Raw genomic sequence first — 249,241 nt, 5'->3', positions numbered from 1 at the left:
GCATCGACATTCACACATGACGAGTTATTCAGCGAGGGGAATGCCAGAGGTGTATTCAACTCTGGCAGTAAGCTAGAGAATCTTGTAATAACTGAGAGTAAAGTGGAGGAGAAATTGTTGAAGATAAACACAAGAAAGGCACCTGGGGTGGATGGGATCTATCCAGTTATATTAAAGGAGGCAGCAAAGGAAGGAAGCAAACCCTTAGCCATAATTATGAGAGCTTCCTTGGACTCAGGGGAGGTATCCATGGACTGGAGATGTGCAAATGTGACCCCAATTCACAAAGGAGGATCAAAGGCTGACACAAGTAATTATAGACCTGTGAGCTTAACTTCTGTTCCGGGAAAATTAATGAAGGTACTGGTTAAAGACGCACTGCAGAATCATCTAGACAAGACTTCAGTTATAGCTCGACCACAGCATCTTTTTGTTAAGGGGAAGTCTAGCCTCACCAATTTGATTGGATACTATGATGCAGTCACAAAAGAACTGGATGCAGTGAATAACTTTGATATTATATACTTGGATCTTAGAAAGGCTTTTGATACTGTTGCACATGGAAGACTGCTGCACAAATTGGAGCAGTGTGGCATTGGAGGCAAATTGCTGCTATGGATAAAGGAATGGTTGAGAGGGAGAAGACAGAGAGTCGTAATCAATGGACTCTGCTCATCGTGGACTAATGTTATTAGTGGAGTCCCTCAGGGTTCAGTATTGGATCCATTATTGTTTTCTGTATTTATAAATGATATTGATGATGGTATATCAAGCTTAATGTCCAAGTTTGCAGACGATACGAAGGTTGGCAAAGTTGCACGACCACTACTGACAGTATGCTGCTGCAACAGGATCTGGAAAGGTTGAGCAAATGGGCTGAGAGGTGGCAAATGAAGTTTAACATTGACAAATGTAAAGTACTACATATGGGAAACAGTAACCCCAGAGCAACGTATCAACTCTGTGGTACTACAACACTCACAGTGGTAGAGAATGAAAGGGGCCTGGGGGTGGTTGGGCAGGCAGATATGAAGTTCTCCGAGCAGTGCAGACGGGCTGCAAGAGTAGCTCATGGTGTATTGTTAATGATATATAGAAATTTTTCTAGCAGGGATAAGGAGGTGATTATTCCCTTGTATAAGGCAATGGTCAGGCCACACCTACAGTACTGTATACAGGCCTGGAGGCCTCATTTCAAGAAGGATGTAGAGCTGCTGGAACGAGTACAGAGAAGGGCAACAAGATTAGTGAATGGAACAAAGGGGTGCTCTTACGAAGAAAGGCTTAAATTTTGCAAATTACAGTGTCTGGAGACTAGGCACCTGTGTGGTGATCTGATTGAGGTGTATAAGGCGTTGAATGGGTTGAGCACGCTGAATTATGATGGGATTCATCGGCTAGCTCAGATTATGAACCTAAGGGGCATAAATTGAAATTGAGAAAAGACAGCTGTAGAATAGATATGCGGAAATTTGCCTTTAGCCAGCGGGTGGTTAATTGCTGAAACAAACTTCCATCTATCGTTGTGGAAATTGATAGCTTAAATAAATTCAAATGATTTTTTTTTTTTTTTTTGGCTGATGCTACATAGCATGCCTCTGTTATTATTACTACTATTACTAAAAGCAAGAAGGAAACAAATTTCCCCCAATGGACAAATATCAATTGCATTGATTGATTTTAGGATAGCGAAAGGGAAAATGCCAAAGTTATAGTTCAAAGACCAAAGACCACAGTAATCCATATGAACATTACAAACCTTACAAAGGGTCAGAACTGACGCATAATTTAAGTAACTTCGTCATTCTTCCATATCAGAAGTTGACCTTTCATACTCAAATTTTGTCTTCTAAATGGTCGATAAAACAAGTTAAGGAATGTACACAGTAATGTACATTTAGTGGTTAGCAACAATAATAATACATAATTTATAAAAAAGAAAAAGAGCAAAAAAAAAAAAAAAAAGGAAAGACATGTGCAAAGCAGGAACATTTCGTTTCTGCCCATCCGCCATATTGCTCAAATATTACTCAAACCAGCGCCCAACAGCAAACAGAATATACCACGAGTGCTTCAGCTAAAATATACAGTATATGGATAGCCTATGTGATATGCATGAAAAAAAGAAATAATAATTGCCGGCTTTCTATTGGTCCGATTCTAACGAAATTGGGCATCGTCCGACAACTCTTTCTAAAAGTGCGAAATATAAAATTTTATGAAAACTCGTGCAGTCGGAGTTGAGTTATTAAATACGGATTGAAGGACAGACGGACGGACATGCTGAGGACAAAAGGCGCTTAATGCATTCAGTACAGTATATGTACCGGGTGGTTATAAAATAAAAGTCCCTATTCAGGAGACCCTAGTGTCAAATCGGTTAGAGATAGCGCTGTGAAAATCGTTGAGTATGTCATTTAAGGAAAGCGATTTGTAGAAGAAAAAAAATTAGTTCAAATTTCCGCCACCAGGGGAGAAATTAGCATTGTTAACATGAGATGGAATACTTAACTTAGGATTAGATTTTAATATCAGAACTTAGGAATCTACAGCTATTGTTCTATGTGTTTTCCTCCACTTGAGATGACGTTCTGAAAACGGAGGACTGCGTGCCACACAGATTTGCGTAGCATCTCATTGGGGATGTTGGTTAATGCTGTTTAATGCTTGCTGTTTACATGCTGTTTAATTCTTGAATGCTTTCAAATTGACAAGCGTCTGTATGCCGCCATGGTAAACTCTGACTTTCCAGTATCCGCATAACCAGAAATTATAGGGATTGAGATCTGCTGATTGAGCTGGCCAGAAAGTCTCTAGAAATGATGCGACCATTTCCGAATGTTGAACCGAGTTCCTTCACTTGTCGACCAACGTGGGGAGGGGAACCATCTCGCATGAACACTGCGGTCTCCAAGCATTGTTTTTCTTGCAGAGTGGGAATAATGTGATCTGTTAGAAGAGCGCAGTACCGTGCACTAGTTACCATACACCTTATGGGGCCATGAGGTGTAGATTCTTCAAAGAAAAATGGTCCGATTATAAACTCTGCTATGAATCCACACCATACCGTAACGTATGGACTTTGTAGTGGTCTTTCATGCACAGCAGATGGACGAGAAGTTCCCCATATTTGGCAGTTTTGGGCATTTACAGCCCCATGAAGAGTGAAATATGCCTCATCAGACCAAAGACCATTCGAGCCCATGTATCGTCAAGTTCTATACGAGCCCGAAATCGCAGAGCAAAATCTATTCGTTCTTGCTGATTACAAGACCAGTTCTTGCACTACATGAATCTTGTATGGAAACCAGCGTAAAATTATTCAAAGCACTTTATGTACAGTAGACCAAGGAAGGTTATAGGTTGAAATTGCTCCCAAATCCAAGGCGGTTCTCCCTCCATTCTCAGCAAGAACTGGACAGCTCCAAAATTAATTCTTGGACCCAACGATCAGCATTGGATAGAAGTAACTTCTTTGAGGATCCAGAATTTAGTTGCCCCCGAAATCATTATATCTAAGGAAATTTATTAACATGTTCCTTAATTAAAAAAAAAAAAAATGAACGAGGGGTGATCATTTAATTCGCAGACTGGTACATGATTTTATTCCCCCCCCCCGCGCGAACTTTCCATAACTGCTGCTAGAGACGCTTTCCTTGATCGCTACTAGCAGACTATGTTCGCATGCCAGTACTTATCGAGCTAGGGTTGGGTGAAAAGAGTTTTTTTAGCCGCGTGTCACTGACGATCGTTTTGAAGCAAGTATCATGTCGGACATACAGATTGAACACAGTATGGGATTCGTTATTATGTCAGACGTCTTGATTGTCTTGGTAGGACGGCCATATTCCGGTGTGACCGAACTTACCGGTGTGAAGTAGTTTTTCCTTCAAGACAGTTCCAAACGTTACCTTAATGTATAGTGATTTAGTTAACAGATAATAAACTCTCTTAATGTTCACGTGATATAAGAATGGTCACTATAGAAACCTAAATTTAATGTTTATTTTACTTTATTTTCTTGTTTCAAAAAATTCAAAAAATATTTTACTCACTAAATTGAACTGGCATCCCTCAAAAAAAAAAAATTTACCAATGTATTTAGTCCTCTCTCCATAACTAGATGCCAATGTCTTATTCATACTGTAATGGTATATTGGAGGAACATTTTGGCATGTTGGACTGAACCTGAGATACAGATATTTGAAAATTCAAAAGAGATTTGGTAATGGAAAGAATTATAAAAGAATATTTTTCCTGAAGTCATAAGAAGAACGATAAAAAAGTATTTACCTAACCTAGAAATTTTTGAGTTAGGGATTTGAAACTTGGCTGGCAATTTCATCCAGCTCTACCTTCTAGGACTACACATTTTTTCCATTTGTGAATAAGCTATTTCGGGCCTCTTGAATAGAGCTCTTCAATATGAGCAGAAAACTACGCTTTCATTTCATCAGTCTGACATCTGATGAGGAGATAATTAATGTGGTCTGGAGAATAAAATGGGTATTGCAGAATTTCAAAGCGACATCAGATTGAAAAGTGTTGGTAACGTACCGTGTCTTGTCAACTTGATAGCTTCCCTTCCCCTTTCACAGGAGGTTTCTGTAGTACTCCTCTGCAATGCCGTTACCTTTTGGGTAACGGCATTTCAAAAACATGATCAGCAGGAACAAGTTCTAGATATAATTCTGTTAATCTGGAGTGGTTGAGGGTATCAATGAGCAGAGGAAGGATTTAGTTGTGGAGAGTCTCGATAAAGAATGAACCAGAAAAATGCAGCATTTGTTAAAATCTTCGTGTGTTCTTGAAAACCAGAAAAATTTTGGACATTACGTCATCAGGAGGATAAACGAGGCAACAGGTTGTATTTCTATTTATGAAGTATTTTCAGTTTGATTGCTTACATTAACATTGAAAGACTTCCTGCGATTAAAAGCAGCATTGCAGAAGGTTTGAAGGGCCTGGAAATTGTTGACAGATATGAGTATCTTCTCACATCCGGGAGACAAGTTTGGTACTGTTGCCTTAAGAGCCAATATTAGGTCCTCGTAAATGGAGCATTCAAAAAGTACGTGAGGAGAGTCTTCCGATAGCCCACATCGGCAGGAGACTGTATTAGGATGTACACCAATGGAAACAGTGAAAGGAGTGAAGGTGGAGTTGGGTTTCTGGTCCATGACAACATTTTGGAATTCAAAAGTACATCACCAAGGGTGTCAAGGCTAATACTCAAGATTTCTAAGAGGTACAAGCTAAAGATTATAATGATTTATGCACCAACATTAAGCCATGATGATGAAGAGGTTGAAGAAATGTACACTGAAATTGAGAGTCTTCTAGATGAGCAGAAAACCCACTACACTATTATTATGGGGGACTTCAATGCTAAGGTTGGAAAAAGGCAAAACAGTGCAGAAAGAGGAACTATAGGAAATTTTGGAATTGGTGAAAGAAATAAAAGAGGTGAAAGACTTGTGGAATTTGCAGAATCTCAAGGACTGTCAGTAATGAACACTTTTTTCAAGAAAAGGGTGAACAGAAAGTGGACATGGAAGAGTCCAAATGGATTAACAACTAATGAAATCGACTTCATCCTCACTAACAGAAGATATATTGTGAATGATGTTACCGTCCTGAATAAGGTAAATGTTGGAAGTGATCACAGAATGGTAAGATGTACACTTGATATAGATGTAGGAAAGGAAAGGAAAAAACTGACTCGAGTAAATAATACAAAGGTCTTTGAAATAACAGAGGAGGAGAAAAAGCAGTATATACTGGAACTTAAGAACAAGTTTGAGCTTCTGCAGACTGCTCAGGACCAAGATATCGACGAGGAATATTACAACTTTCTGAAAGTGATAAAGCCCAAGAAACCTATAGGGAAACAGAAATCCAAAGAAGAAAAAATTAGTCAAGAAACACTTGTCATGATGAACCAAAGACGACAAATGAAGAGCAAGAAAAACACTGACAGGGAGAAAATTGAGTATACTGAGTTATGCAAAGCCATTAGAAAGAGACTCGGAGAGGACATAAGAAGATTAGCATTAGTAGAGGCATTTGATGCAAGAAAGCAAGCTTATGCAGCATCAGCCAAAAAAAAAAAAAAAAACCCACTTCCACTTCACCCCTCTGTTCGTTCAAAATACCTGTCCAGCTGAGCGCCTTAAACTTATTTAGGCTATCAACCTCCACCACAAGGGATGGAAGTCTGTTCCACCAACCAACCACCCGCTGGCTAAAGGCAAATTTCCTCACGTCTATCCTACATCTGTCTTTCCTCAATTTGAATTTATGCCCTCTCAGGTGATTTTTCTGAGCTAGAGGAAGAATCCCATCAGCATTGAGCATGCTTAAACCATTCAAGGTTTTATACACCTCTATCAGATCACCTCGCTGGTGCCTAGTCTCCAGTCTCCAGTTAGTATGTAGGAGGTAAACAGTGAGTGTGAAAACCATTTTCTGGTGGATGGTGAAAGTAATGCAGTTACGTCGGGAACGAATTTTTTGGTAATAGCTCCTTTTTTGGTAGAATTCCATCTATTTTGCCAGATGTTCACTAACAAATTCCAGCATCGGGTTCTTTCAGTTTTGGGATCAGCCTGAGGGTTAACAACGATTCCCTGAAATTCCGTAGAAATGCCTCTGCGGATGTAAAAGCAAAGCTCTCTAAACATCATGCAGGTCAAGTGGTATAGTGCCTGCAAGATTCTGTAGAGCTGGAGTTGACACTGTTTGGCAAACGTGAAGCAGGCTAAGGAGAAAACAACGTTGAATAGTGGATAACTTAGTTTGTATAGTTTTAAGTGCAGTACCACTAAACCAAAGGCTGGCAGCATAGGTTGTAATTGGGATTATGGCAGCATTATAAAATACACTGTGCTGCCACTTTATTAGGTACACCCCTGTTGTGCACACAAATGGTTTGTCCCACAATGTTGCAAGTCACATAACCACAGTCATGTGACTTGCATGCCTGCTGGATACAAATGCAGCAGAACAACCTTTCTAGTATCAGTTAAGCGTACAAACCGTAGCAAAAATGGAGAAAAGGAGTGATCTGACGGACTTCGAACGTGGCATGGTAGTAGGTGCAAGACGTGCTGGACAAAGCATCTCTGAAGCGGCAGTTCTCCTGAACTTTTCACGCACCACAGTTTCAAGGGTGTATCGAGAATGGTGCAACGAACAGAAAACATCCTCTCAACGGTACTCCTGTGGAAGAAAATCGCTTGTTGATGAGAGAGATCAGAGGAGGATGACTAGAATTGTGCAAGCAAACAAATGGACCACAACGTCGCACATCACGTCAGAATACAACCTTGGTGCGCAGACAAAATATCGTAACGGACCACTAGTCGCACTTTGTCGCGAATGGGCTACAACAACCGACAGCCAGATCACGTACCTTTGTTATCAATGAAGAACAAGAGAGCACGCCTCCTGTGGGCATAGCAACACTAGCACTGGACTATCGAGGATTGGAAAACAGTTGCTTGGTCTGACGAGTCGAAGTTCCTGGTGCATCAGGTTGATGGAAGGCTCAGAATTTGGCGAAAACAACATGAATCCGTGGACCCGTCATGTATGACAACTACTTTGCAAGATGGTGGGGGCAGTTTTATGGTGTGGGGAATGTTTTCTTGGCACACGTTGGGTCCATTGATACCCATAGATTCACATCTGAATGCCACATCGTACCTAAACATCGTTGCTGACCAAGTGCATCCGTTCATGTTGACAGTTTATCCTCAGTCAAATGGTTACCTCCAGCAGGATAATGCACCGGTACCCAAAGTCCAAATCACTATGAAACGGTTCCAGGAACATGACAATGACTTTTCTTTGCTGCAGTGGCCCACTCAGTCCCTAGATCTCAATCCTATTAAACATCTTTGGGATGAGCTGGAAAGGGCTGTTCGCTTCAGGCCTATACCCCCATCGAATCACAAGGAACTGTGTAACACACTCATGTCTGCATGGTACTCCATTCCTGCACAACGTTTTCAGAATCTTGTTCAATCCATGCCTAGACGAATTCAGGCTGTTTTGAAGGCTAAAGGAGGCTCAACACGCTACTAGGTAGGTGTACCTAATAAAGTGGCAGCACAGTGGAGATGTAGGGTTTTAGTGTTCAATCCCTAGTCTTGTCTGGTAATTTGGAGCAGCATTGCAGTAAAACTCTTAACTTTGACGGACAGACGTTGAATATGTGCAGTAAAGGGAAAGCGGTCGTCGATGATGACTCCTAAAAATTTGGTGCTTCGGATAAGTGGAAGCGATTTCTTGTTAAGTTTTACAACTGGTGATCTGCCATAGTCTAATTTGTGTTTAAAAATCATGATCTTCGATTTAGTTGAGGATAATTTCAATTTGTTCTTAGAGGACCAAGACGATAGTTCAAAGAGTTATTGGCATAGAGTTCTAAATCGTCTTGAGTTTCTCTTCAACAAAATGAAACGGTCATCTGCATACGCAAGTTATTGCACATTTTGAAATTCAGTCGTTATAAGCAGCCAATCATCAAGAACTAAGTTCCTTGCACATTTTGAAATTCAGTCGTTATAAGCAGCCAATCATCAAGAACTAGGTTCCAAATCAAGGGACCCAAAATTGATCCTTGGGAGCAACCACGGGAGACAGATCTGTGAATCTTTGTGCTTTTAGTGATGATGGTGACAGTGCAATCAGAAAAGTAGTTTCTAACAAGTTTATAAAGCTGAAGAGAGCAATTATTGGAACAGAGTCTACTGAGGGCGCTCTCCCACCATAAAGCATCAAAGCACCCTCAAAATCGATAAAAATCGCTATAACGTACTTGGAATTGAAGCTATCAATAAGGTGGTGAAGTTCTAATAAGGCGTCTTAGCATCCACGTCCTTGCCTAAAACTGTATTGAAGAGAGGATGTGGAGCTTGTAGCTTCCTGCAGTGTGGTAATTTTATTAGCGATTAGTCTCTCTTAACACTTTTCCCAGGTGAGAATGGGGCGGTAGGATCTGCATTGTCTAGTGGCTTACAAGGTTTATGTAAAATCTCAAGAATGGTGTTTCCATGATTTGGGAAACGTTCCAGTATTTAAGCAGTTGTTGAATAATTTAAGTAGAACTTTGGGCCTTAGGTAATAAAAATGTTTGATAAATATATTATCAGCCAGGACATTTGTTTGACTGAATTTTCTTCAGGATTGAAGTAAGTTCCTCTGCTGTGAATGGACTTGTTTCTTCTAAAAGAAGGCATTTTTAATTTAAATCTCGAATAGATAGATGGTATCAAGTGTCAATAGTGAGATCATCATTAGGCAGCAGTTGGTCCAAGATGGCATTTATGGAGTCAGTTAATTGTAAGAGTTTCCATACTGTTGGAGGTAATGGAGTTAAAAATGTCAGTTAGGATCATTTTATTGTTAGCAGTTTTATGAATGACACCCCAAGGATTATTTTTCCCAGATGTACGGACAAAATTGTGCCAGGATTGCAATTTGCTTTCATAAATCAATTTTACGTATTTTCTTTTGAGAGTTTTGTATTCTTCATGTAATCTGTTAACTTCTTCTTGAGGCCAAGTACGCCATTTGCGCTGAAAATTTCTTCTGGCTTTGTGTACAAGTTTCCGAGTAGAAGAAAGTTCGTTATTCCACCAAGGTGTGCAGTTAGTTTTAAGCTTCTTTTTAGGCATAGATTTCTGAATTGCAGTAAATGATAATGTTTTGAATCTGCAGTGCTAGTTGTTCGGCGGCAAGAGAATTAAAATTTTCTAGGTTGTCTTCAAGCAAATCAAAGAGAAGGGAACGATTAAACCGATTCCATTTTACGTTTCTAGTAATGAAACAGAACGCAGGAGGCGTTATAAAAAAAACTGAAAAGCTGTCTGCCATACTGCCTGTCTGCCCTTACGATGTTATATTAGCATTAGCATTAGTAGAGGCATTTGATGCAAGAAAGCAAGCTTATACAGCATCAGCCAAAAAAAAAAAAAAAAAAAACCCCACTTCCACTTCACCCCTCTGTTCGTTCAAAATACCTGTCCAGCTGAGCCTCAAACTTATTTAGGCTATCAACCTCCACCACAAGGGATGGAAGTCTGTTCCACCAACCAACCACACGCTGGCTAAAGGCAAATTTCCGCACGTCTGTCCTACATCTGTCTTTCCTCAATTTGAATTTATGCCCTCTCAGGTGATTTTCCTGAGCTAGAGGAAGAATCCCATCAGCATTGAGCATGCTTAAACCATTCAAGGCTTTATACACCTCTATCAGATCACCTCGCTGGTGCCTAGTCTCCAGACACTGTAATTTGCAAAATTTAAGCCTTTCTTCGTAAGAGCACCCCTTTGTTCCATTCACTAATCTTGTTGCCCTTCTCTGTACTCGTTCCAGCAGCTCTACATCCTTCTTGAAATGAGGCCTCCAGACCTGTATACAGTACTCTAGGTGTGGCCTGACCATTGCCTTATACAATTGAATAATCACCTCCTTATCCCTGCTGGAAAAATTTCTGTATATCATTGACAATACTCCATGAGCTACTCTTGCAGCCCGTCTGCACTGCTCAGAGAACTTCATATCTGCCTGCACAACCACCCCCAAGTCCCTTTCATTCTCTACCACTGTCAGTGTAGTATCACACAGTTGGTACGTTGCTCTGGGGTTGCTGTTTCCCATGTGTAGTACTTTACATTTGTCAATGTTAAACTTCATTTGCCACCTCTCAGCCCATCTGCTCAACCTTTCCAGATCCTGTTGCAGCAGCATAGTGTCAGTAGTGTCCTTGACAACCCTGCCAACCTTTGTATCATCTGCAAACTTGGACATTAAGCTTGATATACCATCATCAATATCATTTATAAATACAGAAAACAATAATGGACCCAACACTGAGCCCTGAGGGACTCCACTAATAATATTAATCCACGATGAGCAGTGTCCATTGATTACCACTCTCTGTCTTCTCCCCCTCAACCACCCCTTTATCCATAGCAGCAATTCGCCTCCAATGCACACTGCTCCAATTTGTGCAGCAGTCTTCCATGTGCAACAGTATCAAAAGCCTCTCTTAGATCCAAGTATATAATATCAAAGTTATTCCCTGCATCCAGTTCTTTTATGACTGTGTCAGAGTATCCAATAAAATTGATCAGGCAAGACTTCCCCTTAACAAAACCATGCTGTGTCCGAGCTATAATTGAAGTCTTGTCTAGATGATCATGCAGTGCTTCTTTAACCAGTGTTTCCATTAATTTTCCTGGAACAGAAGTTAAACTCACAGGTGTATAATTACTTGTGCCAGCCTTTGAGCCTTCTTTGTGAATTGGGGTCACATTTCAAGTCTATGGGTACCTCCCCCGAGTCAAAGGAAGCTCTCATAATTATGGCTAAGGGTTTGCTTACTTCCTTTGCTGCCTCCTTTAATATAACTGGATAGATCACATCCACCCGAGGTGCCTTTTTTGTGTTTATCTTCAAAAATTTCTCCTTCACTTTACTCTCAGTTATTACAAGATTATCTAGCTTACTGCCAGAGTTAAATACACCTCAGGCATTCCCTTTGCTGAATAACTCCTCATGTGTGAATGTCGATGCAAAATATTCATTTTGTTTGTTAGCTACCTGAGCAGGATCATCAACAGTTGACCCATCAATATCAAGTGGACCAATCTGATTCATCCCCTTCCTTCTAGAGTTTACATAAGTAAAGAACTCTTTGCTGTTTTTCTTTGCATCCCTTGCCAACGATTTCTCATAATCTGCCTTCGCCTGCCTAACCTCCTTTGTAACTTGGTTACAGAACACCTTATATCTATCATAGGCTTCTCTTTCACGTGTTAATTTATATATATCCCATGCATTTTTCTTCTGTGTCATATGTCTCATTAGTTCATCAGACATCCGTTTAGGCCTGAACCTTGAACAATATTTCTTAGTTGGTATGTAAAGCCTAGTAGCTTCCAAGGTAAGTTCTTTGAATGCTTCCCATTTTGAATTTGCTGTTGGTAACGTTATCAGTTGGTCCCCTGTATAGAATTTTAAATAGTGTCTCAGACCATCGTAGTCACCTTTACGAAAGCAACAACCCTTCCCTTTACCCCTGATGGTAGTTACCTCTTTTAGTAAATCCAACTTCAGCACACTGATCACTGCCACCTAGTGGTTCCTCTATCTGCAGATTCTTAATCCGTGAAGAATCACAACTGATAATCAAATCAAGAGTATTGCTCCCTCTAGTTGCCTCCCGAGCATGCTGATGTAGAAAACAATCATCCAATAAATCCACAAAAGCCTTGCTAGTGTCTGAGTGACCAACCCACAAATTCCAGTCAATATCTGGCAAATTAAAATCCCCCATTATAAGATTCTGTGATTTACTGACCCACTTATTTCTCTGTACAGTTTCTTATTATACTCATCAGTCATTAGGCCTATAGCACACTCCTACTCTCAATTTTGATCACCCAATGCTTATGTCACACCAAATTGAATCGACACTGCACTGTCCAGATGTCGACTGGCTTCACTTTCTTGGATTTTATGTTTCTTAACTAATAGCATAACCCCTCCTCCCCTCCTTTCTATACACAATGTATTCCCCAAATTCCAGTTCTGCATTCCTTATATCTGTGTGACACCACGTCTGATATCACAACAATATCCGCCTTTGATGCTTTGAGCAATAACTCAAATTTATTTACCAAACTCCTAGCATTGGTGTACACGCAAGTATACATGCACCTGTTCTTTTTCTTAGCTACCCTAACACAACCCATGTGTTTACTTTTACCGCAATGGCTCCCAGCAGTCTCTGAAATATCCTGCATCTTGTTTTTCAGGCTTCTGCTCATTCCAACAGAAGCAGTGCAAGAATCACTTTCACCTCTGCCAGTGGCTACTGTTAATCTATTAGTCTTTGTATTCCCCCCAAGCTAGCACCTCCCCCCAAGCTAGCACTTTTCCAACCCACCTAACACTGCCTCGATAGCATCAGCAAATATTCTTGCACCCTTTCTATTTAAGGGTATCCCATTCCTGTAGAAGCAGTTTCTTCTGTTAACAAGTACAGACCAGGCTGAAAAAATTCTACCCCTTGAGCCTTGCACAATCTTTCCAGGGCCGAATTGATTGACAAAGGCATCATATACTCCCTCCTATCGTGTCTGGGCAGAATAGTAGACACTTTCAAATTCAACCCTAATTCACGGCTTTTTTTCAACAGTGACCTGTACTTGTTAAGTAATATTACCGGTCTCCTACTGTTAATATCATTAGTGCCAATGTGTACAACTATATCACCTTTTGTGCCTTTAAAGGATGATATCCGCTCTACGTCATCAACCTTTGCCCCTGGCAAACCCTGGTCTTATTCCACCTATCCTTTTTACAAAGCATGTTCCCCGTTCCCCTGACAATAGTCACCAACAACTACTAGTTCCTGTTTTGGTTTTTTTTTTTTTTTTTTTTAGGAGCATTAGCAACTAAGGCCATATTGCTGCGTCTAGTTCCTGTGGGACCAGCGCATTCTGCCTTGGGGGGTTGCCTCTGTGTTGCGTGATGACCAAGTGCAAACTCTGGCTTGATGTGGGCAGCTGAGAGCTAGCATTAGCAGAGGCATATGATGCAAGAAAGCAAGCTTATTCAGCATCAGCCAAAAAAAAAACACTTGATGCTTGATGGGCCCTCACTTTAAATCCTTCGAGGGCATCCATCCTTTCCCTCAAGCTCTGTTATAGGCCCATAACAACGCTGAGTTGTCACCTGATTTCATTACCCTCCTTGCATCGCGCGCACACACAAAGACATCCCCCGTGGCAATATGTCCCCTACCCGCTGATTCGCAAACATCATGCAAGCAGTGCATTTTAAAAGGCTGTGATTCAGAGGGTAACTGTCCCCCTCAGTTCTCCTCTGAGCCACAGCACTCACATTAGCTTAAGCCTTTTGCTTTGCTGCTATGGTCTGAGTCATGATTTCGATTTAATTTCAATAAAATTTCAATTTTAGTACAAAATTATAACCCTATACTTGTATCCCAACAGTTATAACGCTATATATATTTTTCAGTATCAAATATTATCTACGAGTTTTGTTTATATAACTTCCGTATCAAGTTATGTATTAATTAATTATGTTCCGTTTGTAATCTAAGTCGTTATATGTATTTAGTTAAAAGTACAATTTAATTGACAAAGAAGTTTAACAAAATTAGTAGACTTTGCTGATTTATTGACAATATTAAATTATAAACTATACTAACGCTATCTCGTTCGGGATATAACGTTGTATCGTATAACAATAGCGCAAGTTACGAACGGTAAATCTACGGATACTTAAGTAATAACATCCAAATCTCGCTGTCTCAATTCAGAATAAACTACGGATCCTGACTAGGTCTATAAGCTACTTATAGAAAATAATGTCCAAGTTTACAGACGATACAAAGTTGGCAGGGTTGTTAAGAACACTACTGACGCTATGCTGCTGCAACAGGATCTGGAAAGGTTGAGCAGATGGGCTGAGAGGTGGCAAATGAAATTTAACATTGACAAATATAAAGTACTACACATGGAAAACAGCAATCCCAGAGCAACGTATCAACTGTGGTACTACACTGACAGTGGTAGAGAATGAAAGGGACCTAGGGGTGGTTGTGCAGGCAGATATGAAGTTTTCTGAGCAGTGCAGACGGGCTGCAAGAGTAGCTCATGGTGTCTTATCAATGATATACAGGAATTTTTCTAGCAGGGAGGAGGTGGTGATTATTCCCTTGTATAATTCCCTGGTCAGGCCACACCTTGGGTACTGTATACAGGTCTGGAGGCCTCATTTCAAGAAGGATGTAGAGCTGCTGGAATGAGTACAGAGAAGGGCAACATGATTGGTGAATGGAACAAAGGGTTGCTCTTAAGAAGAAAGGCTTAAGTTTTGCAAATTAGTATCTGGAGACTAGGCCTCTGCGAGGTGATCTGATTGAGGTTTATAAAGCCTTGAATGGTTTGAGTATGCTTAATGCTGATGGGATTCTTCCTTTTGCTCAGAATAATCACCTGAGAGGGCATAAATTCAAACTGAGGACAGTTGTTGGACAGATGTGCAGTTTACCTTTAGCCAGGTGGTTGATTGTTCAAACAAACTTCCATCTGTCATTGTAAATGTTGATAGCTTAGACTCAATGCCGAATTAGATAAACATTTGGAGAGAATGGATGGGTGAAATGTTTTTTTTTTTTTTTTCGGCTGATGCTATATAAGCTTGCTTTCTTGCATATATGCCTCTAATGCAACAAGTGCTCTGTGGCATCGAGATTCCACTTGATTAATGCATTGTTAGCGAGGAAAAAAAAAACGTTCACAGGTTCAATCACATTGCGCAAAATGTTTTAGACCTTATAAATTCCTGATCTAGGAGATGAAGCACACTTGTGCAATTATGATGAATATAACAATGGTCAATGAACAGTTCCTTTTCTGTTCGACATCTCCAACTTCTGGATCGATGTCTTTAGTTACAGGATTGATAACTCTGAAGGGTTTGAATTCATGTGTACAGATGAATTTTGTTCAATGGATGGTACAATGATGGGCTAACTTACTATAACAAATGGCTTGTTTCCGTATCAGTACAAAGCACTGTGAGGATTTACTTAACCCCACATTGATTACTTTTCACTGCTATTTTAGCGAGGTATTCAGACAAGAATTTGGATTACCTTATTTTTATGGAACTTATGTTTAAAACTGATTGTGTCAATTATGATAAAATTAAATGGAGGGTTGTGAGAGTTAAAAACTTATTAAAATTAAATCACACAGATGAAAGTGCACTTATGTTCGTTGTAGAAGCTGCTCATATAAAATGAAACCACTGAACCCTTTCTCATATAATTCATCGTAATCGACACAAGCGGTTTGAGACGTAAGTTCCGCAAAAATAAGATAATCCAAATTCTTCTTGTCAATTTTAGTACCAGAACTTAAGGTCATCCACAATACAAGTTTTTCAGGTATTCATTTAAGAAATAATGCACTTGAACATTTTATAACTTCATTTTAAATTTTTATACTCAATTCACCAATAATAAATGACTTCCATTTGTCACTTTTGTCCATGTTATCCCTGTTTTTTTTTTTTTTTGCACTATACTACCTGGAAATTTTGGACAAAATCAGAGGGCAGTCCCTCTGTAGATTCTTTCCTCAGAGAAGTGGTTTGCCAACAATCATGTGAAGATTAATTCTTTCCTTGGTTTAAATCTGTTTGGTCAACCAGAACACTTAACATCTGTGCTTACTTTACGGCCAAATTCATCAGCTTTGGTCTGCTGATAAGTTTTTACGGGGTAAAGCAGGTGCAGCACATTCCACCCAATTTAAAAGGATCTCGAATATCAACAAAGGGGTGCCCTCCACTGGCAAGGAGAGCCACAATGGCCCAAATGAATTCCTGCACCCAGGCTCTCTAAACTTGCTAAATGGAAATATGATTCTTACAAAACAATTTGAAGGATGCCTTTTCCAAATCACTATGCTGAGTGTTTCCTCCTCTTCGTTGTAGCACTCTTAGAGAGAATTGCCTATTTCATTTTTAACCTTAAGGATTCCAATCAGGGATGATGAAAATAGCCTGGACTTCCCAATTTCAGAAATGAAATTGGTAGAATGCACAGGAGAACCTTGCAGGTTTTCCCACAAAAAGTAACTCTTATAAAATTTTAACAAGTACTGCACTTTTCCAAATGCCCAGTTTGATATGCAACAAATATATTCAAAATTTTAACTGAAATGTCAGTTATGGAACTTAAAAAGTGGAAACAGAGAGGAAAGTCAAGTTTGTTCAAGGCTGATTCGTCTTTTTTTTTTTTTTTTTTTTGGAACAGGATTCATCAGTTTTTGACTCACTCCCTATAAAAAACAGAAATGTATACAACCAGAGAATTTTCCTGTTTATTAGTTAAGAAAGTTAAAAGTGGAAGTAGTCTTCATAAGTTTTCCCAATTTCATTTTGACAGAGAAATTCTAATTAATTGGCAGGATGCAACTACTATACAGTCCCAATTTATTAGTAAATATTACTGAACCCTCATTTTCAAAATGAAAAATTAACACTATAAAAACTTAAACTGAAGATTCATTCAACTACGAGCAATTTTTTGACTACACACCTGTGAACATGAAATCCACTTTTATTTTCCTATCCAATTCCTTCACTGTTGTATATACGAATAACCCAAATAATCTGCATTTAACAATGAAAAAATTACCTGCACATTTCTTCCATCTCATGTTATGGGAATCAGAATCAATATTCAGATAAATACCTTATCTTTTATCAGACGATTCAGTTACTATTACGAATTAAAAAAAAAAACTTGAAGCAAAGAACACATGAAACGAAATTAAAAGTACCTACTTTCCATAAACCATGTTTATTTAAAAAAAGTACAGCTACATTCAAATAGTTATTTGTGCTTGCTGGGATAGCAATGAGAAGTACCACATCTGTACATAAACTCTTTAGAGGTTTTTTTAAAAGATTTACATCGCACAGCTTTTAACACTTCTGGGTTGTTTCAATTTCTTTGTTTCTTCATCTCAATTAAAGCCTTCAGAAACTGATATGCTTTTAACGTATAACACGCAAATTATAAGTGGGCTACTGTCAAACACTGAATAAAAGCACTTCATAACCAAACGATTTATTCACAAAAGTTTAATATATAAAAATGCCTTCAAACATTATTCTGGATAAGGCAATAGAATTTACAGAATTCAAAACAATGGGAAGAAGAAAAAAAAGAAAAGAAAAGGGAAAAAAAAATCACTTAAGTTACCAACTTTTCTGTTTTAATTGTAAACAATAATGAAAACCCTAAAACAGTTGACATTAAAGCAACAGAGATCAATTTTTTTCATTTCATTAAAAAAAATCAATTACCCATTACTTTATGAAGAAAAATCTTTATATTGTTTGTAATCCATTATAAAAATTAATAAAAAAATTCCACGTATATATCAGAATTAGTAGTTTCTGTAAAAGCTAGATATTTTTTTCCTCCTTTCCAGTATTTTGTATGTATAATCTACAAATGCAAAACAAATTCACTTTTAAATGGGCAAAATGTCATGTTTTAATATTCATATGAAGAATATAAACTTCTAACTGATTGCAATCAATCATCTAGTATCTACACTGTTTTTTAAAGCAACTTGTAAAATACAGCATAAAATAAAATGGCTATATGGATACTCAAAAAGATTTTCATATATATATATATATATAAAAACAAAACTCTTAACATTTTTTATAGCTATTTACAACATAGACAATGCTTTTATTACCAAAATCATGTTGATAAAATAAAAAACACCCAATCTGTTCAAAACACTATTTCAATTGCATTTTGCATACATCAGCGGTCAATAAATTTTAATAGAATATAATACATGCTTGTCTTCAGAACCTATGATAGTACATTCGTTACTTGAATTTTATAGATCTCCTTGTACCAATCGGAAATATGCAGTACCCATGTTTTTCATTGTACTTTAAAAAAATTCCCCAAAATTTAATCTTCATCAAATACAGGGCATCTGAAAAAGAAGCATCGCACCTTACAAATTAATACTTAAAAAAAAAAAAAAAAAAAAAAAAACTATTAATGGAATCATGGTATGATATGCTGCATATTAAATGCAGTCTCTCAAAATTATATTCTATGCCAGCAGTGGAGAGAATTCCGTCAGACCTACAGAAATATGTCATGCCAAATAACGTCTGGTTCCCAATAAAAAGAAAAATGTGGCACTGAGTAATTTGGCCATCTATTCTACACCACTCTGGGGACATTTGAATCCACATACAACAGTGTATGTGCTACATTTTATATGTTAGCTTGTAACAAGCTAACGTATAAAATGGATCTGGACAATAAAATGTGAAGTGAGCGTATTCAAAACAAACAAAATCATTTATGTGTAAGTATGTCTCTGTGCTTTTTTTCGCTCAGAATTCCAGAATTTTTTTCCAGGCAAAATAAAAATTTATAAATGTTAAAAGCATTTCAAATTCAAAATATTTATTACTAGACTGATGCGCATTCATGTGAAATGCCAACCAAGACATTTTACACATCCAAAGAACAAGTAATACACGTAAATGGTACCAGTGGATGGGTTTATTCACTTTTTCCGTGCAAAGAAGTACGATTTGTGCAACTCCATTCAAAGCACCAACCAACTACAGGCCAGTAGGCTGCTGATCAGGTTCAGAAAAATTTAAATATCCCATTCCTTGTGACACCTCTGATCTTTTAACGCAATGGCATTTTATGAGTTTTCATCAACTCCAGCCAGGTGACAAAAAAATCGCACACCAAAAACAAGACAAAAATTATAAGCAAATTTTAATTGCTTATAAAATTTGTATTTTGTTAAAGAAATAAATTTTACATATTAAATTATGTCTGTATAAAATATCTATCTAGCTTTTTGGTGGCAACAAACTGTTCCGGAAAATATTTTTTTTGCACATATTTTAAACAATTATTTTCTAATGTGTGCACAGCTTGTCTAATCTTGAAGGATTCAAATTTCTTCATTACATTATTTAAGGAAGAGGTATGGACATCTTATCCATACCTCTTCCTTAAATATTGTGAGACATATATAGAAATTTACAATTAATTCTATAAATACGAAGTACAAATTACCAAGTAAAACACTAAATCCATGTAAGTTGTGTTAAAATTGTTATTTTATTGGGTATTGAACCATGTCCCCAACATACTTTAGTTATTTAAAACTGTTACATAGGTGGAATTAGTCCCAAGTCACCACTACAAAATACTGCTCTATTTCGACATTTTTCAATCCCAACTTTGGGAATCATTATCAGGGTTAAAAAAAAAGAAAAAAGAAAAAGGAAGTAAATGAGGATAATTTTTGAAATACTATAAATAAAATAATGTTGAAGAAAAAAAAAAAAAAAAGCCTTACTATAAAGCAAATCAGCCAGCATGTCTCATGAAGTGACTGTCTTGCTCAAATAAGATCAGCCAGTGTTTGTGACTGGTCAAAACATTAATCTTGATGTAAGATACTCGTGGCTATTACAACCAGTTCACTTTTCAACATTCACATTTCAGCATTTATTTCAAGTCTCAGAAAAATACATACACAGACATTAATCTATTGTAATCTAGTATACTTAGGCCAACATGATTTTATTATAGTATTTCAAAAATTATCCTCATTTACTTTTGTTGTTCTTTTTTCTTTTACTTGATGATCCCTACAGTTGGGATAAAAACTGTCATTATAACAGAGCAAGATTGTACAGTGGTTGAGCACAGGCTAATTTCACCTATGTGTCAGTTTTAAATAACTAATGCATATGAGACAATGTGGTAAAATGGCTAATGAACACTTTTAGCTCACAGCTTACAGTTTTATCTTTTATTAAGCAATTTGTGCTTAGCATTTATAGAATTAATTATATATTCCCATGTATTGTCTTTCTCACAATATTTAAACAGTGGTAAGGACAAGACAGTCTGTTTAATAAAGAAATTTTGAATCCTTCATGATCAGACAAGCCATAAACACAATACGACTTGATTTTTTAAAAAGTGAAAAATTAGTAAAATCAAGCCCTCAAAGAATTCATTTATTTCTTTATTTTTCCACCCACAACTTTGAATGTCATCCTCACATTTCACAATGCAACAAAAGGTATTCAGTGGAACTTTATTAAGGTAAAACAAATGTGGCTCATTCCTCTTTAAATGATGAAAACTGCAACAGTTTTCATTCTGTTACATTAAAGTAAGATGCTAGTTTTTCAGACACTCTATAATATCGCATTTAGTTCAAATGGTATACTATTCTCCCCCCCCCCCAACTTTTCCCTACTAAGAGGGTAATTAAATTATTTTTATACAATGTCAATATGCCCACAGCGTCAAATGCTGCTTTACAGTAATATAGTGTTAAAAAAAAAAATAAAAATAAACATTTCCAACAAACATGCCAAACTGTGTAAGGTGCATATACATATTTTTTTATTCTTTAAATTCTTATTTAGTAGTGGGCTATGCATAATAATACAATACTTCCTTTACACTACACGAATGTTTACATAAATAGTAATGGGATAAACAAAAGCAGTAACATTGCAGGGATAATGCATATACAGTGGTAAACGTCCTATTTACACAATCAAGAAAGTGAAGTGACACTTCACGATGAAAGTAAACAAATATAACCCTTTACATGACTGTCTTAATACAAAACTAATCACACTTACTGCAGCTCCATATAATTATTCTGAAAAATATTGCCAAGTAACTGAAGTTGACTATTAAAAACAATACCTCTGCAAGAAAAAGACAGCCTGATTTCATTGAACTGGACTAATTTTAAAAAGCAGTTCAGTTCAATTAATTTTTTTAAATGTTGAAAAAAAAATTAAGAATGTTTATTTTATATAATACCGTCAAAAGGTTTTGGGAATGCAGTAAGATGTGTTTTAAGTGAAATCATGATTGCCAGTAAACTGAAAAAAAAAAAAAAAAAAAAAAAAAGAAAAAAAAAAGAAAAATAATAATAATAATAAAATAAATAAAATAAAACAATTTATCAAAAAAGCAAAGGGCATAAACACTTTATGGATCTGCTTTAAACAAGTTACAAAATGTACAATATCCTTACAAAGGAAAGATAATTAGACTTGCCCACATTATTATGGTATAATTATAATCAATTTTTATTACAAAGCTTTTTTTTCTCTTGTGTTTTTGTCTAGCAAGCGGTAATCAAGAATTCTAGTGGGTGAGAACCATAATTAACCTATTTTGTGAAGTTTTAGCAACAACTATTTACAATAGTACAGGTAAAGTCTGAAGGACAGGAATATATGGAATGATGAGATGAATACCAAAATTCATTAGCCAGAGGAATTTGGATCATAGAATTGTCATTATGGACACTGTTTGCATAGTAAACTCTTGTCTATTTTAATCAACTTATATTACAAACTTCATTTTGCAACTAATTAAAAAAATAAGAAAGTAACTATATCAAAAAATATAAAAATTTTGTCAGATTTACACCCTTCTGCAAAAGTTTTACTGATCATATTTTTAAAGTATTTTTGCTTAAATAAAAAAAAAAAAAAAGAAGAGGATTAATATGTGATTTTTCCTTCCTGATTTTTTTACTTATATACAGTAGAGCTTAGATAATTTGAAGCTGAAAGGGCATCAAAATTATTTTGAATTATCCAAACTTCGAATAAAACAATTCTTTTTTATAGAATAGGAGGCTCAACTTGCAGAAAAATAATTTGAGATAACCAACATTTTTAATTATCCAAGCTCCACTGTATATGGAATAGTACACAAAGGTAGATGAAACTACAAAAAAAAAAAAAAAAAAAAAAAAAAAAAGGCGGCATTAAAAGGATAACAAAATGAAACATTTGAGAAAGTTGTTTATACTGAATGAGAGGAAGTTCAACACCCCCCCACTCCACCCACACAAAACAAAATGACAAAAAAATTAATAGTAACTTGACTTTTTTAAAAATTGTTTTAACTGGACTGTTTTTAAATTATATTATTATTATTATTTTTTTTTTTTTTAATTTTTGATCAAAAAATACATTTTCAAAGCAATTTTTTTGTGTGATTTTGGCACAAAAAAAGAGGCACATATTCCTATGGACAAAATAACAGCAACCATTGCTGTTAATTACTTGGAATTTGTCTTAAGCCTTTAGACCAACTACAGAGGACAAGTGTAGACAGTTATTGGGCATCAGTCACATCCCACAATTTAATCCTCTTGCATATGTAGTAGCCAAAGGTGAGTTGTATGCATCGGAAGACTGTCTTCTGAGCCACTCATAGAAGACATTGAATTTGTTCCATTTCCAACAGCAATCCTGAAATTGCAATTGTAGGTGACTAAGCTATTTGAAATAGTGAAGATGAGGAAAAAAGTTGCCTTCACTCATAGAATGCATATGCTACTAAAATTACAGCCCTGAAGGAATGTGAAAAACAGGGAAACTGCATAAATTGGTGTATACAATGACAACTTTGGAGAGAGAGAGAGAGAGAGAGAGAGAGAGAGAGAGAGAGAAAGAAAATGGAGGAATTGAGAGCAGCTCACAACAGTAGGGTAGGCAAATGTGGAAGAATCACTTTTGCCATATCAGCACTGAAGATTGATCTGCTTGTTCTGAAAGTCTTGCAAAACAGTGGAAAGAAATAACTAGAATAAGAGCAGCTGGTAGAATTGCAAGAAGGCTAAAGGAAATGGGTATCAAACCATGTCATCCAATCAAGGAGTCAATGCTCACTAAAACAACAATGATAAACATGCATTATGTGAGCTAAACAGCACCAAAATAAGAGTGAAAAGTGACAGCAACTAATGTAGAGTTTTCAGAGTTGCAGTGAATCTACCTACTTCATGCACAATCAAGACAAATTTCTCACCAGTATGTTGGTGTGGAGATGTTTTTCAGCAAATGGTGTGAGAAAATTAAAGTTCTTTGACAGTACTGTGAATATAATATACAAAGGCATTTCTTCTCAAATGATATTAAAATATAAGAATAACAAGGTTCAATTTGTTTCATGTTATAAATAATTAAACTTACCTCAATATTTTCTTATGAAACGCGTGTATTCTAATTGCCACTATATCGCCAAAGTTAAAATTTTATAAATTACTTAAATGAATTTTCAGAACTCGGAAGAAAGCGGACAATTCAAAATATCCAGTATCAACAATTGAAGACTCCAACCCTGACACTCAGAACTACAATAAATAATTCCAAATACGAATGAGTGCAAAAAAAAAAAAAAAAAAAAGACACTGGCATCATAAAATAAGATAAAATATAAAGAGTAGATAAAATTGCAAATAAAATATACTATCCTTAAAGCTGATGGAGCTTTTTCGACGCAGGTGCCGTATTCAGAGGTAGAATAGAAGCATACTATTTAAAAAGGGCAAAGATTAACTACTTCCCTGGAGCATGCGTATAAAAGTCCGAAATGAGAAAAGGGCGAAGAACATTAACAGTTTCCATGAAGTTTCATTTCAAGGGTTTTGGCTACGAGTAATTTTGTGTAATTGTGTTGAATACTGAGAATTTTAGCTTCATTAAGAAAAAAAGTATGTCCTTCAATAATCACATGATATGCTAATTCAGATGCAGCAGAGTGTGAATCTCGAATTGATACAGAATGCTGCTCAATCCTCTGTTCTATAGTGTTGAGCCCTGATGCAAAGAATCGCAAATAAGGTCGGGACTTGTGATTCTTCATATCAAGGCTCAGCATGGTGTACTTTAGAACAAAAGCTTAAGCAGCATTCTGTGTTAATTCGAGCTTCATTCATGCACTGCTGTGTCTGAATTGGCATATTGTGCGATTATTGAAGGACACTGTTTTTCTCAATAAGGCTAAAATCTTCATTATTCAACACAACTACTCATAGCTGAAACCCTTGAAAGTTCATAGAAATTAACTTTCATTTCAAGACTGATGTTCATGATTAATGTTCGTTGCCCTTTTTTCATTTTGGTCGTTCATACGCATGTGCCAGGGAAATAGTTAATCTTTGCTCTTTTTAAATATCGCACTCATTAGGCTTCTATACTATCTGTGAACACGATACTTGAATCGTAAAAGCTCTGTCAACTTTAAGGATAGTATATTTTATTCGCAATTTTATCTGGTTTTTATATTTTATCCTATGATGCCAGTGTCTGTTTTTGCACTCATTCGTATTTGGGATGATATATTGTAGTTCCAAGTGCCAGGGCTGAAGTCTTTAATTGTTGATACTGGATATTTTGAATTGTCTACTTTCTTCTGAGTGCTGAAAAATCCATTTAAGTAATTTATCAAATTTTAACTTTGGCAATATAGTATTAGAATAAAAGTGATTCATAAGAAATATTGAGGCAAGCCTCTTCATTCGGTTTAATTAACTTCTCAAATGATATATCTGGAAAGGGGCTATTAAACAACCAAAACAAGAATATTAACTACTGAAGCCTACAACATGTACTACAAATAAGGTCACAAAGGCAAAGGTTGTGTATGAGAAAGCATTGGCTAAGAGAGCAAAAGAATGGGGACAAAGAGGAATGCTAATCAGATTGGACCCTTACACGCTGGGTGTGGGAAAGTCTTATATAACCCAGCTGATGTTGCAGATGAACTGAATAGGTAGGTACTTTGCATCAGTCTTTACTGATGGAAGACCCTCATGCTGAGATGAGGCTATGCGAGTGAGGCCGAGACATGAATTTCGTGATGTCGTAATTACAGATGATTGTTTATTACAAAAACTTTTGGGCATAAAGGCAAGTAAGGATCCCAGAGTTGATGGCACATACTCTGCAGTTTTGAGGGAGAGCGCAAGGGAGTGTATTGAACTATTGAGGTTAATTATGAGGGCATCTTTGGACTGGAGAAGTGCCAATGTATCAAGTGTGTCAATACGTAAAAATGGTTCTAAGATTGAAGTTGGTAACTACAGACCAGTTAGTCAGACTTCAGTGGTAGGAAAAAAATCTTAGACGCAATGATTAAGAGTGCAATACTGGGACATTTAGATAGATATGGCATGCTAAGGTAAACACAACATGGCTTTGTTAAGGGTAAATCATGCTTAATTAACTTCGTAAGCTATTTTGACATAGTTACTTATGAGCTGGATTTTGACAGTCAAGGGAACAATTTTGACAGTTTATTTCGATTTTAGCAAAATCATTTGACTCAGTCCCTCACGAGAGGTTACTGTATAAGCTTTAACAGGTTAGGATTACTAATAAGATTCTAAGATAGATGATCACTGGGTGGCTGCAGGCAGAGAGGGTTGTGATTAACAGATATTCTTCAGATTGGCGTAACATCGGGGTGGGTTCCCTCAGTGACACCATGGGTTTTCCTGGTTCTTGGACCACTTGTTTATTTTCACAAATAATATCAATGAAGGGATAGAAGGTGTGATGTCAAAGTTTGCAGATGACATAAAGATTGGCAACTATTAATGATCAGTGCCAAGCAGTGCTCCTTCAGGATGACTTGATCAGATTTCAAAGATGGTCAGAGAAGTGGCAGCTATGTTTTAATGCTGCTAAATGCAAGGTTTTACACTTGGGGAATAGCAACCCCCAAATAAATTATACACTTGGTGGGGTTTAATTAAAAGCAGTGGAGGAGGAAAGGGATCTGGGAGTTACAATATGGGCAGATATGAAGTTTTCTGACCAGTGTAAACAGGGAGCCAGAAAAACCCATGGTGTCCTAGCAATGATTTATCATATGCTATCCTGTAGAGATAGGGAGGTCATAATCTCGCTGTATAAGGCAATTGTAAGACCACATTTGGAATACTGTGTCCAAGTATGGAGACCTCATCTGAAAAATGATATTGGGCTTCTTAACAGGGTCCAAAGTTGGGTAACTAGAATGGTGAGGTCGGCAGAAAGATGACGATGCATGAGGAAAGACTCAGATTATGCGGGCTACAGAGATTGGCAACCCGACACCTAAGTGGTAACCTGATTGAGGTTTATAAGGCTCTGAGAGGGATTAGTAAAATGAATGAGGGTGGAATTCTCATTGTTATAAAGATTCTACAACTAGGGATCATAAATTCGAATTACAAAGGTTGAGGTTTAGATTAGATTGTAGGAAGTTTTCTTTTAGCCAGCGAGTCGTTGATTGCTGGAACAAGTTACCCTCACAGGTAGTCGAGGCTGACAGTTTGAATAAATTCAAAAGTCAACTGGATAGTTACCTGTGTGAAGAGAGAAGCATATAAGTTGTATTTTCATATCTACTTTTTTTTTTCACTGCAGCGAAAGCCTGTGGCTTCCTTGCACTATATGGTGAATACTATTACTATTGCTAATTAAGCACTTTAATCTGTAGAGTAAAATCTGTCTTTTAATTTCTTAAACATTCAAAAATAATTCTCAGACATTTCATGGTACCTGTACCATTTCAGTAACTTTCCTTGCAATACCATCTGCTTCACACTGGTGTTTTAAGGACAGCCATAGTTACAGAGCAGGTAGTTCAGGAAATACCACAAAAAAGTCTGATAATTATTTGTAACTGCTTTAAGAAATTAAAGACAAATTTCACTCTACACACACACACACACAGGCTGAAGGCTTAATTTTCCACTCAACCTAAAAGGACGAGAGATAATTGTGATCCTCCATTGTTTTACTGGCACAAATTTTAATCAACAGAGAATTAATTTTTTGTGGTTCTGTTCTTCATCTCCAAGAATGATAAAACACTTGATTTTTAAGGAGTCCTTATGTGCTGTACTGTAATAACTAGATCTTATGTATGTGAGATCAGCCTCCAGCCTGTGTGTGTGTGTAGAGTGAAATCTGTCTTTAATTTCTTAAAGCAGTTACAAATAATTATCAGACTTTTTGAGGTGAGTGCTGAAAATTAAGCTAAGCTATACATAAGATCTAGAATGATAAAACATTATTTTTGCCTAGCATTTCACATGATTTAAATGCTACAGCAAATTTGTAGTGCATTCATTAATTAAAAAAAAAAAAAAAAAACCCCACCCTCATACAAAATGTAGATTGATGGAAGCAGCAATTAGAGCACGGTATCATTAAAAATGACAGGCTGCCATAGCCAGAGGGGGAGCGCATTTCCCTCTTTTATTATTATTATTATTATTATGAAAAATTGCAAGAAACACTAAAAGGCCTTGTGTGCTTCATGCTGGACAAGGGAATACATAGTTTTCTAATGTTTGAAAGCCACGATGTGATTGATATTATTTTGTCCACTGGTAATACATGCCTTTCGCTTTGTTTCTATTTCTTTGCCAAAATTGATGATTTCTTCAGTAAAAATCACCATAATAATATGAATTTTGAAGTCCCTACAGCTTCTCTTCATAAAAAAATTTCAAATATACATCTTTGAGACAAAAATGCAAAAACAGATTGATATATTTTTGATAATAAATTTAAGTTATTACCATTTAAAATCCCAAAGTTCATTCTGAACATCCTGTGTATATTTTTTTATCTATGAATACTTGACATTCACACACAGCAATAACCAGTGTTCCCCCGCCATGGATTTACGAGAAGAATGGTTTTACTTTCATTAAAATAATGAACTATTAAATAAGTGCAGCATTAATATAAAAACCAATGAAATACAAAAGAAGAATAAGCAATCAAATTCTGATTCACCTATTGAATCAAACAATCACTGCCTTGTTAAACTTATAAAAGCTTCCCACATATTCATCCCAACTGTATAGATTTTTTTTTGTAATGCACAGATCAAGCCTTGAACTTCAGCAAAAAAAAAAAAAAAATAAAAAATAAAAATAAATAAATAAAATAAATTAGTTAACTAAGAAAGGGAGGAATTACTTCTATGATGTCCTGTAGAACTCTTCTGTGCTGATACTCTCGGTTGTTGAATTAACTATGCAAAAAATTTACACAAATTCCTCACTTGTAGACAAAATCAATGATTCAATGCACCACAGAATTGAAGGCCCACAGACCCCAAAATACACTGAATCACAAACCCAAATCTTTGAGTGAGAGAAGCCAACGAGTCTATACATTAAAAACAATAAGTCCATTCTTTAAATACTTTAAAAACCAAATGTTAGAAAATTAAGAAATAAAAAAAATATATAATAAAATAAAGGAATTTTGTTACTTCTCTGAAGTGGATGATGCTTTTTGACTAGAGTCCTGATCACAGGAAAGTGAAACTGCGAGTTGTGTGACGGAATTTAGTTGCTATCTTGATGCATGCCCGTGAAGGACCACGAATCTGGGATAGGGTAGGGCCATGTACATTGACTGAATTTTGATGTAATTTAATTTCAAGAGTGTCAGCAATTAATAATTTGGTGTAATCAAATTATTAATTGCTGAGATTCTTGAATTAAATTACATCAAAATTTGGTCAATATACGTCGCCCCTAGATTCACGGTCCTTCATGCACATGCGCCAAGATGGCAACTAATCTCCATGCTATAAATTCTGTCACACAACTTGCAGTTTCGCTTTCTTGTGTTCATGATTCTAGTTGAAAAGCACTGTCCATTTCAGGGAAGTATTCTTTTAATTTCTTAATGTTTCAGAGGAAAGTGACAAAATTCCTTTATTTATTACTTTAAAAAATTTCTTAATGTTCTAACATTTGGTTTTTAAAGCGTTTAAAGAATGGGCTTATTGTTTAAATTGATTTCAAAGCATTTATATTGTCTTTAAAGTATGGACTTATTGTCTTCTCTCACTCAAAGATAAAGGTAATTTGATGTATTTTGTGGTCAGGTTTGTGGTCTGTGGGCCTCCGATTTCGTGGTGCATTGGATCACTGATTTTGTCTATGAGTGTGAGGAATTCATGTAAATTATTTGCATAATTAATTCAACAACAGAGAGTATCAGCACAGAAGTGTTCTACAGGACATCATACAGGTAATTCCTTCCTTTCTAAACTAATTGACATTGTAGCTCTGACATTATTAATTAAATAATTAATAAAAAAAAAAAAAAAAAAAAAACACGAGCAGTACATAATTTATTTCACTAGCATATAGTTTTATGACACTAAATATACTTCAGTAAAAGTCCAATAATCCATCATTTTATTTTCTGGAAAATCCAGAAATTTCACCACAGAGAAATAAAAATTCATACTACACTCAAACTTGGAAGTAAATACAATTGTAGTTCATATATGTTTTCAAATTATGGAATTTTTGCAGCATTCTGTGTTTCAGTTATGGCAATGAGATGTTCATCTGAAGGTCAGAGGATTTTCCACTGCTATTAATCAGCAAAATTATCAACTTACTGATGATCAGTGAGGGAACTCTCAAAATTTTGAGTTTCTTAGTCCAGCAGTGCTTACATGCAAAGCATTAGGCTGAAATGCATTTTGATTGTTGTGTTCATAAACAAGAATACAAAAAAATTTCACCATTTTTAAAAGTTTTTTAAAGAGCTTTTAAAGATCCATTTATATCTGGCCAGGAAAAATAAATAAATATTCAAAAAATGTTCAATCAGAAAATATTATACTGTAGATCTCTTTCTTGAATTAAATTACATCAAAATTCGGTCAATATACGTCGCCCTAGATTCACGGTCCTTTATGCACATGCGCCAAGATGGCAACTAATCTCCATGCTATAAATTCTGTCACACAACTCGCAGTTTTGCTTTCTTGTGATCATGAAATCACAAGAAAGTTCACAATGTTCACAAGTCTGGTGATTGTAAATAAGGTGACCTGGTAATTTTTAATCTCTTATTTTTATTTTTTTTTAATTTTTTTTTTTTTTTTTGTGTTGCTTTGGTATGTCAATAACTAATTTAGCATACAAGATAAGTTTCATATAAAGAAACTTAAAGAGCTTTTAATTTTCACAATGCTTAATAAACAATGGTTCATTAAATCATATCACAGTAAAGTGACAACCATGCCAATGCCAGTCAAAAAAAAAAAAAAAAATTGTTTCACTGTTAACTTTGTTTCTGTAATTCAGTTTTATGCATTTTTTGCTATATTATGTGAAAAAATAATAGCTAGATAAAATATAACAGTCTTCAAGTAACCTAAAAGTTGTGGGCACATATATGCACCACAATTTTTTGGGTTACCTGAAGACACCACATAAATATTCTTATGATAAACATCCAGTAATATGAAATATCTGATAACAATACAAAACATCAAATATCTTCCACAGCTGCAGTGCAATGGATGTCAGATTACTAGATAGATCAATACAGCAGGCCCCCGTTATAACGCGGTTCACTTTACGCTGATTCGCTATAACGCTGTTCTTAAATTATAACCCGTATCTGACTATAACGCTGTCACAGATCACTATAACGCTCTTTTACAGATTGCATTTTTGGCATATTTAATGAAATCGTTTCATTTGATGGAGTCGACAGCTTGAAAATGAATAGCAAAACAGCATTAAAACGTTGCCCACGCCGACTTGAGAAATTTTCCCATGCTCAGTGAAATTTTCTCACACGCTAATTTAATTGCAGTACAGTGACTTGTTACATAGTTCCGAGATCAATATTTTAAAAAATTATCAAGTTTATTGCTTGTAATATTTGCATTATTATATTATTCAAATGCATATTTATCCGAAGTCTAGTCATCACTCAGTACAGTATTAGACATCGTGCGTAAACGACAGTTTACTCGAACATTGAATCATAATTGATGCAACCAATGCAGTTACACTTTCGAAGAGTTAATAATGGCCAATAAGAATGAAAAAGCAACAACGACTTAACACAGTATGAAGACTATAAATGTAAGAAAAAGACTGAATTTGAAAATTAAATTAGACGTTTTGAAGCGGATCGATTCCAGTCAAAGACAAGCGGATGTGTGCCATAATTTAGGACTCGCAAGTTTAACTGTAAGAACAATTATAAAAAAAAATAGAGAATTAATTTTAGCAGCGGGAAAGATAGGTGTTCCACTGCAAGCAACTAGGGCTAGGCCGGCTATTAGGATTGAAATAGAAAGACTAATTTTATTGAAAATAATATCCAATGCAGAATTCAGTTAAGTTAAATATTATTAAAGAAAACAAAAATGTGGAACCATTTAAAACTGGTAAGGGCTGGTTGAATAGATTTAAAATCCAGGGAGAAGCCGCAAGTACAGATAAAGGAGTCAACTTTCAAAAAAGAACTTGTTAAAATTATTGAAGAAGGGTATTATGTGTTATACTGTACTTCTCTTCTCAACAAGTTTTTAACATAGATGAAGCAGGACTTTTGTGGAAACGAATGCCTAAAAGAAGTTTCATATTGAAAGAAGAAAAAACATGTTAGGTTTCAAAGTGGCGAAGGATCGGTTGACTTTATTGTTGGGTGGTAATTAAACTGCGGGGGATTTAAAATTAATACCCCTTTTAGTTTCTTTGGAAGAGGGCCAAAGTTCAACCCAAAATCGACACATTTTTCATGATTAAATTCATGAATTATATTAAATCAATTTAGATCAATTAAATTCATGATTTTAATTGGAATTTTTAAGTTTAATTTTGATACGTAAATAGTTATCACATAATTATATACGTATGTAACGCAGAATATTTTATATGTAGAAATATTTGAATATTAAATATTTTAACCACATTTGTGCATCTTTTCACTACCGTTTATATTATTGATTAGGAAATATTATATGGCACCGACCGCAACTCACAAATACATATGTTACCTTATGGGAATGCGGTGCTTGCTTAGCGCGGATTCATTTAGCGCTGTGTTTTTACGGAACGAATTATCAGCGTTAAGCAGAGGTCACCTGTATTTGAATTCAAATCAATGTTAACTTTAATCATAGGAGACTACATATGTCAGCTATATTTGAAATATGCCAGCCACATATTCTGTAATCTCTGCTTAACACATTTGCTGCCTTTACACATATAAGCATAAAATGCCATTAAGAATGTTGTGCAGCAACACATATCTGCATTCAAAATGTACCCAAGCATTATGTCATAGCACACATGCACAGTCATTCTTAAGTGGACAACCAATGAGCACAATAAATGTAAAAGCACACATGAAATTAGCAACTACTCAGTATTGGCACATTGATTGAATGCTTTGCATAATGTCTGGCTTTTGTTTATAGACCTGGCACACAGTTCTATTTATTTATTTTTTTGCTGGTACTGATGTTAGCTTATGTACATGAATAAACTTTTTATAAAATTTTAGGATTTCTATTTACAGCTCGGCACAAAAGTTTTTAGCAATGAACTTCAAACATTTAATTTTCAATCATTATGTAAGAATTTTCAAAATGCTGGGGATGTTGGAATTTTGATTTTTTTCAATGTTCTGAAAATTACAGTACGTCGAACAAGTTCTTTCACATTTTAGGTGGCAGTGAACATGCTAAATTCTGTTGCCATTAGGAATTTACTGCTTGTAATACAATATACGCATTCTGAAAATTTTGCTGAATCTTATATATATGAATAAATTATTCTGTTCCCTACCTGAAACTGTGAAAAACAACATAATTTATGTCATGTTTTTCTTTTAAATCATGACAAGAGTCAGAAGCAAATAAGGAGGAAATTTGATTTCACAGAAATCAATTCTAAAAGCTAATATAGACTGTAAATATCTTGGAAATCATAATAATAATAAGACCTGAAAAAGGTTGTGACATGTTGCCACACTTATTTTAACAAAGGGGAAAAAAAAAATTAACTTCTAATTTTTAAAATAGGATTCCAGAAATTTTTAATATGTCATTGTAATCTGAAGACCTGAGAGTGAAGGACACCACATCTAGCACATGAACTTTAAAAATATTCCATATAATGTTTAGCATTACTTTTCTGCCTCGATAATACTATAACCAGTATAAAATTAAAATATAATTTTTAAAAATTATATTTTAATTTGTAACCTTTCATATCCCAAAATTTTTAAGTTTATAACACATCCATGTATTACTATTTCATAGAATTTTTTTTTTCCCCTGTTCAATAACACTGAGTTCTATTATAAACAAATTATTATATTTATATTATAGTACATAATCGTAATTTTTTTTTTTAATTTAAAACTTTTATAACATTCCCAATAACTTTCTCTGGAGAATTAGGTGAGCAAAGTTTGAGTATAGCTGGATATTCCACAAAGAGAAAGTAAGATTTATTTTCTAATCATAAAAGTTAAAACACAAATAGGCCACATTATAACAGATTGTATCAACCAACTCTACAAATAAAGCACACTGAGCTAATTTCACTCGGAGTTTTTGACTAATTCAGTCACCCCCCCATTATAATGTTTTATAATTATTCATTCTTTTCCACAGAAAATTTTACTGTGATTTTAATTCTGAGTGTTATTTTGATGCCACCTCTCTTATAACACAACTTTCTTTTAGTTTTCATAATTTGACATTCTATTCTCTGTTGTTTCACTCTTACTTGTATTTGAAATGTTGAATCTTACTAAAATTTATCACATCTTCAATCACTATTTAAACATATATTCAGTTTTAATATTGGTTCCGTTCAATTTTGACAAATTCTTTTCATGTCTACGGAAGATAGAGTAAATTAATATCTATGTAAGAGCTTTCAAATCAAATCACCTTTTTTGTAATGAGCAGCAATTTAATTTTCTGATTGATCTTTTGCTGAAATCTTTAAGCTTTACAAAAAATAAACAGAAGTAAACTAAAGTTACAAAATCCTTCTAATCATAAAAATGCATGAATTAAGTATGCTTGCACACATGACAAACACCAATATAGGTGTTTGTCATGTCACTCTCCTCTTCGGAATATTATATATATATGCCCATTAACAGTTAAAAATGATTCATCAAATAAAGTTTAAAATATATTTAAAAAGTATTTCTTAAAATAATCTTTAATCTTTTCATTGATATATATGTAAAGCAAAATTTTTCATGTGTGGGCTCTGGAGAATACATGCAGATCTACATTTTGAAGGTCACTTCAAATAATATGTACAGCTGTCTTAATTATCCTAGTATATGTTTCGATCTCTTATCTGTGTTTTCACTGTTAGGGAGCCACCCACACAAGGCAAACTTACTGCTGAAAGGGTTAAAGAGCGCTACTGAATATTTTCTTATATACTCTTGTGTTAATAATAAAATTAGTGCATTAATAATTATAGCTATAAAAATGGGGGAAGGTGCAAAGCTGGACAGAAAAATTTTAATAATTAAAAAAAAAAAAAAATTAAATTATTATATTAATGATATACCTAGAACTTGCTGATATACTGTAATTAGCAAACCTGACTTCTAAGTATGTTTCCCGTCTTGAAATATGGCAACTTCTTTTGGAAAGGATTTTGCATATAATTATGTTTAGACTTAGTTTGTCATTTATTCCTGATTTATTCATAACTTGAATAAATCAAGTTAAGTTATGTTCACTTGATTTATTCGGGTTATGAATAATTCATTAAGAACTAATTTTTCACTGAAAACATTTCTAATTATTTTATTTTTTATGCAAAATGAAAAAATTGTTACAATTTAAGAGAAACATATTAAGTTTATTTTTCATTATTTTGCAGTTGTGTTCATGTCCACCAGAAGTGCTACTGCAGGAAAAACAAATGAATGGATTTCTAAGGTACAGAAAAAGCACAATATGTCTTTTGGTTTGATTGTGCAGTGAAAGTTTCATGCACAGCAGAACAGGAATCCACCTAGCAGACTGGTGAATAAATTTTGCACAAACTGGACATTGTGTGAAACATGGAAAGAAAAGTAGTAAGAGCAATAAAACAGTGGAATGAATACTACCAAAGTCCAGAAGAGAAAAAAAAAAAAAAAAAAAAAATTATATATATATATATAGGCACCTTGCTAGCCATGAACCATATCCTCTACACTAAAAAGTACCATGTCGGTGTCAACAACTGACACCTTACAAATTGCAGGTATTACGAGCAATCACAGACAGTGACAAAGAAAAATGAAAAGTAGTCTATGATGGCAAGTCAGCAAGCTTTAAAATTATTACTACACAATCAAATGTATTGTTTTCAGTGAGCAATGCACAAGAAAGGGCATAAATTCAAACTGGGGAAGGATGGTTGCAGGGTAGATATTTGGAAATTTGGCCTTCATCCAGTGGGTGGTCAATTGTTGGAACGAACTCCTATCTGGTGTTGTAGAGGTGAGTAGGTTGAATTTCTAGTTCTTCCTAGTGAGAGGTCTGATAAGCATCTGTAACAAGATATTATCTTCTGTGAATTTAAGTTCAATGTAAGTTTATAAGGCTTTTTTTTTTTTTTTTTTTAAAAACAGTTACTGATGTTGTGCATCTGGATAAGCTCAAGAACTTTGTTACTGCAAATCAGTGACAATAATCCAGAAGGAAGAATCACTTTTTAAAAGGTGAAGTTCCTTTCCATTAACTGTTACAAATGAGAAGTTGTCTAAATCAGGAATTTTCTGGAAGCTGGATTGGTTGTAGCCTCTTTATTCACTAAATCTAATTCCCTTGATTTTTATGTGGATGTGTGGAGTGGGGGATCATCTAAGATGCGCAGTTAGAGAGAAAAAAAAAGTTTATATTCTGACACAACCACACAGGGCAGTTTACAACTGATCATTCTGACAAGAATACAATTATTGACCATATTTAGCAGTCACACAGGCATGAACCACTGTCAATATAAATGCATACACTACTGAACTGCTGCAATTGACCGCCTGACTACGTAAAGTGCATCATTCCTATAATTTGGCAAGAACTGTGATAATGGTATTTCTCTGCATTGTCACCTCACCTGTTTTTCTTTGGTGTAAAAAATAAAATTGCTATAAATGTTTGAAGTTGCAAAGCTACTTTGTAACTACCCCATATTACTTAAACACTGGATTATAAGATAAAGATTTATCGTTACATTCCTAGAGCACTATTTAAGAAAATGTACAATAATCTTAACATGGGCAGTATTTTTCAAAAAAGGTTCTGGTGAATAAGCCTACTGATCATGAATCTAAATTATATTCAATCAAGATGTCAAAAAAAAACTGAAATAACTTTATAAATCACTTAATTTTAAAATAAAATATATATCAGAGGATTCAATTAAAAAATTAAACACGACCTTAAGCTTCTAGGAAATGTGTGTGTTCCTTTTGTTAACACTGCATATCAGTACTTAAATTACTGCAGGAAGTCAAACACTAGTGATCATTTTTCAGCTCTGTGCCAATAGAAATCAGTGCATACCACTGACCATGCCAATAAAAACAACCTTTGAGGGTCTCAAGGAATTCATAAACTGTGACATTACTGTATGTTACTATAAGAGATAGTTACACATCAAGCTTTTTCTTGCTCCTTGCCAGTAAAAATAGCATATGCCTTCATAGTAATTAGTAACATAATAAGCCAAGCAAAATTTCTGTACTGAGACCTGTTAGATGCATAGTGTAAAATATATATATATATATATTTTTTTTTTATGAAAACCCCAAACACGAAAGGTATCAAAACCTATAGTACTTAGTACCATGCATGGGTTGAAGGAGAAGTATGGGGAGAGGGGGATGCCGGAAACTTTGCTCTAGAGACTAAACATGGGTTTCACCACTTCAAGCCTCCAATAAGCAAAGTGGTATGCATGTATTAATACATCAGAAACATGGCAATTTGATACTTAATAAACCATGTCAGAAAAAATGAAAACTCATATAAATAAATAAATAAAAAAAAACACTAACCAAAATTCAAAAGTGACATTTCCAGGCTTGAAAAGAACCCCAAAAGCCCTCCCATTATGCATATTAAAGCCAGAGGAGTAAGAAGAATCATTTCAAAATCTAACCTTGTATTCACCACAAAAACTGAAGAAATTCTCCATTCAAAGGCAAATAAGCAGACCTAACCCAAAGCAAGACAACTGCATTTTGGGAAAACCACCTTAAAAGTAACACAGTGAAGTGTTCCACAGGTTAATATATGTCCACTGGGAATTCTACTGTATCACTTCATGTAGAAGGGGACAATGGTGGGACTAGAAGAGAAATAAGAGAAAGAGACCAGCAGAATTTTCTTTTGCCCTTGGGTCCCTAATATTGTGAGAAGATAAAATACTTTTGAGTTTGGCAAAGGAAAAAGTATTTAAAGAATGTTTAGGGTGAGGGGTAATTAGTCACCTGTATAAGACTGATCCCCAGGAAAAACATAATTCAGATGGTGGCAGAGAGCTGCCCAGTTATGTGAACACCAAATACAACGTTCCCATAACTGGGTCTGCTATTGCTACCCTGACATTTAGTGCACCAAATTCTTGCTTTTTTCCATTTCCTTTCCTATCTGCTGTATGATTTATAGAGTTCAGGATGTATAATAGAGTTCTGAATCTGCCAGAAAAGAACTTGCAATCATGACTAAGTAATGTCAAGATGCCTACCTAACCTGGTCAGGAATGCACTGCACATTATGTTAGGGAATGATATAATGGAGATACAAATCCATACCACCAATTTCAGACCAGCAGCAACTGTAAACCATGTGGAAATGAAGTAGTCATCAGATGGATCCTATGGTAGCTATAACTATGGTTATGCATATAAGTGATGCAAAAGGTAAATGGAAAGGAGTACTATTTATTAAACAAACAGATGCAGTGCTCTAAAAAAATAACAACATTATCATTCACATCATCATGACAATATGACAGACAGTGGTGGACAGAGATTAGTAGGTTCATCCTGTGTTCAGTATCCTGAAAGTGACTAATTATCCCCCTCTCAAAAAATATGAAAAATTCCTATCATTTTGTAAACTTCTTAAATCAACTAAAGAAATGATTACAGATTATATTCCAAGGCCTGCTAAACATGTAATGTAAAACAAATGAAGATATTAATATATCAGAAGGGGAATAATTCAATACCTACAAACCATGTTAAAAAAAAAAACAAACAAAAAAAAAAACTAATTTTGGATAACAACTTCTATTTCAAGACATGAAAATGTATAACCTGAAGCAAATGCACGGTTTTATACGTTAAAAGAAACCAACATGAAAGATATGTCAGAAAAAAAAAAAAAAAAGAAAGAAAGAGAGAAAGAAAAAAGGAAACTATATTATTTTAAATGAAACCTCATATTACATGTAGAATGCGGACAGTGGAGAAAGTAAAGGAGAAATAATAAGAGAAGGGGAATAGCAGAATTTTCCTTTGCTCTCATGACCCTAAATAGTGCAGGAAGATAAAATAATTTAGAGTTTAGTACAGAAAAAATTACTACTTGTGCCAATAGCTGAGGTTCTGGATAGTGAACATTATATTTGATAGGAAGATAAGGCAATGGATAATTCATTTATGAGAGAAGGAATTTAAAATCATCAGAGTCACAAAGCTCCTTCTCCCATAAATGAATTACCTATTATAACATCCCTTCTCCTCAACATACCTTTTGTTATCCAGGATCTCATCTATGAGGACATTCACTCAAATTTCCCTGTTGCAACTTTAATGTTTTCTTCAAATACTTTTTTAAATTTATTAAAACTCTATAAAGTATTTTTATCTTCTCACACTATTAGGGATCCAAGAGCAAAAGAAGATTCTGCCACTCTCTTATTTTTCCTTCAGTCCACCACTGTTCCCATTCCATCTGAAGTGATACAGTGGAATGTCCCATGAGCATAAAATTACCTGTGGAGCACTTTGTATCCCTTTGAAGGAGATTTTTATTTCCAAAAAAAAAAAAAAAAAAAAACCCCACACTATTGCCTCACTTTGGGATGGCTCAACTGTTTACTTCTTTCCTTAAATGGAAAGCTCTCTCTTTTTTTTGCAGTGAACGAATGTGAGGTTAAAGTTTAAAATTATTATGTTCTTATTCCTATGTTTTTAATCCACATATGGGAGGATATTAAATTCAAAAATGACGTCTTGAAACGGATACCATTTTTGAATTGCATATATCCCCCCCTATCTTTTTTAGTTGTACATAACATGAGATATTTAAAGTAATGTGGCTTAAATTTTTTCTGACATGCCTTACATGTTTCAAATTGATTTATTTCCAATTCTTAGAACATGTATTTCTTTTATATTACACATTTATAGAGAACAGAAGGTTTTATTAAAATGCATTTTTTCTGACATGGCTTACCGAGCATCAAATTACTCTCTTTCTGAAGTACTAATATATGCATTTGTTTTACATTACACATTTAACAGGGCTCAACACAGAAGTTTTGTTCAGCTCATTAGATGACTAATTACCATGACACATGCTAATTTTTACTAGCAAGGAGCAAGAAAATGCTTGATGTGAAACTCCGCTATAATAATATAGTAATATCCCAGTTTATGAATATTACGAGGCCCTCGGAAGTTATTTGTACTGGCATGGCATGTGCTGATTTTCACTAGCACAGAGCTAGAAAATGAGGGATGGTGTCTGTCTGACCTCATACAGTAATTTAAATATCACATATGAATTGGTAACATTCTTTTAAAAAAGCTTATGATTATGTTTAATTTTATGTATATTTTTTTGCTTTCAGTTGTATATTTTGTTTTTTGTTGTATAGTATATTGTTGTATATTTTCAGTTGTATATTTAATGAATCCTCTGATTTATTTTTAATTTTAAAATTAAGTGATTTATAAAGTTATTTCAGTTTTTTGACTAATACCATATGGCCCTCAGAAGTTGTTCACACATCAGGAGAGTTTCTTGTGCATATGATACAACAGGAGGGATGCATGGAGGGGGGAATCTTTTTTACATTGGCATCGATGGCTGTTTAACTAACATGCATTGTTCACTATGCTGTAATGTATATTTATGCTAGTATAAGCTAAATATATAAATATTTCATTCTGATTAATTTTAGTATTTAAAATAATGCTGAACTTTGGTAATTCTGCAAGATGGAGTTACTGAAATCTGGAAGACTACTACAAATACTAAACATGTGTTGTTTTAACTTTTATATATATATATAATAAAAGCAGTTAAAAAATATTAAAATAACACAATTTATTGGAACTTTATTTTTTCTGATATTAAAAACTGTTTACAATCAAACTCGCGATTAAACTGAAATAAATTTAAGATACCTCTAATCATTTTGCAGAAGGGAAACCATTATTAAAAATATATACATATATATTTAGTAAAAAAATAAACCATGAAAAGATATTTAATATATAAACCAAGAAATGTATCTCTCTCACTTTACATATAATTTCACACCATGTAATTTTTTTTATTAAAAATAGACAAGCAAGCAATTGTTTAAAAAAAAAACAAAAAAAAAACAAGCTTACTCTAAAATCTATAAGTAGCAATCCTTTTTATTTGTTATTTATTTTTTGTCAATTATGTTAAAAAATTATTCACATGTGCATCGAGCTAAGCAAAAGTTTTATAGATCTCTGTCAGAATTTTCGAGACGGAGAAAATTTGGATCTTTCTTTCTTTGGATCCGTTTTACTTTGCTAAGCAAAAATATTTACATAACTAGATTTAAGAAATACTTGATCCAAAAGGCTCTGGCAGAAATCCATATGAATATATGATTTATGATGTCCATATAATCCTGAATCAGACCTAACCATGTACACAATAACACTATTTAATAAACAGCTGTAAATTTTGGCCCCCTGGTGATGATTAACTCACCATATGGTTTTTCTTGTTGTAATTCAACCGTTTGCTGTTTTTTCAAGACCAGGAAGGTATAAAACTTTTGTGCTACCTGAAAAACAAAACAAAAAAAGTTGTACTTTATTATTAAAAAAAAAATAAATAAATAAACAATCTGCACTAATTTGTGATATAATGAAACAAATTCCAAATATATTATTATTATAGACTAAGTGATGCAACTACTCCATCTGCCTCACAGGTGGAATTCTTGCTAATGACAACTACAGTTTTATTGCAGTTGCTGAGATGTGCTTTACATCTGAAAGTGATTTAGGCACTCTCATTGCTAATTTTAACTTTCATTTTCATGCTACATCTTGTGAAAGTTGGTGGGATGGTGGCATTTGCCTGTTCATGTCCATGGCTTATCCTATCATCTCTCACCATCAATATCAGACCTCAACTTTAAGCACCAGCCTTCCACATTCATGGCATCTCTGTCCTCACTGTGGCATATTGAACCCCTTCACTGTCCACTGGTAAATTCAATAATTTCAGCTCCACTGCTAAACCATCTGATATTGTAATCTGTATTGGTGACTTTAACCTTTGTAATTCACTTCCCACCAACACTACCACTTTCTTGTCTAGCCAGAATCTTTTCTAATACCCAATTTGCTGTTTTTGCAAAAACTACCAAGTTCCTTTGACTCGAATAAGTTTCCTCTATGAGCTACATTCACAATGTCTACATTTTACAATGCCTAAGACGTTCTCCTAAGTCTCTCAGCAAGGCAATTTTATCATTACTTTTCCTGATACAAGACTTGTCAAGTTTCTGTTCACCTTTTTTCCCTTCTGGTTGGACTGCTTTCATATCATGTGTAATAATGTCTAGGTGGTACTAGTTCTCTTTGCAAACACACACGCATCTTGGTGGGCATTCAACTTATCAATAAAGCATTTAAGAATTTTGAAGGCAGCCCTCTCACAGGAAGCATGCCGATTTCTGACCTCACTGTTCCATTTAATATTGCTAAGGACACAGCCCTAAATGGGCTTATCAATGCTTGATCTTAAAAAGAAAGAGGATCTTTTCATAAAGATCCACATTCATCTCTCAAGGCTTTCAGCTAGAGACCTGGCAAATTATGTTATTAGATTTGGTTGTATCTAATTCAATTGATGTAATGCCCACGTTCAAGGAATCTCCATGTTGTGACATTCTGCCAAAAATTTCAATAACATCCTCCGACTTAAAATGGCTAATCAACTACCAAACTTTTCTGCAATAGGACTGGACAGTATCTCCAACTGCTGCCTCTAAATTGGTAGCTTTTTCATCCTATCCTGTGCTGAATATGGTCAGCTCTCTCTGACCATATTCTTTCCTTTTCTTTTAAGTCACATCAACTTCAGCTCTTATGCTGATGACATTTTCCTGACTTTACCAGCTCCTTCTGGCAATGTCAGCCTTAATTCATTGTGTAGTGCTCAACAACTTACCAATGATTCCCTGTATTATACTGAACTTCTTGGTTTGCATGCCCACCTCTTGAAGACTAAGTAGCTACCATTTCCTACTTTGACAACCTGTTCTTATCTAAAAATTGAAATCCAATCTAAATTAATTTGTAAACCAGATAAAATTTTTAGGAGTATATCTGGATTCCAAACTTTTCCTCAATCTACTACACAAAGATTTGCTCTATCATTCTAACAGCATTTTAGTTTATGAAAGGTGACCTTGCTCTCATTCATAACCTGAACACTATACAGAAATATTTTGCTATCTTTACCCTACCTCACTTCCTTCATAAATCACTATGTAGGTCTTTCACTTTGAAATTCACCTTCTGCATATCATGTTGGCCGAATATTTTCTCATCAGATAGTTCAATGCCAAACCCTATCGTATTGCAGTTGGGATATATCCTATATATCTTGACATCAACTGTACCAACTAATAGAAATAAATCTGCTGGCAATACAAAGCTATTCAGCGTTTTGTATCTGAGGAAGTCACTTTGGCCTGCGAGGAAGTCGCAGGCCAAAGTGACTTCCTCAACATCTCAGACTTTCTATAGTGGCAGATTCCACCCAAAACTATATATAAGAACCACTCCATCTCTTTAGTCTAAACTTTTCAGTCAAGATCAGAGCCACCTGCTCTGATCTTGACCCCAATGTCTGGATTCATGACACTGTGTACAGAAAAAGTATTTCAGACTCACTAATATCAAACTTTTGGCACAGTTTTTAATGGAATAAAATAAAAATTTTATTCCATTATTAAAACCACACTTGCTCATTTCACGTCTTTATTATCATTTTATTTATGTACACACCTTCAGCTTGGCTATACCATGGTACTGTGCTTACTTTACTGGATGGCAATAAATAATTTTATATGTATGTTATTTAATTCCAATATGTACAGAGAATTTGAGGAGGTAAAATCTAAGTATCTTAAATTGTGTACTAAAAAAATGTCAAACAATTTTAAAAAAAAAGAGAAGTATTACATATAAATAGCATCATCAGAAGTTGATGCTATTTACATTAAAATAATACTGGTAAGAAAATTAGTTCTGAATAATATTGGCAAATTAGGTTGACTTGGGAATAAGAATATCATCTCTGATGCAAGTATAAACCCAAGCATTGAAAGCTGAAATCACTTTCTGCCAATGGATGGATAAAAGTATCCCAAAGACAGAAAGAAACTGAAAGCATAATATGTACAATTTTTAAATCATTTAAATGTCCATACCACAAGTTCCCAAACTTTCTTGGTTCACAGTGCGCTTAGTGTCTCAGTAATTTTTTTACGGCACCCCTAGGCCAAATGAAAGTTTTTTGGACCTAACTACTCAATAAACGGAACCTAACAGTTCCGTTTATTAAGTAGTTAGTTCCAAAAAAACTTAATAAATAATGATGAAACTGTGAACTGCCTTGAGCTAGTAGTTTGCGCAGTGTCCAACAGATGTCTAGTATCGCTGTTTTTCCCTTGAAATTTTAAAATATCCCGTGGCATCCCTGTGAGTTTGCTGCAGTGCCATGAGGCACCGTGCCACACAGCTGGGGAACCACTGGCCTATACTGAAATATAACACTTGATTGAAAATAAAATATAAAAATTTCATTTGCAGTTGTGTCCCCGTATCTGCTGATTCAGTTACCAGCAGTTAACCATGGAAAAAAAAAGAAAAAAAAAAGAGAAAAACTTAACATGTACTACTTGCGTGTCCAATACAATGCTTCCCTTTATTTTTTACGATGTTGTTTTTAAATCGAATAGCTTCAAAGCACAACTCTTGCATTTGCCTATCATTTTTGCGATTTCTAAACAAAAAAAAAAAAAAAAAAAATCTGACATACCTAACATAAATAACGAAGAAAAATTTGTCCTTTTGCGGTCCAACGGAACACAACAATCGACGCGACACACTAAATCAAACTAAACATTTGGTCTCTCTCTCTCTCTCTCTCTCTCTTTCTTTTTTTGTTTTGAGCGGTAGGTGTGAAGACAGTAGGAGTTGCAAGATAACAGGTACAATAATCTCCCAATAACAACTTATAACACTGGTTCTTGTCACTCATTTATGACTTGCAAAATATCTGTTTATACCTATTCTAGTTATTACTTGAATTTTATGATTTCTGGTTGTTTTTTATTTTGTTTTTTTTAATAGTAACTTTAAATTTTAATAGCACACTTCAAGACTCCAAATGTTTAACATTTGGAGTCTTGAAGTGACCCGGTTAATAAACTAATCCTGGTAAATAGTCTGCTGTACTTTATTATTACCATATTTAATGTTGGTAATGTCTTACTGTGTGTTTAATTTATTAATTAAACTTATTATATGTATGTATGTACAAGAAAATCACGTTATAGATGGGGTCAGCAGGTGTTCGCTTATATCCATGGTTTCAGCCATCCATGGTAGGTCTTGGAACATATCCCCCACAGATAAGGGGGTCTTAGTGTATTCATGTCGTGCTATTATAAGTTACTGAAGTTTAGTATGTGAAAAATTAGTACTTTGTTGTTTGTTTGGGGATTTATTAAGTGCATCGGTATCTGTGGCCATAGTACTTTGTTAATGAAATTAAAGTGGGGGGAAACACTTGTCACTATCATTATATTGTGATGCTAGTTGCCTTCAGCAAAAAAAAAAAAAAAAAAATGTTTGCACCTATATACATACAAAATTATTATAAATCAGTGTAGTGGCAATCTTTTTTTCACACAGGAACCAATTTAAAAAGTTAAAACCTAATGTGGTGTGAACATTATCAAATAAATTTTGCTTTGTTTTCAAGTAAAAAAATTTTTTAGATTTAACAGAAAAAAAAAAACAGTGGTAAGGACAAACCACGCAAAACAGTCTTCAGCATATATTTCTGAAGTAATGTTCACTAATAATTTGCATTCGTACTGTCACAATAGTCTTGTCTCATCTAGGATTTGCTCATATAGTTATTCTGATTTTTAAGGACTAAAAAGCCATGAAATTTATACTAATGTACAAGTAGCTTGTAAACCTCATTTACATTTAGTGTTATATCATCATCATTTTAGGAAGGATGTAGAGGTGCTTGAGCATGTACAGAGAAGGGCAAATTTATGCACATCCGACATGCACTATCCTTTCTCAATTTGAATTTATGTCCACTTGTGTGTAGTGTGAGCAAGAGAAAGTCTTAATCAATCCATTCAAGGACTTAAACACCTCAATCAGATCTCCTCACAGGTGTTTTTGCTAGAGTGCAGAACTGAAGCCTTTCCCGACAAGGGAAAGGCTTCAGCTCCTTTCATCAAAACTAATTTTGACACAGGATAACACAGCACCACATATCTCACACTGGGAAGTTGCCAGGATGCACCATTTCACAGAATATTATCCTGTCACTAACTAGGCAGCTACAATGCCAGAGCTGACAACCCAGTTATATATGGTACTCACTGAAAATAAACAGCAATATACTTCAATTTGCAGCAAAATACTATCTATCTGAAGCACAAGAATGAGGTAACACATTATTTGCTTTATAACCTGAGGTGTATGATGTTTCTTCAGGTGACAAAATTAGTTCTGCCATTATAACTACTTCTATGTATACAAATGATGCTTTTGCACTACTTACAATGTTGGGTTTCTTAAAGGTAAATATTTAAATCTGAACTGTTTGTAGAAATTAATATTTTTAAATATATCAAAATATTTTAATGCTAATATTTTAATGTTATGTTTATGAACATAACATTAAAGCATTGGGAAGTCTGGTGGACTTCCACCAAAATTAAGTTAACAATTATATAAACTTATTACAGATAATGTAAGCATTAGATAACCATATCATATGAGGCAAGAGAAATAAAATAGAAAATTATGCCTTCCCCAAATAAAAATTTGTGTGTTTAATGGTAGCTGCACTCTAAAACATCCATATGATAGTTTGCTTCCAGTCATACCTTACTATATGATGAGCTTGAAATGCTAGTCAAGACATCAAAGGCAGATATTGTTGGGATATCAGAGACATGGTGTCACATAGACATAAGCAGTGCAGAATTGGAATTTGGGGAGTACAATGAGTACAGACAGGAAGGGAGGAGGGGCTATGCTGTTAGTTAAGAAACGAAATCTAAGGAAGTGCATCCAACTGATGTTGGTGGACAATGCAATGAGTGTTTGGTGTGACATAAGCACTGGAAAAGGAAAAATGAGTGGGTTGGTGTTATAGGCCTAATGAATTTGGTGAGTATAATGAGCAGTTGTGCAGGGAAATAGAGTAGGCCAGTAAATCAGTGTCTTATAATGGCAGGATTTTTACTTTCCAGATATTGACTGGAACTTGTGGTTGGTCACTAGCACACTAGCAGGACTTTTCTGGATTTAATGGATGACTATATTCTACAGCAACCTGTTCGAGAGGCAACCGGAGGAAGTAATACTCTTGATCTGATTACCAGCAGTGATTATTCATGCATTAAGAATTTGCAGATAAAGGAACCACTGGGTGACAGTGATCACAATGTACTGATGTGGGAATTACTTACAGATGTAACTACCATCAAGGCTAAAGGGAATGGCTTTTGCTTTCATAAAGGTGACTACAGGGGTCTCAGACAGTTTTTAATTCTGTACGGTGGGATTCAACGGATGATGTTACCAACGTTGAATTCTAAATGGGAAGCCTTCAGGGACTTAATTTTGGAGGCTACTAGGCTTTTCATTCCAACTAAGAAATACTGTTCAAGGTTTAGGCCTAAATGGATGTTAGATGAACTAATGAGGCTCGTGGCAGAGAAGAAAAATGAATGGAATCCATATCAGGTGACACAGAAGCCTATGGCAGATATAAACTAGTCTGTAATAAAGTCACAAAGGAGGTTAGGTAGACAAAAGGAGATTACAAGAAACCCTTGGCAAAGGATGCAAAAAAAAAAAAAAAAAAAACCCCCAACAAAAAGTTCTTTACTTATGTAAATTCTAGAAGGAAAGGGATTAATCAGATTGGACCACTTAACATAGATGGGTTGACTATTAATGATCATGCTCAGATTGCTAATAAACTGAATGAGTATTTTGCATCTACATTCACACATGAGGAGTTATTCAATGAGAGGAGTGCCAGACGTTTATCAAATTCTAACAGGGAGCTAAGTGATTTTGTAATAACTGAGAGCAAAGTGGAGGAGAAATTGTTGAAGTTAAACATAAAAAAAGGCACCTCGGGTAGACAGGATTTATCCAGTTATTATTGTTGTTATTTGGGTTTTTTTTTTTTTTAGGAGCATTAGCAACTAAGGTCATATTGCTCCGGGGATATGCAGTGGTCATTCCCCGACCTTTTCGCATCCTCCGTATTTGGTGGCTCACAGGCTCAAACCCCGGTCTAATCAAGAAGCATGTGCTACACACTGCTGCTCCTGCCCACCTGGCTACGGAGGCACCCATCTATCCAGTTATATTAAGGGAGGCAGCTAAGGAAGTAAGCAAACCCTTAGCCATAATTATGAGAGCTTCCTTGGACTCGGGGAAGGTTCCCATGGACTGGAGGTGCAAATGTATCACCAATTCACAAAGGGGGTTCAAAAGTGACACAAGTAACTACAGACCTGTTAGTTTAACTTGTGTTCCGGGGAAAATAATGGAATCACTGGTTAAAGAAGCATTGCAGGATCATTTAGACAAGACTGCAGTAATAGTTAAGACACAGCAAGGGTTTGTTAAAGGGAGATCTTGTCTGACCAATTTGATTGGATACTATGATATGGTCACAAACGTTCTGAATGCCAGAAATAATTTTGGTATCATATACTTGGATTTCATGAAAGCTTTTGATACTGTTACACATGGAAGACTGCTGTAAAAATTGGAGAGGTATGGCATTAAGTGTAAGTTGCTACAATGGATAAAGGGATGGTTGAATGGGAGACAACAGAGAGTGGTAATCAATGGACACTGCTCTTTGTGGACAAATGTCATTAGTAGAGTTCCCCAGGGTTCAGTGTTGGGCCCATTGTTGTTTTGTATATTTATCAATGATATTCATAAGGGTATATCAGGTTTAATGTCCAAGTTTGCAGATGATACAAAGGTTGGAAGGGTTGTTAATGACAGTAAAGACAGTATGCTACTCTAACTGGATCTAGATTAAGTTGGGCAAATGGGCTGAGAAGTGGCAACTGAAGTTTAACATTGACAAATGCAAAGTACTGCATATGGGTAGCAATAACCAAAGAGAAACGTTCCAACTGTGTGGTATTAAACTCAGGGAAGTGGAAAGTGATAAAGACCTGGGGGTAATTGTGCAGTCAAATATGAAGTTTGCTGAGCAGTGTAGACAGGCTGCCAGGGCAGGTCATGGAGTCTTCTCAATGATATACAAGAATTTTGCTAGCAGGGACACGGAGGTGTTTATCCCTTTATACAAGACAATGGTCAGGCCATACCTAGAGTACTGTGTACAGGTCTGGAGGCCTCATTTTAGGAAATGATGTAGAGTTGCTATGCTAGAATGAGTACAAAGAAGGGAAACAAGATTGGTGAGGGGAACAAAGGGGGTACTCTTACCAAGAAAGGCTTAAGTTCTGCAAATTGCAGTGCCTGTAGAGTAGGCACCTGCAAGGTGATCTGATTGAGGTGTATAAGGCCTTGAATGGGATGAGCAAGCTGAATGCTGATGGGATTCTTCCTCTTGCTCAGATTAAGAACTTGAGGGGGCATAGATTCAAATTGAGGAAAGACAGTTGAAGAATAGGTGTGTGGAAATTTGCCTTTAGTCAACAGATAGTTGACTGGTGGAAAAGACTTTCATCTTTTGTTGTGGAAGTTGATAGCATAAATAAATTTAAGGCTGAGCTGGACAGGCATTTTGGAACGAATGGAGGGGTGAAATGGGAGGGTTTTTTTTTTTTGGCTGATGCTGCATAAGCTTGCTTTCTTGCACTGTATGCCTCTACTAATGCTAATGCTATGGTAACAGAAGGCCAGGTCCAACAATGAAATCACAAGCATATGTTTTATTTTTATATTAATTATCAGCTATAGATATATATTTTTTATTATAGCCTTAGTATAATAGGTACATGCTATTTAGTCGGATATTATGTTAGTTATATTGGTAGAGGCCGAAAATGTAAAAAACCGAATCTATTCCTGTATAAATATACGAACATATGTAATTTAACATGCTGACCACAATATACCTGTAGATCAAATCACGCAAGAAATTCTATATAATTAACAATTGGTATTGTTTTATAATTACATTTTATTGCTAATTAGTATTCTTTACTAACGGCCTAAGTAGCCGAGTGGTCAGGAGTGGGAGTGCAGTAGCACACGCTCCTTGAGTAGACCGGGGTTCAAGCCCCTGACTGCTGAATACGGTCGATCTGCCAACCAGCACTGGACCAGCGTGGCAGATTATGGTCCATTTCCCTCGGCATGAATTGTTGAGGAGGCTTCCATCCTGCAGTGGGTTTGTTAATGGCTGCACTTTACCTTTTTTTTTTAATTCTTTACTAGGTTTGGCCACGGGAGCCGGTATTGGCTATTATAGAGTTTCTTGGGTGATTTGATCTACAGGTATATTGTGGTCAGCATGTTAAATTACATATGTTCGTATATTTATACATGAATAGATTCGGTTTTTTACATTTTCAGACTCTACCAATATAACTAACATAATATTTGACTAAATAGCATGTACCTATTTTACTAAGGCTATAATAAAATATATTACGACGGATGTAATGTACAATCTAATATAAATGGCATTAATCCGATCTGGATTACATTACATTTTATATATATATATATATATATATATATATATATAACGATAAAAATAAATTAGAATAAGAATTAAAAATAATGCCAGCAGTATGGCAAGACAAGAGCGAAAATAGTAAAAATTAAACATAACAATCAAACCAACAGGGAGGGAAGAGAGGGGTAACAAGAGTAAAAGTATTGCGGCAGAAACTCTCTAAGATAATTTAGAACATCTAAAAGTAAGGATAATAAAATAATAATTCATTAAATTTCGAAAGCCAATTAAATAGAAATTTAACAGTGCCCCCTCTGACAGGCACCAGGTCCAAATTTTTGTGAAATATCACCAACAGAGATGTAAACCACTACAATAAAATAAAACAAAAATAAACCAAAAATAGACTGACCATTACACCCCATTTTTGTTATTTTTGGTTTAAAGTCTATTTTTGTTTTATTTTATTGTAGTAGTTTACATCTCTGTTGGTGATATTTCAAATAAATTTGGACCTGGTGCACACCAGAGGGGGCGTCGTTAAATTTCTATTTAATTGGCTTTCGAAATTTAATGAATTATTATTTTATTATCTTTACTTTTAGATGTTCTAAATTATCTTAGAGAGTTTCTGCTGCAATACTTTTACTCTTGTTACCCCTCTCTTCCCTCTCTGTTGGTTTGATCATTATATTTAATTTTGACTATTTTCGCTCTTGTCTTGCCATGCTGCTGGCATTATTTTTATTTTTAATTCTTATTCTAATTTATTTTTATGGTTATATTTCAAGCATCATGTAGAGGAATATGCTTTTTGCTATACCTTTTTATTTTATTTTTATTATGAAAGATTCAATTTCCAACTATTTTAAACATTATTCAAATATATGTATAATTATATATATATATTGGTACTCATGAATTGAACACAATATGAATTGAACACATTACCATGGAAAAGATATCATAAAATGCGACTACAACATACCTGTTTACGATTATTATTTCTAACAAGGTCAGTGAAGTTTACACTTTGTCCACTATCAAGTCTATGATGAATGATATGAAGCATATGTGCAGTCCTCTTATTAAGAACCCTCTCTTCAAACTGCTCATATGTCTCATCTGCTTGTTGTTCCTCAGGCTGTGGAATAAGTAAAACAAGAATTGGCAATTAATTTAATTATGCAACAGTTTTAACAATGTCTAAACATTCATAAACAAATTTAAATGGCTTGTATCCCAAATTGCACTACTTTCAAACAGATGGTATCTTCAAATGATTAACTCCCATTTATTTAAGACAAGAAACCACTATGACATTTTGTTTCATGACTTACTGGCCCCTAATCAGATATTAGGTGCTCTCTTTTAAATAAATGAGAATTAATCTCTTGGCAATGCCAAAGTATACAGTTTGTAATATGTGGTGTAATGTGATTTGTATCAATTGATACAATTACAATACTTCTTTCAATTCCAACTCTTTAATTTACAACAATTTCTTATTTGTATTAAATGCACAGGATAAAAAATGTAGAAATAACACAATTATAAAACAATAAAAATAAATACTAGAAAGTTACACACTCTACCCTCAGTATTTTCAAACTTGCTATATATGAATCAGAAATTTTCTGTGAAATATTTTTGAGAATACACTCCTGAATAATGAAATTCACCTTGTGCACAGGTGTCAATGTCTCAATTGAGCCATAACTACCTTATACTGTGTTGCTTAGTACTTAATGTATTGCCAATGGTTACTGTAAGTTATCAATAAGTAAAATAGTTTTTAACACATCTAAAAATTATTGAAAGACAGATCTACCAACATTTATAAGCAATCAAATAAATATGATTTTTTTTTACAAATAAATCTACTCATACCAGCTTATGCATAGTTCCTGAGACAGCTGACAAATGATATGGCTATTTGCAAGACATGTTACTAAGTCTACTAACCTTAGCTGGAATTAATTTACAAACAAGTTCTGAAATTAACACACAAAACAAAATTACAAAAATAAATTAATGCTAACTTGCATATGATACAAGGATTGGCTGGGTGGTGAATAACAGTAATCAGGGTATGCTACTGTAACAAGCTCTAGAAAAATTAGACAGATGAGCTGAAAAGTGGCAACTGAAGTTTGACAAATGCAAGGTACTACATATACTGTACCAATCAAGTGATACCACACTCAAAGTGGTTGAGAACAAAAGATACCTTACTTAAGTACAAGGCAAGGTTGAAAAAAAAAAAAGTTGCAAATTACAGTTATATTTGAAAGTGTCTGCAATTCTGCCCAGCATGACGAGAAGGAGTATATAATCAATGCCTTGTTAATAAATTCAGCCCTGGAGAGAATGTGCAAGGCTTGTAGCGTAGAATTTTTTTCAGTGTGATCTGTGATTGTTAATAGGAGAGATTGCTTCTAAAGGGATGGGATATACTTAAACAGAAATAATGCAAGAATATTTGCTGATGCTATCAAGGCAGTGGGTCAGAAAACTTATAGCTTGAGCGGATGCACAGACTAATAGATTAACAATAGTCAGGCAAAAGTGAAAGTGATTATTTCGCTGCTTATATTGGAACACAGAGCAGCCTGAAAAGCAAGGTGCCAAGGATTTCAAGGCCTGCTGTGAGTCATCATGGTACATGTAAATAATGAGATGTATTAGGGTAACTAAAAGTAAGAACAGGTGCATGTATACTTGCGCACTAATTGAACACCAATGCTAGGAGCACAGTAAATAAATTTGATGAATTTCAAGTGCTGGTACAGTGATTAAATGCACACATTGTTGGGATATCGGAGACATGGTGTCAGACATAATGGATGACACCATGTGGTACTGGTATCAGACATAATGGATGCAGAATTTGAATATGGGTAGTACAATATGTAGAGACAGTTCTGACAGGATAGGAGGGAAGAGAGTTATGCTCATAATTAAGAAGCATATGAAATCCCCAGTCAAAGAGTATCAATACTCTTGATCTGATTATTCATGCATTAAGAATCTGCAGATAAAAGAACCAAAAGGTGGCAGTGATCACAGTTTATTGATGTGGGATTTACTTAAAGATTATCCACCATTAAGGGTAAGGGTTTTTTTTTTAAATCATATACAGTGGGATCACTGATGCTACCATCAGCAAATTCTAAATGGGAAGCATTCAAGGAAATAATCATAGCTACTATGTTTTTCATACCAACTAAGAAATACTGTTCAATGCTAAGTTAGACCTGTTGTTGTTATTTGGTTTTTAGGAGCATTAGCAACTAAGGCCATATTGCTCCGGGGATGTGCGGTGGTCATTCCCTGACCTTTCCGCATCCTCCGTATTTGGTGGTGACGGGCTCGAACCCCGGTCTAATCAAGAAGCGTGTGCTACACACTGGTGCTCCTTCCCACCTGGCTACGGAGGCGCCATAAGTTAGACCTAAAAGCCCATCCAGCAAGAAGTGTTGAACAACATTCAGATTACAAAACAACAGCTGATCGTAGCCATCAATTCTCTACCTGCCTCGTCAACCACTGGTGATGATGGAGTTCCCCAATTCATGCTCAAATGCCTAAGTCCGTACATTATTCAGCCACTTTTAATAATCTTCAACCAGTTACTCTAGAACAAAATTTTCCCACAGCAGTGGAAAAACTATCTCTTCAAACCCTTAGCCAAAGTTCAGTCGCCATCGAAACCTAAACACTTCCGACCCATCTCCAACTCCTCCAGCCTGCTGAAGCTCCTGGAGAAGACCTTACTCCCCATCCTCACTACGCAGATCTTGCCCAGTAATCCAGCCCAAATTCACTACTCCCTTCCAAACAGATCAACGATCACCAATCTGCTAGCCACCATGAATACTATCTTGTCAGCATTGGAGAATAGGCAGGAACTAGCTGTGACTTACTTAGACATTGAGGCTGCATTTGATGCCATCCAAGTAAACCAACTTCTCACTCTCCTGGAATGCCACTTCCAGATCACAGGGAACATATTATGCTTTCTCTCCTCTCTTCTGAATAACAGAGTTATAAAGCTTCATACAGGAGATCGCACCCTTACTAGATCCGTCACCGCATGAGTCCCACAAGGAGGGGTCCTTTCAGGCCTTCTGTTTTCATTCATTATCTTCCCACTGGTTGCACATTCTCAATGTCTACTGAGCTATGCGGACGATATCAAGATACTCACTCCCATCATCCCCAGTCAAGACCTAGATCTGGTAAAAGTGGAAATTAACAACACTCTCACCACAGTCACATCTTACCTCTGCCAGTTTGGGCTCAAGATCAATCCCGCTAAGTCCGAATTCATGGTGTATTCATTGAAGCAAACTCCTTCTCTCCAGCCTTCGGTCGGCAACACCCTCATCCCAATTGTGTCCAGCCATCATGATCTGGGCGTTGTATTCGACCCAAAACTTCGATTCAAGGTCCACATGGATATGCTCCTCACACGTGCTTCAAGACTCCGGTGGATAGCAAAACAACATCTCCTTCATATCACAGATAAAAAGATAACCGTGAGGTACATAAGAACAGTTATCTTTCCACCTTTACTCTATGCTGCTGAAATTTGGGCGTCAGCGGCACCGTCAATAAAGAAACCACTCTTTGCCACAGAATTCTGGCTCCTAAAGTGGGCCAACAGGAAGCACAGCCTTCCAGCTCTGATTCGTACCACACAGCTTGCCAACTCTCTTGGAATTCCACGGCTTCCCACCTTAGTTGACGACCAACGCCTCCTAGCAACAGTCAAGATGATAACAGGCATAATGGCAACACCTTCATTCTAGGATACCTGTGGCTGGAGGATCCCCCCCCTGCTGCCCTTAGGGCCAATCCCGAGCTCTACTCACATTCAGCACGACTCCATCTCTCGGATAGGTTCCTCCCTCAGCAGATGCTGAAGCAAACCCAGGCACTGGACGCCGACCTGAACAAATTCGCTGCTGACTGGACTTACCGGAAAAAAATTATGACGAGTAGGACTAATCAGCAATGACTGATACCTTGCATCTGTTCCTGTCTGATTGAGCTTGTGCTCTTATCTCGATGTTAAGCCAGCTCAATCAGATTTAACTCTCGTAAGGAGTTCTCTCCTTTGTATTATGATATGTTTTCTTTGTAAAATTACCTTTTTGTAAATAATTGTTCAATTTATTCCGAAGTTTGGGAAACTGTAAGCCCCCGGCTTTGTGGCCGTGAAGGATAATAAAGATTATCTCTCTCTCTCTCTCTCTCTCTCTCTCTCTCTCTCTCTCTCTCTCTTAAATGGATATCAGATGAACTAATGAGACTCGTGGCAGAGAATAAAAATGCATGGGATGCATATAAAGTCTCAGACAACACAGAAGACTATGGTAGAATATAAACTTATCTGTAATCAAGTCACAAAGGAGGTTAGGCAAAGACTAAACAGCAAAGATTTTACTTGTGTAAAAACTAGAAGGAAGGGGATGAGTCACATTGGTCCACTTGATACAGATGGTTCAACTGCTGATAATTCTGCTCAGGTTGCTGACAAACTGAATGAGTATTTCGCATCTACATTCACACATGAGGAATTCTGTAGGGAAGTGTAGGACAGAAGCTTATTAAACTCTAATAGGGGACTAAATGATTCTGTAATATCTGAGAGCAAAGTGGAGGAGAAATTGTTGAAGTTAAACAGAAGAAAGGCACCTAGGGTGGATGGGATCTATCCAGTTATATTAAGGGAGGCAGCTAAGGAAGTAAGCAAACCCCTTAGCCATAATCATAAGTGCATCATTGTGCTCATGGGAGGTCCTCACAGACTACAGATGTGAAAATGTATTCCCAATTCACAAAGATGGATCAAAGGGTGACAAGTAATTACAGACCTGTTAGTTTAACTTCTGTTCTGTAAAAAATAATGGAGTCACTAGTTAAAGAAGCATTGCAGGATTGAAGCACTGAAGGAATTCTTTAGGGAAGGGGATGACAGACGTTTATCAAACTAACAGAGAGTTAAATGATTTTTTAATAACTGAAAGGAAAGTGAAACAGAAAATGCCAAGTTAAACATTAAAAAGGCATCTGGGGTGGATTGGATCTATCCAGTTATATTAAGGGAGACAGCTAAGGAGGTAAGCAAACCATTAACCATAATTATGAGAGAATTTTGGATTCAGGGGAAGTCCCCACAGAATGGAGATGTGGGAATGTATTCCTAATTCACAAAAGGGGGTCAAAGGGTTACACAAGCAATTACAGACCTGTTAACTTCTGTTTCGTGAAAATAATGGCGTCACTGGTTAAAGAAGCAATGCAGGACCATTCAGACAGGAGTGCAGTTATGCTTCAGTCACGTGGGTTTTGAAGAGGAAATCTTGTCTGACCAATCTGACTGGATACTATGATGCAGTCACAAAGGAGCCGGATGCAAAAAATAATTTTGATATCATATACTTGGATTTCAGTCTTTAATACTGTTGCACATAAAAGACTGCTGCATAAATTGGAGGGTGGCATTAAGGGCAAGTTATTGTTATGGATAAAGGGATGGTTGAGTGGTAGCAGATGGAGAATGGTTATCAATAGACATGGCTCTTTGTGAGCTAGTGTTATTAGTGGAGTCCCCTAGGGCTTGATGTTGGGCCCATTGTTGTTTCTATTTTTATTAATTATATTGATGAAAGCATATCAGGCTTAAATGTCCAAGTTTGCAGATGATACAAACGTTTGTCAGGGTTGTTTTTTAATGACAGTATTCTACTGCAACAGGATCCAGAAAAAATAGGTAGATGGGCTGAGAAATGGCATTTGAAGTGTAACATTAGCAAATGCAATGTTACACTTAATTTACAATGACTGCACTGTGAAAAAGTCCTGGGGGATTCTTTCGTTGTGCAGTCAGATATGAAGTTCTCCGACAGTGTAGACAGGCTGCCAGGACAGCTCACAGAGTTTTGTCAATGATATACAGGAATTCTGCTAGCAGAGATAAGGAGGTGATTATTCCATTATATTAGGCAATGGTCAGGCCACACCTTGAGTCCTACATACAGGTCTGGAGGCCTTATTTTAGGAAGTATGTAGAGCTGCTGAAATGATACAGAAAAGGGCAATGAGATTGGTGAGAGGAACAAAAGGGTGCTCTTACCAAGGAGGGCTTCAGTTCTGCAAAATGCAGTGTTTGGAGTGATATGATTTAGGTGTTTAAGGCTTTGAATTGATTGAGCAAGCTCAATGCTGATGGAATTCTTCCTCTTGCTCAGACTATACACATGAGTGGACATAAAATGAAACTGAGGAAGGTTGCAGAACAGATGTGCAGAAGTTTGCCTTCAGGCAGCGGGTGGTTGGTTTCTGGAACAAACCTCCATATGTTGTTGTGGAATTGGATAGCTTAAATTAATTCAAGGAAGAACTAGACAAACTCTTGGAGGGAATGGATAGGTGAAACATTTTTTTTCTTCTTTTTCCTAGTGATGCTGTATAAGCTCGCTTTTTTGCATCATCTGCCACTACTAATACTAATACTTATTGTAGAGTGACATGAAGTTCTCTGAGCAGTGCAGATGTGCTGCTAAGGGCAGATCATAAAGTTCTGTCAATCCTTACCCCCAACAGGGATAAGGAGGTAATAATCAAGGTTATATAAGGCAATGGTTAAGTCACAACTTGAGTTCTAAGCAGCACCTACAAGGAGATCTTATTGAGTGTTTAAGGCTTTGAATGGATTGCATAAGCTAAATGCTGATGGTATCCTTTGTTTTGTTCAGACAATGCATGAGGGACATAAATTTAAATTAAAGGATGGTTGAGGAATAGATGTGCAGAAATTTGTTGACTACCACTGAAACAAACATCCATCTGGTGTTGTGGAGATGAGTAGTTTAAATAAATTTAAGGAAGAACTAGACAAATTATTAGGTTGGATAGGTGATGCAGGAAGTGGGATTTTTTTTTTTTTTGGCTGATGCTATATAAGCTTGCTTATAATAGTATCAGCTTCCTTGTATCATTTACTAATAGTAATACCAAATAACAAACAGAATATTAATACACAGGCATTACAATGCAAAAAGGTAAAGTTTGCTACATGCAATTCAAAAGTGTATATATGAAATATATGAGCAACTGCGTGCTGTAAAATCAGAACTTATCCTATTCACACATAGAAAGAAAAGAGTGAAATATATGGGGTTATTCTGAAAATGGTACACTGTAAGTAGATTGCTGCTCCCTATGCCATGAGTGACAATATTAATAGCTGTCTGATGACTGCATCATACAGTTCCATCATCAGACAACAGGTAGACTCAATTAGCGATTCTGTGCCTAAAAGAAGAGCCAACATTGTCTCTAGCAGTACAAACAGAAATAAAGCGATTATTATTTCTCAGACTATTTCAATTCCTCTGTTGAAATAGCATCTCGCTTCTTTACTTTATCAACGCATTGGGCCTATGATACCTCTAATGGATTTTATATTAGAGGTTTTATATTTCATTATTATATAACAAAAGTTACAGTCTTAATCTGATTAAAATATAAACTGCATTGCACTGTAATAACATAATTTAGAAATTAAATTAATAACTGGATATTACAAGAAACCCAAACATTTCAAAATACCATGGTTGCTTCATTTGTGGGAAGTGGAATAGATATACACTGAAATTACATCTTAGATGCCTACAGTCATAATAGGAGGGGACCATATTACATGGTCCCCTCCTATTATGATACTTGACACAATGAAGTTATTTGGTTTTTAGGAGCATTGGCAACTAAGGTCATATTGCTTCGGGAATATGCGGTGGTCATTAATTTACCTTTCCGCATCCTCCGTATTTGGTGGTGACGGGCTCGAACCCCGGCCTAATCAAGAAGTGTGTGCTACGCACTGCTGCTCCTTCCCACCTGGCTACAGAGGCACCACACAATGAAGTCAAGGAGAGGTTATGTGGAGAGGGAAAGTTAGAAACGAAGAAAGGCAAGTGGTCAGTTTGTGTCTTTTTGCTTAGACTTGAGACTGCTCTTCACTGTTGGCTGTGCCAAATGCCATAATGTCCAGTTATTAATTAAATTATGTTATTACAACATAGTGCAGTATATATTTTAATCAGATTAGTCATTTCTGCATATATCACCAAGTCCTTCAATCAATGTCATTTGCATTTTTAATTGGAAGTTAATTGGAAACACTGCTTGCCTGCTAGATTAGATTTTATACTTAGTCACCACTCAGCACAAGGTTGGTAACTGAGAGTACCTGTTGTCAGATGATGGAACCAAATAGTTACAAAACTGGTCACAACAGAACTTTAGAGTTTTTAATGAATAACTGATTCAATTACTGGGTATTATTATTTGATTAAAAATTATATCAGTTAATTTAAGTTTACTTGTGGATAATATAATCATTGCTAAAGGGCATAAACTCAAGTTCTGTCAGTTTCACAGGATAGGCAACATTGTTCCCCATAGTATAAAGAGAAAAATAGAATGTAGTATTAGCATTATTTCTCAAATAAAAACTATCTTATGTATATATGTTTTAGTGTTTCCTTGTTTTGAAGGTATTTAAACCTCTATAGTCATCTTTCTTTTTAGCTCTTTTCTCCAAGAAATTATATGTGAACAGAATTTTCACAAGGATTTCATCCAATTTGACTGGCAAACTTTCTTGCACTCTTCTATGCAGCTATATGAATTTAGTCACTGACAGTTTATAAAACAATGAGCCCTTTTCAAAAGTAAAGTACGGAATGCAGAGTACTCGCAATTTTCTGCAATCAATCATGAAAAAATATGACCATGAAATAAACTTAACATTTCCGTTATTTCTGCCATCACTTGTTTGTTATTATTACTATTAATATTAAAATGGCTGAATGATGCAAGGAAGCAAAGCTTATGTTGTATTTGCCATAAAAAGTAATAAATAAATAATACATAAATAATAAAATGATTCAATAGTTTTATATTTTGTCTACTTCTTCCAAATATTTATCTATTTAAGCTCTTGAACTTTACAATGCTCAATGGCAACTTTTTCCAATAGCTGATTACTTTTTGACTTAAGACAACCTTTTCTTATATCCAGTTTATGATAATCTTTCCTTAATTTGAATCAATATTCTTTTGTTTGAGAATACTGAAAATTCTGTAAAAAACAGCAACTCCAGCAATTGTCAGATGCTATTTTACTCAAAAAATAAAAAAAATTTTGTACTGCCTGAATCCTACTACTCTAAAATTTCTAATTTAGGAAACATTTTTCTGAATAAGGGACCATCACGATCTGATACATTCATATCATGCTAGGCAAAATGACATAAAAAGACACTGTTTGCATCAAATTCAGTATTTCCAGTTTCAACCAAAGAACTTTACTTTTTTTTTTTTTTTTCCTTTTGACTACATTGCAAACATGTTTCTAACAACACAAAATGGTCAGTAATATTAGTTTTTCTACTGCATACTGGTACAAACTACAAAATTATTTTATTTTTATAACTTGGAAACATAACATGTGCATCTCTACAAAGTCCTGGAAATAATGCTTCTTGCGTAATCTGGCACTGTTGTTTGTATTTGAAGTAATGCAGCTGTTCACAAATACAAAAACAAGGTGCCATGATAATTTGATTTAATAAAAAATTTGTAGGACATTAAGTGATGTTTGGACTGGAAAGCAAATAACCCTTTCTACACCTATAAAACAGGCTTTTTCCTTAACGTTATGTGACACCTGACACATTTGAAAACACAATACTCACAGAAAATAAGCCAAATCTATAGGGAAGTTGCACATTTCCAAAAATATATTTTTAAGAGCACACAATAAACACAGAATTAATTGTTTAGACAGAGAAACCAGAAGTGCAAAATATACTAAGCATGTCACTGATATTCTCTACATTAAATGTGAATACAGACAAAGCCACCTAAAAGCAGCTTTTGAAATTCATTTGATAAACAAAACAAAACAAAAACACACACACGCAGGCATGCATGCATGCACACTTGATTCTTCATTCATCAACAACTCCATCAAACTAGCCAACCGCTTTGATCTTGACTCTGATGCATGCATTCAAAACAAAGTGTCCAAAAGTGCATTTTATACTCACTCATATCGAACTTTTAACTTTTGCAGACTTCTTATTTCCAGTTTCAATGAGCTTGTTAAATTTTCATTTTATTTGATTCCTTTCCTAAAGTGACATTCACCCATTACACATTTTATTTATGTATACCCCCTAGCTCAGTTGTGCCAAGGTTTTATTTCGTCGCGGCTGTGCCCTTATTTTGTTGGATGGTAATAAATGATTTTATATCTAAATACTGGGGAGAAGCCAAAATGAGACAAACAGCAAAGGAAGAGGAAAAGAAAAGAGAAGAGAAAGGGTGGGAGGGAGAAACTTAAATTAACAGGGGGAATAACTTTGTCAAAAAACTGTAAAACACACACACACACACACACTAGAAATATTCTAGCAAAACTGGAAAAGTTAGCAGATATGCAATTCAAAAATGATAGCTAATGGTAACCAAGCATTCTGGTATCTAGCCAAAGCTATTGGCCGCAACTTTTGCCCATCTCTGATCCCACCTCTGTCAAAACCAGTTGGTTCTGTTGTCACTTCAGCCAAGGATAAAGCTGGCCTGCTAACATTGCATTTTTCTTCCAACTCCTGTATTCACAATCTTGGTAAAACACCTCCCACCATTCTCAACATGCTCCATTCAGTGCCTCCTGTGGTCTTTCGTCAAAAGGATGTCAGAAGGATTTGATGAATCTTGATGCTAAAGCTCCAAGTCCTGATGGTATTTCTCCACTTATTCTCAAAACCTGTGCTCCTGAACTTACTCCTGTTTTTTGCCACCTTTTTTCACTTTCTTATTCCAAAGAATGTTTTTCCTTCTGCTTGGAAATATGCTCCTATCCAGCCAGTTCCTAAAAAGGGTGACAAATCCCTCCCATCCAATTATCGCCCCATTGCAATTACTTCTATCCTTTCTAAAGTAATGGAGAAATCAATTAACTGCCAACTCAAACTACCTAGAAACTTTCCGTCTGATCAATGATTGCCAGTATGGATTCCGTCAGTGTCGATCAACTGATGATATTCTGGCTTGTGTTACCCATTTATGGACAAATTCAATGGAAAAGTTCGGTGAAACACAAGCAGTTGCTCTTGACATCTCAAAGGCTTTCGATAGTGTTTGGCATAAAGGTCTCCTAAACAAGCTTCCATCTTATGGTTGGCCAACTGTTTTTTGCAATTGGTTATCCAGTTTTCTCTCTGATCACTCACTGAGGGTGATGGTAAATGGCTCTCTGTCCACTAACTTTTCCAGTAATGCTGGTTTCCCCCAAGGTTCAGTTCTTTCCCCCACTCTTTTCCTCGTATATTAATGACCTTCTTCCATTGACTGGAAATCCTATCCATAGTTTTGCCGATGATAGCACATTGCATTCCACTTTCCAGTTAGAGAAACCTTGCCCTACTCAATCAGCTATATCTTCTCAAATATCCACTACCAATTCCTTAAATGCTGATCTCCAGGTAATTCTCCAGTGGGGCAAAGATAACTTTTGCAAAAAGGATTCTTCTGCTCCTATGCTTATCTTTGGCGACACTCCAATTTCTAGGCAAAATGATATATCTCTTTTGGGGATTATCCTGACTTCTAATCTCTCTTGGCACAAGCACATTACAAATATTGCTTCCTCTGCATCTAAAAAATTTGGTTTTCTCTTTCGCTCACGGCATTACTTTATTTCTAAATAGTTGTTCACTCTGTAAAAATCACAAATCTGTCCTGCCATAGAATATTGTTCCCACATCTGGGGCAGTGGCCCCAAAACCTCTCTCGGGCTTCTAGATTCCATTATGAAGAGGGCAGTTAGGTTAATTAATGACTCCTCTCTAACAGAATCTCTCCACTCATTGTCTCATAGATGTACTGTTTCTGCTGCATGCCTTTTCTACAGATACTTCCATGGGCACTGTTCTTCTGAATTGGCTTCTATAATTTCCACTCTCTCTTTCAAAACAGTCTGAACATGTGCTGCCACCAGCCGACATCCATTTACTGTCCAACTTCAAACTCACAGAACCAACTTTTCATCTTCCTTGTTTATTGATTCAACTGCCATTTTCTGGAACAACCTTCTTTCGTATGTATTTCCTGAAAATTACAGTCTACAGAAGTTCAAGTCTAATGTCAACAAATATCTTCTTTCGTCTTCTCAACCTCCAATCCAAGCATGGTATTAAGTACTATAGGTTCTAATTCCTCTCGTGTTTGGGGTTTTTAGGGGAAAAAAAAAAGAAAAAGAAAAAAGTAATATATTAATTTCTGATACTTACAGGTCCCACACTCGACGGGGCTCCATAATCATCTTCATCGTCTGATAGTGGAAAATTCATAGGCTTGTGATTCATTTCAACATCTTCCGGCCTCTGCGGATGATCAACTTCTACTTCCTTTTCTTGTTGTGGTTGCTGCTGCTGTTCCTCCTCTTGTTCTTCTTGTCTCTCTTCTTCCTTCTCCTGCTGTTCTTCTTGCTTTTCTTCTTGCTGAACTACTTCATGTTGACTTTTAGGTTGGTCTTCTATAGGAGGTAAGGATTCAATAGGTTCAGGTTCTAGCTGTTGCTGCAAATTGAAAGTAAAAAGAACCAGACAATTTTTTAGAATATATGGTTATTCATATAATAAAAAAGATTCCTAAACTAGCAATAGCTTTTAATTTTTAATCATTTCAAAATTTGATTTGTACATACAACATTATGTACAAATCAAATTTTAATGAAATTGAGATGTTTGATGACAAAATGAACACACCAAGCTTATTTCTAATCAGTAAATTAATCAGAAATAAAATTGATTTCAGTCATTACCAATGGTTACCAGTGATGCAATGCTAGAAACCCACCAGCAGTGGAATGGTTGAAATCTCACAACATGCCTTAATTTAAATTAAATTGATAAAGTAGGTATAGGCTTAGTGAGTGAGACTGAACAGTGTGAGATTAGCAATACCGAATTACAGATAATTGTTTATTAGAAAAACTTTCAAGCCTAAAGGGAAACAAGACTACTGGATTTGATGGCATATTATTCTAATTACTCTAAAGGCAGCAGGCTATGCAGTACATTGAACCATTAAGGTTAATTATCACTGGATTCAGGATAATTGCCAATGTATCACTAATATATAAGTTAAGAAAAACCAGGCCCATTCGTTACAATTACAAGAGTGAAGTTGGTAACTACATATATATCAGTCAGTCTAACTTCAGTAGTAGGGAAAATCATGGAGGCAATGACCAAGAGTGAAATATAGTCTTCAGACAAAAATGAAGTTCTGAAAGAAACACACAGTTTTGTAATGGGAAAATCATGCTTAACCAACTTGGTCAGATATAGACACGGGCACTCATGAATGTAGGAAATAAATTTGACATAATTTGGATTTTAGCAAAGAATTTGACTCGGTACCTTCGCAAGAAGTTACTATATAAGCTAAAATGCATTGTAATCATGGATAAGATTCTAAGAGGGATTACAGGGTGGCTGCAGTACAGATAGCAGAGGGTTGTGATTAATGGCTACTTTTAAGACTGATCTAATGTTAGAAGTAGATTTTTATAAATAACTGATAATGGGACAGAAGGTGTAATGTCAAAATTGCAGACAACATGAAGACTGTGGTTGCTGATCAGTAACCTTTGACCTCAGCTTCTTTGACCAGTCTTGATGCTAAGAAAGCTCTAGGTCCTGATGGTATTCCTATACTTGTTCTCAAAACCTGTGCTCCTGAACTTACTCCTGTTCTGTGTCGCCTTTTTTCACTTTCTTATTCCAAAAGTGTTTTTCCTTCTGCTTGAAAGTTTGCTCATATCCAGTCAATTCCTAAAAAGGGTGACAAATCCCTCCCATCAGATTATTGTCCCATTGCACTTACTTCTACTCTTTATAAAGTAATGGAGAAATCAATTAACTGTCAACTCTCAAACTATCTAAAAACCTTATATCTGATCAACGATCGCCAGTATGGACTCTGTCGGTGTTAATCCACTGGTGATATTCTGGCTTATGCTACTCATTTATGGACAAATTCAATAGAAAAGTTTGGTGAAACTCAAGCAGTTGCTCTTGACATTTCAAAGGCTTTTGATTGCATTTGGCATACAGGTCTTCTAAATAAGCTTCCATCTTATGGTTTGCCATCTGTTTTGTAATTGGGTATCCAGTTTTCTCTCTGACCACTCACTGCCGGTGATGGTCGATGGCTCTCTGTCTTCTAATTTCTCCACTAATGCTTGTGTTCCCAAAGGTTCAGTTCTTTCTCCCACTCTTTTCCTCTTATACATTAATGGACTCCTTCCATTGACTGGAAATCCCATCCAAAGTTTCGCTAATGACAGCACATTGCATTCTTCAGCTTGAGAAACCATGCCCTGCTCAAACAGCTTCAACTTCTCAAATATCCACTGCCAATTCCTTAAATGCTGATCTCCAATAGTTCTCTAGTGGGGCAAAGATAAATCTTAGACAAATCGTTCTGTAAAAATCTTAGTTGATTTCAATCCTTCTAAAACTCAGACTTGTCTTATATCTCACAAAAAGGATTCTTCTGCTCCTATGCTTATCTTCGATGACATTCCGATTTCTGGGCAAGATCATATATCTCAGGCTTCTAGATTCCATTCAAAAGAGGGCAGTTATATTAACTAATGACTCATCTCTATTGGGGATTACCCTCTCTTCTAATCTTTCTTGGCATAAACACATTAGCTTATATTTTGCTTCCTTTGTGTCTACAAAATTGGGTTTTCTCTTTCGCTCTCAGCATTACTTTTCTTCCAAACAGCTGTTCACTCTGTACAAATTGCAAATGCACCTTACCATGCAATATTGTTCCCACATCTGGGGCGGTGCCCCCAAATCCTCTCTCTCTCAGGCTTCTAGATTCCATTCAAAAGAGGGTAGTTAGGTTAATTAATGACTCATCTCTAATAGTCTCCACTCTCTGTCTCATAGGCATTCTGTTTCTGCTGCATGCCTTTTCTATAGATACTTCCATGGGCATTATTCTTCTGAATTGGCTTCTATAATTCTCACTCTCTCTCTCTCTTCCAAAGCAGTCTGAACACGTGTTTGTTGTAACCAGTCAACATCCTTTTACTGTCCAACTTAAAACTCACAGAACCAAATTTTCTCCTTCCTCATTTATTCATTCAACTTCTGTTTTCTGGAACAACCTTCCTTCATACGTATTTCCTGAAAATTACAATCTACAGAAGTTCAAGTGTAATGTCAACAAATATCTTCTTTCATCTCACCCTTCAACCCATGCACAGTATTATAGGTTCTAATACCTGTTGTGTTCAGGGTTTTCATTTAAAAAAAAAAAGCAGCACTCTTCAGAATGACTTGGAAGGGCTTCAAAGGATGGTTAGAAAAGTGAAAACTATATTTTAATGCAGTAAAATTTTACACTAGTGGGATGGAACCCCAAAGTAACTTAGGTTGTTGGAGCTAAATTAAATAGAATGGTGATGAATTAAAAACAGCATAGGAAGAAAGCACTTTGAGAGTCATGATACAGTCAAACATGAAGTTCTCTGAGAGGCAGACAGATAGGTAGCAAAGAAGGCCACAATGCCCTATCAATGATTTATCAAACATTTGCTTGTAGAAATAAGAAAGTCACTATCTCATTGTATAAGGAAATTGCAAGACTACCCCTTTGACCTTACCAAGCCACTTGGTAAGATCAAAATGGCACCTGTATGAGAAAAGATTTTAACAGAGAAAGGAAACTTTTTCTGTTAAAATCTTTCTTATAATCTAGTAGTTAAACCACAAAATGAAATAACCATGATTGTGTAGTGCTTCCAATTATAACCAATAGATGAATATCAATATCCAATTATAGAATAATATATATATATTATCAATTATTATTAATAATATTATATACATTATGTATATAATATATTAAGTTACTAATACTGTATAAGTCACACTTGTCTAAGTAGTGGTATAACCATGACTGAAATATCTGGTTTGGAAATAAGTTTAAATTAAAAAAAAATCACTACTTTGCTTGCTATAATTAAATTTGAATACAGCAAAAGCAAAATGATCCTTCACAGTTTGGGAAGCTACAAATTACAAATAACTAAAAATATAAAAACAGGACTTGATTTTTAACCTGGATGTAAGTTAAGCATTAATTTAAAACAAGTATAATAAAATAAAATAAATATATGAAAAAAAAAAAAAAAAAAAAAAAGTAACAATTACAGCAAGAAGATTAGAAAGCTTTATAAGGAAATATACCAAGTACTTGTGATATTCAAATTTCAGTTGATCATTTCATAAAATAGGTACAGATCCCATTAGCTAGTGATAAAATTTTAAAATTAGCTTGCTGGCTACATTTCTAGATTTGTGCTGAATCCTGTCTGCAGGACAAGAAGTCTCACGGATCATCTTCAATCATTCTGTAGGACATCAATGGGTCTTCTTGGACTGCAAACAGAATTCAGCACAAATCTAGAAACACAGCCAGCAAGATAATTTAAGTATAGCATTTTGTGGCTAAGTAATGGGATCTGTACCTTCTACTTTATGAAACAAACTAAATTCCAAATATCAAGTGGCTTCAGTGCATTTCCTTACTTGAAATCTTAACACATATTTTGTGTTTATAGTGCACTGCACCAAAATCTGATGGATGGAGATGTAGGGTAATTTCAATGAAGTTGCTAGACTCAACTCACAGGAAGAAAAAGATATATCTACTGGCAAAAAAGCTTTGAGCATTGGGAATCAGTCTAATAATTAACTTTTAGGCAGAATAAGTAAAACCAATTTTAATACTTAAATGTAAAGATAAAAACATCCATAAAATAGAGGAGCTTTTGGAGCTGTATGCTCCTCTGTCAAAAGAATAACAGTAGTTCATAAATGCCATGAAATAACAGGAATGCAACCATTTGGACTCATGACAATAAACACACTCATGACAATAAACATATCATAGTCAACAGAGGAAAGAAAAGAGAGGGGAAGAGAAAATGGATGGGCCACAGAAATCATTTCTGATTTCTCCAAGTTATCAACGGACAAAGGCAAGATCTATAAAGACAGATTCTATAACAGTATGTATATGTTGTTATAATCAACATTAGGACAATGTACAAATATGAAAGCCTAGAAGCAAAAACACATTTGATAATTTTGGGCATAGTCAACTATTTCAACCTTGTGAGGAAAAAGTCGAGCTAGCTGGTCACACCAGTAGTGCTCTAAGAGGCTATGAAAGAAACACGCTGCATTGGTTGGGACATAGACTGTATTGCTAAGTCTGCATAGAGGACAGACAAAATTAGCAGACCAAATAGCTCCCTCATATTTGGATACCCAATACAATAAATTACTAATGTGGAAATCACTCATGGTAAGCTATCCCAGTCTGCATAAACAGTGGGATGAGGGTCTTAATCCATTTGATGATAGACTGGAGTCTTCTGTCAGGAACATGAACGTGTGTGTATATGACAGTTGTGCAGCATCCTGGCAAGGTCCAGACAGTGGAGAAGATAAGCTGTTGCAGCAAATTCAGAGAGGGGAAGGAAAACTAGATGCACTTGACATAATGCCAATAATTTTAGGAGGTCAAAGTGTTGCTGAGGCAAGAGAACTTGGTGAGATGTAAACACAATCAGGCCTTCTTTTACCTCAGAACACTTCATAGTCTTTCTCCAAGAATCATGGCTGGAATGCAACCACAACAACTAACAGGGAACAAAGCAGTGTCATATAAAAATGGCACTGATAAATAACTGAGTCATAGTCTGAGAGATCACCCACACATGTATCAGTGCTGTTGGAGGAAGAAATATTGTGAGGAAATAAACCAAACTGCCATTTACAGGTTATAGCAAGCTAGCTTGATGTATTCTGAAAATAACATTCCCAATTATTTCACAAGTTTTACAATATAAAATAATCATGAAGGTCAATAAAACTTACCATTGACTGTGATTCTGATATCCTATCAGACATTTCTGGCTGAACTTCTGTTGGGGCAAGCTCCTGAGACATTAATGGCTGTGGTACAGGTGGCAGAGTCTCAGAAAGTGAATGTATCGATTCAGGCATGGGTTGTGGTGGCGATGGCAGTGATACCGGTAGTGACACTGGTGGTTGAGGAAGGGGCTGGGGTACAGGCTGAGTTAGCTGTAGGACAGACTGTGGAGGGGGAAGAATAGGCTGTGATGATGATTGGGACATTGGTGGCATTAGTGACTGTGGTGGAATTACTGACTGGGGAACAGGCTGTAAAGGCATAGGTTGCAACGATTGGGATAATGACTGAAGCGGCTGGGACATCGGCTGTAGAGACTGGGATAAAGACTGCAGAGGTTGATGTAACTGTTGTAGTGGTTGGGGTAAAGGTTGCAGGGTCTGAGAAAGTGGCATAGAAGAAACATGCTGAATTGGTTGGGGCATTGACTGTAATTGGTGAGGCATAGGTGGTGGCATAGACTGTAATGGCTGAGTCTGCACAGATTGTAGTGACTGCTGTAACGATTGCATAGTTTGTGTAACAGGTGCTAATGACTGTGATGTAAGTGGCAGCTGCTGTGACAATGCCTGAGACATTGGAGGCATCACTTGGGTTGACAGAGGTAACTGTTGAGGTATGTGAGGAGAAACAAGTAGAAGCTGCTGAGAAACCTGAGGCATAGTTGTAGTAGAAGATTCTTCAGCAGACAAGTTTGGAAACATTGGTAGTGACATATCTAAGTGGGGATGATGAAGACTCTGCTCTGAAAGGTGCCGTGGATTTTCAACGTGAAGAGAATCCATGTGAGACATATTTGGTACAGGTTCCATTTCTCGCCTACGTTTTCTAGGGTGATCTAAAAGAAAAAAAATAAAAAATTATAACTTCTAATTAAAAAAAAACACAAAAGACATAAAATAAACAGTCAAATATAAACATTTAATAACAGTGTAAAAAAACTCAGTAGTGTATTTTTATCATGCTGAGTTATCATTTAACTATGCACCAAAGAAATATATTTATTAAATTTATAAAATCAAATTATATACATTATTTTCACTTCTTCATTTCAAAGTTACTGTAGATACTTGAGTACAAGTCAGCTTCAAGTATAAGGTGACCCCTACTTTTTGGTCTTGAGAAGTCAGAAAATGTACCAATCCATGTACATGTCAATATTAGAAAAAATTAGAAGAGGGCACAGGCCAACACTGCCCAATTTTGTATATTCCGGCATAACGAAATGGGTGAATTGTGCAAAACTATATGAATCAAAATCTTGTTTGATAGTAAGTGAATGGAATATTTATGTTTATTACTAATGATAATTATAGTTCTAACCATGTCTACAGTAATATCAAGAATGTTGTCAATAGAATGGGTGAATTTAAATTCTGGATAGGACAACTAATGCTGACATAACAGAAACGTGGTGCCACACAGAAATTGGGGATGATGAGTTCCACTATGGTATGTATGATCTAATTAGGAAAGAGAGGGAAGATAGAAGTGGTTGTGGGGTCATACTTCTTATCAAAACCAGCCTGAGCATGAAAAGAGCTTTTGCTAATCAGAAGTTACACCTGCCAAAATAGAATCTGTGTGGTGCAAGTTAGTTGGAAGCAAAGGTATAATGAAAATGGGAGTAATTTACAGACCAGAAGATTGTGCAGTGTAAGACAAGAGTCTCCACATGCAGATGGAATGGGCAAGCAAGTGTGAATATCTTGTTATGGGTGACTTCAATCTGCTCCTAACTGGTTGGAATAAATGGAAGGGAACTCACCACGGGGAAAATTTTTTATAGTAAATTAAATGATTATTATTTGTACCAGCATGTTAGAGAAAATACCAGGGGTAAGAATATTCTTGACCTTGTCATTACTCATAAATCATATATCACAAGGTAGTGATCATGCAATCAGTTGGAAGATGAAGAAAGATATTGCAGTAAAGGCAAGGGGTTTTAATTTCAGAAATGGAGACTACAGCAGTATAATAGCTACATGGCTATTAATTGGGCAGACTGCAGAGGGAGGGTGAATATATATTAGAACAATGGAATACTTTTAAAGCAATAATTGCCGCTGTAGCTGAGTTGTCAGGCACGCAGGTGCATAAGTACACATGCCGTGAGTCACCGGGGCTCAAGCCCGTGGCTGCTGAATACGGTGCTGTTTCTAGTATTCTGTGAACTCCTCTGACTGTTTGGTTGTCTTGGAGTATAAACAGAAATCATGGAAGCCATGAATGCATATACACCATTAAGAAAATATGGCATAAGAAGAATGCAGAGATAGATGAATTTGGACCTTGCCAGTCTAATGGAGCAGAAAAAAAAGTTGCATGGGAAAGTTAGAGAGCAATGAAAAGTACTGAAGTCTACAATAACTACAAGTTGATCTGGAAAAGCTACATGGCTATTAATTGGGCAGACTGCAGAGGGAGGGTGAATATGGTTAGTTGGAGGCCAAAGCTGAGTATAAGAGGGCACTGGCTAAAGAGACAAAGAATGGAAACAAGGAGTTTTTCATGTATGTGAATACAAAGAAGAAAACAAATTAAATCAGACTCTTGTGTAATTAGTGTGGGTCTTGGATAACCCAGCTGGTGAGTTAAATAGGTATTCTGCATCAGTCTTTACTGACAAAAGATTCTTAACACAGAGGAGAAGCTGTGAAAGTGAGGTTGAGCCACATGCAATTAGTGATTTTGAAATTACAAATGGCTGTTTATTAGGAAGACTTTCAAACCCAAAAGCAAGTAAAGTTCCTGAAATTCATATTTATTTTTATTTTAAATTTTTTAATTTCTTTTTTAAACTTTTTAATTCATTTTATTTTTATAATTTTTATTACTTTACTATTTTATTTTATTGCTTATATTTTTGAACGATTGGACATTCAGTACATGACACTTGAGGGTTGCTGTGGTTCACACTCAGTCATGGCTAGCCTCCTCGTGGCGTAGTTGGGTATCAGGACACACCTTCCTGGTAACAAAGTGGCCAGAACCAACTAAACACAATAACAAACACATACAAAGCACAAACACAGCATTATGCATTTCTAGCCTTTCTGCAGAGTTTCTGTATCATCACATTGTACCACAGTGGAGGTTGAACTAATATTTGAGAGCTGCCTTACATAAGATACTATACATATCTACATGTGGTCTTCTGTTAAACAGAAGTTAGATGAATTTTAAACAATCTTAATATCAAGAAAGCTCCAGGTCCTGATGACATTTCTTCACTTGTTTTCAAAACCAGTGCCCCTGAGTTTACTGCTGTTCTGTGTCACCTTTTTACACTTTCTTATTCCACTGGGACTTTGTTGCTAATATAATTAAAATAGCTAAATTAGTTTTTAATTGAATAACCTAACCAAAAAAGCAAATCTGTTATTCACTGAAAACTTAGGGCACCACTAATACAGTTGTTTCTGGATCCTCATCAGTTTCAATTGGCAACCATATAAAAATTCTCAAAAAATACAAAGGGTACTAGGAAAGTTTTGCAATATGACGCAATAATGAATCACAGGAAGCTGCTTGTTGCTGCATGTTGAGACATGTTCATACGTGCATAGTAGCCGCCGCGGCAAGTCGATGGGCTCAGTTATTCATTAGTAGTGAGAGTGTAAAGTGCTTGCGATGGCATCGTGGTCACGAAATGAGATAAGGACAGTTTTGCGGTATAATTTCGTGCGTGGTTTAACCATAGACCAGTGCTTAGAAGAAATGACTCTTGCACTAGATGATGATTGTCCACATCGTACAACGATATTCAGGTGGTATAGAGAATTCCGAAGGGGAAATTTCACTCTGGAGGATTCTGAGAGGCCGGGAAGGCCACGAACGTCAGTTACGGAGGAAAACGTTACTGCTGTGAGGAAAATGCTTGACGAAAACAGGCGAGTGACCTACCAACAGATAGAGGATACTTTGGGCCTAAATGCACCAGCAATTCGTTCGATTCTGCAAGATCATTTGCACGTGAAGAAACTTTGTTCTCTCTGGGTGCCGCATCAACTGACTGAAGAGCAGATGACACGACGTGTGACTTGGTGCCGGGAGATGTTAAAAAAGTTTGATAAGGGACAATCTCGGTATGTGAACAACATCGTGACAGGTGACGAGACTTGGCTGTACTATTACGATCTGCCGACCAAGGCTCAAAACAAAGTTTGGGTCTTTGATGATGACAACACACCCGTAATTGTCAGAAAATCCCGATCTGTAAAGAAGAAAATGATAGCTGTATTTTTCAAATCGAGTGGAATTGTGGAACGTGTCGTTTTGGACACGCAGAAGACAGTCACAGCTAAGTGGTATACTGAACAATGCCTGCCTAAAGTCATTGGATCTATGAAGAACCTGCGGCCAAAGTCAAGAATGGACACCTGGTACCTCCATCACGATAATGCTGCAGCTCACCGCGCCAAAGCCTGCACCGAATATTTGACCACGACAGGACTGAAACTTGTCGAGCCCCTCCCTACAGTCCAGACCTTGCTCCCTGCGACTTTGCACTGTTCCTGCATGTGAAAATGAAGCTAAAAGGGAGGCGGTTTTCCAGTGATGAGGACCTTCTACGGGCTTGGGACAACGAGTGTGCTTTACTCCCTAGTGAAACTTGTCAGAACTGGTTTAAAGATTGGTTTCGGAGGATGGAGAGGTGTATTGAATGTAGAGGAAATTACTTTGAAAAAATTAAATAAACAAAGCTGTATTGCAAAACTTTCCTAGTACCCTTTGTATATTGGGTCTAAACAAGCAAAATACCAAGCAGTGTGAAGAAAAACTATGGATTAAAAATGCAATGAAAGTTACATGAATAATATTCACATAATTTATTTTCCATTTTCTTTCAAATCTGCATAAACATGTAGCACTTATTAACACATAAGCATTGATATACATATCAATGCTTTGAAGCGCACAAACTGACAAGATTTGATGCAGTGGTTTCCTGTTGATTTTCTATGTTTCTAATTTTTCTGCTCCAGCATCTGTTCTCACACTAATCTGCATGTTATGCAGGCTGTAAAATGGCAGAATAACTCACAGGGAAAAATCCTACTGTCTCCCTCTGCCCAAGATGAACTTATTGATCAACTGCTCACTTACATTTTTATAATTAAAAGTGCTAGAAAAAAAATCAAATGTGGTGGGATGGAATAGTTTTTAAAAAGACAATGAAAAGTTACTTATCAGTAAAATGAACAACAAGACTATGTGCCTCATCTGTGTAGTACAGTTCATTTATGAAAATTCCAAGGGAAGATCTTGCATGTCTGTCTCCCAGACTTTGATGATGCAAAGGGCCTCACAATAAGCTCTGTGCATTATCAATTGGGGTTACAAGTGGGAGGTTACAAATTACAATAAATATTCTATCACATATGCAATGAGAGACGTTGTGGCAGTAAATCTATTATGTCAAAAAATTTCCAAATCTAACTGGATATGGCTGATGCCTGTGACCTATGACCTTTAGAAGTAGCACTGCATGGATTCTGTCCACTTTGTTCAATGTATATAATTAAAATTGGAGTTTTCACGATCAATAAATATCTTTATGACTATTTCTTGTTTCAAATAATTTCAAATAATTTGTGCAGTGTAAGACAAGAGTCTCCACATGCAGATGGAATGGGCAAGCAAGTGTGAATATCTTGTTATGTCTCTAATTATAACACAGTCTGCTTGAATCAACAAATTGTATAGTACATTTGCAATTAGCACTATACAAATTACCAACACTGGTAGTATCTTTTTTTTTTTAGGGATAACGTTTGCCGCTTAATAGTTCCATAGGTAGCATACATTAATATTGCTGTCATAAGCCTTAAAACCACTCACTTTTACAGATATATATAGTGAAATAAAATTCTAGATAAACAGGTAATACTGTTTATCATATTACCTTATGAAAACATTAAAAATGTTTACCTTGTCTCTGTGGGTATTAGGACTTTCGTGACCAGATATACTTTGCACATCATTTTAAATAATTTAGGTCCTGCATTGTACAAAGTGTATTTAAGAAATTATCACTCTGAATTATATACAGACTATAAATATAAAGAGTAGGATGAAAATTCCAATATGGTGACAGTTTTTTTCATACATCTGTAATTTTTCAAGAGTTGTGATGTGTTAAATTAATGCCTATTTTTAAAATGTCAACATCGGCAACTGATAAAATCTATGTCTAAATGGATACTGATTTTTTAAGTTTTTATTAAATCTCATACAACATCAAATATACCAAAACTTACATGCATCCTCATCATCTTTCCCTTGTTCACATTCATCTAATTCCATTCCATCATCTTCAGCTCCAAACTCTTCATTATCCACAGATTTGGTTGTCAGATGACGTTGATACATCTAAAATAACCAAACCACCAGAAGTAAGACCAAATTAATTTATAGGAATCCTCAAAACAAGTAAAAGTAAGTTATTAGTCAATAACTCCAGATGAGGCTGGTACAGAAAAATTTTAATAAGAAATTACTCCAAATGCTACTACATTTACCATAAACATCTAGTGCTAGTATTAGTACCAGCTATATGGTGTGAGAAAGCCTAGGATTTTGTTAGTGCTATATTTATGGTTAAATTGTCCCCTTATGAAATTAATTAAACAGCTGCTGCACTTCAGAATATTGTCTGAAAAGGCTGAAGATATAAATATTAACTGGAGAAAGGTCTAAGCTGTTACGGATATAGATACCATTGCATTCCATAAACCACAATCTTCAATGATTTTTCTGCACATAGGTAAACACAATGGCCCTCCCAGTCCAGGAGTTTCCATCAATGAGCAGGCATCGAGAGAAGTGTCAGAAGTAGGGGGGGGGGAGATGTCTTTTGATTATCAGAGAAGGAAAGCTGGTCTTCTTTGGATAGTCCCATAGGTCACAAAGCTGGCTCTGCTCTTAAAAACATCACAACTGACAAACATAGCCTTCCTCTCTACCAGACATTTGATATCAGATGGCTCAGTGGACTGGCAAACTCTAAACAAATTTTAATGAAAGTGGTATACCTATATTTAGAATTAACACAACATGACATATTGTAAACACAAAATTACAGAATCAAATCAATACAATCGTAGCCATGGCATCAAAAATCGTGGGTACCACGATTTTTGCAATTTGCATGCTATGGCAATTTGCATTTTCTTTGGAGCTGTTCTCGTGTTTTTCCACTTTTGCATGTGAAATCGGTGCCTTCTCTGATATCTTATAAAATATCTGATTAAAATCAGCTGCTATCCATTATGACAGAAATCTGATTGGTTGTTAGGGCTGTTAAGTACAATAAAGAATACCAGTTCTATAATCGACGTCATACAGCTTTTACAAAGATATTGTGAAAATGAATAATAGTTATCTGAACAGATATTCTACTTTCTGTTATATACCACATTTGATAAATGATATTGTGAATTGGTTCTTTTGCAATTTTTTTCTGTTACATAAAACACATATTCAATTAATTAAAATTTGTAAAAGGAACAAATAAAGATAAAGAAGTAGCTGTATACAATATTTTCAAAACCAAAATGGAGTAATGCTAATAGCTTTGTGTTCTTAAGAGTCCATAACTTTTAAGGACACAAAGCTTTTAAGGGACTACAAGAACGACATTTTTGTAGTCTCTAGCTTGTAAACTACTCTGATCTTATGTGGTTATTGTTGTTGTAATGTTTTCAGATTATCAACATCCTAGGCACTATCGCTCCAACGTGTAATGTCTATAGAAAAAGGCCTTTAAGAATTTCTCCAGTTTCAGATGTAATTTGAAACTCAGATTTCTCTAAATTGACAAGTGGCAAAACAGCACACTGCCACCACAGAGAACTATAATGGAGAGAAATTACCTTTTCCAATCAGTTGCTCAAAGATGTAACAAACTATACGGTGCTCTGGCTAAAATTAAAAAAAAAGTACAGTCAAGTTGCTATAATGCACATTATTGCAACGCAAATTTGATCCAACGTGACTGATATATTAGAGAGCAATGCGAGTATAATGCGATTTTCGTGTTGGCTCATGCGCGATTTCGTCTACGAGTAACACTAGGTGAACGTAAAACCCGGCACCGAGCTGAAAGTAGCGACCTGCACAGCAATACATACAAGTTTACAAAGCTTAAAAAATATCAAACATCAAAGGTGTGAGAGCTATATTTCCCATTTACTATAGTTGTATTTGTCGGAGAGACACTGTTGTCATTTGCTGTATTCATGCGCCTCCGTAGCCAGGTGGGAAGGAGCAGCAGTGCGTAGCACACGCTTCTTGATTAGACCGGGGTTCGAGCCCGTCACCACCAAATACGGAAGATGCAGAAAGGTCAGGGAATGACCACCGCATTTCCCGGAGCAATATGGCCTTAGTTGCTAATGCTCCTAAAAAACAAACAAACAAAAAAAACAGCTGTATTCACAAGATAACACGTGATATTGTAGGCCAACTCCTGTTTTCAGGAGCTCACATTTTTCTGTTTGCACAGAAATTTTGTGAGGCGTGAGCAGAGGAGCACATTTCTGGAGGTCATTACCATAAAACAATAAAAATGCAGGCCCTGGTTTATTGGGCTTTTCTGTTAATGCAATCTAATTATAAATGGGTAGTAAACTCGATCTTACTGCATTTGCGATAATACTGATAACTGGAATTCTGTAGGTTTTTAAGTTATTATGGTGAAATGTGTTTCCCCTTCCATGAAATCTTCAATCATGTAAAAAACAAATAAATTTTCAGAATCTTCTCTTCGTTCCTATTTTTTAAGCTTCATAAACTTGTCTCACTTGTACAATTTGTGCGTTCCGTGTTCATCCTTATTGATTGCTTATCTTTTTTACTGTTTTAAATTTTATAATAAAAAAAAAATTTTTTTTTAAAATGTCAGTGAACAGAAATATCAATCAAACAAACTTCATATCTTGTTAAGGTAAACTGCTATATTTACTTTTATATTTATTTATTTATTAGAAATTTAAGATGTTTAAACCTGTGTTAGCAATTTTATTGTATTTCTAACTTTTTTTAGTGTTTCTTACCAGATTGAACTTTTTTTTTTTTTTTTTTTTTTGAGTGCTCAGCCCCTATCCCTATTTTCCCCATAAGCCCTGTTATTTTTAATGTGCAATATACCATAACACTGAGATTTTTAGGAACACATGTACCACGTTATAGCAGAACTGACTGTAAATGAAATAACCTGCAATTAAAGTTAAGAATTCCAATTAGCAAAAGTAGAGCAATGTTATGAATAAAATCAATAATAAGGAAAAACATGACAAAGTATAAAAAAAAGTAAAGCACAAGTACTCCTATCTTTTTATTAACTTATAATTTTACTTACTGGAACTTAACAGTTCTTCATGTATACTTTCTTGGTGATATTAGTATTAGTAATTGGCAGGCCTAAAATTCTTCTTCATAGCATTAACAAAAGAAAACTCAAGTTTTTTTTTGTCATATAGTAAGAAGGGAAAAATTTCTGTTGAGGAATGTAATGGAAGGAAAAATCAAGGGAAGAGGAAGACCTGCAACTAGGTGGAAGAATGGGATCAGTAAACTTCTGGGCATGACACTTTGTGATGCCACTCGTAGAGCACATGATCAATGCAGGTGGAGGAATTTATTGGTGACCACAACAGCTCCTCAGGGAGCTATGTGAATGGAAGAAGAGAAGAATGGCCATATGGTGCAAGGAAGCCTAAGGCTTATGCTGCATTAACCAAACAAAAAAAAAAAAAAAAAAATTGTATATAAAATAAATAATTAATAAATAAAAGAAAGGGAAATAGAAAAGTTATGCATTTCCCTCCAACCAGTTATCCAGCTGACCTTTGAATTTCCCCAAAACTATCAGCCTCAATCACCCATGTAAGTAACTTATTCCCATAATTTATAACCCGCTGACTAAAATAAGACTTCCTGCAATCCAGTCTAAACTTCTCCCCCATAACTTAAATTTATGGCCCCTAGTTCTAAAATCATTTATAACCATGAAAATTTCTTCCACATTCATTTTACTTTTGTCGCTCAGAGTCACACACACCTCAATCAAGTCTCCTCTAAGGGCCTAGTTTCCAAGTTGTGCAACCCACATATTTGAAGTCTTTCCTCATATGGACGCCCTTTTGCGGATCTCACCAGGCAAGTTACTCATCTTTGTACCCTCTCAAGAAGCTTGATGCCTTTATTTTTAGGTGCTGTCTCCATACTTGAACACAGTATTCCAAGTTTGGTCTAACAATAGCCTTATATAATGGGACTACGACATCCTTATCTCTACTAGCAAATGTTTGATAAATCATTGATAGGAAACCATGGGCCTTCCTTGCAACCTGTCTATAATGTTCGGAGAACTTCATATCTGACTGTATTGTAACACCTTTCCTCCACTACTGGCTTTAGTTCAACTCCATCAAATGTATAAGTTACTTTTGGATTACTGTTCCTCAGGTGTAAGAACTTGCATTTTGCTGAATTAAATAGCTGCCACTTTTCTGACCATCCCTGAAGTCTATCTAGGTCCCTCTGAAGAATCATCTCCGCTCCGCTTGGTGAAGATCATTAACTACTATACCAATCTTTACATTATCTGCAAATTTATAAATCGCATCCTCTATCCCTTCATTGATGTTATTAAAAAAAATCAAAAACAAGTGGTCCCAATAATGATGCTTGGGGAACCCCACTTCTTACATTAACCAAATCTGAGGAATAACTATTTATCACAACTTTCTGCCTCGTGCCCTGAAGCCACCCTACTATTCACCTAAGGATTTTCCCTGTGATTCCAACCTGTTCCAGCTTGTAAAGTTACCACTCATGTGGGACTGAGTCAAATGCTTTGCTGAAATCTAAATACACAATGTCGAAATTATTCCCTAAATCCAGCTCATGAGTGACCTTGTAAAAATAGCTAACCAGATTTTTTAAACATGATTTTTGCTTTACAAAACCATGCTGTGTATCTTTGAGAATTCTATTTCTATCTAAATGATCCCGAATTCCACCCTTGATCACTCACTGTCTCAATGATTTTCCTTACTGCTGAAGTTAGAGTGACCGGTCGATAACTTCACTCTTAGAGCCATCCTTATGTATTAGAGATACATTGGCACTTTTTCAATCCAACAGAATCTGTCCTGAATCCAGTAATGCTCTCATAATCAGCCTTAATGGTTCAATGCACTCACTTGCCACGTCCCTTAAAATTATAGGGTATATGCTATCAACCCGTGCTATCCCATGTCCATTACATAAGGGTCCGATCTGATTTGTCTTTCTTTGCATTTATATATGTGAAGAATTTCTTATCCCACTCTTTGCCAGCAATTTCTCATAATCTGCCTCTGTCAGCCTAACCTTTTCTGTGGCACTAATACATTTCAATTAATACAGATTACTGCGTACAGGTCTGGAAGCGTCATTTTAGGAAGGATGTAGAGTTGTTAGAATGAGTACAGAGAAGGGCAACAAGAATGGTGAAGGGAACAAAGGGGTGCTGTTATGAAGAAAGACTTATGTTCTGCAAATTGCAGCTTCTGGAGACTAGGCACCTGTGAGGTGATCTGATTGAGATGTATAAGGCCTTGAATGGATTGAGCAGGCTCAATGCTGATGGAATTCTTCCTCTTGTTCATATTACAAACCTGAGGGGGCATAGATCCAAACTGAGGAAAGACAGCTGTAGGATAGATGTGTGGAAGTTTGGCTTCAGGCAGCAGGTAGTTGACTGCTGGAACAAACTTCCATCTGTTGTGAAAGCTGATAGCTTAAATAAATTGAAGGCAGAACTAAACAAACATTTGGAATGAATGGATCAGTGAAACGGGAAGGGTTTTTTTTTTTTTTTTTTTTTTTGGCTGATGCTGTATAAGCTTTCTTTCTTGCATCATGTGCCTCTACTAATGCTAAAAAATATGGTAATGCTCCCCAGGAGCTTTACTCACCTGTAGGCATGAAAATTTTTTCATTAAATAATCATGTGAAATTTGAATATCATTAATGACTAACATATTTTTCAATTTCACAACCATAATTTCTCATTGACATAAAGGGTTTTTCTTCTGTAAATATTGATGCAAACTAAATGTTGAGTTCAACTGCAACATCAGCTGGGGTATCTAATGCTATCTCACATCCATTACATGAGGGTCCAATCTGATTTGTCTTTCCCTTCTTTGCATTTATATATGTGAAGAATCTCTTATCCCCACTCTTTGCTAGTGATTTCTCATAATCTGCCTCTGCCAGCCTAACCTTTTCTGTGGCACTATTACAGATCAATTTGTAGCTGTTATAGGCTTCAGTACTTTTTATTGCTCTGTAACTTTATACATTTATAACCATATATATGGACAGACTTTATGATTAGAAGTCATTCTTATGTATGTTTAATTAAAATTAAAAAGGGGTAAAAAAACCGAGTGCCAGTTAAATTAAATACTTTTGGATTATCAACATTTTTTAATTATCCATGCTTTCCCTCTCCACCAATTGGCCAGATAATCAGAAATTTACTGTAAAATGGATTCACTTTATTATTTGACTACTACAAGTATTTTGTATACACACGTTGAGATCTATGTAACTGTGAATGCAACTCAGAAAAGATAAGTGTTGTTAAGTGAGTACAACAGTATGTCACACAGAGTGAATTACACACTGCACAAGTCTTCATGTGAAACAGCACTAGCAAAACAAAAATTAAGCAAAATACACAGACATTTTGATTAGTATTAGCCATATGGTGCAACAAAGCCCAGGCTTTTGCTGCACTAGCCAAAACATAAAATAACTATACATTTTTGTTCTTTATATAGGTAACCCATACAGTTAACTTTTTAATTTCCCAAGCTGTCGGCCTCAAACTACTCGCGAAGGTAACTTATACTAGTAATTAACAACTTGCTAGCTACAAACTTCCTACAATCCATTTTAAACCTCTTTCCCAATAATTTTAATTTATGTCTCTGTGTTCTGGAATCATTTATAACATTGAAAATTTATTCATTGATTTTACTATCCCCTCTTAGCACCTTTTACTCCTCAATCAAGTCCTCTGTAAGGTGTCTTGTTATCAAATGCCGTAGCACACATATCAGAAGCCTATCAGTATGTGGATTCCCTTTTGCAGATCTCACCAACTGTGTTCCCCATCTTTAGATCCTTTCAAGAAGCTCTATGCCTTTTCTAGGTAGTTTCCAGTCTCCATATTTGAACACAGTATTCCAAGTACAGCCTTACAACTTATACAGTGGATTACAACTTCTCTGTGTATTATACAAACACTGTTCAAATAAGTCATCAACAGGACATTGTGGATCCTCCTTGCCACCTGTTTACAGTGCATGGAGAATTTCATGTTAAAACAGAGCTGCCATTTTTCTGACCATCAAGCCTATACATGTCATCCCTGCTTGGTGCTGATCATTAACCAACAAAATGTCAACAGCTGAAACAGTTTTCAACTACTCAGCCAAGACAAAAGAATGCCCTAAGAGTTCTAAATCACCTGCTATTAAAACCTCATTACAAATAGCAATTATCATAGAAACCAATTAAACAATAGACAACAATAACCAACAAAGCGGAAATACCAAGTTTACAAAGGATATCAACTGTTTCAAAACACTGAAAATTAGAATAATAATGATTAAAAATATTAACTGTTTTTGTATAGAATTAAAACTTTGCCTCTCCTGCCTACACAGCCACAATCAAAATTCCTTACGAAAACAAAGAGATCATTATTTGCAGAAAGCCATGTTTCAATTAAAACAATAAAATCAAATTTAGAGGTGAAGGATATCTACCAAAAATTAAAAGGATATCTACCAAACTATCTAACTTATTCACCAGGCTTCTAATAATTTGCAATTAGAGCAAGACATTAAAATAAGAGGTAAAACCTTAAACCCCTGCTTCTCCAAAACTAACTTCCCTATCAATCCTAAGTCACCTTTCACTCTGCTCTCAGTAGCATAAAAATTGTAAATGCTTCAAATAAGATAAAATCTCTGAAGACCAGAAACTGCTTTAGAAATGCATATAGATTAACAAAGAAGGTCTAGAATATATTATCATTACTAACAGAATCGCCAAAGCAACTAAGAGGCAAATGTCAATGCAGACTGTGGACTAGTATGGACTTTATCTTAATGTGCCACTTGCAAATTGTATTTAATGTGGAGATTGGCAGAAACTGTCTAGTCAGATCAACAGCATATTCTAATAGGTAAATCTTCCTGTCCTACAATACAAATTTGTTCATGAACAGAAAATGTCATCCTTTCTCCTTACCATTTCATCTTCTAATAAGAACAAATTCAGTACAGGTTTTGCAAAGTGAAAAAGATAACACAACACAAAATGTTATACATGTAGATATATAAGATGAAAGAACAAACATGTATGCATAAGAACAGTGGTTGAAGAGTGTCATTTGAATGTATTCCAAAATAATTCTGTTTAAAAAAAATGATTTTCAACAAAAGTTGAAATTCCATACTCTATTTAATAATAATAAAAAAATAGTAGGTAGTGGGGAATTCAGTTCTTCAAAGTTAAAGGGAAGAGTGTCCACAGAATTGACTGGAAAATAAAGGAACCAAAATAATATGCTGCAAATAGTGGGAAAATGTGAAGAATAGTAATGTAAGTATGGGATATTACTGTACATTACTTCCATGATGTATAAATGAAATTAACTTTTCATTTTATCAGTGTATCATTTAGCTATGATAGACTTTATACTGTTTAGTATAACAAAAACATTATACTACGTCTTGTAGACTAAATTTAAATGTAAAAAATTATTTTAGCATTACCGTATTTGGATATCTTCATTTATTTGAATATCTATACTACCAATAAGACTGGTTTATTTCATAGAAAAACATTAGCATTTTGTAAGAAGAAGTCATGGAAGTGGAAGGATTGTTATTTGGTTTTTAGGAGCATTAGCAACTAAGCCATATTGCTCCAGGATATGAGGTGGTCATTCCCTGACCTTTCCGCATCCTTCGTATTTGGTGGTGACAGGCTCGAACCCTGGTCTAATCAAGAAGCGTGTACGCACTGCTGCTCCTTCCCACCTGGCTATGGAGGCGGGAACTGGAAGGAGGAACTCAATATGAGCTTTAAGGTATTGTTCATGTTATCAGCAGCACTTATAACTCTAGAAAATGACAGGTTGTACAATAAATTACATTTTTAATGTGCAGACCTTTTCTTTTGAATAATCAAGCCATGGAAACATCTTGTTATATTCAAGCTTGACAAAGAAATATTGAATTACTCTAGAGTTTTGTCAATGCCAAACTAAGAAGCACTTATAAGATGGATTCTACTGTTTGTGGATTAATCCTTTTCAACAGTATGTATTTCTCATGTGAGCTCAGTGTAGTTGTTGTTGTTGTTTGGTTTTTAGGAGCATTAGCAACTAAGGCCATTCCGCATCCTCCGTTTTTGGTGGTGATGGGCTCAAACCCCGGTCTAATCAAGAAGCGTGTGCTACGCACTGCTGCTCCTTCCCACCTGGCTATGGAGGCACCTGCTCAGTGTAGTAGATATGTTTCAAAGTCATTTCAGATAAAGTGTCCATCTATATTGGAATTTATCTAGAGATCAAATCAGTGTTAACATACTGAAACATATTGCAGATGCAGTTTGTAATAGATTGCAGTAAGAAATATCTTTGGGGAGGGGAGAACAAAAAATGTGTACCTGTTAGCATCATTTATCCAATTTGAGTAAATTCTCTGGAATTCTGATCTATCAGCTAATGAAATTGAATCACATGAGACATAAATAGATAGAAAATATTACCACATAAAAAAAGAGTAATAAGGTTTTTTTGTTACAATTCTTTTTTTAATTCTGATATGAATTTTGATAATTTAATTCTAAGATTGGACAATCTAGTCAAAATAAAAGCAAATTAGTATTTAAAAAGTAAAGTGTTTGAATTTATAAAGCTTCAAAATTCTACAAAGAAACTACTCCATATAGCCCCCGCCATTGGAAACTCTTGTGCACATGTTCAAAAAATTCACCGGGACAAGTCCATGTATGTTCTGGGAACTCGCTCATGAGAGGGTTAAGGTGCAGAGTGTCTAGATCAGCATTTCACAACCTTTTAAAAACACACACAAAATACTAAATTTTTTCATAACAGTTGGAAACACTGTGTGCACTGTCAGGACGGGTGCGTGTGTGTGCGTACACGCACACACAGACAGACAGAGAGAGAGAGAGAGAGAGAGAGAGAGAGAGAGAGAGAGAGAGAGAGAGAGAGAGAGAGAGAGAGAGAGAAGGAAGAAGAGCAGCCTGTAATTATTACCAAGGATCTTAAGAATCAAGTAGGTATACAATATAGAAAGATGGGGGGGGGGGAGAAACAAACAACGAGACAACTATAATACCACTCCAACATCCACAGTATCACAGTGTCTATTTCCAAATAGACTAAAAGGGAATTTTATTAACTTGTTTCAAGAAAGGCCAGGCAAAAAGACTCTGTGGACTTAGGGGAAGGGGGTTAAAGTAAATTTCTACCTGTTCTTTTCTTATACTGGTTTTTCTTAAACAGTTTACTAATTATTTTATAATTTTATAAATTGTTGTACATACTATACTTCTTTAATCTTAATTACTTATCATTTTTATTATCATACAAGGCAATACATGCCCCAACTCCAATACAGGCTTAAACGGATTTGTATTGTGTAATTATAAGAAAACATATGTTAAAGAGTTGGTCTGCATGCATTATATGATGAAAACTTGAAACAATGCACAGGGAAAACCCTACACCTCTGCCCAAAACTGGCTAACTATGAAATTAAGTTTAAGAATTTCCTCTGCCCATTAAGAGGATAAAAACTTATAATAGCTATTTGGAATTTGATATGTGGTAGGAATTGTATATATAAAAAAATTATTTCTGAAATCTTGTTGATTTTTAGAGTTAGCAGTTTTCAGAATGTTGTATTATCAATATTCTATTCACTGAGCTGAATTGCAAGTTTTAATTTTTTAAAGTCAACACAATGTGTGTGGGTAAAAGATTGCTTCAGATTGAAATCTGATATATACACATATAATAATTTAATACTATTATTAACGAAGTTTTTAACTATTATTTACATAACAGAAACTTTAATGTTAAAAATTTATAGTTAAAAAAATTACTAACCTTTGTCAGAACCTGTTATGTGTAGCATGAATAGAAAGTTTTTAGAATTAGTATTTTGTAATCACCAGTACATCATTATCTCTCTCTCTCTTTCTCAGACTCTCATGCAGACACAAAGGATGAGAAATTTAAAACACTTATTTGAATAAGTTATTATTATTATACACCTACCACCAAAGGTGGATGGTCGTTGATATCCCATTAAAATCTTTATTTCCTCAATAGAGAATAAGTGCTCATTCATATTTAAATTTAGAGAATGTATTTTTAAACCACACATCATGAAATAAATACGGTGATACAAAAATGTTAAGGAATTTTTTCCTACTAATCACATTTTCAAATGACTTCCTCCCAATTACTGTTTCTCATTTCTGATAAATCAACTAGTTTGATAGTTTCTATATATACAATCTTCATTAAAAATTTAATTACCTCTATATTTTTATAGAATGGAAAGCATTATACATCATTTTACAGTCTATATGCTTCTATTCTTTCAGATCAAGAATTTATTCTGATTATGAAATGTGGGAGTTCTATTTGAAGGAAAATGTAAGCATAGCAGTGTGGGCTATTACAACTGAAAATTATCATGAAAACTAGGCCAAACGCCATCATGTGCCTATCACCAAACATTTAGTGCCGCGTGCCCATTGCCAAACAACTGAGGAACAAAGGAAGTTCTTGTAAACAAGATGACTCTGAAAAATGCAGAACAAAAAATGATCCCTGGTATGAATAGATGATTCACGAAGTGATAAAAAGTCAATTAAGGAAAAACTGAACACAACGTTAAGATTTCAAAATCAACTGCACATCATATCTCACAAACAGGATATCTACTCCTAATATAGATATAACATGCAAGCTAATATAAAGGCAACAAAACAAAAGTTTAATGTAAAAATAAAATAACTGCCATACAGGAGCTTACATTTAATTTTAATAAAATTGAGAATTTAGGAATGATTGTGGAAGAGGCAGAATGAAATGTATGGCCATTGTAATTCTTAATTCAGTTTAATTCCATAGTCATTCCTAAATTCTAAAATGTTAATGAAATTACAAGTAGGCAGTTATTTTATCTTTATATTAAAATTTTCCTTGTCACCTCTCATGCAGAGAAGTGCTTGTTCTTCCCAACTCATACAAAATCTCCCTTGTGCATGTATTGAATGATGGTGATCCTGGAGACTATTTATGCAATATACAGAACTGGAAATGAGAATTTTTTGATATGACAATGGTTCATTTGAGTATTAACAAGCATAACAGCCATTAAGGCTAACCTTCAGATTTGAGGAGAGACCCAATGAATACCATAAAGTCTAGGAAGTGTTCCTCAACAATGTTATGACCTGTGCTATGATGAGAATGAAAATCAGCCTGACAGAGAGTTCAAGTTTTTATATTCTTGACTGTCTTTGCAATAAAATATATGACAATAAAACTTCTGATTTACCTATTCAGTGTTGGTCTCAATTCTAACATAGGCAAAGACTTCTGAGATACTATAAAAATTTCACCACTTGACTAGTAAATTATAACCAAGAACAATACTACTGAAAGCTTTAAATATATATCAAACCATTACATATTCACATTCCCTTAAAAATTAAAAGCTATTTTGCTAAATAGCTTTTACTAATATACAGCATAAAACTTCAACAGTTCACAGGATATTTGCACTGTCTCTTTCAGTGTATAATGATTAGACATAGAACTAGTTAAGACAAAAAGAAGAAAGGCAGACTATCATATAACAATGTAACAGCAAAATTTGTTTTTCAAATAATTACAGTTCTAACGAGCTACAGCTAATTTCATTTAAAGTTTCACATATAGAAAAACATTATATGTTCATTTTTCTTAAGTAAAGTTAAGCAACTTTGACTATTTAGAACTTTTTCTTCAGAACTTAATCTAGTGTGTGTGTGTGTGTGTGCGCGCACGCATGCGTGCGTGCACGCACACATGCTCAATATTAAGAAACAAGTATGTTATAGTAAAACATAAGATAAATCTAAGTTAAGTTAAACTGGAAAAAATAAAAATGGAGATATATAAAGATACATCTTACTGTTATCTGTGTGACTGGATGTGATCCTTTAATTGTAAATTTAGAGAAAAGGCCTCAGAAGCATATAAGAGCAAAAAAAAAAAATAAAAATAATAATAAAAATAAATAAATAAAATAAATAATGTATATGAGCCGGCAAAACACTTCTATATTCCATGAAAAGTTGATCTCAGTGAAAATACAGTTGTTGACTGCTTTTGACTCATTTGAAAAATAAGTGTTCAAATCCCATTGATGGTTGGAAGAATTCTTAAAGGCTTTCATTCAAAGCTGTAGTTAGCAGAGGTGCAAGGTTTTTCTCTCTCTCTAAAAAAAAAAAAAAAAAAAAAAAAAAAAACATCACGTGAACCAGGGTATCAAATCAAATTTTTTTCACACTCTGGTCTCACTTGTTATATTAGATCCCACTGTACCATTTTTAGAAATTTTCCAGAAATTTCCTTATAATTTTTCTATTTGATCAAATAAGTCTTAACTATAACAACGGTGATGTTTCTAAATAACTTAAATATTAAATGTTACAGAAAAAAAAAAAAAAAAATCTCAATGAATTGTACTGTGCTCGCTTCCTGCAACTGAATTGAAAAGTCTAGAAGTTAAGATGTGATTTATATGTTGTTCATACAGGACTGGACAAAGGGATCATGAAATCCTGGGGGAATATAATCTGGGAGGAATATAGTCTGTAAAAATTAGTAACCAAAAATAGTCCTGTTACTTATTATAATTTTTGATTTACAAGGAATTGAACTCATTATAAATATACCAATATTTCAGCATTCTTTCATTTATTACACTTGTATTCTTAACAACAGGCAAAGTGCAGCAGCCTCGAAAGCACAAGGTCTTGGATAATTGCCCTGGTTGTTCAATGTCATATCTCCTTGTTCCCATTTTTATTTATTTGGTTTTATTTTTAATAATTTCATTTTAAATAATTTTTTGATAATAACTTTAATGATGAGCAATCAAGTAAAACTAAGAAGAAATTAATATTTAAAAGTATATTATCTATAAAGTTTTTCACTGTTATAAAACTGTAAAAATTTTTTTTTTAAATTTCATTATTTTATTTATATATATATATTTTTTGAAGCAATAATATCCTCTACAACTATTCATCCATCACTTAATTTAATCTCATCAATTTCTGGATCTAAATTCCAGAAAACATCCTATTAAAACCTTATTTATTATTAGTTGGAAAACACAGATAAAAGATAGCAGCACATACTAGGAAAAAAAAAGTAGATCATCATGTTCCCTCCTGAAAGGGTTAAACTTAAAGGAAAGAAATTTATTAATATTTCTGTAATTAAACGAAAGTAGAAAGAGGTAACAAAATAAGGGATTGTAGAAAGTGATTTCAGGAGGGCCAGAATTAAGTTTCAAGGGGACTACTTTGAATACTATGCTAAGAGCATCCTTATCCAATTTTCAAATCTATTTTTGTGCTGCCATCTATTAAAACCTTTTTTATTATTATTTGGAAACAGATAAAAGATGGCAGTGCATATTAGAAAAAAGTGTCAGCACAATTGGTCCCAAGATGTGTTGCTGACAGCAGATCAAAACCACACAGATGTTAAGTCAAGTGAACATTTGCATAATTTTAAAGGCGATTCAGCAAATTTCCTTGCAAGGTTTGTGATAATGAAAGAGATAGGTCCATCACTTTCAGCCAGAGATAAAGGAGCAGTCCAAACAGTGGAAACACAGCTCTTCTTTACCTCCAACAAAAGCCAAGTCAATTCCTTCTGCTGGCAAGGTTTTTTGTTTCTGTTTTTTGGGATACTGATGAAGTTTTGCTAGTGGATTACCTTCAGTTAGGCTAGACAGCCACAGGTGCATATTATGCAGATCATGTGAGGCATTTACGTGAAAACATCAAAAATAAACATTGAGGAAAACCACTAGGACAACGCACCTGCTTACAAGTCTGTGATTGCCACGGCAGCATTTCAAGAGTAAATGTGGATTTGAAATCTTGAATCGTCTCCCATATCCACCAGATATTGCCCATTAGACTTTTGCCTATTTCCTAATTTGAAAAAATACCTGGGCATCCATTTTGCCACCGACATACTGTCCTTGCTGCAGTGGATGCATTCCTGGACGCCCAAGAGAAAACTTTCTCTGCAGCTGGAATCAATGCACTGCAGCATCAGGCGCCTCCGTAGCCAGGTGGGAAGGAGCAGCAGTGCGTAGCACATGCTTCTTGATTAGACCGGGGTTCGAGCCCGTCACCACCAAATACGGAGGATGCGGAAAGGTCAAGGAATGACCACCGCATATCCCGGAGCAATATGGCCTTAGTTGCTAATGCTCCTAAAAAAAAAAAAAAAAAAAAAAAAAAAAAACTGCAGCATCAATGGAAAAAGTGTACTGATTCCAAAGGGGGACTATGTTGAAAAGTTACATGTTATCAGACTCCTCAAATAAATTCTTCATACCCAGGCCACAAACCTTTCAAATGTTCCTCGAGCATAACTGAGCTCAGATGAACTGAAATGATTCCTTTAAAAATAATTTAAAAGTGACATTCATAAACATACTGAATAAAATTTAGAAATATACTGAATGAAAAGGGGGAAGAAGGGAACACAATATACTTACTTTAGATAATGTCTTTGATAAAATTGGATGCCCAGGAAGAGCAAAAAGTTTTTCTACACCACCAGTTTCTTTCCAGTGCATTAACCGTTTAGTGGGAGGTGCAAGATCTAAAGTTGTAACGATATCTGTGGTATCAGAAAGCTGAGCCTTCATCTCTTCTCCAGAAATATTTTTAACTTCATCTACAATAAGCTTCCTTTTTCTCTTTGCTTTAACTGTTTTTTCTGCTCCTAAAATATTGAAAAGTTATTTATATATTAACAACCAAGAGAAGCACAAAACATTTAACAATCCATATTTTTAAGTGATAAACTACATAAACATAAGGCCTTAAATTAAGTTTCTATTAGTGAAACTGATCACTATAATATGCTATAAGATGGATTTACCATAAGATTCTATATTATGATGTAGAATAATTAATTCATTATGTCAATCCATAAACACACATTTATATGGTCATAACATAATACTCCATGATCTTACATTATGACCATAAGAAGGTGAGGCATCAAAAAATTCCCAGGGTAACAATGGTAACTGAACATAATCACACTTGTGTAAAGGACTACTAAAGGACTTTGTTCTTTAAAAAGTTTTGGTTCCCCTCCCCCTTTGGCTTGCATTGTTTAAACCTTGGAGGAAAACACTATGGTCTTATGTTTTATATAACTGTACTCCCATATCTATCACAACTTTTTCTCTGAGAATATTCTTGAGAATTATCATTACTAGCAGTAGAGCAGATTCTACCTTGCTGCCAAGGTGTTTGGGTATTACACTACTTTAAAAATTAGCTTCTTAACTAATTGATATATAACATAGAACATATTGAGCCATTGCAGCTCTGATATCTATTAACTACTTTAAAAAATATATCATCACTAAAAGGGTATTCTGAAATTTGAAACAGCACAACACTGCTATACTGGCCTCAAGTAACAAAATCCCTAGACAAAACAGCAAAGTTTTGTTGTAAGCTGCTAGTATACTTCAAGAAATATAAAATAGCTATTTATCCTAATTCCATTATCCCAAAAGTTTCCCTGTCCTATACATATTAAAAATTTCTAATCTGATTTAGTAATCACTATGAAACACACCTTTAATCCAAGTTTTCTAAATATCCTGGTTGCACTAGAGCAGGGCTATTCAATTAGTATGTTGAGCAGGCAACTCTGAGAAGTTTCAAAGATCTGGCAGACCACAACTATATATACAGGCAGTTCTTGCTTTAGAGTTCCTGGGTTTACGAGTTTTTTTTTTTTTTTCACAGTATCAAGTATCAACAAAATCTAAAATATGAACATTAATTGCCAAAAAAAAATGTTAAACATTTATAAATACTGCATTTCAACCCACGTGCATAGCTACACGATAGTGTACCCAGCTTTACAATATTAATCCATTTCAGAGACACCATTGTATCGTGAAAATATCGTAATGTGAACCCAATAGCACATTGTTTTTTGGTAATTCCACGACCTCGAAGTTCAAATTTTCGCTATATAACTCTCTAAAAGGTCGTTTTTATAGTGCAAATTGTATTAGTTACCAATTCAAATCACTAAAATGCACTACACTTTCATCGTTATCATATGATCTGTTATAAGAACTAATTTTGAATGCCTTTGACATTTTTCTAAAGCACATTTCTGGAGGTCATGACCATAAACCAATAAAAACAATTTGCACTTCCCGGTTTACTGGGCTTTTCTGTTACTACAAGCAATTATAAAAGGGTAGTAAACTCGATGTTATTGCATTTGCGAAAATACCAACAGCGGGAATTGTGCGGTTTTTTTTTTTGCGTTATTATGGTGAAATGTGTTTCCCCTTTATCGAAATCTTCAATCGTATAAAAAACAAATTTTCAGAATCTTCTCTTCATTCCTTTTTTTTTTTTTTTTTTAAGCTTCATAAACTTGTTACTACACGCAAATCGTGTTAGTTGCAATTTGTGGTTCAATTAAAAAATGATTATGTACGCTACTGAAATTTATAGAGAAAATAGAAGATTATCTTGGAAACAAATGCCTCTTAAAGCATTTCTGAAGAAGATGACTCCTTGTGCAACAAACCAACGAGTGCCGAGCCAACAATGAGTGATCAACGAGTGTGCATTTAGTCGATGATGATGATGAAGAATAAACATTCTTTAACATTTGTAAGTCATAAATAATTTCTTTGGATAAATCAATCATTGTTTAAACATTAATTAGCTAACTAATTTCATTGTTGAGAACGTAACCCCTATTTTTAACATTATGTCTATAAGATTTAATTCTTGGTTTACGAGTTTTCATTTTACAAGCGCGCACTAGGAATGAATTAATTTGTAAAGTCGAGAACTACCTGTATATTTTTAATTTAAATATTAAAAAATATTATTATTATGATGTTATATATGTGGAACAACTTCATAGATGGATTTAGAAAAAGAAATTTAGTTATATTTAAAAAGTTAAATTACATAAACGAATAAGAAATTTTTCATTTATTAATATAGAATTGAAATAATTTTTTTTTCTAACACAAACTTTCCCAGGCTGTCAGAAGGCAAGCCAGTGCAAAGCATCCCAGCAGCCAGGTGATCCACAGAGGGCTGATTGGATAGATCTGCACTAGAGATTCGGATCATTTTCCCCACAGAATATGTTCTTGCAATGTTCATCTAACCTTGCTTTGACTCCATTCTCTTGGATAGAAAATACTGTTATTAATGTGATATCCAAAGAGACCCATTTCTTCACTATATCCAAAGTTTGGTGGAACAGGAACTAAGTTTTATATTGCACTGAAGCAGAAATTACTTTAGAAAAAAAAAAAAAAACCAGCCATGGAATACAATGCAACAACTTACAAATAAAAAATCAGCATTTGTTCAACAAATGCTGATTTTGCAGATGTTAAAAATTAAGAAATATTTGTAATTTGAAACACCTCTCTGCAAAAACATGTTCTCACTGGATCTTGTCTATATTGATTTGTCAGTTCTATTTGATGCTATATAATCATCCAGTGCACTGAATATTCCGAGAGCATTTTTATGATATTAGCATCCACACCTTATTCTTCATTTGAACATCCCTTCTAAATCAGATTTTAATTTATAATTCAATTTCTGCTGTCTTATGTAATACTGTTTCTATGTTTGCAGTACAATGTCTCTGTGTGTGTTTTTTTGTTTTTTACCACTGTCATCTCTCCTCTTCTTCAAAAAATTCAAATTATCTCTTATACTGATGATATTAAACTGTGCTATTTCTAGCTCATTTCAAGAACCTAGGGATAACAACTCTTTTACTAATTCTTCACTTAAAATTCTGTTAATTTCAATAACAGTTTAACTTCAAAATTCACCTTCTACTGAGTGACTCAGTGGAAGGTGAATGATGAGTGAAAGGTCACTGATCATAAAAAAAAAAAATAAATACATTGGAACTTCTCTATTACGAACTTCTATCTAACGAATTTCTCTATATTACAAATTTTTTCGCAAAACATTGCACCTTGAAACGAAATTACATGTAAAATTAACCCCATATAACGAAGTGAATTTTTAAATAACGAATTTATATAACGAATAACCTATAACGAATTTTTAAAAAAATTAGTAAAAGCATTTTTGAACATTTTCAAGCATTTACTGCTAAACAGCCGCACAAATATACTGTTTCCTTCCTTCCAAAATTGCGCATTAGCATTTGGAATTAAACACTTGTGGCCCGTAGGAGGGTCTTTGTTTCATTTTTGTTACAGTTATTAAACCAAATGGGTTTTCTTAAAAGTGGTCGTAAACTTTACAATAAATAGGGTAGATTTGTAAATTGATGTTGGCTCAGGGGAAAACGAACACTGCGGTGGCAATACATAGAATGCTACCACAGTTGGTTTTTAGTAACGCCTACTGAGTGACATTCACCTCTCACCTCAACTGTACCACGTGACCTTCGTGTCAATCATTATATGATATGTCCTTTCTCGTCTAACTGGACTCGCAGTAGTTTCATGATTTCTTTTTTTTTTTTTTTTTTTTTTTATTTCGTTCGTCATCAATCACATAGGCTATATGCTCTTTTTTTTTTTTTTTCTGAAAAGTAACATACAGCATACGTTAATCATAAATTTTCATTCGTGTATACAAGAATGAAAGCGGAATAAAAGAAATTCACAAAGTCGTATATTTCTTCAAAGCGAGTGATACTGTTGACTTGGCAAGCGAACGTCACTGAGTAGGCGGTACCTGTACTAACAATTCACTATATGGCCAGCGCAGCGAAGTTTGCGGTTTATGAATCAGCAAGAGCTGAAGTCCAGTAATTTTTACAATTGCGAAAACAATGTCGAAGAGAAAGTGTTTAAGTATTAATGATAAAGCAAAGATTGTTATGATATTGACCAGGGTTTTAAGAAAAAAGATGTTGCGGAGAAATGTGGCATATCTGCAAGCAGTTTATCTACGATTTTAAAAAAAATCGAGAATCAATTTTAAATACAATTGAAGGAGGAGCAGACAAGAAGCGAATTAAATTGTGTATATATGAAGATGTTGATAAAGCTGTTCTAAAATGGGTGCAAATGATACGTGAAAAGAATATCCCAATATCGGACCTAATAATTAAGCAACAAGCTCTGAAATTTGCACAGTCCCTTGGACATACAGAATTTAATGCGAGCACTGGGTGGCTAGATAAATTTAAGAAGCGCCACAGAATTGCAGAAAAGGTTATTTGTGGAGAAAGTGTTAATGTACACGAAGAAGATTGCAACAGTTGGAGGAACAATACCTTAAAGAAGATTTTGGAAGAATATGAGCGTAAGGATGTTTTTAATGCTGACGAAATGGGTTTATTCTTTAAATGTTTACCGAATAGAACACTTGCTTTTAAGGATGATAAACGTTTTGGTGGAAAACAAAGCAAAGAAAGAATCACTGTGCTAGTTGGAGCAAATATGACAGGAAGTGAAAAATTAAGACTTTTAGTCATTGGAATATCAAAAAACCCAAGATGTTTTAGAGGCACAAAATCTTTGGAAGTTGACTACACCTTTTAATAAAAAAGCATGGATGAAAAGTGATATTTTTGAAGAATGGATATTAAAACTAGATAAGCGTATAACAAAAGAAAAAAGGAAAATTATGTTGGTAACTGACAACTGTCTGGCACATCCTGCCAGTATTTCTGACAAACTTAAAAGTGCAAAGTTGTTTTTACCACCAAATGTAACATCAAAACTCCAGCCAATGGACCAAGGCATTATTAAAAATTTTAAATTTCATTATCGAAAGAGAATAACAATGAAGATTGTCAATGCGTTATCAGAAAATAGAAACTTGGAGTGTAATTAACCTTAGAGATTGCATCTCTGAACTGGCAAAAGTTTGGACAAAAGATGTCACTGAATACACTATTCAAAATTGTTTTTCGAAAGCGGGATTTGCATTAAATACAGAAGTCGAACGACTGGACGAACAAGATGAATTGTCCATTTCACAACTGAAAAACATTTGGACATTAGAATCATCTGGAAACATCGAAAATGAAATAACTCTGGATAGTTATGTTTATGTAGATCACAGCAGAACATCCAAATGAAGATGAAATACTGCTGAACAGTGTTAGACATGACCATGATCACGAAGAAATTAACAATGACGCTGAAGATGCATCAGAACAACCCATAGAAAAGCCAACTCGCGAAGAAATGATTAACGCTTTTAAAACAGTTCGTATGGGTCTACAGTTTTGTGAAAATGTTCTTGATAATGTTTTTAATGCGATTTTTAAATCTGAATAAATGTGAGGTTTTCTTCGAGAATCAGTGCAAACGAAAATTACAGATTTTTTTTAATGTGTGATACCGGAGAAAATTGTGTAAACGTAATTTAAATAAGTATGTTTTTGAAATAAAATACATTAAAAATAAATGTAAATTCGTTTTCATTTTCTAATTAGATAACAATTTCTAATAAAAAAGATATTCTCTGTATAACGAAATTTCTCTATAACAAATTTTTTTGCTGGATTTATCGAATTCGTTATAGGGAAGTTCAACTGTATTTGGATTCTTTCTTGCAAGTTTTTAATCATAATTCTGAAACAGTTTCTTTCCAAAAGAATTTAAAGCGCACTAAATGATATTTTAATATGCTTTATATATTTCAAAATTCTCATGACATAATTTGAATTATTTTTAGTCAGAAGACTAAGCTTTTTTGTACAAATGATTGAAATAAAGCTTACAGATTTGCAGATTTGCATAATTAATGTATGCCATACACTACAGGAGATAAATTATGCATGCTGCCATGAAATGCAAGCAAACTGGATATCAACTCCAGTCTGGATAGATTCCAAACTAGTGCTTCCGAAATGACCAAGGTTTGATCTTTTGTGGATGACTCTCTCTCACACATGGATGATCAGTTATATTTTTGCCTACTACTTTTTGAAAGTAAGCAAAAATACCTGATTAATTTTGTTTAAATAAATTTTTGAAAAAAAAAAAAAAAATATATATATATATACATATTTTTTACACATTGTCATCTGAATGACTTAGGCATTTTGTCTGATTTTAAGCTATTGTCTATTGCTTTGACAGATATTCAGCATGTTCAGCTTTATACAATATGCTTCTCCTTTTGGGGTTAATTTTAGCCCCATCCCAGTGAAATGTTTAAAACAATAATGAAAAGTAAATTACTTTATTCTTTTAAGTGGTTTATTATAATTAATATTTTTTACTATTATTTTATATACATGACTTTTATTTAAATTTTTTTAACCAAAATATGCATCTCAATATATATGGATGATGTGGTTATATAATTTTTTTATTATTTGTAAAATTTATTCGTTATTTATATACAGGTTTGTTTGTTTGTTTGTTATTTGGTTTTTAGGAGCATTAGCAACTAAGGCCATATTGCTCCGGGAATATGCGGTGGTCATTCCCTGACCTTTCCGCATCCTCCGTATTTGGTGGTCACGGGCTCGAACCCCGGTCTAATCAAGAAGCGTGTGCTACGCACTACTGCTCCTTCCCACCTGGCTAGGGAGATGCCTTATATACAGGATGTGGCACTGCAAACTAACAAACTGTATTTAACTGCTTCAGTTTGGTAAAACATCCCTGTGGTCTTTGGAATGGCACATTATGTACATACTTCTTTTATAAAATTGAATTCAATAGCTGAAGCACAACACTAAATGCAAAAATTTGAAACAACTGGTAGGGTACTGGATGAAAAACATGGTCATTTATTTACTTTGTATTGTATGCTGCAAAACAACAATAGAGGGAAGCAATTGTATCTAATCCTTGTCATTCAGTTGCAATAGGCATTCCTGATAAAACTGTTCGGTAAATGTTCTGTACCAGGTTTTAAAATTCCACTGATATAAAATTTGAATTATGAATAAAATGTATCCACAAGGTAAATATCCTTGTTTCAGGTTTTGCCAAACCCTCCTTGTTCTAGCCTGAGGATAGCAGCATTCTGCACAAATTCAAAATAATTTCTGTAGTTTGAAGAACCACTGAATAATTTTGTACTATATAACTCTGTACCATACAATAAACTGACAGTTATTAGTATTAGTAATGGCCGCATGGTGCAAGAAAGCCTATGGCTTATGCTGAACCAGCCAAAAAAAAAAAAAAAAAAAAAAAAACCCGAATAAAACATATATAAAAATTAAAATAAAATAAAATAAACAAATAATAATAATTAATAAAAGAAAAGGAAATTAAACCTATCATCCTATGCGATTCCCTCACCCGAAGGTACTATCCAGATGACCTTTGAATTTCCCCAAACTGCTGCTCTACCACCCAATGTAGGCAACTTATTCCAGTAATTTATAACTCACTGGCTAATATAAAACTTCCTGCAGTCCAATCTAAACATTTCCCCCCGTAACTTGAATTTATGTCCCCTAGTTCTAGCATCATTTATAATCTTGAAAATTTCATCCTCATTCATTTTAATGATGCCTCTCAGAGCCTTAAACACCTCAATCAAATCTCCTCTAAGGTGTCTAGTTTCCAAACTCGCCTGGTGAGATCGGTAAAAGGGTGTCCTTATGAAGAAAGACTTCGAATATGTGGGTTGCAGAGTTGCTATGCATTTAATCGATGGTCTATCGAACTTTTGCAAGAAGCTCGATGTATTTCTTTAGGTGCAGTCTCCATACTTGAACACAGTATTCCAAGTGTGGTCAACAAAAGCCTTATATAATGGGATTATCACGTCCCTATCTCTACTTGCAAAAGTTCGATAGACCATCGATAGGACACCATGGGCCTTCCTTGCAATCTGTTTACAATGCTCAGAGAATTTCATGTCCGACCGTATCATAACACCCAAGTCCCTTTCCTCCAGTACTGGGTTCAGTTGAACTCCACCAACCAAGTGAATAAGTTATTTTGAGATTACTGTTTCCCAGGTGTAATACCTTAGACTTTATTGGATTAAAGCATAGCTGCCATTTTTCTGACCATTCCTGAAGTTAATGTCTCTCTGAAGAAGCTCAGCTTGACAGTGATCATTAACTACTCTACAATTTTAACTTCATCTGCAAATTTAGACATCATGCCCTCTATCCCTTCATCGATGTCGTTTATGAAAATTAAAAACAACAGTGGTTCTAATACTGATCCTTGGGGAACACCACTTCTTACATTAACCCAATCTGAGAATAGTCATTTATCACAACCCTCTGCCTCCTGCTCTGAAGCCATCCTGCTATCCATCTAAGGATTTCACCAGTGATTCCAACCTGTTCCAGCTTATAAAGCAACCGCTCATGTGGGACTGAGTCAAAAGCTTTGCTGAAATCTAAATAAACAATGTTGAAATTATTCCTTAAATCCAGCTCGTGAGTAACCCTTTCAAAATAGCAAACCAGATTTGTTAAACATGATTTTCCCTTTACAAAACCATGCTGAGTACTCTTGAGAATTTCAATTCGATCCAAAGATCCTGAATTCCACCCTTGATCATTGCCTCCATGATTTTTCCTACCACTGAAGTCAGACTGGCAGGTCAATAATTTCCCACTTCACTCTTAGAGACACCCTTATGTATGGGAGATACATTGGCACTTTTCCAATCCAAGGGAATCTCCCCAGAGTCTAGTGATGCTCGCATAATTAACCTCAATGGTTCAATGCACTCACCTGCCGCCTCCCTTAAGATTATAGGGTATATTCCATCAACTCCTGGAGCCTTACTGGCCTGTAGGCTCGAAAGTTTTTTCATTAAATAATCTTGCAAAATTTCAACATCGTTAATCACATATTTTTCAACTTTGCTCCCACAATTTCCCATTGCCACAAAAGGTTTTAATTTGTAAATATTGTTTGCAAAATAACTGAGTTCATCTGCAACAGCAGCTGGTGTATTTAATACTATCCCCTTTCCCTTACATAAAGGTCCGATCTGGTTTGTCCTACTCTTCTTGGCATTTATATATGTGAAGAATTCCTTATCCCCCCCCTCTTTGCTCTGTTTGCTAGTGATTTCTCATAAACTGCCTTTGCTTGTCGACCTTTTCTGTGGCTCTATTACAGATCATCTTGTAGCTGTTATAGGCTTCAGTACTTTTTATTGCTCTGTAACCTTTCCATGCCGCCTTTTTCTGCTCAAGTAATGTGGCAACTTCACTATTCATCCAACTTGGAACTCTTCTCGTGAAGTATTCTTTTTAATGGTAAATACGCATTCAAGGCATCTGTGATTAATGTTTTAAAAGCATACCACAGTTCAACTGTATTCATTCTCTCTGCAATATCTACCTAGTTAACAGAGGTCATGTAGTACCTTAAGGCATCCTAATTTCCTTTTCTGAAATTAAAACCCATTCCTTTGACTTTTACTTTCTCTCTCGTCATCATCCACTGTAGAACTCTACGATCACTTCCTGCTACTGGTTCCTCTACTGTCAGCCCTGTTATGTCATCTGATTCATGGGTGATGATGAGGTCTAGGATATTCTTTTCTCTAGTACTTTCCCTGATATGTTGATACAAATAACAGTCATCTAGTTGATTTAAAAATTTTGTTCCCCATGTTGAGTTTCCTTCTCATTTACTCCAATCAATTAGAGGTAAATTGAAATCACCCATAATAAGACATGACGCTTACTTGCCCATGTAGAGGCTTTCGTCATAATCTTCACAATCACCTGGTCTGTAGATTACTCCTACTCGCATTATACCTTTGTTTCCAACTATCTCACACCATATAGATTCTATACTAGCATATTAAACGTCTGAATCCAGGAAAGCTGTCGTCGCACTCAGGCTGCTTCTGATAAGAAGCATTACCCCACCACCCCTTCTATCTACCCTATCCTTTCTAAATACATTATACAAGCCGTACTGAAACTCATCATCCCCAATTTCCGGGTGGCACCACGTCTCCGTAAGCCATATTATGTCTGCGTTACTTGTTTTAACCAGCAGTTTGAATTTGCTCATTTTATTGATGACACTTCTAACAATACTATATAAACAATTAAGACTTACTGTTCTTGTATATTTAACTACCCTAACACAACCCTTGAAGTTTTTTTTATTAGACAAAAATTGTCTAATAAAACAATGTCCTTTTTAACCAGAGTAGTTTGCACTTGGTTTTTCTGTTTTGAGGCCCGAATCGGGTGTGCATCAGTTGGTCGATTGCTGGAGTCTTGAGTCCCTGACGAGCTCCCAGATGCATTATTCTCGAGGGCAAGCACCCGTTTTTTCAGTGACTCAAATTGTTCCATCAGTGCACCAGATTGTAATTTAAGATCAGTTCACTCCTTACATCGATCACAATGAAAAGGATCCCCAGGTGAGCTTTGATTAGTCACCAGGTTGACCTTGGAAAACATTCCACAGGTTCCACAATGGATTAAATCATGACTCACCCGTAAATCGCCATCAGCTATTTCCGTGTGAGTCACGATACCCTGAGACGGATTTAAGGCAGATCTCATAACTACCATTATAAAATTAGCTAAATATCAATGAAAATTAACTTTAAAAAATTATATCTATAATATTATTAAAATCAAACTATTACAGGAAAACCTAAAACAAAATAATCCAACAATATCTAAATAAATCAAATATTTGAAAGCACTAATCAACAGTAATCCAATCCACTTAACTGAGGAGCCCTGACGAAGCGCGTCCGCTCACCTCTAATGCCAACACTCGAAAAGTTATGGTATGGTACAGAGTTGCAACATTTGGAATTACAGTATCTATATATATATATCGTCACCACCAAATACGGAGGATGCAGAAAGGTCAGGAAATGACCACCGCATATTCCTGGAGCAATATGGCCTTAGTTGCTAATGCTCCTAAAAAAAAAAAAAAATATATATATATATATATATATATATACAGTCAGTCCTCGTATAGCACAATAGTTGTGTTCCTAGAAACCCTCGTGCAATGCAAAATCGTGCAATATAAACAACAGGCCCTATGGGAAAAATAGGGTTAGATGACGGCCACCCAAGATTGAACACACATTTGTAACCAAAACATTACCAAACCAAACACAATAAATAATCGTAATAAAATACGTAAGTATTTTATTACGACTATTACATAATAAAATATTGCTAATGCTTTTGCTTCTATCGTAAGCAAACTTGTTTTCTGTTTTATTTTCTATCCAAACAGATGACAGCCGTTCCATCTCTTCCAATTCTTTGTGTCTTAATCTAATGGATTTTAATTACACTTTGAGTTGTTCCTGCTATGAAAGTTGTTTTTATTTTCTCTGCATTCTTTGTAATTCTCGGCATTGCCTTATTTAAGCCTGTAGCACATGCAATATCACATGGCCTTTCATTTTGCTCAACGCATTTCACAATTTCATATTTTTTTTCTCTATCGACAGAGGCAGACTGGCCATAAGCCTTACTGGGGAAACCCCGGTGGGCGGGAGGCCGATGTGATTTTGGCCATAAATGCTAGTATGAGGCCACTACAAATTTTCCTGGGTAAGAATTTTTGATCCAGTCCACCTCTGTTTATAGATATTGCTTTTCTTTTTCTCTCTGAATCTGCAGTGTCTTCACCAAGACCCTTCCTTTTCACACCTTTTAAGTATTTTACTCATTTTTAGGGAATAAAGCACAATTACAAAACTAGGAGGCACGCTTGATACACATAAACAAAGCTGTGCGTGTGCAGCAACTGAATAAACAACACCATAAAGGCAGAGATACACTATTAACACATCACATTTTACTAAAGCACATTTCTAGGGGTTACTACCATAAAACAATAAAAACAATTTCCAGTTGCGTTTCTGCTAGTGGAATCTGTTATAAACTGGTAGTAAACTCGATCTAATTGCATTTGCGATTATACCGATAGCTGGAATTGTGATGGTTTTTACATTATTATGGTGAAATGTGTTTCCCCTTCACTGATAAAAAACACAAATACATTTTTAGAATCTTCTCTTCATTCCTATAGGGTTGCAATTCAGTTGGGGTGATTCCGCGTTCAACTGCCATTTCTTGTAAACACAAAGGCGCATTCTGTTCGTGTTATATAAGATATCGTTCCCCTATTTATAAATTGTGTATGATCGAATTCGTGTAGTGTAAACATGTGTTATACGAGGACTGATTGTATGTATATATATATATATATATTTTTTTTTAAAAAGGAGGATCAAATGATGACAGCAAATGCAAAACAATGCATTCATTTACTGCATATGAATGATTTCACGAAATGATCATTCAAAATCAAAATTTGTAAAAATGAATGTCCTTTTTTACAAAATGATTTAAGACAGAAATAAATCAAAACTATTTGCTTTTGTTATGTTGTTTGTTATTTGGTTTTTAGGAGCATTAGCAACTAAGGCCATATTGCTCTGGAATATGCGGTGGTCATTCTCTGACCTTTCCGCATCCTCCGTATTTGGTGGTGACGGGCTCGAACCCCAGTATAATCAAGAAGCGTGTGCTACGCACTGCTGCTCCTTCCCACCTGGCTACGGAGGCGCCGCTTTTGTTATGTAAAATTTGCATAGTGCAACAGCCCACTCCTGCTGTGACACTATGCAAATTTTACATAACATGTTTTCTGATCATGTTATTTGCAGATTTGGAGGCACAGAATAGCCTTTAAAGTCCTTGGGGTAAAGGACTTTTTCCTGAGCGATATATGAAGGAAAAAGATTTTTGTGATTGTCCTTTGAATATCACTGAATTAAAAAAAAACGAGATTTGACAAGAAATCAAAGTGCCTAAAGAAAACTTGTTACAACATTGTACCACAGAAATTTTCAGCACAGAATGACCCAGCTTACTTTTTAAGAACTAAAACTGCATTATTTATATTGTTTAAAAGAACTAAAATAGCATTATTTATAAAGCTTAAAAATATATTTTTTTAAGCTCTCAATTTTTTCAACTGATAAAGTAAAATAAAAACCATTATTTCAGTGCTGCGCCCCATATTTCATTCCCCTGTTTGAAATACAGGGTACAGAATTATCACCAACAGCTGAATAACAGTTGTTGGTGATTATTATTAAAATAAAAAATGTCATGGATGCTCTCTCATAATCAAAAACAATTAAATTTGATTTACCCTGAATAACAGTAGTATCGAGTGGTGCAAGGGCAAAAGTTTCCTCTTCATTGTGAATTAAAGTGGTTTGATCAACATTCAACTGTGGCTCAGGAGGTATTTCGATTGGAGGTGGCAAAAGTGCTTCATCGCCACCGTCAGCTACATCCCCATCTACAACATCAGTTTGACTTGTTCCTTCTTCAGGTATGGGGGCTTCTGGTGGAGGTGGAGATGAAGACGGTGCTGGTGGTGGAGAAGCTGGTGGTGGAGGTGGTGGAACTGGTGGTGGTAATAGCCCTTCAGCTGCTGTCCCTGCTACCACAGATTCTGGACTGGATGGTGGTGAAGGGGCTCCCATAGAGGGTGGTCCACCTATTAATTATGTAAAAAAAATAATTTTCAAAACTTCAGGAAAAGGAAGGGAGTGAATTTTAAGTATTTTCTGAATCAGCTGACCAACACATAAAAACTCTTGATTAAAGGCACTGTGCTACATCATTTAAACAACTTGCAAAAAACGTCACTATTCTGGAAGTCTTCATACTACAAAAATTTTTAATTAGAAACATTAGAAGACAATTATAAAACCTACATGTAGCAAATAGCAATAAATACCTTATATACCACTTCCAAACAGTACAAAGTTTTAATGGTCAATATTTTGCACTCTAACATAAATTAATATACATAGAATTCCATTTATTTTGCAATAAGCTAAACATCACAAGAAACAAAGGAATACGGTGGTTAAAAGGGACAAATATAGAAAAAAAAAAACAAGTATTCAAAGCTGAGTAGTGCTTACAACGTATGAAAGCATGAGAAAAGAAGCCTTGAGACAGCCTAATGTACAGGCAATGACAGCTGATTTTACAAGTGATAAACATCTTAAAAAATAGAGAAAAAAAAATCTGTGAGAATAACAATAAATAGAGCAATTACAGAAAAGGATATATAAATAATGGCATGACTGAGAAATACATTAGGAATTACAGAAAAATACTCGATATGCGAATACAGGCAACCCCTGTATAACATGGTACTTCTACAACACGGTTTGAGAATTGTGGCAATCCTCACACAACTGGTACTTATATAACATGGTTTCACTCTAACACGGTTTGAAAATTGTGGGAAATGTCGCATAACACGGTATTTTTGAGCTTTTGTGCTGGAAAAACCTTGCTATTATGTTAGATGTCATTTTCAACGTTTCCATTCCTTTTCGTGAATCCCTGCTGTTGACTTGCTAGTAGTGATATTTTTCTAGAGTACATTTCTGGAGGTCATGACCATAAAACAATAAAAACAATTTGCAGTTTCCGGTTTATTGGTCTATTCTGTTAGTGTAATCAATTATAAAAGGGTAGTAAACGCGATCTTCTTGCATTTGCTATAGTACCAATAGCTGGAATTCTGTGGGTTTTCATGTTATTACTGTGAAATGTGTTTCCCCTTCCGTGAAATATTCAATCACATAAAAAACAAATTTTCAGAAATTCATTACTCTGAATCTCGCTGGTGCATATAGTGTTTGTTGCACCTTGTGCGTGCTGTGTTCTTTGTTATTAATTGCTTATTAACTGTTTTAAATTTTACAACAACAAAAAAAAAAAAAAGTCAGTGAACAGAAATATCAATTACAGTACATATTAATTAAGCTATGTACGCAAGTGTAAATTTATGCTTTATAACTAAGCGGGGGTCCACTGTATTTTGTTGGGAGTGCTATTGAACTTGTCCTTGTTTGAGAGCATAAAAAATTGACTTCAAAGCGTGCAGATCGTGACTTTTAAAGAGAGCAGAAGGTACACGAAATCTAGATGCTGCAGAAGAGATTGTGCTTAGCAGCAATGAAGAAGAAGAAGAAAATTAAATGAACGTACATTATCTGACATATAAGTATCACAGTTTGTAAGGTAAGACATTTATTCAGTTATTACTATTTAAGTTACTACTATTATAAAAATAAAGTTAAAATATTAAATTATTACTACTATAAAAATAAAGTTTCTGATAGTTATAAAAAAAATGGTATATTTTTGTTAGCTTTTGGAAGGTAAGCCCTCCCCCTTTTTTGTACTGGTTCTTAGTCCCATATAACATGGTTTCGCATTACACAAGATTTTGTAGGGACCAAACTATCGTGTTATACAAGGGTTAGCTGTATGTACTTCATAAAAATAATTATTTTGGTTTAGCAAGCAACTGGAATGTATATTAATATAAGTAATATCATCCAACTCATATTAAAGAATTCCAAGGTGATGATTGTTTGAAACTTGAGCTGATTTATGACAGTAGAAGCCATTCATACTGCTGAAACCATTCTGTACACAGAAGCTGGAAAATGTAGTGTACTGACAAATTATATTTTAACCATTATTATTAATGCATATGTGATAGGTTAATTAGTTTCTTTACTTATTAATAAAGCTTGAGAAATAACATCATTTGACAGCACTAAAAATTCAAAGTAAAACTTCTAAAAATAAACAGGTGAGAGGAAAAGGCAACCATTAACAACACCCCAAGTCCCTACTTGGATAACTACATATATTTTTGTCCCCACAAATCACCGAAGAAACTGAAAACAAATAATAACATTTTGATTCCGGGTAGTAATCTACCTAAACCATTTTTATAAACTAGTGGTTCCCAAACTTTTTCGTGTCACTGCCCCCCATTGTTCCATAAACACATATTTAACACCTCCCATAAAAATATTTTTCTGAGTGGCAGACTGCACGACCTAATAAAAATCTAATTCAAAACAGTAATGATTAATTGCACATTTATTTCAAATCCAATAAAAGTTTTATTTTATTTAATTCAACATATTGAAATTACTGAACTACATTTAGAATCAAGTTGATTTTTCTGCAAATTTTTAATGAGAGGGATGGGTTTGATGACATAATACCAGTTTCTCAGTGTCCACTTTAAAGTCACTTAGAAGGAGCCTTAAATCGCCAGATTACACTTCAGTAATCTGAAGTCCATTTCTTTGCTTGGAGATAAGTTGGATGACCACACTAAAAGCACGTTCTACTAAATATGGAGTGGGAATGCAATAAGTAGCTTCTTAACCACTGTCTATAGTGCAGGATAGTGATCAGAAATTTTCTTCTGTAACCAAAACTCTTGATAAGATTTCTTAAACTTCGGTTTCAGTTCAATATCATTTTGTAACTCAATTAGTTCTTCCTCTAATACCCCAACCTTCTCAATATCTAAAAATGGATTCATCACACAATCGGGAATTTCTATCAAAAGAAGATCCTTAAATCATTCACACATATCTTTATGCAGTGTATCCAAATAGTCACAAAAGACTCGCAGATCATCATCCTGTATTCCACCAATCTTTTCTAGCTCAGACAGAGAGGGAAATTGATACACCTTGCGACAGCCTATATTGTGCTCGAATAAAGTTAACTTTGAAATAAGTAGATACTACAGATTTGGCCTTAATAAGGTTGATATCATTTCCTTGCAACTGTAAATTCATTTCATTGAATTTTGCAAATAGTTCAGAGAAATATGCAATAAGTGATCAAAAATTAACAAGGTCATAAAAGAATCTTTTACACTTGAAATAAAAAAATGCCGCAGAGACCAATTTTCCTAAAGACAACAGTTCCTGAAAACGCTGTACTCAGAAATGGGTGCACGATTTTCACTTATAATTTGAGAACGAAATATTGTCAGTTCTGCACACATTCGTGTGATACTCTGTGTAATTACTTAAACAAATATTCATGCTATGCGCTAGCCTGAACAATAGTAGATAAGCGATCAACATGCTTGGGAAGATCCAGTCTCAAATGTCCCCTTGCTTCTTTGTGGCCCCCTAGGTAAATCCACTGCCCCTAGCTGGTGGTACTGCCCACTTTGGGAACCACTATTCAAAACAGCAAGTCCTCACTGTTTGCCATCCTGTTGTTCAAACTTTGCTATCTACACCTGAGAGTAACTAACTCAGCCACAGAATGAATAAAGCCGATAAAAGTTCTTGGCATTATTGATGGGATTTGAACCTAGGCCTTATCCCACCTGGCATGGAAAGGAAGGTGATTATAACCACTCTGCTACCCACACAGAGACAGTTAGTATATTTACACTATTGTTATTGTGCAGCTATTCATAAAAAAGTTACTATTTTAAATGGAAACATCTTTGAACATGCAGCTCATGTAACATATGACTGAGTTCCCATAGCCAAAAGTGTTACACTTCTGCATCCTCCTTATAGCCCAGGTTTGGAGATACGGCTCCAATGAAGCAAATGTAGTAGTGAAGAGATGGTTGGCTGCCCAGGAATAAGAATTTTACCTAAAGGGCATATAATAACTTAAGCACAAGACAAAATGTATTGCAAGTATGTAGAAAAATGATATATCAAATTAAAGACATTTTTTTTTTTTTTTTTTAATCTACAAGTATTCTTATTTTCTTTCTGATTTACCTCCATCCCTTCAAGGGTTATGCAATACTTTTCAGGCTATCACTGGCACATATAACAACTTATTTTTATTTTATAAAACTAAGATATACACAGATAAGTGTTTTTTTTTTTTAATGCATTTAAAAAGATTAAATTAAAAAAATCTGTGTCTTTGTCTCTTATATACCTTATTGGGATAATTAAATGAAATGTGATAATTAAATGCATTAACCAAAAGACAAAATTAAAATCTTTATCATCATTCACTTACCATACATATCATCATCATCACTATCATCATCTTTTGGAAGATCCTGCCTGCTCGATGGCTCCTCTTGTGCATCGGCTTGATTATCTACTGAACTTGATTCAAGTGGCACATGTTCCAATGGAGCATCATCAAACAAACCTGTTGGCTCGAACAGACCTCCAGTCTCTCCATCTGAAAAATATTTATAACAAAAAAGTTCACATTTTCTAGTCTGCCATGCACAAATTGAAATTTTTTGATCAACCAATTTGTCCATTTGGCAAAGAATGTTCAAAAACCAAATAAAATAAAAAAAGAACGAAAGAACAAACCTCTTCACAATATATACATAAAATTCCAGCTAAAGTGCAAAACTTTAAGAATATTTGGGGAAGTCACAAATAATGTATGAAAAAAGTGCATTGCGTGGCACAGTACTATCCAGTTATTCTTACTTTAATAAGTGCCAAAAATAACACTGCTATAAGCTGCACCAACTATTTTTAAAGAGTTAAACTGGTATATCATTCTGCAGTAAGCACAAAATATTTCAACATTTTTAACAAAGGCAATGGTGTGGCACAGTACTATCCAGTTATTCTTACTTTAATAAGTGCCAAAAATAACACTGCTAAGCTGCACCAACTATTTTTAAAGAGTTAAACTGGTATATCATGCTGCAGTAAGCACAAAATATTTCAACATTTTTAACAAAGGCCTTACACATGAAACAATATCATTTAATACAAGATGTTCAGAGCAGCTTGCATGTTACAAGAAGTGAAAACTAAAATTCAATGAAAGCATGATCTGCTGACTTTAGCAGCAGCGCCTGCAGTAATACAGATTAATGAGAACCTCTGAATGACCTTGCATGATAAAATTTGAGCATTATAGCTCTGGTTCATACTATTTAAATAAACAGCATCCAAGTACAATCACGGCATCATTCTGGAAGCATTACCATTCCATGCCTGTAGAGTGATATGCTCTGAATACATGCTGGAGGTTCACCACTTTTTGTGATGACTGTTTTGTTTCTTAAACTAACAATACTTGAGAAAAACTTGAATGACATTTTTTACAAGGAAAATATATCGGTACTTGTTTATGCATCAGTCGGCCACTGAAGCTGGTCTAGAGTTAGATTATAACACCCAATCTCAACAATAACTGAAAAAAAATTTTTTTTATGAAATATTCCTCTTGTTCTTCAAATAATTATTACAGCAGGCCCCCGTTATAACGCAGTTCGCTTTACGCTGATTCGCTTTAATGCTGTTCTTATATTGTAACCCGTATCTGACTATAACGCTCTTTTACAGATTGCATCTTTGGCATATCGTTTCATTTGATGGAGTCGATAGCTTGAAAATGAATAGCAAAACAGTGTTAAAACGTTTCCCACGCCGACTTGAGAAATTTTCCCATGCTCAGAGAAATTTCTCGCACGCTAATTTAATTGCAGTACAGTGACTTGCTACGTAGTTCCGAGATCAACATTTTAATAAATGATCAAGTATATTGCTTGTAATTTTTGCGTTATATGCATTTATCCGAAGTCTAGACATAACTCAGTACAGTATTAGACATCGTGCGTAACGGACAGTTTACTTGAACATTGTATCTTAATTAATGCAACCAACACAGTTACATTTTCGAAGAGTTAATAATGGCCGATAAGAATGAAAAAGCAACAATGTCTGGGCGCATTTTTCGTAAATTTACATTTACATTATAGTCTTCGTAAATTTACATTTACGAAGACTATAAATGTAAATGTAAATTTGAAATTGAAAATTAAATTAGACGTTTTGAAGCCAATCGATTCCGGTCAACAACAAGCGGATGTGTGCCATAATTTAGGAAGAATGTGTGCCATAATTAATTGTAAGAACAATTATAAAAAAATAAAGAATTAATTTTAGCAGCGGGAAAGACAGCTGTTCCACTGCAAGCAACTAGGGCTAGGCCGGCTATTAGGATTGAAATGGAAAGACTAACTAATTTTATTGAAGATAATATCCAATGCAGAATTCAGTTAAGTTAAATGTTATTAAAAAAAAAAAAAAAAAAAAAGACAGAGAGAGAGAGAAAGAGATTAGCCAATATGATTATCTGAAGAAAACTCACCTAAAAAAAAAAAAATGTCGAAAACTGGTAAGGGCTGGTTGAATAGATTTAAAATCCAAGGAGAAGCCACAAGTGCAGATGAAGGAGCCAAAACTTTCAAAAAAGAATTTGCTAAAATTATTGAAGAGGTGTATTATGTGTTATACTTCTCAACAAGTTTTTAACATAGATGAAGTAGGACTTTTGTGGAAACAAATGCCTAAAAGAAGTTTCATATTGAAAGAAGAAAAAAACATGCCAGGTTTCAAAGCGGCGAAGGATCGGTTGACTTTATTGTAGGGCGGTAACGCTGCGGGGGATTTAAAATTAATACCCCTTTTAGTTTATTTGGAAGAGGGCCAAAGTTCAACCCAAAATCGACACATTTTTTCATGATTAAATTCCTCAATTAAATTCATGATTTTAATTGGAATTTTAAGTTTAATTTTGATACGTAAGTAGTTACCACAATTATATACGTATGTAATGCAGAATATTTTATATGTACAAATATTTGAATATTAAATATTTTGACTAACATTTGTACATCTTTTCACTACTGTTTATTATTGATTAGGAAATATCCTATGGCACCGACTGCAACTCACAAATACATATGTTACCTTATGGGAATGCGGCGCTCGCTTAGCGCTCTATTTTTCCGGAACGAACTATCAGCGTTAAGCTGGGGTCACCTCTACTAACAAAAAAAACACGACTGAAAATCATTAGATGATAGAATTGTTATTGAAGACTCTAGAAAAAAGGAAACAGTGTTGTTTGTAATTAAGACGATCTGCAAGATTTCCCCTATATGCCACTGTAGCATGTGTAATGCAATGCCAGCAAGCGTGTGTTTAGTGTTGAAATGTTTGTATATGTGTTGTATGTTGAGTGGTGGCACCTGGTGCCTTCGCAGCCAGGGAGGTAGGGGAAACCTGGTTCCCCGCCCCATGACTCCCAGAAAAAAAGAAACAGAAGAGTTTCTTTAATATGATAGAAAGAAGGGTAGAAACTAATAATAAAAAAAACAGGAATGGTTGGACATTTACTACATTAGCAGTCATATTAACAGCAAGGTAGGAAAACAATTATATCTATGAAGATATTTTTAGCAAACTTTGAAAAAAAGATAAACCTAACAAACAATAATAATTACAAACAGTACCTAAACATGAAGGTAGAAACAAGTTTATGCAGAGGGAATATAATGCACAAAGAAAACATAACTGACTGTATCATTAGAAAAGGATCTTAAACAACTAATTGAAGTTGCAAGGTTTGTTTTGTTTTTGTTTTGTTGGTTTTTAGGAGCATTAGCAACTAAGGCCATATTGCTCCGGGATATGCGGTGGTCATTCCTTGACCTTTCCGCATCGTCCGTATTTGGTGGTGACGGGCTCGAACCCCGGTCTAATCAAGAAGCGTGTGCTGCGCACTGCTGCTCCTCCCCACCTGGCTACGGAGGCGCCTAAAAAAGTTGCAAGGTAAATAGAGGAACTTCAGAATGGAAATTACCATATTTGTTTGTATTGAGAACATTAAAAATGGTAATCAGTGCAAAAATAAGAGTTATTAAAAAAAAAAGTGTTAGGATGGACAAAAATCAGAAGGTTTGATGACAATCACATATATCAAACACAGAAGACTTCTTGCAGGAGGCAAAACTACAAATTCTAAACCTCCTCCCATGCAGGCACGTGACTTTTTTTTTTCTAAATAAAATGGCCAAATAGTTGGTTATGTAATCTTGTTATCAACATAATACAGTATTTTATCATTTTTTGGTTAATTTATTAGAAAATTCATTGTATAGGGACAATCATTCCAGCTCTAAGGCTTGTTTTTTGAAAACTTTATTAAAGTGATACAATTTATGTGGCAGCTACTACAGTACAAGGAGCCTCCATAGCAGAGTGGTCAGTATACCAACTGTGATACCCATGAGGGCATATATCAAAGATCAGCAAACGAATAAATTAGTTCCTAAGAACCCTGGAATCTACGTGGATTGTAGACAAATTTTAGACTCATCCACTGAAAACAAAAATGAAAATTACAGTATCAGCTACATTAATTTGCATATAAACCCCTTTCTATCATGTTCTTTTCAAGTTAAGATATACTAGCGCTAATAAACATAAGATTGTGACATTTTCCTGCAAGTCTTTTATAAAAGATTAGTATTTGCTTGTACCTATAAGCGTCAATTTTTTCTGACTGAGTATAACAGATTCTTGATGTCTTATTCTGTTCCATAATGTGCTAGCAATTTTCAATGGGGTTTGTGTAGTTTTCATTAATATAATGAAAACTGTGTGAAATGATATTTCCTGTAATGTGGAGAGGAATGAGTCATGATGGAAAATATAGTTTTTACAGCATGATTGAAAGCGCAGAGGCAGAAGTCTCCATTAAAATTTTTTTTTATTAGTTACCATTAACAGAACTATTTACAAAGTGGACCGAAACGTAGTCAGGATAAAAAGCTTCACTGCGTGTCTATGCTGAACACGATGGTTTCCATCTGATCCACACAGGTTAAATGTGAACTCATTAAAAGTTTATAGATTCTTACTGCTTATTTGTCCAATTAGCATGTTATTTAGCTCAGGCTGGACATTATTTTCTTTGGATTTGGTGAATAAAGCTTTTTATATGGTTGATATACATTAAGACCACTCATGACAAGTCTGTCTGACAGTTCTTTCCTTTACATCAGCATGTTCCTCCTATATGGCTGAAATCTGTGCTGCTTGTAATATAATAAAGAAGGCTTAGACATTTTAAAAGTCTAAAAATTCTTGACAAAGAAGACTGATCACAACCAACACCTGTTTGGAAATAAATCAATTAGATTGTCCTCCCCTCCGCCAAATCAAGAACAATAATTACATTTTTCTCCTTTGAGTTAACAACTTATTGCTCTGAATAGAAACTGATGGTACCAACTAGAAAGCAGCTGCCTTTTATACACAGGATGTTGCAAAAAACATACATCTATTACACAGACTGCATTTTAAAAGCATTTAGTACAATATAATAACGTGCTAATATTATAGGATGATAAAACAATGCTCTCAAGTGACAATTTCAGATATATACAGGAAGATAGCGGTTCCTTTATTAACAATCATAATTGCCTACAGGAAAATGCTAAAAAAGATCATTGCATAACGATCTTTTTACAAATTATATTGCATAACTCTGCATATAATCAATGCATAATGCTATTTTGTGTTTTAAAATAATTTGTTGCTTTGTCTATGTCTGTTTTTTTTTTTTTTTATACTCACTTTTGGGGACTGTGACCATTTATTTAATTTAGAAAAACTGCAGAGAGATGTTGCACTGAAAAGGCAAGAGAGAAAGAAAGAGAGAGAGAGATAGAGAGATTCCAAGTGATAATAAACACAACAGTATTACTTTTAGAGTTCTATGACTGGCCTAAAACAAGCATATGGATGTTTAAGCCTTGTGGCTTACAAGCACTTTTCTTTGCCAAAAGTAATGCCCAAATGTTATTTATATTGACATTGTTAACTGCAACTTTCACTGTTAATCAAATGCATGGATCCAATAAGAGGTGCATTGTAAAGCAAATTATCATTAACCAAATACAATGCTAATTGAAGGACCACTGTACTAATGAAATAATAAAGGAGTGTCGTGAAATGCATCATTTCTGAGGCAAAGTTGCTTCACATTTCTGACAAACTCAATCATCAATTATATTCACGTCTATTTATACTCTACCATGCTGGGGTAAAAGTCTGGTCCACCAATGCACCTACTAAAATAAAAATCCTGCAATCTGTTCAGACACTTGATTCTTGAATAGATCAGAATGAGAGTCGAACTCTAATACTTTGCTTGGTAAACAAATATTCTATTAAATCAACTACGTATATGTGTAGAGGGAAATTTTAATTTTAGAAAATCTAAATCAACATAACAAAGTGTAGATCAACATAGTTATTCATTATGTAAACTGACTGGAAAGGAGTAAAAGGAGAAGCAAAATCAATACAAACCTAAAAGACCTTCACCAACAGCACCACCAAAGCCATCATCTTTTAGTGGAGCATCAAGATCTTTACTAGTTGTTCCAGAGTTATTTGTACTGTTCTGTAATAAGTCATTAGATTTATCTCCAGATTTATCTTCACCCAACAAAAGACTAGCATGATCAAATCCTTCATCAATATTGGTTGCATCTCTAACAACTTCTGGATCATCAAAGCTCATGTCACCTGTAAAGAAATGCATAATAAACAGTACTACTTATTGGTACAACAGAAATATGAGATAAATACTTTAAATAGATAAAAAGTGTCAAATTTAGAGAATTTCTTTATTATCGATTTTTAATATAAATAAGACTATAAGCAAAAAAAGAAATCTGTACAGTTAGGATATAAAACTGCCTCAGCATAACAAATTCTGAGCAAAGTAAAAGTTCAATTACTGAAAATTGCAACTGATTCAAATACTGTTTATTATCATAATACATAAGCAATTTATACGCACTTCATCATTACTACTAACTAGTGTGAAATTGCTGCTTGGTGTACTTCTTAATTCATTCTAATATTTAATATGGTAGCATAGCTTAATTTATTATGGTACTCACCTTTTTTTTTTTTTTTTATAACCTGCAATTGATGTTTGAATAGGGTGGATGATAATTTTAATTTAAATTAGGAGTAAGTAAGTTGGGGTTTAAAAACAGAAGTTAAAATATGCGCAAGGAAGTAGAAGTGCACACGTCTTCGTCCTTGGTTGTCAATATTAAAGTTGAAAATAAATCCAGTATTAACCATTTATTTTCAACTTTAATACTGACAACCAAGGATGAAGATGTGCACTTCTACTTCCTTGCGCATATTTTAACTTCTGTTTTTAAACCCCAACTTACTTACTCCTAATTTAAATTATCATCCACCCTATTCAAACGTCAATTGCAGATTATAAAAAAAAAAAAAAAAAAAAAAGTAAGTACCATAATAAATTAAGCTATACTATCATATTAAGTCAATTATAAATGGTATTTTAAGTAATCTATCATATTAAGTCAATTATAAATGGTATTTTAAGTAATCTATCATATTAAGTCAATTATAAATGGTATTTTAAGTAATCTACAATTATCGAATTTTCATTCTAATATTTGAGCCATTACTACAACAATATCTTACATGTGTTTAAATAAAACTGAAATTATTTTAAAAGCAAGAACAGCTTCAAAGATATATATAAAATATTTACCAAAACCATCATCTGCCATTAAACTCAGTGTTCCATAATCTTCCTTAAGAGTAATGTCCTCAGCACGACTCTGGTTTAGTGTCACTGGAGCTTCAATATCAATACTACAATAAATAAATAAAATAAACAATGACTAATAAAAACTAAGCATATTATATATACAGGGTGGTTCAAAATTATGTACACACACTTTAGAATAGGTTCCATGTTCCTCAAATTTATCCCACAAACAACTAATTGTTAAATGTGTGGGCGCTTTTGTTCCATATCATGATTTTCGAGCATGCTGAACTTCATTGACATTTTCATATTTCCAATACCATTTTATAATTGCCTTTCTTTCTTCAAAACTTAATTGGATACTCTCCATTATTTTAGAGGTATCTATAAAATACAACAAAAATTAAATTATTGCAAAAATATTGTCTATTTTTAAGCTACAAAATGAGTTTAAGAAAATTAAATTGATGCATATTGTTCATTAAATATAAATTTTTAAAGTGTGTATACATAAATTTTGAAACACCCTGTGTGTGTATGTATGAACAGAAAAGTAATTCTTACCATCAGATAAATTTCAATGAAAATAATGCCCAATTTAAAGCAAATTTTCATGCAATTTAAAGATACACCTGTGAAAATTATGCCATATGTAGTCAGAATGATATTATTGATGATATTATTTTTTTAATATGTCCCATCATTCTAAACAGGTTTCATCAGGCATTGAACAATATAAAATGTATTCCCACTCTGTAACACTTGGAACATTCTATTATCCTCCTTTGCAATGTCTTCACAGCTCTTCCTTCAAAGGACTGAAGAGATGATAGTATGATGGGAACATGTCCAGACCATGGGGGAAGCGTATAATAAAATTTCCATGACATTTTAATACTGTATGTAATTTTTGCTCTCAAGGCCCATGATGAACTTAAACCACAGATCATTATGTGAGCACATTATGAAAAATGGAAAAAAACTCTCAACAAACATTCCACAAAAGAGAAAATCTGAGTTTTTGTTCTTCCATGAAAATGTGAGAATCCACACAAGTGTGTGTGTGTATCAACTGAGGCTATCAGAGCTTATGTGGATATATACTGTGATGGCTCGTATTTTCTACAGTACAGACCAGGTCCCATCAGATTATCATCTTTCCATTCTTTGAAAGAAAAGCTGCAAGAACTTCATTACAAAGATATTGACACATGGAAAAATGCTGTGCCAATGGCTTGGCTGAACAGCAAGGTGTCAATTACACAGTGAGAATACTTAATCTTGTTCAAGACTGGAATAAAACTATTCAGAAAGACAAGTAGCTATACCAAAATATAGCAATGCCTGCATCAATGCTGTGGTTACATATGGTACAATTTTCACACCTTGTATCCTGTAATCCTGAACGAACTTTAATTTAATATTGTGAGACATAATAAATGTTTAACAACTTATAATCACCATAATGATACATGATGAAAAAATCACAATGCAATGTGCACCAGCAGCTTTTCAAGGTCATTCCTATAAACTAAGTGATACATACACTGGTGTTCAAAGAAAGTGCATCACCTAGGAATTTCACATTTCTAACCCTTTTACGTGGTGTTATGTTACATTAATGACTAGCATCACAAATAGAAATATAAACAAAAGATATTTATTAACAGTTAAGGCAAAGCTAAGTAATATTTGATAGGTGCTCTCAAAATATTCCAAAATGAGCATTTGCAACCTTTATACAACAGTTTTGGTAAACACAACAATTATGGCCGAAATTTATCAGAAGCCCTCAGTTTGCTTCAGTTTATCATTTTAAATGGAAAATAAAATGAAAAGTTCACCAGGTGCGAACTAATACTGTATTTAGTTGAACCGCCTCTGGCCCTGATGACAGCAGCACACCGTCGAGGCATTGACAAGATCAATTTCTGAAGATAATCAAATGATGGTTCGTGGTTCCAAACATGAATTATGGCTTCCTGAAGTTCACGAAGGGTCTCTGGTTTCTTTCTGGCAACTGCAGATTCCACACAATGCCAACAGTTCTCTATAGGATTGAGGTCCGGGCTGTTTCCTGGCTAACTAAGAGTTGTAATAGACTATTCTTCCAACCATTTTTTCACCTGTAACAAATGTAAACACATTACTGTTGAACCTCTAATGCAGAAATGAAACTCAAGTAACTACAAAAGTGTCTGCTTATACTTTTCACCTGATGACAAGGAGCAGAGTCGTCCTGAAAGATGCAGTTACTTGGCAGGTTGAAATGGTCTCTAATGGTTGGCAGCAATTTGCCTTCCAATATAGCAAGGTATCCATTGGCATTTACGGAACCTTTTATAAACTGCAGATGACCTATTCCGCGATACGAAATGCACCCCCATATCATTTGGCTGGTAGAGAATTTCACTGTAGACACCATACAGTCTGGATGGTATTCTTCACCACGTCTACGGTGAATTGTTTGTCTCCCATCAGAGCCGTGCAGGTTGAATTTCTTCTCATCCGAGAAAATAACTGACTTCCACTGCTCGAGGGTCCATTTGACATGCAGGCGCATGGGTGCATAAGTACACGTGCCTTGAGTGAACGGGGTTCAAGCCCATGACTACTGAATACAGTGCTGTTTCTTGTAATCTGTCTATCTTTGTGAACTCCTCTGACCGTTTGGTCGTCCTGGAGTATAAACAGAAAAAAAAAAATTAATTGGGCCTTTTTCTTTTTCTTTTTTTTTTTTTGTGAGGAAGGGCTTCTTCTTAGGACGACGGGCTACAAGTCCATCTTTGAAGAGACATCTTCTAACTGTTACTGCACTTGCTACTACTCGTGTATGTTCTTTCCATTCTCTTTTTAGCTCAGACGAAGCAGCTTTACGGTTTTTAAGGCACAAGCGCTTCAAAACGCGGTCTTGTTTTGGCTTAGAGACTCATTTGCGTCCAGTTCCTTTTTTCCTATCAGCAGAACCAGTATTCTTGAGTTTGGAAAGAGATCTACTCACTGTCAACTAATTACAAGACACTCTATAAGCAATACAATGGGATGAACATCCTTCCTCACATAAAGCAACGATAGCACTCTTTTCGCTCTTCTGTCTTGCCATGCTGCTGGCATTATTTTTATTTTTTAACCATCATTCTAATTTATTTTTATATTTCAAGCAGCATGTAGAGGAATATTCTTTTTGCTGCCTCTGATGGTTGCTTTACCCTTTTTATTTTTTATTATGAAAGATTCAGTTTTCAACTATTCAAATATATGTTTAAGTATATATATATATATATATGATTGCAAATATGGAAAATTATGTTTTGATCCAAAATTTAACATCCAGAGCATCACTAGATAGTAATAAAGCAAAATAAATATATGTAGAAATATGTAAACAGTAACCTAATTTAAACAAAGAAATTACCAAATGTTTCAACTGACGTTACCACTATGTGAGCACTTCTTTTATGCTGCTCTGCTTTTTTTTTTTTTTTTGATAAAAGCAATAGTTTGGAAATTATAGTATATTTCAGACCATCAATTTAACAGTGCTTTCACTATGAAGGCCAATATTTTTAATTTTAAACTAAGTGACCAAATGTAAGAATCAAATTGTCTATAATGTAACTTTTATACTATTTTACTGATACAATTTTGGTGATAATTATGTTTCATTAAAATATGTGAAATGAATAAAATAAGCAAAATACAATAAGAAAGTTAAAATATGTTAAAAAATTCCAATTAAGTTTAAAAATAAGTTTAAAAAGCTGTGCATAACCATAGTATAATGCTTTACAGTTAAATTCAAAAAAGCCATAATTACATTATATTATATATACACACATTTTTAAAGTAATTTCAAACAATCTCTGTTACACAAACTGCCTTGAAATCATCCAGTATACACTGCCATCTCTTTTCTGTTTCCAACTAATAGGAGACAGTTTATAATAATTTTTTTTTTTTTTATGAAAACCCCAAACACAAAAGGTATCAAAACCTATAGTACTTAGTACCGTGCATGGGTGAAGGAGAAGTATGGGGGGCAGGAGGATGCCGGAAACTTTGCTCTAGAGACTAAACATGGGTTTCACCACTTCAAGCCTCCAATAAGCAAAGTGGTGGTATTTCACCGGTTGATGAAAGTCATCTACCACCTTATGGCAACATGAAAACAGCTTTGAAAATCAAAGGAAGAAATCGCAATTGCTAACTCAGTTGTCCAATTTGAGTTCTCAAAAGTCAAAATTGAATTAAACGACACATAAATAGATGTAACAGATATTACTGCATAAAAAAATTTATATATATAGTAAAGAATAATTGTATTAAGAAGCTAATTAATTATGGGGGTGGAATGTGACTGTACGAAAAGGAAGATAACATAACTTATGGATCAGGGACACTGCATTAGCAAAATGTACCCTACAGCCATAATGTGTATATACATATAAAGGATGTAGAAATTGTGAAGACGATTTTGATTTAAACCTATTGAATATACGGTATGAAAAACAAGAAGAAATAGACAGGAAATTAAAAATAAAGATAAGTGAAAAGGCGACCAAAATAAGATAACATTGCAGTGTCTTTCACAATCTCAGTGTCATCATCAGGGGTCATCCACCGAAATTATGAAAAAGACAGCAATGTTCTTGTTTCTGTTTCCGACATGTTTTGTATGCTGTGGTGCAGATGAGCTGTTGCCACGTGTTGAGAACGAAATATTAAAATAAAAAATTTTTTTTAAAATTTTGCATTAAGAGTAAGGTCTAATAGATTGTGCCAATAAAAGTGGTTATATTACGCAGTGCATACACTTTTATTGGCACAATCTATTAGACCTTACTCATACTGCAAAATTTTAAAAAAATTTTAATATTTCGTTCTCAACACGTGGCAACAGCTCACGTGCACCACAGCATACAGAACACGAGAAACAGAAGCAAGAACATTGCTGTCTTTTTCATAATTTCGGTGGATTACCTCTGATGATGACACTGAGATTTTGAAAGACACAGCAATGTCATCTTATTTTGGTCGCCTTTTCACTTCTTATCTTTATTTTTAATTTCCTGTCTATTTCTTCTTCATACCATATATTGCTACATTCCTTATCCATTTAGTTGAGCTAACAGTGTATACCGTATATTCAATAGATTTATTAGTAAATTAATAAGAGGAGTTTACCTAAATATAGTATGTAGAACACTTCCGTATGATACCCTCCAGAAATTAAAACGGAAAAAACGAAAAAATCGACAACTTACCGGTACATTAAAGTAAAATATAAATAATTAAATAATCAATTTAAAACAATTCAAAATCAATTTAAAACAATTTAAATTCAAATTAACGCAATTAAAAGAATCTAACGAAAATATTCAAAACGATTTTCAAAACGAAAATGCTTCCCATTTTGAATTTTCTGTTGGTAACATCATCAGTTGTTCCCACTGTATAGAATTTAAATACTGTCTAAGACCAATGTAGTCACCTTTACAAAAGCAAAAACCATTCCCTTTACCCTTGATGATAGTTAGTTATTTGGTTTTTAGGAGCATTAGCAACTAAGGCCATATTGCTCCGGGAATATGCGGTGGTCATTCCCTGACTTTTCCGCATCCACCCTTGATGGTAGTTACCTCTTTGAGTAAATCCTACTTCAGCACACAGTGATCACTGCCACCTAGTGGTTCCTTTATCTGCAGATTCTCAATGCATGAAGAATCACTACTGATAATCAGATCACAAGTATTACTCCCTCTAGTTGCCTCCCGAACATGCTGCTGTAGCAAACAATCATTCAATAAATCCACAAACGCCTCGCTAATGTGTGAGTGACCAACCCACAAATTCCAGTCAATCTCTGGGAAATTAAAATTCCCCATTATAAGACACTCTGATTTACTGGCCTACTCTATTTCTCTGCACAATTGCTCATTATACTCATCAGATTCATTAGGCCTATAACATACACCTATTCTCATTTTTCCTTTCCCAGTGCTTATGTCACACCAAACAGATTCAACATTGCATTGTCCACCAACATCAATTGGATGCTCTTCCTTAGATTTTATGTGTTTCTTAACTAACAGTATAACCCCTCCTCCCTTTCCTTTCTGTACACATTGTACTCCCCAAATTTCATTTCTGCACTGCTTACGTCTGTGTGACACCATGTCTCTGATATCCCAACAATATCTGCCTTTGATGTCTTGACTAGCACTTCAAGCTCATTGGTGCATGTACAGCAATGCTATACTCCTAGCATTGGTGTACGTGCACCTGTTTCTACTCTTAGTTACCCCAACATAGACCAGGTATTTACTTATTCCATTATGACTCCCAGCAGTCCTGGAAATCCCTATTGCCTTGCTTTCCAGGTTGCTGCTCAATTGTATTTCAATAGAAGCAGTGCAAGAATCACTTTCACCTCTGCCAACTGTTAATCTATTAGTCCATGTATCCCCCCCCTATTGTTGTATGGAACAAAGTATTTCCAAGACGGTGTTATAAAAAATATAACACAAAAAAAAAAAAAAAAAAAAAAAAACATTTGTTATCTAATTATTTCAATATCTGAATTGAAATAAAAGCCCTTCTCCTTTATTAATTCACTCATGAAAGGGTTAATCAGGTGGAAGGTTTCAAATATAACCCATAAGCGTTTACAGGTCATGAGTTCTGCATTACTTTGAAAAATGTTGCAATATGACTATAATTGGAAGGGAAGAATATGCCACTCTTCTTAAGAACTGGCTGAATGTGAATAAATTTCCATTCAAGTAGGAAAAATACCACTGGATAAGGAATACAAGAAGGGGCACAATAAAGAAGTTAACTCAGGAATGCAGATTTTAAGAATAAGAGGAGAAATGATACTCATATCTGGAGACTTCTTGGTATTTGTATGGCAGAAAGAGACCTGCCAAAATCATCAATGATAGAATTAAAGTAAGATGATAAGACAAGTCAACTGTATTTAGAAGAAAATGCAACAGAACTACCACAATATAAGAGAGCCAGAAATATGCATGGACACAAGTTGCACACAATGGCTTTGGTAAAAGATCAGAAGGCTCTACTGCCACGTGAACACTAAGAAGTTCAGTATATCTAAACACACATTCAGTCCCTTACACATCAATGACATAATCAATTATAATCAATTAAATATAATAAATGATTATATATCTGAAACCAGAGCAACTTCTGAATAACAGAAAAATTAAATTAATTTATACATATAATATTCTCATTACATTCTGATTTTTAAAACCTTTATGCAAATGCTTCTCCTGCCATTGCCACAGAACACCCCTAACATTCCATTGTGGAATCTCCTCATGTACAACTGTCATACTGTGCAAATTCTTTTATGAGCAGTCAAACTACATCTGTTTCTATTAAAAAATAAATGAAATTTGCTCTTACTTGATTTCTGGCATTGCACTATCAAAATCATGAAAGACTTCGGGTAAAGTAATTGTGGCAACTGCAGCTTCTCTGTTTTCTTCTGGAAGATCAACTACCCCGGGACGGAAAGCCATCTTAATCTTGATAAATGCTTCATTGCAATCAGCAAGTAAATACTTTGCTTTTCTAGAGTATATACGTACAATTCCCAGTAAAAGATGCCCTGATGTTCTTAATGCCATTTTAACCTGTAAAGATTAAAGATATACAGTCAGCACCTCTAATTTCACACAATTTATAATATACTTTTAAAAACATAACTGAATTTATTAAAATTCAGAATACATTTTACATGCTGCCTGTGTGACTAAGCACCACAATTAAAATAAAACACCGCAATCATAATATAAAAAAAAAGATGCCTGTAAAAAAAAAAAAAACCATATAAATATATACAGTCGAACTTGGTTAATAACGAGCATCAAGGGACCCACAAAATTTCCTCGTTATTTCCTCACTATATCAGTGATGAGTTAAATCTACCTCCTATTTTTTTAAAATTCTCAATAAATTTATAAAAAGATAGATTCAAAAAACAAAAGAAATATAGAGAGAAAAAAATAATAGTATATACCTACATATTATTTGTATTAAAATGGTTGTATTCGGGTTTTAAATCGATCCAGCCAACCATTGTTACATACAAAATCATCGCATCCAAACTATTTAGTAAATTTTTCCACTTGAGCCTTCAAGACAGGACTGTCTATTGAAAATCCAGTACTTCTTTGTGTAGCGAACCAATGAAGCAATGCTCCATCAACGTTTGTAACCTCAAACTTTCTAATGTTTTTTTCCGGTTATGTTCTTTTCCAGTGCCGATATGTAAACATATGTATTCTTCCATAATGTTGATACTGTTGAAGAGGACAGAGAAAACTTTTTACAAATTTCAACATTTTTTGCACCACGTTCTAACTCACTACTAATTTTGACTTTTTCACAAATTGAGAGACATTTTCTTTTGTTAGTAGACATGTTTCCAAAGGAACAGTTCATTAAAATGACAGTAAAGCGATTTGCATACAAAGTTCTTAGAAGTCCCGAAATTCATACAAAGTTCTTGGAAGTCCCATTTCCAAAATTCTTAGAAGTCTCGAAATAAATTTATGGTTCAATGAATATAAGACAATCTGTAAATAGGGTAATATGACAAGCGGATTGCCAATGCACTATTGTATAGCCCCAGTCCCTGAAAGAACAAGGTCATAAACCAGCCACTAATCCGATGCAGGTGGTTATAAAAGCTAAGTTTCCCTTTTCATTTTTGACTATTCCAAGAATTGGGTTCTTTGAATACCCAAGCAATTAAGAATGTTTGCATAGTTACCAAAATGTGTATGGTATATCCATGTAGTACGCTCGTTATAACCAAGTTCGACTGTATATCTTCAAACTAAAAAGCAGGCACATAAAAAAAAAAAATTAAAAAAAAAATGCATTAATACAAGGGTTGTCCCAAACAAAGTAAAAAGTAATGAGAACACTACTTTTTTGTGCATCACTGAAACTGGCAACCTTGTTCTTATCTGATAGCCCATAATGAGTTATGGTGAAGATGCGTGTGAGTGCACTGTTTAGTGAAATATGACTATGCACTTGGAGGGGTAGTCAAAGCAAGAGCTCTACAATGTTTCTGTTGATGTCTTGCTTTATGGAAATAAAATTAATACAGAGCATTACTACTGAACTCGTGACCATTTACACGACTATCTGCAGAAAAAGTGTTGCATTCAGTATTGCAACACACTTGATCATCTAACTGTGTAGTCCAGATTTAAAGCCATTAGATTTTCACCAATTTGACTCTTTGAAGAAGCAGGGAGGTGGCAAGTGAGTGCATCAAACCATTTCGACTAATTATGAGAACATGACTGGACTCAGGAATGATTCTGCTGAATTGGAAAAGTGCCAATGTATCTCCAATACATAAGGGTGGTTCACAATGTACTTTTTTTTTTTTTTTTTTTTTTTTGTAGTTGTTGGTGCATTATGGCTTCTGTGGCCATAATGCACCTCCCAAGGTTTTTGCAGTATTTTGATCCAAGCCCGAGGCGGGATTCGAACCCGCGACCTTTGGGTTGCCAGGCAGTCACAATGTACTGATGTGGGAATTACTTAAAGATGTAACAAACTATCAAGGATAAAGGGAAGGGCTTTTGCTTTCGTAAAGGTGACTACAGAGGTTTCAGACAGTTTTTAGGTTCTGTACAGTGGGATCAACTGATAATGTTACCAATGTTGAATTCTAAATGGGAAGCCTTCTGGGATTTAAATTTGGAGGCTACTAGGCTTTTCAGTGCATTTAAGAAATACTGTTTAAGGTTTAGGCCTAAATGGATGTCAGATGAATTAATGAGGCTCGTGGCAGAGAAGAAGAATGTATGGGATGCATATAAAGTATCAGGTGACAGAGAAGCCTATGGTGGGTATAAACTAGTCTGTAATCAAGTCACAAAGGAGGTTAGGCAGATTACAAGAAATCTTTGGCAAAAGCACAAAGTTCTTTACTTATGTAAACTCTAGAAGGAAAGGGATGAATCAGATTGGACCACTTAACATAGATGGGTTGACTACTGATGATCATGCTCAGTTAGCTGATAAACTGAATGAGTATTTTGCATCTACATTCACACACAAGGAGTTATCCAATGAGGGGAGTTCCAGAAGTTTATCAAACACTAACAGGGAGCTAAGTGATTTTGAAATAACTGAGAGCAAAGTGGAGGAGAATTTGTTGAAGTTAAACATAAGGAAGGCACCTGGGTTGGACAGGATCTATGCAGTTATATTAAAGGAGACAGCAAAGGATGTAAGCAAACCCTTAGCCATAGTTATGAGAGCTTTCTTGGACTCAGGGGAGGTCCCCATGAACTGGAGGTGTGCAAATGTATCACCAATTCACAAAAGGGGTTCAAAAGGTGACATAAGTAACTACAGACCTGTTAGTTTAACTTGTGTTCGGGAAAAATAATGGAATCACTGGTTAAAGATCCTGCAATGCTTCTTTAAGCATTGCAGGATCATCTAGACAAGACTGTCGTAATAGTTAAGACACAGCATGGGTTTGTTAAAGAGAGGTCTTGTCTGACCAATTTGATTGGATACTATGATATGGCCACAAAGGAACTGAATGCCAAAAATAATTTTGATATCATATTTTTGGATTTCAGGAAAGCTTTTGATACTGTTGCACATAGAAGACTGCTGTACAAATTGAAGAAGAGGTATGGCATTAAGGGTAAGTTGCTACAATGTATAAAGGGATGGTTGAGTGAGAGATGACAGAGAATGGTAATCAATGGACACTGCTCTTCGCGGACAAAGTTATTAGTGGAGTTCCCCAGGGTTCGGTGTTGGGCCCGTTGTTGTTTTGTATATTTATCAATGATATTGATGAAGGTATATCAGGTTTAATGTCTAAATTTGCAGATGATACAAAGGTTGGCAGGGTTGTTAATGACAGTAAAGACAGTATGCTTCTCCAAATGGCTCTAGAAAGTTGAGCAAATGGTCAGAAATGGCAACTGAAGTTTAACATTGACAAATGCAAAGTATTGCATATGGGGAGCAATAACCGAAGAGAAACATACCAACTGTGTGGTACAACACTCAGGAAAGTGGAAAAGACCTGGAGGTAATTGTGCAGTCAAACATGAAGTTCGCTAAGCAGTGCAGATGGGCTGCCAGGGCAGGTCATGGAGTCTTGTCAATGATATATAGGAATTTTGCTAGCAGGAACAGGGAGGTGATCATTCCGGTGTACAAGGCAATGGCCAAGCCATACCTAGAGTACTGTGTACAGGTCTGGAGGCCACATTTTAGGTAGGATGTAGAGTTGCTAGAATGAGGACAAAGAAAGGCAATAAGATTGGTGATGGGAACAAAGGGGTGCTCTTACCAAGAAAGGCTTAAGTTCTGAAAATTGCAGTGCCTGGAGAGTAGGCACCTGCAAGGTGATCTGATTGCGGTGTATAAGGCCTTGAATAGGTTGAGCAAGCTGAATGCTGATGGGATGCTTTCTCTTGCTCAGACTAAGAACCTGAGGGGGCACAGTTTCAAATTGAGGAAATATAGTTGTAGAATAGATGTGCAGAAATTTGCTTTTAGCCAGTGGGTAGCTGATTGGTGGAACTGGCTTCCATTTTTTTTTTTGTGGAAGCTAATAGCCTAAATAAATTTAAGGCTGAGCTGGACAGGCTTTGGACCGAATGGAGGGGTGAAATGGGAGAGGTTTTTTTTTTTTTTTTGGCTGATGCTGCATAAACTCGCTTTCTTGCTTCATATGCCTCTACTAATGCTAAGAGTGAAGTGGGAAATTACCGTCCAGTCAGTCTAAGTTCAGTAGTAGGGAGAGACAAGGAGAGAATTTCAGGATCACTTCGATAGAAATGGGATTTTGAAGGATACTCAGCATAGTTTTGTAAAGGAAAAATCATGTACCCAGAGATTCTTAGCACACCTCTGCTTCCCCTCTGATCCTCTCGCTGCCGTAAGAGGGGGGAATGAAAGCCGCAGAAGAGTGAGGGCCATTTATTTCATCATGTCCTGGAGGGTTTGGTCTTTTCCTCTTCACGTTGACCAGGTGTCTTGAAGAGAACCACTCTACACGTTCGTTGCCACCAAAGTGACATAACAAGGGTTGCCATCGAGAAGGTATGCATGAGTGGATTTTAGGGAGGCAGGCCAACCGGACTTCTCCTAAATCTTCTAAAATAGAAAGATGAAAGATATTGGATCCATCAGTGTCTGTAAGCCCCCTGCTGTAGTATACTGCAGTGGAAAAAAAAAAAAAAAAAAAAACACCTGGCTATGGAGGCCTCTACAGCAGTATTTATCACCAATTATTCAGAAAGTCTTATCAACATCTGGTGAGTATGGGCTTGGCACACCTAGGGTCCTGAGCTAGATATTATTATTCTTCTGTTACTTGGTGATTCCCTTCTACTTTTGACTGACTCTCTCTCTCTCTCTCTCTCTCTCTCTCTCTCTCTCTCTCTCAGGAATTTTTTTTTTAGCTTGTGCAGCATAAACCTCGGACTTCCTTGCACCATATAACTAATAACAATAACAATAATCTGTATCTCTATGACTTGTAAATGACACTAACATTACACAACAATCCTAAAAGAATTAACTGTTATTTATACAAACAATAAAGCATAAAAGCCATTTCACTTCATGTATAATACAGAATTAATGATCAGTATAATGGCTAAATCTAATGCCTTATGTACTCCAGACTTTTTAAAAGGTTTCATTTTCTTCTTGTTGCAAAGTTCTAGTAGAAAACTTTAAAACTTTACAACTTTGTGTCTACTTATGTATCTTGTTTACTAATGCAAATACTGCAATGTATTTTTGTTTTATTTAACAAGATATATAAAACATTACTTGAAACTGTAAACTCTGATGATATGGAGCACCCAAAATTTGAAAGCATCCAACTATACATCTCTTTTTGCTTGATTTGGGTTAATTGACCTAGTTTTTAACTATAGAATTCAAAACATTAATATACATTCTGACTTAGTGAAACTTTTATAAAAATAAAATAAATGTATACATTTCCCTTTGTGTAATAAATTATAAACTCACAACAATATACAACTTGCTCAAAGAAATACATTTAATCTATCATACCAAAACTTATTATTTTTACATTACAAAATTATAAAACCTAAACATTTCTTTTACTGCTAACATCCTTCGATCTACACTCTTCTGCTACAATGTTTTCATAACAAAATGTGTGTATGCCTTCAGTGCTATTTGGGCGACAACCATGTATATCACAACAGGTTATAAAAGCATTTTAACATGCAAATTATAGTAAATATATATATCAATTATTCAAACAATCTGTGATTAGAGTTAGCAAAAACTTAATGCCGAAGTTCGTGACATGGAATATGTACTTAGTCAAAGCTTAATAAAAAAGATGGCACTCCCCTCAATAATCCGTTATGGTTACATGAATTATGAAATAGTGGTGTGGGAAATCTTTGATTGAAACTAAAATCGGAAGTTAAGAATCTTGATTAAGAAAGTGTAATTTAAAAACTTAGCCCAGAGGAGGGGGAGGTGCACCACATCATCCTCTAGTTGTCAATTGCAATACTGTAAAAATAAAATATGATATTTTATTTATATAGTATTATAAATAAAATATGATATTTTATTTATACAATATTGTATTTATATATATTATATAGTATTACAAATAAAATATGATATTTTATTTATACAATATTGTATTTGACAACTAGAGGATGATGTGGTGCACCTCCCCCTCCTCTGGGCTGTTTTTTTAAATTACACTTTCTTAATCAAGATTCTTAACTTCCGATTTTAGTTTCAATCAAGGATTTCCCACACCACTGTTTCATAATTCATGTAACCATAACGGATTATTGAGGTGAGTGCCGTCTTTTATTTATTAAGCTTTGACTAAGTACATATCCCCTGTCAAACAATCTGTTTAACTAGTACATATATAGATTTGCATAATGAAAATATAAAACTGTAACAAACAGCTTGCTTTTTCTTCTCCATTAAAGATTAACAGAGCATTTAATTAATAGTATTATTATGTACCACCAATACCAATACAATAAATATTTTATTACAGATGTGAAAAATTAGAAGGGAAAAAAATTATATCACTGACATTTGATTTAAAAAAATTATAAATCATTATAGATGAACTGATGAAATTTCACACAATAAGCATGGAAACAAAAATAACTGCTGGTACTCACTTTTGGTTGAAGGATTCCTTCTACACTACTTTCTATATTGGTCTCAAATACATGGGCTTTAGTTAGCTTTTTATCCCAATGTGCAGCAAGCCATATTCTGGCCAGAGGACCTTTCTTGGCCAATACAAAATGTGCATAAAACATGGCTGCACTGTAAGTTGTTCAGCTAATCCTGAAACAGTTAAAAGGAATTAATTATATACATCAAATCTATAAAAATATAAGCAATAATAATAATGTTCTGTACTGAACTATAAGGAATGTCATACATCACTACTGTTTAAATCCCTAGTTCAGCTTTCACTGAGGAGAATTAAAGCATCAATACAAAATATTACACATTCACATTCATTATATTTACAAGTTTCAAGACAAAAATATTGACACCTGTATAATACACAAATTTAGGCACCTCCATAGCCAGGTGGGAAGGAGCAGCAGTGCGTAGCACACGCTTCTTGATTAGACCGGGGTTCGAGCCCGTCACCACCAAATACGGAGGATGCGGAAAGGTCAGGGAATGACCACTGCATATCCCCGGAGCAATATGGCCTTAGTTGCTAAGGCTCCTAAAAACCAAATAACAACAACACAAATTTAACTATTCAGAAACACGCTAACATAGTAAAGTGATTCATGTAATTTCAAAACATCTGCTTAGCACCTACAGATCACGATTTGGAATTGTTTGTTTCATCATTTATGAATTCGTATTCTGCTCAATTCATAAATTCTATTGTTGAAATTGATTTTAATGCTGATTTTTTATGAGAATTATAATATGGAATTTTTTCCCCCTCATAGCTTCACATATTATCAAAAAACCTTTTTTTTTTTAATGAAGAATAAGAAATTTAATGTCGACAGTTAGTTTAATAGTCAGTGACATCATATAATTAATTACAGTTTTTAAATAGCTCTATTTTTCATCAAGTAAAATCAAATCTACCTTCTTTCACATTAATCCACTTTAATCACCAGCATTCAAATGCCACAACTTTTCCCATATTAGAAACAGCTGCCACCAAGCAAGTTTCAATGTATCTAGTTATTACTCCTAATCTGGAATAGGTATAGGATCCTCTGTACTGCAATAATTACACTCAAACACCAGCCAAGCAAACAATTAAAAACAATACTAAAATCGTTAAAATTTGCTAATTTTAACGATTTTAGTATTGTTTTTAATTGTTTTATCGTAATTTATTTTATTTTATTGTAATAGTTTAGTTTCTCGATATTGTATCATAGTATTTTATTATATTTTATTTTTGTATTTTATTTTATAGTAAAATTTTTAATCGCTTGGCTGGTGTTTGAGTGTAATTATTGCAGTATGGAATTTCCCAGCCCCATAGGCCTGTTTGAAGATATAGGATCCTCTGAAATAATGGTTTAAAAGTATTCTACTCCAATTACAGATTAAAAAGCACTGCACTTCACATAATTTTTTTTAGAAAAAACTGTTTGTCTGAAATTATATGAAACGTTAAAAACTTCACAAAAAACATTCTAATAACCCAATCATTTTTATACTAAATTTAACAATGTTTCAAAATCCTTGTTTTTTTTTTTTTTATGAAACCCCAAACACAAGGACTCTCTTTAAAAATTACAGCTGTAAGTTGCAGGCTCCGAAAAAACGATAAGTGTTTGCCTTCTTATTTACATAATTGTTATTTTATATTGTACTTAATACGTAGTCTTATAGTTATAGTTACGCTGGTTATTTTTATTTTAATTTAGATAAACAGTTTTTGTAGATATACGTAATACTTAATATACATAAAACCGTTATTTCGTTCGAATCTTGCAGCCATTGTTTTTGTATATAGTGGTAGGGAATTCAAATTTTTAATTGGGGTAACTAGGCAGCTCTAAATTATATAGTGTAATACGTTTCACTGTTTCTATTAGATAGCGTAGTATTGACATTTAATTAATTCAATTTATTGATTTTATTAATTTAAAGTATCATGCCCCAAACTAGAGCAGCAAAGCAACGGCCACAAAGTGGCAGGAGTGCTGTGATTCGGGGGAGAACTGGGGGGGGGGGGCAATTCTCCAACACATCAGAGCCTAAAAAAATGTGCGACTTGTGAAATGTTTGCCGAACTCTCTGGAACGGAACATGATATTGCCGTGGGGGATGTCTTTGTGTGCGCGCAATGTAAGGAAATAAGGCGACAACTCGTTGTTATGAGCCTATATGAGAGTTTGAAGGACAGGGTGGATGACCTCGAAAGATCTAAATTGAGGGCCCATCAAGCTCTCAGCTGCCCACATCAACGCCAGAGCTTGCACTTGGTCATCACGCAATACAGCGGCAACCCCCAAAGCAGAATGTGCTGGTCCCACAGGAACTAGTAGTTGTTGGTGACTCTATTGTCAGGGAAACGGGAAACATGCTTTGTAAAAAGGATAGGTGGAACAGGATCAGGGTATGTCTGCCAGGGGCAAAGGCTGATGACGTTGTAGAGCGAATATCATCTTTTAAGGGCACAAAAGGTGATATTAGTTGTACACGTTGGCACTAATAATATTAAGAGTAGGAGACCGGCAGAATTACTTAACAAGTACAGGTCACTGTTGAACAAAAGCAGAGAATTAGGGTTGAATTTGAAAGTGTCTGCAATTCTGCCCAGACACGATAGAAGGGATTATATGATGAGAGCCTTGTCGATCAATTCGGCCCTGGAAATAATGTGCAAGGCTCAAGGGGTAGAATTTTTTTCAGCCTGGACTGTACTTGTTATGTTAACAGGAGAGACTGCTTCTATAGGGATGGGATACACTTAAATAGAAAGGGTGCAAGAATATTTGCTGATGCTATCGAGGCAGTGTTAGGTGGGTCGGAAAACTGACAGCTTGGGGAGATACAAGGACTAATAGTTTAACAGTAGCCTACGGCTACTGTTAAACTATTAGTCCTTGTATCCCCCCAAGGTGTGAAGGTGATTCTTGCACAACTTCTATTAGAATAAGTAGCGACCTGGAGCATGGGGTGTTGGGGGTTTCAGGGACGGATGGCAGTCATCCTGAAATAGGGGTATATGGGATGTGTTAGGGTAACTAGGAATAGGAGCATGTATACCAATGCTAGAAGTATAGTAAATAAATTTGATGAATCAGAGCAGCAAAGCAAAGGGCTCAAGCTAATGGGAATGCTGTGGCCCAGGGGAGAACTGAGGGGGGCAGTTGTCCTCTGAATCACAGCCTTGTAAGATGCACTATTTGCTTGATGTTTGCGGAGCAGTCAAGTATGGGACATGATACTGCCATGGGGGATGTCTTTGTGTGTGTGCGATGCAAGGAGTGTAAGGAGATAAGGCGACAACTCAGCGTTGTTATGGGCCTATATGAGAGCTTGAAGGATAGGGTGGATGCCCTCGAAGGATTACAAGTGAGGGGCCCATCAAGCTCTCAGCTGCCCACACCAATGCCAGAGCTTGCACTTGGTCATCGCGGAACACAGCGGCAACCCCCAAGGCAGAATGCGCTGGTCCCAAAGGAACTAGTAGTTGTTGGTGACTCTATTGTCAGGGAAACGGGAAACATGCTTTGTAAAAAGGATAGGTGGAATAGGACCAGGGTATGTCTGCCAGGGGCAAAAGTTGATGACGTTGTAGAGCGGATATCATCTTTTAAGGGCACAAAAGGTGATATAGTTGTACACGTTGGCACTAATGACATTAAGAGTAGGAGACCGGCGGAATTACTTGACAAGTACAGGTCACTGATGAAAAAAAGCAGTGAATTAGGGTTGAAATTGAAAGTGTCTGCAATTCTGCCCAGACACGATAGGAGGGAGTATATGATGAGAGCCCTGTCAATCAATTCGGCCCTGGAAAGATTGTGCAGGGCTCAAGGGGTAGAATTTTTTTCAGCCTGGTCTGTACTTGTTAACAGGAGAGACTGCTTCTACAGGGATGGGATACACTTAAATAGAAAGGGTGCAAGAATGTTTGCTGATGCTATCGAGGCAATGTTAGGTGGGTCGGAAAACTGCTAGATTGGGGGGATACAAGGACTAATAGATTAACAGTAGCCACTGGCAGAGGTGAAAGTGATTCTTGCACTGCTTCTATTGGAATGAGCCGCAGCCTGGAAAATAAGATGCAGGATATTTCAGAGACTGCTGGGAATCATTGGGGTACAAGTAAACACATGGGTTGTGTTAGGGTAGCTAAGAAAAAGAACAGGTGCATGTATACTTGTGTGTACACCAATGCTAGGAGTTTAGTAAATAAATTTGATGAATTTGAGGTATTGCTCAAAACATCAAAGGCAGATATTGTGGGGATTTCAGAGACGTGGTGTCACACAGATATAAGAAATGCAGAACTGGAATTTGGGGAGTACAATGTGTACAGAAAGGATAGACAGGATAGGAAGGGAGGAGGGGTTATGCTATTAATTAAGAAACACATAAAATCCAAGGAAGTGAAGCCAGTCGACATCGCTGGACAGTGCAGTGTCGAGTCAGTTTGGTGTGACATAAGCATTGGGAGATCAAAATTGAGAGTAGGAGTGTGCTATAGGCCTAATGACTCTGATGAGTATAATAAGAAACTGTTCGGAGAAATAGAGTGGGCCAGTAAATCAGAGAGTCTTATAATGGGGGATTTTAATTTCCCAGATATTGACTGGAATTTGGGGGCTGGTCACTCACACAGTAGCAAGGCTTTTGTGGATTTATTGGATGATTGTTTTCTACATCAGCATGTTCGGGAGGCAACTAGAGGGAGTAATACTCTTGATTTGATTATCAGTAGTGATTCTTCATGCATTCAGAATCTGCAGATAAATGAACCACTTGGTGGCAGTGATCACAGTGTGCTGAAGTGGGAGTTACTCAAAGAGGTAACTACCATTAGGGGTAAAGGGAAGGGGTATTGCTTTCGTAAAGGCGACTACAATGGACTGAGACAGTATTTAAATTCTATACAGTGGGATCAACTGATGATATTGCCAACAGCAAATTCAAAATGGGAAGCATTCAAAGAACTTATCGTGGAAGCTACTAGGCTTTACATACCAACTAAGAAATATTGTTCAAGGTTTAGGCCTAAATGGTTGTCAGATGAACTAATGAGGCATATGGCAGAGAAGAAAAATGCATGGGATACATACAAATTAACACGTGACACGGATGCCTATGATAGATACAAGTTGATCTGTAACCAAGTTACAAAGGAGGTTAGGCAGGCGAAGGCAGATTACGAGAGATCCTTGGCAAGGGATGCGAAGAAAAACAGCAAAGAGTTCTTTACTTATGTAAACTCTAGAAGGAAGGGGATGAATCAGATTGGTCCACTTGAGATCGATGGGTCAACTGTTGATGACCCTGCTCGGGTAGCTAACAAACTAAATGAATATTTTGCATCGACATTCACACATGAGGAGTTATTCAGCGAGGGGAATGCCAGAGGTGTATTCAACTCTAGCAGTAAGCTAGAGAATCTTGTAATAACTGAGAGCAAAGTGGAGGAGAAATTGTTGAAGATAAACACAAGAAAGGCACCTGGGGTGGATGGGATCTATCCAGTTATATTAAAGGAGGCAGCAAAGGAGGTAAGCAAACCCTTAGCCATAATTATGAGAGCTTCCTTGGACTCAGGGGAGGTACCCATTGACTGGAGATGTGCAAATGTGACCCCAATTCACAAAGGGGGATCAAAGGCTGACACAAGTAATTATAGACCTGTGAGTTTAACTTCTGTTCCCGGAAAATTAATGGAGGCACTGGTGAAAGAAGCACTGCAGGATCATCTAGACAAGACTTCAGTTATAGCTAGGACACAGCATGGTTTTGTTAAAGGGAAGTCTTGCCTGACCAATTTGATTGGATACTATGATGCAGTCACAAAAGAACTGGATGCAGGGAATAACTTTGATATTATATACTTGGATCTTAGAAAGGCTTTTGATACTGTTGCACATGGAAGACTGCTGCACAAATTGGAGCAGTGTGGCATTGGAGGCAAGTTGCTGCTATGGATAAAGGGGTGGTTGAGGGGGAGAAGACAGAGAGTGGTAATCAATGGACACTGCTCATCGTGGACTAATGTTATTAGTGGAGTCCCTCAGGGTTCAGTATTGGGGCCTTTATTGTTTTCTGTATTTATAAATGATATTGATGATGGTATATCAGGCTTAATGTCCAAGTTTGCAGACGATACAAAGGTTGGCAGGGTTGTCAAGGACACTACTGACACTATGCTGCTGCAACAGGATTTGGAAAGATTGAGCAGATGGGCTTCGAGGTGGCAAATGAAGTTTAACATTGACAAATGTAAAGTACTACATATGGGAAACAGCAACCCCAGAGCAACGTATCAACTCTGTGGTACTACACTGACAGTGGTAGAGAATGAAAGGGACCTGGGGGTGGTGGTGCAGGCAGATATGAAGTTCTCTGAGCAGTGCAGACGAGCTGCAAGAGTAGCTCATGGTGTATTGTCAATGATATATAGAAATTTTTCTAGCAGGGATAAGGAGGTGATTATTCCCTTGTATAAGGCAATGGTCAGGCCACACCTAGAGTACTGTATACAGGCCTGGAGGCCTCATTTCAGGAAGGATGTAGAGCTGCTGGAACGAGTACAGAGAAGGGCAACTAGATTGGTGAATGGGACAAAGGGGTTCTCTTACGAAGAAAGGCTTAAGTTTTGCAAATTACAGTGTCTGGAAACTAGGCACCAGCGGGGTGATCTGATAGAGGTGTACAAAGCCTTGAATGGTTTGAGCATGCTCAATGCTGATGGGATTCTTCCTCTAGCTCAGAAAAATCACCTGAGAGGGCATAAATTCAAATTGAGGAAAGACAGATGTAGGATAGATGTGCGGAAATTTGCCTTTAGCCAGCGGGTGGTTGGTGGGTGGAACAGACTTCCATCCCTTGTCGTGGAAGTTGATAGCCTAAATAAGTTTAAGGCTCAGCTGGACAGGTATTTCGAACGAACAGAGGGGTGAAGTGGAAGTGGTTATTTTTATTTATTTATGTTACTTTTTTTTTTTTTTTTTTTTTTTTTTGGCTGATGCTGCATAAGCTTGCTTTCTTGCATCAAATGCCTCTACTAATGCTAATGCTAATGCTAAGACATCAAAGGCGGATACTGTTGGGATAGCAGAGACGTGGTGTCACACAGATATAAGGAATGCAGAACTGGAATTTGGGGAGTACAATGTGTACAGAAAGGATAGACAGGATAGAAAGGGAGGAGGTGTTACGCTGTTAATTAAGAAAAACATAAAATCAAAAGAAGTGCATCCAGTTGATATAGATGAACAGTGCACCGTTAAGTCAGTTTGGTGTGACATAAGCACTGCAAAAGCAAAAATAAAGAGTAGGAGTGTGTTATAGGCCTAATGACTCGAATGAGTACAATGAACAATTGGACAAAGAAATAGAGTGGGCTAGTAAATCGGAATGTCTTATAATCGGGGATTTTCACTTCCCAGATATTGACTGGAACTTGTGGGTTGGTAACTCACACACTAGTCAGACTTTTGTGGATTTATTGGTTGATTGTTTTCTGCAGCAGCATGTTCGAGAGGCAACCAGAGAAAGTAATACTCTTGATCTGGTTATCAGCAGTGATCATTCATGTATTAAGAATTTGCAGATAAACGAACCACTAGGTGGCAGTGATCATTCATGTATTAAGAATTTGCAGATAAAGGAACCACTAGGTGGCAGTGATCACAGTGTACTGATGTGGGATTTACTTAAAGATAAAATTACCAATCAGGGGTAAAGGAAAGGGTTTTTGCTTCCGTAAAGGTGAGTACAGTGGTCTCCGACAGTTTTTAAATTCTGTACAGTGGGATCAACTGACGATGTTATCAACAGTAAATTCTAAGTGGGAAGCATTCAAGGAATTAATGGTTATCTAGTGAACTAATGAGACTTGTAACAGAGAAGAAAAATGCATGGGATGCATATAAATTATCAAGCGATTCAGAAGCCTATGGCAGATATAAGCTAGTCTGTAATCAGGTTACAAAGGAGGTTAGGCAGGCGAAGGCAGATTACGAGAAATTCTTGGCAAAAGATGCTAAGAAAAACAGCAAGGATTTCTTTACTTATATAAACTCTATAGTATGAATCAGAGCTGTACTACTCAATATGTTCTACGTTGATTATAATATTAAAATGGAAGTGTTTTACGCACTATATTGAGGTAAACTCCTCTTATTATTTTACTAATATTATATAAACTCTAAAAGGAAGGGGTGAATCTGATTGGTCCACTTGACATTGATGGTTCGACTGTTGATGATCCTGCTCAGATAGCAAACAAACTGAATGAGTATTTTGCATCTACATTCACACATGAGGAATTATTAAGGTTTGAAAATGGCAGAAGGTTATCAAATTGTAGCAGGATATTTAATGATTTTGTAATAACTGAAAGCAAAGTGGAGGAGAAATTGTTGAAGTTAAACATATGAAAAGCACCTGGGGGTGGATGGGATCTATCCATTTATATTAAAGGAGGTGGCAAAGCAACTAAGCAAACCCTTAGCCATAATTATGAGAGCATCCTTGGACTCAGGGGAGGTTCCCACGGACTGGAGATGTGCAAATGTATCCCCAATTCACAAAGGGGGATTGAAGGGTGACACGAGTAATTACAGACCAGTTAGTTTAACTTCTGTTCCATGTAAAATAATGGAATCACTGATTAAAGATGCATTGCAGGATCATCTAGACAAGACTGCAGCAATAATTCAGACACAGCATGGGTTTGTTAAGGGAAAGCCTTGTCTGACATATCTGATAGAATATTATGATGTGGTTACAAAGGAACTGGATTCAAAAAATAATTTTGATATCATATATTTGGATTTCAGGAAAGCTTTTCGCACTGTTGTGTATGGAAGACTATTGTACAAATTGGAGCAGAATGGTATTAGGGGTAAGTTGCTACAATGGATAAAAGGATGGTTAAGTGGGAGAAAACAGAGGGTGGTAATCAATGGGTGCTGTTCTTCGTGGACTAATGTTATTAGTGGAGTCCCACAGGGTTCGGTGTTAGGTCCGCTGTTGATTTGTATATTTATCAATGATATTAATGAAGGTATATCAGGCTTAATGTCGAAGTTTGCAGATGATACAAAGGTTGGCAGGGTTGTTAATGACAGTAATGGCAGTGTGCTACTGCAACAGGATCTAGATAATTTGGGCAGATGGGCTAAGAAGTGGCAACTGAAGTTTAACCTTGACAAATGCAAAGTACTGCATATGGGTAGAAGTAACCCCAGAGAAACGTACCAACTGTGTGGTACTACACTTAAGGTGGTAGAAAATGAAAAAGACCTGGGAGTAATTGTGCAGTCAGATATGAAGTCTTCTGAGCAATGCAGACAGGCTGCCAGGGCAGGTCATGGGGTTTTGTCAATGATATATACGAATTTTGCTAGCAGGGAAAAGGAGGTGATTGTCCCTCTGTATAAGGCTGTTGTTGTTATTTGGTTTTTTAGGAGAATTAGCAACTAAGGCCATATTGCTCCAGGGATATGCGGTGGTCATTCCCTGACCTTTCCGCATCCTCCGTATTTGGTGGTCACGGGCTCGAACCCCGGTCTAATCAAGAAGCGTGTGCTATGCACTGTTGCTCCTGCCCACCTGGCTATGGAGGCGCCCTGTATAAGGCAATGGTCAGGCCACGCCTTGAGTACTGCGTACAGGTCCGGAGGCCTCATTTTAGGAAGGATGTCAATTTGCTTGAGTGTGCACAGAGAAGGGCAACAAGATTGGTGAGGGGAATGAAGGGATCCTCTTACCAAGAGAGGCTTAAGTTCTGCAAATTGCAGTGGCTGGAGACTAGACACCTGTGCGGTGATCTCATTGAGGTGTATAAGGCCTTGAGTGGGTTGAGCACGCTGAATTCTGATGGGATCCTTCCACTTGTTCAGATTACGAACCTAAGGGGGCATAAATTCAAATTAAGAAAAGACAGATGTAGAATAGATGTGCATAAATTTGCCTTTAGCCAGCGGGTGGTTAATTGCTGGAACAAACTTACATCTGTATTGTGGAAGTTTACAGGTTAAATAAATTTAAGGAGGAATTGGACAGGCATTTGGAGGGAATGGTGTGATTTTTTTTTTTTTTGGCTGATGCTGCATAAGCTCATACACTTGCTTTCTTGCATCACATGCCACTACTACTACTACAAGAGATATTAGAACCTATAGTACTTAGTACGTGCTTGGGTTGGAGGTTGAGAAGATGAAAGAAAATATTTGTTGACATTACTTGAACTTCTGTACACTGTAATTTTCAGAAAATACGTATGACGGAAGGTTGTTCCAGAAAACGGCAGTTGAATGAATAAAAGAGGAAGATGAAAAGTTGGTTCTGTGAGTTTGAAGTTGGACAGTAAATGGATGTTGGCTGGTGGTGGCACATGTTCGGACTGTTTTGAAAGAGAGAGCGGGAATTATAGAAGCCAATTCAGAAGAACAGTTCCCATGGAATGATCTGTAGAAAAGGCTCTATTAGAGAGAAGTCATTATTTAACCTAACTGCTCTCTTCTGAATGGAATCTAAAAGCCTGAGAGGGGGTTTTTGGGGCACCGCCCCAGATGTGGGAACAATATTCCATGGTAGGTGGGTTTTGCGATTTGTACAGAGTGAACAGCTGTTTGGAAGAAAAGTAACGCCAAGAACGAAAAAAGAAAACCATGTTGTTTTAGATGCAGAGTGTAAATATCATCTTCAATAAACTATAATTTTTTCCCAAAAAATGTCATGAAGTGCAGTGTTTTTTAATTTGTAATAGCATTAGTTATTCCTATGTATATCTTTCTTTCAAGAAATTAAAGGCATTATTAAACATAGGACTATAGTAATCATTGCATGGAATGCAAGAAAACAAGTGTATCAGCTTATGTAGCATCAGCCAAAAAAAAAAAATTCGCACAACCATTCCCTCTAAATGTTTGTCCAGTTCCTCCTTGAATATATTTAACCTATCAACTTCCACAACACAGATGGAAGTTTGTTCCAGCAATTAACCACCCACTGGCTAAAGGCAAATTTCCACACATCTATTCTACAACTGTCTTTCCTCAATTTGAATTTATGCCCCCTTTGGTTCATAATCTGAGCAAGTGGAAGAATCCCATCAGAATTCAGCATGCTCAACCCATTCAGGGCCTTATACACCTCAATCATTATATAAATACATTACTCTGCATTCCTTGATAAAATAAATTTTAATGGCAATTTTGAAACTACAAAATATGTTACAGGATTATTTCAGATATATTACTCAACTAAAACATTAAAATGCTAAAGATTAAAATTCATAATCTAATTCAATTTCTTGAATTTCTCAGTCTAGCAGCCATCATGCTTTATGATCTAGCTGAGAAACTAAATAATTATGACAGATGCAGTTTTGAAATCAATCAACATGCTCGCATGATGCATTGTCCAAAGGGATAGCTGAAAATTGTTCATGTAGGAACTTTGTAGTTCATTTAATGTTACCAGCACTGCTTTTCTTGATTTTGTAGAATTTTTGTGTTTCTTTGAGTGCTATACTTCAATCACAAGTTTATCAAAAGAACCAATAAACAATCAGAATAAAAAATTTCTAAAATAATAGACATCAAAATACTTTTTCACTGAGTCATCAGGTAAAGCTATTTGCCTCATCTGTAATGAAACAATTACTATATTTTTAAAAATTACAACCCCAAATTTCTGTTTCCAAACCACGTCTCAAATTATTCAGCAGAAAATGAAAAGCAAAAGAAATCTTTACCCAGCTTCTGAATCAACTAAAGAAACAACAACCAGCATTTCCAATGCCATAAATTGCTCAAGAATACATAACTAATCTAGAATAGGTATAGGATCCTCTGAAATAATGGTTTAAAGGCATCCTATTCTAATTACAGATTAAAACACACTGCACTTCACATAAAATTTTTGAGAGAAAATTATAAGAATTTTTCTGAAATTAGATGAAAAGTTACTCATCAAAACGTAAATTTATAAAAGGATGTTTGGTTGACATGGCTGATCATTTAATATCAATAGCAAGCTTTCTGAAAACAGTTTGTCACATAAAACAATCATTCACTGAATTAAAGATACTGATGGAAACTTAGCTATTCAAAAATGCTTCTATTTGATTTTTTTTTTTTACTTCAAGCCTTAGGTGAAAGCACTTGATATACAAGAGTTGCAAATCAAAACTCTTAATTTTTATACATAGTGTCAAAGATGATTTTGTATTTCTTGAAGAATTTATTTCATCATAATCACTGAAATCAACCACCAGTGGGTATTTGTTCCAAGAAAGTTTCAAACTGTATTGAAAAACATCAGTTGCCTTGCTAAAAACTGGTAGGGGTTAATTTCTGATCCCCCCCCCCCAAATATCACTGGGAAAAATATCACATTACAAAACCAAGAAACCTAATCAAATGGTTGTTTCTCAATTACAAAATATACTAGGAAGCATTGTGCTCACAGGTATTATAAATAGACAAAGTTATTAATGCTGCTATTAAAAACTGTGAACTTGATTCAAAATATCTGAACCACTAGCAGTACATCTCTTTAATGTAAGCTGTGACTAATGAGATAACTAACCAAATAAAGTCAAATGGCCAAGTCAGTGAAATGTTTTGAAATGGTTTTGAGACTTGTAAATTAGAAATAATTTCATATTTATAAATGAAGGAAAAGAATTAATTTGCAGTTTCTAAGTGAGAGATTTTTATCATTTTAAGTTGATATTTTCTTTCATTTGAATAAGGTTAACCTGATGGTGGCAGTGTACCTCACACATAACCCCTTAAAAATAACGTCAAATAATTAAAAATTAAAATTTTTTCAACCTTTCTAAATATAGTCAAAATTTTATTGCAATAGTCTCTAAAGTGATTTTCTTATGGTATGGTTTCAATATATAAATTGGGCACAAGAAGAACCTGTCGTGTGCTCTGCCACCCCCCCCCCCCCATTTTTTTCCTTAATGAAAACCCCAAACACAAGAGGTATTAGAACCTACAGCACTTAGTACAATGTATGGGTTGAAGGTTGAGCAGATGAAGAAAGATACTTGTTGACATATGACTTGAACTTCAGATTGTAATTTTCAGGAAATACGTATGAAGGAAGGTTGTTCCAGGAAATGGAAACTAAATGAATAAAGGAGGAAGAAGAAAAGTTGGTTCTGTGAGTTTGTAGTTGGCCCATGTTCAGACTGCTTTGGAAGACAGAGCAGAAATTATACAAGCCAATTCAGAAGAACAATGCCCATGGAAGTATATACAGAAAAGGAATGCAGCAGAAACAGAACATCTATGAGACAGAGAGTGGAGAGACTCCGTTAGAGATGAGTCATTAATTAACCTAATGGCCCTCTTCTGAATGGAATCTAGAAGCCTGAGAGAGAGAGATTTTGGTGGCACAGCCCCACATGTTGGAATGATATTTCATGTTAGGGTGGTTTTGCAATTTGTACAGAATGAACAGCTGTTTTGAAGTAACACAGAGAGAAAGAGCAAACCCCGTTTTTTTTTTAGATGCAGTAAAGTAAAGTGCAGCCATTATCAACCCACTGCAGGATGGAAGCCTCCTCAACAATTCATGCTGAGGGAAATGGACCATAATCTGCCACGCTGGTCCAGTGCAGGTTGGCAGATCGACCGTATTTAGCAGTCAGGGGCTTGAACCCCGGTCTACTCAAAGAGCGTGTGCTACTGCACTCCCGCTACTGCCCACTCGGCTACGGAGGCCTTAGATGCAGAGGAAGCAATAATTGTACTGTGCTTATTCAAAGAGAGATTAGAAGTCAGGGTAATCCCCAACAGAGACATATGATCTTGCTTAGAAATCAGAGCATCATTGAAGATTAAGCACAGTAGCAGAATAATTATTTTTGTGAGATATAAGACAAGACTGCTTTTTAGAACAATTGAAATCAACTAATTTATCTTTGCCCCACTGGACAATTATCTAGATATCAGAATTTAAGGAATTAGTAGTGGATATTCAAGAAGTTGAAGCTGTTTGTGCAGGGCAAGATTTTTAAAACTGGAAGATGAAATGAAATGTGCTATCATTAGCAAAATTATGGATAGGATTTCTGGTCAATGGAAGAAGGTCATTAACATACAAGAGGAAAAGAGTGGGAGAAAAAACTGAATCTTGAGGAACATACCCAATTACAAAAAACAGTTGGCAAACCATAGTTTACTACGTATGCTCTTCTTCTAAGCATATTTAGAAGAACTTTATGCAAAAAACAATTAAAAGCCTTTGAAGTGTCAAGAGCAACTGCTTGAGTTTCACCAAACTTTTCCATTGAATATGCCCACAGATGAGTAACATAAGCCTGAATATCACAAGTGAATTTAAACACTGACAGAGTCCATATTGGGATCGTTAATCAGATAGGTTTTTAAATAGTTTAAGAGTTGGCAGTTAATTGATTTCTCCATTACTTTAGAAAGAGTAGAAGTAAGTGCAATGGGATAATTGTATGGGAGGGGTCTGTCACTCTTTTTAGGAACTGGCTGGATATGAGCAAATTTTCAATCAGAAGGAAAAACACCTTTGAAATAAGAAAGAGAAAAAAGTGACACAGAACAGAAGCAAGTTCAGGAGCACAGATTTTGAGAACAAGTGGAGAAACACCATCAGGACCTGGAGCTTTCTTAGCATCGAGATTGTTCAAAATCCTTCTGAAGGGAAAACACAGGAGGCATTGAATGAGTGTACTAGGAATTGTAGGAGGCAGTTTACCAAGATCATCAATACACAAGTTGGAAGAAAAGCAGGATGCTAGCAAGCCAGCTTCATTTTTGGCTGAAGTGGCAAAAGAACCATTTGGGTTTTTATTTAGATTTCAGCAAAGCTTTTGACTCAGTCCCACATGAGCGGTTGCTTTATAAGCTGGAACAGGTTGGAATCACTGGGAAAATCCTTAGATGGATAGAAGTATAGCTTCAGGGCAGGAGGCAGAGGGTTGGGATAAATTGCTATTCCTCAGATTGGGTTGATGTAAGAAGTGGGGTTCCCCAAGGATCAGTATTAGGACCACTGTTGTTTTTAATTTTCATAAACGACATTGATGAAAGGATATAGGGGTGATGTCTAAATTTGCAGATGATGTTAAAATTGGTAGAGTAGTTAATGATCACTGTCAAGCTGAGCTTCTTCAGAGAGACCTAAATAGACTTCAGGAATGGTCAGAAAAATGGCAGCTATGCTTTAATCCAACAAAATGTAAGGTATTACACCTGGGAAACAGTAATCCCAAAATAGCTTATTCACTTGGTGGAGTTCAACTAAACCCAGTACTGGAGGAAAGAGACTTAGGTGTTACGATACGGTCAGACATGAAATTCTCTGAGCATTGTAAACAGGTTGCAAGGAAAGCCCATGGTATCCTATCGATGATCTTTTGAACTTTTGCAAGTAGAGATAGGGACATGATAATCCCATTATATAAGGCTTATGTTAGACCACACTTGGAATACTGTGTTCAAGTAGGGAGACCGCACCTAAAGAAAGACATCGAGCTTCTTGAAAGGGTGCAAAGACGGGTAACTCGCCTGGTGAGATCGGCAAAAGGGCGTCCTTATGAAGAAAGACTTCGAATATGCGGGTTGCAGAGTTTGGAAAGTAGACACCTTGAGGAGATTTGATTGAGGTGTTTAAGGCTCTGAGAGGCATCAATGAGGACAAAATTTTCAAGATTATAAATGATGCTAGAACTAGGGGACATAAATTCAAGTTCGGGGGGAAATGTTTAGATTGGACTGCAGGAAGTTTTATTTTAGCCAGCAAGTTAAAAATTACTGGAATAAGTTGCCTTCATGGGTGGTAGAGGTCGACAGTTTGGGGAAATTTAAAGGTCATCTGGATAGTACTTTCAGGTAAGGGAAGCGCATAGGATGATAGGTTTAATTTTCTTTTTTTTTTTTGTTAATTATTATTATTATTATTTTTTATTATTTTTTTTTTTTTGTTTTTATCATTGTTTTGTTCGGATTTTTTTTTTTTTTTTTTTGGCTGGTGCAGAATAAGCCATAGGCTTTCTTGCACCAAGCGCCATTACTAATACTAAATACTATATACCAAATATAAATTATGAAATTTAATCTTAAAATTTAAATTAAAGGCATTTAATTAAATTAAATTAAAGGTTCAGAAAGCCATGAATTAATACCAATATACATCAATTACACATTTTGTTCACTTTTTTTTTTTTTTTTTTTTTACGTATAAGAATTTGTTCATTATCTTCATCAGACATAAACAATTTATCAGACTCAATCCATTCCAACATGAGAAGTTATTATATAAGCTGGAACATGCTAGAATTGCACAAAATATCCACAAATATCCACAATCAGGAAAAATTACATTTAACTAACTTAGTAGGTTATTTCGATGCAGTTACTCATGAGCTGGATGTAGGGAACAATTTTAACAGTTTATTTGGATTTTAACAAAGCATTTTACTGAGTTCTTTGTGATAGGTTAGTGTATAAGATGGAGCATCAGCAGTGGCAAATGATGCAAGAGCAAAAGCTTATACAATATCAGCCAAAAAAAAAAAAAAAAAAAAAAAAACACCTGCCATTTCACCTACTTATTCCCTCTGACAGGTTTTACTTGAATTTATTTAAGCTATAAATTTCCACAACAACATGTTCCAGCAATCAACCACCCTCTAACTAAAGCCAAACTTCCACACATCTATTCTGCTACTGTCCTTCCTCAATTTGAATTTGTGCTCTCTCATGTGTGGGCTTGTTCAATCCAGCCAAGGCCTTAAACACCTCAATCAGATCACCTCACAGGTGCCTAGTCTCTAGATGCTGCAATTTACAGAACTGAAGCCTTTTTTTTTTAGTAAGTGCACCCACTTTGTTCTGCTCATCAATCTCATTACCCTCCTCTGTACTCATTCCAGCAGATCCACATCTTTCCTAAAATGAGGCCTCCAGACCTGGACTAATGTTATTAGTGGAGTTCCCCAAGATTTGGTGTTGGGCCCATTGTTGTTTACTGTAAAGGGACTTTCTGCCTGTAGCAAGTGAAATTAAAAAGGAGGAGTTAAAGTGGTTTTCGCCGGGCTTATATGGTATGTTTATATTAACTGGCCACGGAAGTATAAACAGTAAACTTCACAAACTGGGACTTTCACCAACAACATCTTGTTTGTGTGGCCAGGAAGAAACTTAACCATATTCTTCATCAGTGTCATTATTATAACGATCTTCGACGTGACCTACTTAGTGTAGTTCCTAACTTGGACTCCAGCAACAATAAAATTCTGGTTGAGTCTCAGACAGCTTTTAATGCTATGAATGTGTTTTGCTTCTCGTGCACTTAAAAGAAGAACCGAAATTAGGTCCTAGTTTTACTGTTCCTGCGAGTTCTTGGATCCTTTTTTGGATTACGAAAGAAATATCTCTCATTTTTGATTGGATTCTATATTTGCAACTGATTAGTATCATAAAGTGCTACACTATACTTTCCTGGATTTTATAATAGACTTGTTCTTGATGTGAAACTGTTTTCTGCAGAATAGGTTTTTACTATATAAGGAATTTTGCTCTACTCATCGAGATACTATTTGGCATTTAGCGTCTCATAGTTTTTGGAATTAATATTACTTTGTGAGTGAATACCACACACAAATTGTATTTAGGCAAGAACTTTTTAAAACATAATTTTGAACCCTGCCTAATGTGATCTCATCTAGGATTTGGACATGTATATTACTTTTGCGTTAACCCTGAAACATTTTATTTATTGGGCCAGGTTATGGCATTACCCTGGCATTACATTGGACGAATCTGTACATAGTGTATATTCTGCTGTGTTCCTGAAGAAGAAGATATTGTACATATTGCACATAGTGTCTTTCTGTGGAGCTTTTCAGAATTAGTGGAATTTGCTTTCACTGTTTTTTTTTTTTTTTTTTTGTTAGAAGATCAATCATTTCTTCAACAACTGAAGACGTTCTGCCTACAAGGGGTTAGGCAAACTGTAATTAAGATGTTTTGCTGATCCTAGTTCCTAGGATGGGATTTTCCATGAGATAGGTCTCCATGGTTAGAGAAGTTAGTCCACTTCTTCCTACTTTATTCTTGCTTAACTTCTCACTTCTAACTATTGGAGAGTCCCTCTGTTGATTCTCCTCTATTCTATCCATTTACCTCCCCAGATCCCAAACTTCTCCCTCTGTATTCCTCTTTTTCCACTTCACTCTCTTTTTCGGGCACTCTCAGGTGTTATGCCCTGGGCTTGCCCAGCAGGAGATAATTGATCCTGGCCGCCTCCACGTGGCGGGGATGGGGGGTGAGACGTAGTGACCAGGTGTTACTGCTTCTTATCTGCTAAGAGCCAGGCACCGGCCGATAACATAACAACAGAACACATCATAACACTTACACGCCCAACACACTACATACAATTGGCCGGTTTTGGCATAAGCTTCAACACAAGAAGTACAATAGTGGCTTATGGGGGAAACCCTGGGATCCGCCACAACAACACATGAATATCCCTGAATATCCCCTGTTGTTTACTATTTATCAATGATATTGAAGTTTAACATTGATAAATGCAAAGTACTACATATGGGTAGTACTTTGCTGTAATCACAGAATAATGTACCAACTGCATAGTACTACACTCAGGGTAGTGGAATATGATAAAGATGTGTTGTTAACTGTGCAGTCAGATATGACGTTCCCTGAGAAATGCACACAGGCTGCCAGGGCATCTTATGGGGTTTGTCAACGATATACAGGAATTTTGCTAGCAAGGATAAAGAGATGATTATCCCATTGTATACTGCAAATGTCAGGCTACATCTCGAGTACTGCATACAGGTCTGGAGGCCTCATTTTAGGAAGGATGTGAAGCTGCTGGAACAAAGGTGTGCTCTTATCAAGAAGGGCTTCGGTTCTGCAAATTGCAGCATCTGGAGACTAGGTACCTGCAAGGTGATCTGATTGAGGTATTTAAGGCTCTGAATGGATTGCGCAAGCTCAATGCTGATGGGATTCTTCTTCTTCTTGCTGAGACCACACATGATGGGGCACAAATTGAGGGGAGGGGAAACCAACAAAATATTTGAGGAAGGTTTACAACTTCAAAGTGTCACAGAGTGACAATGTATGAAATATAATGCTTGAAATGCCTAATTCTGGGTGCTAATGTATCTCTGCTTTCAAGCAGGGATACATTAGCACTCAGAAATTCCAGGGTACCCAACAACTACCATCAGGAAGGTGTGAAAAAAGGTGTATTTGATCATGAATGATTTCCACGTAACAATTCAAAAGTGGCTCATGAGGTATGTCTGAGTATTGGCTCTGTAAAAAACATTCAAATGTACTTAGACATGAATCCCTTTAGTACTTTTTAGTGCATTTGACTTTAGTGAAAAGACAATTGTGTAGAGCAACTTTTAAGTGCAAGTAACAAGCAGAATAACTTGTTTTTCTGGTTGGTGGTTACATGAAGCTTCAATTTAACACTGGAAATGTTTTCAGTCACCAGTCCCTAAGAGGGAAAGGGTGCAGAGCATCACCTAGATAGGTGATGCTGCTGGTTTTCTGGGATTGGTGTGGTGGAATTTTTACCTATTTTCAGGCCATCAATCAGCTGATCTCTGTGGCAAAGGGATGATGACCAAAATGCCACCTTTCTTTTATTAAAAACTGATTTGCAGCCAACCAATTAGGAAGTGTTTAATTAAGGCAAAAGTGAGCCAACGTGTTAAATATTTATTATTAAAAAATTCTTTTGAAACATGCAGGTATCCAGCTTCTGGCAATATGGTATATATACTTCCACAAAATGCTTGAAGTACAATAAATAAATTTGATGATTTTGAAGTACTGGATTTGGAGTGGGAAAACAAAACAACAGTAGATGCATGGGAAGAGCAAATGACTGCGATAAGCATAATGAATAAGTATACAGAGCAGGCCAGCAAACCAGATTGTCTTACTGTGAGGATTTTAACTCTCTTGATCAGTGGTTCTCAAAGTGGGGGCAGCTTACTCTTTATAGGGGTAATGCAATGTCAAATTTAGCATCTGTTTACATCGTGGCCGTCGCTACAAAAGGTCATTGATTTTCATGAAACTGTGTAAATTAGAAGTCGTCGTGAAATAACTGACTGCATCGCAGTGTTTATGTACATACACCTACATATACGGAACAGCCGAGCCATCCGCTGCGTACACTGTATTTGAAACAGCACAGCGCTGCTGTGAATGCTCATACTCGCTTAGCTGATCTTATTCCTTAGCCTTAAAATTAATAAAATTTCAATATAATTTTGTATTGTTTTTTTTTTTTTTTTTTTTTTTTGAATTATTTTAGTTTCTGGATATAAATTAGAAAATGTACTTTATTGTTCTAAAAACATTAAAATAAGTATGAAAAAGCAATCAAATATTATTTCTTTAATTTTGATTTTTTCATACATTTATTATTCTTAGAGATAGAAATTGTGCGTAAAATGCGGTATGAGGCCAATTTTTAAATAAAAAAAAATTGTTTAAAAATCCTGTACCAAAAGCCAAACGTTTTTTTCATGCATTTTTCAAAAAAAAATTTCCTGATTGCCCTTCCACATGCAACACCTTACAAAATATTCTGCTAGCACCCATGCACAAGGTAGGTGCTGGGAATTTTTCAAAATGGATTTAGGGTGTGTTCACATTAAAAAGTTTGAGAACCACTGCTCTAGATATTAGCATTAGTAGAGGCATACAATGCAAAAACGCTTATGCAGCATCAGCAAAAAAAAAAAAAACACCACTCCCATTTCACCCCTCCATTCATTCCAAAATGCCTGTCCAGCTTAGCCTTAAATTTATCAGCTTCCACAACAAAAGATGGAAGCCTGTTCCACCAATCAACTACCTGCTGGCTAAAGACAAATTTCCATACATCTATTTTACAACTATCTTTCCTCAATTTGAAACTGTGCCCCCTCGGGTCCTTAGTCTGAGCAAGAGGAAGAATCCCATCAGCATTCAGCTTACTTGCCCCATTCAAGGCCTTATACGTCTCAATTAGATCACCTCGCAGGTGCCTCTCCAGGTGCTGTAATTTGCAGAACTTAAGCCTTTCTTGGTAAGAGCACCCCTTTGTTTCCCTCACCAATCTTGTTGCCCTTCTTTGTACTCATTCTAGCAACTCCACATCCTTCCTAAAATGAGGCCCCAGACCTGTACACAGTACTCTAGGTGCGGCCTGACCATTGCCTTGTATAACGGGATAATCACCCCCTGTCCCTGCTAGCAAAATTCCTATATATCATTGACAAGACTCCATGACCTGACATGGCAGCCTGTCTGCACTGCCATTAACAACTCTGCCAACCTTTGTATCATTTGCAAACTTTGACTTTAAACCTGATATACTTTCATCGATATCATTGATTAAAAAAAAAAATTCAAGGTTCAGGCCTAAATGGATGTCATAACTAATGACACATGGCAGAGAAGAAAAATGTATGGGATACATATAAATTAACATGTGACACAGAAGCCTATGATAGATATAAGCTGATCTGTAACCAAGTTACAAAGGAGGTTAGGCAGGCGAAGGCAGATTATGAGAAATCTTTGGCAAAGGATGCAAAGAAAAAGAGCAAGGAGTTCTTTACTTATGTAAACTCTAGAAGGAAGGGGATGAATCAGATTGGTTCAACTGTTCATGATCCTGCTCAGGTAACTAACAAACTAAATCAATATTTTCCATCTACATTCACACATGAGGAGTTATTCAGGAAGGGGAATGCCATACATGAAGTAAACACTGGCAGTGAGCTAGATGATCTTGTAATAATTGAGAGTAAAGTGGAGGAGAAATAGTTGAAGATAAATACAAGAAAGGCATCTGGGGTGGATGGGATCTATCCAGTTATATTAAAGGAGGCAGCAAAGGAAGTAAGCAATCCGTTAGCCATAATTATGAGAGTTTCCTTGGACTCAGGGGAGGTACCCACAGACTGGAGATGTGCAAATGTAACCCCAATTCACAAAGGAGGATCAAAGGCTGACACAAGTAATTATAGACCTGTGAGTTTAACTTCTGTTCCAGGAAAATTAATGGAAGCACTGGTTAAAGAAGCACTGCAGGATCATCTTGACAAGAATTCAGTTATAGCTCAGACACAGCATGGTTTTTTTTAAGGGAAGGTCTTGCCTGACCAATTTTTTTTTTTTTTTTTTTTATTTCGTATGATGTGATCAATACACGAAGGAACCAGTTTTTTCTTGCTTCCTTCGTGTATCGTGGCCGGGATATCCAACCAACCGGTTGGTTCGGCACCATCGTGATATCCAGCCCGAGGCGGGAATGGAACCCGCGACCTTTGGGTTACCAGGCAGGCACTTTACCTACCCGGCTAGCCCGGTCGGCCCTGACCAATTTGATTGGATACTATGATGTAGTCACAAAAGAATTGGATGCAGGGAGTAACTTTGATATTATATATTTGGATCTTAGAAAGGCTTTTGATACTGTTGCACATGGAAGACTGCTGCACAAATTGGAGCAGTGTGGCATTGGAGGCAAATTGCTGCTATGGATAAAGGAATGGTTGAGGGGGAGAAGACAGAGAGTGGTAATCAATGGACACTGCTCATCATGGACTAATGTTATTAGTGGAGTCCCTCAGGGTTCAGTGTTGGGTCCATTGTTGTTTTCTGTATTTATAAATGATATTAATGATGGTATATCAAGCTTAATGTCCAAGTTTGCAGACAATACAAAGGTTGGCAGGGTTGTTAAGGACACTACTGACATTATACTGTTAAAAAAACTACACTCTTAGCAAAGGATTATGATTTTATGTGCCTAACTGAAACCTGGCTCTCAAACAACACACATCTTGATCTTTTCCTATTCCTGACCTCATACAAGTTCATAGGCAGATGGAGATAAAGCAGAAAGGGGGGAATTTTCCATCTGAATATCAATTGAACTTAGTGGAATACATAACAGAAATCTGACAAGTATGGAACAATTTCTGTTGCATTTGAAAAGGAAAACATTCTCAATTTTTTCTATTTTACAGACCACCTAACCACACTGAAGAACACAAAACAATTAATCACGTGGATGGCAAGCAGTCTGAAACCTAACTGTTCTACTTTAATTTTAAGGGATTTTAACTTGTCCCCATCTAAATGTCTCTGACTTAACAAAGCACTAGCTAAAATGCTTCCCACATATTAGTATTAGCAATAACCACATAGTGCAAGAAAGCCTATGGCTTATGCTGCCCCAGCCAAAAAAAAAAAAAAAAAAAAATATATATATATATATATAAAATAAAAATAAAATAATAAGACAATTTTTAAAAAATAAATAATTAATAAGAGAAATGGAAATAGACAACCTATGTGCTTCCCTCCTCTCATAAGTGACTCTATCCAGCTGATCTTTGAATTTCCCCAAACAGTCAGCCTCTACCACACATGTAGATCTTGCTCAGCATTGCTTCTGACATAGGACACCCCCCCCAACTTACACACTGTAGTCAAGGGTAGATCTATAACCACCAACTTGCTAAATACCTTGCTACAAATTCAGCATACACATAATTTCTTTATATCTTTCTGGACATAAAACAGCTTATGATAGGATGGGAATTTACTGAATGTCACTATGACAGTCGTTAGGCCTAGGCACCTCTTAGGTGCCTAGGCCTAACGACTATAAAAATCTGAGCATCGTATACAGTTATAAGAGGGGCCCTTGTGGGTGACCCTATTCATAGTAGGGCTGAAATCTTTCTTGGCCCTATCTCTGGCCTTAATTTCTTATGCAGACAATATTAAATTCTTTTAATCTGAAATGATGCTGAGAAGATTCCCCACTTATAGAAAAAAAGCATATGACCAAATACAAATGCTTTAAACTTAGTAAACCTCAATTTGGTCCTGAGCTTAACCCAATCAAATCAGCCCAACTGGTAGTAACTAAAAAATAAAAACATCTGATATCCGAATAAGCAACATCCTAGTGAAGAAAGTCCCCCCCCCCACAGACTCAGGCCTGACAACTGGATGGCACCTATTAAAATGAAGATCAACACCTACGCAGTTATGTGGATGATTAGTCAGGAGCTAGTGGGGAAAAGCGGTAAATAGGTTTTCTTCTGTTATTCAGTACTCATCTCCACAAGCAAGGCTAAGCAGATACTATGTGCTTGAATATTGAATCCTGAGGTAGATCAATCAGCTAAATGACTGACCAATCACAATCTCAAAATCAATTCTTCATTCCAACCTTGGCCTAACCCTATATAGATTACAAGGGCAAATATCTGCCTCCTGGCAAAACTTATCACAGGGAAGACAGACATCCCATTGATTTCAAATATCATTAGCTGCCCAACCGAACATATTTCCTTTACAGCTACAGGAATCACACAATCCAGATATATATAGCACAGCAACTAGGGCTTACAATACCGACCGAGATTCTGGGGTCCGGAATACAGGTCTCCCCCCCCGTATTCAAATCCCAGTACTGATACAAAAATACCGTTTTTCGGTACTAATTAAAAAAAATAATTATCCATGATTTATTCCCATAAAGGTTATAAAATTGACAACAATAAATCATTAATACTGTGAATCTGCAAACGAAGGATTGTTATACGCAGTATAAATGCAACAGAAACCTGACAACGTTATGAAACTGTATGACATAAAACCTCACAAATATATTTCTCTTAGTAAGTATAATGTATGTGGAAATAAAACACTTAAGGAATAACAAAAACATCATTACGGAAATATTTCAATTAGTGGCAGTAGGCCTGATAATGCAATTAAGGAATATGGTAAACAATGGCATGGCAGGTGCGAAAGGGTTAAAATTAAAAGCTTCTGAACAATAGTTTAATCCCTCTATCCCCCCTATTGAGGATGCGACACTTAGTGCATTTTGGGAAAGGGTGTCAGTAGGGAGCAATTCAAAGGTATTGTGAACAAGTGATCTTGAGGTAAAAGATGAAAGCATTTCATTGTGTGGGAAAAATATTCCATTTTTCTGCTTTTTCCCACCAAAGGAAGAAGAGTGAGTTTAAAGAATAACAATGTGATTGGGTCAGGTTTAAATTAGATAGGAGATATGTAAATGCATGCAAACCCCTCTGGGGTTTGCACATAAGCTTGCGTATGAAAAAGTAGTACAAGGGGCAACTGTAACTTGCAATCTATTCAATAAAAAAATAAATGAGAAGGAAATAAATAAGGTGCTCGCACCAAAAGAGGTGTTTGTGATGTTGTTCGGAGGGATTGCAGACTTCCAGTGGTAGTTCTGGGTTCAGTTCGGCTCCAGTTCTAGGAGTGTCCAGCTATATAGTGAAGAGTTCTGCTGGGCATGTTCCTGTGCTAGAAGTTAATCTGAAAGTTGAATAACAAGCCAGTCAGACAGTGTCCTGGCTTCTACTACTGCTGTGGTAATTTCCTTCAGTATTATTAACAGAGTTGTTGTTGTTATTTGGTTTTTTTAGGAGCATTGGCAACTAAGGCCATATTGCTCCGGAGATATGCGGTGGTCATTCCCTGACCTTTCCGCATCCTCCGTATTTGGTGGTCACGGGCTGGAACCCCGGTCTAATCAAGAAGCGTGTGCTATGCACTGCTGCTCCTGCCCACCTGGCTATGGAGGTGTCTATTAACAGAGAACTGTTCTCGAAATCCTGAAATAAGACAGTACTGGAAGAGCTATACAGAAGAGATGCAGAGTTCAACAAAGAAGAGAGAGAGAGAGAGACATCACTGCACTCTGTGGAAGGAACCTGCACAAAGGATCCCACTATGAAAGAGAAGGAAGGTAAGTCCTCTGATCTTGTTTTGGAAATGATACTTAGATAAAGTGGGAGATTATTTCAGAATAAGGTTGAAGAAACATGAGAAATGAGGAAATGTTTAGTATTGAGTTGGTTTACTGATTGAAACTGTAAAGAAAATTGATATTGCTAAATTAAGAGATTACATGGCATTAAGTTAGCATTAAGTTAGCAACTTATGGATTGCTGTTGTGAAGAGAATTGATATTGGTGATTAAGAGAAATATGAGAAAGTAATTAAGATTGAATTATTTTATTGTTTGAAGCTGTAGAGAGTTGAGATTGTTAATTGAGAGAAATTTTATGGAAATGATAGCATGTATTAACAGATTAAATGATAAAAATGAATAGATTAGATGCAAATGAACACCAGTTATGTATTGTAAGTATATTTGTATGATAAATGGCTTTTGTTTTATATTTGTGTCATTGTGCTTGAGAAACTGACAGCTCACATATAATGTATATACAATATATATACTCGTGTGAGTGAGGGGGAACATCCCTCAGCTCCTGGAAATTCTCATTTTTTAATGCAGTCCGGTAGCTTGTGGGGCTTAGTGCTTGAGGGCAGCTGCTGTGCAAAAATCATAACAATGGACACTGGCGGCGATACTAAGGTACAGAGAAATAAAAATTAATAAATAAATAATCCGCCCCCACAACTCAGATTTGGTTTCCTCACCAAGCTTAACCATTAGTCCCTTTCTTTTTGTTAATACGGATATAGTGCCATAAAAAGTCAAAAAGGAAATATTTTTTTATTTTTGATAAAAAGGAAATAAGATTTTTTGAAGATGAGGGAATAAGGGGAAAGTTAAACTGCAACTCGTCTACGACTATCTCAGTACAAAGCACCAACCAGCACAGAATCCAAAAGGATGTTTTCTGCTGCTAATTAAATACGTACCAAAATTAGATCCAGTTTAAAATGATAACACTACTGAGTTTCTTAAGAGCACACTTTATTTGGACAGATAGTGTGGATGCTTATTTTTTTTGTTTTCAGAACAACTATGTTTAATAATTTTTGCTAGAATATTTATTATTGTAATAAAAGTTTGATTTAAAATGTGAATTCAAGTAATTACTTGTTTTTTCCTTAATTTATTGCACCTAATTGTCATCAAAATTTATCGCAAAAAATGTTTTTTTTTGGAATACCGGTATCCCGGTTTCATAAATAAAAAATACTGAAATATCGTATTGTGAGATCTAACAGCAACCATTCCTGATGTCAGGAAGGAACAAAGTAACTGTGATTACCAATTTTTCATAAAAACTTAGCATACTCATGACAAACCTGTAGGATTAAAGGCATGCTGAAGCACTTATTGTGTCTTCAGAATTGTTTGTGAATATGCCTTATAGATATTTTGTAAAACTGTATGTAATGCTAACCTCAATTTTCAACTGTAAATAAGTATAGATGTTATTCTGGTGATAGACATAAATACAGATTAATCTGTAATGTTTTTTTTTAATCTGATCTGTAACCATTTACCTATATATATATATATATATATATATATAGATGTGCATAATCTATAAAAATAAATGTTATCACAATGTATATTAGTTCAAGCCTTGTACCTTAATTCTAACATGAATGCATAAGTGAATCTTACAGAAATGGATCCATTTTAACTTGTTAATACAAATTAAATTGCCCATCAACTATGAAATATTTTTGCCTGGTGATGGGCATAACTGAAATAATAAATTATGAGAAATAATGTATTATGGCATTTTCATAATCAACTATATACAAATTAGGCAATTATGAAATAAACAAGGGAGGGAGAGAAATATTGGAGGGATTTGATCATGTGTTAATCAAACAAACTATAAAGTGCTGTTACCACTCTTGGCCAATAGCTCTGTTCAGCCATTATCTATCTATATAAATATACAGGGTGTCTCAAAAATATTGGTACAAACGTTTAGGGGAGGTAGGTAACATCTAAAGGAATGTGAATCGCATAGGAACCCATAACCGGAAACATCACGGGAAAGTAGTAGCAGAGGCACAAGAAGCAGAAATGACACAAGACAGTATTAGTGGTAAACATTTATTTGACATAATATTAACAATGGAGTACGAGATGGATGCATTTCATGATGTTACAACAGATGCTCGAAGGTTCCACCATGAGATGCGATGCATGCGTGACACTGATGCAGCATGGATTGGCGGACACGGTTGAACACACCCGGAGTTTCTTTGACAGTAGCAGCAGCGCAGACTGTCAAAGAAACTCCAGACGGAAATGGATCTCGCCACAAGATCCACAGGCGATTCATACACAATAGATTTGAGGGCCCCCCCCCACAGAAAGAAATCACAGCTCAATAAATCAGGTGAGTGTGGGGCCCACGCAACAGGTCCACCATGGCCAATCCATCGACGCCCAAAACGCCTGTTCAAATGGTCACGAACACAACTTCCATAATGGACAGGCACCCCATCACGTTGAAACCAAATGTTGCGTCTCATATTTGCTGGAACATTGTCAAGTAACCCTGGTAGAACTTGTTCTAGAAAGATCCGATATTTAGTGGAGTTCATGCGGGATGGTTACAGGTATGGGCCAACTAAGCAGTCACCGACCATACCTGCCCACACATTTATTGCGAAGCAATATTGTGCTGCATGGGGGCGCACACCGTGTGGGTTGTCGTGAGCCCACACATGAGCATTGTGCTGATTGAATAAGCCTCATCCGTGAACAAAACATAGGCTGGAAAATTCAAGTCTTGAATACTTTCTTGGAGAAACCAATGCGCAAAAGCCACATGTGCAGGATGATCTTGGGGAAGCAGTAACTGAACCCTTTGGAGATGAAAGGGGTGTAAGGAATCGTCGTGCCAGACATGCCGTACACTGCAACGAGAACTCCTAAGGCAGAGGCAACGGCATGTGTGCTGGTAGTAGGATTATTGTGGATGGCATTCAACACACTTTCTTCCATGGCAGGAGTTCGCGTCGAACATGGTCTGCCCGCACCAGTCCTGTTACCTCTAAATGACCCATAATCACACAAATTTTGATGCACACGCACAAACAAACGGTGGTCCAGTACATGTCTGTCTGGGAAGCGTTCTCCATAAATTCGTTGAGCGGCTCGTCCATTGTCCTCTGCTAATCCATACACTAGGTGCATGTCTGCCAGCTCACAGTTTGTATATCGATGCATGCTCTTCGCGCGGTGACTACTGCTTGAATGAGCAAACCAGAAATTTTCCCTCTCGCAAACTGATGAACAGCGCCGTCTACCGACTTACAGTGACGTTTCCGGTTATGGGTTCCTATGCGATTCACATTCCTTTAGATGTTACCTATCTCCCCTAAACATTTGTACCAATATTTTTGAGACACCCTGTATATACAGACAACCCCCATATAACACGGTTTCTCTCTAACACAATTGATAAATTGCAGCAATCCTCGCACAACATGGTTTCACTCTAACATGGTTAGAGAATTTCGGTAAACCTCGCATAACAGAGTATCTTTGAGCTTTTGTGTGGGGAGAAACCCTGCTATAATTTTCGCAAAATTACATCAGGGAAAACCCTGATGTAATTTTTGAACATTTCCACTCTTTTTGAATCCCCACTGTTGACTCGCTAGTCAAAAAAACAGGGGGGGGGGGGAAGAGAGAGAGAGAGATCCCTGTATTTTATTTTGTTGGGAAATCTCTGTGTTACGTTCTGTGCTATTGAACTTGTGGAAAAATGTAAATTTCAAAGTTTTATTGCTATTGGATAGCACACCCAGCCATCCAAAACATTTAAAGTCATCTAAATGTAGAAGTTATGTTCCTACCACCACAGTTGTACTAGGTTAATACAACTTCTTTCGGGTGCCTCCGTAGCCAGGTGGGAAGGAGCAGTAGTGCATATCACATGCTTCTTGATTAGACCGGGGTTCGAGCCCGTCACCACCAAATACGGAAGATGCGGAAAGGTCAGGGAATGGCCACCGCATATCCCGGAGCAATATGGCCTTAGTTGCTAATGCTCCTAAAAACCAAAACAACAACAACTTCTTTCATTCAGCCATTAGATCAAGACATTACTTCAACCTTTAATTCATTACATCAGAAAATCGTTACAATGGAATTCGGAAAAAAATTATTCCGAATCTATTGAAGTAATGGAGGAATGGAAACATTTCTCAATTGAGGACTCTATCAGAATCATAGCTTTATTGCTGAAAGAAGTAAAACCATCAAATTAAATGCATGGGGAAAAATGAATGACCAGAATCAGTTCATTCAGGAAATATGGTTGAACAGGCAGGAAAACGGAATCGGTGCGATGCTTGCTAAGTTGGCGGGAGGAGAAGGTTTTGATGATGACTACTGAAGCCCTCGTGGATAGCACGGTTGGTAGAATCTCCCTCCTCTCCACATTGGGTGGAAAACACCTAAGTTCGAATCCCGTCGATGATGGGAGGAATTTTTATGGGTCTTTTTCACAATGTAGCTGAGTTAGTTGGGCTCAGACGAGGGTAGCATGGCTTCCCCCCCCCCCCCCCGGAAACTCGGGTTTTCGTCCAGCAAAACAGAAAATCAACCTCAGGACACATGCAATTTATAGACAAATACACAGAGTAACATGGCCTTAGTCGCCAACGCTCCTAAAAAAATTTTTAAAAAAAGATATGATTACTGAAGACGTTCAAGAATTACTGGTAGAAAAATAGGCTAGTGAAGCGAATTTGGTGGAAATGGCATCAGAGGTAAAACCAAATCAATTCAGAGGATGATAGTGCAGATGAAAATTCTAAACTTCCAAATTTTACACTAAAAAACATAAGGGAAGGCAAAAAGTTAGCTGAACAATTAGAATCTTATTTTTTGAATGCAGATTCTTGAATGAAAAGAGCCCAAAGTTCAAAAGCGAACTCCAAAAATGTCTAGTTCCATATGATGAAATTCACAAAGATTTATCAAGCAAAAGCAAACAAACCCAGATTACTGATTTTTTTAAAGAGAGCAGAAGATACACAAAATCTAGAATGTATTTTTGTTAACATTTTGTTAATGATTTAGTGTATTTTTGTTAGCTTTTGGAACGTAATCTCCCTTTTTGTACTTTTTCTTAGTCCCGTATAACATGGTTTCGCACAATACAACATTTTATATGAAACTAACTATCGTGTTACACGATAGTTACCTGTATATATATATATATATATATATATATATATAAAAATATTTTAGTTAATTATAATACCAACTAGATAAATTGGACAAAAGTAATAGGGGTGAAAACACAAGTTTAAACTTGGCACTTTCAGCTAATGAGTATAGTTTTTACCCCTAAGACTTTTGTCCAATTTATCTAGTTGGTATTATAATTAACTAAAATATTGTTATATACCGACAGATGTAATGTACAATCATAAATTTGATGGCATTAATCTGTTCTGCTACTCATTCTTTTTCTTATATTCTTTTACATAACTTCATATATATAGTTCTGTTCAGTCGTTACAGTTGTCAATTATGTGATCAACTAATTTTCACATAATCAATTATTTTGATTACAGAAATAATCAATTATTAATCATTCAATTATGCCCTCCTTGCCTTCAGTCTATGTAAAATCATGGAGGCAATGATCACGGGTGGAATTCAGGATCACTTAGATAAAAATGGAATTCTGAAAGATACACAACATAGTTTTGTAAAGGGAAAACCATGTTTAACAAATCAGGTTAGTTATTTTAACAGGATCACTCATGAATTATCAATCATGAATCATGAATTATTCCCTAAATCATGAGTGATTTAGGGAATAATTTTGACATTGTTTATTTAGATTTCTGCAAAGCATTTGACTCAGTCCCACATGAGCAGTTTGGAATCACAGGAAAAATCCTTAAATGGATAGCAGGATGGCTTCAGGGATGGAGGCAGAGGGTTGTGATAAATGGTTATTCCTCAGATAATGTTCCTACACTGAAGACTATTTGGGTTAATGTTCCTACATTAACCCAAACAGTCTTCTCTATTGGGGAATTAGGGAATAATTTTGCCCTGAAGTGGAGTTCCCCAAGGATCAGTATTGGGACTACTATTATTTCTGATTTTCTTAAATCACATCGATGAAGGGATAGAGGGCATAACATCTAAATTTGCAGATTATGTCAAGATCGGTAGAGTAGTTAATGATCACTGCCAAGCAGAGTGACCTAGATATAATTCAGGGATGGTTAGAGAAGTCGCATTATGCTTTAATTCAGAAAAATGAAAGGTCTTACACCTGGGGAACAGTAACTCCAAAATAACTTATACACTTGATGGAGTTGAACTAAAGTCTGTAGTGGAAGAAAGGAACTTGGGAGTTAGGATACGGTCAGACATGAAATTCTCCAAGCATTGTAGACAGGTTGCAAGGAAGGTCCACAGTGTCTTATCGATGATTAATTGAATATTGGCTAGTAGAGATAAGGACATTGTAATCCCATTATATAAGGCTATATAGACCACACTTGGATACCACGTTCAAGTATGGAGACCGCACCTAAAAAACAGACACTGAGCCTCTTGAAAGGGTCAAAAATAGGTAACTTTCTTGGTGAGACTGGCAAAAGATTGTCAATATGAGGAAAGACTTCAAATATGTGGGGTGCACAGTTGGAAACTAGGCACCTTAGAGCAACCTGATTGGGGTGTTTAAGGCTCTGAGCGGCAAAAGTAAAATGAACAAGGGCAAACTTTTTACAGTCATAAATGATTCTAGAACTAGGAACCATAAATTCAAGTGGGGGGGGAGAAGTTTAGACTGGATTGCAGAAAGTTTTTTTTTAGCCAGCGAGTTATAAATTACTGGCATAAGTTACCTACATGGATGGTTGAGGCTGACAGTTTGGGGAAATACAAAGGTTAGCTGGATAGTTACCTATGGGAGGAAGGAAATGCATAGGTTGTTTATTTCCTTTTCTTTTATTATTTATTAATTACTAATTTTATATACTATTTAACTTCTTTTTTTTAGCTAGTGCAGCATAAGCCTTAGGCTTCCTTGCATCAAATGGCTATTACTAATACTAATATGAGATGTAATGAAACAATGCCACTATAATAATTTTGGTTAATATACTACATATAGACATGATGCATTTGCACTAACTAATTATATGTCTATAAGTTTTCCAGCAATCTGAGGCATTTTGCCCTGAATTTTTATTAATTATCAATTTTTCATAGCAATGTCCTTCCATGTTAGGGCACTGTTTACAGAGAAATCAATCTGAAATACAACACTAAACACACAATGCCTCTCAGCTACATAATCAAAGCCTCCAATGTACATAACATGATCAATAAAAACAATGTCACGTCATTACCTATGACTATACCCATAAGGTCTGATTTAGTAATCTTCTACATAAGGGAATATTGTAAATGATTACCACTTTCTTTGCAGTTTGCTGCTCAGTGTAATAAAATGTCACAAAATAAACTTTTAAAAGGAAGAGCAGATATAATTTAAGCATTAGCATAGGCATTTGATGCAAGAAAGCAAGCTTATGCAGCATCAGCCAAAAAAAAAAAAATAATAATAATAAAAATAAAAAATAAAATAAATAAATAAAAAATAACCACTTGCACTTCACCCCTCTGTTCGTTCGAAATACCTGTCCAGCTGAGCCTTAAACTTATTTAAGCTATCAACTTCCATGACAAGGGATGGAAGTCTGTTCCACCAACCAACCACCCGCTGGCTAAAGGCAAATTTCTGCACGTCTATCCTACATCTGTCTTTCCTCAATTTGAATTTATGCCCTCTCAGGGCATAAATTCAATTCAAATATGCTGGAATATACAATAGTTGTTGGAAATGAACATGGCATTTAAGGAATTGCAAATCTTGACAATGTTCCTAGTCATTCTCCTCATATTGTGAATTCTCACACTCAAGTTAAAGTAGTGTTTCTTCCTCCAAACACCAGTACTCTACTCCAGCCTATGGATCAAGTGGGTCATTTTGCCTTCCAGCAGTGTTACTTGAGAATATCTCAGACTACTGCTATTACCAACAAGAAAGAAACAACAACAACAACTCATGCAGTTTTGGAAGGATAAAACACCTTGAAAGCAATTAGAAACACTGCTGTAAGCTTGATATCACATGATCCACTATGAAGGATTGTTGGAAGATTTTTCTGTTCATTCCTAAAACAATTTCCAAGAAACTAAAAAAAAAAAAAAAAAAAGTCACAAATTTTAAGAGTATCCCTTCAAAGCATCTGTATCTCAAAAGTTTAAGAGAAATTATGATTAAGTTGGAAGAAGTAACAGGCATCATTGAGGATTCTGATCCTAGTATTGAAAGCAGTAATGTTGTCAGGGCCTTTGTGATGCCACTGCTCCCCGTATGGCTCTTCCTGATACAAAGAAAGCAACCTGATAGCAACTGTATTTATTCATATTTCATTACAAAAAAAAAAAAAAAAAAAAATTTCTTTTATAAGTTACCCACAAATTTGGGAAATTTGTTAAGTTAGCATACAACATTCAGTTTTACACTGTTTTCCAAGAACACATTGCATATGCTAAACAAACATTAGGTATACACCTAATGTTTGTTTAGCATTGAACTTTTATTAACGCTTATGAAAAAACTACCTATCAAAACTCATTTGGCTCAATATTGCTCAAGACAGAACTAGACAAACATTTGGAATAAATGGATCAGTGAAGTGGGGTTTTGTTTTTGGCTGATGCTGTATAAGCTTGCTTTCTTACATCATGTGCCTCTACTAATGCTAATGGTTCAACAAAATCATAATTGGTAAATACAGAACATATGTTTGTTATCGTTCCATTTTATACATAATATGCAGTTGATGACATCAAACCTATAGTTATAAGTACCTCTTTCCATTTTTTTCATTTCTTTATATGCCATAATAGGACAGTGTTAAACTCTATTGTCCCTCACAGTTCCTGTAGCTCTTATTTTCTTCTTTTTCAAAGATATCAACGAGTATGTTATAAAATAATTGTCAAAGAAAACTGTGTGGTTTGATGGATCCGGCAGATGTTCCAATAAATCAATAATCATAAATCAATAACAATGTGTGCGCGATGCAAGAAGTGTATCGATATCAGGCAACAACTCTGCGTTCTTGTGGGCCTGTATGAGAGCTTGAAGGACAGGGTGGATGCCCTCGAAGAAACTAAATTGAGGGCCCATCAAGCTCTCAGCTGCCCACATCAACGCCAGAGCTTGCACTTGGTCATCACGCAATACAGCGGCAACCCCCAAAGCAGAATGTGCTGGTCCCACAGGAACTAGTAGTTGTTGGTGACTCTATTGTCAAGGAAACGGGAAACATGCTTTGTAAAAAGGATAGGTGGAACAGGATCAGGGTATGTCTGCCAGGGGCAAAGGCTGATGACGTTGTAGAGCGAATATCATCTTTTAAGGGCACAAAAGGTGATATTAGTTGTACACGTTGGCACTAATAATATTAAGAGTAGGAGACCGGCAGAATTACTTAACAAGTACAGGTCACTGTTGAACAAAAGCCGAGAATTAGGGTTGAATTTGAAAGTGTCTGCAATTCTGCCCAGACACGATAGGAGGGAGTATATGATGAGAGCCTTGTCGATCAATTCGGCCCTGGAAAGATTGTGCAAGGCTCAAGGTGTAGAATTTTTTTCAGCCAGGACTGTACTTGTTAACAGGAGAGATTGCTTCTACAGGGATGGGATACACTTAAATAGAAAGGGTGCAAGAATATTTCGTGATGCTATCGAGGCAGTGTTAGGTGGGTCGGAAAACTGCTAGCTTGGGGGGAGATAAAGACCAATAGATTGACAGTAGCCACTGGCAGAGGTGAAAGAGATTCTTGCACTGCTTCTATTAGAATGAGCAGAAGCCTGAAAAACAAGATGCATGGTATTTCAGAGACTGCTGGGAGCCATTGCGGTACAAGTAAACACATGGGTTGTGTTAGGGTAGCTAAGAATAGAAACAGGTGCAGGTATACTTGCGTGTACACCAATGCTAGGAGTTTAGTAAATAAATTTGATGAATTTGAGGTATTGCTCAAAACATCAAAGGCAGATATTGTTGGGATATCAGAGACGTGGTGTCACACAGATATAAGGGATGCAGAACTGCAATTTGGGGAGTTCAAAGTATTCAAAGAACTTATCTTGGAAGCTACTAGGCTTTATATACCAACTAAGGAATATTGTTCAAGGTTTAGGCCAAAATGGATGTCAGATGAACTAATGAGGCATATGGCAGAGAAGAAAAATGCATGGGATACTTACAAATTAACACATGACACAGAAACCTATGATAGATACAAGTTGATATGCAACCAAGTTACAAAGGAGGTTAGGCAGGCGAAGGCAGATTACGAGAAATCCTTGGCAAGGGATGCAAAGAGTTCTTTACTTATGTAAACTCTAGAAGGAAGGGGATGAATCAGATTGGTCCACTTGATATTGATGGGTCAACTGTTGATGATCCTGCTCAGGTAGCTAACAAACTAAATGAATATTTTGCATCGACATTCACACATGAGGAGTTATTCAGCAAGGGGAATGCCAGAGGTGTATTCAACTGTAGCAGTAAGCTACAGAATCTTGAAATAACTGGGAGTAAAGTGGAGGAGAAACTGTTGAATATAAACACAAGAAAGGCACCCGGGATTGATGGGATCTATCCAGTTATATTAAAGGAGGCAGCAAAGGAAGTAAGCAAATCCTTAGCCATAATTATGAGAGCTTCCTTGGACTCAGGGGAGGTACCCATAGACTGGAAATGTGCAAATGTGACCCCAATTCACAAAGGAGGATCAAAGGCTGACACAAGTAATTATAGACCTGTGAGCTTAACTTCTGTTCCAGGAAAATTAATGGAGGCACTGGTTAAAGAAGCACTGCAGGATCATTTAGACAAGACTTCAGTTATAGCTCAGACACAGTATGGTTTTGTTAAGGGGAAGTCTTGCCTGACCAACTTGATTGGATACTATGATGCAGTCACAAAAGAACCGGATGCAGGAAATAACTTTGATATTATATACTTGGATCTTAGAAGGCTTTTGATACTGTTGCACATGGAAGACTGCTACACAAATTGGAGCAGTGTGACATTGGAGGTAAATTGCTGCTATGGATAAAGGGGTGGTTGAGGGCGAGAAGACAGAGAGTGGTATCAATGGACACTGCTCATCGTGGACTAATGTTATTAGTGGAGTCCCTCAGGGCTCAGTGTTGGGTGCATTATTGTTTTCTGTATTTATAAATGATACTGATGATGGTATATCAAGCTTAATGTCCAAGTTTGCAGACGATACAAAGGTTGGCAGGGTTGTCAAGGACACTACTGACACTATGCTGCTGCAACAGGATCTGGAAAGGTTGAGCAGATAGGCTGAGAGGTGGCAAATGAAGTTTAACATTGACAAATGTAAAGTACTACACATGGGAAACAGCAACCCCAGAGCAACGTATCAACTCTGTGGTACTACACTGACAGTGGTAGAGAATGAAAGGGACTTGGGGGTGGTTGTGCAGGCAGATATGAAGTTCTCTGAGCAGTGCAGACGGGCTGCAAGAGTAGCTCATGGAGTGTATTGTCAATGATATACAGGAATTTTTCCAGCAGGGATAAGGAGGTGATTATTCCATTGTATAAGGCAATGGTCAGGCCACACCTAGGGTACTGTATACAGGTCTGGAGGCCTCATTTGAAGAAGGATGTAGAGCTGCTGGAACGAGTACAGAGAAGGGCAACAAGATTAGTGAATGGAACAAAGGGGTGTTCTTACGAAGAAAGGCTTAAGTTTTGCAAATTACAGTGTCTGGAGACTAGGCACCAGCGAGGTGATCTGATAGAGGTGTATAAAGCCTTGAATGGTTTAAGCATGCTCAATGCTGATGGGATTCTTCCTCTAGCTCAGAAAAATCACCTGAGAGGGCATAAATTCAAATCGAGGAAAGACAGATGTAGGATAGACGTGCGGAAATTTGCTTTTAGCCAGCGGGTGGTTGGTTGGTGGAACAGACTTCCATCCCTTGTGGTGGAGGTTGATAGCCTAAATAAGTTTAAGGTTCAGCTGGACAGGTATTTTGAACGAACAGAGGGGTGAAGTGGAAGTGGTTTTTTTTTTTTTTTTTGGCTGATGCTGCATAAGCTTGCTTTCTTGCATCAAATGCCTCTACTAATGCTAATGCTAACCACTCTTGCACCTACAGGTATACTCTTCACATTTTTGGTTTCTTTAGTTGGTTTTGCGTAATAGACGTCAAAAGCATAGCAATATCCAGAAGAACTACTTACCATCCAAATTTTGTAACTGAACATTACTGATTTCCCCTTGTTAAATTGTTTGGCTGGATTATGTCCAAAATACTTCACCACTGACAGATCTTTGCGAAAAAAACCCCACTTGTTTTCCAATTTCATCATTATTGGCCTGATGTACAAATCTCTTTATTTCTAGATATCAATCTCTTGACATGGCATTATAAAAGCATGAGACACTCAAGTCCTCGTCCAGCAACCAATACATTCTTTCTTGAGGAAGGTTGATATCCTGTCAAAAGCAACATTGCAATAAAACTTCTAATTTTTTGTTGGAGATAGTAAATTCACGATTGTTTTTTTGTCGAGTGTATATTATCTTTAGTTCACATACAGTCTACAATTTCATCGCTAAAACGTTTTTCGAATATTTTGGGCGGGGACAAATTTTTAAATCATTTTTTATAGCATCTAATTCACTTCTAAAACAAGGTTCATTTGTTCCGAAAGATGCATATTCTGGATGTCTTTTCAGCCATTTTGCTTTTTCGAAATCAAGATATATTGTTGCATCACTACCACTTTTATCTTCCAGAACGTCATCTTCTTCCGAGGATAAAACATCATCTTCACTGTTATTTTCGAATGAAATTTCAACAGAAGCAGGAATTTCTTTTGGAAATGAATTAAGGTCCTGTAAAACATCTTCATCGAACTTTTCACAATCTGTCAAATCAACCAAATTTGGAGGTAATATGCAAATTTCAAAAACCTCATTATTATTAGATTCTTGATTTGCAACGTCTTCAATAGCTTCCTCGAGTCTGGTGTATTTCTTCTTGCCATAAAAAAATTGTCAGTTCCATTATAGATCAGTTTATGATTCACTATAAACAAAAATAAAACTTATACACAGTAACACCTAATGTCCCCATTTGAGGATGGTAAGGTATAAACAAAAAAAAAAAATGTAATAAATGAAATTTTGCTCATACTTAAGCCTATTAGGGCAAGAAGCAAGTTTTCTACCCTTGGCCTGTTCAAACTCTAGTTTGGACTGATTAATAACTGCTTTACAATTGTTGCGAGCTTTGGTGTAGGCAGAAAATGAAACTGAAGAATTAGAAACAAGCCAATTACGATATGCAACATTCTTCTTTTGAACAGCCTTAGTACATTTATGGGAACACCAAGGTTAAGATAAAGGACGAGATTTTAAAGTGGAGTGTGGGATACAGGATTCCATTCCTACAAGTATAATTTCACTGACTCGGTCTGAGCAAACGTTGACATCAGAAGTTTTGAAACAGTAATCCGAACAAGGAAAAGAAGAAAAGAAATCTCGTAGGTCATCCCATTTTGCATTCTTCTAATGCCAAACAACATGAGGTTGGGAATAGCCATGAGATAAAAGCTCCATTGGAGAAGAGACAATCATCAAGTTGTGATCTGAGGTGCCTAAAGGGCCTTTCACTTCGACCGTGTACTTAGAAGGGTTGTTTGTGAGAAAAAGATCAAGTGTATTGGCTGTATAATTAGGATTGTCCGGTTTTCTTGTAGGTAAATGAATAATCTGTGCAAGTTCATTAGTAATTGCAAAAGCCTCAGCATCTCAACCAGCTGGGTCGGTGTGACTAGAAAACAGAAGCCAGCTGGAGTTGTAAACATCAAAATCACCAAGGAATATTACCGCACTGTTAGGAAAGTTGGACTTGAGAAAGACAAGTTGCAAAGAGAGGAAGTCAAAGAGCTCCAAGTGATTAGTGGAGTTGGGAAAACAGTAGAGACATCAGATGAATTTGACACAATGAGGTAGAGAGATTTTAAGCCAGAGAAAATCAAAGAGAGGAGATTCCAAATTGCCAAGTCTCTGACAGCGAATATCAGAATGCACATATGCACAAGTATCCCCTTCGAGGCGAAAGGAATCATACAGCAAATAATTTGGGCATCAGAGATGAGCAGTAGTTGAACCAACCGATAACTGAGATTCTGTCAGAAAAAGTACATGGGGTTTGGCAGACTGGAAGTGAAAATGGACATTGTTGAGATTAGAATTGAGACCACGTATATTTGTGAAATGAATTAGAAAGTGCTTGGGAGGTTTAGATCTTTTCGCAGATAAGTTTGCTCTATTAGTTTGACATTGTGTATTCAATAGTAAGAAAAAGTGGGTGAAAAAGAATGGTTTGAGCATGCTCAATGCTGATGGGATTTTGCCTCTTGCTCAGAATAATCAACTGAGAGGCATAAATTCAAATTGAGGAAAGACAGATTTAGGATAGACGTGCGGAAATTTGCCTTTAGCCAGCCGGTGGTTGGTTGGCGGAACAGATTTCCATCCCTTGTCGTGGAAGTTGATAGCCTAAATAAATTTAAGGCTCAGCTGGACAGGTATTTCGAACGAACGGAGGGGTGAAGTGGAAGTGGGTTTTTTTTTTTTTTTTGGCTGATGCTGCATAAGCTTGCTTTCTTGCATCATATGCCTCTACTAATACTAATACTATATTGTGTCTAAATCTGATTGTAAAACAAAGACAATTAAAAAACACTGTATTTAAAAAAAATTTGATGATAACTTCTGCAAGTCACTAGAAAAATAAATCAACCTCTTGCAATGGTTACAAGATTGGTACTGAAGACATCTGGCGCTGATGGCAGTATGTGAATCATTTCCTGATATTTATAGATAAACAATGTAGAGAATTATTTCATGGAATTGCAACAGTTTCAAAATAACATTTTGAATCAGCATTCCCATATAAGTATGCCAGGCACTAATGGGTTAAGGATCTTCAGTTATAGGAACTACCAGATATACAGTATCAGTATAAAGAAATAATTTCTATATAAGGGAAGGGATGTTGCTTTCATGCAGGTCACACAGGTGGTCTTAAACAGTTTTTAAATTCTTTTCAATGGGAACAACTGATGTTGTCACCAAATGCAAAAACTAAATGGGAAGTGTACAAGGAAGTAACAGTAAAAGCTACACTTTTTATAACAAGAGATACCTGTTCAAGGTTTAGACCTAAACAGATGTCAGATGAAGTGATGAGACTAGATGAAGAAAAGGAAAATGAATAGGACAATTACAAATCAGAGAAGTCTACAGTAAGTATAAACTGGTCTGCAATCACATTACTAAGCAGACTAGGCATTGCTAAAGCAGATGAGAAGGCTTTGGTTAGGATTGGGGGGGGAGAGTAACAAAGGATACAATACTTCATTCTTTTATTTATTTATTTTTTTTTTTAACACCAGAACGAAAGGAATGAACCACACTAGTCCATTACATAAAGAAAACAAAACTACTGGCAGCTGACAATGCTTTTTACCAATTTATCCCACCAGAGCAAATAGGTCTAGGTCCTTACAGCTAACATGATTCTGACATAGCCTCATAACACCAAAGCTTTACATTTCATGTCCATCTGAAATGTTGAGTAATGAATATCAATTTCAGAATAGTGTTTTCATATTATATGACCATGTTATTCTAAAACTGATATATAAAAATGCACTAGACAATTTATTGATTTGCTGTGAACACTGCTACAACCACTAAATTAAATAAAATCTTGCAAAAATTTGATGCCAATATTTAGTAGCTTCTGCTAATGAAGAAAATTTGCGATATGATGTTCGTTCCAGGTTCTTTGACGGTAAAACTTATTGGCATGTCAAAACAACTTAAAAAAAAAAAAGAAAGAAAGAAAAAATGATTTTCATCATGCCTTGTGTCCTACAGACAACTTTTTACAAGGCACTGCCTGAAGCAGCTAGCAAATATTTACTGTAGACCGAACAGTACATTTTCATTTTATTGGCAATTATTATTCAAGAAATATTATGCACACAACTATTCATAGATAAATAGAAACTTTGTACAAATTTTTTTCTGATCTAATGAAATAAAAAAAAAAAAAAACCCACACATTTATAGAACATAACTAGTTTTACAATTAAACAACAGAATCCATGAATAACAGTATCCAATTAATATATTTTTAAAGTTTCTTCTTAAACTTTAAAAAATTATTCCAAATACAGAAATATCAAACCTCTATTTAAAACTAAAGATTTTATTTTTGTGTGCTTGTCTCTCCTTATATTATAATATTATGCCTTGGGGTTACACTGTCATAATAGCTTCAAAAATTCTCCTAAGATCCACTTACCAGTGAAAACTGTACTTATACCCACTATGCATTTGGCATACCAAAAACAAAAATTTCCAAGTACTAATCTTCTCCATACCTTCTATTATTTACAGACACTTATACCAATATATAAAATTTCCTAATTTTTATATCCACTATACAGACTATCAGTGCAGAAATAGTAATTTCGCATTATTTCAAATTTTTATTAGAGATATACTTCTATGCCAATTTTTTGATATTGTATTTGAAGTCAATATGCATAATGTCAACATCAATCTACATCAAAATTAAACTACTCTGAAGGGTTGTGGGGAGGCTCTTTGTAATTTTGAGAAAGAGAAAAATATAATTCAACTCACAGCCAAATGGACGACAGGATATGCAAATAAAAGTATGCATGTCGCTGTCCTAAATATACAAAGAGATAGAAACAGTAAATGATGTCAGCAACTTCATTATGTTGTAAGACTTTTCGTTCTAGATAAAATTTTAATTCATGTGCAAGCTTATGTTTCTAAATTAACAAAATTTCTTTTGATGACTCTCATGTAAATAAAAAACTAACTCAGAAAATATGTTCCACTATTAAATCTATTTATCACATACACACTATTCCCATTTCACTCAAAAAAAAGAAAAAAAAAAAAAAAAGATATGTATTACTGGCAACAACAGCAGTTTAATGTGACATAAAATACAGGGAAAACACTTATTAATAATCTGCCAAAATTTCCAAGAATAAAGGCAATAAACTTTATATTTATCACTTATTTCATTATGGGGAGGAAAAAAAAAAAAAAAAACTAAACTAAAGTATGTATGTGCCTTTAACAATAAACAGCTACTTGAATTCCTGCTGCACCTATTCGATATTACTATTCACTAGGGCGTATATATGCTTGCATTTCACCTTGAAATGCAAGCATATATTATATCAAAATCATAAAAAATTAAATAAAGGTATCATTTTTTTTTGTCTGCACAATATAAAAAATAAAAATACACATGAAATACCATGCAATATTAAATAAAATTAAATTAAAAATTAGTTAAAAAAAAAAAACAAAAAAGTTCATATCTGAAGCTAGTTGCAATAAATAATGTAGCAGCTTTCAGTACAACCCTCTGAAGAGGTACTACTAAAATATCCCTCAACTTAGTATTTTTCAGGAGATGATGGATATAAAAATATAAGAAAATTATGCCCCCATTCTGTTACCTCACAGGATATAAAACTATAATTACTTCATTAATATTAATACTATCTGAGACTTGTCACATTCTTCCCAGTAGAAGTTCAATTGTAGCTTGTACTTCTACCAGGAAGTGGAACACACTGATGGAACTGATATTCAGTTCTCACTTGTGAGTCAACTGGACTGAATTTTGTCAGTCTAGTTGTTCTGCAACTACCAGATCCTCTGCCTGCACCTTCACAATTGTGATACTAGTAGTTATCTAGGTATACCCTTCCATGTGCAAGGTCAGAAATAACACCGCACTGGTATAACCTGAGGTGACCAACCAGAGGAGGCATTCACATACCACAGAAATGGCCAAGCATCTGTATATCAATATCATATTTAGTAATTACACAAGCTTGAACCATGATCAACTCAGTACATGTGCCACTGCACTCCCACACTAACCATGCTCTGTCACCAGACAATACCAGGTGGTAGATGACATCATGCCAAGATACAATATTATATACATTGAGGGTCTCACAGGCTGGCTGCTAAATAGTCTACTGGACAGAACCTATTCTTAAGCCTCTAGGTATCTGGATCAGTTACCTCCTAAAGAGTAACCAATCCATATACCTCCTAGATGTATAATATCCCTGTCTCTCCACTACCATATAGTGACTGTATGTTGGCCAAGTAATGCATACACACCTGGCACTGTTGAGACCATATTACATTGAGGAGCCACATATATTCTTGCTGTGTGTATTCCATATCCAAAATTTTATTAATTCATATATGTTCTCCCCTCTCTACTTTTACCTTATCTATTCAAAGCATCATGAATATTAAACTAACAGAAAAAACTTAACTGGAAAAAAAAAACCCATCTAAACCTCCCAAAAACTTCCTCATTCATTCACACAATATGCACGGTCTTGGTTCCAGTCTGTGATGTCCATTTCCACCTGCAATCTACTAAAACCCATTTACTTTTTCTGACAAAATCACAATTATTGGTTACCTCAACCACTTCTTATCTCAACAGCTCTCAGAAGTCCTAATTATTCACTCAATGATTCCTTTCACTTTAAAGATGGTACATGTATTATGTTCACACTGATATTCTTGTCAGGGACTCCTGATCTGAAGCCTCCTCTTTTTGATCTCCTATAGCTTAAAATCTCTACCCCATTCTATCAAATTCATCTGTTACCACTGTCATTCTTCCAACTCTACAAATCACTCAGAAGTTTAACTTCCTTTCTTTGAAACTCTACTTTCTCCAATTTTAATTTGGAGATGTGAATATTTTAATATTCACATCACCAACATACTTCGATTTTCTAGTTATGTGGACCCAGATGGCTGAGATGCTGATATTTTTGCAATTACTAATGACCTTACAAACTGTTCATTGACCTACCAGAATGCCAGACAATCCTAACGACACGTGAACACACACCCAACATTCTTGATCTTTATCTTTAATAACCCTTCAAAGAACACAATCAAAGTTAGTGGTCCTCTAGGTACCTCAGATCACCACTTGGTGATGATATCTTCTCTGAGGGAGGGGGGGGGTTCTCTCACAGCTACTCAGCCTCATGTCATTTGGCATTACAAGAATGAAATAGGATGGCCTGCATGATTTCTTTTCCTCTTTTTTGCAGTTGGATTATTTTTTTAAACCTTCAGCACCTAATGTTCACTCAGATTGTGTCAGTGAAATTATTCTTGTAGGGATGATATCCTTTATTCTACATTCCACACTAAAATCTTGCCATTAACTAAACTTTGGTTTTCCAATAAGTGATAGCATTCAAGACAAGTCTTTTTTTTTTTTTTCCCCTGCTACCAATACTAAAGCTTACAGTGATTGTAAGACAGTTATTTATTAATTCAAACTTGATTCTGAACAGACTAGGAATAGAAAACTTGCTTCTTGTCCAAATGGTAGTCAAGCCCTCTGGTCACTCACCAAAGCTATTGAATGAAACTTCCATTCATGTATACTTCCACCTCCGTTACAAGCTGATGGTTCTAATGTATATCCTTAACTAAAGATAATGATAACTTAATATAGCCCAGTTTTCTTCCAACTCTCGTATCGATGAACTTGGTAAACTGCATACTACCCCACAACAAACACACTCCATTCAATGCTTCCATCCATGGTCTTCAGACAGAAAATGTTACAAGTAACACCCTATACTTTTTTCCAGTCATGAAGAAATCCACCTAACCCCCCTCCCCAACTCAAAACCATCTCAAAACTTTCCACCTGATCTATGGTCAGCAATCTTGATTCTGTCAGAGTCCATCCACTGGTGAAATACTGGCTTCTGTTACACAACTTCCATGATTTTCACAAATTCAAGGAAGAACTAGACAAACTATTAGAAGGGAATTTTTTTTTTTTTTTTGGCTGATGCTTTATAAGCTTATTTTCTTGCATCATCACTAATACTAATGATACTAAAAATTTGGTGAAATTTAAGCAGCTACTCTTGACACTTCTAGGGATTTTGATCATGTCCGGCATAAATTTCTTCTAAATAAGTTCTTGTCTCATGGACTGCTTATTATATTTTGCAAATGGGGCGAATGGTTGATGGCTCTCTGTCTTCTAACTTCTCAACTAATGATGCTAGTGTTTTCCAAGGTTCAGTTCTTTGTCCCACTCTTTTTCTCTTGTATATATTAATGCCCTTCTTCCACTGAAATCCTATCCATAGATTTGTTGATGATACACATTTCATTCAGAGTTTTGCAGCAAATGTTAACAAGAGACTCATTTGAGAACTTCAGCTAAGGGTCATCTCCAGTTAAAATAGTTTGTTAAATTTTACCAAACTAATTTTTTTAAACAAGGGGCTTAAGATAATCCACAAAGATTTAACAATATGCTAGTGCAAGCCCCCCAGATTATATTCCACCCTGCATTACACAAACACCCTCAACTTCTCAAATATCTGCTACTAATTCCTCAGATATCAACCTTCAGGTAATTCTTCAACAAGATGAAGTAAAATTAACTTCTATCCTCAGTGCCATCTTATTTCTAAAAAAGAACAGTCTACCTACTTTCTATGTTCATCTTCAGTAACACTAAGATTTTTTAGACAAGATTATATATAGCTACTGGAGTTTATTCTCACTTAGTATTAGTAATGGCCACATGGTACAAGGAAGCCTATGGCTTATGCTGCACCAGCCAAAAAAAAAAAAAAAAAAATATATATATATATATATAGCAATACCCCGCATAGCACTGATAGTTGGTACCGAAACTGTTCCGTGTTATATGAAACCGTACTGATTGAGGTATAATTATAATGGATTTTAATTGAATGCGTGCCAGAGAAACAGCCTATAAACAAATTATAATAAATCTATAAACAATTTGCACTTGATAGCCAATTAAAAGGATTTGAAATAAAAAATATTGCAAAAATTTTATTAATGAAAAACTAACAACATGAGAGATGAGAAAAAAGCTTTGTTTATTTAGGTATTTCAATAATAAAGTCTGGTGAAGTCGTCTCTTCTTTTTCTTGACGTACAAGTCTTTGTGGCATCGAATTCCATCTTGTAAAATTTGCCGTATCTTGATGCTGCGTTCAACATCTGGATCTCCGTTCATAATCACTCCAGGGGCTCACATCTGGTGAGTATGGGCTTGGCACACACACACAGGATCCTGAGCTGGATATCATCATTTTTCTCTTTCTTGGTGATCCCCCCCCCCCCCTCTCTCTCTCTCTCTCTCTCTCTCAGGGTAACTCGGGAATTTTTTTGGCTGGTGCAGCATCAAGTCTCAGGCTTCCTTACACCATATGGCTAAATAATAATAATCACCTCACAGGCCATATCAACCCCCAAAAAACTTTCTCCAATTCTTCTGTTGAAAATTCTTTTGGTTCCACTTCAGAATTGTTTTCCTCTTCTTCATATGCAGTTTACTCATCAATTTCAAGGAGAGTTGCATCATCTAAGTCATTTGCATGTGAGTCAATACAGTCACGTACATTGGCAATGTCCAAAGTTTCGAATACCAAGTCTCTTCCAATCTTCACGTCTTCGGTAATTGTCTGAATTTGCGATTCAAAACCAGCAAAATCATTTGCCAAATGGGGCAAAACATGCTGCCAAACAGAACGCATGTTGGTGGCAGTGATTTCTAGCTAAGATGCAAATATAGTTTTGATTGTACCCCTCTAAGGGCAAAAAATGAATTGTGAAATGAAAAGCTTGAAAAGCTATCAACATCATCTCATCAGGATGGAATTAAGAATACTGAACACTGTTGCATGTTGCTGCTGACTGCCTGAAGGGAGCTATTGGCACATGTGCATGTGAGACAATAGAGTTGGCACCGCAGCATATATTTATGCGTACCTAGGCTATGACAATGCAGCATATATGTAAAGTAAGTGTCTAGGCTATTGAATGAGTTTTAATATGTACAGTAAATTTTCAACTTAAACTTAATTGAAAACCGTGTTATAGCAAAACCCGTGCTGTTTGAAACCATGCTAAGCGAGGTATTGCTGTATATATAAATAATAAGAAGAAAATTTTAAAAATAAATAATTAATAAAAGAAAAGGAAATAGACAACTTATGCATTTCCCTCCTCCCATAGGTAACTATCCAGCTGATCTCTGAATTTCCCCAAATTGTAAATCTCTACCACCCATGTAGGTAACTTCTAATCTCTCTTGGCATAAGCACATCACAAATATTGATTCCTCTGCACACACACACACACGCAAAAAAAATAAATAAATAAAAAAAATTTTAAATTGGGTTTTATACTTTGCTCTCGCATTACTTTCTTCTAAACAGCTACTAAATCTGTACAAATCTGAAATTCACCCTACCATGGAATATTATTCCTGTATCTACAGCAAACATTTGTTTGTTTGCTCATAACTTCATGACATTTTTTTGTCATAACTTAGATGCGTTTTTGCTTAACAAGAGTTGTAATCTTTACTAAAGGAATAATTTTAAGCACCTTAATAATAAGAATAAACAAATTTTCTTAATTATCTAAAGATTTAGGAAGTTACACAAAAAAGTGTGGTTTACTGTTACCAACGTGAATATCAGAATATTGCTGCAGTAGGAAGTCTGTAAACAGAACAGGAAGGTAAGTATAATTCTTGAATATTTTCTCTTGAGAGGTTCCGTGGACATACAGATAATATTGTGGTATTTTATAAATAATATGTAATACATATATTGCTGCAGTAACTGGAAATAGTATTACTAGAGTATTGTAAGTAAGTAACTTTGTTATTTTAGGAGCATTAGCAACTAATGCCATACTGCTCCGAGATATGCGGTGGTCATTCCCTGAGTATTAGCATACCACTTAACATGACTAGTAGATCAGTGCTGTAGGACTAAATTTTTAAATTGAAATTATATTATTATTAGCTATATGGTGCAAGAGAGCCTGAGGCTTATGCTGTAACAGCCAAAAAAAATTCCCGAGTTACCGAGTTACTGAGAGAGAGAGAGAGAGAGAGAGAGAGAGAGAGAGAGAGAGAGAGAAGTAGAAGGAGAAGGGAATTACAAAGAAAGATAAGAATGATGATATCCAGCTCGGAACCCTGGGTGTGCCAAGCCCATACTCACCAGATGTGAGCCCCTGAGGTAATATCTAATAAAGAGCAGCAAAAAAAGGCTTTACTGCATGTAATGTGTGTATGCATGATATATATGCAGATCTAACTGCAACCAGACATAATGCCACAGGAAATCCCTTTGTACGTACAGGGAAGGGAGAAGGATTAAGCAGAAGCTTAGCATTCTGTTTGACAAACTGAGTGCTTGAAAAAAGGGTTGTTGCCCTGGAAGAAATTAAATCAGGGAACACATCAATCACTCAGATGCCAACATCAATGCTGGAGACCAGCCTAATACATCTGGCTGCATAAGATGCATTGCCAACTGGGCTAGCCAGGTGGGTAAAGCACCTGCCTGGCAACCCAAAGGTCGCAGGTTCGAATCCCGCCTCTGGCTTGAATCAAAGTACTGCAAAAACCTTGGGAGGTGCATTATGGCCATAGAAGCCGATGCGCCAATAACTACCAAAGGGGGAAAAAAAAAAAAAAACAAGATGCATTGGTCCCACAAGAGGTAGCTATTCTTCATGCTAACTGTCAGGGAAGTGAGAAATATTTTATGCAATAGGGATAGATATACAGGATTATTGTATGCCTGCTAGGAGAAAAGTTGTGAAACCGTAGAACAAATATCATCTTTTAAGGTCACAAAAGTTGATGTTGTTCATGTTGGTAGTAATGATATTAAGTTGGCATTCTGAGATAGGGCCTACATCAGGTTAAGTACCTGTGGGTAAGATGGAGTTCCAGCTTTTGAACATAAATAATTCAATGCAATAATACCCATAATTTGTATATTAACTCATAAATTAATGTTTTTATTAGTTTTTTCCCCCCTAGATAACATATCCTAGTTCTGTTGTGTGAATTGAATTACACAATTCATTATAAATTGCACATAATATATTAACCTAAAAGTTATGATTAGTTTTTTATATTTAAAAAATATCATTTTGATTCTCCATCTCAATTTGGTATTATCACACATGACCAGAAGGGGGGAGAGAGAGAGAAAAAAATTCCGCCTTTTTCAATTTCTAAATTATCTCTTATTATGATGTTAATATTATTCTACAGTACATTAATACCACTACTACAGAATAAAACATTAAATCGACATTGAAAATGATTAGCATTAGTAGAGGCATTTGATGCAAGAAAGCAAGCTTATGCAGCATCAGCCAAAAAATAAATAAAATAAAATAAAATAAAAATACAAAAATAAATAAATAAAAAATAACCACGTCCACTTCACCCCTCTGTTCGTTCGAAATACCTGTCCAGCTGAGCCTTAAACTTATTTAGGCTATCAACTTCCAGGACAAGGGATAGAAGTCTATTCCACCAACCAACCACCCACTGGCTAAAGGCACTTTCCTCACATCTATCCTACATTTGTCTTTCCTCAATTTGAATTTATGCCCTCTCAGGTGATTTTTCTGAGCAAGAGGAAAAATTACATCAGCATTGAGCATGCTCAATCAGAGTCTCCAGACACTGTAATTTGCAAAACTTAGGCCTTTCTTCGTAAGAGCACCCCTTTGTTCCATTCACCAATCTTGTTGCCCTTCTCTGTACTCGTTCCAGCATCCCTACATCCTTCTTGAAATGAGGCCTCCAGACCTGTAACAGTACTCTAGGTGTGGCCTGACCATTGCCTTATACAAGGGAATAATCACCTCCTTATCCCTGCTAGAAAAATTCCTATATATCATGGACAATACACCATGAGCTACTCTTGCAGCCCGTCTGCACTGCTCAGAAAACTTCATATCTGCCTGCACAACCACACCCAGGTCCCTTTCATTCTCTACCACTGTCAGTGTAGTACCACAGAGTTGATACGTTGCTCTGGGGTTGCTGTTTCCCATATGTAGTACTTTACATTTGTCAATGTTAAACTTCATTTGCCACCTCTCAGCCCATCTGCTCAACCTTTCCAGATACTGTTGCAGTAGTATAGTGTCAGTAGTGTCCTTGACAACCCTGCCAACCTTCGTATCGTCTGCAAACTTGGACATTAAGCTTGATATACCATCATCAATATTATTTATAAATACAGAAAACAATAATGGACCCAATACTGAACCCTGAGGGACTCCATTAATAACATTAGTCCACGATGAGCAGTGTCCATTGATACCACTCTCTGTCTTCTCGCCCTCAACCACCCCTTTATCCATAGCAGCAATTTGCCTCCAATGCCACACTGCTCCAATTTGTGCAGCAGTCTTCCATGTGCAACAGTATCAAAAGCCTTTCTAAGATCCAAGTATATAATATCAAAGTTATTCCCTGCATCCAGTTCTTTTGTGACTGCATAATAGTATCCAATCAAATTGGTCAGGCGAGACTTCCCCTTAACAAAACCATGCTGTGTCCGAGCTATAACTGAAGCCTTGTCTAGATGATCCTGCACCGCTTCTTTAACGAGTGCCTCCATTAATTTTTCTGGAACACAAGTTAAACTCACAGGTCTATAATTACTTGTGTCAGCCTTTTGATTTGTGGATTGGGGTCACATTTTCACATCTCCAGTCCATGGGTACTTCCCCTGAGTCCAAGGAAGCTCTCATAATTATGGCTAAGGGTTTGCTTACTTCCTTTGCTGCCTCCTTTAATATAACTGGATAGATCCCATCCACCCCAGGTGCCTTTCTTGTATTTATCTTCAACAATTTCTCCTCTACTTTACTCTCAGTTATTACAAGATTCTCTAGCTTACTGCCAGAGTTGAATACACCTCTGGCATTCCCCTCGATGAATAACTCCTCATGTGTGAATGTCGATGCAAAATATTCATTTAGTTTGTTAGCTACCTGAGCAGGATCATCAACAGTTGACCCATCGATATCAAGTGGACCAATCTGATTCATCCCCTTCCTTCTAGAATTTACATAAGTAAAGAACTCTTTCCTGTTTTTCTTTGCATTCCTTGCCAAAGATTTCTCGTAATCTGCCTTCGCCTGCCTAACCTCCTTTGTAACTTGGTTACAGATCGACTTGTATCTATCATAGGCTTCTGTGTCACGTGTTAATTTGTATGTATCCCATGCATTTTTCTTCTCTGCCATATGTCTCATTAGTTCATCTGACATCCACTTAGGCCTAAACCTTGAACAATATTTCTTAGTTGGTATGTAAAGCCTAGTAGCTTCCAAGATAACTTCTTTGAATGCTTCCCATTTAGAATTTGCTGTTGGTAACATCATCAGTTGGTCCCACTGTATAGAATTTAAATACTGTCTCAGTCGATCGTAGTAGCCTTTACGAAAGCAATAACCCTTCCTTTTTCCCCTAATGGTAGCTACCTCTTTGAGTAAATCCCACTTCAGCACACTGTGATCATTGCCACCTAGTGGTTCATTTACCTGCAGATCCTTAATGCATGAAGAATCACTACTGATAATCAAATCAAGAGTATTACTACCTCTAGTTGCCTCCCGAACATGCTGATGTAGAAAACAATCATCCAATAAATGCACTAAAACCTTGCTAGTGTGTGAGTGACCAGTCCCCAAATTCCAGTCAATATCTGGGAAATTAAAATCTCTCATTATAAGACTCTCTGATTTACTGGCCCACTCTATTTCCCTGTAAAATTTCTTGTTATACTCAGAGTCATTAGGCAACAGCACACTCCTACTCTCAATTTTGATCTCCCAATGCTTATGTCACACCAAACTGACTCAACACTGTACTGTCCAGCAATGTCGACTGGCTTCACTTCCTTGGATTTTATGTATTTTTTAACTAATAACATAACCCCTCCTCCCTTCCTATCCTGTCTATCCCTTCTGTAGACATTGTACTCCCCAAATTCCAGTTCTGCATTCCTTATATCTGTGTGACACCTGTGACACCACATCTCTGAAATCCCCACAATATCTGCCTTTGATGTTTTGAGCAATACCTGAAATTCATCAAATTTATTTACTAAACTCCTAGCATTGGTGTACATGCAAGTATACATGCACCTGTTCTTTTTCTTAGCTACCCTAACACAACCCATGTGTTTACTTGTACCCCAATGATTCCCAGCAGTCTCTGAAATATCCTGCATCTTATTTTCCAGGCTGCTGCTCATTCCAATAGAAGCAGTGCAAGAAACACTTTCTCCTCTGCCAGTGGCTACTGTTAATCTATTAGTCCTTGTATCCCCCCAAGATGATAAAGAACATCATTAAAAATTTCTTAAAAATTGCAGCTTAAGAGAACAAATTTTTTATTATTTCATTCATCGCAAAAAAATTCAAAATCACTGTATAATTCAGCAATAGCATTAGTACAGTGTATTAGCATTAGTAGAGGCATATGATGCAAGAAAGCAAGCTTATTCAGCATCAGCCAAAAAAAGACAAAAAAAAAAAAAAAAAAACACACCACTCCCATTTCACCCCTCCATTCGCTCGAAATACCTCTCCAGTTGAGCCTTAAATTTATTTAGGCTATCAACTTCAACAACAAGGGATGGAAGTCGGTTCCACCAACCAACCACCCGCTGGCCAAAGGCAAATTTCCGCACATCTATCCGACATCCGTCCTTCCTCAATTTGAATTTATGCCCTCTGAGCTGATTATTCTGAACAAGATGAAGAATCCCATTGGCATTGAGCATGCTCAAACCATTCAAAGCCTTATACACCTCTATTAGATCACCTCGCCGGTGCCTAGTCTCCAGACTCTGTAATTTGCAAAACTTAAGCCTTTCTTCGTAAGAGCATCCCTTTGTTCCATTCACTAATCTTGTTGCCCTTCTCTGTACTCGTTCCAGCAGCTCTACATCCTTCTTGAAATGAGGCCTCCAGACCTGTATACAGTACTCAAGATGTGGCCTAACCATTGCCTTATACAAGGGAATAATCACCTCCTAATCCCTGCTAGAAATATTCCTGTATATCATTGACAAGACACCATGAGCTACTCTTGCAGCTTGTCTGCACTGCTCAGAGAACTTCATATCTGCCTGCACAATTACCCCCAGGTCCTTTTCATTCTCCACCACTGTCAGTGTAGTACCGCAGAGTTGATACGTTGCTCTGGGGTTACTGTTTCCCATATGTAGTACTTTACATTTGTCAATGTTAAACTTCATTTGCCACCTCTCAGCCCATCTGTTCAACCTTTCCAGATCCTGTTGCAGCAGCATAGCGTCAGTGGTGTCCTTAACAACCCTGCCAACCTTTGTATCATCTGCAAACTTGGACATTAAACTTGATATCCCATCATCAATATCATTCATAAACACCGAAAACAACAACGGACCCAACACTGAACCCTGAGGAACTCCACTAATAACATTAGTCCACGTTGAGCAGTGTCCATTGATTACCACTCTCTGTCTTCTGCCACTCAACCATCCCCTTATCCATAGCAGCAATTTGCCTCCAATGCCACACTGCTCCAATTTGTGCAGCAGTCTTCCATGTGCAACAGTATCAAAAGCCTTTCTAAGATCCAAATATATAATATCAAAGTTATTCCCTGCATCCAGTTCTTTTGTGACTACATTATAGTATCCAATCAAATTGGTCAGGCAAGACCTGACCTTAACAAAACCATGCTGCGTCTGAGCTATAACTGAATTCTTGTCTAGATGATCCTGCAGTGCTTCTTTAACCAGTGCCTCCATTAATTTAACTGGAATAGAAGTTAAACTAACAGGTCTATAATTACTTGTGTCAGCCTTTGATCCTCCTTTGTGAATTGGGGTTACATTTGCACATCTCCAGTCTATGGGTACCTCCCCTGAGTCCAAAGAAGCTCTCATAATTATGGCTAGGGGTTTGCTTACTTCCTTTGCTGCCTCCTTTAATATAACTGGATAGATCCCATCCACCCCAGGTGCCTTTTTTATGTTTATCCTCAACAATCTCTCCTCCACTTTCCTCTCAGTTATTACAAAATCATCCAGCTCACTGCCAATGTTTACTTTACCTACATCATTCTCCTTCCTGAATAACTACTCATGCATGAATGTATATGCAAAATACTCATTTAGATTGTTAGCCACCTGAGCAGGATCCTCAACTGTTGAACCATCAATATGCAGTGGACCAATCTGATTCATCCCTTTCCTTCTTGAGTTTAAATAGGTAAAGAACTCTTTTCTGTTTTTCTTTGTATTCGTAGTCTGTATTCGTATTTTTCGTAGTCTGCCTTTGCCTGCCTAATCTCCTTTGTGACTTGGTTACAGACCAACATATATCTATCATAGGCTTCCATGTCACCCATTAATTTGTATGTATCCCATGCATTTTTCTTCTCTGCCACATGTCTCATTAGTTCATATGACAACCATTTAGGCCTAAACCTTGAACAATAGCTTGCTGTCTTGTATATCATACAAGACAGCAAGCTAATATATCATGAGGTGGAAAGAGGAAGAAGAAGAAAAAAAAACAAAAAAAAAAACATTCCCGTTTCACCCATCCATTACCTCCAAAGTTTGTCTAGTTCCGCCTTGAATTTATTTAAGCTGTCAACTTCCACAACAGATGGAAGCTTGTTCCAGCAATCAACCACCTGCTGGCTGAAGGCAAATTTCTGCATATCTATTCTACAACTGCCTTTCCTCAAGTTGAATTTTTGCCCTCTCGTGATTGAACTGAGCAAGAGAAAGAATCCCATCAGCATTCAATTTGCTCAAACCATTCAAGGCCTCGTACACCTCAATCAAATCACCTTGCAGGTATCTAGTCTCCAGACTGCAATTTGCAGAACTTAAGCCTTTCTTGGTAAGAGCAGTCCTTTGTTTCACTCACTAATCTTGTTCCCCTTCTCTGTACTCATTTCAGCAGTTCTACGTCTTTCCTAAAATGAGGCCTCCAGACCAGTATGTAGTGCTCGAGGTGTGGCCTGACCATTGCATTATACAAAATGATAATCACCTCCTTATCCCTGCTAGCAAAATTTCTATATATCATTGAGAAGACCCCATGACCTACTCTTGCAGGCTATTTGCACTGCTCAGAAAACTTCATATCTGATGACACAATAACCACCGGGTATTTCTCATTCTCCACTACACTGAGTGTAGTACCACAGAGTTGGTATGTTACAATATGGTTACTGCTACCCATATGCAGTATTTTGCATTTGTCAATATTAAACTTCAGTTGCCACATCTCAGCTCACCTTTTCCAGCTCCTGTTGCAGTAAAGTACTGTCCTTACTGTGATTAACAAACCTAACAACCTTTGTACCAATTGCAAACTTGGAAAATAAACCTGATATACCTTCATCGACATCACTGATAAAAAAAAAACAGAAAACAACAACGTGCTCAACACGGCCCTGGGGGACACCACTAATAAAATTTGTACACAAAAAGCAGTGTCCATTGATTACCACTCTTTGCCTTCTCCCAATCAACCATAGCAGCAACTAGCCCTTAATGCCATACTGATCCAACTTGTACAGTAGTCTCAACAGTATCAAAAGTTTTTCTGAAATCCAAGTATATGATATAAAAATTATTCTTTGCATCCAGTTCCTTTTTTGACCACATTGTAGTATCCAATCAAATTGGTCAGACAAGACTTTCCCCTTAACAAACCCATACTGTGTCTGAACTATTGTACACATTGGCACTAATGATATTAAGAGTAGGAGACCGGCAGAATTACTTAACAAGTACAGGTCACTGTTGAAAAAATCCCGTGAATTAGGGTTGAATTTGAAAGTGTCTGCAATTCTGCCCAGACACAATAGGAGGGAGTATATGATGAGAGCCTTGTCGATCAATTCAGCCCTGGAAAGATTGTGCAAGGCTCAAGGGGTAGAATTTTTTTCAGCCTGGTCTGTACTTGTTAACAGAAGGGACTGCTTCTACAGGGATGGGACACACTTAAATAGAAAGGGTGCAAGAATATTTGCTGATGCTATCAAGGCAGTGTTAGGTGGGTCAGAAAACTGCTAGCTTGGGGGGATACAAGGACTAATAGATAAAGAGTAGCCACTGGCAGAGGTGAAAGTGATTCTTGCATTGCTTCTATTTGAAATGAGCAGAAACCTGGAAAACAAGATGCAGGATATTTCAGAGACTGCTGGGAGTCATTGCGGTACAAGTAAACACATGGGTTGTGTTAGGGTAGCTAAGAAAATGAACAGGTGCATGTGTACTTGCGTGTATACCAATGCTAGGAGTTTGGTAAATAAATTTGATGAATTTGAGGTATTGCTCAAAGCATCAAAGGCAGATATTGTTGGGATATCAGAGCCGTGGTGTCGCACAGATATAAGGAATGCAGAACTGGAATTTGGGGAGTACAACGTCTACAAAAAGGATAGACAGGGAGGAGGGGTTATGTTATTAGTTAAGAAACACATAAAATTGAAGGAAGTGAAGCCAGTCGACATCGCTGGAGAGTGCAGTGTCGAGTGAGATTGGTGTGACATAAGCATTGGGAGATAAAAATTGAGAGTAGGAGTGTGCTATAGGCCTAATGACTCTGATGAGTATAACAAGAAATTGTACAGGGAAATGGAGTGGGCCAATAAATCCGAGTCTTATAATGAGGGATTTTAATTTCCCAGATATTGACTGGAATTTGGGGACTGGTCACTCACACACTAGCAAGGCTTTGTGGATTTACTGGATGATTGTTTTCTACATCAGCATGTTCGGGAGGCAACTAGAGGGAGTAATACTCTTGATTTGATTATCAGTAGTGATTCTTCATGCATTAAGGATCTGCAGGTAAATGACCCACTAGGTGGCAATGATCACAGTGTGCTGAAGTGGGATTTACTCAAAGAGGTAACTACCATCAGGGGTAAAGGGAAGGGTTATTGCTTTCGTAAAGGTGACTATGATGGTCTGAGACACTATTTAAAATTCTATACAGTGGGACCAACTGATGACGTTACCAACAGCAAATTCTAAATGGGAAGCATTCAAAGAACTTATCTTGGAAGCTACTAGGCTTTACATAACAACAAAGAAATATTGTTCAAGGTTTAGGCCTAAATGGATATCAGATGAACTAATGAGACATATGGCGGAGAAGAAAAATGCATGGAATACATATAAATTAACACGTGACACAGAAGCCTATGATAGATACAAGTTGATCTGTAACCAAGTTACAAAGGAGGTTAGGCAGGCGAAGGCAGATTACGAGAAATCTTTGGCAAGGGATGCAAAGGAAAACAGCAAAGAATTCTTTACTTATGTAAACTCTAGAAGGAAGGGGATGAAGGAAGGGGATGATTGGTCCATTTGATATCGATAGTTCAACTGTTGATGATCCTGCTCAGGCAGCAAACAAACTAGATGAATATTTTGCCTTGACATTCACACATGAGGAGTTATTCAGCGATGGGAATGCCAGAGGTGTATTCAACTCTAGCAGTAAGCTAGATAATCTTGTAATAACTGAGAGTAAAGTGGAAGAGAAATTGTTGAAGATAAACACAAGAAAGGCACCTGGGGTGGATGGGATCTATCCAGTTATATTAAAGGAGGCAGCAAAGGAAGTAAGCAAACCCTTAGCCATAATTATGAGAGCTTCCTTGGACTCAGTGGAGGTACCCATAGACTGGAGATGTGAAAATGTGACCCCAATCCACAAAGGAGGATCAAAGGCTGACACAAGTAATTATAGACCTGTGAGTTTAACTTCTGTTCCAGAAAAATTAATGGAGGCACTCGTTAAAGAAGCAGTGCAGGATCATCTAGACAAGGCTTCAGTTATAGCTCGGACACAGCATGGTTTTGTTAAGGGGAAGTCTTGCCTGACCAATTTGATTGGATACTATTATGCAGTCACAAAAGAACTGGATGCACGGAATAACTTTGATATTATATACTTGGATCTTAGAAAGTCTTTTGATACTGTTGCACATGGAAGACTGCTGCACAAATTGGAGCAGTGTGGCATTGGAGGCAAATTGCTGCCATGGATAAAGGGGTGGTTGAGGGGGAGAAAACAGAGAGTAGTAATCAATGGACACTGCTCATCGTGGACTAATGTTATTAGTGGGGTCCCTCAGGGTTCAGTGTTGGGTCCATTATTGTTTTCTGTATTTATAAATAATATTGATGATGGTATATCAAGCTTAAGGTCCAAGTTTGCAGACGATACAAAGGTGGGCGGGGTTGTTAAGGACACTACTGATGCTATGCTACTGCAACAGGATCTGGAAAGGTTGAGCAGATGGGCTGAGAGGTGGCAAATGAAGTTTAACCTTGGCAAATGAAAAGTACTACATATGGGAAACAGCAACCCCAGAGCAACATATCAACTCTGTGGTACTACATTGACAGTGATAGAGAATGAAAAGTACCTGGGGGTAATTGTGTAGTCAGATATGAAGTTTTCTGAGCCGTGCAGACAGTCTGCACGGTGTCTTGTCAATGATATACAGGAATTTTTCTAGCAGGGATAAGGAGGTGATTATTCCCTTGTATAAGGCAATGGTCAGGCCACACTTTGAGTACTGTATACAGGTCTGGAGGCCTCATTTCAAGAAAGATGTAGAGCTGCTGGAACGAGTACAGAGAAGGGCAACAAGATTAGTGAATGGAACAAAGGGTTGCTCTTACGAAGAAAGGCTTAAGTTTTGCAAATTACAGTGTCTGGAGACTAGGCACCGGCGAGGTGATCTGATAGAGGTGTATAAAACCTTGAATGGTTCGAGCATGCTCAATACTGATGGGATTCTGTCTCTTGCTCAGAATGATCACCTAAGAGAACATAAATTCAAATTGAGGAAAGACAGATGTAGGATAGATGTGTGGAAATTTGCCTTTAGCCAGCGGGTAGTTGGTTGGTGGAACAGACTTCCATCCCTTGTTGTGGAAGTTGATAGCCTAAATAAATTTAAGGCTCGGCTGGATAGGTATTTCGAATGAACGGAGGGGTGAAGTGGAAGTTTTTTTTTTTTTTTTTTGCTGATGCTGCATAAGCTTGCTTTCTTGCATCATATGCCTCTGCTAAATGCTACAACTGCAGTCTTGTCTAGGTGATACTACAGTGCTTCTTTAACCAGTGACTCCATTCTTTTCCCAGAAACAGAAGTTAAACTAACATATCTGTAATTACTTGTGTCACCTTTTGATCGCCCTTTGTGAATTGGCGATACATTTGCACATTGCCAGTCGTAGGGACTTCTCCTGAGTCCCAGGATTCTCTTATAATCATGACTAAGGGCCTGCTTACTTCCTTTGCTGCTATTATTTATTTGTTATTTGGTTTTTTTTTTAGGAGCATTAGCAACTAAGGCCATATTGATCCGGGGATATGCGGTGGTCATTCTCTGACCTTTCTGCATCCTCCGTATTTGGTGGTCACGGGCTCGAACTCCGGTCTAATCAAGAAGCATGTGCTACGCACTGCTGCTCCTGCCCTTTGCTGCCTCTTTTAATATAACTGGATAGAACTCATCCACCCCAGGTGCCTTTTTTATGTTTAACTTCAACAATTTCTCCTCCATTTGCTCTCAATTATTACAAAATCCTTTCATTCCCTGTTACAGTTTATTAAACTTTCAGCATTCTCCTCCCTTAATAACTCCTCATGTGTGAATGTAGATGCAAAATACTCATTCATTTTGTCAGCTACCCTAGCAGGATCATCAACAATAGTACCATCGATATCAAGTGGACCAATCTGATTCATCCCCTTTCTTCTAGAGTTTATATAAGTAAAGAAGTCTTTACTGTTTCTTTAAGATTTCTCGTAATCTGTCTTTGCTTGCCTGATCTCTTTTGTGATTTTGTAACGGACTATCTTATATCTACCATAGGCTTCTGTGTCACCTGTTAATTTGTATCCCATGTAACTTGCTTCTCTACCACATGTCTCATTAGTTCATCTGACATCCATTTAGGCTTAAACCATGAACAATATTTCTTAGTTGGTATGAAAAGCCTAGTAGCTTCCAAGATTAATTCTTTGAATGCTTCCCATTTAGAGTTTACTGTTGGTATCATCACCAGTTGGTCTCATTGTACAGAATTTAAAAACTGTCTGAAACCACTGTAGTCACCTTTATGAGAGCAAAAACCCTTCCCTTTACCTTTATGGTAGTAACATGTTTGAGTAAATCCTACATCAGTACACTGTGATCACTGCTACCTATTGGTTCCTTTATCTGCAGAGTCTTAATGCATAAACAAAATCACTGCTGATAATCAGATCGATACTCCTGGTTACTTCTCGAACATGTTGCTGCAGAAAACAATCATCCAATAAATTCACATAAGGCTTGCCAGTGTGTGAGTGACCAACTCACAAGTTCCAGTCAACATCTTGGAAATTAAAATCCTCCATTATAAGACAATCTGATTTATTGGTCCACTCTATTTCTCTGTTCTGTTGTTCATTATACTCATCAGAGTCATCTGGCCTATACCACGCTCCTACTCTCAATTTTGCTTTCACAGTGCTTATGTCACACCAAACTGACTCAACACTGCACTGTCCACCCATATCATCTGGCTGCACTTCCTTAGATTTTGTGTGTTTCTTAACAAATAGCATAACCCCTCCTCCCTTCCTATCCTGTCTATTCTTCCTGTATACATTGTACTCCCCAAATTCCAGTTCTGCATTCCTTAATGTGTGTAACACCACGTCTCTGATATTCCAACAATATCTGCATTTGATGTTCTGACTAACACCTCAAGTTCATCAAATTTATTTACCAAACTCCTAGCATTGGTGTACAAGCAAGTATACATAAACCTGTCGTTATTCTTAGCTACCCTAACACAACCCATGTATTCACTTGTTCGCAATGACTCCCAGCACTCTCTGAAATCCCCCACACCTTGTTTTCCAGCTTGCTGCTCATTCCAATAGAAGCAGTGCAAGAATCACTTTCACCTCTGCCAATAGCTACTGTTAATCTATTAGTCCGTGTATCCCTCCCAAGCTAGCAGTTTTCCGACCTACCTAACACTGCCACGATAGCATCAGCAAATATTCTTGTATCCTTTCTATTTAAGTGTGTACCATCCCTGTAGAAGCAGTCTCTGCTGTTAACAAGCACAGACTAGGCTGAAAAAAATTCTACCCATTTTGTAGGCTTTAGTACTATTTGTAGCTTTGTATCTGTCCCATGCTATCTCTTTCTGATCTGTTTGACCAGCCAGCTCCACATTCATCCATCTCCAGATCCTCCTCCTGCAATATTTTCTTAATGGATTTATGGTATGCATTTATGGCTTCTATGATTTTCGCTTCAAGTGTATTCGCCCTCACTCTGCAATCCTCCCAATTAACAGGCTCCATACCCGATTAAATTGTCAAAGTCCTCTCTTCTGAAATTAAAATACATCCCTTTGCCTTTAACTACCATAACCTCTTTCTTCATCTTCCAACTTATGACTGCATGATCACTAACTGCCAATGGTCCTTCTATTTTAAGCCCAGTGATGTCATTTAATTCATGAGTAATGATGAGGTCAAGAATAGAATATTCTCACTCCTAGCATTATCTCTAACATGCTGGTACAAATAATAATCATCTAGTTTATTTAGAAAAAATTTTCCCCAAGGTGAGTTTTCCTCCCATTTCATTTAGGGCAGACTGAAGTCGCCCATAATAAGACATTTGCACATGTTTGCCTATTCCATTTGCATGTAAAGATTCTTGTTATATTCTTCACAAATTTCTAGTTTGTAGATCATCATCATCATCATCAGCCATTTTCAATCCACTGCAGGATGAAGGCCTCTCCAGCAACTTTCCAGTTGCTTCTGTTTTGAGCACTGGCCATCCATTTACTACCAGAGAACTCATGAATTTCATCTATCCATCTCCACCTTTGTCTTCCAGGTTTTCTTCTAGCTCCTCTTGGGTACCATTCTGTTATTTTCTTAGTCCATCTGTCATCATGTCTTCGAGCCATGTGTCCTGCCCAAGACCATTTTAGTTCTTTAGTTTTGATAAGAATGTCCTTTACTTGAGTTTGCTGCCTAATCCATGTGTTTCTCTTCTTATCTAACAGTCTGATTCCCAATATAATTCGTTCCATTCTTCGCTGTGTAGTTCTTAGCTTCTCTTCCATTCTTTTGGTGAGTGCCCAAGTTTCACTTCCATAAGTCATGGTGGGGAGTATACATTGGTTCATTATTTTACGTTTCAGACAAACTGGGATATTGCTCTTCAGTATGTGACTATATTTCCTGAATGCTATCCATCCAAAATTTATTCTTCTCTTGACTTCCAGCCATTTATCATTATTACAGCTAATAACTTGTCCCAGATAAGTACATGACTCCACCTTTTCAATTACTGCTCCTTCAATCATTATTTCCCTTTCCGTGGCATACTTGTTCATCATTACTTTTGTTTTAGCCATATTCATCTTTAGTCCAAAATCCTTACTAACTGTGCATAACTGATTAAGATTTTCTTCTAATTCTTTGGGATCGTGGCTTATGACCACAATGTCATCTGCAAATCGTAAATGGTTTAGGTACTCTCCGTTCACATTGACTCCTTTCTGTGACCAGTCTAATCTTCTGAAAGCTTCCTCAAGGGCAGCAGTAAACAGCTTCGGAGATATTGTGTCTCCTTGTCGAACTCCTTCCTTGATTTTAAATTTGCTACTGTCTTTGTCTTGTCTAATAAAGGATGTAGCACTCTCATATATTTTCTTCAAAATCATAATATATGGAGTATCTATGCCTTGTCTTTCCAGTGCCCGAAACATTGCCTTATGCTGTATGGAGTCAAATGCCTTTTCATAATCCACAAATGCCAGGCATAATGGTGTTTTATATTCATTTGCTTTCTCCATTAGCTGTGATATTACGTGAAGGTGATCCATAGTTGAGAATCCTGTCCTAAAGCCAGCTTGCTCTTTCGGTTGATTCTCATCAAGTATTCTTTCTAATCTGTTAGTAATGACCCTTGTGAACAACTTGTAGATATGGGATAACAAGCTAATTGGTCTATAATTTCCAATTTCTGATTTATCTCCTTTCTTATGCAGCAAAACTATGATTGCATTATTCCACTGCTTAGGCATCACACCTTTTCTAATGCACTTTGTGAAGAGCCTTGCCAGTTTTTGTGTTATGTCTCTTCCTCCCAATTTTAACAACTCTACAGTAACTTCATCTTCCCCCGGGGCTTTCCGATTCTTCATTTTCTTCAATGCATGTTCTACCTCATCGGGAAGAATATCGGGTATGTCGTATGTGTTGCTACTTTGCAATCCATCTTCCCCACTGCTGGTATCATTCCCTCGCTCCTTGTATAATTCTCTATAGTAGTCTTCTGCTATTTGAATTATGCCTTCTCTGCCGTTTATAAGTACACCATCGCTATTCTTCAGTTTCAGTATCATTTGTCTTTCTGTATTACTGCTCATGGCTGCTGATTTAAATCCTTTGTTTTCCCTTAATGCTTGTTCTACTTTTCTTGTGTTAAATCTTCTTATGTCCTCTCTGAGTCTCTTTCTAATGGCTTTGCATAACTCAGTATACTCAATTTTCTCCCTGTCAGTGTTTTTCTTGCTCTTCATTTGTCGTCTTTGGTTCATCATGACAAGTGTTTCTTGACTAATTTTTTCTTCTTTGGATTTCTGTTTCCCTATAGGTTTCTTGGGCTTTATCACTTTCAGAAAGTTGTAATATTCCTCGTCGATATCTTCGTCCTGAGCAGTCTGCAGAAGCTCAAACTTGTTCTTAAGTTCCAGTACATACTGCTTTTTCTCCTCCTCTGTTATTTCAAAGACCTTTGTATTATTTACTCGAGTCAGTTTTTTCCTTTCCTTTCCTACATCTATATCAAGTGTACATCTTACCATTCTGTGATCACTTCCAACATTTACCTTATTCAGGACGGTAACATCATTCACAATATATCTTCTGTTAGTGAGGATGAAGTCGATTTCATTAGTTGTTAATCCATTTGGACTCTTCCATGTCCACTTTCTGTTCACCCTTTTCTTGAAAAAAGTGTTCATTACTGACATTCCTTGAGATTCTGCAAATTCCACAAGTCTTTCACCACTTTTATTTCTTTCACCAATTCCAAAATTTCCTATAGTTCCTCTTTCTGCGCTGTTTTGCCTTTTTCCAACCTTAGCATTGAAGTCCCCCATAATAATAGTGTAGTGGGTTTTCTGCTCATCTAGAAGACTCTCAATTTCAGTGTACATTTCTTCAACCTCTTCATCATCACGGCTCGATGTTGGTGCATAAATCATTATAATCTTTAGCTTGTACCTCTTAGAAATCTTGAGTATTAGTCTTGACACCCTTGGTGATGTACTTTTGAATTCCAAAATGTTGTTTTTAAAATCTTTATGGACCAGAAACCCAACTACACCTTCACTCCTTTCACTGTTTCCATTGGTGTACAGCAGATTTCCACTTGATAAACTTATAAGTGATTCATTTCTTCTTCTTGTTTCAGCCAAGTCTGTAGATAACTCCCACTAACTCACACCACACAAATATGGTGTGAGTTACAAAAGCAAAGGTATAAATAGCATACCATTTGGGTGGTATCAAACTTGTGGAGTATGAAAAAGATCAAGAGTTATTGTACAGTATGGCATGAAATTATTTGTGCAGTACAAACAAGGTGCCAAAACAGCAAATGGGGTTCTGTCAATGATATACAGAAACTTTGCAGAAGAGATAAAAACTACAAGTTTAGAAACCTGTAGATAAAAGGATATTCTTGCTAAGGTTTCTAAACCTGTACATAAAAGGATATTTTTACTAAAAAAGACTGGGATTCTGTAGATTGCAGTATCTGGTAACCATCTGAGTAGTGACTTAATTGAAGTGTATAAGGCTTTAAAAGAGCTAAGTAAACTAAATGCTGATAGTATCTGTACTCTTTCTCAGATCAATTAATCAGATAAATGTGCAGAACATTTTATTGCAGTTTCTAAAATTTAATTTATGTTAGTAGGGTGGAAAAATGAATATTTAGTAAATCAAGCATCACTCAATAATAAAATTTAGCATTAGCATTAGTAGAGGCATTTGATGCAAGAAAGCAAGCTTATGCAGCATCAGCCAAAAAAAAAAAAAAAAAGTAAAATAAATAAATAAAAAATAACCACTTCCACTTCACCCCTCTGTTCGTTCGAAATACCTGTCCAGCTGAGCCTTAAACTTATTTAGGCTATCAACTTCCACGACAAGGGATGGAAGTCTGTTCCACCTACCAACCACCCGCTGGCTAAAGGCAAATTTCCGCACATCTATCCAACATCGTTTTTTCCTCAATTTGAATTTATGCCCTCTCAGTTGATTATTCTGAGCAAGAGGAAGAATCTCATCAGCATTGAGCATGCTCAAACCATTCAAGGCTTTGTACACCTCTATCAGATGACCTCGCTGGTGCCTAGTCTCCAGACACTGTAATTCGCAAAACTTAAGCCTTTCTTCGTAAGAGCACCCCTTTGTTCCATTCACTAATCTTGTTGCCCTTCTCTGTACTCGTTCCAGCAGCTCTACATCCTTCTTGAAATGAGGCCTCCAGGCCTGTATACAGTACTCTAGGTGTGGCCTGACCATTGCCTTATACAAGGGAATAATCACCTCCTTATCCCTGCTAGAAAAATTCCTATATATCATTGACAATACACCGTGAGCTACTCTTGCAGCCCATCTGCACTGCTCAGAGAACTTCATATCTGCCTGCACAACCACCCCCAGGTCCCTTTCATTCTCTACCACTGTCAGTGTAGTTCCACAGAGTTGATACGTTGCTCTGGGGTTGCTGTTTCCCATATGTAGTACTTTACATTTGTCAATGTTAAACTTCATTTGCCACCTCTCAGCCCATCTGCTCAACCTTTCCAGATCCTGTTGCAGTAGCATAGTGTCAGTAGTGTCCTTGACAACCCTGGCAACCTTCGTATCATCTGCAAACTTGGACATTAAGCTTGATATACTATCATCAATATCATTTATAAATACAGAGAACAATAAAGGACCCAATACTGAACCCTGAGGGACTCCACTAATAACATTAGTCCACGATGAGCAGTGTCCATTGATTACCACTCTCTGTCTTCTCCCCCTCAACCACCCCTTTATCCATAGCCGCAATTTACCTCCAATGCCACACTGCTCCAATTTGTGCAGCAGTCTTCCATGTGCAACAGTATCAAAAGCCTTTCTAAGATCCAAGTATACAATATCAAAGTTATTCCCTGCATCCAGTTCTTTTGTGACTGCATCATAGTATCCAATCAAATTGGTCAGGCAAGACTTCCCCTAACAAAACCATGCTGTGTCCGAGCTATAACTGAAGTCTTGTCTAGATGATCCTGCAGTGCTTCTTTAACCAGTGCCTCCATTAATTTTCTGGGAACAGAAGTTAAACTCACAGGTCTATAATTACTTGTGTCAGCTTTTGATCCTCCCTTGTGAATTGGGGTCACATTTGCACATCTCCAGTCCATGGGTACCTCCCCTGAGTCAAAGGAAGCTCTCATAATTATGGCTAAGGGTTTGCTTACTTCCTTTGCTGCCTCCTTTAATATAACTGGATAGATCCAATCCACCCCAGGTGCCTTTCTTGTGTTTATCTTCAACAATTTCTCCTCCAATTTACTCTCAGTTATTACAAGATTCTCTAGCTTACTGCTAGAGTTGAATACACCTCTGGCATTCCCCTTGCTGAATAACTCCTCATGTGTGAATGTCGATGCAAAATATTCATTTAGTTTGTTAGCTACCAGAGCAGGGTCATCAACAGTTGACCCATCGATATCATGTGGACCAATCTGATTCATCCCCTTCCTTCTAGAGTTTACATAAGTAAAGAACTCTTTGCTGTTTTTCTTCGCATCCCTTGCCAAGGATCTCTCGTAATCTGCCTTCGCCTGCCTAACCTCCTTTGTAACTTGGTTACAGATCAACTTGTATCTATCATAGGCTTCTGTGTAACACGTTAATTTGTATGTATCCCATGCCTTTTTTCTTCTCTGCCATATGCCTCATTAGTTCATCTGACATCCATTTAGGCCTAAACCTTGAACAATATTTCTTAGTTGGTATGTAAAGCCTAGTAGCTTCTAAGATAAGTTCTTTGAATGCTTCCCATTTTGAATTTGCTGTTGGTAACATCATCAGATGATCCCACTGTATAGAATTTAAATACTGTCTCAGTCCATCGTAGTTGCCTTTACGAAAGCAATACCCTTTCCCTTTACCCCTAATGGTAGTTACCTCTTTGAGTAACTCCCACTTCAGAACACTGTGATCACTGCCACCTAGTGGTTCATTTATCTGCAGATTCTTAATGCATGAAGAATCACTAGTGATAATCAAATCAAGAGTATTACTCCCTCTAGTTGCCTCCCGAACATGCTGATGTAGAAAACAATCATCCAATAAATCCACAAAAGCCTTGCTAGTGTGTGAGTGACCAGCCCTCAAATTCCAGTCAATATCTGGGAAATTAAAATCCCCCATTATAAGACTCTCTGATTTACTGGCCCACTCTATTTCTCTGTACAGTTTCTTATTATACTCATCAGAGTCATTAGGCCTATAGCACACTCCTACTCTCAATTTTGATCTCCCAATGCTTATGTCACACCAAACTGACTCGACACTGGCCTGTCCGGCGATGTCGACTGGCTTCACTTCCTTGGATTTTATGTGTTTCTTAACTAATAGCATAACCCCTCCTCCCTTCCTATCCTGTCTATCCTTTCTGTAGACATTGTACTCCCCAAATTCCAGTTCTGCATTCCTTATATCTGTGTGACACCACGTCTCCGAAATCCCAACAATATCTGCCTTTGATGTTTTGAGCAATACCTCAAATTCATCAAATTTATTTACTAAACTCCTAGCATTGGTGTACACGCAAGTATACATGCACCTGTTCTTCCTCTTAGCCATCCTAACACAACCCATGTGTTTACTTGTACCCCCATGATTTCCAGCAGTCTCTGAAATATCCTGTATCTTATTTTCCAGGCTGCTGCTCATTCCAATAGAAGCAGTGCAAGAATCACTTTCTCCTCTGCCAGTGGCTGCTGTTAATCTATTAGTCCTTGTATCCCCCCAATTTAGCAGTTTTCCGACCCACCTAACACTGCCTCGATAGCATCAGCAAACATTCTTGCACCCTTTCTATTTAAGTGTATCCCATCCCTGTAGAAGCAGTCTCTCCTGTTAACAAGTACAGTCCAGGCTGAAAAAAATTCTACACCTTGAGCCCTGCACAATCTTTCCAGGGCCGAATTGATCGACAGGGCTCTCATCGTATACTCCCTCCTATCGTGTCTGGGCAGAATTGCAGACACTTTCAAATTCAGCCCTAATTCACGGCTTTTTTTCATCAGTGACCTGTACTTGTTAAGTAATTCCGCCGGTCTCCTACTCTTAATATCATTAGTGCCAACGTGTACAACTATATCACCTTTTGTGCCCTTAAAAGATGATATCCGCTCTACGTCATCAACCTTTGCCCCTGGCAGACATACCCTGGTCCTGTTCCACCTATCTTTTTTACAAAGCATGTTTCCCGTTTCCCTGACAATAGAGTCACCAACAACTACTAGTTCCTTTGGGACCAGCGCATTTTGCCTTGGGGGTTGCCACTGTGTTGCGCGATGACCAAGTGCAAGCTCTGGCATTGGTGTGGGCAGCTGAGAGCTTGATGGGCCCCTCACTTGTAATCCTTCGAGGGCATCCATTTATAACAAAAGAGTGCAGGACTGCTAAAGAAATCCATGAAAGAATGACTAGAATGTTTCAGAAAGTATCAACCCAATGCTGCAACTGTTGCAAGGTGGTGAGCAGAGCTCAAAAGAGGGCAGCAGTTAGTTGAGAAAGATCCAAGGTCTGGTTGGTCATTGGAAGCAATCAATTTGGAAACAATCATCATCATTGAATAAAAAAAATTAGAAAACAAAAGAATTAGTGTTTGAACTTGAAAAGTACATTTAAAATGCTTTCCCATGGAAGCATTTTAACAATAATACATGAGCATTTGGGAATGTTACAACATTGGTGCAAAATTGGTTCTCAGAAACCTTTCCATTCATGACAAGCATCAGAAGGTGGAGTCATCAAAAGAGAATGAAGCCTTAGGATTCACTTCTATTAAGATGTTCTGGCATTACTTCTTTAACTATTGATCCTAATATTTTCTCTGGAACAGATCTTAACTCACCAGTCTGTAGTTACCCACTTTACTGAACTACTGTTGTAAATAGGATATACATTTATACATCTCCATTCTGCAGGTTCTTCTGAATCTAAGGATGCACTCATTGTCATAGCTAAAGGTTAAGTATTCTCTTTTGAAGCTTATTTTAGTATAATTGAATAGATTCTATCAGTCCCAGGCACTTTACTCAGTTTTATCTTTGGAAATTTCTTTCCACTTACTTTCTGTTATTATAAAACTCACTTAACTACTAATCAGAATTAGGTAGTCCTCCGCAAACTCCAGCTCTAAAAACATCATGTCTGAATGTAGATGCAAAATTATTAAGTTTATCAGAAATTTGATCACCAACAGTTACACCAATTCCTTGCAGGTTTTCTTTGCATTCTTAGCCACACTTCTGATAATCTATCTTAGGCTGCTTACTTCTGCATAAAATTTATAATCATCCCATCCATTGTTATTCTCTGCCACTAAGCTCAACAGTTAATCTAAGTATTATGTAACCTTCTCATACAGTGAGAAAAGATGGCTCTTTTATTCTTTGAATCGATGCACTAATGTTTATGCACAGTCCTGCAAGTATTGGTGTGTCTTCCACAACTCCATCTTGCATACACCATAATGAGCCCTCAAGATGGTATTGTGCTAGAGAGCTAAGGTTAAGTTAGTTCAAAGTGGGAGTGGATAATCGCTTCCTGACAATCAGAAAAGTGCATGTGACTGTCAACAAATTGTTATTTAGAAAAATCCACTTTCAAAGATATCCAAGGAGTCATGATTTTGGACCACTGTGCTTAATCCATTTTCCCTCCAGTTACTGATCAAGCAAGCTCCTTCTGTTACTCTGAAACAGTGGAGAGATGGATATGTGCCTATCTCAGTGGAACTCATATCCATCAATGAGATACTCTAAAAGCTGTGGGGAAAGCTATATCCAGATATAACCGTTTTGAAAGTTTTACTGATAAAGAACAATCCTTACACCTTTCAAAAGGCACAAAATATGTTACTTCCAACACATTCCATAGGACCCCCCCTGTTTCTGTACTCCAAATTCTAATGTTGCACTGACTGATAATAATACACAGTGAGCCATTAAATCAGAATGTCTTATAATGGAGGATTTTAGCTTTCCAGATATTGACTGGAACTTGTAGCAAGAACTCTGTGGTTTTATTGGATGACTGTTTACAACATCAACATGTCAGACAAATGACAATAGAAAGCAATACTTCATCTAATCTTCATCTGATTATCAGCGGTGACCCTTCATGCATTAAGAATCTACAGATAACAGACCCACTAAGTGGCAATGATCAGTGCATTGATGTGGGATTTACTTAAAGATGCAACTACTGTCAAGGGCTTTTGTTTTCATAAAGGTGTCTACTGCAGTCTCAGCTAGTTTTTGAATTCTATGCAGTGGGATCAATTGATGAAGTTACCAACAGTAAATTCTAAATGGGAAGCATTCAGAGATGTAATCATAGAAACTACTAAGCTTTTTATACCAATTAAGAGATACTGTTCAAGGCTTATACAAATGGTATCAGAAGTACTCATAACACTCACAGCAGAGAAAAAGAATACATGGAATACATATAAATTATCAGGTAATACAGAAGCCTACAACAGATAAAGACTACTGCAATAAAGTCACAAGGGAAGTTAGGCAAGCTAAGGTATATTACGAGAAGTCTGCTAGGACATATCTTGGGTACTACTGTGTACCCAAGCCTCATTTGTGGATGGGATGTGGATCTGTTGAAGTGTGTGTGCAGAGAAGGGCAACAAGATTATTGAGGGGAACAAAAGGATGCCCTTTACAGAAAAGGATTCAATTCTGAAAACTGCAGCATTTGGAGACATCTGCAAAAAAGGCTGAATGAGGTGTTTAAGGCTCTGAATGGACTGAGTAAGCTCAATGCTGATGAAATCCTTTCTCTTACTCAGACTATACACGAGTGGACACAAATTTAAATTGAGAAGGTTGATTGCAGGATATATGCGCAGAAATTTACCTTCGGCCAGCAGGTAACTGATTGTTGGAATAAACTTCCATCTGGTGATGTGGAAGTGGGTAGTTTGAATATATTCAAGGAAGAACTAGACAAACTATTAGAGAAGATGGAGAGGTGTTAGAGGAAGTATTGTTTTCCTTTTTTGGCTGATGCTGAATAAGCTTGCTTTCTTGCATCATTTGCCACTACTTTTACTAATATGAATGATACATTAATCCAAAAATGCTACCTTTAAAAAGACTTCTACCATTCTCAAATGCTGAAAAAGTCATAAGAATTATATCATTTTTTCCTTATCTCACAACTTGATACTATAAGAATCAAATTAAGAGATAACTGTAACTTGCAGTTTTAACTTTTTACATTGAAACATTTATGAAGAAATTTCCACATTAGAAATTTCAATATACCCAATTCTCTGCTTCCCCTTCTTACTGATCTCTCATGTCATAGTGAAGACAAATGGGCATGCTACAAGGTTCCTTCACTGACATTAGTTCCATTTGAGTTCCTCTGTAAGAAGTATACAGAGGAGCTTTCCTTTGCAAAAATTCCCCATTCATAAAATTCTTATACTACATACAAATTTTTCTTTAATATGGAAGTTCATTATTGAACTATGCTTCATATGAAGTCAAAGGTGAATATAAAATCATATAAACTTAATATAAAGTTAGTCTTTTCTCATGAAAAGAATTAATAAATTTATTCTTTATTTCAGAGCAATTACTGGCACAATACTCTTATCTGAGATGTGATACTAGTGACAATTTTAAAGGGACAGGGAGAGAAAAAATGGGTCAGATAACCCTAGCACTGCTCATAGCTGCATATAATTACGTTAATGTGTGGGAGAAAAATTTTTGACGTCATATATTGTTATCAGTTATACCCAAGTGGGCATTTTAACTTGCATATCAAGAGGAGTCAGAACTATTCTCAGTCAAGGATTATCCCTCATACTTCATATTTTTTCCTCTAAATTTTGCTATATCAATTCCAATTACAGGTTTATGTCAATGTTTTTTTTTATTTTTTTTTGGTTTTAATTTAAAAAAATTTAATTTATCAATTATAAAATTAAAATGGGGTTTAGGGTCAAATATGGCATTGTCGATATCTTAAAATTCTTTCTCTATCTTGGTTGTGTTTGTCATTTTCTTAGAATTGTAGTCCTGATGATGTGTCAGTCATTTTAGTTATTTGAATAAATTTCTGCATACTATGAAAACAAATGATAAATGTGAGAACCTCAGCAATGCCAAATGTGCAAAATTTGCTTTTAATTCACTTTGTGGCTGATAGAAAGCAATGTGTTCAAAATACAAATAGATATCCCAATAAACATGGAAGACATTCACTGCTGCCTAACAAAATGTGCTTCAAAAAATGCTTGAAAAGAATTTCGCAAAAAATATGACTAAAAAAGATTACTCAACTTTATTATTAGATTATTACGCCCTTTTTTTTTTTTTTAAGTTAATGTTAAGGCAGATTATGAGAAATCTCTGGCAAAGAAAAACAGTAAAGACTTCTATGCTTATATTAACAGTAGAAGGAAGAGGTTTTGTTTGTGTTTGTTATTTGGTTTTTAGGAGCATTAGCAAGTAAGGCCATATTGCTCCGGGGATATGCGGTGGTCATTCCCTGACCTTTCTGCATCCTCCGTAATTGGTAGTCACAGGCTCGAACCCCGGTCTAATCAAGAAGCGTGTGCTACGCACTGCTGCACCTGCCCACCTGGCTACGGAGGCGCCGAGGAAGAGGTTGAATCACATTGGGTCACTCGATGCTATGGGTTAACTGTTGATGACTTTGCTCAGGTTGCGGACAAATTGAATAGGTATTTTGCATCTACATTCACACATGAAGAATTCTTTAGGGAAAAACATGATAGAAGTTTAGCAAACTCTAATGAGGAACTAAATGACTTTATGATAACTGAAAGGAAAGTGGAGGAGAAATTGTTGAAGATGGATCTAAAAAAGGCAACTGAAGTGGATGGAATCTATCCAATTATATTAAGGGAGGTAGCAAAGGAAGTAAACAAACCCTTAGCCATAATTATGAGAGCATCCCTGGATTCAGGAAAGCTCTCTATGGACATGAGATGTGCGAATATATCCTCAATTCATAAAGGGGATCAAAAGGCAATGTAATTACCGACCTGTTAGCTTAATGTCTGTTCCAGGGAAAATAATGGAATCACCAGTTAAAAGAAGTAATGCAGGGGCATCTGGACAGGCATGCAATTATACTGCAATCACAGCACAGATTTGTTAAGGATTGGTCTTGTCTAACTAATCTGATAGATTACTGTGATGCAGTGACCAAGGAACTGGATGCAAAAAATTATTTTGACATCATATACAGGAATTCCCCGACTTAGATAAAGGTTGCGTTCCACAGAATGCTATGTAAGTTGGAATTTTCCCCCATGCTTGTGCAGCACTTGCAACTGTGCTCGCTGAATTGACTGAATCAAAAAAGAAATGTTCGATGAACATGTAAACAGAATTATTTATTGTATTTATTCAATTTTTTATCTCATGCACAGGAAAAATTACAAAGTGTGTGATTTAAAAAAATTTCAAAATTATAAAATTACAAAAAAATAGAGGGGACAGGCATAACGTCAGTAAGTTTTACCTCTCGAGCATCATTGCCAGAATCGACATCTTCAGCTGATAAGTACGCTGCTGCAGAGGTTGAGGGCTATGGGGATTTAGAAGGGGTCAGCTGTTCAACCTTACAAAAGAACATATTAATAGATGACTGGATGGTGGCTTTTTTCTTTTCGTCGTAGATTTCTTTGTAGCAAGCAAGCACATCATTCACCCCCTCTATTAACTTTTAAGAATCGTTCGCGGTCAGGATTCATCTTCTCAAACCCCGCCATTCCCGATGCAATTTCACGAAATGCCATTGCCACCTCTCTTGGTGATGAAGCGTTCGGCTCCTCATTTGGTTCATCTTGAGCTTTGTCAGCATTTTCTTCTTTCACTATCGCTGCCTGCAAGGCAGTAAGTTCTTCACTAGATAATTCCTTCTCTTCTTCCTCTATTAACTCCTCCTTGTCTGTGGCATCAACCTCCAACTGAAGTAGCTCTGCTACCTTTACAATCTTATCTGTAACCTCTTCACATGATTCGTCTATTTCAAATCCTTTGAAGCCTTTTACATTCTGTGGGCATATTTTCTTCCATGTGCCATTTAAACAACTTTTAGTAATTTCCGCCTAGGCCTTATTAATATTTAAGATGGTGTGGTAAATATTGTAAGATTTCCAAAAGTCTCTTAACGTAAATTTTTTTTCATCATCTACTGCAGACATTGGCTGAGCAAATGTTCTGCGTAAATAGTATGCTTTTAAATTCGAAATAACACCCTGATCCATAGGTTGGGTGAATGAAGTTGTGTTTGGCAGTAGAAATATGATTCTCAAGTTCAAATTGAAATCATCTAGATGCGTAGGATGTCCAGGGGCATTATCCGATAGAAGCAAAATCTTGAAAAGAACGTCGTTGTCTTTACAATATTTTTCAACCTCGGGAATGAAGCAGCATTTAAACCAATCCTCAAAGAGAGATATTGTTATCTATGCTCTCTGGTTAAATCGTAAATGCACAGGTAGGGTGGCTTTATTGATGCCCTTAAATGCACAAGGATTTCCAGAATGGTACACAAGCAATGGTTTTAATCTGTAATCTCCTGCAGCATTATCCCCAAGCACGAGCGTGGCCCTATCTTTTGACGCCTTGAAACTTGCCATTGTATTTTACTCTTTGACAATGTATGTTAGATCCGACATTTTTTTCTAATATAGAGCAGCCCCGTCAACATTAAAAATTCACTGTGTTGAATAGCCGCCTTCATCAATAATGTTTTCCAACACATCACAAAATTTCTCTGCAGCTACAGAATTGCCACTGGCAACTTCACCGCATACTTTAACCAACGCGATGTTTGAACCTATTAAACCACCCATTACTCGCAATGAACTTGGATTAGGGTTCGCCGTAATTATCCTTAATATCTTTATAAATACTTGTTGCTTTTGCTTGAATGGTCATTAGATTCAGGAGCACTCGCTTCTGAATCTGATTTTCCATCCATATTATTAACAGCTGTTCCATCTTCGATATAGCACCTGAACACTGTTTTGTGATCACTGTTGATCTTAAGTGCATTGATCCTTTGACATGTTCTTTTATACATGCACTATCCTTTAAAATAGTATTCACTGTTGAAACAGCGAGACCTAATTCCCTTGCAATAGATGACAAACTTGTCCTGCTTCGTACTTCTTAATCATTTTCATCTTCATTTCTAAATCAACTTTGTTTTATTTCCTGGCACTACCATCACTTGCACTTTCCATTGGTCCCTTTCCCTTCATCATTGTAATATGTAAATAAGAACAATATTTAAAATAACTAAATGCACAAGGCATAATACATTAAGAGTTTAATATCTATATAATATCGGTGTGTAGATACACCATAGACAACTCTTAAGAAACTACAAGGTAGTTATTGTTGTAGGCATCATTTGCTCTTTCTCATATTGTGCTCTGCCGTCGTGAAGGCAGAGCACAATATGAGAAAGAGCAAATGATGCCTACAACAATAACTACCTTGTAGTTTCTTAAGAGTTGTCTATGGTGTATCTACACACCGATATTATATAGATATTAAACTCTTAATGTATTATGCCTTGTGCATTTAGTCATTTTAAATATTGTCATATACACCTTTTGGCATCTCTCATATTGTGTGATTATCTTCACAACTGGGTCGTCATGTCTGCAATACCAGGGTACCTGCCCACCCACTGATGATAGGCCAATAGCCTTGAAACATGCCTGGGTGGTGGTACTCACTGAGAATAAGTAACAATAGTCTTCTCTATTAGTGAAGCGTTACTTATTCGAGGTAGTGCAATATCATGGCAACTCGTCGTGAAGGCAGAGCACAATATGAGAAAGAGCAAATGATGCCTACAACAACTACCTTGTAGTTTCTTAAGAGTTGTCTATGGTGTATCTACACACCGATATTATGTAAATAGGAACGAAGAGAAGTTTCTGAAAATGTTTTTTATATGATTGAAGATTTCAGTGAAGGGAACACATTTCACCATAATAACGTAAAAACCCACACAATTGCAATTATCAGTATTATCACAAATGCAATAAGATGGAGTGTAAACTCTATCTTATTGCACTAAAGCCCAAAAACCAGAAAGTGTTTTATGGTAATGACTTCCAGAAACATATATTAGAAAAATATCACAAAGGCATTCAAAATTGATTCTTATAATGGGAACATATGATAACAAAGAAACGGTAGTGCAATTTCCAAATGCCATTTAAAAATATGACAGTTTAGAGAGATAAACAGCTTAGTAATATAGCGAAATTTTCAACTTCCAAGGACTTGAAACAAATTACAAAAAAACAAAAAAGCAAACAATGTGTTATTGGGTTCACATTACGGTATTTTCATGATATCGTAATGTGAACCTCCATTTATTCCTACGGGATGAGAAATACGTTTCCACGATTTTTTTTAAGTTTGCATCGGCCAGCAAAAACTTACATAAAGTCGAATATTACGTAAGTCGGGGAGTTCCTGTACTTGGATTTCAGGAAGGCTTTTGATACTATTGCATATAAATGACTGCTGTACAAACTTGAGCAATGCAGTTTGTATAGCATTAAGCGCAAGTTACTGGTATGGATAAAGGGATGGTTAAGTGGAAGACAGAGTGGTTATCAATGGGCATAGCTCTTTGTGGACTAAAGTTATTAGTGGAAGTCCCATGCTTAAGTGCTGGGCCAATTGTTATATTTAATATTTATCAAATGATACTGATGAAGGTATATCAGGTTTAATGCCTAAGTTTGTAAATGATACAAAAGTTGACAGAGTGGTTAATGACAGTCAGCAGGGTGAGCTACTGCAACAAGATCTAAAAAAATTGAGTCAATGTGTGAGAAATGGCAGTTGAAGTTTAACACTGACAAATGCAAGGTACTGCATATGGGTAGCAGAAACCTCAGAGTACTCAAAGTAGTGAAGAATGAAAAATACCCAGGGGTAATTGTGCAGTCAGACATGAAATTCTCTGAGCAATGCAAACATGCTGCCAGGCCAGCTCATGGGTTTTTGTCAATGATATATAAAAATTTTGGTAGTAGGGATAAGGAGGTGATTATCCCTTTGTATAAGGCCATGGTTAGAATACATCTTGAGTACTGTCTACAAGTCTGGAGACCTCACTTTAGAAAGTGATGTAGATCTGCTGGAAAGGGTGCAGAGAATGGCAATCAGAGTGGCGAAGGGAACAAAATGGTGCTCTTATCTAGAAAGGCTTCAGTTCTGCAAAATTCAGCATCTCAAGGCTAGGCACCTGCGTGGAGATCTGACTGAGGTGTTTAATGCTTTGAATGGATTGATTAAGCTTAATGTTATTGGCATTCTTCACTTGCTGAGACTACACACATGGGGGACATAAATTCAAATTGAGGAAGAATAGTTGCAAGATAGATGTGCAGAAGTTTGTCTTCAGCCTGTAGATGGTTGGTTGTTGGAACAGGCTTCCATCTGTTATTGTGGAAGTGGTTGAATAAATTCAAGGAAGAACTAGACAAATTCTTGGAGGTTACAGATGGGTAAACCATGTAGTTTCTTTTATTTTACTACTACTGCGAAACAGTTTCTACTACTGCGAAACATTTTTTTACACATTGAAAGTCATTGAAAATTTAGTAAAAGATTATTTAATTAATAAGATTGTTATTAAATAATCTTTTACTAAATAAATGTTATAAGACCTAAGTATAAAACATACTAATGAGAAAATGTCAATACTTTAGTTAACATATTTCCAAAAAAAGAATCAATATGTATAAAGTTAAGTGGGATCTACAATATGTTTTAATTTATCATATAACACAAACAATATTCAAATTATCACATTTACAGAGAACCTTGATTACCTAGGCTAATAACATGGAGCAGGATGTCAGTTAATCAAAAACTACAATTTATTCACAAGAAATTAACAATTTGTATATTATACAAGCATATACAATCATTTAAAAAATAAAATTTATTAACAGCAAATGCATGTTTTATATGCACAGTACTGTATATACCTGCAAGAGAAACTTATCTATGTTTTACATAGATTAATTTTTTTTAAAAAACAAGAACCAAAGATAAAATTAACTTGCAGGAAATAATCTGATATAATATCAGATTACTTCCTGCAACTTAATTTGATTTATCTGTTGAAACTGTTTTAATGTATATTAGTTCTAAATTTTTATAAATTTTAAAAGTATAGAACAGAAAAACAGTAATACTTTTAAGCCATTTCAACAAAAACAATTGCGTAAGGTATTTAGGTGGAGAAGGCCATGCATTATGAAACTACGGAATATGTAATTTTTAAATATAAATAAATATTGTAATTCCTGTTATTTTGCTTCTATGGCAAACTAACATTCAACTATTCAATAGTGCCTAAGAAAAAAATATATATACTAAAATAAGCAATGCTGATTTTAAGACAAAAAAAGTTAAATAAAAAAATTAAAAAGGTCTTGCACAAATACTCAAAAGTTTCACTGTATGTGGAATACTGTAGTTGATTTACAACAGATGATATTGATGCTGGATTTATGTAGCCTGGAGCCAGGGTGCACATATTTTTAGAGGTTCTTTACTATTGTTTACCATTGCACAAGTATGCAAAGTATTTTTATATAATGGTATATAAATTAGATGAGATAAAGAGATTTAAATGCATTAACAAAAAGAGGAATAATTAACGGCTAAAGCTGTTAATGCTTTTTAAGGAAAACTTTAAAGTTTTCTTTAAACCTTTAAAAATCTCTAAAAGTACTATCATTGGTCCAGAGTAACTTTGTCCTTGTTTGCAGTAACATTAAATAATAATGAAAGAAAAAGGGGATCATGGAAAGAACTTTCCATCTACAAAGTTAAAGTTTCATCTCTTATGAAATAAAAGACACGTCACCACTTTTTCTTTATCCAAAGTTTTCATAAAATTATTAAAACTTTGTATATCAACTTCTACATACATTTTCAGTAGAGAAAATCCTTACAGTAATACAGTGATTAAAAATTTACACAACTTATATATTGTTAATTAATTTATTAATTACTTGACTACCAGATTATGCAAAGACAATCTGGTATCATGTTATATTAACTATAATAAGTAATTATAATAAATGTTCATATTCTTGAAATCTTGAACCTCTGAACAAAAGTAGTAAAACTGACTAAAAACTTTGTTTGGATTGTGCAATTTTGATACCCTGTATAATATAAAACTATCCCCAAATAATCAGATATCAGTTCCTTGTATGCCATCATCTCCTATGGATTTCAGGATTTCACACGAGAACAAAATTAAGAAAGATAAAAAAAACATTGCTGTTCTAATAAAAATAATATCTGCTGTTAGTTACACCTATTAATCTGTTAAATATTTCCAATTTCATGACCATATATATAAATAGATTTATGATCTTGTCAACAAGTTTGTATTCCAACCTAATGGCAGAACATTACCTACCTCATATCCTAATACAGTTTTAAAAGCATTGTCTTAAGAATTTAAAGTTACTCAAAGCAAAATCTTACATTAATTTCTAAAAGTGCAATCAAAACTAACATGACTGAACTGAAAATAAAGCCGCCTGATTTTTTCAGCCAATACAAATGATTACTTTACACTATCAAGTGTAACAATTTCATTTTATAAGCATTTCACAATATTCATATGATGATGAGTTCTCATACAGGATGGGGGTGGAGGGAAAGGGAAAGAGAGAGAGAGAGGGCGGGCCTCTCTAGGCTTCATTAAACTGTCTCTAATTTAACAGGATGGAGTTACAATCTTTTGAATCTGTAGCCAAGCAGTTATATTAGGCTTGATGATGGATGATTTGGGGAATAGCAATCCAATATAACTGCACCATGTTTTTTTTTTTTTGCAAAATAAACTTATATAAACATTAAAAACTTCTGAAGCCCCATTTAATAAATACATGTAATCCAGTGAAAAAAGTAAAATTAATAATAACAAATCTACAATATTCAGTATCAAGATGCCATGGTAAACACTTTTTTATATATATGTGATCAACACTAGCATCACTGCTTTGGTTGTTTTTGTTCCCAAACATTTAAGTTTGTGATCAAATTATTCTCGATTATCTTTTTTATGCAGTTTTACACCTTCACGCAGCTATTAATCATATCCCATTCCGTACAGCAAAATTACATTCTATCAGATTTATTTATCTTAATAGCAACTAACAACACTAGTTTGCTTCAGTTTATGTAGTAATCCATTACATTTACAGAACTGACTCAAACTATTTTTCAATACTGCTTTTATTTTGTAACACATATACATGTCTGCATATAAAAATGCTTTTCATATATTGCTTCTATATGTGTCTACATATATATATACATAAATGTCTTACATTGCCTATTCTTAAATAAACATAACTAGTATAAAGTAACTACTCTAGGGGCGATTTTCAAAGTATTTTAATTTTTCAACTTATAATGTAATTATAATACAATATAGCAAAATTGCGAATGGTTTGGTGCAATTTTGTAACTTGTTGCGCCATCTTTTGATTATACGAGAAACTATAACGGAGATATGACATTACACACACACACAAATATGATCTGCATATAATATTCCAACCGAATTATTTAAACAATTTGCTGAAATTCGTTACATAAGCTTAAACAAATGAGAGTAATACTCGGAATGCACTTTATTCGTTTACTTAAAAACAGATAAATAAATTTCACATTCAGAATCAGACATTTCACATGGTGAAGTAATTCAAAACGGATATCATATTTTGTTATTCGAAGAAACTGGACTATTGAAATAATAAATAGAGTTCTGAAAGAATGAAGTTCGCTTAGTGACTAACCAAAATTGGATATTTAAATCTAAATATTGTGTATTCGTTTGAAAATGGCCTATATCTACTATATCGCCCTAATCAGGGGATGTGGAAAGTAGTGTCGCCTTTAGACCATAGATGTCATGAGAAGCACAGACAGTCCGTCTTGGGATAGAAGAGCGCTACTGAAATGGTCATAATTTGGCACATAACGCCACACCTACCTCACGCCGGTATCTTCACCGGATACCTAAGATGTCAAGACAGCTGGTGGGGTAATTTTCATCCAGAAGTATCCCATAGGACATCAAAATAATTGACAACAACAACAGCGATTGATCAACTGCAACAATTTTTCGTATCCAAAATGGCGTCGTATCGTTTTCCCGCCGAAACGCACGTTTCAAACACGGATTATTTTCTCTTTCTTAATGCGAGGTATATATAGTACCAAACACTTAGACGAAGAAAAAATCAAAAATAAACGTTCATTTATCTATTTTAGTTTCTTACGTAATAAGCGTACTCTGTTCTTGTAAAAGGTTTGTTTTTTACTTTTGTTTTTACGCGATTCGAAGAAAGTTTTTATGATACGTAGTAATGGCGAAAGATGACACGACCTATTTTCGTGTTTACAAATTTCTCCATCAGAGGTCTCTAACCTCGCGGCGTCTCGAAGTTCTCTTCCCGTACAAATATAGTACACGTACATTGATCACGTGTTATGGGTTGGCATTATGCCAGTTTGCTCGCTGGAATGCAGGAGGTGGCAGCAAAAAAGGAAGAAGAAAGAAAAAAAAAGCTGCTTTAGTGCTAGATAGAGCAAGCTTTCTATTTCCTGTTTTGCAACATGAATAATCCGTAATGATGAAACAGTTTTAATTCTTCTTACGAAAGAGGAAAACTGAACAGAACAGGAAGAAGTAATATTATTAATTTAAAAACCTTCTATGTCACATTCCATAGATTGCTCTTATTAAAAAATAAAAAGCAATCATAATTTGAAATTATTCCAATATAAAATAACGTGTATACATATGGAAAGTAACGAAAAATACTCGTGATAAGGCTAACTTTCCCATACATTGTATTTTCACTAACAGCCATAATATTTAGTTAAACTTCACTATATTATAAGCCAATACCTTTTCAAGGTCAACAACGATTCAGTATCAATTTTGTTTCTTTTTTGTTAGTGTTCTACTTTAGGCCCAAATATAAAATGTCAGCTAATCATAATCTTACTTCCAAATAGTTTAATATTCCAATATTTGAAAAGAATGCACTAAAACATGGATGGGCAACCTCCGGGCCGCAAACGTGCTTATCCGGCCCGCGGTCGTTTTCGAAATAAATATACAGTATAATAAACGGCCTACCGTTTATTATATATTTTTTCGAATTAATGGAATTTCTGAGGTAAATTTTGAAAATACTTTGCTCATTGCTACGACTAATATTATTATTATTATTATTATTATTATTATTAGCCATATGGTACCAGGAAGCCTGAGGCTTATGCTGCACCAGCCAAAAAAAAAAAAAAAAAAAATTCCCGAGTTACCCTGACACAGAGAGAGAGAGAGAGAGAGAAGTAGAAAGGAATCACCAAGAAAGAGAAGAATAATGATATCCAGCTCAGGATCCTATCGTTCCAGATTCACTGATAAAAATAAACAGTATCAAATATCTCATTAAATATTATAAAATTAAAATATTGCAATTTTTGTTACTGGAATTGTATTTGTAATTTTATCTTGAATTTGTATTTCGTTTTTCTTACTAAAAAAATAATTACATGTACGTGTATATCAGGGTGGCCAACCGTAGCCATATGGTGCAAGGAAGCCTGAGGCTTTTGCTGCACCAGACAAAAAAAAAAAAATCTAAGGAACCCTAAGAGAGAGAAGTAGAAGGGAATCACTAAGGATGAGAAGAATGGTGAAATCCAGCTCAGGACCCTAGGTGTGTCAAGCCTATACTCACCAGATGTGAGCCTCTGGGGTTGAATATGGCCGGGATTGTCCCGCTTCCCGATAATACCATCATTTGTCCTTGATAAGAGAGAGAAAAACTGCTAATTTATTTTTTTTATGTATTTTTAATTAATTCTTATTGGAATCTAACGGATGTGTTAAAAATTAATTCTAATAACAAGGGAAAAATTAGAATTGAGAAATCTTTTTTTCTCTTTGTTGTTTTAAATTACATGTAATAACGTATTAATTTATCTATGCCATATATTATTTTAGTAATAATTCTCAAATGAATTTTTCTTCTTTTTTTTTTTTTTTTTTTGAATTGTTAAGGTGAAGTAATCTTGAGAAGAAATTTTAAAACTAGCGAAATCTAAAGAAAAATATATAAAGTAAAAGTAGTCTTCCTCACTATTTTTAAAATAACTGTTATAAATAATATTATAGTGTATATAGGATAAATACATATTAACAACAATCATATAACAAATAAATACTACGATTGATTGATTGACTGATAAAAAAATTTATTACTTTAATTGTAATTTTTATTTTAATTTTTGAAGGAAAAAATGCTGTACTACACATTTCGTTTCAAGTTGTCCCGCTTACCAATTTACAAAATATGACTACCCTGACGTGTTATGTATAAATATTACAAAAAGTAACATGAGATAAAACTGTTTATGACAATTTTTTAATTATACACCATTTTTTTAATAATCTAAAAATTGTGAAAAACTAAAAAAAAAAAATTGTCCGAGTGCACCTCACAGACATTTTATTTGGCCGCCATTTATAAAGATTGCCCACCCCTGTACTAAAATGTCGTCAATGCAGACTTTTATTATATCGATAATATATAAATGTACAACAGTTTGATCAATTTTAATCAATAAAAGTTGAAAATTAAAATACAACAAATAAAAAAATTCGGGAAGAAAAGCATCATTTAATATTAATACAAATGCATCATTATTTAAAATCGTAGGAACATCAGAAAACTTAATTTAATAACCTTAAATTAAAGATCAACTAGGCTTCTCCAGGGCTCAAAATGGAAAATTTTAAGAAACTGAACACTAGTGCAGTGCCGGATTAAAGCACGGGCTAGCAAGGCCCTTGCTAGCCCTAGCCTGCTCGGGGAACCAAATTTTACAAATTATGAAAAATATATATATACTGTATATCCTTAGTAAAGGGGACGTCGAAAAACTTTCTGTCCTGGGCGAGAAAATACCTTGGTCAGGCACTGTATACGTGAAATTTCTGAATTCCTATTTTATTCAGAAATTCCTATTTCTGAATCATAAGATTCAGAAATAAGACACAACACATGTCCACATACAAAACTGTATTGATTCAGATTTGTGAGAAAACTGTCCTGATTATTGCAAACATATGCTGTATCCTCCAACATGTACTGAGACAACTCAAGTCCGAGAATGCCCTAGCAGGTAGCACAGTGGATATAATGAGTCCTGCCCACACCGTGTGGAAAATTCAGGGTTCGAATTGCTTCAATGATGCGAGGAATTTTTATGGACTTTTTTGCAACGTGGCTGGGACAGTCGGTCTCAGGCGACGGCTGTGTTGTTTTTCTCGCGCAAGTCTGGCTTTTTGTATATCAAACAGTTAATCGACCACAGGATAACGCAATTTATAAACACGATATACTGACGCCTTAGTGCTTTGACGGTTAACACACACAAACATAGCTGGGAAGCAAGTTTGTTCCAAAGATTATATGACAGGTATCTGGCAGTACTTTTTATGCATTACTTTTATAATACCAGTGATCTTCTACCATGTACACAAGTCCTAGTACAATGTTTCGTTATCAACCCACGAAGTCTTGCTTCTTTTCCTTTTGGATCCCCATAAAATTCGATTCAACCGATTGGACCCAAACGGGCCCCCTAGCCTGTTTTTTTTTTTTTTTTTTTACTGTTATTTGGCTTTGAGTTTGCGGACCATTTGAGAAATAACTTTAGGCCAAATTCTTCTACTTGTTCTACGCGTACCATGAATGAGGTGTAGCAAAGACCTTGGAATTTAACAAATAATAAAGGAATTTGCAGAAAGAAAAACAGAATGATTACGCTTTAAGTACAAAGGGTACTAGGAAAGTTTTGCAATACAGCTTTGTTTATTTAATTTTTTCAAAGTAATTTCCTCTACATTCAATACACCTCTCCATCCTCCGAAACCAATCTTTAAACCAGTTCTGCCAAGTTTCACTAGGGAGTAAAGCACACTCCTTGTCCCAAGCCCGTAGAAGGTCCTCATCACTGGAAAACCGCCTCCCTTTTAGCTTCATTTTCACATGCGGGAACAGTGCAAAGTCGCAGGGAGCAAGGTCTGGACTGTAGGAGGGTGCTCGAGAAGTTTCAGTCCTGTCGTGGTCAAATATTCGGTGCAGGCTTTGGCGCGGTGAGCTTTAGCATTATCGTGATGGAGGTACCAGGTGTCCATTCTTGACTTTGGCCGCAGGTTCTTCATAGATCCAATGACTTTAGGCAGGCATTGTTCAGTATACCACTTAGCTGTGACTGTCTTCTGCGTGTCCAAAACGACACATTCCACAATTCCACTCAATTTGAAAAATACAGCTATCATTTTCTTCTTTACAGATCGGGATTTTCTGACAATTACGGGTGTGTCATCATCATCAAAGACCCAAACTTTGTTTTGAGCCTTGGTCGGCAGATCGTAATAGTACAGCCAAGTCTCGTCACCTGTCACGATGTTGTTCACATACCGAGATTGTCCCTTATCAAACTTTTTTAACATCTCCCGGCACCAAGTCACACGTCGTGTCATCTGCTCTTCGGTCAGTTGATGCGGCACCCAGAGAGAACAAAGTTTCTTCACGTGCAAATGATCTTGCAGAATCGAACGAATTGCTGGTGCATTTAGGTCCAAAGTATCCTCTATCTGTTGGTAGGTCACTCGGCTGTTTTCGTCAAGCATTTTCCTCACAGCAGTAAAGTTTTCCTCCGTAACTGACGTTCGTGGCCTTCCCGGCCTCTCAGAATCCTCCAGAGTGAAATTTCCCCTTTGGAATTCTCTATACCACCTGAATATCGTTGTACGATGTGGACAATCATCATCTAGTGCAAGAGTCATTTCTTCTAAGCACTGGTCTATGGTTAAACCACGCAGGAAATTATACCGCAAAACTGTCCTTATCTCATTTCGTGACCACGATGCCATCACAAGCACTTTACACTGTCACTACTAATGAATAACTGAGCCCATCGACTTGGCGCGGCGGCTACTATGCACATATGAACATGTCTCAACATGCATCAACAAGCAGCTTCCTGTGATTCATTGCTGCGTCATATTGCAAAACTTTCCTAGTACCCTTTGTATAAATAGAGTTCCTATTTGAGTATAAACAGGAACTCAACAGCTATAAACTAAATGCTCATTTGTGAAAAAAGTCAAGAGCCATGATTATATACAGACCAATATGTATTTAACAGTAACCGTCTATTGTAAAATAGTCCTTTGTCATGTAAGAAAAATATGACAAAAATTGCACACAAACATTTTTAATAATAATAATTAAATAAAATGTGTCCATACTAAAAACTTTAGGACACAACCTTCAGCTGGCAAGATTATGGCCACCATTTTTTGGCGTGCTGAGGGAATTTTGTACATTCACTAAGCGGAACACAAGCAGACAGTCACACTTCCGAGGACCGATTCTGAGTGCAGTATGATAAGCCACTGACTCAGTCACAAGTAGATGACATCGAATGCGGCAAGAAAACGGTTTAGATATAAGTGCACTGAAGCGGACAGTGAAAAGACACCGAAAAGGCAACCTCAATGGGTTTACTCCAGGCAGTTGACAGAACTGAGATAAGCGTAGGATAACGGCCATCATAAGACACTTCACAGAATGGGTTACCATGATTGCTGGGTAAGTTGTCTCCCACCGGTACACGTTACATCCTGGTGCAGAGAATTGGGCATTACAGCAGTGGCAGACCTTGTTGTGGAGTGATCAATCATGATACACGGTGCAACCTGCATCAGATTTGTGCACCTGGATGTAGCATATGCCCAAAGAATGGCCACGTCCTGAGCATATGGCACCAACAAATGAAGTTTGGATATGGTAACGTGAAGTAGTAGGTCTGTTTGAGTAGTTTGTACTATGTCTACCCTTTGCAATCGACAAAACCGTGAATGTGGATGTCTATTGTACTATTTTCAATAATTCTTGCATTGTGGCATTTCTTTAGAGAGGGGCCATAATTGCATCAGCATGATAACACTTTGAGTCACAAAGCAGACTAGGTACAAGAGCGTAGAACAAAAATAAACCTGAAATTTTTAGCCCATAGTTTATCCATAGTCCATATAAATCCAATTGGTTGTGCAACTTGTTCAAAAACATCTTTCTTTAAACTGCCAAAGCTGTTCAGAAAGATCCCAAAGGATGTTTTTGAATGAAATGTTTGTTTAGAAAATTCGTAAAAGATTCAATAAAGTAAATTGGGAGACATAGTCGAGCATACTCCACATTTAAAATTTCAGTTTTCTGATCAGATTTTTCATTTAATATCTCAATGCCTTTAGAGAATACTGTATTTATTTATTATATTTTATTTAAATTTTTTATATAAATATACTGGTGTGAGCTCACTTTTAGGTATGTAAGTAGGACTTGCATCTGTATGGCTCAATCGTAAAACTATAAATTACAAAACAGGCTCAGAGTATATATTAGCTCATTTTGGAAACAATTTTCCCACCTTTTGGCATTTCCATCTTGTGAGTTAAATTTATTGATGCGTTATCAGATGCTGTCTATCGTTTATATTGAGATATTCATGGTCGTTATGCTGATATAGCAGGCCATGATAGAAATGCGAGTGTTTCAGAATTTGTACAAGACCAATGGCTCCTTGTTGAAGAACGTCACTGTGGTTCCACTAAACTTTTTGTGCGTATGTGTGCGAGTGTGCGTTCTTTCATTTTTCTTTTCAGTGGACGGGTGCAGTGGATGAGGGTTTCTTTGCGTGTTTTCGGGCAGAAGTTGCGCCAATACTATTCACAGAACACCGTGCCACTGTGCTTGTTTGAGTGACTGCAGTCACCGAAGGAAGCATGGTAGCCTATCTATGGTAGTATTTTTTTTATGTTTATTCTTTCATTAGATAGCCTGAATTTGTTGCTTTTTCTTTTTTTCGTGCTTGTATATAAGTAGAAGTTAGTGCCTCTTCAGCATTATGTGTTTCAGATTACAACAATTCTTTTACTTGATACAATAGTGTTCAAATTCGTACATTATTATTAAACTTTTTCGGAGTTCATGAACAGCGAAGAAAGGCTTAAGTTTTGCAAATTACAGTGTCTGGAGACTAGGCACCTGCGAGATGATCTGATTGAGGTGTATAAGGCCTTGAATGGTTTGAGCAAGCTCAATGCTGATGGGATTCTTCCTCTTGCCCAGATTAATCGCCTGAGGTGACATAAATTGAGGAAAGACAGTTGTAGAATAGATGTGCGGAAATTTGCCTTTAGCCAGCTGGTGGTTAATTGCTGGAACAAACTTCCATCTGTCGTTGTGGAAGTTGACAACTTAAATTCAAGGCTGAATTAGAATTTAGATAAACTAGGAGTGTATGAATGGGTGAAAATGGAAGATTTTTTTTTTTTTTTTTGGCCGATGCTAAATACGCTTGCTTTCTTGCATCATATGCCTTACTAATGCTAATTCTAATAAGGGGTGAAAACTATTGGGGAACGAACCCTGGCATCGCTTGAGCTTGCAGGGAAGGCCCAATTAAAAAAAAAAGTAATATTTTTATTGGAAAGGGCAGTCTTAGTGTGGTGTATAGTTGAAGGCAAAAGCGGATTATAGAGAGACTTCTACTAAGAGATGAAGGGGATAGGAGGGCACCCCTAAAGGAGGGGAGGACTGGTAAGGGAAGATTAAAGTGTATGTGGTGGTAGCATCCACCAAGCAAAGTAACAAGTTGTGGGTAAACACATAATCACCGCACCAAACGTTAACACTCGTAAACACACGCTCATCATTCGCGCACACCTACACACAGGCATTTTATTTTTTTAACACATACTCAGGCACAGTTGGCAGAATAGCCGTCCTGTGTCGAATTTTTATTGGCGTTTTCACAACTTCGCTGAGTTAGTCGATCTCAGGTGAGGGTATTATGGTTTTTTTTTCTCCTGAAATTCGGGTTTTTCGTCCAGAAATCAGAAAATCGACCATAGAACATATGCAATTTACAAACAGTATACACAGAGCAATATGCCTTAGTCGCTGATGCTCCTAAAACTCTACTACTACTGCTAATACCCTTAGTTCCTTCCTGTCTGGGCTCCTGAATGAAATCATTCAAATCGCTTTTTTGAAGATTATGCATACACTCCTGTTTTCATAGTAAATCAGACCTTCCTGCGGATAAACCTTCCTTGTACAGTATATCGGATTAAATTTGGTCTATAAGTAAGGTACATGAACAGCAAGAGTTATTTGTTCTTGTCATGGCATTCAGAAATGAGCTGGCTGAGAGGAGTGTATTTGTCGCATGCTACATCTTTGGCTTTTCGATTTGGGCAATTGCTAAGAGCCTACATCACCCAAAGTCAACCGACGGTGATGTTACCATGGAATGGAAGTGTAACGATGCTATCGCCGTCCAGCAACGCATAGGAAAGTTGGTTGGATGTTGTAGGGTTTAGGCACATCAGAAACCTAGGCCATGTTAAAAGGGAACTCGTAGGAGTCTTGTCAGATATTTTCGCAAAATTTCCATAAAAAGAAGTTTGAGCTGTCAAGAGAGGCTGAAGTCTGTACAAACACGCTATTTACGGAGTTCCACAGTCTCAGTTTTCATGAATGAACGGCAGTGCTTAAGCGAAACATCGTAACTGCAGCCAGCGGTCTAGCCCTGCATGGATTCAATGAACACCACGTCACTCACTACTCAATGGACCATAATTGGTCCATAGAGCACTGGAAATCGATTCTATAGGGGTGGCGAACCTCGTTACATCACATTCTGTTCAAATGGGTAAGAGCAGGTGTAGACGATCTCAGATGCTGCAGTGCACTGTACCAACAAAGTCTACAGAAGTTGGAGTTAAGGTGTGGCAATAGTTCCCATGGTATGGCCTAAATCTTTGCTGATTGGATAGGAAACCGTGAACGCTCACCTTAACATTTCGGATAATTCCACGGTCTTTACGATGTGGCAGTCCTTTGGGACACCCCATGGTTGCTTCAACAGGATTAGTCTACATATCATACCATGCCGCTAATGCTGTTCAGACGAGGCCGGTTCGAAACCTCAAAATCTTCATTCAGCAAATAGACAGACTGACCATAAAATTCACTCAAATTACACAAGCAATGCACTAACGCCTTATGGCCTTATTTTCCTTCACACAAAATCAAAAACATAACAATAATATCAGTCTTCATAAAAATAAATGGCATCTAAAAATATGACAGTTTTGATTTCAGGATTAGTATTAGTATTAGTAATGGTAAATGATGAAAGAAAGCAAGCTTATCATCAACCTTATCATTAACAACAACAAAAAAAAACTTTCCTCCAATACTTTGTCAAGTTCTTCTTGAACTGAATTGAATTGATTTAAGTAACTTCCACGACAACAGATGGAAGTTTGTTCCAGCAATCAACCACCCTCTGGCTAAAGACAAACTTCCGTACATCTATTTTGCAACCGTCCTTCCTCAGTTTGAATTTATGTCCCCGCATGTGCGTGGTCTGAGCAAGAGGAGGGATCCATCAGCACTGAGCTTCTCTATCCATTCGAAGCTTTGAACACCTCAATCAGATCACCTCGCAGGTGCCTAACCTCCAATCAAATTGGACATACAAGAAATTGCCTTTAGATTTGAGAAAAAATAAAATAACAAAAATGTAGAGCCCACGTGATTTTATGCATTAACTTCAAATAAATTTCGTTTTTATTCTTAATTTCTTATAAATAAAACATTGACTTTTCTAATTAAAAATAAAATCACAATCGAGCTTTATAATTTTTTAAACAGAGGGACAAAATTGGATTTAAGAAACCAAACTACTGTATATTAAAAATTCTAGTTAAAACAATTTTAATTACGACATAAAACTTGCAACAAATACACTTCATGTACTCCGTGTTCACTACGCAATAAGGAACACTTTCTACAGCATAATAGTAATATGTAGAGTTCAATTGACCAAACAATCAGCCATAGCGGTAACACAGTTGGTAGGATCATAGTCCTCTCCACACCGGGTGGAAAAGACCGGGATTTGAATCACGTGAATGACGTGGCTGAGTTAGTCGTTCTCAGGCGAGGGTAGCATGGTTTTTTTCTCCCGAAAACTCGGGTTTTTCGTCCAGCAAACAGAAAATCGACCTCAGAACACACGCAGTTTACAGACAATATACACGGAGCAACATGGCCTTAATCGCCGATGCTCCTAAAACCCAACAACAACAACAACAACATCCAAACAATTCCTTGGAGGTCAGCTATTATTTGTACCACTGTGTGTCTCTGAATCACTCGAAAATTTCTTCGTGCCAGCTTGCATTTTAATATTTGCAGTTTTAAATTTATACGTATAAAATGTAGCCCGACGAACAGGTATAATTATAGAAGGTTTGATTCCAGCAATGTCTAAACTGCTACATCGGCTAAATACTGTTCAATATTGCACAGACGGTGCAACACTCTACATATTCAAGCAATGATTCCACCTTGTATGGACCGAGCCTACCTAATCCCTCTTTGAGACTGACTAGGCTTTTGTTATTTACAGAGTTGGAAAGCGTCTTGTAGAACCATTATGTTTGTGCGTTCCTCTCCCATAAAGTTTTTGAAACCCAATTTGCAGTACGCATAAAAGGGTCTGGAAGAGAGGAGATATTTTCATTTCGATCAGCCAAATTGTCAGATGATGGCCACTACTTAAATTATAAGCCCTGCCCATTCAAAACTTTCTTTTCACATAAAGGAAAACATTTCCCCACATCCCAAACAGAAAATAGGGATGTGAGGAAACGGAATTGAAATAGGCTAAATGGCGAAGTTACCATATCGCCGGGGTCGCTACTGCGAAGGGATAACTGAATTCCCTGGTTTAGTATGGTTTTGACCAGAATGATTACTGGTCAAAACTATTGCTGATTAATGGAGGGCATGGTCCCCTTTCCCGATTGCAATACAGGACTCGTATTGCAATCGCTATTAATTAGGATTATCGAGAATCCTCAGAAATTATGGGGTTTTTTGATACCCACTAGTCCATGAGAATACTTTTAAGCTCCTGGGGAGAGGAAGAGAGAGAGAGAGAGACGAAGTTCACCATAGCAGCAATATGGCACTAAAATCTCCAGGAATGATCGGTCTCTTATCCACTTTTCAGGTCAGACGTTTGAGTGAAGGTATGAAGAACTGTGTTCCTGGAATGACCAGTCTCTATCTACTTTTCAGGTCAAGACATTTGAATGAGGGTACGAAGAACTTTGTTCAAAATCATCTTTTATCCAATAGTAGCTCTCGCATAGTGATTATAATCACCCTCTTCCTCTACACCGGGTGGAAGAGGTCCGAATTTGAATTCCGTCAATGACGCGAGGAACTGTTATGGACTTTTCTCACAACATGGCTAAGTTAGTCAGTCTCAGAAGCGGAAGAGCATAGCATTTTTCCCCAGAAACTGGTTTTTCGTCGCGCAAACAGACAATTCGACCATAGAATACTTGTAATTTACAGACATAATATACTGATGACTGATAGCTTTGGCGCTTAACTCACACACAAGCATCCAAGAGTGGACCTCCAGCATTGAGAACCCATGATATCTCCCCTTTGTAAATAAATAAAAATTGTTTTATTTTGGCCCATTACTATCGAGGGGCCCCAGAATGGGATCTGCTTTATTTGGTGAAATACATCATTGCAACACTGAAAATGGAGATGAAATGGTGTGAAACTTCTTTCATGATTTTCACAGGACATGTGCGAAAGTGAGGAAGTTTGCTTTCAGTCAACTGGTAGCTGACTGTTGGAACAAACTTCAATTTGGTGTTGAAGAAGTGGGCAGTTTGAATAAATACAATGAAAAACTATACAAACCATTAGAGGGGATGGACAGATGATGTGAGAATGTAGGTTTTTTTTTTTTTTTTGGGCTGATTGCATCAGCCAAAAAAAAAAAAAAAAAAATCCTACATTGTTCCCTCAAGGATACAGGATCCTTTAAACAATACCGTACAATATCTTACACAATTACATGCAGAGGGTTATCTAAAATGGAAATGGACCTAACATGAAGCAGCACGATAGTGATCTGAGCCAAAAATACATTCGTGGAGAAACTCGATTTGAGAAGTACAACCTCTGAGAAGTAGAATCCTGACCTGAATCTTGTCGAACATTGAGATAAACTGAAATGCCGGACTAAAACATGACAAATATGAGTAGATTGCAAATCAGCTTTCCTTAGCCGTGAAGAGATTTGTGTATATTTTCTTGTACCACGATAAAGATTATATATTATTTATTTATTAAGGTGAACAACAGAGGTCAATGTTTCATAAGTACTAGTCCAGTGGATTCTTCGTGAGTAGCGACTATACTTATGATAACGATATAGGTGAACAACACCTGTGAACTGTGAACGCCTTCAGAACTTTTATAATAGCGCTTTTCGAGATTACAACGAAGAGCAGCAACGTTGCTATACTTCGGCAAGGAAACATTTTCGACCTATGTTTAGGGGAGAATTGGTCTTTCCCAGAAAATTTAGCAATTGTCTGGGGTATCCAACCTAGGTTTTAGAAGATGAATTTTAAAAAAACATATTTTATTGGGAAAATCAAAAACACAACTTCATAAATTCTTACTAAACAAAATATCAGTAGGAGTGCATTTACTAGTCGTAGAATCTCCAAAACCCAATAGTGTCACTGCGTCATTACCTATGCTACGATACGAACCCTCACTCTCTTCAAAGGGAGCATCATCTTCACACTATTAAGAGCATTGCTGATTCCACATTTACTGAAAGACGTGAAGTTTCTGGAACAAGTGAGATTTTATTAATCTTCTTATTTGGGGATAAATAACGAAATCTAATGATACATGGGTATCCTCTCTCGGATATAGTAGTAGTAGTAGTAGTACGATGTAAGAAAGCAAGCTTATGTAGCATCAGCCAAAAAAAAAAAAAAAAAAAACAATTTCACACATCCATTCCCCCTAAAAGTTTGTTCAGTTTTTCCTTGAATTTATTTAAGCTATCAACTGGCTAAAGGCCAATTTCCGCACATCTATTCTACAACTATCGTTCCTCAATTTGAAACTGTGCCCCCTCAGGTTCTTAGTCTGAGCAAGAGGAAGAATCCCATCAGCCTTCAGCTTGCTCAATCCATTCAATGCCTTATACATCTCAATCAGATCACCTCGCAGGTGTCTACTCTCCAGGCGCTGCAATTTGCAGAACTTTCATGGTAAGAGCATCGCTTTGTTCCCCTCACCAATCTTGTTGTCCTTCTTTCTATTCATTCTAGCAACTCCACATCCTTCTAAAATGAGGCCTCCAGACCTGTACACAGTACTCTAGGTGCGGCCTGACCATTGCCTTGCACAACGGGATAATCACCTCCCTGTCCCTGCTAGCAAAATTCCTATACATGTATATCATTGACAACGCCCCATGACCTGCTGTGGCAGCCTCTCTGCACTGCTCAGAAAATTTCAAATCTGACTGCACAATTACACCCAAGTCTTTTTAATTTTATACCACCCTAAGTGTAGTACCACACAGTTAGTACGTTTCTCTGGGGTTACTTCAACCCATATGCAGTACTTTGCATTTGTCAATGTTAAACTTCAGTTGCCACTTCTCAGCCATCTGTCCAACTTTTTCTATATCCTGTTGCAGTAGCACACTGCCATTACTGTCATTAACAACCCTGCCAACCTTAGTATCATCTGCAAACCTGGATATTAAGCGTGATATACCTTCATCAATAATATACAAAACAACAGTGGGCCCAACACCGAACCCTGGGGGGCTCTACTAATAATGTTATTTGAGGTTGAGACTGCGGACTGACCAGGGAAGTTAGTATTAGAGTAATAGAGTGGAGGAATTTTTCTGCATCTGAAAAAAAAAAAAAAAAAAAATAGCACTCAAAAGTATGAGTCCAGTCATTTGTTATTCCCTAAGATTTTATATCTGTGCCTCAATTTTTAATCGCATACCAACGACAATACACCACCCTCGTTGATTAAAATTTTCTGTAGCTTCTTGTGATGCTCATCGTGATACTCTACATTCACGTAGTCTGTCAACATATCAGGTATGGTCAAAGAATTCTGAGACTTTATTACAAAAGAAAGGGTGGAAGTACAGGATCGCGACTCGAAAGCTGGTTAAAAAATAAGCTACGATTTGGTCCCCTCCATCGTTCTGGTTCCCTACCCGCCATACTCACCGGATTTAGCTGAAAGTAACTTCCATCTGCTCTTCCCATCGTTTAGACTCTTTAGAGGGAGTCAACAAATCATATCAACCAATGCTACTTCTGCATAATGGAAATCGAACGACAGAAAAGGGAAAGACAGAAAAAAAAACTGAGTATCCGAATATCTCATCAGCCATTAGACCAGTTAGTCACAGTGATGAACTACTTGTTCCTTCTAAAACCTGGTTATTATGCAGACGATCCGAAGGAAAATTCAATCCTTAGGAGCTAAGAATGAGAATACAAGTACCTAGATCCAAACAGGCCTTATCTTTTAACTTGAGGTGAATTAAACTACAGTGATTCAAATCTACGGCACAGGCAGAGCTTTTGGGATCTAGACTGAACGAATGGAATTTATTGAAAAAAATTCAACTATATCTGTACTGTATTTTATAAACAACAAAAAGGACTTTCTGAATTTTGCTGTGGAAGATTCACTTTACTGCTGTAATGATGTTGATGGACTGCTGGATGCCCTTGGAAGAGAACATAAACCAGAAGAATGGAGGTTTTTCGTCGATTCTTCGAAATTAAATCTACAAGCCGTGCTACCCCACAATGGAAACTCATATCCGCCTATACGAATCATACTGTGTACACAAAAGAATCTTATGAGAACATGAAAACTTCTCTGAAAAAGATACAGCACGATAGATACAAGTGGATACTGCGGAGATTTCACAGATATTGGAATCTTTTCAGATAACAATCTGGCTAAACAAAATATTGTTCGTCTTAGTAAAAATTGGACAGCGGAGCTAAAACCATTCATTAAGTACTAGGATTTGGCCCTCCTCACACGAATGTCGCACGTGGAAAGAAAAATGTCATCTTTAAGCCACTAGTTGATCAAACAAACATACATTTACCACCGTTTCACATAAAGTTTGATCTAATGAAGAATTTCGTAGCAGGAATAAAGATGTATTTCAACATTTCGAACTAAAGTTCCCATATATTAGTGATACCAAAATCAGAGGTGTATTCTTCGGGTCCTAGATCAGAGAATTACTGAAAGTTGAACATTTTGAAAGAGTGTTAAATCCTTTGGAAGCTTGGAAATCCTTCGAGATATTTTGTGAATATTTTTTGGCAACAACCGGGAAGACAACTGTAAAATATTGAGAAATTATTACACATCCATCAAAATCTCGGTTGGAATATCTCTCTAAAAATACACTTTCTCCATTCCTATTAATACTTTTTCCCAGATAACACTGGAGCCCTTACCAAGGAAACGGGAAACCCAGAAATTGAGAGACTATTTCTGGACACTGATCAGTGAGGCTCCATAGGAAATAGCAAACAAACAAACAAAAAATTAATAATTGACTATATTTTTATGCTGTTTATTATAATACTTGTTAAAATTTCAATAAAAATTCCAATAAGCATAACCTTCATTTATTTCTAAATCTGCGAGTAAATCTTCAGCCCATTAAAATCCACACACCAGGAAACACAAACAAAATATTGTTCCTTTTAGTAAAAATGGGACAGCGAAGCTAAACCCATTCATTAAGTAACTAGGAAGTAACTAGAAACAGAGAAGACATTTTTTTTTAAATTAAACTAGGCGGTCCCAGCCAGGTTTTCTAGCAACCCCGCCACTTATTTACAACACTGTACGGATAATTTCAAACATATACTGCCACTAGTTGGTTACCATCCCTGTCACGTGGATCTAGCCAGGAATCCACTATTTGCGAACTGATAATACCAAATAATGAAATAGAGAAGAATAGCAAGTACAGAAAAGAGAAAAGGCAGTAGAAGGAAGAAAGACGTAGGAAAGGAAAACAAACTCAATACATAGCTTGTAGCACCATCAAGCAGTAAGTCCATGCATCCTGAAGCAAAAATTAAAAAGTAACAGAGAAAACTAAATCAAATTAAGTTTACCTTTGGGCATCGTGTTGTAAATCATGGGAATAAATCATCCCCCAATCATCCCAAAGTTGACCGAGACAGCAAGTTTAGCCAAGTTCAAGGCCAAATTAGATGACTTCTTCGGTGATGCACTACGTCTAGTGCATCACCGATATGAATCGTCTATTTATTTGCAGTGTCTGAAATGGAGCACGTTGAATAGGTGTCTTATGTGTTTCATCGCATTTTAAAATAAGTAATTTTACTGAGCGATGAATCTGCAACAATTTTTGTTTCAAATTAAGGAAAAGTGCAACAGAAACCCACGAAATATTAAAAAAAGCTTTCGGAGAAGATGCTAATTTGCGAACCACTGAAAAGTCTTCGTTCGAAGACTTTTCAGTGGTTCGCAAATAAGAGGGTCGCTTGTCCGTAGGGCATGCCTCGCTCTGGCTGCGTTTCAGCCAACTTTGTGCCTCGCAACTTCACTGATGATCACAAAAAGCAATGAGTTCTTCCATGCCAGGATCTTCGTCAACGTGCTGCCGATCCACAATTTGTTTCTTCCATCATTACTGGTGATGAATACTAGGTAAAACCCGAAAACAAATGCCTGATCCTCTCAATGTAAAGAATTGCTGTGGTTTTTCGTCCACCATACTCGCCGGATTTATTTATTATTTTTTTTTTCACTTCACAAGATTAAAGCCTCCTTCAAAGGTCACAGATTTATAATGAAGACCATAAAGACAACTTTCAGACACTGCAGAAATGTTGGAATCAGTGTGGTATATATACGTGTCAAGAAGACTTCTTTAAAGATCTATCTGAATAGCCGGCGAACTTTCCAAATTTTATTTCAGTCACCAACTTTTTGATAATATCTCGTAGACCACATAAAACAACAGCTATTTTAACGCTCTTCAGATTATTAATAGATCAGCTGAATCCAAGAAGACCTCAATGAGAACCAATTAATTATGTGTTGAAGAAAAATTTGGAATTTACAGTGAAAAAAAGACTGCCATCCTTCAACCTGAAAAACACTAGCAATTATTTTCAGTTTATGCAAGCATTAATGTGTAAATCATAAATGAAAATTACTCCAATTTTCTTTCATTAATTTTTTTGCTGATTATGCTGTACATCAGCGGTTTCCAAAGTGGACGATAATCCCTTCCTAGGTGGCGCGAAGAGGAAAGGGAGCACCAGGGATGACCCCCTAGGATGAGACTCCTGCTAAACGACTATCAGACTTTGAAAAGCTGGTATCACTGGGTCAAGTTAATCCAGCACATTAGTCGCTTATTTACGATTGACCAGGCTAGGGCCTAGGGCGAACACCTTCCTCGCTTCGTATTTAAAGTTTTATCTGCTCTTATCGCTTTCAAAGCTATTTCCATTGGTCACTGTTTGTATTTACGATTCGGAGTTGTTACAAGACAGCCATTTATTGCTAATAGCTATTGATTTTCTTATAAATTAGTTACCATACATCTGTGGTAGGTGAAGGTTTGTGCATGTTTGGTAAGTAGTTATATACAAATATTTTATGCTGGTTTTAGTATAGTCATCCAATTCTCCCCAAGCAAAGAAATCGACTCAAAATTAAAACTATACATTGGAAAACTGGTATCACTTCATCAAACCTCTTTATCGCACTAAGAATTTATTGAACAGTGAAGTAGTTACTAAATGCGGTATCTAAGACTCTTACTAAACGACTATCAGACTTTGAAAAGCTGGTATCACTGGATCAAGTTAATCGATTTTGTTAAAATAAACTAAAAAGTTTTAATTGGATTTTGTGCAATTATCTTCCATAATGGATGGTGCAAACCACTAGTCGGAATAATGCTTTTTATATGGTAGGGTATGAACACTGGGGATGCGCTTATGGAACCAAGGGGACGGTGACCGAAAAAGTTTGGGAACCACTGCTCCCCTTATATCTTTATTGCAATCAGCCGTAATACGTATGTTACATTGATCACGTATCCGATTATTATTTATTTATTTTTTTTTTTTGGATAATCCATTTTAATGGCTTATTTGAAATATCTTCGTTGCCAATTGTCTTCCCGGTAGCACAGTGATTAAAATCACTGTTCTCCCCAGACCGGGTGGAAAAGGCCCAGATCAATCCCATCAATGACGCGAGGAACATTTACGGGCTTTTTTCAGTCTGTGGCCGAATTAGTAGGTCTCAGGTATGAACAGTAAGGTCACTTCCCCCAGAAACTCGGGTTTGTCGTCCAGCAACACAAACATATTGACCAGCGCATACAATTTATGGGCACATTACACATGGTTGTTGTTGTAGGGTTTTAAACGCATTAGCGACTTAGGCCATATTGCGACGTATATAATATGTCTGTAAATTGGGAGTGTTCTGTGGTCGATTTCCTGGACGAAAAACCCGGTTCCAGGAGGAAAAACAATACTACTCTCGCCTGAGACCGACTAACTCAACCATGTTATGAAAAAGACCCCATAAAAATTCTTAGTGTCATTGATGGAATTCGAACTTGGGTCTTTTCCAGCTGGTTCACGAGGGCCAAGCAACTCAGAATTGGTTCCCTTTAATGTGTGACTGAAATGTGTGAAAGTAATGTGATAATACCGGGGCTCCTCGTTAATAGCACAAAATTGACTTCTGAACGAGAGAGAGCAGAAAGATGTTTTCCTTTTTTTTTTTTGTAGCTTATAACAAAAAGGTAGGGACAGCAATATTTCTTCTATTATACATATTTACATAATATTGTTAATAGTAGATTCACAACAAATATGAAAACTTTCTATTTTACATAAATTGATATAACCGTATTAATGCGTGCTACTGGTTCTGTTCTCAAACTCCCAAGCGACAGCTACACTCGTGTTTTACGACGATCAATACATTTTTATCACACTGCGGAAAGACAATTGGCTTCACCGAGGATGTGTGTAGCAAAGGTCACTTGAGGATGTACGTAATGATAGCATTTTAACAACTGCACTTTACTTTACTTTTTCGTTCGCAATTTTTTATTTTTCAAAGTGAGCTTTTTCTTCATCCGTAATATAGAAGACATCATTAAGCGCCATTTATAGTTTAAAGATTTTACAGAATATTTTTATACATTAACATTTATTTCAATTACAAAAATTCGATGAAGTAGTGTTGTTAATCCTCTCGCAATGAAGTAGGAAAAAAAAGTTTCCTTCGGAATTTGAGGCACCTTCCATGAAATGTTACCATTCCAAACAAAGGGCTTGAGGAACTTATTCTGAAATCGCATCTACATGCAGTTCAAATAAGATTGGTTGGACTATTATCTTTGTCAACTTCTGTCAACCAATTAAGATTCGTTCTTTGAAATAATGCTGCCGACAGTTCAGCGTCCGTGCTAAGTCCAAACTGTACCTTTGTCGAAAGTCGTGCCAATAGCTACAAAATACAGAGAGCAACGATAATGAAACAAAGAACTGAGTTGAACCTCACAACCGCTAGACTGACAAGAAAAACAAAACACTATTCACTATGGATGCCATGGCGACCGGGTTTGTTGACCCCTTCTTACAATCACCGAGAGTCTAACCTAAGTCCATAATTTTTCAAAATACGTATCTGACAAGAGTAATTGGATGGATGTAGATGGTCCAGCAGGCAGCATCCCTGTGACAAGCATTCGACTGTCGAGTCCATGCCACAACGAATACAGGGTTTGTGGAGGCTAAAGGAGTAATAATCTAACATGTGATAGAAAACAAATTAAATTTAAGAATATATAAATTCACAACCTCAACTCTGTTTATAAACTGTGGATACCAGTTAGTTACATTAAATTAATTTGCCTATAAAAGGGGTGTATGTTCCTCCCCCGCAGTCCATGTTGGTTTACTTCGTATTTAAGAATTAGGCTGATTTTTTTATATTAAATTATATTTTTATATTAATGATTATTTAATATAATTTTTGCAGAAATAACTACAATTTTTAACTCCTCTCTTCTTACTACATCTTGATTATGCTACCTTCCGTGACGTTATTATTATTATTTCTCCCTGACTGGGGGTTCCACCTCATGACGGGTATTACTACCAAGTAAATAGGGTTGTTGTTATGTCTGGTGTTACTGTTGGTCGAGGAACTCTCTGACTATCCTACAGGTGTTCAGCATTGCGACTTTCTGGAGTTCCTTGTAGGTGTTCGCTGGGAGACCTCTATTGCTGCTAGGCTGTTATATAGGATCTTTGGCACCATACCTGTGGTTGACACGATGATCGGGATGGTCATTACTTGTTGCCTATGGCACATCTCTTTGATCTCCTGTCTTAGGTTCGTGTACCTCCTGATTTTCTCCCCATGGGTTTTCTGCAGGTTGCCAGTGTTGGGTACCGCTATGTCAATCAGATAGGTAGACTTTTTATTATTATTATTATTATTATTAGCCATATGGTGCAAGGAAGCCTTATGCTGCACCAGCCAAAAATAAAATTCATGAGTTATCCTGAGAGAGAGAATTAGAAAGGAATCACCAAGAAAGAGAAGAATGATGATATCCAGCTCAGGACCCTGGGTGTGCCATGCCCATACTCACCAGATGTGAGCCCCTGGGGTTGCTTGTTATTAACATATATTTTATGTATTAAAATTAATGTAATTTTGTGTAATACTAATAATATTATTTTGTAATTTAATCGTTTTTTTATATTTTTACACATAACAATTTAAAATAATTTTATTTACATGGTAACATATTATCGTATTTTCTAAGCATTAATAATTTTAGATAATCACTATAAAAATTCTGCGTTTTTAATGCATTAAAACACTACATTTGTATAATATCAGTCAAAATGTTCCTTAGTTGTGCACCTTTTTTTTTTTTTTTTTTTTGTTTTTTGGTACCCGTTCGTAGCTAGCGAGTAATTAAAAAAATAAATAAAAAATATTTGGCAACTCCGCTTCAACGTACTGTTGGCACCTTTCGCAATATCGTAATCCAATTTTTTTTTTTTTTTTTTATGTAAACTCCAAACACGAGAGGTATTAGAACCTATAGTACTCAGTACCGTGTTTGGGTTGGAGGTTCAGAAGATGAAAGAGATATTTGTTGACATTGGGCTTGAACTTCTGTAGACTAATTTTCAGGAAATAAGTATGAAGGAAAGTTGTTCCAGAAAACGGCAGTTGAATGAATAAACGAGGAAGATGAAAAGTTGGTTCTGTGAGTTTGAAGTTGGACAGTAAATGGATGTTGGCTGGTGGCTGCAGGTGTTCGGACTGTTTTGCAAGACAGCGAGAATTCTAGAAGCCAATGCAGAACAACAGTGCCCATGGAAGTATTTGTAGAAAAGGCATGCAGCAGAAACAATACGTCTATGAGACAGAGAGTGGAAAGACTCTGTTAGAGATGAATCATTAATTAACCTAACTGCCCTCTTCTGAATGGAATCAAGGCGCCTGAGAGAGGTTTTGGGGGCACGACCCCAGATGTCGGAACAATATTCCATGGCACGGGGGATTTGCGATGTATACAGAGTGAGCAGCTGTTTGGGAAAAAAGTAATGTCGAGAGGGAAAGAGAAAATCAAGTTTTTTAGATGCAAAGGAAGCAATATTTGTAATGTGCTCGTGCCAAGAGAAATTAGAAGTCGGGGTAATCCCCAAAAGAGATATATAATTTTGCCTAGAAATCGGAGTGTCTCCAAAGATAAGCATAGGAGTAGAAGAATCCTTTTTGCGAGATATAAGACAAGACTCAGTTTTAGAAGGGTTGAAATCAACTAAGTTGTCTTTGCCCCACTGGAGAATTACCTGAAGATCGGCATTTAAGGAATTAGTAGCAGATTTTCGAGATGTTGAAGCTGATTGAGCAGGACAAGGTTTCTCAAAATGGAAAGTGGAATGCAAAGTGCTATCATCGGCAAAACTATGGATAGGATTTCCAGTCAATGGAAGAAGGTCATTAATATACAAACGGAAAAGAGTGGGGGAAAGAAACTGAACCTTACGGGACACCGGCATTAGTGGAGAAGTTAGAAGACAGAGAGCCATCTACCATCACCTTCAGTGAGCGATCAGAGAGAAAACTGGATAACCAATTACTAAAAACAGTTGGCAAACCATAAGATGGAAGCTTGTTCGGAAGACATTTATGCCAAACACGATCGAAAGCCTTTGAGATGTAGAGAGCAACTACTTGTGTTTCACCGAACCTTTCCATTGAATTAGTCCATAAATGGGTAACATAAGCCAGAACATCACAAGTGGATCGACACTGGCGGAATCCATACTGGCCATCGTTCATCAGACGGAAGGTTTCTAGGTTATTTAAGAGTTGGCGGTTAATTGATTTCTCCATTACTTTAAAAAGAGTAGAAGTAATTGCAATGGGACGATAATTGGATGGTAGGGATTTGTCACCCTTTTTAGGAACTGGCTGGATATGAGAAAATTTCCAAGCAGAAGGAAACACACCTTTGGAATAAGAAAGCGAAAAAAGGCGGCATAGAATAGGAGTAAGTTCAGGAGCACAGGTTTTAAGAACAAGTGGAGAAATACCATCGGGACCTGGAACTTTCTTAGCATCAAGATTCGTCAAAATCCTTCTGACATCCTTTTGACGGAAGACCACAGGAGGCATTGAATGGAGGGTGTTGGGAATGGTGGGAGGTGTTTTACCAAGATCATTAATATACGAGTTGGAAGAAAAATGGAATGCTAGCAGGTCAGCTTTATCTTTGGCTGAAGTGACAACAGAACCATCTGCTTTGGACAGAGGTGGAAGCAGAGATGGGCAAAAGTTGCGGCCAATAGCTATGGCAAGAGATCAGAATGCTCGGATACCATTAGGGCAAGAAGCAAGTTTTCTACTCTTAGCATGTCCAAACTCTAGTTTGGATTGATTAATAACTGCTTTACATTTGTTGCGAGCTTTGGTGTAGGCAGAAAATGAAACTGAAGAATTAGAAACAAGCAAATTACGATATGCAATATTCTTCTCTTGAACAGCCTTAGCACATTTATTGGAAAACCAAGGTTTAGATAAAGGACGAGATTTTAAAGTGGAGTGTGGGATAGAGGATTCCATTCCTGCAAGAATAATTTCACTGACACGATCTGAGCAAACGTTGACATCAGAAGTTTTGAAACAATAATCCGACCAAGGAAAAGAAGAAAAGAATCTCGCGGGTCATCCCATTTTGCATTCTTGTAATGCCAAACAACACGAGGTTCGGAGTAGCCATGAGATAAAGGTTCCATTGGAGAAGAGACAATCACCAAGTTGTGATCTGAAGTGCCTAAAGGACCTCTCACTTCGACCGTGTACTTAGAATGGTTGTTTGTGAGAAAAAAATCAAGCGTGTTGGCTGTATGATTAGGATTGCCCGGTATTCTTGTAGGTAAATGAGCAATCTGTGCAAGGTCATTAGTAATTGTAAAAGCCTCAGCCTCTAGACCAGCTGGGTCGGTGTGACTAGAAAACGGAAGCCAGCTGGAGTTGTGAACATTAAAATCACCAAGGAAAATAACCTCACTGTTAGGAAAGTTGGACTGGAAAAAGTCAAGTTACAAAAAGAGGAAGTCAAAGAGCTCCAAGTGATTAGTGGAGTTTGGAGACGGTAGATACAACAGATGAATTTGACACAATGAGGTAGAGAGATTTTAAGCCAGAGAAGATCAAATAGAGGAGATTCCAAATTGCCAAGTCTCTGACAGGGAACACCAGAATGGACATAAGCACAAGTACCACCTTTGAGACGAAAGGAATGATACAGCGAATAATATCGGCATCTGAGATAAGCAGTAGTTGAATCAACAGATAACTGAGATTCTGTCAGAAAAAAGTACATGGAGTTTGGCAGACTGCAAGAAGAAATGGACATCGTTGAGATTAGAATTGAGACCACGTATATTTGTGAAATGAATTAGGAAGTGCTTGGGAGGTTTAGATCTTTTCGCAGATAAGCTTGCTCTATTAGTTTGACAATTCATGGTGTATTCAAAAGTAAGAAAAAGTGGGTGGGACTTGCTGTATGAAGTAATGAAATTGTTGGATATGGCGTACACATGGTAAGAATATCCTTGACATAACGTGGCCTCGACAATGCTCCCCGCATACACACTATTCGGACTCCCTCCAGTCACTATCTGACAGAATAGAGGTAGCAAAATTATACACTAGCTGATCTGGAAGCCTCCTAGAGAGTTACCAATAGGTTCGGTCCGGTGTATTAACTAGCGGCCGGCCTGCGAACACCGTTTTAGAGCTGTACTCTCGAAATGTAAGGAATATTGGATCTCGTCACGATGTTCATCATAACCTCAAAAGTCATCAATCATACTGCATGATGGAAGAGATAGGGAAGGGTTGACCGGAACTTAGCTCTAGAGACTAAACATGGGTTCCACCAATTCAAGTCTCCAATAAGCAAAGTGGTGGTATTGTACCGGTTGATGAGAGTCATCTACCACCTGGTAATATAGAGGGGCGGCGTTCCTCCATGTGGCGTGGGCGCCACACCTCGACCCCTGCTTACGTTGGTTCACACCTGGGTGGTCACCCACCATGTACTTGTGCACGGAGGTTATACCCAGGATTACTAACAGTCCCACCATCGTGAAGGTGCAAGCAGAGGATTTGGCTGTCACAGACCGTCCTGACTTCGCCGAAATCGGGTCCACTTGACTTGAGTGTCACCCGAATATCAGTTCCATCAGCGTTTTAGACTCCCAGGTAGGAAGTACAGCTTGTCTGGCATATCTGAGAGAATGTCTGTGACAACCTCAAGGACCAACTTGCTGGAGCAGTAATCGTATAAAACTGAATTACATAAATAATTTATAACATTAAGAATGGTTTTATCAAACTGATAAGACTTGCATAAGCAGCAAATTTCTCAGCTAGCGTCTGACTATTTGCATATGGCAGCATTGCATACGAAAGAAATTCAAACTTTTAAAAATTTATTTTCTTTCTTTATTTATTTATATTATTATTTATTTATTTATTATTATTATATATATTTTTTTTCATATTTTAACGACCAAGTTTCCGAGAACTGGTCCATTTCGAGCCAGGTCTTGAAATGGACTCGAAATAACCCTCTTGGGGTAAGGGTTTAAGACTGATAGGAGGGCCATCAGTAAAAAGGTTAACAGCCACTGTTCTATTATAACATATCTAACAGCTCTTTGTAGACGACTAAATGAAATCTTGCTTATAGTCATAACTTTTATGACGTTTGTTGTCAAAAACAGGCATAAGCTTTGGATAAACATTCAAAAGAACAAAAAAAGATTAGCATTAGTAGAGGCATTTGATGCAAGAAAGCAAGCTTATGCAGCATCAGCCAAAAAAAAAAAAAAAAAAAAACCCACTTCCACTTCACCCCTCTGTTCGTTCAAAATACCTGTCCATCTGAGCCTTAAACTTATTTAGGCTATCAACCTCCACTACAAGGGATGGAAGTTTGTTCCACCAACCAACCACCCGCTGGCTAAAGGCAAATTTCCGCACGTCTATCCTACATCTGTCTTTCCTCAATTTGAATTTATGCCCTCTCAGGTGATTATTCTGAGCTAGAGGAAGAATCCCATCAGCATTGAGCATGCTCAAACCATTCAAAGCTTTATACACCTCTATCAGATCACCTCGCTGGTGCCTAGTCTCCAGACACTGTAATTTGCAAAACTTAAGCCTTTCTTCGTAAGAGCACCCCTTTGTTCCATTCACTAATCTTGTTGCCCTTCTCTGTACTCGTTCCAGCAGCTCTACATCCTTCTTGAAATGAGGCCTCCAGACCTGTATACAGTACTCTAGGTGTGGTCTGACCATTGCCTTATACAAGGGAATAATCACCTCCTTATCCCTGCTGGAAAAATTCCTGTATATCATTGGCAATACTCCATGAGCTACTCTTGCAGCCCGTCTGCACTGCTCAGAGAACTTCATATCTGCCTGCACAACCACCCCCAAGTCCCTTTCATTCTCTACCACTGTCAGTGTAGTACCACAGAGTTGATACGTTGCTCTGGGGTTGCTGTTTCCCATGTGTAGTACTGGGAATTAAATGCTGCAAAAGATTTTTGAGTAAATTAATTTTCAACATCTGAAAAAGACAAACAAGAAATATTTTTTCTATTTTTCTATTGTTCGATTTCTGTTCTGCTTTTTTTTTTTTTTTTTTTTTTCACCATGCAAGAGGAAGCTTACACAGCATCAGCCAAAAAAAAAAAAAAAAAAGTTTCCGATTTCACCTGTCTAATCGCTCCAAAAGTTCGTCCAGTTCTTCCTTGAATCTATTTAACCTATCAACCACAGATGGAAGTTTGTTCAAGCAATCAATCACTCGTTGGCTAAAGGCAAATTTTTACACATCTATTCTGCAATTGTCTTTCCTCAATTTGAATTAATGCCCCCTCAAGTACGTAATCTGAGCAAGAGGAAAAATCCCATCAGCACTGAGCTGCTCAAACCATTCAAAACCTTATACACCTTAATCATATCACCTCGCAGGTGCCTAGTCTCCAAACGCTGCAATTTGCAGAACTAAAGTCTTTCTTGGTAAGGGCACCCTTTGTTTCCCTCACCAATCTCGTTGCCCTTGTCTGTACTCGTTTCAGCAGCTGTACATCCTTCCTAAAATGAGGCCTCCAACCTGTATGCAGTACTCAAGGTGTAGCCTGACCACTGCCTTATACAAAAGGATAATCACCTCCTTATCCCTGCTAGCAAAATTCCTGTACAGATCAATGACAAGACACCATGAGCTGCTCTGGCAGTATGTCTGCACTCTGAAAACTTCATATCTAACTGAACAATTACTCCCAGCTCTCTGTCATTCTCCACTACCCTGAGTGTAGTAACGCACAGTTTGTACGTTACTCTGGGGGGTTAGTGCCACCCATAAACTTTGCGTTTGTCAATGTTAAACTTCAGTTTCTACCCCCCCCAGCCCATCTGCCCAACTTTTCTAGATCCTGTTGATCCTTTCAAACACGGTATTATAATTAAATATTTAAATATAATAAAATAATTATTTTTTTAAAATCTAAAATTAATAAAAGATATATACAAAAATATACAAACATAACAATTGTGAAAAAATATGACGAATATTAATTTATAATAATAATAATCCTAGGTTAAAATACATAAAATCGACTGGGAGACAACAGAACCGAGGCAGCATGGCCCTCACATATAGGGAAAGATAAAAAATCAATGTTGAAATTCCATTATATAAATAATAATGACCGATAAATAATAAATAACAATAAACATAAAAGGCTGTTTATCTGATATATTCGTATAGTTTTTCCTGTTACCCATTTTCGCATTTATATATGGATTTTGGAATCTTTTATTTTGATTTCTAGAGGTCACATGGCAAAAATAGGCAGAAATTCTGTTTCTATTTGAATCTACTACTATAAAAAGCAAATATTTCCTAAGAAAAAGTGCAAAGGTTTAATAACTTGAACACGACTCTCCCAATGCGTTTTTAACAGGCCTAATTCCTTTAGAATTACATGTTGCCTTTTTGGAGCTTTACTAAAGTAATTACCTGACTAAAACCTACCCAGCAAGGTTGCCACATGCTGCTCACTCTCCCAACCTTTTCTTTCATTTCCCTCACATCTCCCCACCCCGCGTCATTCCGCTGATGACCGAGGGAAGTCCGACGACCTGCAGGGCCGTTAAAAACTATGACGTCATGTGGATCACTTTACAGTAATTCTGGTACGCATTGGCTACGCCTTGCAGAAAGGGTTTCTGTTTATGTCCAGTATCAACATTTGTCATAAAGTTATCTGTAACCTCCAATACACAATGTTATTGGAGTTTGCTGTTATGTACATTTTATAGAAAAAAGAGTTGTAATAATTTGCATGAACATGTACAGCAAAGCGAGAAAATAACATTTAAGCTTTATATGATTAATTCGGGTTGAAGTATGCAGGGCATAAGGATGAAATACCATAAGGATGAAATCTGACAAATGTATATTGACCGACCAAAAAATTAGAAACCTTTATTCAATATCTAGTAGAACCACCTTCTGCCTGAATTACACGTCATCGCATGTATTCCATCGTGCGCGTCATCGCATGGATTTCACTAGGTGTCTGGAGGAGTCTAGCTCCAGATTTGAACATTTTTTCATCAGAATATTTGCCTGCTGTTGTACTGTGGTTGGTAGAGAATTGCAAAGCCGAATTGCCCTTTCTAACATAGCTCTCACTCATCACATGTTCGGCCACAAATCTTCATACCTCCATAGTGTACGATCACTAACCTCATGGGCACACTGTTAAGAATTGAAGGTACCTTAAGCAACAAAGAGCAACTGGATATTGTGTTCCTCGACATTAAGGCAGCCTCTGACAATCTGCCCACCCATGCATTATGTGCCATACTGTGAAACTACTTCAAAAGCTCTGGCCACATTCTAGTTCTCCTTAGGAAACTCCTTCAGTCCAGGACCCTATGCACCAGAAATCAGAACCATAATCACCGCATTCTCTGCTCCAGAGGGCTCCCCCAAGGGGGCGTTCTCTCTGCCGCCCTTTCGCCGTTATGGTTCTGATTTGGGTGTCAACTGGGTAAAATTAGCATGATTTGCTAGGAAGAACCCTTCCTAGCAAATCATACTAATTTTACCGCTTACGCAGATGATATTAAGTTCTTCATCTTCACAAAATTCCCCCAGTCTATTACCATGAGCTCCAACCGACAGCTACATGAACTGGAAAATTACCTTCATGCGATTGGGCTCTCTCCATTAACAAAGAGAAAACTTCACAGCTCTCTATCACCAAGAAGAAAAATACCAACAATGTGAACATCATTATAGCGAAGTCCCCAGCTAAAAAAGTCACCCAACATAAGGATTTGGGTGTCACCTGGGACAAAGACCTCACCTTCTTGCCTCACTTTAATGCCATTCGAATGAAAACATATTCGGTTTTATGGGCAATAAAGCAGGAGATATCCAACTTCCATAACCCGCACCTTATCATCAAATACATTCTTCGATACATAATCCCAATTCCTTTATATGCCTCAACTATATGGTCCTCAGCACCCCCATCATACCAAGCCAGGTTCCTTTCCCTGGAATAGTATTAGTATTATTAGTATTAGTATTAGTAACGGCCGTATGGTGCAAGAAAGCCTATGGCTTATGCTGCACCAGCCAAAAAAAAAAAAAAAAATCCGAACAAAACAATGATAAAAACAAAAATTAAATAAATAAATAATAATAATTAATAAATAAATAAAAATAATAAAATGAAATTAAAAATTAAATAAAAAGGAAATTAATCCTATCATCCTATGCGCTTCCCTTACCCGAAAGTACTATCCAGATGACCTTTGAATTTCCCCAAACTGTCGGCCTCTACCACCCATGAAGGCAACTTATTCCAGTAATTTATAACTCGCTGGCTAAAATAAAACTTCCTGCAGTCCAATCTAAACATTTCCCCGCGTAACTTGAATTTATGTCCCCTAGTTCTAGCATCATTTATAATCTTGAAAATTTTGTCCTCATTCATTTTACTGATGCCTCTCAGAGCCTTAAACACCTCAATCAAATCTCCTCTAAGGTGTCTAGTTTCCAAACTCTGCAACCCACATATTCGAAGTCTTTCTTCATAAGGACGCCCTTTTGCCGATCTCACCAGGCGAGTTACCCTTCTTTGCACCCTTTCAAGAAGCTCGATGTCTTTCTTTAGGTGCGGTCTCCATACTTGAACACAGTATTCCAAGTGTGGTCTAACATAGGCCTTATATAATGGGATTATCACGTCCCTATCTCTACTTGCAAAAGTTCGATAGATCATCGATAGGACACCATGGGCCTTCCTTGCAACCTGTTTACAATGCTCAGAGAATTTCATGTCTGACCGTATCGTAACACCCAAGTCCCTTTCCTCCAGTACTGGGTTTAGTTGAACTCCACCAAGTGAATAAGTTATTTTGGGATTACTGTTTCCCAGGTGTAATACCTTACACTTTGTTGGATTAAAGCACAGCTGCCATTTTTCTGACCATTCTTGAAGTCTATCTAGGTCTCTCTGAAGAAGCTCAGCTTGACAGTGATCATTAACTACTCTACCAATTTTAACATCATCTGCAAATTTAGACATCACGCCCTCTATCCCTTCATCAATGTCGTTTATGAAAATTAAAAACAACAGTGGTCCTAATACTGATCCTTGGGGAACCCCACTTCTTACATCAACCCAATCTGAGGAATAGCCATTTATCACAACCCTCTGCCTCCTGCCCTGAAGCCATCCTTCTAAATAGGCCGCCGTAGCCTAGTGGTCAGGCGCGCGGGTGCATAAGTACACGTGCCTTGAGTGACCGGGGTTCAAGCCCGTGACTGCTGAATACGGTGCTGTTTCTTGTATTCTGTCTATTTGTGAACTCCTCTGACCGTTTGGTCGTCCCGGAGTATAAACAGAAAATTTATTATTTATTATTATTATCCATCTAAGGATTTTCCCAGTGATTCCAACCTGTTCCAGCTTATAAAGCAACCGCTCATGTGGGACTGAGTCAAAAGCTTTGCTGAAATCTAAATAAACAATGTCGAAATTATTCCCTAAATCCAGCTCGTGAGTGACCCTTTCGAAATAGCGAACCAGATTTGTTAAACATGATTTTCCCTTTACAAAACCATGCTGAGTATCCTTGAGAATTTCAATTCTATCCAAATGATCCTGAATTCCACCCTTGATCAATGCCTCCATGATTTTCCCTACTACTGAAGTCAGACTGACAGGTCGATAATTTCCCACTTCACTTTTAGAGCCACCCTTATGTATGGGAGATACATTTGCACTTTTCCAATCCAAGGGAATCTCCCCAGAGTCTAGTGATGCTCGCATAACCAGCCTCAGTGGTTCAATGCACTCGCTTGCCGCCTCTCTCAAGATTATAGGGTATATTCCATCAACTCCAGGAGCCTTACTAGTCTGTAGGCTTGAAAGTTTTTTCATTAAATAATCTTGCGAAATTTCAATATCATTAATTACATATTTTTTAACTTCGCTCCCACAATTTCCCATTGCCACAAAAGGCTTTTCATTTGTAAATATCGATGCAATACTGGATTTTGAAATGGCTAAATAGGGTTGCCGGGCTAACACCTACAATCTCAAAATCTGTTCTGGTCATCAACCTTAATACGCTTCCTTGGAGGTATCACATCATCTCAACTTCTATCCGGAAAACTGAGCTCACCTGATATACGGGATATCATCGCCAGACGGTCAGACATGAGAAGATGCCAGACCAACACATCCCCATACATATCGAAGCTGCGTAACATGTCCTCCCTGGACAACATGTTTCCAAATAACTCTTTCCAAATATTGAATAGATTAGCCATAGATGTTGAGAAGCTCTGCAAGGACAGAACCTACAGATCTTCCATTCTTGCAGACATGAATGCGCTCGTCATGCTCTACGTGGACTCTTGGAGATGCCGCGCTATCCGCGCAGCCCGTGCCCACCAAATACGGAGGATGCGGAAAGGTCAGGGAATGACCACCTCATATCCCCGGAGCAATATGGCCTTAGTTGCTAATGCTCCTAAAAACCAAATAACAAACAAACAAACAAAGCTATCCACGCTCTGTTGTATCTGTATGTACTTTTATATGTTGTATATTTATATTTATGTGTCTTCACCAGAGGCTGTTTAAAGTCGTGTATTGTATCTGGACTCTGTACACAATATATTTGTCTGTCATTTATATTTAATCTCTGTATGTAACTCGTGTCCTCTAGCTGCATAGCTGTAAAGGGACATTTCTTCGGAAATAAATTGATATTAATAATAATAATAATAATTGGATTCAGATCTGCAGAATCAGGCGGCCATGGTAGATGTTGGGAAATCATTCAGATAAAATATTTTTCATGGCGGATAGTTGCGTTATCGCCTTAGAACCCATCGCGATCCGTGTAAAAAAGAAGCACTGCAGGGTGAAGTTGGTCCATTAAGACAGAAAGATATTCACTGGAGGTAACACGACTTGCTAATGGTGAGAGCGGACCTAGTTCATACCATCAGAACATACACCATGACATGATACCACCATGCCTTCATTAGGTTCACGCCACACGTTCACCTTAGAAAAAAAGTGTAAATCGAGACTTCTCAGACCACATTATCAAAAGATTCTTCAGCTCCCCCTCATAATTCAGCTGGAAATGGGTCTCTCTTTGCCTAAATTGCATTTTTTTCTTCAATTGCTGCACCCCAGGTCTATTCTGACGCACAATCGCTTTAAATTCTTGCAGTCTCATTCTTGGAGTAACGACTTTCTGCCACACTTCTTCCTTTTAGAGCTGCATCCTCCTTTTATTTTCCACTCATTGAACTTTTCAGATGGTTGATTGCCTTTGTTTTCTAAATTGTCTTCTGCTAAACGTATTCCAACAATAACACATGTCTGAAAATCTAAAAAATCACTTGTCTGGAAAGCTTACAGTATCTATCTGATACCAAGGAACTTGTAATCATAACATGTGATAACTTACATTTGCATACCGTACGTTTAACTATCTTGTGACGCCAACTGCAAAAGCTTTCTAATTTTTTCACTAATGAGTATAAAAAAACACTAATAACGTTACTTATTACAAGTGGCTGTGTAAATAAAATTATTGACCAAATGAAAATTGAACAACAGCTTATTTGAGTTCCTTAGTTGTGTGATAACACTTTTAGGCTACTTCTGTTTAATAAAAGCCCATAACGCGTAATCATCTGATCTTCGAAACAACCAGAGACGGAGGTAAATAAAATCTGCGAGCCACAGCCAGTCCGCTTGTCCCGAAACACTTTATTGAAGAATTATAGTACAATGGGTTAACTGATGGAATAATAACCCGAGGCTTCGTCTCCTTGAAATTACACTTCACTACTAGCCCTGACCTGACGCGCCAAACATGCTCAGGTAAGTGGTTTCATCGACGAGATCTTCAAAGAAGTTCACGTCGAACAAGTACGTTGTAGATATTGCAGCCCAATCGCGTTGTAGTATACAGTATTTAAGTTTCTAAAAGTGTGGTTTCTTCCTTACTATATAAACAATTACGATTTCTGTGGTAAGGTAAATTGCACATTCTTCGGAGAATATTTTTTCCACATGCAATGAACTGTTGGAAAAACGTTTTGAAAACGTTCACAGATTTTCTGGATGTCCGTATTTGCTCAATTCATTAGCAAATGAAGAACGACATGATTCCATCCTGAGATCTTTGATGGTATGAGCTCAACGTCTTATAAATCTCGACAATATTTCATATTTGGGGTCATCATCAAGGCTCGAAATGGACCCGAGCGCATCAGAACGCGGTTCCGATTCATCATACGCATCGATCGGCTTTGTAAAATTTTCCAATTCGAACCCTGGTCACAAAAAATAAATAAATAAAAAATAATAAATAGAAATTGTATCGAAAACAAAAAAAACTATGCGCATCCTCCTTCACGTAATGTACGGATAAACAAGTATTACTTCTAAGTTAATTTTATGTGTGATACCCTATATATGTAACGAAATGTCAAGGTAAACAAGAAACAAATTTTCCTCCACTCATTCTCACAATTTTTTTTTCCCTCCCATAAACAACCGCATAAAATTATTTTAACAGAAGGTTTTATATCATCATCAAAACTTATAAGAGAACAGATACATTTATTATAGAATAAATATAAATAAATCATTGGTAGTTTATGATACTTCAAGATCATGCTTAGATCTTCCTTAGACAGCCACAGAAGCAGAAGAAACTGTGCATTTCGTCATTCATAAAGCAACAGATAAAAAAAAAAAAAAAAAATCGCGTTCCATTTTACAAAGTGGCAGACGAATAAAAATATCTTATGGATTATTTTATCTGACTAATTCAACAGCTTAAATAATTTTGAATGTATTATACTACTTTTCACTCTGATTTTTATTTAAAATGTTTGTTTATCAATTCTGAATAAGTGCTGTCCGCTGACTCCAAAAAGATAACAGGAAGAGGCATAAGTGCTAAATTTAATCTCAGCACTATGTAATGACGTCCAACTGCCTCAAGACTGCATTCCGCTGTGGGTTTTGTAGCTGAGAACGTATGAAGGTTATTGATCGGGATGGTTAACTTTTCCAATTGTTGATGCTCGCAATGAAGAAGGCTTGTGGGATTGCAGCAGGTTTGTAAGCGTTCTTAGGAACCTGCTACAATAGCTGTGAGAAGTTCTCTGGCTAATTTTTGAATAGCTGGATAAAAAAGAAACAATGAAACCTGAGAAACCAGTGGTGTCAGTCTTACCGATATCAAAATGAACTAATGCAAGAATTAAATATTTGAGTAAAGGGAATAATGCATATCATGTGGTGGAGTAACCCGAGTGAATCAAAAATACACTTCCGATCTGCAGACTGTTATGGAAAAACATAAAGACGTTTGTAGCAGTACGCTGATTTTGCAAGTAGGCAATAAGGAGATAAAATTATGTCTTTCCCCTTTCGTATTGCTTCTGCGTTAAGAGATTATCTTGTTTCGTTTGACCTTGCTACACCTTGGATATTACGAAAGTTTTAAGTATGCTTCTTTTTTATTTTCTTTTATCATTAAAAGCTGATGGGAGATACAGTTCGCCGTAGTAATCTAGCACATCTTAAAATAAAAGAAAACAATGGAGAATACTTTATGAAAAATATGATCGCTAATGAGTGTATTCGTTTTTCCTTGGGGGAAAGAGAGATTCTTCTTCGTTATATAAGCAGATTCTCAAAAGTTGTGAACCTGACTTTATGGTGTTACGAGATAGTATAAGTTTGTTAGAGTGAATATTTAAATTGCATCTAATTAAACGAAGAGTTACAGCTACATGTTCGTTATAATAAATCTATAGTTTATATTCATTATATTGTTTAATCGTGTCCGTCTGTCGGTCCGCATGTAACAGCTTCGACTCCAGTGGTCAGATTTACAAAAAAAAAAAAAAAAAAAAAAAATTGCATTTGGTTCTTTTAGAAAGATTTGGCGAGCCACGTAAATTTCAATT

The 249,241-nt window shown here is 36.3% G+C and overlaps 1 protein-coding gene across 1 annotated transcript; it reads right to left on the bottom strand.

The window, feature by feature from the left end:
- Positions 1 to 41,223: 41,223 nt before the first annotated feature.
- On the bottom strand, positions 41,224 to 214,055 carry LOC150077776 (uncharacterized). Its single transcript, XM_090384362.1, has 13 exons — positions 213,996 to 214,055; positions 131,484 to 131,655; positions 124,681 to 124,910; positions 117,250 to 117,353; positions 116,016 to 116,234; positions 109,891 to 110,061; positions 105,191 to 105,544; positions 91,562 to 91,791; positions 75,908 to 76,019; positions 69,587 to 70,479; positions 63,905 to 64,192; positions 51,520 to 51,675; positions 41,224 to 41,346 (listed from the first exon to the last, which is right to left on the bottom strand). Exons 2-13 carry the CDS (start codon positions 131,625 to 131,627, stop codon positions 41,224 to 41,226), a joined length of 3,024 nt encoding a protein of 1,007 aa, XP_090240488.1. The 5' UTR covers positions 131,628 to 131,655; positions 213,996 to 214,055.
- Between the last annotated feature and the right edge of the window lie 35,186 nt (positions 214,056 to 249,241).

The sequence above is a fragment of the Mastigoproctus giganteus genome, chromosome 11 (assembly GCF_048544385.1).
Source record: "Mastigoproctus giganteus isolate SK-2022 chromosome 11, ASM4854438v1, whole genome shotgun sequence".
Classification (NCBI taxonomy): Eukaryota; Metazoa; Arthropoda; class Arachnida; order Uropygi; family Thelyphonidae; genus Mastigoproctus; species Mastigoproctus giganteus.
This window is presented reverse-complemented; position numbering and strand designations above follow the sequence as displayed.

Excerpts from the sequence above, each read along its gene's own strand:
- LOC150077776 (XM_090384362.1), bottom strand. The coding sequence starts at position 131,627 with ATGTTTTATGCACATTTTGTATTGGCCAAGAAAGGTCCTCTGGCCAGA. Across the intron at positions 117,354-124,680 it reads AGTGCAATGCCAGAAATCAA|TATTGATATTGAAGCTCCAG; the intron begins GTAAGAGCAAAT and ends TATTTATTGTAG. Across the intron at positions 105,545-109,890 it reads TGATGATGATGATATGTATG|GTGGACCACCCTCTATGGGA; the intron begins GTAAGTGAATGA and ends CATAATTAATAG.